This window comes from Gorilla gorilla, chromosome 7 (assembly GCF_029281585.2).
Source record: "Gorilla gorilla gorilla isolate KB3781 chromosome 7, NHGRI_mGorGor1-v2.1_pri, whole genome shotgun sequence".
In the NCBI taxonomy this organism is placed as follows: Eukaryota; Metazoa; Chordata; class Mammalia; order Primates; family Hominidae; genus Gorilla; species Gorilla gorilla.
The window spans coordinates 27,490,963-27,736,466 of record NC_073231.2 but is presented as its reverse complement, the minus strand read 5'-3'; the positions used below and the strand labels follow the sequence as shown (position 1 = coordinate 27,736,466).

The following is a 245,504-nucleotide window of genomic DNA, read 5'->3' as shown; positions in this document are numbered from 1 at the left end:
CCAACAAAAGCAGAGCTCTGAGTCTGTTTGGTCTACACCCTGCACAATGTGTGGGCAGTCACCAAAGGCCACCCATGCTACCCAGCAGGAAGCGGCCCTGCCTCAGTGGCTGCACCCCCAGAGCGGCTTATTTATTGGAGAAATGTTATCTGAACACTTTGTGTTGGAGGGCACTGAGCTGAGTTTTGGGAATTGCTTTTTTGGTGCCTCTGGTTTTGCTTTCTACTGTAACTTTTAGAGAAATTAAAATAACAGTGCTTTCCTTCCTCTTCTCAAGCCAAAAGATGACCTTTGAAAAAAGTAAATACGTGCAGGATGAAGGCAACCTCTGTGGTCCTGTTCTACCCCTCCCTGCGGTTTTGTGGCCAAGGAGTTTGACTTTAATGAGTGGTTTCCCCTGACGGGGCGGTACTTAAAATTCAGCTCTATCTTTGCTCCATGTTACCTGGACATAAGAGCAAGAGAGGGCCTCAAAGTCTCTGACTCCACGGAAGCCTCTGGAGGCAGGCAAGGACAAGCTGCAAGGCAGGTGGGAGAATCAGGTACACGGCCACCCAAGAGGCAGGTCCTCCCTAAGGGGCCAGCTGTTATGGAGTAACAGGAATCCAGCCGGTTTTGGAGTTTCTATCTTTGAGTCCATTTCTGTTTTGTGAGTGTTGTGCAGCTGATCCTGTTGTGAAAACGACCTTCGGGGGACAGTAGGAGGAAGCTGCTGATCTGTTCATCATTTGCTCACATACCATATTTAACCCTCCTGGGGGCTCCTCCTGGGAGAGCTCAGCTATATTTATCTCCCACTGACTTGCCAGGTCCTTTCTGGTTGATTAGAGAGAGGGCGGGTTCAGTCCTATATCGGAAACCATCTGCTCTCAGGCCAGCGCCGCATGTACGGAGCGAGATCTCTCAGAGAGGTGGTGGGTATGGTAGGATAAGCTGGGAGTGACCTGTCCCCAGCACACACCCTCATTAGAACCCAGGGGAACCGAGGCTCTTAAAGGGCCAATATGAGGTATGTTTGTTTCTCCAGCTTGCTTTGATTGTTCAAAACATTGTCTGGTATGATTTTGGCTTATAGGACATTAAACTAATTATCATACACTGTAAACAATCGAGGACATGGCATTGTCCAGTGGCTACTAATAGGAGATGTTCTTTTTATGTTCTCTAGGAGACGTTTCATCAACGATAGCTATGCTGCATAGATCATTTAGAAGCCAGCACTTCCAGGTGTTGCTGAAATAAAGCAGGACTAGCTTAAGAGTCACTTGATGCTAAAATACAGATTCCCAGGGACCACTCCCAGAGATTCTGATTCTGTAAGTCTAAGGTAGGACCCAGGAATCCGCATTTTTAGCAACTCTCTTCACCACTACCAACATCTCCCCTACGCACATACGCACACCAGGTGATTCTGAGGTGCAGTATCAGGGGACCCCACCTTGAGAAACTCTGTAGAGAGAGTACCAGGCTTATGATCTGCAGGCTTGGATTTGGGAATAGCTGTGTGATCTTAAATAAATTCCTCCACCTCTCTGGGCCGCCATTTCTGTGTCTAGAAAATGAGAGAACTGATCCTTAAGGCCCTTTCCAGGACCAATATTCCAGGAGTTCAAGCACATTCTGAATGCCCTCGCAATGGGTGTTCCAAATCTCCTATGGTGGAAGTCAAGCACCAGAATGAACTATACCCCAAAGAGGATGGTCACCTGACTCCCCCATTCAGGATTAGGCCTTTTAGGGGAGACAATGCTATACTCTGATCTCACACAACCCCCTGCTGACTCTAAGTACTTCCTCAAGCACTGTAATTTATTTTTGCCTTCCTGCAGAGCAAAGGGTGAAACTTGCCTTACTGAAGGGACATTGAGGTACAGAGTGATGGAAAAGCTCAGAGACATGGACAGCTCATCTCTCCCGAACTCCTGTGCTTCGTCCTCGAGTCTCCTGCATAACATTGACTCATGAGGAGCTGTCATCTGTCAGAATGAATGGCGGACCCTGGAGGAGACCTATAAACGGGCCAACCCCTTTTTCTTTACTATTTTGTTCTGAGCTTTTGTTGCATGTACCTGCCATAGGAGCAATTTGCACAGGACCTGCACTCTTGAGAAGGGAAGCTCTCCTTCTTAAAGGAATTTGGAATCTTCATCCTTTGTGTTTTTATTAGATCTGATCATCATCCCCTCCCAGTGAAGTGATAACATCTAATAAGCCATAACTTCCTGGACTCAGAGGCTTGGAACTCAGTTGTGAATCACCACCCATGATGTTACTGCCTGGTTATCGCAGTATGAAGTGACATACAAATAAGAAAAGTCCTTATTTGTGAGACTTGAGCTTTGCAGCCCAGTTTTACATTCTCCCTTCCCTCCCCTTTCAGATTTTGCAAACAATAGGTCTATGATGACAGCCTCAGCTCTACACACACCTCCCTGGGCTCCCACCTTCTCAGCTGCATAGAGTTGTGACTTTCAGGGGTTATTAATAATCACCTAATCTGTCTTGGGGCATTCTTGTATAAAATCACAAAATCTTATAGAAGATACTGTACGACTCCAGTTTCTGTTTCAATATAGGGCTATTCTCACATTTCATCTATTGGCATCTAATTTCTGTAACAAGAGCCTTGGGGTCATGGCACAACTTTTGACCTTGGAGAGATCACAGTTTAGCAAGGAATGAAGCTGTTCTTTCCTCTCTACCCTCTACTGCCTCCCAAACTTGAAGCCAGCACTTCAGAACACCACTGAAAATCAGAAAGCAGTAAAACAAACAAACAAAAAGGGCTGGGAAACAGCCAAAATAGATTTCATAAAGTCTGTGTGTTCTTTGATCTTAGGGAATCCTCTGGTATGAGCTGTCATGCTGATTATTGTATAAACAAACCCAAAAAGTTAATTTCTAAACCCATGGTGAATTGGAAGAAAAAAATGGTGCTTGAAGGCAGATACTGACAGTATAAATACATGACAGCCTTCAGAAATGGCAAGGCTGAGAAGGCTAGAACTAGATCCTCTGTGTTCAGAGGCAGGAAAGTAGGTAAAATATTCTAGAAATTATTACAACGTAAAAATTTTTAAGAATTTAAAAGGATAAACCCTCAGCTATCTGAGAAGACACATTTCCAGAAAGTAGCTATGCTTAACTGGAGTTAAATATTTATTGTCAGTGAGTCAAATCCTTGGAGTATGCTGGTTAATGGAACATCAGTGAAAAGTGGAAGAGCCATTTACTTAAACCCCGTGAGCAGCCTTGGCTAAGTGAATCTTGGAAGCTTTTTTAAAAAATACTTCCAAAGTTTGGGGAGTTATCTAATTTTGCAATAAAAGCTGCCACACAAGCCAGGCACAGTGGCTCACGCCTGTAATCCCAACACTTTGGGAGGCCCAGGCAGGAGGATTGCTTGAGCTCAGAAGTTTGAGCCCAGCCTGGGCTACCGAGGGAGACTCCATCTCTACCAAAATCAAAAATAAATATTAGCTGGGAGTGGTGGTGCATGCCTGCGGTCCTAGCTACTTGGGAGGCTGAGATGAGAGGTTCTCTTAAGCCTGGGAGGTCCATGCTGCAGTGAGCCATGATTGTGCCTCTGCACTCCAGCCTAGGTGACAGAGCAAGACCTTGTCTCAAACTTCAAAAAAATAAAAAACCGGCCACCCCTCCCAAATACAGTGCTGTTTATCTAAGTGATGGAGGACAGAGTGGTAGTATATTTAAGATAACCTAAAACTAACTTTTTGAGAATTTTTGAAACTTTCCATAATCCTTAAAAAATAACTGTTTTCTTATTACAAATGTGGTAGACAAACATTGTGGAAATTTTAGAAAATGCAGATAAGAAAAAAGAACAAGCTAAAAGTCACTGATAGTTTCGTTCCCAAGAGATAGGACTGTGAACGTACAATGCATCCTTCCAGTCTTTTATATTTTAAATTATTTTTGAATGAAAAAGAGATACACAAATACATGCCCCTTTTAAACAAAAGCAGGCATCATATACAAAACTAAATTACCCATTGACCACCTCTCACAGGTCCAAACCCTTCCCTGCTATTCAGGTGCCGAAGTGCTCTTGGGAGTTTGATGTGTTTCCTTCCAGAATTTCATATGCATTCATGTAAATATATGTATACATATATATAATTTCACATGTAAATAATATATATAAGGATTTTTGTGTGTTGAATAACATTCCATTATATGGATATACCATATTTTATTTGACCTCTTAAGCTTTTAGCGGACACTTAATATCATTAACAACTTTTCACTACTACAAACAACACTGCAGTAAACGTCTGTGTTTTCCCTTTCTCTATTCTAAATTCCTGTGAGAGGAAATTGTGGGTCTGAGGTATGCCCAAATTGTCCTCGCCATTTTAAATACGAAAACAGAGTATGAACGTTCCTGTTTCCCTGCGATCTTGACAACCCTTCACCTACCAGATATTTCAAGGTAGCCAGCTGAGTAAATGTGAACAGTATCTTGCCATTGTTTTCATTGGTATTTACCTGATAAAAAATGTGTTTGAGCATCTTCTTATGTGTTTGTGGCCATGTGTATTTCCCCTTTTGTGAATTGCCTATGCATATCCACAGATCATTTTTCTTTCTTCTTCTTCTTTTTTTTTTTTTTTTTTGAGACGGAGTCTCGATCCATTGCCCAGGGTGAAGTACAATGGTGAGATCTCCGCTCATTGCAACCTCCGCCTCCCAGGTTCATGCAATTCTCGTGCCTCAGCCTCCCGAGTAGCTGGGATTGCAGGTGCCCACCACCACGCCCAGCTAATTTTTGTATTTTTAGTAGAGACGGGGTTTCACCATGTTGGTCAGGCTAGTCTTGAACTCCTTACCTCAGGTGATCCACCAGCCTCAGCCTCCCAAAGTGCTGGGATTACTGGCATAAGCCACTGTGCCCATCCCTTAGATCATTTTTCTAAAGGGCTTTTTTAAAAATTCATCTGTTTTACTCATTCTTTGAAACATACATTGCAAAGTTTTCTCCCAGCCCTCAGCTTGTCTTTAACATTGGGGTATCTTATTGTATGGTTCCTTTTTTACTATTTGGATGACATTTATTCACTGACCTAATTAAAATGTTCAGCCTTTTACTGCATGAGTTTTATTTTCTGTGACTTATTTAAGATCTCTGTTTACTTGGGATCATAATATTTTCTTATACATTTTTAGCTAACAATTTGAAATTTTTATATTGAGGGGCTAGGTTTTTAATTCATCTATGGTATAATTTTGTGTACCACATAAGGTAGCGACTTAGTTTTATTTATTTTGTGTACACAGAGTTGATTCTGTCAATACCACTTATTTATTTATTTATTTATTTATTTATATTTTTATTTTTTTGGAGACGGAGTCTCAATCTGTTGCCCAGGCTGGAGTATAATGGCGCGATCTCGGCTCACTGCAACCTCCGCCTCCCGGGCTCAAGTGATGATCCTGCCTCAGCCTCCCGAGTAGCTGGGATTACAGGCACCTGCCACCATGCCAGACTAATCTCTGTATTTTTAGTAGAGACGGGGTTTCACCATGTTGGCCAGGCTGGTCTTGAACTCCTTACCTCAGGTAATCCACCCGCCTCAGTCTCCCAAAGTGCTGGGATTACAGGCATGAGCCACCACACCCGGCCAATACCATTTATTAAATAGTCCATATTCCCTCACTGATTCGAAACGTTGCCTGCATCACATTCCATTTTTGTAGTGTTGTTTCTGGATTTTTTTTTTTTTGGAATAATGTTTTATTGACCTAATTCTATTCTAATATTACAACAAAATGGGGCTAATTTAACTGCCCTCCAGCACGAAAATGTGTGTGTGTGTTTACAACCTGCTTCTGTCTTATAACCTGCTATTTTTACTGAAAAACTGCAACAGGAGAATAGAGTGATTCTGGTAGTCACACAACGGAATATTACATAGCAATGAAAAGAAACCAAATCTTAGTATATCAACATGGATACATTTCCCAAGTAAAGAATTGAGTGTAAAAAACAAATTGTGTTAAAATGTCAGGGTGCCATTTACATATGGCTTTAAAATCTGTAAGGCAATATTTCACACAGTTTAGAAATACATATGTGGGCTGGGCACAGTGGCTCATGCCCGTAATCCCAGCACTTTGGGAGGCTGAGGTGGGCGGATCACTTGAGAAGTTTGAGACTAGCCCGGGCAACATGGTAAAAACCCCGTCTCTACTAAAAACACAAAAATTAGCTGGGTGTGGTGGCGCACACCTGTAGTCCCAGCTAGTTGGGAGGGTGAGGCAGGAGAATCGCTTGAACCCAGGAGGCAGAGGTTGCAGTGAGCCGAGATCATGCCACTGCACTCCAACCTGCACAACGGAGTGAGAATCTGTCTCAAAAGAAAAAAAGAAAGAAAGAAATATGAAAAAAAAAAAAAAAACTAAAAGAAAATTCATGCAAATGAGAGAAACCAAAGTCCGAATTAGAGGTAGATTTACCATGAAGCATACGAAGCTTAAGCTCAGACCCCTTACATACATGATCCCTTTCAAGGTCCTATACTTAAATTTGATTTCTTAATTTTTTTTTTTTTTTGAGACAGAGTCTCACTCTGTCACCCAGGCTGGAGCATAGTGGCATGATCTCAGCTCACTGCAACCTCTGCCTCCCAAGTTCAAACGATTCTCCTGCCTCAGCCTCCCAAGTAGTTTTTTTTTTTTTCTTTTTTTGTATTTTTTTTTTAGTAGAGATGGGGTTTCACCATGTTGGTCAGGATGGTCTTGATCTCTTGACCTCGTGATCCACCCGCCTCGGCCTCCCAAAGTACTGGGATTAGAGGCATGAGCCACCGCACCTGGTCTTTGATTTCTTAATTTTAAACTCTTTTTTTTTTTTTTTTTTCCTTAAAAAAAAAGGCTCTCCTCTTGAAAACTGTATTAGTTTCAGGCCTATCTGTAGGTGGGGGATGGGGAGGAGAGGGGAGGGAAATAGGGAAGAGAAGCAGAGAAGAAAACAGAGCCTGTTCCAAAAGACTGAGAGTTTCTCAATACCGTGGTGTTATTGGCCAGCTCTTGGGCACCTGTGCCTGGAACTTACGTTTATTGGAAACCAGAGGGTGGGATCGCAATTGTATTGGACTTGATTCACAGTTCAGTACCTTGCACAGTGCCAGGTCTAGAGGAGCTGGAACAGAAGCCATCTGATAGTGATCAGTTCCCAGGAATGCCACCAGCTGCCATACTGCACGCCTCAACCAATTCTTCCAGCCCTAGTGGGCCTTCACACTGTCACAGAGCCCACAAAATCCAATGCTTGTCTAGAGAAGTTCCCCAGGCCAAAAGCTGAGTGCTTAGGGGGTAGATCAAGGAGAAACCAAGGCACTCGGGAGCCCCAAATTTGCTTCAGTTCTTTAACATTCTAGACTTAGTCTCAATTTCTTTTACTGAAAGTGTATACCATTTTAAAAAATCAAATAAAACTACATAAAATAAATGACAGTCATTCCAACAACATGAACATCGTTCCGTTAAATATTCCTCCATGACATTTTTAATACTGCACAGTACTAGAGTTTATGGACGTGGCAAAATTTATGGAACCCATCAATACTCTTAGACATTTAGATTAGTTCCAGTTTCCACTCATTAAAAGCGATACTGTAGCAAGCATTCTTACAGCTAAACCCTGACACACAGCCCTAATTATTTCTTTGGAAAAACATTTCCCATAAGTGGACTTCATTTGTGAAAGAGTCTGAATATTTTCTGTTTCTGAGCTATGTTGCCAAATGTACCTCCAAAAAGATTGCGTCAATTCACACATACACATCAGTACATGACAGCGTCTGCTTCCTCAAACTGAAGCCAATACTAGATGCTTATATTAAACAAAAATACATTGTCCATTGTAGAGACCGAAGATAGTCTCTCATAGCTTTAATTTCTCATCAGTAACAAGGCTGAATTGCTTATGTTCACTGAATATTCGTATTTCTTTTTTTGTTTTGTTTTTTTGAGATGCAGTCTCGCTCTGTCGCCCAGGCCAGAGTGCAGTGTGCGGTGGCACGACCCCAGATCACTACAATCTCCACCTCCCAGGCTCAAGCGATTCTCATGCCTCAGCTTCCCTAGTAGCTGGGATTACAGGCGAGCACCACCACGCCCGGCCAATTTTTGTATTTTTAGTAGAGACAGGGTTTCACCATGTTGGCCAGGCTGGTCTCAAACTCCTGGCCTCAAGTGATCCACCCGCCTGGGCCTCCCAAAGTCCTGGGATTATAGGCAACACTTGTATTTCTTCTTGGTTGATTTACTATTTACCTGGTTTGCTCTGTCTTCTACTGAGGCATTCCTCTTTCTCTTATGATTACTAAGAGCCTCTTATCTATTATATTAACCCTTTTCCCTGTATGTTGGTAATATTAATATTTTCCTTTCTACTTTGCCATTGACTTCACATTTATTGTGTTTTTTACATACAGACATTTTTTAGTTAAAAATATCAATGTTTTTCATTTCAGATTCTGTCTTCAGTGTTTTTTTTAGTACCTTTTCCCCAAAGATTACATAAATGTTCACCTGTCCTTTTCCTCAATATTTCCATGGTTTTATTTTTGAGATTTATTCTAGTCTAAAGGCTAAAGTGGGCCTCTACTTCTTTTTTTTATCCAAAAAGTTCACCATTTCATAAATAAGCCATCCTTTTTCTTAGTGATTTTAAATGAGACTTTTTTTTTTTTTTTTTACTTCTGAGACAGGATTTTGTTCTGTTGCCCAGGCTGGAGTCAGCGGCGTGGTCACTGCTCACGGCAGCTTTGACCTCCCAGGTGCAAGCAATCCTCTCCTACCTTAGTCTCCCAAGTAGCTGGAACTACAGGCGCATGCCAACACACCTGGCTAATTCTTGTAATTTTTGTAGAGATAGAGTTTCGCTATGTTACCCAAGCTGGTCTCAAACTCAAGAGCTCAAGCAATCCTCCTGCCTTGGCTTCCCAAGGTGCTAAGATTAGAGGCATGAGCCACCACGCCCAGCAGAGACTTTCAATTTTATACTGCATTGAGTCTGTTTGTGGGCTTTCCTCTTCTGTTTTAATTGATGTATATTCTTCTGCCAGCATTATGTTACTTATTGGAATTATGGTATATATCGTTTCTGGTATTATGGAAAGTCCTCATTATTTCTTTTCTGGTTCTTTGTTTGTCTGTTTGTTTGTTTGGTTTCTACATTAGTTTGGTTGTACCTGCATGTTCATTCTTCCAGAATCATTCTAGCAATTCTACTTTTTTTCTTTACTTGTAATATTATGAGCATTTTCATATAATTAATATTTTTTCTTTTAGCCAGGATCACTTGAGCCCAGGAGTTCAAGGCTGCAGTGAGCTATGATGGAGCCACTGCACTCCAGCCTGGGCAAGAGAGCAAAACCCTGTCTCTAAAAATAAATAAATAAATGTTTAAAAAACAAAAACAAGTTTAAAATTTTTTTCTTAAACTCAAACTTGGTCAGGCCAAACTTGACCAGAAGATGATGGTTGGAGAAAAAAGTATAAGGAAATACATACCGAACTAGGTACAATATTAATGGACTCTTGCTCTAGCCATTTGACAAACGGCCAGACCTGAAACTCCTCCAGTGGATTCCAAAGCCCTACCACCCAAGGCACAAATTAGAACCTTCTAAGTGAAAGGCATGGATGAGAGCTAACGAAAATATGAGTAAAGGTGAAACAAAACACAGGATCTGAAATTAAGAGCAACACAAAGACACATGAAATTAAAATGCCCGAAGGAACCTAGAAGAATTATTCATGGTTTTTGTGCACTTTTACTCTTTTTTCACTTTTGTAAACAAACATAAATTCTAAATGTTTCTAAGAAGCCACTGACATGTTTTAGTATATCCTCTAAAATAGGTCTCATTTATGGTGTACAGAACTTGTATTTCAGAGAATTACAGAATACCAGATTCTTAGAGTTCATCTCCCTCCCAGTGCAGGAATCCCCCTCCAGCAGTTCTCCTGGGGGTGGCCATCCAGCCTCTGCCTGGCTACTGCCTTAGGTGACCCCTGACACTATGTCATTGAATTCTTTTTGTGTTTAAATAGCTCTAATTATTAGAAAGTTTTTGCTAGTTTAGAAAGTCAGATTCTCCCTCCCAGTATCCCACCTCCACCTGCCCCTGACTTTAGCCCTGATTGTGCCTTTAGAATCATCAGAGGCCTTCACTGATTTGAGGGTGGCTCTTATCTTCCCTGTTCAGTTTTATCTTTCAAAGGCTTATTGCTCCTGATTCCTTATTTTCTTAGGACATAGTTCTAGACCTCTCAAGCTCTGGTGCCTCCTATGGAAACCTTGCAAAATAGCCAATATTTATTTTAAAGGTGAAACTCAGAAGTTAACATCATTCTCCAGATTCCATCTGAGCTGTGAAGTAAATTGAGAGAATCTCATCCCTTACTTTGCATTTTTTAAATGAATGCTTCTAAGGTTACATTCCTCTCAGAGATGAAAGACTTGGGCTTTAGCTACTATTTGGTCTTGTCAACAAAACAGCTTTCGCTTTTTTCACATAAACTAGAGACCAAATTTCATAGGTAAAAATGAACTCCTGGCCGGCTGCAGTGGCTCACGCCTGTAAGCCCAACACTTTGGGAGGCCGAGGCAGGTGGATCACTGAGGTCAGGAGTTTGAAACCAGCCTGGCCAACATGGTGAAACCCCGTCACTACTAACAACACAAAAAAATTAGCTGGGTGTGGTCACGGGTGCCTGTAATCCCAAATCCCAGCTACTTTTTGTTTGCTTGTTTGCTTGTTTGTTTGTTTGTTTTGAGATGGAGTCTGGCTCTGTTGCCCATGCTGGAGTGCAGTGATGCGATCTCAGCTCACTGCAACCTCCACCTCCCGGGCTTAACTGATTCTCCTGCCTCAGCCTCCAGAGTAGCTGAGATTACAGGCGCTTGCCACCATGCCTGGCTAATTTTTGTATTTTCAGTAGAGACGAGGTTTCACCATGTTGGCCAGGCTGGTCTCGAGCTCCCGACCTCAAGTGATCCACCCACCTCGGCTTCCCAAAGTGTTGGGATTACAGGTGTGAGCCACAGGTTTCAGTGGGAGAAGTCTTGAAAGCCAAGATAGAAAAAGAAAGCCCCTTCGATGTAAAAGTGAACAATCAGGGTTGTGTAATTATGAGTGCTGTGGAAGTTTCCATGCCTAGGGAAGGCGGGTGGCTGCCCATCAAGAAAAAACCCATGGATGTGTCCTCTTAGGGTGTCTTGTTCCAGCCACCAGTCACTGCACTGGCAGATAGCATGTGATAATCGTGCCTCAGCCACTTGTCAGTCTTGCTTCCTGTTTCCCAGGATTCGTTGGGAGCTGTGAGAGCTTAAACTGCTTAAATTTCTGTCTTGTGTATGCCAATGTGCATATCCAGCTATGCAAATTGGAAGTTAACACTCAAGATCCCAGTTACTCTGCGCCTAGTATCCTCGGGTCCTGGAGAGCTTTAGCCAGGGCCCTCCTGGCAGCTTCTTTCTAGTCCACAGCACAGAGATCCTAACTCCTGGGTGCTCCTCCCTACCCAACAAAGCAAATGCTCTCAGCAGCCAGGCTGGTTGTGTACATGGGCAGGAGGCTGTGGTGAGTCCAGCGTTAGACCTAGAGGCCTGAGTAAACCACAGCAGAGGGGGCAGATTAAGAAATTGGAAATTGCAGCCTCCCTAGCTGCATCTGATCTGCCCTCTCCTGCTGCCTCCAGACTGGAAAGATCAGGAATATTAGCAAATCAGCCTTGCTTGAAATCCAGAAGGAGGCTTACTTATAGAGCTATGCATCTCAATATCATTGTTGTTGTTGTTGTTACCCTCAATCCCTGGCATAGATCACAGCCAGCTGTGTTAGGAATTAAACTCTGGCTTTGGTGGAAGGGAGGAGGGGATTGGGGTGGGTGGAAGCTCATGGAGCTTCTATTGGCAGGAGAGGAGCATGGGAGGCCTAAGAGTGCCAGGATCTTCCCCAGCCACATAGAAGTTTCTTCAACAAGTTCATTGTCATTGGGCCCAGCCCCCTTCACCCTTTGGGGAGGATTTGTTTTCTATAATCTCTCTTTTAGAATGTAAAAATCATTTTGGAATTGATTGCCTATATCTCCTTACACTGCTATACTTCCTGGTAAATTCAGTCACAGAAGAAATACAAAATGGCCTGCTTTGTCTTTTGCCCACAAATAAGGCAGCAAGAAGGTGTTGGAGAGGTGCTTTCTCTCTCTTTCTTTGGTTCATCCAGCTGGAAAGAAGGTCTCCTTTTGCAAAGTGTACAGTGGAGCACAAGGCCAGGGTTCTAAAAATAGATGGGTGGGGTGGGAAGGGTGTCAGCACCCTGCATCCTGCCTGGGACCCAGGCTCAGCTGGGTGGGCCTCAGCCCATGACTCTCCAATGCAAAGATGTGACTGGGGAGAGGAGATCTGCTCTGGGCATCTTACCTCTCTTTCCTCCCTGAACTCCAGGAAGCCCTGGGCAGGGGGCAGAGTTGTGAACCAGTCGCACTCCAAGCCCCCTTCCCTTCCCACCTCAGACTCCTCTATGGCTTGAGAGCACTGCTGAGCAGTTACCTTACTGTTAGGTAACTTTTCGCCTGTACCTGTCTCACCTCTCAAAACTCAGCTGCATCTCTCATGGCTCACCCTGTGGCTCAAGATGAAAAACAACCGTTCTTGAATGAATGAATGCATTTATCATGCTCACTCCACAAGTTCCTTAGGAGAAGCTGGGCCCTTAAGGGATGTTTCCCCAAACTAACTGAAACTAGCAAAGCTTTTTCGAATGCTGCAGTAGAGTTGGGTGTGTCTTTCTACTCTACTCTGAATCTTTACACTCTGGATTGGAATATCCCTGCAAAAGGCATTCATAAAGTACCCAGTGGTACAATATGTCTCCCCTCCTTTTTTTTATTTTAACATTTTAGCATGGAAAAATGTAGCCAAATACAAGAGAAGAGAGAGCCTGCATATATTCACCACTCAGTTCCAACAAACTCAACTCGTGGCTGATTAGATATCCCTAGTACCTCATTCATTCATTACTGCTCCCCACAAAAGAACTATTCTGAAGCAAACAAAACAGGTCATGTCACTTTATCCTTAAATCTACAGTGTGCATCTCCAAAAGATAGTAACTTTAGTTTTAAATCCTCCATGCCAGGATCTTTGAGACAAAGACTCGAGGCTGCTGAGCTCCTTTGAGATGACGGTCAGCCCTCTATACAACATCACTCCACAGGAACACCAAAATCTTTCCTCCTGCCTACCCACCCTACAGCTCCACTCCTCCCCACATTTCCCATTACCTTGCTCTCAGGGGCATTGGCTACTTAAGAGAGGCGTAAACTCTGAAGCCAGACTGATGTAAACAGAATCTGAGCTCCACCCCTTCCTAGGTCTGTGACCTTGAGTAAGATGCTTCACCTCTCCATGCTTCAGTGTCCTCATCTAAAAGCTAAATTAATTAATAGTGCTTCCTCATTGGGTTGCCATAGAATTAAAATACGTTGAAATCATGTGAAGCAGTGGAACATCCAGACAATGGAATATTATCTGGTGCCAAAACTAAATAAGCTATCGAGCCACGAAAAGGGATGAAAGAAACTGAAATGCATATAATTAGGTGAAAGAAGCCAATCTGCAAAGGCTACATACTGTATGATCCCAACTATATGACATTCCAGAAAAGGCAACACTCTGAAGACAAACAAAAAGATCAGTGGTTGTCAGGGGTTAGGACGGAGGGAGGGATGAAGAGGTGAATCTGGGAGGATTTTTAAGGCACTGAAACTACTCTGTGTGATACGATCAGGGTGGGTACATGTCGTTATGTGTTTGTCCAATCCCATTGAACATGCATGCCTAGGGTGAACTCTAATGTAAACTATGGGTGATAATGATGTGTTGATAAAGGTTCATTGATTGTAACATTCTGGAGGGGACTGTTGAAAGTTTGGGAGACTATGCCTGTGCAGGAGTCAGGAGTGAATAGAAACCTTATGCTTTCTGCTCAATTTTGCTGTGAACCTAAAACTGCTCTTAAAAAATAAAGTATATTTAAAATATAATTACATGAGGCACCTGGAACAGTACCTGGCACATAGGAAGTACCATGTAAGTGGTGTTTAAAATTATTATTCTTTGCTTAATATATACACCATTTCTACCAATACCACTAAGTCTCTGAATTAAGTAACAAACAATGATAACCCCTCACATGTGCATAGTATAGTGGATATTTCTCAAAGCACATTTGTGCACAGTGTCAGGGGCAGTCTGGACATAATCTATGCATGGGGCAGCCCCAGGGGATTCAGAAGCAGGACAGGAGGAATCGAAAGATTTAGCTACAATGAGCCCTGTGTATGATGGGGAAAAATGAGAGCCAAACCAAAGGTCTAACGATAGGACATTGGTTGAATAAGATATGGCAATCTGTATGTTGCTGTCATCATAATTAAGGCAAGAGAACACTTAATGATATAAAAATTACTTTGGTAGGCCGAGGCAGGTGGATCGCCTGACATCAGGAGTTTGAGACCAGCCTGGCCAACATGGTGAAACCCTGTCTCTACTAAAAATACAAAAATCAGCCGGGTGTGGCGGCACACACCTGTAATCCCAGCTACTCGGGGGGCTGAGGCAGGAGAATTGCTTGAATCCAGGAGACGGAGGTGGCAGTGAGCTGAGACTGTGCCAATGCACTCCAGCCTGGGCAGCAGAGTGAGACCCCATCTCAAAAAAAAAATTGTTCCTACTGAGTTATGTGAAAAAGGAAAGTTACAAAAAAGTAAGTAAAGTATGAATCTACTGAGCTTTTTTTTCCTTTCGGTATATTATGCTTGTTAAAGAGACCAGAAAGATATTTATCAGAATAATATTCATATTTATTATTTCTCAATGGAGCAATAAGGAGTCATTTTTCCTTTCTTTTTTTGTGTCTGAATTTTCTATGCAATAACACATAATAAACATGTATTATTACTTTTAAAACAAGGAAAGCTTATTGTTTAAAAATGGAACACATAATTGTATATGCAATGTGATTCAGTTACATAAAAGATACATAAAACAGGAAAATGTTCATGGGAGAAATGTGAGTGACGTTTTTCTTTATATTTTTCAGGTTTTTACAAATGTGCTGCTCTGAGAGCCATAAGTTGCTTTTATGAAGATGGTTCAGATAGGGAAACTGAGGCATGGCAGGTTGGCAGGAAGGCTTTCTGGCTCCAAACACACATCTCTGCCTGCCCTGCCCTGCAAGAACCTGAGCAGATGCGGTCGATCATCCCCAGAGATGCCCTGCCTCCAGGTTCATTGCTGACTGTGCTTTAAGGCTCAAGGCGGTGACCAGCACGTAACAACACAATCTGCCTCTGCAGACTGCCAGGCAGCTGCATCTCCCCAGCTCCAGAGGCCAGCTGTTAGGGAGGAGCCCCAGAGGCAGACGTGTTCTTAAGCGATAGCAGCCCACCCAGGCCCAATCTCTTGGGCCTCCCTGATCTACTTCCCTGACAAGGGTGTCTGGAACAAAATAAAACAGAAACAAAAACAGAGGTGAGTGGGAAAGCAAAGGGAAATGAGAATGGAGAAAAGTATTTTCTAGATAAAGCAGTTGGATTTGATGGGTGAGCCAGGAGACCAGCAGCAGGGAGGGTGGGTGGTCCAGTGGGCAGAGTTATGGCTAGGAAGTGAAGAGTCAAGGGCCCCTGTTTCACCCACAGTCCATGACTGTAGGATCCAAGGCATGACCCCTTCCCACAGCAGTGCCCCTTTAAGAGAGGGAAATGTGATCAAAAGGGTAAGAAGGGTCCCTTGCTCCTGGAGGGGAACTGCTGGCCCGTTTGCCTGATAGCCACTGGAGGCAGGCCTTGGTTAGGCCTTCCCACTGACACCCAGTGGGACGTGATGGCAGAGCAGTTGGTGCTCTTGTCAACTTGCTGCTTCCAGATCTTCAGGTAACGAAATAGCCCCCGTTTTCAGTGCCCAGAGCAAGGCTTCAGGCCAGATCAGCAGCCCCCATCCTGTCTCTGTGTATGGGAACAGAGCCAGGCTTGGACTTGGGTGCAGTTGGCTGTGAGTAGCTCGATGGCCCATGACTGGCCCTTCTACAGACCCACACAGCACAGGACAGTCACAGAGCTGTGTCCACCGACCTCGGAGCAAAATGGACTTTGGGGATCTTTGTTTTTCCTAGGTGGAATAGAACAAAAAATGTATCAGTGGTTTATTGCCATGGAAATTTTACATACAACCCTGGCAGCTCTAAACATTTCCCAAGCCAGTTTGAAGGTAGTTTCTTATCCTTTGGACTTGGGAAGTCTCTAGCAGTGATTTCAAGGTGAGAATACGGAATGAGAGCAACACTGAAAATTTGAAGAGTAGAAGAGAATAATTCGTTCCTATTCCCTACCTTCCTGACTTTTCTTGTAGGTTACTATTAAAATCCCACCAAACCCTGCCACTGGCGTCCGTTGGGCTTTGTGGATTGATTCAGATTTAAGGTGCGCCCCTCTGGGCCTAGCACTGGAGGTGGAAACAGCAGAAGAGTAAAACTTGGTCTTGGGGTCCCCAAATTCAGAGGGAGTGACCGCAACAGGTAAGGTGACAGATTCTAAACCAAATTATGTGATACAGATCATGAATGGTTTGCTTATTCCAAATTAGCACCAACCCCAAACAAAACAGATAAACTGAATCCTAAAATGCACCCCGTCTGTTCACACTGGCCTAGGCTGATAATAAATGTTCTGCAGGAGTGGTCTTCAGTCTAAGAAAACAGGAACCATAGGGTGGCCACCCCATACCATGCCTGGGCATTCTGGGAGTACATTAATGTCAACCTATACACAATAGCACCCGGGCCTTTTAAAAATGTATCTGGCAGTATTTACATATATCTTGCACAGTGGATAATACAGAGGAGAGAAGATATTTACTGGGACCCAAGATTAACTTCAGTGGCATCGAAGCTGCTTCTAGCAGGGTACAACTGCAGGCTGCAGATTAACCCAAGGATCCACCCCTAATTTGCAGAGTGTTTTCTCTTAATTGACTTAAGGTTTCTTTCTCACATTTTCTACTCTCCCATTACTGATGTCTGCAAATGTTCTTCCAATTCCAAGTCAGTGTTACTCAACTAAAACTCATAATTTATATTCTATGTTTTATATTTACATTTGTATTCTGCATATGTTGTCATTCCAGATGTGTAGCAGCTGATACTTCTTTTAGTTTGTTTGTTTTTGTTTTTGGAGACGGGATCTCACTCTGTCACCTATGTTAGAGTGAGTGGCACCATCATGGCTCACTGCAACCTCCACCTCCCGAGCTCAAGTGATCCTCCCACCTCAGCCTCCCAAGTAGCTGAGACTATACGTGCATGTCACCATACCTGACTCATTTTTTAAAAATTTGTTGTAGAGACAGAGTCTCACTCTGTTGCCCAGGCTGGTCTTGAACTCCTTGACTCAGTTGATCCTCCTGCCTCACCCTCCCAAAGTTCTGGGATTATAGGTGTGAGCCACCGCGCCTGGCCAATATACTTCTTTAAGTCCCAGCATGGTGCCTCAGCAAAGCTCAGCGGTCCTGTCATCAGCAAAAGATGGGTAAACACCATTCTCAGGATCTACTGATTGTGCTCTACCATTTAACCAACTATTAAATGAAGTCTGGTGAAAATTTTCATAGGCATATTGGAAAGCAGGTGGATCAATACCTAGTGATAGCCATGTCTTGCACCTTAGCCTGTGTCAATTAGATTTTTGGAATACATTGTTCAAACCCATGTTCATGGGCACAAAGTTTACAATCAAAACAGTCATTATTATAAATAGTAATTTGTGTAGTCAGTGGTAATTTCAACAAAATAATATGCATAGTAAACATCGTTTTTAAGAACAAAAATTACCCAAAGAGCACAAATACATTCAAGAAATATTTTGAGGCTGAAACCCACATGCTAACTATTTTTGGGAGAATAATGAGAAAAACTTTCTTTCCGTCTACACACCAGGTCCCATAGCTAATAGTTGATACGTTTGCCTTGTTACAAAACTTAGAATGATAAGTGATATATATATAATGCATATGAAGTCGATAAATTATATTATGTGCCCAAAAGATATATATATTTCTATGTATACATCTCTACTCAAGACAGAAATATATGACTGAATAATTCTTCAACAGAATGGAATTGAACACAAAGGTGATACCAATGAATTTATGAATTTTTTCCACTTTGCTAAGAATATTAGTGTTTGTTGCATATATTAAAGTATATTTCCTTCACTGATACATTGAATATCCGTAGACGTTTGGTATAGAGATTTTAAATTTCTTACTTTCAAATACTGTACATGAACCAAACTTTCATATCTCCAATAAAAAGTAGGCTTGCAGGCCGGACAAGGTGGCTCACGCCTGTAATCCCAGAACTTTGGGAGGCCGAGGCGGGCAGATCACCTGAGGTCATGAGTTCAAGACCAGCCTGGCCAACATGGTGAAACCCCATCTCTACTAAAAATACAAAAAATTAGCCGGGTGTTGGCACGCGCCTGTAGGCCCAGGCACTGGGAAGGCTGAGGCAGGAGAATTGCTTGAACCCAGGAGGCAGAGGTTGCAGGGAGCCAAGATCACACCACTGCACTCCAGCCTGGGTGGCAGAGGGAGACTCTGTCTTAACAAAAAAAAAAAAAAAATTAGGCTTGCAAAGCCTGACCTCGTATAGCTTTGGCTTTAATGAGTAACAAGATACATTTTAATTCAAATACCCAAGCGCCAGCCTAAGAACAATCATGGCTTCTGCTTATAGTGAATTACTGGTCGTTATTTACATACAAAAGGATACATTTAAGCGCTTTAAATAGTTTAATCCCCTTGGTAGGTAACTAGTACTTATATTGGTTTCTTATGGCTACCCTAACAAATTAGCACAAATTGGGGGCTTAAAATAACAAACTGATTCTCTTACTGAAGTTCTGGAGGCAGGAAGTCTGAAATCAATTTCACTGAGCAGAAATCAACCACCCAGATGATTGCTTCCTGGGACTCCAGGGGAGAGTGTTTCCTTTTTCTCCTAGTTCCCGGAGCCACCTGGACTCCAGCCATGACTGCCATCACTGCAACCTCTTGCTTTCATTCTCACACCTCTTACTTCCTCCTTCACCTTCTTGCCTCCCTCTTAAAAAGACCCTTGTGATTACCTTTAGAATCTACCCAAATAATCCAGGATAGTCCCCCATCTCAAGATTTTTAATTTAGTCACACCTGCAAGTCCTTATTGCCATATAAAGTAACAGACACAGGTTCCAGGGATTAGCATGAGACCGCCTTTGGAGGGAGGCATTATTCAGCCTGCCCCCGTGCTCATCTGATCTTATTTGCAGTGTGCACTGACAAAGGCCTTCTTTTAGAGATAGCACAAAGATAAACTTCAGAATGGGGAGCCCTGATCGTGAAAAAGGTGCTGGATGAACGGTGAGGAAGCCAAGAGTTTGAGTCCTGCTCTTCCACGGCTGCAGGGTATAGTGGTTAAGAATACATGGACGGGTTTTGAAATCCCAGATCTGAGTTATTAACTGAGTGACCTTGGGCAAGTTGCTTTACTCATCTGCGGAGTAATAAAACCTCCCGGGCGGGGCTGTCCCTGAGATTATAAATGGATTACTCTATGCAAAATACCTGGCACAGTAAGTGTTTTAAGAAATGACTGCCCTTCCCACCCCCGATCTCAGGTATGAAGTCATGCTTGTCAGCTTTTTTTTAACTTTATAAAAGCTGAGAGCATCTTACACATATAAATTTATGCTGTTATAAGAGACAAGGTGCATGTAGCCCGCCCTCCTATTGTTTCTGTCCTAAGCTGGGAGGAGAACAGGGTTTTGGGTATAGAAAGCCCTGGGTCTACCAGATCTTTAGCAGGAGTGGAGAGTGAAAGTTCATGTAGGAATGACTTTGGGTATAAAGCGATCAAAGAGGGAAAAGAAGATGAAAGAAAGGAGATAATATGGGATCATGGGACTTAGGAAGACAGGAAGGGTCATTTGAGTTCACCTCTGTCACCTGGGTATCATACTGTGTCCGGAATTGGTTCCTGCCAGTGGGTTTGTGGTCTCACTGACTTCAAGAATGAAGCCGTGGACCTTCACGGTGAGTGTTACAGCTCTTAATGATGGCACGGACCCAAAGAGTGACCAGTAGCAAGGTTTATCGTGAAGAGTGAAAGAATAAAGCTTCCACAGCGTGGAAGGGGACCCGAGTGGGTTGCCACTGCTGGCTGGGGGGGTGGCCAACTTTTATTCTCTTATTTGTCCCCTCCCATGGTCCGTTTCTGTCCTATCAGAATGCCCTTTTCTCAATCCTCCCTGACAGTGGCTACTTTTAGAATCCTTCTGATTGGTACATTTTACAATCCTTTTGCTAGCTACAGAGCACTGATTGGTGCATTTTACAGTCCTCTTGCTGGCTACAGAGCACTGATTGGTGCATTTTACAATCCTCTTGTAAGAAAAGTTCTCCAAGTCCACACTCGACCCAGGAAATCCAGCTGGCTTCACCTCTCAATACCGTACTATATGGATGTCTGTTCCTCAAGTGATAGAGAATGTCTTCACCCATAGAATTTAGGTAAAGATTTTTACCATGAACAGACCTTTTTTGGTGGAAAAAAAAAATCATGAATTTCAATGTCCCTATCTGTGAAATGGACATTATGAAGCATATCCCATCTTGCTCCAATTACATACAAGTTGAGGTAATGTTTGTGAAGTGTTGTGGAAGTGGTTTTATGCTGTGCACATTTAAGCCGGCACCTTAACCAATTATTGTTATGAAACATGGCAAGGAGGGGCAGTGACATTCATCCAACTTCAAAACACACTCATCCTGGATCAGCAAGCCTGTGTCAGCCTGGAAGAAACAGGCAATACAGCTAAGAACAGGACTTTGCAACAATAGAATGCAAAAAACCACTCTAGATCTCCCCTCTGTGTAGCCAATACAAATGCCTCCTTCTTTAGGACACACTGCAAGCTGTGTATGCATCTGCATCCAGCTGCCTTGAAGGAAAAACAGCCTGACAGATGAAGCCCATCCTCCAACCCCCAACCTCTCGGTGTCTCATTTCAGTCACTCTTCCAAACCTGAACACTGTTTCCTGTTTCTAAGGAAAATGACTTAGAAATGGCTCAAGGGAGCCTGGTCGCTCCCAGGGTACCCCGCAGCACCCTGGCAGTGAAAGGATCAGAATCAACCAATTTGCTTCTCCTTGAGTGCCCAAGAACCAAGGGAAATCCACACCAGGATGACGCCCTCAGGGCTTTATCAGGCACAAAAGCATTGAGAAGTCAATGAGTCTCTTCCGCAACTCACAGGGCTCCCAGGGCTTGCTCTTGGGTGTGGAGTCCTATTCTTAGCAACACAACGATTTTCTCCGATGGGTCAAATCTCGGTTTTCCGATGGGTCAAATCTCGGTTTGGTTTTCTTTTCTGGCTTTGCTCCAGTTACTTTCTGGGACAGTCTTAATCCCGGGGCCTCAGTTTCTCCACTTTCCCGTTAAGAGGGTTATGCTCCCTTGATCACAGGCAAGTATGATTTGTATACGTACAATCTTCTAGGACAACCCCCTCATTTTGCAGACAGAGAAACTGAGATCCGGAGAAGGGCAGTGGCTTGGCATCGCTCACACAGGGGATGTGTGCGAAGCTAAGTCTCTGACTCCAGCTCAGTAGCCATCAAATGCAAATCGAATAATCTCAGCACTGTCTGGCTTCTTCCCTCACTGTTCTATGGGTGTTTTTCTTGTCTGCTCAGCCAGCTCCTCAGCTCCTCTTGGGCAGAGGCCATGGCTTGGCCTTCTTTCATGTCCCCTCAAGTGCCCAGGCCCATGGTGGGATTCCTTGGTCACTTGCTGATTGGGAGGGCTGACTGATGGAATGAAGAACTGGTGGATTTGAGTTGGGAAGATGCCAGAGTGATCCAGACCTTGAAGCAGGCCCACATGGGCAGGTGTGGGTGGGGGCTCTGGCCAGCCACTTACCAGCTGGGTGGCCTTGGACAAGTTTCTCAATTTCTCCAAGGCTCAATTTCCCCAGCTATAAAATGGGCATGACATACCCAATCCACGTGGTTTGACAATGTAATAAGATACTGCATGCCTGACGTGCCTCATCAATATTAAATTATTTTTGTTGTAGTTATTTTTGTAATGGGGGGGGTAGGCTTACTGGGCACCAAGATGGGGCAGGAAAAGAAACAATGAAAACATAATGGAAAGACATGGTAAAGCACAGGGACACCACGCTGGCCACCAACCCTGAGACTGGAGAGCACCGTGGGACTGCTGTAGGTCCTGGTGGTTCTGAAGGAGAAGGTGAGGCAGACAGAGGAGGAAGAAAGCAATGTGGAAAGCCTTAAGCTCCTTCACCTGTAATTAGTCTGTGAACTCCACCCTGGCACCAAGGTGAAATGGGTGGGGCCACTATTCCCTTTTCCTCCCACACCCTCCTGCCACGCTCATTATCCCTTCAGGCAACTCCAAGGCAATAGTGTTTGCCTTGACCTGGCTTTGCTGCATACCTCTAGATGTGACTTCCAGACCACAGACCCCTCCCAGCAATTGATGCTACCCTGGAAGCTGGCTCCTCCAGGACGCCCAGATCATAACTCGCTACCAGCTCACCAAGATTCAGCTGGGCCAAGGAGATAAGAAGGCCCATGCGAGCCACTGGTGTAGGGCAGGCCGCTCTGCTGGGTGGACTGGGTGGGCCACCAAGCTCAAGAGATGTTGACAAGCTATGGGGGCAGAATTCTCCTCTCACCCCTGGAAAAAAAATAATGGCAGAGGGATAAAATGGTTGCAAGGTACTTTTAAGAAATCTCCTCCCAGGGGTCAACAACCAAGGTGCTAATGCCTAGGTGAGCTCAGAAAACAGCTTCTGGCTGCGTGGCCCTGGCTGACAGGTGAGGTTTGGCAGGCATTTCTTCCAACTCCTGAAGCAGGCCCCCTTCCAGGTGTTAATCCTCTGCCTTCTACCTGCACTCAGTGAACCTCTGCTTATCCCTGATAATAAGCAGTGAGATAATGATCACACTGGAGGCATCTGACATTTTAATGGAGGCAGAATAAAAAAGAAACCAGTAGGAATGAGGAAATTGGCTTTGGGATCCAGAAGGCTTGGTTTTGGGTTCCAGGGACCACTTTTCCCTGGACTTTGCACATAAGACTCTGCAGTAAGGGGGCAGATAATACAATTCATTTCAATAATTTAACACCAAAATGTTCTTCTCTAAGAAATGTGCAGGGCGGCTGGGCCCAGGGGCTCACGCCCGTAATCCCAGCACTTTGGGAGGCTGACGCGGGTGGATCACCTGAGGTCAGGAGTTCAAGACCATCCTGGCCAACATGGTAAAACCCCGTCTCTACTAAAAAAAAAAAAAGAAAATACAAAAATTAGCCAGGGGTCGTGGCGGATGCTTGTAATCCCAGCTACTCGGGAGGCTGAGGCAGGAGAATTGCTTGAACCCAGGTGGTGAAGGTTGCAGTGAGCAGAGATCGCGCCAGTGCACTCCAGCCTGGGCAACAGAGCAAGACTCCGTCGAAAGAAAGCAAATAAAGAAAGAAAGGAAAGAAAGAAAGGAAGAAAGAAAGAAAGGAAAGGAAGGGAGGGAAGGGAAGAAAGGGAAGGAAGGGAAAGAAGGGAGAAACGGAGAAAGGGAGAAAGAGAGTCAGGGAGGGAGGGAAGGAGGGAGGAAGGAAGGAAGGTGGTCCAGGGCATGTTCTAGGCCTTACTTCTTCCATTCTCAGACCTCTCCTGGGAGTTTTCAGGGAATTCACTTTGGCCAGTTGACTTTGATTGAGTACATCCTATGTCCCTAGCAGTGCGCCTGGTGTTAGGGACACGACCCGGAATACAATCCATTCCCCACCCTTAAGAAGCTTTCAATCTAGCGGGAGAGAAAATAATCATACCTATTTTACAGATGAAGAAACTGGAACTTTAAGATTCTGATATCATTAAAATATTCATGTTTTTTCTTTCATTCATTTATTTAGAAAATTTTTATTGAGTCCACGTGATGTGCCAGGCGCTCCTTGAGGTGCTGCAGGCTGATACAGGGAAAAGTCGGGCACCTTCTGCCCACATGAGACACCTATACAGACAACAACAAATATGTATTTTGTGCACAGAAGCTTTATGACTTTTGTCCAAGTCACTTCAATTTCATCCTTTAAATGTCATTCAGTGGATAATGGGAAGCTATAATTGGAGTGTGTATATGAAATACAGAGGTGTACACACACACACACACACACACACACACACACACATGCTACTGAAACTGCTGCCCCAGATCTCAGGGAGGTACAGGAAGAAGGGTACCTGGAGAATGATGGCTGGAGAATGATATAAGAAAGTCACGTCCAAGCCGGGCACAGTGGCTCATGCTGGTAATCCCAGCACTTTGAGAGGCCGAGGCAGGCAGATCACTTGAGGTCAGGGGTTTGAGACCAGCCTGGCCAATATGGCGAAACCCCATCTCTACTAAAAATAAAAAATTAGGCCCAGCGCAGTGACTCACGCCTATAATCCTAGCACTCTGGGAGGCCGAGGAGGGCTGATCAGGAGGTTAAGAGATCGAGACCATCCTGGCCAACATGGTGAAACCCCGTCTCTATTAAAAATACAAAACTTAGCTGGGTGTGGTGGTGCGCGCCTGTAGTCCTAGCTGCTCGGGAAGCTGAGGCAGGAGAATCACTTGAGCCCAGGAGACAGAGGTTGCAGTGAGCCGAGATGGCACCACTGCACTCCAGCCTGGCGACAGAGCAAGACTCCATTTCAAAAAAAAACAAAAACAGGCCAGGCGCAGTGGCTCACGCCTGTAATCCCAACACTTTGGGAGGCCGAGGCTGGCGGATCATCTGAGGTCAGGAGTTCGAGACCAGCCTGACCAACATGGAGAAACCCCATCTCTACTAAAAATACAAAATTAGCTGGGCATGGTGGCGCATGCCTGTAATTCCAGCTACTCAGGAAGGCTGAGGCAGGAGAATTGCTTGAACCCGGGAGGTGGAGGTTGTGGTGAGCCAAGATTGCACCACTGTACTCTAGCCTGGGCAACAAGAGCAAATCTCAGTCTCAAAAAAAACAAAAAACAAAAACAAGCAAACAAAAATTAGCCAGGCATGGTGGCGCATGCCAGTAATCCCAGCTACTCAGGAGGCTGAGGCAGGAGAATTGCTTGAACCCGGGAGGCAGAGGTTGCAATAAGCCGAGATTGCGATCGCATCACTGCATTCCAGCCTGGGGAAAAAAAAAGTCATGTCCACCTTAAATAATGGGCTGGTTCCTGCAGGAGGAGAAGACAGCATTACAGGCTAGAGTTCAAGTGGAGGGTTAAGACATCAAGACAGGGTTAAGAGCAAGGACTTGGAGCTAGTCAGTTAGATCTGCCAGTAACTGTCAATGTGATCTGGAGGAAATCAATTTATCTCTAAATCTCAGCTTTCTCCTCCGTAAAATGAGGAGAACTGTGCATGTCTCATAAGGTGTGTACATACTGAACGTTGTGAAGATTCTCAGAAATGCTCTGTGTAACATGATTGGCCTGTCATAAGAACTCAGGAAGCTATTATCACCCATCACCATCATCATTACCAAAAAAACTGCTGACAGAAGCATTCACAGGAAGGGAATAGGAGAAGGTGGTAATGAACCTGACAGGGGACTTTTGTGGCTGGGGCAGGCTGGGGAAGAAAGTGCTGAGAGAAGGCCACTCCCTATCTTCCTGAAGATCTCCAGCAACCCTAGGAGAGACCCACATCCTGAGCTGAGCTTTCAAGGGCCCAGGCTGCATCTGGCTGGAAGGAGTTCATTTTATGTGACAACTCGGAACGAGGGAGCCTCTACTCTGGGGGTAGGGCCTTGAGGCCCTTGAATAAGGACAGCAGTTTATCAGTCCTGTCTCCACCCAACCCCAGGAAGAGAGAAACTCAACTCATCAATCTCCCTTCCATAGAGTAGGTATTTTTTTATTTTAAAATAATTGCGGCATCTCCGCTGCTGCTGCCGCTGTGGGTGCTGCACCTGCGCCCTCTGCCATTGCCGCTGCGGCCGCCACCCAGGGTCTCCAGGCTGAGAAGTGCGTTGGCCACTGCCCAGCAGCGTCGCAGAGCGGGGAGCAGGAGCCATGGAGCCAGGGGAGGGCGGGCGGATGGGCAGATTAGCCTAACAGGGCAGACCAGAGACAGCGTTCACTGTCTACCTCTGGGGAATCATTGTGCCACATTCTTGGGCTGGACAAGAACACAACCTCAGATGACATTAAAAAGTCCTATCGGAAACTTGCCTTGAAATATCACTTCGACAAGAACCCTGACAACCCGGAGGCCGCAGACAAGTTTAAGGAGATCAACAAGGCCCAAGCCATCCTGACGGACACCACAAAAAGGAACATCCATGACAACTAAGGCTCGCTGGGGCTCTACCTGGCCGAACAGTTTGGGGAAGAGAACGTGAACACCTACCTCGTGCTGTCCAGCGGATGGGCCAAGGCCCTGTTTGTCTTCTGCAGCCTTCTCACCTGCTGCTACTGCTGCTGCTGTCTGCGGTGCTGCTTCAACCGCTGCTGTGCTGCGGGAAGTGTAAGCTCAAGGCCCCTGAGGGCGAGAAGACAGAGTTCTACGTGTCCCCCAAGGCACGTCTGACGAGAGGGAGGCCGCAGACACACCGATCATCACACAGCCGATGATGCGGCTAGGGGCCGAGTCCTCCTGGCATCACCGGCATCACCGTCATTCCTTGGTGTCTGTGCTAGGCACAGTTGGCTTGGGGTCTGTGGTTTCCTGGGCCTTGTGGCAGGGTTTCTCCCGTGGGGGAATTTGGTGTGGAAAGCATAGGAGGCCCCTTCCGAGGTTGACACCGTGTCCTCTGCACAGTGTTTCTATCCTGGGTCTCCTTGACACGTGGACTCTGAGGCTCCAGTCCTTGGAGGTGTGTCCTTCGCCCACATTGGGGTCGTTTGTCTGGTTTCCTGCACTTTTCCCGGCTGTGAACTGGATTGATGGGGCCAGTCTCCTCCTCCCCTGTCCTGGGGTCATTCTCCACATTCCTTCCAGCCCACCTGTCCTTTCCATAGCCCTCTTTGGACCTTTACAACCACAGATGGTAGCACCAGCCCGATGAGCCACAGTCAGAGGAGAGTAGATCGTCCATGTGTGAGCATCTAGCCGCTGGGGACGGGGGCTCTTCCAAGACCCTCCTCCCGTGTTTGTCAGAGCTCCCATCTGCTCCACTTGCCTTTGCCTTGTCATCGATGATTCAGGCAGAGCCAGATTCGTTATGTCCCTGGAGGATGGACCGACTGGACCAGAGGGACCCCTCTGGCTCAGGAGGGTTGGGTCCCTGGGAGGCCAGCCCCCAGACCACGGAATCCACATGTGGACCATTGGAACTCAGTCTTTTGTCTGTCCTAGACCTTGTTGGTGGCGCCCTGGGTAGAGGAGTGGGGGAAACGGGTCTGATGTGCCTGTGCTGGCCGAGGGCTCAGAGCTGCCCCCACTCTGTGGCTCACGGGATATGCTGGGCCTGCCTTTGGCCCCATGCTGCAGACTCCAGTGGGTCTGGCTTCTGCACAACATCCATGGTGGCCGCTGCAGAGTTCTCAGCAGAGATAAAGCTGAGGAAGAGGCTGTGTGTGGTGGCTCTGGCTGGGACCAACCAGATGAGTCTCCTGAGGCCCTTTTTCCCGGCCTGCCTGCTGACTCGTGGCCCCAGCTCACTCATGGCCCTCAGTGGCCCACCCAAGGCTGTGCAGAGGGGTAGGTTGAGGTTGACCAGGAAGTCGCCAGAAGGGACATGGATGTGAGGACAAATCTGGACGTGCTTAGGAGCGGGGTGCTGGTTGAGGGCCCCCAGCTGACCCCTATTGCGGATCCCCATGTGGGTGATGAGCTGGCTGCCAGCACCAAGTCCTGGGGCAGTTTTGTTTGTCTCACTTTTCTTTGGTTTTTCTCCCTAAAATGATCATGAAGACCTTTGAGGAGAGGAGAGCTATGCACTGTGATATTAAATTAGAAATAATTTGTCAAAATCAGACCTCTCCTAAAAGAATAAGAAATTCATTGTTTGGCCCATCCTGAAATGCGAGGCAGCGAGACGGTGGGGTGCCTCCGTGCCGCTCAACACAGCAGCAAGTTCAGCCTGAAATGCCGGCTGTACTCAGCCTTTGCAATTTTTGTAGATGTAGCTTAGGAAGTGAGTTATTTTTCCCCAGACTGGCCAAGAGCCAGGTTCTAAGCTTGGACCTAAAGTAGAAAGCTGCCTGTCAGGGGGCCTGGCTCAGCCCCACCAGGCCCTCTGTTGTGCCTGCACACAGCTCTGTGGCTAGAACACTCCAAGGCCCTTTGGTACCCATCAAAGTGGGCCCCTTGCCAGGTGGCTTTTCAGTTACAGAGTCCAATGGACTATTTTTTAGAACCATGCAGCCCCCCGCAAAGGGTGGGGTAGGGTGGGAAGAGGAGCAGGTCTGGAGGTTTGTGGAACCCAGTTCCTACAGAATTTGTAAAACCTAAATAAATCATGGCCATGAAAATTCTCACAGTGGTGATTGTGATTATAAGACCCCCAAGAAGCCCAGACACTCGGGGCCTGGAGTTCCTCCCACTGCCTGACCTGGAAGCAAAACTGTTTCCGGTGTTCTGCCCTTTAGGTTTTAAGGCCTTGTCTTAATTCAGGAAAAAGAACTTCCCAGGTTTTCTCTTTTTCTTGAGTGGACTGTTTCCCTATTAATTAAAAGAGATGGTGAGTCCCCGGGGGCAGCTTACGCGCCTCCTTGTCCACATGCTAACAGATCAGAATGCCCCCAGCACCCCTGCCTGCTGGTGGCAGTGACAGGACCCTGACTCCTCACTCTTGGGCTGCGGATGATGCTGTGAGCCACTGTGGCCGTGGGCACAGAACGTCCCATTGGATGCTGCTGCTGGGTGCTGCCGGGGCCTGCTGGGGTCGTTGTGTTTTGAGGCATGTTCGGTTCACAAGGGGGTCCAGGCAGCACTGATTGCTTCTGACCTGCAGGAGGCATGGGAGCGGCCCCGCCGGCCCTTTCAAGGCAGCTGCTGATATGTAGATTTGTTTCCGCTCAGTGATGAGGGATTTTTTGGTCTTCCTTTTGGCTTTATTTTTAAACTGCTTTAGATACTACTGCTCACTGTTTGTGAACCTTCCTAGTTCTCTGATGTTCAGTTAATGCAGCCAGCACCCAGTAGGGACCTATTAGGAAAAGAAACTGGCATGTGCATGTGCCAGCAGGAAGCTTCATCTCCACGTCAGCTGCTGCCATCCAGGGAAGGCCCTGGAGCCTCACACAGTCAAGGCTGCTCTCAGGTGCTACGTGTTGCCAGTGGTGGCACCCGTTGTCCTGCCGAGCCCAGGGCGTTCTGTTCCGGGCGAGCCTTGTGCTGCAGGGGCATCAGCATGCAGGCTGCCCCGGGAGGGTCCAGGTGCTGCAGGCAGAGTTCAACGTGGGGCTTGTCCGCCCTCCCTTAGCTCTGGCTCAGTGCATCCTTCTGTGGGGACATCTCATGAGGGGACACGAAGTCACTGATCTCACTCTTTCCCAGTATTTGGAGCTGGGAACCCAAATAGTGTGGCGCAGGACTGACCTGCGCCTGTTATTTTGGTTGTGAGTCATCCTCCTGTGGAATTGGCAAAAGCTACATTTTTACTGTCCTTACCAGCAACAGTTCGTGTCATCACATGCTGTGAGTGCGGGCTGTGGTGTGTTCGTGTGTGTACATGTATGCATATGTATACATCACGCACAAAGCATGTCATGCTGCTGTCCAGCGGTGAAGCAACAAGTACAATAAAACGTGGCTCTAAAACGGCCTCTGATTTCTTGACAAGTCGGGCAGGGACCTTCAGGAGCTTTCCTGGCAGGTGGACAGAAGGAACCACTGAGCCCACAGTGTGCAGAGTGTGTGTGCCCAGGGCACTGCCATGGCCCCCACGGGCATTGGCCTCTGGTCTGCAGAGTCAGGTGCCCATCCTGGGGGCTCTGTCATGCTCACCTGACCCAGGTGTGTGTCCCAGTGTGAAATCTAGGAGGTGACTGGAAACCCTTTCCTCACTTGAAACATTAAAGACGATTTTCTAAGCAACAGATACAATCAGTGGCAAAGCTGCATCTGAAGAGGAGCCCAGGAAGGGGCCCTGTCCTGGCCCCAGAGGAGTCCACACAGCACCACCCTCCAGAAGGGGCTGGGCCCGGGGTCTTGCAGGCGGCACCTTTTGGTAGATTTTGTTTCCCTGGAAAATGGGGAAAATATTTCAAGCCAGGTGAGGGGAGGAAGTTAACACTGAAATATGTATTGTTTTTAAAAATTAAATGCAAATGCATGGAAGCTGGTTGTCCTTTCTCTGGGTTTGGCACTGGCGTCCTGGAATCCAACCGTGTTGGGGTGCAGGCGCTGTCAGACTCTGGATGATCCTGGCTCGAGCACACACATCTAAGGGCCAGGCTGGTTTCGCATGGTGATCTCCATCTTGTATGTCTGAATGTTGACCTAAAATAAAGATTACTGTTGTAAAATAAATGTTTTCACTGCAGAAAAATAATAATAATAATTGCACGTTTTTCCTGTTTACATAAATAACGACTATTTATTAGGTTGGTGCAAGCGTAGAAAAGCCAAGTCATATTTTATAATTACCTGAACTCTCAGCACCCAAAATAATTACCTTTATTGCAGATTATTTCAATGTATTATTTTTGTTTGTTTCAAATGCCATAGACATCATCAGAATATAATTTTACTGTTTCTCACTTAACATTCCTTCATAAACTTTGTTATTATAGACTTCATATACACAATTTTAAAAGTCCACCTTTGATTTTAATTGGATGGCGTATCCTTCTCTGAGCATTCCTGCATTATTAGGCTGTTTTCAACTTTACACTATTACACAGAATGTTACATTAACATCTGTGTATTACAGCATACTCTATAATTTGAATTACTGTCTGATAGTAAATCTCCAAAATGAAATTTATATAGTTAAAGGACATAAACATGTATAAGGCATAGAATTTAGAATATATAGATCAGGTATCTCAAAATGTTTTCCAGGTTTTTTTTTCTTATAGTATATGTCACACATATTCATTGTAAAAATGTTAAAACACAGAGACAAGTACATGGAATGGAAAAAATGATTAACAACCCTGCCACCTCCAAATAATCACCTTGATATTTTCATATATTCCCTTCCTCCCACAATGTTCTAGGACCACTTTGTATATAAAAAAATTGTATTTTTCTCTTATTTTAACTTATTTCTCCACATCAAGAATCCTTCTAGAACATGATTTTTTAGCTACCACCAAATGGCCCATTACATGTGTACATCCAAATTTATCCTTTATTGATGGTAATTCAGGTTTTCCCAGAATTTTTCAGTATTATAAATGACACTACAGCAGATGCTAAAAGGTCACCGCATTTATGATGAAGACGTTAGTGGAAGTCACAGAATTATAGATCTTGAGCACTCATACACCTTGAGAGATTCACTTACCCAGGACCCTGCAACTAATCTCAAAGTGTATCTATATACTCATTTTACAGCAGTAGTATCCTGCACTTAGGAGAATGGGAGTGGAGGCCAGGCACGGCGGCTCACACCTGTAATCCCAGCACTTTGGGAGGCCCAGGCAGGCGAATCACCAGAGATCAGGAGTTCAACACCAGCCTGGCCAACATGGCGAAACCCGGTATCTACTAAAAATACAAAAATTAGCCGGGCGTGGTAGCACACGCCTGTAATCCCAGCTACGCAGGAAGCTAAGGTGGAGAATCGCTTGAACCTGGGAGGTGAAGGTTGCAGTGAGCCGAGATTGCGCCACCACACTCCAGCCTGGGTGACAGAGTTAGACTCTGTCTCAAAAAAAAAAAAAAGCAGAATGGGAGTGGCTTGTGCAAGTTCACAGATCTGGGACGTATCAAAGAAAACAACTGGAAAGCTAATGTGTTGGGTCCAAGGCTCTTTCCCAGGTGATTCAATGAGATCTTGTTATTCTGAAACATTTCTGGGTCTCGAGTATTGTGAATGCTAGGAAAGCATGCCATGATGGTATGGTAAGGAGAACCTAGAGAAAGATTGATCCTTTATTCAGTATCAGCCTGAGGGAAGGGAAGGTCTCTCCTGGTATGTCACAGGTCTCTAGCTTTGACTCTATTCTGTCCAGCACTGGGATGACAATGGATAAAGCAGGCAAGCCTTAGACTTGGACTCTGGCTAAGTTCAACGACAAATCTATTGGAAGAATGAAGAGTAGTTCACATGGTGAAGGAAAAAGCTGAAGGAGCAGAGTTCTCGGTAGCAGGAACACATGGACAGCAGTCATAGATTGCAGCTGTTAGGATGAAAGAGTTCCATTGCTCTGCATCCTGATTCCAAGGAGAGAGTAACTGATTGGCCAGACTGAGTCAAAGAAGAATAGCCCCCAGACTGTGTTCAGTTGGGTCTGGAGACTTCCTCCAGCAACATCGTGCGTTATTACTTACAGAAGAAGGAAAGGGTCTACACAGACAAAATTGGATGACTACTATGCAGTTATTAATTAAAGTGTAAGCAGTCAGTAGGGTTGTGTATTTTCTCCAGCAATATTCAGTCTATCTGGGGCAAGCTCAAAGAAAAGCAAATCACTGAGACTGAATGAGGTGAGTACTGTGGAATAAGGAGCTTACTCTAGCAATTAGAACTTACACAATTGTAGGAGAAGCCAGGGAAGTAAGAATCCAAATATGGAACTGAAGGATCAGAGAAAAGCCACCAAACAGGCCTGCACTGGAGAACGGCTTGGAACTGCAGGCTATGTGGAAGCTAGCCACATTCAGTTGCTGAAAGCGGACTGCAAAAGGGGATGGTGTCAAAGTTCATAGAAGAGTGCTGCTGCTCTGCAAGTTCACATCAAAGTACCTGGAGATGGGCCTGAGGTCACTGTTGGTCTGTAGAGCAGCAGTTAGGAAGAGAGTCCCAGCGAGGGAAAGAGGGAGTGCACCCTGGAATCTCTGGTGCTCCTGTGTCTACCCCTAACCAATGACAGACACCAGCCTGGGTGTCTACCTCTAATCAATGGCAACCTTCAGAATAATGGCTGCTGTTTCACCTTGACTCCCAAATCTTGCACGTTTTCACTGTTGGCCAAATCTAACTCTGAACCTTTCAGAGAAAGGGATCTGAGAAACAGCTCCCAGTGTAAAGAAGTCATCAATAGAAAAAATATGGTATGGTGAGTATAATGGAAGAAAAGACAGACAAAGGGATTTAGGGTATTCTCAGGGGTGTGAAATTATGACGAGGGATCACAGAATCTAGAATACAGGGACCCCATACATTGGCAGTCTCAAGGTCAAAGACACTGTGGGCGGTAGAGTCAGTGAGCTGTAAGCGTGAAAGATGATGGTCAGAGTGGCATGCTTGAACTTGAGATTTTGGATATTGTGACATGGAGACCTGTGATAATGAGGTGTGAGGCGGCTACAGTGATGGAGACCAGGGCATTGGAAGAATCATCCATGTGGATGTTGAAATAGCTGGGTACAGTGGCTAGGATTGGGCAAAGAGAGTCAATGAGCCTTGAGTTGAGGTCTTCAGTAAGCATTGGGGCAGCGGCCAGTAGACTGTTAGGCACAGTAGTGAGGACGGGTGGCGGCAGCTTGGCCCTCAGGTACATGAAGGTGAGGGGGAAAACTCCACCCTTCTGAGAGGGCTGCAGGGGAACCAGTGTCCTGCAGGAAGGAGCCAGATTTCAGGTAACAAAAGCAGGTAGCAGGAAAGAGAGACTACACGGCCGGGTACGTGGCTCCCGCCTGTCATCCCAGCACTTTGGGAGGCTGAGGTGGGAGGATCACTTAGGGCCAAGAGTTCGAGACCAACTTAAGCAACATGGTGAAACCCTTGTCTCTACAAAATATTTAAAAATTAGCCAGGCATGGTGGGTGCACACTTGTAGTCTCAGCTCCTCAGGAGGCTAAAACAAAAGGATTGCTTGAGCCCAGGAGGTCGAGACTGCAGTGAGGTATGATCGCACTGCCCCCTGGGCAACAGGGTGAGACCTTGTCTCTTTAAAGAAAAAAAGAATACCAGAGAATCTGCTGATCACTCCGTAAGTGCTCCAAGAGAGGACAACACAATATACAACACTCTACCCCAGAGGAGGCGTAGGAGAATGAGTCAGGTTAGGGATTATAAAAATGTGCAATCCTCCACCCCAGAGGAGGCGTGGGAGATCGAGTCAGGTTAGGGATTATAAAAATGTGCAACCCTCCACCCCAGAGGAGGCGTGGGAGATCAAGTCAGGTTAGGGATTATATTAGGACTCTCCATTTTCAAATGTCAGAAATCCAACTCAAGCTAGATTTCGCAAAAGAGAAGAGAATGTGTTTGTCCATATAACTGGAAGTGTAGTGGGGCTGCTTGCTGGCTTCAGTGCTGATCAGCTCAGGGACCCAAGCCATGTCCTCCAGGGGCTCTCCTTCGGTCTCCCTGCTTTGCTGTCCTCTGTGTTGGCCACACTCCCAGGCAGTCTCTCCCCATGCAGCAGCAGATGGTGGCCCAACAACCCTGGGGAGTGTGGACCTCCCTTATGGCACCAGGGAAATTTCAGCCTGAGCCATCCATGGTGGTTAGTGAGGCTGCATCTCTAGTGGCCACTCTGGGTGGGCAGAACCCACCAGAATCACATGTTGGCAAGCGGGGAAGTGGCCCTTCAAAGGAAAACTGCTTTGCTGACATCAAGAGGAGGGCAGGCCAGGCGTGGTGGCTCACGCCTGTAATCCCAACACTTTGGGAGGCCAAGGCAGAGGATCGCTCGAGCCCAGGAGTTGAAGTCCAGCCTGGACAACATAGCGAGACGCCGTCTCTACAAAAAAAAATTAAATATTAGCCAGGCGTGGTGGCACGTGCCTATGGCAGGAGGCTCTCTTGAGCCCAGGAGATCGAGGCTGCAGTGACTGTGCCACTACACTCCAACCTGGGTGACAGAGCAAGACCCTGTTTCAAAAAAACAGGAATGCAGGGTACTGGATAGACGTAACATCAGATACCCTCATCAGACAGACACAGAGGTCGGGAACGAGAGTGGAGGTGATACTGAGTCCCTCCAGAGGCTGGATTTGGACTTCTGGTGGTCACTGAGGAAGACAGGCATATGGGGCAAGATGAGGTTGGCACTGGCTTCTTAGGGAAACCCTCAAGTCACTCTTGAGTACCTGGAGTACCTGGGTGGGGCCGTGGTCACAGCGCCATCTAGTGCCATGTCATGACGTAGCCGGGAAGCCAAGGGGGAAGATGCCCCCTTGAGCTCCTTTTGCTCCAAACAGCATGGTCTACGAGGGGCAAGGGGCCGCTTGACAAATATTTGCAGGCAGCGGGGACATTTGGAGAGAAAAAGCTAAGGAAGATACAATGGCAGCTCTTGGCCATTTGAAGAACTGACCTCTGGGAGAGGGATTAAACTCACAGAACTAGCACCCTTAAGGGGAGCTAGAGGAAATTTGGGGTGAATGATGACAACTAGAACTGTCTAATGAAGAAACGGGCTTTCTTCCGAGGGAATGAATTCCCATCCCTGAAAGTGTTTAAGCTGTGATTTGGATGCCTTTAGTCAAAGATACGATATAAAGTCTCCTATATTGAGTGCAAGATCAAGCCACAACACGTTTAAGGTAGCTTCCAGATTATAATTATATGAGTTATTCACACCCTGAATGAGGAAGAAATCATTCACCAAATGGTGCAGTAGCTAACTGTTGTCTTCAGTGTCCTTTCGCTTCCCTTTTGGAGCTCCTTTTTCCTGTCTCCAGGCACCTCTATTTCATACTTGGAAGCTTGAAGCTCTCATGAGGTCTACCAGCTCCCAGGCTTGCTTTCTAGACATAATAATATCCCCGTTGCAAAATTCATCCTCTTCTTCCCATAAAAACTTCTAGGATCTGACATACAGCCTATGATCAACAAATAATCCAGATGCCAACTCGCCTCTTGAATGTCAGAATTCAAGAAACGGAGCTCTGTTTGAGGAGCTATAAACAGCTATAAACAGCCAATATCATACATTTTTATTTAATTTATATATATTTTTTGAGACAGAGTCTCCCTTTGTCGCCCAGGCTGGAGTGCAATGGTACAATCTCGGCTCACTGCAACCTCCACTTCCAGGTTCAAGTGATTCTCCAGCCTCAGCCTCCTTAGTAGCTGAGATTACAGGTGCCCACCACCATACCCAGCTAATTTTTGTATTTTTAGTAGAGATGGGATTTCACCATGTTCTCCAGGCTGGTCTTGAACTCCTGACCTCAAATGATCTGCCCACCTCGGCCTCCCAAAGTGCTAGGATTACAGGCATAAGCCACCATGCACGACCGACCATACATTTTTAATTACTTTTCATTTAGTAGCTTCTGTGTTCACTGTTAAATATGTTTTCATTAATCTTGTTTCCTCCAGTTATTTTGTTAGACCCTGTGGGCAACAGTTTGTAATATAATCTTCTGAATCCTCCACAAAATTTGGTGTTTCAGTAATAGAATAGTTGATGAAGATCAATGTTTGCAAATTCCATTAGTGAGTTTGTTCCTCTGCATGGAGGATGTCAGGCGCTGTGATAGACAAGAACGTGTAAAGGTGAATAAATAGAGCTCCAATTCACCTAGAATAGAAGTAAGATATAAAGCGCCTACTAAGTGCCAGAAACTGTGCCACACACATGACACAGCATTACTGCATTTTACTCAGGCAGTTTCATGAGGCAGGGATGGATTTCTAGTTTCATTTCATAAACTAGAAATTGAGGCCCGGAAAGGACTTTGCCTAGAAAGTAAGAGCCAAAACTCAAGCCCAATTTAGTATGCCTCTCCTTTTCCTATAAACAAATAAACAAAATAAATTACAAAACAAATTAGTTTTTACTGGAGAAGGTGCACGTTTCCTTTTGGGAGTCCCCAGAAACAAAAGGACCACATTTTCCCTAGGATTGGACCCAGGGAATGGAGAAGCAAAAACTTTCTAATTTAGTCTTGATGGATACTCCAATGGAATCAGGCAAAACCAGGGGCGGGAGTGGCCGTGTCTGATGGAGGCGACTTTTGTCACCTCCCTGTCCCTGGCCACTGAGGCACCTCTGGACCGCTTCCTGCCGCCTTGCTGCGCCGCGGTGGAGAGCGCGAGCTCGGACGCCATCTAGTGGTGAGTCCGAGGCTTCACTGGAGGGCTCAAAGAGGATCTGGTGCCAACATGCGTTCATGATTCGCGAAGAGCTGGGATTCAGAGTCAAATGCAGTGGGTCCTGAATCCCAGGTCAGAGCCCATCATAGCATCCCAAAAGAAAGCCACTTGCTGCCTGTGTTGCGCTCAGTTCCATATCCCGGAGCTCAGTGGCTTCTCTCCACCCACACCCTCAACTTCCAGGCTTCTGGGAGAGATGCTCTCCTTATCCTTGTATTACACTTCCATTCATGTTAGTCACAAGTGAAAAACAAAAGCCTCAGCTGATCAAGTCTTGCAACTCCAAGGCACACAGACACAAACACACACACACACACACACACACACACACACACTACAACTGTGGCAGGATCATTCATCACGCAGCCTCTCTAGCGGAACTTTTGCTAAATACAAGATCTAGGCGAGAAAAATCCAACACCCTGGGGAGGTGGATGGATGAGGCCCACCAAGGAGGAAAATGTCCTTGCAAAAGGAAGCTCTGCACACACAGCCTAGGAACCAGAGACATTCTAAGCAGGTCCACCTTGAGGGCCTCGCTCCTGCTCTCATCCCCTCTCTCTGCCTGATGCCATGCCAGGTCATGCCTCTGCCCCAGCCCCACCTTCCCACAGTAGCAGGCAGTTGTGCCGAGCTTGAAGAAGGGAGGCAGGCCTGGCCCTGGGGTCACAGGTGATGGACAGCCAGGCTGCATGGTATCCCAGAGAGCTTTCTCTGAATGCCTCCAGGGGATGAAGAGTTCTCTGAGCTCATTTTAATACTTGACTCACCCAATTTAGTCACTTGTTATATAAGTGGATAAATAATGTTATATGTTCCATGGGTGCATATATATACATTTTTAATTTTTTATTTCTATAGGTTTTGGGGGAACAGGTGCTATTTGGTAAAATGAGTAAGTTCTTTAGTGGTGATCTGTGAAATTTTGACGCACCCATCTCCCGAGCAATCTAACTCAACCCAATTTATAGTCTTTTATCCCTTACTCCCTTCCTACCCTTTCCCCCTGAGTCCCCGAAGTCTATTATGTCATTCTTAGGATGCATATATTTTTAACTAAAGAAATATATTCCCATTTTAGGTCTTGTAGTAGCCAAAATAATCCCTCTCTCCACCTCTCTCACTCCCACGCATGTCCCTGACCTAATCCTTGGATCCTATAATACATTACCTTACATAACAAAGGGGATTTTACAGATTGATTAAGGTTAAGGACCTTGAAATGGGAGATTAGCTTGGATTACCCAGGTGAGCCCAATGTAATCATGTGAGTCCTTTAACATCGGAGAGACTTTCCAGGCTTTGGGAAAAGAGAGTTGACCTTTGCCGACTGTGAAGATGGAGGAAGAGGCCCAAGCAGCAACCAAGGAATGATCTCTGGAATTTGGAAGTGGCAAGGGTGGTCTCTGGAAGTTGGAAGTGGCAAGGAAGCAGATTCCCGCTACAGCCTCCAGAAGGGTATGCAGCCTTGTGGCTGGTGAGACCCTTTTAGGCCCATGTCAACCTAACTGTAGGGTAATAAACTTGCATTGTTTTAAGCCACTAAGTTTGTGACAGTTTGTTAGAGAAGCAATCAAAGCTATTAATAGAGGTCTCACTTAGGCTTTACGGTCACACAGTTTCATTTAATATCAAAGCACAAACTGCCTGGAGCTACGCTGCCTCTCAGAGACTTTGCATTATGGTAGGCCACATTTTTGGATTTTGTTTCAGGACTTAAAAGCAAAGGCATCATTTCTGTTAATAATCTACTTTATTACTCAGAAACCAGAAGATCTACTCTGTTCCACCTAACGGAGATGGCCACTAGTGCTCCAATGAATGTCTTCAGACCCTTCAAAGAGATCTCAGCTAGGGGCCTTTGGAAATGGCCTCTGTGCCTTTTATGGTTAACTAGAACATATCGCATGAATATGTTCTGTAGAGAGGGCAAACCCTTAAGAAACACACATTGAATCATAAAATTGTCCACACCTCCCAAATGCAGTAATTCCATTCTTGGGAATTCATTCTAAGGCACTTAATTTCAAAGGTGCTAAAAAATGTGCATGCAAATTTTTATGATAATATTATCTACAATAGTAAAAACATCAAAGGAAACAGTCAAAATTCAAACTAAATGAAACCTTTAATAAATTATGATTCTCTGCTAGTATGGAAACATTAAAAATTATAATTGTTTTTACTCTAGAAGCATAGGGAAATGTTCCTATTACACTCAATGAAAGCAGTGTATTAAAAAATAGCATTCAGGCCAGGCGCCGTGGCTCATGCCTATAATCCAAGCACTTTGGGAGGCCAAGGTGGGCAGATCACTTGAGGCCAGGAGTTCGAGACCAGTCTGGCCAACATGGTGAAACCCCATCTCTATTAAAAATACAAAAATTAGCCAGGCAAGGTGGCGAGTGCCTGTAATCCCAGCTACTCAGGAGGCCAAGGCATGAGAATCGCTTGAACCCTGGCCAGCAGAGGTTGCAGTGAGCCAAGATCATGCCACTGCTCTCCAGCCTGGGCAACAGAGCAAGACTCTGTCTCAAAAAAAAAAAAAGTATTTATTCAATAATCATTTGTTGGCCACATGCTATGTATCAAGTATTGCACCAAGCACCAAGTAATGAAAGGGCACCAAAATAAATACATTCACTGCCCTTGTAGATTGAAGTATGCCACGATGGCAAAAATGTAAAGTGATCTATTCAGGTGGCCGGTGACATACCAAAAAAAAAAAAAAAAAAAAAACAAGCAAGTTGTTTTGTTAGAGTATAGTTAATATTCTAATTAACTTTCTTACATTACCTTTTCAGTTATGATAATTATATTAAAGTATAGGGCAGAAAGAAAACACAGACCTCTTGATCCAAGTCACGATGCAGTGGACTCCTCACTGAGGAAGCTGGCCCTGAAAGCATTGTTTAGAAACACAACAAACAACAGCCTCTTCCCCAGCAAGGGAGCAGGAAGCCAGCTGTACACACAGGTCACTCCCGGGGGGTGGTCAGCTTTGGGAGGCCACCTTTGAGCCTGAACTGACACCCTCTGTGTATGTGTATCTGGGAAACTTTCATAGGACTGACTAAGCATGGCCCTGAAAGACAGTAACTCCTGTCTCTACCTGTCCCCCAGCTGCTGAGAGGGTAACTGTGAAAGCAGATGTGTTGGCCGGGCATGGTGGCTCACGCCTGTAATCCCAGCACTTTGGGAGGCCAAGGCGGGTGGATTACGAGGTCAGGAGATCGAGACCATCCTGGCTGACATGGTGAAACGCTGTCTCTACTAAAAATACAAAAAGTTAGCTGGGTGTGGTGGCAAGTGCCTGCAGTTCCAGCTACTCGGGAGGCTGAGGCAGGAGAATGGCGTGAACCCAGGAGGCGGAGCTTGCAGTGAGCCAAGATCGTGCCACTGCACTCCAGCCTGGGCGACAGAGCAAGACTCCGTCTCAAAATAAAAAAAAGAAAGCAGATGTGCTGCCTTGCTCATCATCGTTTTTATGCTGCCGTCAGTGTGGGGCAAGTCACATACACTGCCCTCCATCTCCCTTAGTGGACAAGGAGACTCTGAGCTTGTTCATTTCTTTTTTGTTTGTTTGTTTTGTTTTTGAGACAGAGTCTCGCTCTGTCATCCAAGCTGCAATGCAATGGCATGATCTTGGCTCACTGCAACCTCCGCCTCCTGGGTTCAAGCAATTCTTCCATCTCAGCTGCTCGAGCTGGGATTACAGGCAGCCACCATCACGCCTGGCTAATTTTTGTATTTTTTAGTAGAGACGGGGTTTCACCATGTTGACCAGGCTGGTCTTAAACTCCTGACCTCAGGTGATCCACCAGCCTCAGCCTCCCAAAGTGCTGGGATTACAGGGTGAGCTTGTTCATTTCTAAAGTGCTTTCTGAAACTGCAGCTACCGGAGCTGTCCTGGGCTCTAGGCCAAGTAAGAGGAAACCCAGGTAGGCACAGCTCCGACCACTGGATTCGAATCTGAAGACACCTTTAGGATGGCGCAGACATGAAGAACATTTGGATCACCAAACAACTATGGAGCAAATGACATGAATGAAAGAGAGACTCGTTAGCAATGTACATTAATTGTCCAACAAGTAGCATAGTTTGATTAGGAAGGGCATTTATAGAGATGTATCATTCTCCCTTGACTTACCATCCACTATCATATTAGGAGGCGCGGTTTAATAATGATTCACAGTGGACTTTGTATCGATTCTTATTACATATCAAGCTTTGTACTTAGCACTTCATTTGGATTATTTCATTTCATTCTCAGAGCAATCCAAACAGGTGGATAATGCTATCTCCATTTACCATTGAGAAAAAGGGAGCTTAAAAAAGTAATAACATGGCCAGTCACAGTGGCTCATGCCTGTAATCCCAGCACTTTGGGAGGCCAAGGCGGGTGGATCATTTGAGGTCAGGAGTTTGAGACTAGCCTGGCCAATGTGGTGAAACCCCATCTCTACTAAAAATACAAAAATTAGCGGAGTGTAGTGGTACACACCTGTAATCCCAGCTACTTGGGAGGCTGAGGCAGGAGAATTGCTTGAATGCGGGAGATGGAGGTTGCAGTGAGCCAAGATTGTGCCACTGCACTCCAGCTGGGTGACAGAGTGAGACTCTGTCTCAAAAAAAAAAAAAAAGAAAGTAATAACTTGCCCAATGTCTCATAAGTGACTCATGGTTCAGTTCTTGGAAGTCCAGGTTGAGGACTTCATGCATTGTCATTACAATTGGAACTTTGTGTCTGGTTATTTCTACTTGTTCTTCCAAATCCAGCACATGAAACAGCCCACCCTTCCCTCCCACTGCCCCAACTCCAACCAGTCTCCAGCCTTCTGTGCTCTGTGTCTCTGTGATCTGTGATTGCTGCCCATGTGATGTCCCTGCTGCCAGCCCCTTGGTCTTGGACCTCTCAGTCTCTAGGATCATGAGATAATACATTTTTTCTTTCCTTCTTTTTCTTTTTTTTTCTGCTACAGAGTCTTGCTCTGTCACCCAGGCTGGAGTGCAGTGGTGCGATCTGGCTCACTGCAACCTCCGCCTCTTGGATTCCAGCGATTCTCCCGCCTCAGCCTCCTGAGTAGCTGGGACTACAGGTGTGTGTCGCCATGCCCAGCTAATTTTTATATTTTTAGTAGAGACAGGGTTTCTCCATGTTGGCCAGGCTGGTCTCGAACCTCTGACCTCAAGTGATCCGCCTGCCTCAGCCTCCCAAAGTGCTGAGATTATAGGTATGAGCCACCTCACCCGGCCATAAATTTGTTTCTTTTAAAATCTAAATTTCATTATAAATTACCCAGTTTGTGGTATTCTGTTAGAGCAACACAAAATGGACTAAGACATTCCCCATTTCTGGGTATACATCCAAAGGATTAAAAGCAGAGTCCCAAAGACACATTTGTATACCCATATTCATAGCGGCATTATTCACAATACGCAAAGGTGGAGGCTACCCCAGTGTCCATCAACAGATGAACAGATAAATAAAATGTAGTATATCCATACAGTGGAATATTATTTGGTCTTAAAGAGGAAAGACATTCCAACGCATGCTGCAACACAGATGAACCTTGAGAACTTTATGCTAATTGAAATAAGCCACTCACAAAAAGACCAGCGCTGTAGAGTTCCACATATATAAGGTATCCAGAGTAGTCAAATTTATAGGCAGAAAGCAGATTGAGGGTTGCCGGGGGATGAAGAGAGAGGAATGGGGAGTCGTTCAGCAGGTACAGAGTTTCAGTTTTGCAAGATGAAAAACTTCTGGAGATTGGTGGCACGATAATATGTATACACTTAACATTACTGAAGTGTACACTTAAAAATGATCAAGATGGGCAGGGTGCGGTGGCTCACGCCTGTAATCCCAGCACTTTGGGAGGTTGAAGCATGAGGATCACTTGAGCCCAGGAGTTTGAGGTTACAGTGAGCTACTATTGTACCACTGTACTCCAGCCTGGGTGACAGAGATTCTGTCTCTAAAAATAAATAAATAAGTAAATAAATAAATAAATTTAAGATGGTAAATTTTATGTTATGTGTATTTTACCACAATTTTTTTTAACAAAAGGAATCCTTCCTCCTCTTCCCATTCATCGTTCTCTTTGTGTCTTCAGTCACATCTCATGCCACCTCTTCCAGGAGGTTTATTCATTCCTTCTGCGTTCTCCACTCTGGGATTGCCACAAACATTTGGAGGGTCAGGGCTAAGAGGATACACCCATGTTTTAAGATGTTTAAAATGATAAATTCAGATAAACTAGTAAGTCAAATGTTATAGCCCCTTTAATTTTTACTTTTTTGCATTTATTTTTAAATATATATATATTAAATCTATATATCTTTGTAACAACAACATGGAAAAGTCTGTAATGCTGTGGTTTCTGTAAGACTGAAAGTCAGGCAAGTATCAAGGCTCAAGCTCTGTCCTGAAGCCCCACACTCCCCACTCATCCTCCCAGCTGCTCAGGCCAGCCCACAGCCTTGGGAAACAGCAGAGGCTTCTACAGTCAAGGCCATAGGGCTACACTTTCCTGGGGTAGCTACAGAGCTGCTTCTAGGGCGTGGGACCTGTGCAGTCAGTCACAGATGGCTGGTACTTAGAAAAGCCCTGCACTGATCGGATCACGAGGTCAGGAGTTCGAGACCAGCCTGACCAACATGGTGAAACCCCATCTCTACTAAAAATACAAAAATTAGCCAGGCATGGTGGCACGTGCCTGTAGTCCCAGCTGCTCGGGAGGCTGAGGCAGAAGAACTGCTTGAACCCGGGAGGCAGAGGTTGCAGTGAGCTGAGATCACACCACTGCACTCCAGCCTGGGCAACAAGAGTGAAACTCCATCTCAAAAAAAATAAAATAAAATAAAATAAAAGAAGGCACAATTGGGAAACAAGCAAATAGTCCATTAAACATGTTAGAACACAGCGAAAATATATATGGGGAAGTGTCTGGACATCAGGCTTAAAAGTTGAAAGCAACTTAACCATGGCCTTGGGGTGTCATGCCAAGGAGAGTAGTGTGAAGCCATCCTGTCCATGACATCTGGTCACCTCATCGATTTGCAGTTGATTTGCTCAGGAATTTCAACCTTAACTTAAAGGTGATGGTGCAGTCAGGAAGGATGCTGAGAGGAAGAATGGTATGTTATCTGGTGTGAGAAAGGAACAGAGAGAGGTTTAAGGTGTCCAATAAACTACCCACTGCTTCCTGCTTAAGTCTGAATAATTTTAGAAATGAAACAAAAACTATATGAAAACCTGTGAAAGGAAAATATCTTGGGGCCCCAAAATCACTAAGCCAAAGGGAAAATTCAAGCTGGAAACTGCTCAGGGCAAACCTGCCTTCCATTCTACTCAAAGTCATCCCTCTGCTCACTGACATAGAGGCATATTCTGATTGCCTCCTTTAGAAAGGCTTATCAGAAACTCAAAAGAATGCAACCCCTTTTCTCTCACCTACCAGTGATCTGGAAGACCCCTCCTTGCTTTGAGTTGTCCCCACCTTTCTGGATGGAACCAATGTATGTCTTACATATATTGATTGATGTCTCATGTCTCCCTAAAATGTATAAAACGAAGCGGTGCCCCAGCCACCTTGGGCACATGGCGTCAGGATTTCCTGAGGCTGTGCCATGGGCACACATCCTCAACCTTGGCAAAATAAACTTTCTAAATTAACTGAGACTTGTCTCCGATTTTCTGGGTTTACAAACCAAAGTATCATCTTTATCACAGATGAAGCTGGTATTGAAAAATGGGGCTTATATCTAATCAGAACAACATTGACTCATGTGCCAGTCATCACGATCAGGAGACAAAATTACCTTGCTTAACCACGCCAGGGTCATAATTTCTGACCCAAATGGACCAAATATGACCTGAGTATATTCCTTCAGAAATCTGAGGTACTGTTACCAAAACTAGAGTGATGGGGCCCGAGCAGCAAAAGCAACCATGTGTGCTGCCTACGTGTGTGTGTGTTCTGTGTGTGTGTGTGTGCATGTGTTTGTGTGTTCAATTACCCATCTCCCATGTGACTCCTTTATGGTACAGTTTGATCACTCTGCTTTGATGAGTAAAGTTTGGAGGAAACCCTAGATTTAGGGCCAGACGTTGTGGCTCACGCCTGTAATCCCAGCACTTTGGGAGGCTGAGGTGGGCAGATCACCTGAGGTCGGGAGTTCGAGACCAGCCTGACCAACATAGAGAAACCCCGTCTCTACTAAAAATACATAAAAATTAGCCCAGCGTGGTGGCGCATGCCTGTAATCCCAGCTACTCGGGAGGTTGAGGCAGGAGAATCGCTTGAACCCGGAAGGCAGAGGTTGTAGTGAGCCAAGATCGCGCCATTGCACTCCAGCCTGGACAACAAGAGTGAAACTTGGTCTCAAAAAATAAATAAATAATTTTTTAAAAAACCTGGAGGAAACCCTGGATTTTGATGTTGCTTTGAACAAGTCACTTTCTCTTTCTCTCCACAACAAAACACCATGAAATAAAAATCCCTTTGCCTTAGGAATGCTGGGCTCATAAATGAGACCATGCCTGTAAAGTGACATGATTTTCTGAAGACAAAGGCTGTGTAAATATATAGGATTATTAGCCAAGCCACTCAAAAATAGTCTGTGCATGAATGTCTTGGAAAGCAAACAGGTCCAGGGAAGAGTAAGAGGACTCCCCATTTCCCAGGGCTGCAGGATTCCTTTGTTTCCTGACATCTAGCATGGTTACCTTCCCCAAACACCCACACACAGCCAGGAGGGACAGGTGAGCCAATTTAGCTTCCTTGGAATGATGGATTAAAACATTTGGAGAGCAGAATTTCAAGCAATTGCCATGTTAGAGGGTTTTCTAGAAAGATAATTAAAGAGAAATCATAATTGGGTTTTAGATATTGATGGTTGTTCATCTGCCCTAATCCATTCATCAACATTCCCATATACACTGTTACAAAGAAATCTCAAGTTCAACAAGAGAAGGAAAGAGGTCTTCTATCTTATGTTTGATTTTTTTTTTTTAAGTTTTCTTTGGAGACAGGATCTTGCTCTGTCACCCAGGATGGAGTGCAGTGGTGTGATCACAGCTCACTGCGGCCTCAAACTCCTGGGGTCGAGCAATCCTCCCACTTTCACCTCCCAAAGTGCTGGGATTATAGGCATGAGCCCCTGTGCCTGGTCCTTATGTTTTATTTCTTAAGAAGAAAGAGGCCGGGCGCGGTGGCTCATACCTGTAATCTCAGCACTTTGGAAGGCCGAGGTGGGCGGATCACGAGGTCAGGAGATCGAGACCATCCTGGCTAACATGGTGAAACCCTGTCTCTACTAAAAATACAAAAAAATTAGCTGGGCATGGTGGTGGGTGCCTGTAGTCTCAGCTACTCAGCAGGCTGAGGCAGGAGAATGGCGTGAACCCAGGAGGCGAGCTTGCAGTAAGCTGAGAACGCGCCACTGCACTCCAGCCTGGGTGAGAGAGCTAGACTCCATCTCAAAAAAAAAAAAAAAAAAAAAAAAGAAGAAGAAGGAGAAAGAGAAGGAAGGAAAAAAGGAGGGAGAAGAAGAGACTGTCTTAGTTCATTTGTGCCACTATAACAAAGTACCACAGACTGGATAATTTATAAAGGACAGAAATATATTTTCTCACAGTTCTGGAGGCTGGGAAGTCCAAAGCACATTTTCTATCTGGTAAAAACCTGTTCCTCAAAGATTGAGCTATATAGGTGTCCTCATCTGACAGAAGGTATGGAAAGACAGAAAGGGGTTGAGTGCTAAGTACTTACAGGGCAGAAGAGCAGAAGAGAGTAAACACGTTTCCTCAAGCCCTTTTATAAGGTCTCTAATCCTACCCATGAGGGCTCCACCCTCATGACTTCATTAATGCTGAGAGGCAGAACCCCTTAACGCTAATCACATTGGTCATTACGCTTCAACACATGAAAACTGGGCGGCACATTCAGACCACAGCAGAGAGGGAAAGGAGAAGAGAGAAAGGGAAAACCTTACTTCTAGTCTTCTCTTTTGCCTCTTAGAAATCATAGATTTTAGACCTGGAAAGAACGTTAAAGGTCAGCTTAGCCATCTCCACAAACCCCTTTCCTTTTACAAATTATATATGGGTGGTGAGGACCAGTAAGGCAAACTACAATTTCTAAGCTTACACAGTCTATTGGTAGCATAACGGGATAAGGATTCAGGTTTCCTGCCTCCCGGCTTGGTACTTTTTACATTAAGTCATCCTGTCTCCCATTCAGTTTTATGACCTTGAGCAAGTCACCCAACTAGTCAACAAATATTTTTAAAGACAACAACAATATTTTAAAACAACAAGTAATGGAATATCCAACCAAAAGAAATTTAAACAAATAAAGACCTCATTTTTCTCTCCTAATAAGAAGTCAGGGGGTAGACACAGTCACTGGTACTAGTTCAGCGGTTTAATGATGCCATCATGGACCCAAACAACTCTATCTTTCAGTTCCATCATATTTATTGTTGGCTCTTATCAGGATGACTGTTGTCCCATGGTTGCAAAATGGTCATGTATCTCCAGGTATCACATATTTGTTCGATATTTCATTTAACACTTTTAAAGTCCCATGCACATAGTGAGTTACTTTGATTTTACAACCATGATAGCTGTATTCTTTGTAGATGCTCCATCAAGCTGAGGAAAATCATTCCCTTTATAGTTGATAAAGGCTTTTTTTCAAAATTATGAACGGTTGTTGAATTTTGCCAAATTTTTTTTACATTGACTGAGATCATATGAATCATATGAATTTTCTTCTTTATTCTGTTTATGTAGTGAATGACATTGATTGATTTTCAAATGTTGAGCCAATTTTGCATTCCTCAAAAAAAAATCCCACCTGGTAATGCTATCTTGCTCTTTCAGATGTCGCTGGATATGATTTGCCAATTTTGTTTTTGTTTTTGTTTTTCTGAGATGGAGTCTCACTCTGTCACCCAGGCTGGGTGCAGTGGCGCAATCTCAGCTCACTGCAACCTCCACCTCCCAGGTTCAAGCAATTCTCCTGTCTCACCCTCCTGAGTAGCTGGGATTAAAGGTGCCCACCACCTTGCCTGGCTAATTTTTATATTTTTAGTAGATATGGGGTTTCACCATGTTGGCCAGGCTGGTCTCAAACTCCTGACCTCAGGTGAGCCACCTGCCTCGGCCTCCCAAAGTGCTGGGATTACAGACATGAGTCATTACACCTGACCTTGATTTGCCAATATTTTGTTAAAATTTTTGCACCTATGTAAGAAATATAGGTGTGTGATTTTCTTTCCTTTTTATTTCTTGGTATTAGGATTATTCTGAATTATAAATTAAAAAGTGTTCTCTCTTCCTTTGTTCTTTCAAAAGAGTTTATATAAAATAAATATTACCTTTCTTAAATGATTGATAAACATCTACTAGTGAAGCCACCTTGCTCTGGAATTTTCTTTTTAGGATCTTAAAGATATGGGGTGATTCAAATGCTCTATTTCTTCCTGTGCCCGTTTTGGGAAGTTGTATTTTTCAAAGACTTTTTCCATTTAATGTAAATTATTGAAATCATCAGCATAAAGTTATTCATAATGTTTTCTTATTATATTTTCAATTTCTGTATATCTGTAGGGATCTTCCTCTTTTATTCTCGATATTTGTTATTCGTGTTTTTTTGTCCGGCTCAATCTCACTAGGAGTTTAGCAATTTTGTTAATATTTTCAAAGAACCAACTTGTAAGTTGGTTAATGTCTCACATTATTTTTTATTATTTTTTTCCTCTTATTCACTTCGAGTTTAATTCGCTTTCTTATTCTAACATCATAAGGTGGAAACTTAGATAATTGATTTCAAACCTTTTTTCTTTACTAAAATAAACTTTTAAAGCTATAAATTTCTCTTTAAGGACCGTTCTGACTGCATTCCACATATTTTGATGTAGTTTCATTATCATTCTGTATGCCGTCTTTTCTAATGTTCTTACAACCATGCCTGGCATAAAGTACTTAGTAAGTGTTCCCTCCTGTTAGCTCCAGTTTTTTGTTTTTTTTTTTTTTTTTGAGATGGAGTCTTGCTCTGTCACCCAGGCTGGAGTGCACTGGTGCGATCACAGCTCACTGCAAGCTCCGCCTCCCGGGTTCACACCATTCTCCTGCCTCAGCCTCCTGAGTAGCTGGTACTACAGGCGCCTGCCACCACGCCCAGCTAATTTTTTGTATTTTTTTTTTTAGTAGAGACAGGGTTTCACCATGTTAGCCAGGATGGTCTCGATCTCCTGACCTCATGATCCACCCGCCTCGGCCTCCCAAAGTGCTGGGATTACAGGCTTGAGCCATCGCGCCCAGCCTAGCTCCAGTTTTTGTTTCTCTTGTTAACAAGTGAGAATGGGCCCCTTCAGAGCCTCTTTGCTGTTTCCCCTGACTGAAATACTATCCCTTCATATAGGCCCAGAATTCTAATAAATTCCCATTCATTGTGCAGGTGTGACCTCAGACAGCGTTACCTCAAAGAAGCTTTCCCTGATGAACCAGACCAGGGTGGTCCTCTCATGTACTAAGTTGAATAGTGACCACCCCCAAAAAATTCATGTCCACCCAGAACGCATGAATGTGACCTTATTTGGAAATAGGGTCTTTGCAAATATAATCAAGTTAATATGAGATCATAAGATCACACTGGATGAGGGTGAGCCTTGAATCTAATATGGCTGGTGTCTTTATGAGAAGAGAGAAACTTGGAGACAGAGACACAGACACACAGAGATAATACCATGTGACAACAGGGGCAGAGACCAAAGTGATGCATCTACAAGCTGAGGAAGGCCAAGGATGGCCAGTAGCCACCAGAAGCTAGGAAGAGGCAAAGAAGGATCCTCCTCTAGATCTCTAGAGAGAGCACAGCCCTGCTGACACCTTCATTTCAGGCTTCTACCATCTAGAACTGGAAGACAATAAATTATCTTGCTTTAAGCCACCCAGTTTAGGGCAATTTGTCACTGCAGCTCTAGAACGTAATATGCCAAGTTACACGTTTCCATACTTTCCTATATTTTTCTTTCCTAGCTCTTATCAGACAATTATTACATATAAATTATCAGGAAATATGGATGGTGTGATAATACTTACTAGTCTGGCTTTTCTTCTCTCTCTCTCTCAGATGGAGTCTCACTCTGTTGCCCAGGCTGGAGTCCATTGGCGTGATCTCGGCTCACTGCAACCTCCGCCTCCCAGGTTCAAGCAATTCTCCTGTCTCAGCCTCCTGAGTAGCTGGGATTACAGGCACAAAAAAGCCACTATGCCCAACTAGTGTTTGTATTTTTAATAGAGATGGGGTTTCACCATGTTGGTCAGGCTGGTCTTGAACTCCTAATTTCAGGCAATCCACCTGCCTTGGCCTCCCAAAGTGCTGGGATTACAGGCGTGAGCCACCATGCCCGGCCTAGTCTGGCATTTTAGTAGAGCCCTCCTTAAGGAAGACTAACATAACCCCAACCAGTGTCTCCAATGGCAAGGATTTTGAAAGGCAGATAATTTCAAAGGAGCCTGTCCTTAAAATCACAGTATGTCAGTGGCCAGCTTTAGCTTCTCAATGCTAGCCTTGGGTCACAGGGTTTTCTAGTGTGAAAATTACCCAAACGAGTAATTTCTTATAGCAACAGACTGTCAGAAAAAGACACTGATGCGCAAGTCACGTGGGAGTCTGAAACATTGGTTCTGCTCTCCTCTGCCTCCAGGGGGTCTTGGCCAAGTCACTCAACCTCTCTGGGTTCCAGGCTCTTAACTGTAAAAGAAGGTGATTGGGGCTACACAGTAGAGTCCCTTTGGCTCTAACCTTCTGAGGCTTCATGGTTTCTTCCGTTAACAGTAGCTGAATCCAGGAAGAGGAGGTGACCCAGGCGGGTGCTGGACCAAGAAGGATTCTGTGTTAAGATGTAGAACTGCCAGTTCTGTCTAAGCTTGTTTTACTTGATAAATGGAATGGAGTAGACGTTTCTAGGGCTCTTGTTTTTAAAAATCTTTTAAAGTGGCCGGATTGCTGGTCACTTCCTATCTCTGGGCCACAGTGCATTCACCTGTATACAAGGTGGAAGAAAGGATGGAACCCGGGATTCCCAAGGTCTCTTCCAGCTCTCAAGTGCAAAGTTCTGTGTCTTCAAAGCAGTTTATTGCTAAGCCAGAGAGCTAAGAGAGCTTAGCCTTGTACTAAGTGTAGGTCATGGGGTCAATCTCAGGAACACCCTTCGCTTTATTTCTTCTCATAACCATTGCGTGTGTTGGGGAGGGCTGGGGCAGTCTGCCTCCCCCAGCATGGGCACTAACATACGCCATCGACGGGCAAGAATGAAATCCTGGCTCTACCTCTCACGAATTAGGTGGATCTCAAGAGAGACTGAATAAGTGTGAGCCTCCGTTTCCCCATCTGTGAAACAGGGAGAGTTACCGGCAAAGATGTAAATGTCAAGAGTTGAGCAACAATGCCTAGTCCTTACCAGGTTTTCAAGCGCTATTTTCCATAACCGTTAGGAGCGCTAAGGAAAGATAAACTGCGGTGTCCTAAGTACGCTGAGGCTCGCTGACGACCAGACGAGCACCACGCCACAGTACTGGGTGCTTCCGTGCTCCCACGTCCACATTTCCCGTGCACTGCACACTGGCGTGGCCGCGCGGGTCCACCGAACAGCCCAGCGCTCGGACGCCAATCATCCTGCATCAGGCTCCGCCCCCCAGCGCTCAACGCGCCCCTCGGCGTGCGCGCTCCCGCTGCCAGCGGGCGCGCTCCTGGAGCAGGCGGTGACGTGTTGCCGGCGGGGGCCGGGTGGGGGTGCGGCTCCAGAAAAGGAGCGCGGCCTCCAGGAAGCCGGCTGGCCGTGATGCTGCCCACTGGTGGTCCCCCGCTCCCGGGGTCCCCGGCCGGCCAAGCAGGTGAGGTTGCCTTCCGAGCGTGGGTGAGGGGAGGGCGGGCGGCCGAAGGGGCCGGCATCGGCGAGTGTGTTGGAGTGCGGGGGCCGGCGGCGCGGCGAGCGGGCCGCGGAAGAGCCACTCTGCCCCAGGCCCCCACAGCCGCCTGCTCAGCCCCGCGCCACCGCCGCTGCCCGCTCAGCCCCGCGGATCGATTCCCGCCTCCCCTGCCGCGCGGCCACATCCGAGCGCCCCGGGACCAACCCCTGTGAGCCCTGGCGGCCGGCGCGCTCCCCCAGCCCCTGGCAGGGGACACCTGGCGGTCGCGCGCCTCGGGTGACCGCTCGGGATCCCCCCCTCGAATGGGCCGAGCTTGACCGGGCAGCAGGGATGCTGTACCCGGGACCCAGCCGGCCCTGCCTGCCGCTTTAAATGATGACATTCGCTCGTCTTGTCGTTTTCGCTTTGCTTTGCTTTTGCCAGATTTCATGTTAGATTTCTTCTTGGAAAAATGGAGCTTATTGGGCAGTAAAGTGATGATGCACAGCATTGTTTCTGAACTTGAGTAATGCGCGGACCCCTTTTAAAGGAACAATTCTCTCATGGTTTAGAATGTGTCCCAGAACCCTTAGGGTGCTTCAGACCCCAGTTAGATGAACCTAGTGCAGAGCGTTTTCAGAGAACACTTATCACGAAGGAAACTAAAGAGATCCTTTATGATTCAGGAACTTTAAGGCTAGAAGGTAAACTAGAGGTAATGGAAGAATTCTAAATGAGAGACTCAAAGCCCAGGCTAATTTAACATTGCAGTCTTTGTTGTCTCCTTTTTGTGATGAAAATACCAAATTATCCAGCTTTAGAGAGGCCTAAAAGAGTTATATTATTTGTGTTACCATATTTGATGTTTTTGTATCAGGTTTGTTAATTCTGTTTGACATAATAGAATTATAAAATGGAACACTAATTCGTATAGTTTAATCGTTTATTTCTCTGTTTACCTTAACAGAGGTCTTGTAGTTGTTGCATGTTGAATCTATGGCTTATATTCTTCTACCTCTAAAAGGAAATGTGTGACTGAGGCCCTTGAGGATATAGTCTAGGAAGGAGACAAAAATGAACATTTATCTAAGGATTTATATTCTCTACGTATTTACTCAGCATGTTTATTTAAAATAGACTACTCATGAATAAAGAGACGATTCCAATTGTAAGAAAACAGGATGTGTAACAGGTTAAATCTTGACAAAGAAACATGTTGACTTGTGCCTTGAAAGAAGTGTAGTCTTGAGAGGAGGACACTGTGGTGGCTCGGAGGAAGTGCTGTTAGTAAATGCCTGAGGCAGGCATGGAGACAGCTTGTGTGGGAGAGAAGAGAGAGACCTGCTGCACTGGAGCTGAGAGATGGTATCTGGGACTGATGAGAGGATAGGTTGGTGAGATAAGGTGGACCAGTTGATGGATAAAAGGTTTCAGGTGCCACACAGGAAACTTGGTGTTGATCCATGGCCTTCCAGAAGGTTCTTAGCTGATCATATTTTGAAGGCCGTGTTTTACAAAGAGTTGCTTGTAAAGTGTGGCGTGCACAGTGAAGGCAGAAGGTGGGTGAGTCGCCAAGAGATCTGTCTTGAGGTAGTGGTGCCTGCTGTGGTCATCTTAGATATGAGGGATATCTGAGGAAGAATCGACGGGCTTGGCGAATGATAGAAGATTGTCAACTCCGGATGTGGGAATCAAAGCTGAGAACCAGATAATCCAGGTCAATGGGGATTGGTGGTACCCGTCTTAGACCTGGAGAATTTGGAGGGTGGTATTAGAGTTTGCATTAGAAGATTTCAACCCTAGACTTGGACTAGTTGAGCTTGCAGTAACAGGGCTTCAATGAGCTTGGAACGTGGAACTGGAACTTGAGGAAAGTCAGAGTTAATTCAGGAAAAGTGACCAGAAAAAGACCACTTAAAATGGGAACCAGAATTTTGCAAATTAATAGAGGGAGGGAGAGGTTAAGATTTTATATTGAAAAATAAAATTAAAATGTGTAAAATAAATATTGAAGAACATACAGATCATAAATGCAACTACATACATATCTTCTTAAAGAATGAATCAAGTTGTCTTCATGTATCTTTTGTCACTACTGAGTAACGGTGCCACCCGGCAGCCTCCACATCAGCCTCTCACTCTCAGAAAGACAGTTGTTTCTTGCAAAACGCTGCCGGAATGGTTGAGAGCATCTTTAATTTTTCCAGGTTCTCTTGAATCCTTTGATATTCAAATCATTCTTTTCTGAAGTACCCTTCCCTATGGTACCTTTGCTTATTCAGAAGCTGAGCTCGCCCAGAGGCTGACTTCTCTGTGATTTTGTTTGCCTGTGATTTGAGTTCACTAACATCTGTTTCCTTGCATCTTGTGTTTTTTCCACCAGAGGAACCATTTCCCTTTGCGGTTGATTTGCATTGTTTTCGTCGTTATCTGTAGAACTGTCAGTGAGAGACTGACAAAAGACATTGACACCTGACTGTAGGCTTTATTCCAATAATGTTCAGCCAAGCAGGGCCCCACTAGCTGAAATCATGAGAATTAATGCATCTCTCTGGTGATAGGTCTAACACAATTTAGGCTTTTTTAAAACATGTCAGTTTTATGTGGTAGTACTGAGTTTGCCTCCCAGGGCCCTGGTGCGAAGATTCTTAGCTAGAAGGACAATTGGAGTTTACATTTGAAGATCAAATTACCATTTAACTCTTAGGCAATAATCCATTGTACTTTTGTCCTGAGTTAAAATTACAGTGCTTCAGCAGTTATAAGCTGTCCTATTTTCTGTGCTTTTAAACACAAGCTTTGTAACTTAAAATATCTATTTGTCCTTTTGATCAAAATCATCACACATCTCAAAAAAAAAAAAAAATTCCTGAGACAAACCTCAGATGACACAAAGTTTCCTAAGTGTGCTGTGATCATTCTCCCGGTCACCTTCCTCTTCGAAGTGTGTTCTTTCTCACCCCATCTAGAATTGACCTCCCACCTCTAGGAATCTTTTCCTGCTAAAGCTAGCCTTCTCTGTGCTCTTCTCTGAGCTCTTATAACAAGAATCCGAGTAATTTAACATTGCCTTTAATTAGTATCTTGACTATTTTCTGGGCATTAGTATTTTCTCTGTAGCAATCTGCAAACTCCATGAAATTTGGAGTTGCGTTTGTTACTCCTCATGTCACCTTCGTAGTCCTGACTTTCTTCCTCAAGGACCAGTTTGCCTTGAACCATGACTTTAAGCTGTTATATAAAACTGTCTTTTCTTTGGTTCTCAGTTCAGCTATCACACAACTATCACTGATGTTTTTTTTAAATGTTCAGATTGGAATTCCTGTGTCCTGATAGGCTTTTAAGATAGGCTTTCTCAATATATTCGGAAAAGTATTTGATCCTGGAAACAAGGTTTCATCCGTCAAAGGTAGCTTGTTAAAAATTGTTATTTCCTCTGATGATAAAATTAATATATGTCCTTTGAAAAATATAGGCAAGCCCAGGGAAGAAAATAAAGATGATACCTGATCTCATTGCCCAGAAATAAGTAAGCACTGTTAATATTTTGGTTTCTTTCCTAACATTTTATCCCCCGTGCATGGGGACATTTTTTCACTTAATATATCATGAACTTGTTTTCATGTCAATAAATAGATCTGTGTCATCACCTTTAATAGTCACATTGTATTCCATTGCATAAATGTACCCCACAGTGGACATTAGTAACAGTGTTTTGCTGTTATACACAATACTGTGATGACCATCCTATAGATTTTTTAGTGAATTTTCCCGATGACTTCCTAAAGATGAATTTCTGGAAGTGTGATGGGTAGAGCAGAGGGTAGGCATGCATAAGTGTTCGTGTGTGTCACCCCAGTACCTCCAGAAGGTTAGTGATGTGCCTGTCCAGAGTCTCACAGCAGTACTCGTCGACCTTTTCCCCTTCCCCTGTTAGCCAAGTATCACCAGGCCTTCATGTCTGTCAGTATGATAGCTGTTTTTATTTCTATTTATCAGAATACTGATAGTTTATTTTATCAGCCATTTCAATGAGATTTATTTCAATAATCTCAAATTGTCTTTGCTCATTTTTCTGTTCAGTCTTTCTCTTATTTCTTTATAATAACTTTGGCTATGTAAAGGTTATTTACTCTTTGTCATGCACTTTACAAGTACTTTTCCCAAGTTGTGTGTATTCGTAGCAGGGAGGGATTTTTTTTTTTTTTTTAAGCACACAGAAGTTTTAAACTTGTGTAGCTATTTTATAAAAACATTAAAATCCATTTAAACGTTTAGATCATTGATTTTTTTTTCTTTTTACTTTTTGTGTAAACTTTTAAATCACAGACATTGTTTGTCCTAAATTTGGGGTACATGGTACAATATGGACGCCGTATTAAAACTTGAACTAATTAAAGTGATTTTTTTCCCCTTTGTCAGGTAGGCATTATTAATACTTTTTACTCTCTAATATCTTCATGTGTATGTTTTATTTCCTCCACTGCATTATAGATTCTTTAAGGTCTGGGCCTATATCTAATTCATCTTTGTGTCTCCCATTTCCAGCCATTTGTGAAACCTGCAATAGTTACTCATGATTTGTGTGGCAGGCACTGGTCACGGGGGAAACAGAAGAATAAGAGGCTGTCCCTGCCCTAGTGGGACTTGTCATGTAATGAGGAAGCCAACCACACATATAATACTTTAGCCCACTGCTGTGATAAGCAAATACTCTGGGGATATGAGGATTAGGGAAACTCACCGAGGACTCATGCTTGATTTGTGTCAGCATTGATTCTTAGGAATGCAACTGACAACCCAAGGAAGAGGTTCGTTCTGCAAATGCCAAGGAATGCGAGGCATTTCAGTGATCTGTAGCTTGTGTTTCGTGTGGCTGGAGCCTAGGGTACATAGGAGGGGTCTGTCAGGGGATGAGACAGAAAGGCCCCAGATCAGTACTGTGCAAAGAGCCTTCTGCGATGATGTCAGTGTTTTATGTGTGGACTGGCTAATGCAGAAGCTATATGTGGCTATCGAGCACTTCGAAGGTGGCTAGTACAACTGAGGAACTCAATTTTTAATTTTATTTAAATTTAATTACTTTAAATAACCACACATGGCAAGTGGCTGCCTCATTGGACAGCACCGGACTAAATCATGAGGGACCTCTTTTACACCCTAAGGAGTTGACTGTTTTCTGAGTGAGAGAGAAAAGTTGGGGGATGGGGAGTTATGATTCCCTGTTTGTTTTGGAAAGGTCACTCTAGTGTAGAGTTCTTAACCCTTTTGGGTCCCAGAACTCTAAAACTTGACTTCTTGCCAGGCCCTTTGCTAGGGTCTGCAAAGCTACAACTGTAGCACTCAACTGAGCAGACCAAAACCTGGGCCTGGGGGAGCTCCCATTCTGGAGGAAGAGACAAAAAAGAGAAACACAAGACACGCATTATGTTAGAGGACAAGGATGGGTGGATTCTCACACTTGCATCCCACCTCTCCCTCCCAGGAGCTGTGTGACCTTAGACAAGTTACTTAGCCTCTCTGCCTCATCCATAAAGTGTTGTGATAATAGTATCTGTCTTGTAAGTTGTTAGGGGGATGAAGTTAGTATTTGTACAATGTTTGGAACAAGGCCTGGCACATAATGAGCACTATAAAAGCATTTAATAAATAAATAAATGCTAAGGAGAAAAGATCAATCAGGGAAGGGAGTTGGTGGGGAGGGGGTAGGCGTTGCAGTTATTGATCAGGTGACCAGGGAAGTCCTCCTTGAGAAGGTGACATTATTTGAGTAAAGACCTGAAGGGAATGAAAAAGTGAGCCATACAGATTACTTCCTAGCAGAGGGGGCAACAAGTTGAGAGACCCTGAGACCAGAGAGTGCCTGGCATTTTTGAAGACCACTCGGAACATCGGTGTGGCTGGAATGCAGTGTAAAGGAGGAGAGAGCAGACGATGAGGTCAGAGCCTTAACAGGTGTTAGATCCTGTAGGACTTTGTAGATTGGAGTCTTTGGAGGATTTTTGAGTACAGAAGTAATCTCATCGGGGTCCTGAGCAAGGGGTGGGAGTGTGGAGCTATCAATTTCCAAGAAAGTATCATTGCCCGAGGGTGTTAAAGGCGAGGTCACTGGTTGAGACTGCCGGTAGAAGACTAGTTAGGCTGCTCTTTAGAGCAGGCAAGAGATAAGAGCCTGATCTCTGGCAAAGATAAGGAAAGGGATTTTAGATAAGCTGAGGTTAAAGAAATTAAAGGAATCGGTAAGAAATTACATTTGGGGCCAGGCACAGTGGCTCACGCCTGTAATCCCAGCACTTTGGGAGGCTGAGGCCGGCAGATCACCGGGTCAGGGGCTCGAGACCAGCCTGGCCAACGTGGCAAAACCCCGTCTCTACTAAAAGTACAAAAATTAACTGGGAGTGGTGGCGGGTGCCTGTAGTCCCAGCTACTCGGGAGGCTGAGGCAGGAGAATTGCTTTAACCTGGGAGGAGGTTGCAGTGAGCTGAGATTGTGCCATTGCACTCCACCAACCTGGGCGACAAGAGCAAGACTCTGTCTCAAAAAAAAAAAAAGAAAAGAAAAGAAAAAAAGAAATTACATTTGGAAGATGAAGGAAGAGGGATCACACTTGAATCTGGTTTCCGATTTGTGTAGCTTGGTGGGATCAAGATTGGGACTGCGGGGGCAGAGCAGATTAGGAGAAAAAGGGGAGAAGATTGCAGTTGTTAGGGGTGCAGTTTTAGAATTTTCTCATGGTTCTGTGCAACATTCAGTTAGAGATAGCTCATAGGCTGTTGAAAATGTGTAGAAGAGAAGCCTGGGGTGGAGAAAGAAAAATTTGAGTTACCTGATCATTGAAGCCTCAGTAATGATTGTAGTTAGAAGAGAATGAGGCTAGACAGAGAGCCTGGAAACATGAGAGTAGTCGGGGTTGGCAGAGAACAACGCTTAAAGGATCCTGAGCAGCAGTTATTCCAGAGCTCAGAAGCAGACCAGATGAGACAGCTGTCTTGAGAGGTCAAGCAGCTTTGTGAGACCGAGGAAAGATAGAGACCGCTTGTCCTTTGGCTTCAGCAGATTGGAAGGAGGCCCTGGCTAAAGGCATCTGTCTGCTCTGCAATTTGAGGCCTGGAGGCTGGAGGAGGAGTGATAATGGTGGAGTCGGAGAACTAACTAGGGACAAAGTGCCTTGCACAGTACTTTGTACATAAAAGGGAAGTCTAATAGACATTTATCAAGTGAATGGATATTTCAGGTTCACATTCAGCTTATTCTGCCTGTCTCCTACCTCCACCCCAAATCTCCCTTGTACCATAAGGTATTTAAGGCCTATTTGATATCCTGATATTTTGGGGTCACAGACACTTTAGGTTAGACAGCACTAACTAGTACCAGACGATTATCATCTCTTTTGATTTAGGTCTATATTGGACAGTATGAAATTAACTTAGAAGTGTGTTGCTCAGAATAAACCCTTCCAACAGCTTCAGTGCAAGGATCATGTATAGATTATATGTGGTTGGATTTAAGCACACACTTAAAGAACGTAGACGTTTTCTTTGATGATGCTATCTTTGTGATTTGTCTCACTTCCTGGAACAGGAGGGCTCTAACTCCATGAGGACCCCAGCATTATTTCTATAATTGTTTGTGAGAAGGACTGAATCCCAGAGCATTGCCTTGTTGCTGACCTTTCAGTATGGGGAGGTGAGTGATGGGCTTAATCACCATGAAACATGAAATCTTGGTGATGCAAAGACAGGTCTTGAGAGAAAAAAAATCTAAATCGCAAGTGAAAAATGTGAAGTTGTGCTGTGCTTCTGTTTAATACCTTTTTTCTTCCAGGGCCCAGGGAGGTATTTTAATGCATGAAGCACTCTTCAAGGTGAAGAATAAAGAAATTAACTGTAAAATAATAAAATTTATCCCACAGGCAATGAAATTTTTTTAAATCCTAATCATATTTCTAGAATGAGCCTCTCATTCTTGACATAAACTGAGGGGAAAAGTTCCTGATTATTTGCAGAAATGTCTTGTGGGAATATTTCTAAAAGTACAGGACATAGAAAACTCATTTATTGACTTTGTTATGGGGATGTTGTTAAAATGCTGTTTTCTCCCATTACTCAAGTCATCTGGGAGAAATTTGCCTTGGACTTCAGTGTTGAGAAAATTTGTTCCTCCTGAGCTATTTGTATATTTCTGGTGTAATGGGCAATGAGCTCAGTCGTATTTGCAGCAGGCCCAGCTTACGACATGCCTTTCTCCATACTGCATTCCCGTTTGGTCTCATCATCCTTACACTCGATTTCATGATCGATTTATATATTTATGTTATTGAAGTTATTCTTGTAAGCAGTCTCTAATTCTGTATCTATGTTGGAGCAAAGCAGGGTAAAATAAAAAATCTACATAATACTGTCAAGAAAAGGGGAAAACCCAGAAGTGTCATAACCATCAGGGCCTGATTCTCATTTAGATGATTTTATGATAAGGGGTTGTGTAGTTGTTGTGTAGCATATGCAAGATGCCAGTATACAGATACCTACAATTAGGGAAATCCAGGTAGCTCAAGGCAAATATCTAATTTTAGGATCACTTTAGGTGAAGGAAGCCTCATTGGAGCAGATTGCTTTAAAATCTTTTTCCTTCTAATTTCAGGATTGGCATCTCCTGTCTTTTTCCTGCTTCTTGGCATTTTAGCATATCTCCAGTAGGGTGTCCTCGAATTCTGAATACCAATTTACGCCAAATTATGGTCATTAGTGTCCTGGCTGCTGCTGTTTCACTTTTATATTTTTCTGTTGTCATAATCCGAAATAAGTATGGGCGACTAACCAGAGACAAGAAATTTCAAAGGTAAGAGATAAAAACATTTGCTTTCTAGACCAGAAGCCTTACCTTCTGTCTTACCTGTTTTAGGCTGCTGGAACAGAATTCCATAGACTGGGTGGCTTATAAACAACAGCAATTTGTTTCTAACTGTTCTAGAGGTTGGGAAATCCACGATCAAGGCGCCATAGGTTTTGTGTGTGGTGAGGGCCTGATTCCTGGTTCTGAGATGAGGAGGTCTTCTTGCTGTTTCCTCACATGATGGAAAGCGGGTGAGGGGGCTCCCTGAAGTTTCTGCCCTCATGAACTAATCACCCCCCTGAGGCCCCACCTCCTAATAGCATCGCATTGGTGATTAGGTCTCCAACATACGAATTTTGGGGGGCCCCAGACATTCAGACCATAACACCATCATTTCATGGCTTCACGACGTTGGGCTTTAGGTTGGAATTTAAGGAACTGTAGGAACTAGATTCTGTACCATGTTCATAATGGCATGAACAGTTAAACCATTTGAAGCTAGTTAACTGCTAACTACCAAATCCATATCATAAGAGGTCCTGGAATAATTATTTATACATAAGCGTCTCTTGTAATATGTTTTAAGCTGATTTTTGAGTTGGTAGTTTAGAAATAGAATTTTGCATTTTGGAATTTGTTTGAACTTCTGTAATGGAGTGTGTGTCTGATTTAGATGATCTTTATCATCATCACTTGTTTTGTTTTGTTTTGACTCTTCAATTATTCAACAGTTGTATTGATGTTATAGTGGTGCTGCTACATAGCTTAGAAATTACTGACTTGGTATTTGCTGCATTTTCTCTGTTAGACTTCAGATGATATTCTCTGTCTAAATCAAAGCATACGTGTGTTTCTATACAAGGTACCTGGCACGAGTTACCGACATTGAAGCTACAGACACCAATAACCCCAATGTGAACTATGGGATCGTGGTGGACTGTGGTAGCAGTGGGTCTCGAGTATTTGTCTACTGCTGGCCAAGGCATAATGGCAATCCACGTGATCTGTTGGATATCAGGCAAATGAGGGATAAAAACCGAAAGCCAGTGGTCATGAAGATAAAACCGGGTATGTAAATGAGAACATCTGCCTGGTAACCAGGGTGTGTCTCTTCATTCTCTGTGGCATCTTTCATATCGTTCCCTTTCTACACCATGGCCCTGAGTCAAACCTCACACCAGGATCTGATGGGTCTCCTTGTTTCACTTTCTTTTCCCTTTTCTGTCCATTTTGCAAAGGGTGACTAACACCTTGATAAAACATCCAAACAGACATGTCTTTTTGTCTCCTATAGCATTTTAAATAGTGCCTTACTCATGGTATCTACGCAGATGTTGCTGGTTGGCATTAATTATGGAGAGTTTTTTCCTATTTAGTAACCATTGGTCTCTATCCTTAATGACAAGGTAATTTCAGATAACTCATGAAAATCTGTAATATATTGGCATATATTTGTCACTTTTAAAAATTGCTGGCCACATATAGTTCTAGTCATCTAGATTATTTGGTGAGTGTGACCACAGAACTTAGAGCTAATCATAATTATGTATAGTTTTTAAAGATACTGTAATTTCTAAGCCAGTGTGACATGTAAAATTTAGGTTTGGCTTCCTTATTAGGTAATTTACATCAGTGATGCTCTTTTTTCTGTATCATCACCATTTCCATGGACAGCAGCTTCTGTCAGGAGCATTTAGAATGGGAGATACCAGGAGTGCCTTGAAACAAGCTTTTTATGTCTTGATAGTTGATCACTGATTTCAAACAGTTGACCACAGATCTTAATAGAGATGCAGCACTTTTATTTCATCTTACTAATGTATTAAAATAGTAAAATATCAAATGCAAACAATCCAAGAAATTTATCTGTTAAATTATTAGAGAATATTGATAAATAATAATTATTATAGTTTATTATCCCCATTTCAGAAATAAAATTTAAAAGAATATTCAGTTTAACGTGAGAAAAATACATATCCTCATAGAAGAGTCTCCAACCATGTAGAATGGTGACCCCTCGAGTCCTCATTCTTTACGGAATAATTCAGACCCCACCTCCTCCTTCAGGCAGCCCTCAACAAGTTGATTATCCTTTCATGTATGGGCAGCTAGGAACCAGCATATTACTCAGAAAATCTAAAGTCTGTACCTCACTTTTCAGGTTAAAGAGAGAGAACCTACTGTGTGTCTGTATACCAGCATTATTTTATCAGAGTACATTTCCATGAACAAAGATTAGTTTTTTAGTGAGTGTCTTTTAAGTTTTAGTTTTATGTATTTTTACCCCTTAAATTTTTGTGTATCCCTAACCTAGAAACATTTTCAGTTAAAGTAATATTGATCAAATAAAAAACTTATGAGAAGACTGAAAAAATAAAGCATTTTGCATTTCATCTGGCTTCACGTACCAGGTCCCATCAGTGACTAAACAGATCTCATGGAATAAGATGAAAACTTCCATGCCTTGGAGTTGTCCTTTTAGAACAAAGGGTCAACTACATTATCATCCTAGAGTATATATTAGAATCTCATTAAAATCAGGCTTAACATTGGTCTGTCTTGCACTATACAAAGTGTATGAAATGGAAATCAAAATACCTTTTTATTGCACTACTCTGTCCTGAAGCATGGACTTCCATGTATAACATTGCAGCAAGGCTCTAGCAATTTCCTTAATAGGGTCTGGCTAGTTTAGGGCTTCGAGTGCATTGAAATTGAATTGTATGTGTCGTCAAAAAACTTACAGTTTAGTCAATTTTTTGCTAATTCCTTTGATGAATCACTTAATCTTTTTGGGTTTGTAATTTTCTAATGTGTGAAATAAGGTATTTTTAGACTTCTAAAGCGCCCCTCATTTTTAATATTGTAGGCTAAGACACCTAGAAATATTCATTTGTGTACTCATTCAGCAGATACATGCTGGGCACCTGCCATTTGCTAGGTACTGTGTTAGGTGCTGGGAATATAAGTTTGAACAGACACATTTTGTGCCCTTGAGAAGCTTTCAGTTGTAATGAGACAGGCAAGTAAATAGGTAATTTTGATATGGTGTAATGAATGTACATCTAGCAAAAGGAAGTAAGCATGGAATTTAACAAGAGTCATCTTCAGGGTTCTGTTAGGGTGACTTCCATGGAGGCTGGAGCCAAGTGGGTGTGCAGGAATTAACCAGGTGAAAAGGGGTAGGGAGGTGGATGGAGAAGACTCTTCTTGGTGGTGGAGGAGCAAGGCTCTAAGGCCACAGTAAGGTGCATTATGGAAATGTTAGTTCAGTGTAGCTGAAGGCAATGGAAGGAACATGGGAAGAGATAAGGGTGGGTGAGTTATGCAGAGCAGGGTGTGCTGTTGTAGAGTTGAGCCTTATCTGGAGGACATTGAGCCACAAAAGAATTGGAAGCCTGAAGAGGCATCCTTTGGGTAGGGAATGGTGGGGAGATGGTCAGGATCAGAGGGTGGGATGTGCTGTGGCAGGCTGGCAGAGGGCGTGTCCAAAGGGATGAGGAGTAAAGTCATGTGAGAGGAACCGAGGAGAGGCGATCTATGAAACCCAGGTTGTGTGTTGGTATGAGGGAGAGGGACTTCATCTAAGACCCTGGCTTGGGCTGCTGGGTGCCCAGCGCTGATGGCCTCGGAGGGAGGTAACCAGCAGTGAGAGCAGGTTTGTAGTGAAAGTTGAGTTCAGATTTTGCCATGATGCATTGGGGGTGGCTGTGAGGACAAGTAAGGGCAGTGCCTGGTGGACAGTTACCCCACGCTCACCTGGAGGCTAGTGAGTGCTGCATGGCTGGTGGCACAGTTCGGAGTTCATGGCATGCTGATGGTGATAGCAGCCTCAGGAGGGACTGAGCTCACCTGAGGAGAGGGGGAGCACGTTTCTCGAGGGCAGGCAAGAGCCCATGCGCATGGCAGTGACACACAGCAGATGCTCAGTCAGGTCTGTGTGCTTTGATGAAGAAGAAAAGGACATAGCACTGAATAGTGCCACCAACATTTAAGTAAGGTCTGCAGAAGAAGTTGCTAGAGGGATAGGAAAAACTAAGAAAGTGTAATGTGTAGCATGATTTCCCTAAAATTAGCCACGCTGAAGAAACATCACATGTTATAGCTAAAATATCTGCTTCTTAACTAAAGTATCCTGTTTCTCTAGGCATTTCAGAATTTGCTACCTCTCCAGAGAAAGTCAGTGATTACATTTCTCCACTTTTGAACTTTGCTGCAGAGCATGTGCCACGGGCAAAACACAAAGAGACACCTCTCTACATTCTCTGCACAGCTGGAATGAGAATCCTCCCCGAAAGGTGATCCTCCACAGAAGGGCAAGGGTGAGGGTGGGCTCCTGGAGGGGAGAGGGGGTGTTCTCCTCCCCCTTCCTCCTCCTCCTCTCCATCTTCATCATCATCATGAAAAGGAAAATATTCAAAATTATTTCTTCAAGTCTGTAACAGTACCAGAACTATTCCTTTAGCCAGAATCCACCAAATAGCCTTTAATTGACTTAGGACTATAGGCAACGGTAAAGTTGTCATTTTTAAAAACCTAATCTATTTTACGTAGTTAAGGAATGCTTGCAGTTGTAGTTTTACATCTAGAAATCACATAATTCACACAACTTGTTCATTTTGAAAATTCATTCCTAATATAATCTTTCCAACGAATTTCTTTTTTAAAAGAATTAACTGTTTCATACAAGATATACCAGATCCCTGGTTTTGTTTTTTGTTTGTTTGTTTATTTTTTTCCTTTTCTAAACAGAAGATACCAAGCTGTAATCTTTTGATTTGTAAATGTTTTTATTGCCTTACAGCCAGCAGAAAGCTATTCTGGAAGACCTTCTGACCGATATCCCCGTGCACTTTGACTTTCTGTTTTCTGACTCTCATGCAGAAGTAATTTCTGGGAAACAAGAAGGTTGGTATATTGGTCTTCAGTTTAAAATTTGGGAAGCTGTTCCTTTAAATCCTCCCCATTTTCGCCAGTGTACCCTTTGTTATACTCCTATTGTCTTAACATTTGGGAAATAATAGCCTTGAAATATTACAATTTTTAAATTACTAAATCAGTTTCTTATATGACTAGTCTTTGGTGCCCTAACATTAAGCCACTGAAAAATAACCGTTTGTCTTCACCACATGTAGTGACATAGCTTGATATAAACTCACTTTGATAGAAAAGGCTTGTGTGCCTTGCCTAAGTTGTGTGGCTTCCTGGGACGTTGATCATTATTGAGCTGTTGGAGCTTCTTCTCGACTTTGATAACACTGAGAAATATCAAATCTTTGTTCTATTTTCAAAGAAATGATTCTCCTTGAGAATGAAATGTCAAGTCAATGAAATTATTTGGGGTATAGCTTGCTAGAAATGTATACCAAAAAGTATTTCAAAAGCCATCTGTCATTTCAGCATTAATACTTCCTATGTGAAAGAGACTGTAGAGAATACAGAAATGGGGTGAAATTTACACATTGCCATTCAGCTGCTTACAGACAATTGAGCTACACAGTTAGCTGTTCTATGAGGGTTTTAAGTACCAGAAAAAAGATGAGGAAAAAATATCACAGGAGTTCTTAAGAGGGAGGCATTTTTTTTTTTTCCAGCTAGGGCCATGATGGAGAAAGTGACATCTGAACTGCACCTCAAGGGAAGGGATAGTTCTAAATAGAACATGCCAGAGCATGGGAAGGGTGGGGCTCTGAGGGAGGGGCAGGAAGCACACGCCAGGCAGAAGAAAGGACTTGACTCAGGACAGGTTGGAAAGAGGACACTGTGGACAGAGAAACACAAATGTTTTAGTTTGACTGGGTGGTGGCCCTTCTGGAAGGAGTGGCGGGAATGTTAACAGTTGGCTGGCTCTTGAATTGTCAGTCCAGGAATTTGGACTTCTTTCTGTAGATGAGTCCAATAGCAGAGAGTAGAGCAGGTTGCAGCAGAGGAATAGGGGCAGGGATGGATTAGATGGACTACCCAAGGTGACAATGAAAACCAGGTGTAGGGAATGTGAAAATAGAATCAGACTTGGCAGCTGAGTGAATGGAGGGATAAAGGAAAGAGTAGAAGATACCTTGAATTTTTTTTTTTTTTTTTTTTTGAGATGGAGTCTCGCTCTGTCACCAGGCTGGAGTGCAGTAGCACGATCTTGGCTCACTGCAACCTCCACCTCCCGGGTTGAAGTGATTCTCCTGCCTCAGCTTCCCGAATAGCTGGGACTACAGGTGCCCGCCACCATGCCCAGCTAATTTTTGTATTTTTAGTAGAGACGGGGTTTCACCATGTTGGCCAGGATGGTCTCGATCTCTTGACCTCATGATCTGCCTGCCTCAGCCTCCCAAAGTGCTGGGATTACAGGCATGAGCCACCGCGCCCAGCTGATACCTTGAATTTTTAAAACCTTGGATTTGACAGGTTTAACATCATAAAAGTGAAAATTACAGTATTTTGAAACATAAATTTCAAAAGAAAACTGGCACCTAGCATATTGTATTTCCAACCTGTGTAGATGGTATAAAACTATAAACATTAAAGTTGAGAGTTCTTGGAAAGCCATTTGGAGTAATAAAAACATCAGTAGCAAGGTGTTATTTCAGATGATTTTACAGGTTATCAGGGAGTGAAATAAGTGAGACGTTTGCACAGACTGCGCAGATAGGAGTTACACAAAATGTTTTAAAACTTTTTCTTCTCTTCACCCTGTAAAATGTCTATAGGTGTGTATGCTTGGATTGGCATTAATTTTGTCCTTGGACGATTTGAGCATATTGAAGATGGTAAGTGTCATGTTTCCAACAAATGTATCTAGTTGGAAATTGGTGCTTTTCTGTTTAATCCAAAGGCTGAAAAAAGAGCTAAGCTTTGTGACACTCCTAAGCGTGTAGGAGTAGAATGAGAGCAGCTGCAGTTGAACGTAATTCAACTTGATTTTAGTTGGGAGGAGTAGACTGGGTTTGCCTGAATATGCTTGAAATAGACCATTAAAAGAAGGTGACTCTTCAGAAGAGCCCAGTTCTCTGGATTAGTTCTGTTCCAATGAACACTTTCTGTTCTTTCCAGATGATGAGGCCGTTGTGGAAGTTAACATTCCTGGAAGTGAAAGCAGCGAAGCCATTGTCCGTAAAAGGACAGCGGGCATTCTCGACATGGGCGGCGTGTCGACCCAGATAGCGTACGAAGTCCCCAAAACTGTAAGCTTTGCGTCCTCACAGCAGGTCATTATCTGTACAAATTTCCTTCTGTTTGGTTTGGTTTTCATTTAACATGTGTCCATCGTTCTTGTTTTGTTTTCTGAGTCTGAACACATCTTTACTGTGCTGGCTGAGGTGCCGCCTCTCAACCCAGGAGAAAGGAGACAGGACGAACAAGGCAGACCTCAGCTGAGCTGCTTGTGTGTGTTCATTGAAATCAGCTGGTTTGTTTTCTGAACGTAGAGTTTTTCTTTGGTATATACGCAGTCGCATGCTTGAGTTTCTGTTTATATTTTCTCTTCAATCACGTCTTTTCTCAACAGGTTTTATGAAATGTAAAATAATAACATCTGATTTTTTAAGTTAGAATTGGGGGAAATTCTTTTTTTTAATGGTTCAGACTTTGAGCTTCCTTGGGGAAGATTGAGGTTTGTATCCACTGCTTCCACATCTTTCAACTGGTGGTTTACTCGAACTGTTCTCCACCCTGTTCTGTGCTCTCTCAGTTGCTGCCTGGGCAACCTTGTCTAGAGAACCCCAGCACAGTTTCCAGATGTATTTCTGAATTGCTACACGTCTTTATTACTCCGTTTGTGTTCAGCTGTAGATTAACACCAAAGCCTAGCTTTCTGGATTTTCCCCTCAAAGGTGGGCGGCAGCATAGCGTAGCCGGCGGGGGACGGTTCAAAGTGAGACCGTGGAGCTAGACAGGCCTGGGTTTCTTCATCATCCTCCTCCTCACTAGTTGTGTGACCTTGTGCAAGTCATGTACCTTCTTTAAGCTGGTTTCTTCATCTGTAAACGTGAACGAAAGTACCTACAACATGGGGTTATTAGAAGGTTTAAATGAGATAATGCATCCAGTATATCTAATGCACTGCCAGGCAGCTAGTATGTTCTCAATAAATGTTACTGACATCTTTATTAAGTTCCTTGGAAAAATGCTTTGTAAATTCAAGTATTACAATTTGTTTTTCCTACCTCCCATTCCAGACATGCCTCTAGAGACTGTTACACTCTGTAAAAAATCATGTTTTTCCCTCTCAATATAAAGTAAAAAATATATAATGTTTGGAATAAATACTGAAAAATCAAGATTAAAAATTTCCCATGGATTCATCACCTAAAAAAGCCATTGTTAGCCTTTTAGTGAATTTTTTTTTCTACTCATAGTTTTAAAAAATATGGTTGTTATAATCTTAGTTTATATGATTTTTGTCCTTTATTTAACACTGCATGAGCATGTTCCTCCGTAAGCTATTGATTACTGTAATTAACCTTCCCTTGCTATTATATATTTAGATGACATCTAGTTTTTTCTGTCACAGAATGACAAAGGACATCTTTGCATATAGAAACATTTCCACGTTTAGGTTTATTTCCACAGCATAGGATTCCATAAATAAATTATGTCAGAGGGTATGAACTATTTTGCTGACTTTCTCTTTCAAAAAGTCATAACAGTATCACAAATTTGCAGCCCATCTGAAATTTCCTAAATCAGAATTGTCATATTGAATTATGAATGATGCTTAAAAGGCTCCTTGGGAAGTGCAGAAGCAGACATTTTTGTCCCTTTTAGATGAGACTATTTTTAGACCTTTCTTTTTAGTAGGAGGTTAAAGTAGCTTAAGCTGTTAAAGTTTGTTATGCTTATGTCTGCAGGAAGAAGTAGCTAAAAACTTGTTAGCTGAATTTAACTTGGGATGTGATGTTCACCAAACTGAGCATGTGTATCGAGTCTATGTGGCCACGTTTCTTGGGTTTGGTGGCAATGCTGCTCGACAGAGATACGAAGACAGAATATTTGCCAACACCATTCAAAAGAACAGGTAAAGCACCTTTCACTACTTGGCAGTCATTTGCAAACCTAGGTCTCTCCTCATAAAAAACAGACCCAGGCAAAGTGGGAAGAACTCAATTAGCAAAAGTGTGTTGCACTGTTAGCTTTTTATTCCCCCACTAGCTGAGCAGGGAGAAGAGATGAAAGCACACCAGGGTCCTGCCTTTGGCCCTCTGTCCCACCGTGCCCTGAAGGAGGTGTGTGCGTGCTCTCTCTCACCCGCGTCTCAACTGATGGATTAGAAATTTCACCATCAAGCTATAGAATAGTTTGGAGCCCTGGGTGGTGCTATTCATGATTCAGAGTCCTTGGGAAACCCAGTATCTGGAGTACTCCTGGTGTCCTGGAGGCCTCAGGTAGTGTGTTCTCTTGTTGCTGAGGAGATTGAAATATGTGATGTTCTGGAGACTCTGTGGATGAAGCAGCCAGTGCAGCTAGTTAGTGGATAAGAACCATCGTGAAGGGAATTATTCAAGAGAAATAAATTATCTAGAAGAGTCAGAGTTAGTGGCTTTTGAATTTAGCAATGAAGCTTTAAAAAATGAGTGTATGTAGAATTGTGGTATAGAAAATATATAAAACAAAACAGCACTCTATTGGTTTAAATTGACTGTATAAGTGTAAGTATATAGCAATTATTTATTTGAAATTTGTAAGAACATAAAAGCTATTTGGATAAATAAAAAAATCTGAATCTGGGGTTATGTAAGCTATCCTGTTTATTACTGTGTTTTATTTGTTTATTTTGATGAAACAATTTTGAGGGAAAAAAAATCCTAGTTCATAGAGCTAAGAGATTGTATACTTCTTTGATTAATTTAATCTTAATAAACCTGTGAAGGCCTGAACTTGAAAAAAGACCAAGTTGGAGCTATTCAGTACATTTACCACAAAGTCATGTGTGTAAATAGGAAAAGCAATAAAAACCTTTTCCTGTGTCTCTTCCAAAAGTTAACTGAATAGCTTTAATTATAAGATTGGTAGTCCCATGATTTTGTATTTTTAATTGGTATTTAGCACATTTTGGTATAATCATTTTTATAGTAGTCTTAAACTAGAAATATTTTATAGACAACATTTGAAACATATTTTTTCCGAAACCTTAATTGTTACTCATGTCAGAAAGCTTTATATAATGGATAGTTTAGTGGTACTTCTTAATTTAGATATAGGACAACTAAAAATAATAGCATGAAATATATATTTGACTACTCTTGGACTTTTATAGTAATTACAGGTGTTTCATATGTCATGAATTGAGCATTGAAGTACACATTTATCTCTTTGCCATTTGTAGTGGTGATTAATTTTTTTAAATTAAGCGAACATTTTTATGGCAAAGACCTTAATTTATTACATTCAACTGCATGATGAGTAACCCTGATCTGAGGAATACACAACTTGTGAGTTGAGTGAAAAGTGAAAACTTGACTGTCGGTGATGAATATTGAATTCTGACCATGCTTAACCCTTTAACAGTTCAACACCTGTCAGGCCCCTGTGATTTCACAGTATCCAACACCAACATCACTTGAGATTTTGTGAGCTCTTCTCTGTTTCTTGTTGCTTGAAGGCATGCACACACAATAGGATGACAGATGTTAACTCCCAGAAATTTCATTAGCAAGTAATAAGCCTAGTGCCTTTCAGTTAACAAAATTAATGTTTATTTTCTACAGGGCATCTCAGAGCCCATTGTACAATGGAAACTGCTGTCTGCTGCAGTTGGGACCCATAGCTGATCAAGAAAAGAAATAAGTTGAAACAGAATCATAAAAATAGAGCCAAGCCTTAGACATTCTGTCTTAACTTCTGTATTCATTCGCTAATCTCTTCCTCTGAACCAAGGTCTGTTTTTAGACTCCATCCTTTCTTTGGCATGCACTGCACCCCTCATTGAGATACCAGTTTGTCTTTGTTTAAAGAATACTGAGGACTTAAAAGAGATTTGCAAGGCAATTTGATACCAAATCCTTCTAGATGTTTGCTAATTTTTCCCAGTTTTAAAAATCCTACCCACACCTAGTTTGATAATTTTCTAGTAACTTTTCTAAAGCATCTAACCTGCTTTGCCCAGGACCGGATCTTGTCACAGTCACGTTCCTTCCATCTGTATTAGGTAAAACCACAAGCACTAGTGCAAAAATGGGGCTGGTAACACAGTTGCCTTGTGCCCAGCAGCTGGGAACATCAGGCCTTGTTGCCAGGATCGTCAGCTAATCGGATAGGTTATCCAACTGGACTCTGGTAGCCTGTCTGCTGCAGGCAAGTTTGTATCCTGACTCTCCAAGAAAGTCTCAAGTGTGTATTTTCCTAACTAATTATCTCGGAACCCTTTTCTGTTCGACGGACACAGTCCTGCAGGTCTCATGTCCCACAGAGCGTATTTTGAGAAACACTGGTTTGCAGCCACTTCCTGAAAACACAGTTTTCTGTAGAACTCACGATGAAGTTTCTTGTTTTGCCATAGGCTCCTGGGTAAACAGATTGGTCTGACTCCTGATATGCCGTACTTGGACCCCTGCCTACCCCTAGACATTAAAGATGAAATCCAGCAAAATGGACAAACCATATACCTACGAGGGACTGGAGACTTTGACCTGTGTCGAGAGACTATCCAGCCTTTCATGAATAAAACAAACGAGACCCAGACTTCCCTCAATGGGGTCTACCAGCCCCCAATTCACTTCCAGAACAGTGAATTCTATGGCTTCTCCGAATTCTACTACTGCACCGAGGATGTGTTACGAATGGGGGGAGACTACAATGCTGCTAAATTTACTAAAGCTGCAAAGGTACCCTTGAGAGACGCCATCTGCTCCGCATGCTTTTGAGAGACCAGTGTGGATGGTGACGGGTTATGTCCTCCCTTCACATTGGCAGGGAAAGACAGAGTATGGAAGGCTGCACTGCAGCATGTTGGGATCCTGTTCCCTTTGCTTGGAGGGAGGTCGAATAGTCACAGCAGAAGTAAAAAATGTACTGTACGCTGACTTCTGCACACCACTCCATTAGCTACCCTGGTCATCAGTTAGCTCCAAATTACAGTCTTTTATGTCATTTTTGTGCTTTGCTGCATGTGACAATTCTCCTACTAGCCTTCCCCCTCCCTGACCTGCCAGGATACTCCTGTTCTTGTGTTCTCTCTGCCTTCCTGACACCCCTTAAACTTAGGTGATGCCAGACTTCCACACTTGGCCCCTGATCTTCAGGTTCTTGGATGGTCTCATCCATGTTCAGGGTTTGCTGCTGCCTCTCAAGAAGAGGCTCCAATCCTGACCCCTGCCCGGTTGCCTGCTAGATTCCACAGCTCCAGACAAACCCACCATTCTCTCTCCATTCTGTTCCTGTTCTTCTCTCGGTTAATGGCATCGCCAACCATCCAGTCCCCCTCCCTGCAGCCTAGGAGTCATGGACTTCTCCCTCTAACCAATTCATCTCTCCCTATACACCCCAGTGTAATCAGTCACAAGTGTGGTATTTTATCTTCCAAGTATTTCTCAAACCCATCTCGAAGCGCAGAGCACTGTATGCTGTAATCATGTCAGACAGCTGGCTTCCCTCACGCTCTTCGCGACTTCTCCTCTGTGTCCATGTCCATGTTCCTGAAGTGCCTATGCCGAGCCTGTTCCCCGGGCCAAGTGCTTTTTCCTTGTGCTCCCTGTCACACACCCAGGCCCATCTTCCACCTCTCTCAGCAGTGTCTTCATCCTTTAAATAGAGGTCGGGATGGTAGCCTCCTCGAGGAGTTAAGTATTACATTGAGAAGACACACTTACACAATGCTCAATAAAAGTTATTATAACAAATAACTTCAAGAAAAGTGGGATCTCTTTCCCTTCTGTTAAAGACAAAAACCTTTTGCAGTTATTATCCCAGTAGCTTGTACTGTGTCCTCCACAGATGTAGGACTTAGTTTGAAGTAGCTAAAATACTGCTTCACTTTTCCAAAAATATATGCCCGTACCATGCAGTCATGGAGGGAGAAACTAAACAGTTTTGGAGAGGTTGGTTGTGGACAGCAAAGCTCTCTTTAACAATACCCTGGACAGAATTTTAAGGCAAGGCATTGTGTTTGCAAATCAGTAAGTATTCCCTGAGTGTTTGTGTGTCTTGCCATTTGTTGTGTAAGTTAAGCTTGTGTGTTTCCTAATGGGAAGGATATGCTTGTTACAAATATAAATTTGGTAAACCATTTTTAAAGGGAGAATTTTAATAAGCCTTTACTAGTGATCTATTTTGGTGAATTTGTTTTCAGGATTATTGTGCAACAAAGTGGTCCATTTTGCGGGAACGCTTTGACCGAGGACTGTACGCCTCTCATGCTGACCTCCACAGGCTTAAGTAAGTACTAGAAGGTCAAGCCCAGGGCACTCTTAAGAACCATAATGCAGTGTTGGCCCCACTGGCTTGCCACACCCTGGCCTCAGTCCAGCTTCTTCTCACTCACTGTTCTTCCCATCTACCCTGGACCCCTTTCAAACGGGACAAATACTTGTGCCCAGACATATTCCATATCTTTTTTGTTTTGGTCACTTTTACTGTCTCTTACCCCTGAAATTCCCCTGTTCATACCTTTGCTTGTTCAAGTCCTGCCCAGACATCAGAGTCCAGCCAGAGGCTGTCCCTTTCCAGTCTTCCTCTGTCCCCTCAATCAGACTTCATCCCTTTCTCTGAGTCTCAAGAATTCATCCTACCTCGCTAATGCATTTATCGTGTTCTGCTTTTTCTGTTGCTTTTTAAAAATCCCCTTTCATTGTAAGTCACTTAAGTGCAGACACTGTATCTTACTAATTATTGTATCTTATTACTTGCTTAGCACAGTGCTTGGCAAAAAATAAACCTCTAATAAATATTTAGAGTCATAGAATATCAGAGCTGAAGAGAACCTTCCTGCCATCTCATTTTATAATAAACTGAGGTACAAAGAGGTTGGAACCTGTTCAGTATTCATTCAAGGAGTACATGGTGAAATGCCAGCGGGAAAAGAAACCTATCTCAGGGATATATGACATTATGCCGAGACCGGGTTCATGCACTGATTGATTTGACAGGTGAACTGCTCCATGTTGTGGGACCAGGGATGTGAAGCAAGTACATCAACCTTGAAACGCGCACAGTTGGTTTGGGAGAGCCGGCCTGAGGAAGCCCCTGCCCCAAGGCTGCCCACAGAGGGAAGGATTGTGTGTGTGTGTGCCACCTTGACAGAGTGAGTCAGTCTGACTTGCCTTTGTGCTTGCCATTTGTAGGTATCAGTGCTTCAAATCGGCCTGGATGTTTGAGGTGTTTCATAGGGGCTTTTCGTTTCCTGTCAACTATAAAAGCTTAAAAACTGCCTTGCAAGTTTACGACAAGGAGGTTCAGTGGACCCTTGGAGCCATCCTCTACAGGACCCGCTTTCTACCATTAAGGTAGGGCTGTGAATTTGGGAACGAGAATCAAAAAGATGCTTTTCTGCAGTTACAGCACCTCGTGGCAGCTGTGGTCTGTGGCTGTTTGGGGCATTGCTGTTAGAGCCGGCCACGGCAGAATTGTAGGGACAGTGACGTTTGCTTTTGGTCTTGCCCCCTCCCCACAAGTGCTTCCTCCCTTCTCACCCTACCATCCCGTAATACACAGCACTCCTGTCCTACTGCCCTGTGTTTGGTTATTCTCAACTGTCTGTTCCCCAACCCCGGCAAAAGGGTCAATTCCGGGGTTCTTAACCTTTATGACTCAGGCCTCTTCTCCAAATACTGTTTAAATGCATGTATAAATACATAGGATTACAGAAGAAACCATCATATTGAAATAATACCAAAATATTACAGAAAACAAGTTTGTGATACTGTAATATGTGTTCTTCTCTATTAACACATTAAATAACAGGATCTGGCAGCAGAATTAGCACTTTCTGTAATTTCAGTGTAGTCAATGAGCGTCAATGATATTTTGAGGCATTGATGATACCATAATGTGACATGAAAGATCTGTGATTTTCATTAGTAACAAAGTTGCAGGTGCTGCCAACGCTAATGATAGTTTGTTGTCTGCATTCATGGTCGAAGAAATGCTACATTTCAGTCAGCGCTTGGGTAGAACAAAGATGTGCGTTTTTCCCCATTCACGTTTGCAGATCTGCTGTCAGTTGACCTGTGCTAAGAACCTGAGTTACCTGATAGATGAGACATTTGCTCTTCCCCCCACCCCCTCCATTTAATTGAGCATTTCTCAGCAACCCTTTTAACTGGGTTAACTGTAAAAATGGTGAGTCGTGGGTGTTACTGATCACAAGCATGCTGTTTGTTTACACATTGACTTCTTTGTATCAGCGAAACCTTCACGGCTCTTCTAAATTCCTCTGATTTTGGTTACCCAAATTATAATGACCGACTTCAGAGTATACTTTCACATGTTATCTCATTGATACTTAGAAGTCCCCTGCATTGGGCTGTTCCGTTCTCCATTTCAGAGGTAGGGTTGCAGTTCCTAAAGTGCAGCTCTGGGGCCTGGGTCCCGCCGTCCCCCTGTGCACCCTTTCCACCCCTTTCCTTGCTTACTGTCCTGTTTGTTGTTTGGTGTTCACATGGGCAGAGACATCCAGCAGGAGGCCTTCCGAGCCAGTCACACCCACTGGCGGGGCGTTTCCTTTGTCTACAACCACTACCTGTTCTCTGGCTGCTTCCTGGTGGTGCTGCTGGCCATCCTGCTGTACCTGCTGCGGCTGCGGCGCATCCACAGGCGCACTCCCCGGAGCAGCTCGGCCGCCGCCCTCTGGATGGAGGAGGGCCTTCCTGCCCAGAACGCCCCGGGGACCTTGTGATCCAGCTCACAGCTCCACGAAGACTCAAAAGGAAAAGCCATTTTTGCCTCAGGGTTTCTCCTCTTTATTTTCCTGTGGTTTTGTTTTTTCTTTCCCTTTTTTGTTCCTCCAAACAAAAACAAAATGCAGGCCGGGCGCGGTGGCTCACGCCTGTAATCCCAGCACTTTGGGAGGCCAGGGCGGGCGGATCACGAGGTCAGGAGATCGAGACCATCCTGGCTAACACGGTGAAACCCCGTCTCTACTAAAAATACAAAAAATTAGCTGGGTGTGGTGGCGGGCGCCTGTAGTCCCAGCTACTCGGGAGGCTGAGGCAGGAGAATGGCGTGAACCTGGGAGGCAGAGCTTGCAGTGAGCCGAGATCACACCACTGCACTCCAGCCTGGGCGACAGAGTGAGACTCCGTCTCAAAAAAAAAAAAAAAAATGCATTGTTTATAAGCCCTGCTGTCTAGAAGTATTGCGTTTAGCCATTTTGAGTACGGCATTAAATTGAGGAGTGGGGAAGAGGGAAATTCACTTGATTTTTGCTGCACAGGATATCTGCCAAAAATAAATGAGATTTCTGGGGTTTCTCTAAGGAATGTTAAATTTAAACACATGCACTTTGATACTGGAGGGAGGTGGAAAGATGCATTCTGTCAGTGGAGAAGGGGACTGAATAGTGATGCTTTTATAGAACCAAAAAACTTACTGCCTGAAATGATAATCCTCTTTTTTCTCTATCTTGAAAGCTCTAACCTGAAGAGCGTGATTTTTTATTTATTTATTGTTCAGGTCTGTTACTGTATATGTTTTCTTTGCAAATTTAAATTTTTTAAACCATTTATATCCAAAACAGAGAAACATGGGCACCAGGAGATAACCATTTATAAAAGTGATAGTGAACTATCGACTACAGCTTTGTGTGAGTGTGTGAAAAATCCCAAGAAACCAGCGTGAGGGTAGACAATGCTGGTTCCTTAAAAACACACACTTCAGAATTTACTGGTACATTTTATTTAGAAAAATCCTCGTTACTGTTATCTTTTCCTGACCGCAGGTAATTACGCTCCTTATTCCATATTTCAGTGGCATTAGAACACTGTGGTTTTGAAAGAATTGGAAATTCCTAGTTTCACCAGTTTCGGTTTTATTGGAACTAGAGCACATGCCCACTTCTTGCTCAGTATTCCTCAGTGTTTCTGCTTAATTGTGCCTCAGTTTCTTCCAGCTTCCAATTGGTGTTTCCCCCACCCCCCTTAATTGAAAGTCGTCTCAGCTTTTAATCGTACTGGGAGACCCCATGCACAGCCTGCCGAGTCCTCTTCCTAACCACATTGACTGAGGCTGTTGCTGGCAGTGCCACTGTAAATCCAGAAGGGAAGAGTCTGCATCCAATACAGGAAATAAATTCACATTTTGAAGGAAAAAATTCGACAATTTAAGCCAAAATCTAAAAAGGACAATTGGATTAGCATATGTGAGATTGGTGTTTTTTCACCTATTTATTTAGTTGAGAAGTTTGGGGAATTCTCGTACAGTTTTTTTAGGTGGAGTTTGTTTTGTGCGAGTGTCTGTGTGTGCTGTTCCCTAACTCCAGAACAGTTAAATTCATGTAGTTGGTAGCAGATTAGTACCCAGAAGTGGGGTTGTTGCTGTAACAGATAACTGAGGATATTATAAAAGTGGCTTTGGAACTAGGTACTGGGCAGAGGCTGGGAGAGTTTGGAGAAACAGGAGAGAAAAGGCCTGTATTGACATGAACTGAGCATTAGGGGCAGTTCTGCTGAGGGATCGGAAGAGAAGACCAAGGGAATTCTGTCCCAATTGTGGCTCAAACTGCCTCAGGTGCAGCTTAACCTGCCTCTCTGGAAGGTAAAATGCATCTAATCCTTGAGGCAAGAGCTGTGGGGGCATGGCTCCCTCACCTGGATTTCAAAGCGTGTTACCAGCAGCCTGGGGACCCAGGCTCTGCCTCTCTGGATTTACCTGCATCGTATTTGCGCTTCATGGTCAAAGTTGTTAAGAAAGGGGTGAGCTTCTGGCTACCTAATAAGTTGGTCTTGGCCACCTGCCTGCGACACTTCCTGGAGGAGCCATGGATTATTGGTGGAGGCTGCAGGGAGCTGGCGATGGAGCCACTGGGGTCAGCGGCAGAGAGGGAAGAAAGGAAAGGAAGGGGCCACAAATGGGTGAAGTGGGCAGGTGGGCACCCAGGGAGTTAGGGGACCCCGCCTTCCAGCTCTGGGCATAGAAGAGTTAGTCACATGCCTGAGGATCCTGAAACAAGGGCCGAGAAAACCTCACTGCTCCAGCTGAGAGGCAGTAGTGGATTTGCCATTTTTAAACAGTTGCCTAAGAAAAAAACGTTGAAGAATATGCAACAGACACTATATGTGACCTGTGAAGCCTAGAATATTTACTAAAATATTTACAGAAAAAGTTTGCTGGTCCTTGTGAGAACAATGCAGTTCAAAAAAGGATACAGACAGAAGCATCCTCTTAAATCAGGAATGTAGTTTCCATTTGTGGGCACGAAAAGATGGACAAGAGAAGTAACCAAACTTCAATCTTAAAATATTTGTTTATGCACCAGAATTTCACTTTGGATTTTTCCATCTAGATTATTTTCAAGATGAGTTTTCAAACAAACCAAGAAACCTGCCCCTCACCCAAAATTGTTTAAAAAGAGACCACTCAAGGGAGTTCATTATGCTGTATGGAGATGTCTGCAGTCGCAGCAAATCACATTCCAGAGAAGGTCTCGCGTAGGTGAAGACAGCCAGGTGCTTTCTCTAAGAGATACAGGGTGGGTGAGAGACAAGCCAGGGAGGATCTTAATTCAAGAGAAGAATTCATACCAAGAGCTGACCAAGAAGGCAGTAAACTCTGTGTACTTGTAGCAGAAGAAATTGGACTAGGAACTTGCCCAAAGCTTTATCAAAGAAAAGCATTGTGTTCAATCTTGGTAGAAACATGCCAGCAATAAGTGCTTATGTTCCATAGCCATATCATGGGCTTCTCACTTTTAAACCTCCTCCAGGGGATGTTCTCAGAGATTTCACAATCCCTCTGGGGACATTACAGTAGAAGAGAAACACATGGAATTGTACCAGTGCTTTTTGCCCATGTTCATCCTAAGCTCCGGCTTTAGGCAGTGCTTTCTGACCTGGGCGGAGTGAAGGCGTTGCTGGTGGCTGAGGCCAGTAACATGGGGCCCCTGCCCAGCCACCCTGAAGGCTGGGTAGGTCCCTCTTTTCACCACCAGTTTTCCACACCTGTGTACTCTAGATGAACAAACTGTGGATAAACAGATATTTACATTTTAAACTCAGGCCTACACAGAGTAGTTTTCCTTATAAGGAGCATGTATCACTTAGCAAGAAACTAAAAATGGCAAATGAGTTTTTCATCCTTTAAGAAAAAAATCAGCTTTAGAATTCTCTGCGGTCAGTTGTGTGCAATGCAACAAAACTACCTTTCAGTAAATTACTTAGTTATTTCAGTGTTTTGTTTCTTTTGATACTAAGTTTCCCTTTCAATAATGAATGATGTGACCAACCAAGGAGAATTTGTTTGTTCTGTACTAAAATTATATTTTACAGTTAGGAATTATAAAAAGCAAGGGAGCATCTTTAAATGTTTTTTGTTTAAGCGATGTCTTCCATCCAAAGTAAGAATAATTCTCTCAGAACGTCCTTTTGGTGTCATGTCACTTGCTGTATGTGGCAGCCTTACATTGCTACACTTGGGTACTGAAAAATCAATAAAACAGAAGATCATCATCCCATGGCCCGTAGACTGTGTGGGCTTGCTTCCTTGTCATCTTTGAATCTTCTTACTCATTAGAATGATGAGTTGAACTTGAGTCCAAATTCAGTGAAATACATTGTCTGAGTCTGACGCGCACCCTTTGCATGTGTTGTGTTGGGTGTGCATACAGTGAAGCACAATTGTGTGGGGTTGTGGAGAGGGCGTCCACACTCTCTGCAGCTCAGAAACCAGATATTTCACAAGTAGTGACCAACCCACGACGTTAAGCCATTCACCAACAATAATTGCCACTCTGAGATGACTGTTTATAAGGCCACCATTTTAAGTACCTACTTGTATATAGACAAGGAAAAGTAATAAAATTAACCAATTTTTATGTATTTAATAGTAACAGCAAATGCTGACTTTATGTTACACTGTTTTGCAGTTCGATCTAAGCTTAGAACCTTTGGCTTATTTCCAGAAAATTATGACTGTCATTATTAATGTTACGTGTTACCAATATGGAGGATGAAATTAGACGCTCAGCATGTTTCTCAGCCGTTGGAGAATACATAGATGTTCTCCTGGAGCAGGAAGGTGGGCCTGAGCCATAACCTGAAAATAGATGATAGAGACAGATGGGAAGGGAAGGGGACCAGCTGTTAGGACCAACAAAAATAAAGGCCTGAGACATGCAGGAGAGGAGAGGGAAGCGCAAAAACAAAATGAGAGAACAGAGCCAGCAAAGTGAGCTCAAGGGAGGTCCTCAAGCCATTGATCGCTAGGAAAACAGGACACAGCATTAAGATAGAACTGTCGTAAATAATTTTTGAGGCAGTGCAATGATTATAGGGCTTTTTGCCTGACTTTAAATACGTTAAAATATCTAAGATGTTAAAAGACATCTAAATTTTTATTCCACTTGGTGGAAGAGAAGTCAGTGCCTATTTCCAACACTAACCATGTTGACAGGTCTGAAAAGCCATGGCTCTGTGTTTTTGTTTTCAGTCTGTTTCCATTTGTCCTATGAATTGGTATGTGCCCTGTGGGGTTTTTTGGTTTTTTTGAGATCCTGAAACGCTAATGGTTTGCACAGAGGGGGTCGTGAGGTGCAGGTCACCTCTGTCAGAGTCACAGTGTCTTCTTTTGGAAACGTCATGAAAAGACAAAGGAGTGCCCGGCTAATCCCAAAGCACGCCTTGGCAGAGTGGATCTGCCTGGAGCATCCATCCGTGGCAGCATGAAAGGCAATCCTGTGAGAGTCTTCCCGGCCTCACCTCGTCTGGGAGCATGTGGGCCTGTGAGCCCACCTCCTCCTAACAAAAGAAGAGTGTGTCTGTTGATGTGTTCTATTTTGCTTTTAGCCAGGCTAGTCCCCCTGCCCTTGCGCAGTCCAGCCTCTTTCTATTAATAGATCCATTAAGGTTGACTGAGACCTGCTGCAGGGGACACTAGGGGCACTTTGGCCTTCGATCTTTGCCTTTCACCCTTGACACTGTTTGGCAGGTGAACGACATCCGGGCTCCAGACTTCACAGCCACTTCAATATTTCTGTCAACAGCCTGTGTCTGTTTCATGTAAGAGGCCCAAACAAGAAAATCAAGCCTTAAGAAGGATTTCTGCCTTGAGTAAAAGACTGAAAGCTCCTCACAGTACACGATGGTGACAGGCACAAAAGACAGGCTTCTTGTTTAAATAGGTGAACTCCAAAGACGAGAGAAAAGGAGTTTTTTTCCTCCCGTTCAACCAGTCATCAAATAAACATCTCAGGCATCTGGTGTTTTGTCAAGGGATTGGGATTCCAGTGGCCCCTGTGTGACTGGAAGGGGAAAAGTTTGTCCGTGGCAAGGCCATCGAAACACAAAGGAGCAGCTTTAGAATCCCCAGTGTGGGTCTTCTCTTGTGTTATTTCTACAACGTCCTTGTGCCAGCTGTTCTTGCTGTTCTCTCAGGCTTCTAATTGGGAGTGTGCATACTACCTTTCACCCTTTTTGCCTTCATGAGAATCAGAGTTTGAAGTGGACAGTTCTGAAAATACTAATCATCTTTTTTTTTTTTTTTTTTTTGAGACGGAGTCTCACTCTGTCACCCAGGCTGGAGTGCAGTGGCGCGATCTCGGCTCACTGCAAGCTCCGCCTCCCGGGTTCACGCCATTCTCCTGCCTCAGCCTCCCGAGGAGCTGGGACTACAGGCGCCCGCCACCACACCCGGCTAACTTTTTGTATTTTTAATAGAGACGGGGTTTCACCGTGTTAGCCAGGATGGTCTCGATCTCCTGACCTCGTGATCCACCTGCCTCGGCCTCCCAAAGTGCTGGGATTACAGGCGTGAGTCACCGCACCAGGCCTAGTCACCTTATTCTTGCCTGTCATTACACAAGACTTAAACTCCAGGGACCAGACTTAGCACTTTCTTTTCCTAAGATTGCTTTTTCTCCCACTTGGCCCAAGCTTTAATACCCAGATTTTAGACTCAAAACACTTAAAACATTTGGTGGGCTCTCCTCAGCCTTGTAAAGTTCTTTGATACTGGTCATGGCAGCACAAGAGAATTTTCTGGAAGTTCCTGGCTGTTTAATGTTCAAATTACACGTTTAAATTTTCTCCCACCTCCCGTGGCCCTGTTTTCCATCAGTGTATCTATTTCTGGCCCAAATGTCCTTGAACATGGACCATGACAGGTCCTGTGTTTACTTTCCGTGTTTCTACATTTATAATCCAGTAAAGAAGACACCGAGTAGTACATAGTATTTTGTAAATATTTGTAAACTAATGAAAATCTGGTTTCTTTCACAAATCAGCTCTTTAGGTTTCTAAAATTTATGAAACAAATCTTTTAAAATCTATTCTAGGCCGGGTGCAGTGGCTCACGCCTGTAATCCCAGCACTTTGAGAGGCCGAGGCAGGCGGATCACGAGGTCAGGAGTTTGAGACCAGCCTGGCCAACATAGTGAAACCCTGTCTCTACTAAAAATACAAAAATTAGCTGGGCAAGGTGGCGGGCGCCTGTAGTCCCAGCTACTCAGGAGGCTGAGGCAGGAGAATCACTTGAACCCAGGAGGCGGAGTTTGCAGTGAGCCAAGATTGTGCCACTGCACTCCAGTCTAGGCAACAGAGCAAGACTCTGTCTAAAATATATATATATATATTTTATTCTCAATTTTTGCTGTTCTTTCCAGATGTGCAGAGTTTTGTGTGGTTTTAAAACCATATGCAATATGCCGTGAAGGGCGGGATGGAACCCAGGCCTCTGAGTCTCAGTTCTCTGTTCACTTCCCTCCACCAGAGTTTGTTAAGGGAGTGTTGCATTTTAAAGCTGTATTTAGAAAAACTTAGGAAAACCAAGTTTACCTCAAGTGGTTTCCTTTTTTCGCAACCTGTTCAGGCTTGACAGAAAGGAAAAAGAAATCCCAGAATTAGGTAGTAATAATAGAGGCAAAGTGAGATTGATATTTTCTGAAGCCCTGCTTACAGAAAATAATTCCTGCATATTTATTTTATTCTAAACATAGCTTCAGATTGTTTTTCATTCTAGGTTGTCCTTAAAAGTCACTTTTTAAACCTCACAAGAAGCACCAAATGTAAGGGGGAAAGGATGGATTTGACTACATCTAAAGTAAGACTTTCTGTTCATCAAAGCTAACAGATGGCAGACTAAGAAGGTATTTGCAGTGACTGAAATTGAAAAGGGATTAAAATGTACAAAGTTTCTTGCAAAACAACAAGAAAAAGGAAATCCAAAAGAAAAAACCGGCCATGGATATTAATAGGTGATTCACAGCAGGGGAAACCCAAATGGTGAACAAGAGATAAACTAAGCTGAAGAAATGCAAATGTAAATTAAGACCCACTACCTTATGCCCCTCAGAATTGCCAGACTTCAAGTGCTGACAGTGATGCGGGGCCTGGACTTCAATATTGCTGGTGGTGGTGCAAACTGCAATGCATACCCCAGAAGGGAAGCTGGCAGCTTAAAAGTTAGCAGCGTGTGTGCCCTTTGATTCAGAGAGCCACTTGCGCGTGGCTTTCCGGAGAGATTTCTACCTGGGTCCATAAATGGACTTACGGAAGGATGCCTTGGTAATGATTCTGAGTGACTGTGTTGATGGAGGCAAGCAAGGTCTTGGACAAGTCAAAGGCGGCAGGTGCGTACCACGGAATACTGTATAGCCATGAGAGACAGACCTAGAGCTATGAACAGCAAGCAGGTGGCTCTTAAAAATAGTGTTGAATACTGAAAGCAAGACATGAGAATTGTTGTATAATGCCATTATGTTAATGTAGGGCATACGACACTGTATGTGCTATGAGAATGTGCATATTTTGACTCAAATACATTAAAATGGACGTTATGGGGACACAGATTATTTATGAAAGGAGGAGAAAAGATAAAACTGATTTCCTTGTTTTAGGGTGACCTCACATCCCAGTGAGCCCCTCAGTTCAGGGCCAGGGAGGTTGATTGGTTACCCCACCCCAACCCAACCCAGGCTGTTTTCAGCACGGCAGCCTGATAAGGTGTGATTCAGACCTTGAAGTTGTTAGGCAAAAGCCCTCCACTCGGCTCTGTATTTGACTCAGGAAGAACCGAAGTCTTTATAATGGCCTAGACAGCCCTGCACCGTGGCGTCCCACTCCACACCTCTCTGACCGCAGTCCTCATTTCTCCGAGACTCCGCTCCAGCCACCCTGGCCTCAGGGCCCTCTCAGGACTTTCCATCCCCCTCACCCTGCTTCACTTTCCCCCATGATGCTTATGACCTTAGATCTAGTACACTCTGTTTTCATTACGTTCCATGTACGACTCTCCCTATTACCCTACTAGAACATGAGCCAGGGGGCAGGGGGCTTTTGTCTGTGTGTTTTCATGTTGTATCCCCAAGCACAGGATCTGATAGGCGGTAGACATTCAACAAATATCTGTGGAAAGAATGAACAAGGCAGGATCCTTAAAGCGAGGGGGAATGACCAGGCTGAGAACTGAGAGAGCATGCTAAACTCCACAGTCTGGCCCCAGGGATGGGGGCAGGAAAGATGGCACCACCTCCTTGCTTTATTGGAGGGAAAGAAGGTGCTTCTTGTGCAGAACCGTCATCATAATAGAACGATAGCTTATTACACACCACGCACTGTTCTAGCTCTTTGTTAGCTTACATAATCCCTGTATTAGTTCGTTTTCACACTGCTGTAAAGAACTTCCCAAGACGGGGTAATTGATAAAGGAAAGAGGTTTAATTGACTCACAGATCAGCATGGCTGGGGAGGCGTCAGGAAACTTATAATCATGGCGGAAGGTGAAGAGGGGGAACCAAGACACCTTGGCAGGTGGCAGGAGAGAGAATGAATGCAGAAGGAACTACCAAACACTTATAAAACCATCAGATCTCCTGAGAACACTATCACGAGAACAGCACAGGGGAAACCACTCTCATGATTCAATTACCCCTACCTGGTCTCCCCCTTGACATGTGGGGATTGTGGGGATTATAATTCAAGATGAGATTTGGGTGGGGACACAAAGCCTAACCATGTCAATCCCCAAAATGACATCATGAGGAGGTGCTTTGATTACCATCACTGTACAGGTGGAGAAACAGATGTGGAAAAGGCACACAACTTGCCCAAGGTACCCAACTAGCCAGTGGTGGGGCTGGGATTTGAACGCAGGCAGCCTGGCTCCATTCTGTACTCTAGAGCTGCACTGTCCAGTATGACGGCCACTAGCCACATGAAACAGGCCAATCCAAACTGAAATGAGCTGTAAGTATAAAATATACACCAGATTTCAGGCCGGGCACGGTGGCTCATGCCTGTAATCCCAGCACTTTGGGAGGCCAAGGCGGGCGGATCACGAGGTCAGGAGATTGAGACCATCCTGGCCAACGTGGTGAAACCCCGTCTGTATTAAAAATACAAAAATTAGCCAGGCATGGTGGTGGGCGCCTGTAGTCCCAGCTACTTGGGAGGCTGAGGCAGGAGAATCGCTTGAACCCGGGAGGCGGAGGTTGCAGTAAGCTGAGATCTCGCCACTGCACTGCAGCCTGGCAACAGAGTGAGACTCTGTCTCAAAAAAAATATATCTATATCTGTCTGTCTATATATAGATATATACACACCAAATTTCAAAGACTTCATGTAAAAAAAAGAAATATGAAATATCTCAGTTTCTTTACATTGGGTACATGAGACATGACAATATTTTAGGTATATTGAGTTAAATAAAATGTTATTGGATTAACATCACCTGTTTCCTTCTACCTTTTTAATGCGTACACTAGACAACCTAAATTGCCTGTGTGGCTCACAGTATATTTCCGTCAGACGGAGCTGCTCTCGGTACTTGCTTCTCAAAGTGTGGTCCTTGAATCAGCAGCATCAACATCACTGAAGCCTGACGGAAGTGCTGGATCTCAGGCTTGGTCTCAGACCTCTTGAATCAAATTCTTCATTTTGCCAGCCTTCCAGGTCACTCATAATGCATGCTCACATTTGAAAAATGCCGCTTCAGACCAAGCAGCAATTTTTTTCTCTAAAGGGCCAGATAATAAATATTTTAACTTTGCAGGCCACATGACTTCTGTCCAAAACTCACCTCACTGCTTCTGTAGTATGAAATGAACCAGAATATGCACATGAATACGGATTCCACTGTAACCTGCATGGACCTAGGGGGACTGAACAAAGCAGGGCAAACACGGGAATAAAAGACAAGAGACAAAAGAGTATATTTTGAAGAAGAGGTCAGGGGGTACCTTGCCCCTAGTGGACAAGGGCCCTGAGCTTTACACAGCCCTCCTTATTTATTATGCAAAAGAGATAGTGAGAAGCGGGGTGGAAGAAGGGGTCAGCTGCTCAGTCTAGAGTAGGCTTGCAAGACTGCATTCCTCGAACAACAGGCTAAATGTTGCAGTAGATAACCTCAGCGCCAGGGAGTGATTGCCTCCAGCAAACCTTCTGTCGGCAGGAGCAGCCGTCAGTTTGCTCACATCCTGCATTCATGATAAACAGTTTGCTGTTGGATCATACAGCCTCCAGTGGAATGCTGCGTTGGTCACACCCCATGGGCCTTCGGCTCCCTGCATATCCCCCTTTCTGTTTATGAATTAATTGAAAGAATGTAAGGCCAGGCTGGGCAGCTCTCATTCTCCGATTGGCAGTCCATCCGATTTTACAGACTATAAACAGAAGACAGAGACAAAACAACATTATTCCAAGAACTACATATAAGATGCTAATGTGGTGCCTTAGATAGGTCCAAGGGTTGAGGCTCTCCAGGCCTTGCTGGAGTTCGGTCCCGTCTTCTAAAGAAGGCTGAAATTCTTGAGTTTGCCTATTTAAATCAAGAATTTTGTTTTGTAGTTCACCAATATCAAAGGTGATGTTGGATGTGAATGTTCCCTGCAAATGGGCTTTCACAGGGTCCCACGGATACTCACTTTGGTTGTATTCTAAGTTGGTTACACAAATATGAGTGTGATTAAAATGACAGCGCAATTGCTGCTGCAACTGCAAGCTTTGTACTTGTGCCCCTAACCATAGAACCGTGGATTTCAACATTGCCACTTCAGTTTGTAGCTCAATGTTAATTTTATTCTGAAGTAGCCACGCTTGGTCAGCTGCGCGCGTCCAGTTCTCCACGTACTGAGCTATTTGACTAGAATTATGCAAAGCTACAGAAGATATCACAAACAGAAGTTATTAGCATGACCAAGTAAACAGTAGCAAAAATTATCATGCCTAAGGCTCTACGGGCACGGTGAGTCAGCTGAGTTAGAAGTTTCACAAAATGCAAAGCAGGTGTGGCAGCCCAAGGCTCAGACAGATTAACAGGAATCCCTAGCCCAGGGATACGACCTAAAATCATCACAGTAGAGATATTACGTGTTTGCAATGTGCTATGATTAGTGCAGTGATATAACTGGCAAGATTTACAGGTCAATTGGGTATTGTTTACCTGGAGCTGGTCCTTCTTAGCTGCCAAAAAGACATAAGGATTAAAAACACAAACTGTAAATTGAGTAATGATATTCTTTACAAATGTAACCTTATAACTGTGTTGTGACTCCAGTCGGCCTTCTCTCCGTCTTTGCATTCAGGCTCAGCTGACTCATGGCTCATACCGGGACCAGGTCCATGGTTGGCCACCCTGGGTTCCTCCAGTCTCCCATTCCATGGTCGCACGCACCTTGAGGGCACCCACACGGTTTGTCCATCTCCTGCAAAAACACAAGTATACCCTCTTCCCCACATTAGTAAATCCACTGGACCTTTCCATTGGCTTTCTTCTGGGGATTTCCATAATACTTTTGGATAAACTTTCCTCTTTTCCTCTAACACTTGCCAATGTCTTTCTGCTGGAGTCTTACCTTCCATACCAGGAGTCAGAAAATTTAAAGTAAGGCTAAATGTAGTTTTGATTGAGGTGGTAGTTGGCCTCCTATACCCCCTTTTTGTTTTTTCAACATGCGTTGTAATGTTTGATGTGCCCGCTCTATAATGCCTTGTCCTCTAGGATTATAAGGAATTCCTATTTTATGGGTTATAGCCCAAAGCTGTAAGAAATTTTGAAAAGCATGACTAGTATAAGCGGGTCCATTTCAGTTTTTAATTGTTTAGGTATCCCCATGTGAGCAAATGATGACAGACAATGTGGCCATACATGACCAGCTGTCTCACCTGTTTGGCATGTAGCATGCAGCATATGAGAATAAGTGTCTATAGTCACATGAACGTAGCTAAGCTTACCAAAGGTTGCTATGTGTGCAACATCCACTTGCCAAATTTCATTTGGAGCCAAACTTCATGGGTTACAGCCTTCTACAGGTATGGTTCCAGGGACATGCTGGCAAGTTGGACAGGCTTGTATTATAGCCTTAGCTTGGCTATGAGATAAATGGAACATGCGAGTAAGGGTGGAAGTATTTTGGTGCAGAAGCGCATGAGACGCTTGAGCTTGCCGAAACACAGAACCAATCAGTTTGTCTGCTTTCTCATTACCTAGAGATAGGGGTCCAGGAAGTTGTGTGTGAGAGCAAATATGAGAAATACGAAAAGGAGCTGCATGAGAATGAATAACTTGTTGAAGTCTTAAAAATAAATTAAGCGGCTGGGCATGGTGGCTCACACCTGTAATCCCAGCACTTTGGGAGGCCGAGGCAGGCGGATCATGAGGTCGGGAGATCGAGACCATCCTGGCTAACATGGTGAAACCCCTTCTGTACTAAAAACACAAAAAATTAGCCGGGCGTGGTGGCGGGCGCCTGTAGTCCCAGCTCCTCGGGAGGTTGAGGCAGAAGAATGGCGTGAACCTGGGAGGCGGGGCTTGCAGTGAGCTGAGATTGTGCCACTGCACTATATCCTGGGTGACAGAGCAAAAGTCCATCTCAAAAATAAATTAATTAATTAACTAAGCAGTTCTGGGTCTAGTGTACTTTTAATTGTGGCAGTTTCTATGCGACTGGCTACATTTACAACATAAGCTGAATCACAGACAAAGTTGATAGGATCTAAGGCTGTGAGCTGTAAAACCTGAATGACTGCAATTAGCTGTAAGCGTTAAGCTGAAACACCAGAGGTATCTAGCTTCTCCTGTGTTAGGGGCACAACTGTGAGAGCATAAGTGTCTGCTATTGAGGCCACCCAGTTTGTGGTGGTTTGTCATGAGGGCCCTAGGAGGCGAATGTACTTACCAAGAGCAGGGGACACTTGAGCTCAATAGGGAAGGCTGTGGAGCTTTCAGAGGGGACCGTACAGGAAAACGCGGTGGGCAGAATTAACGGCACGAAGGCAGGGCCTACAACATGGAAAAGCACAGACACAGTTGTGCAGGCTGGAAGTCAAGTTGAGGAGTCCGCAGGGCGACGCTCCCTCTGAGACCTTGTAGAATCCTTCCTTGCCCCTTCCTGGTTTCTGGCGGTGACCAGCGATCCTCAATGGTCCTTGGCCTGCAGCTGTGTCACTTTCATCTCTGCCTCGGTCTTCACGTGGCATTTTCCTCTTCTTATAAGGACACCTGTCATATTGGATAGGGACCTGCCCTGATGACTTCATCTTAAGTTGACTGCATTTGCAAAGACTCAGTTTCAAACAATGTCACATTCAGAGCTCCCAGAGTTAGGACTTCAACATAACTTTTGGGGGAACACACGTCAACCCCCAACCGGAAGTCTTGCTTGACTGAGTTCAGGTCCTTCTCTCTGCTCGCATGGCATCTTTTTATCGAATTTGTCATTGGAAGTGTCTGTTTATATACTTGTCACCCTGCCCTCTGTCCCACCTCCAAGACTATGAGCTTTCCTTATTTTTCTTTAGAGGCAGAGTCTTGGTCTGTCACCCAGGCTGGAGTGCAGTGATGCGATCATAGCTCACTGCAGCCTCAAACTCCCGGCTCAATCAATTCTCCCGCCTAGGCCTCTCAAGTGGCTGGGACTACAGGTGCATGCCACCACACCCAGCTAAGTTTTTCATTTTTTGTAAAGACAGCGTCTCACTATGTTGCCCAGGCTGGTCTCTAACTCCTGGGCTCAAGCAGTTCTCCCACCTTGGCCTCTCAAAGCACAGAGATTATAGGAGTGAGCCACCGTGCCGGCCTTCTGAGTTCTTTAGGAACAGGGACCCCATGTCATCTTTATTTCTGCATCCCCATGGCCCAGCGCCCTAGATCATTTGTAGTAAGCATCTGATGAAAGGAGCTTGCACTCAGAAAGCCCTGGCTGTGGCCTGGAGTCAGAAGGCCCAGCCAAGCCCTGCCTCTGTCACTTCAAATGTGGCCTTCAGCAAGCCATGTCACTTCTCTGGACTTCAGTTTCCAATCCTATAAAATGTGAGTAAGAACTCCTGTCATACCTGCCTCACAGAGAGGTCGAGGGGCTCCAAGATGATGCGTGTGATGAAAGCCCTTCGGAGCCACTGTCTGTAAAATAGAGAGAGTTGTGACATTCATTCTTTTCCAGCCCAGGACTTTATCTCCTGCTCCATCTTTCCTGACTCAGGCCTCAACTGTAGCCTCCGTCATCCCGTCTGGAAGGTTTGCCTCAGAGCCCAGCCAAGGTCTGGGCAGGTCTGGGCATCCCATGATTGGAGTTGGAGGTCACCTGTGGAGAAACAATGTCACCACCCAGTGGCTGCACAACCCAGTTCAGTTCCAACCTGAACTGCCCTTCTGAAAAGACAGTGTGACCTTTGCAGCATAATCAGTGCCAAAAGTAGTCATTTTATAGCAGAAATACAGAGATACTGGGTGAACTCTACAAAGTGGAAGAGACAAGAAAGGTGAAGTTTTCCTCCACCTCTCACTGCAGCTCCACTGTTGGAGGGGCCACAGGGATAGGGTAATGGGACCAATTCGTTCCCCTGGATAGTAGTTCCCCTGGGTGTCTACATCCAGGGCTCTTCCTCTGGTGTTTGTCTACTCTGGGTGTTTACACCCTGCCAGAGCAGAGGCTGGCTTAAGACCTGTGGGTGGGCAGATCCCAGGGTCCCTCACTCTCACACAAGCAGGTTTTAGCCCATGTTGGTGAGGCGTGAGTGACAGGCTGGAGAGGAATTCACTTCAAGTCAGTGGTTTGGGATGGCAGGGATATTCATTTCCTGATTCTCCTTGTGTTGCGCCTCTCTTAATAATTACACCTAATAATGATGGAACAATGTTCTCTTGTTAGAGAACATTCACATTTAATTTATTTGGCTTCCTTAACAGCTTTGTGAGATATGTAGGGGATATAAAATTATATCTCAATCTATGAAAAAGAACACCAAGATTCAGGGAAAATGGGACAATGCCATTTCTACAGTGAGGAGGAGGCTTTGTTATCTAAGTCAATGCCCCATTTCCTGAGGGGAAATCTAAGACTGGAATCCAAGTTGCCTGATGTCCCTGGAGCTCTCCCCAATGATAAGTCTTGGTCAGTTTGGAGGAGATGGCTCCAGCTGCTCCTGACATATCACCAGCTCTAAAAAAATGAGACTAAAAGGGCAAATAAGGTCTTAGTTTTATTTTAAAAATAGTTTGATCCAGTGGACCCCCTGAAAGGGTCTTGGTAACTCCCAGTGGTCCCCAACCACACTTCTAGAACAACCGCTGGCCCAGAGCAGGAAGGTAAACTGTGGAGGGGGTGAACAGAGAAGCAAAGTCTCCAGTGTCCCAGTGTTGGTCACAGCCAGCTGTGGCTGGAAGGCTGGGAAGGGAACACCACTCATATGTTTGTCTCAGTCAGCTCAGCTGCTATGACAAAACACCAGACTGGGTGGCATCAACAACAGACATTTCTCATGGTTCTGGAGGCTGGGAAGTTCAAGGTCAAGATGCCGGCCAATTTGGTTCCTGGTTCATAGACCCGTCTTTTCACTGGACCTTTCCTGGCAAACAGAAAGAGCGATTTCTCTCTCTGCCTCTTCATAGAAAGCCACTAATAAAATAAAATCCTGAGGGCCCTTCCTCATGACCTCATCTAACCCTAATTACCTCTCCAAGACCTCATGTCCAAATAACATCACATTGGGAGTTACCGCTTTAATGTGAATTTTGGAGGGACATAATTCAGTCCAGAGACGTTTTCGTCCTATTTTGCTGCTAACACTATTGAGGTTCGGGGGCTCTTTTTCCTGAACCATGGCTTCCTCTGAACATCTCATCCTCTGCCCACCATGGGCACCTCCTGGAGTGCAGGGGGCTGGCGGGCAGAGCAGAATTTGTACCTTTCCCGCCTCCCCTGTGGTGCAGACCTGGGTCTGGGCTCACAGGAGGCTCATAAATACCAGTGACTGGAACAGAGCAGTCAGGCTGTGTCCTCAGCCAACCCTGAGTGCCCTGAGCAGGCATCTCATATGCTTTCTGGGAGACCAGTGAGGCTGTGCTGGGCTGCAGCCCGGAGCGTGGGCCTTGCCAAGCGCCAGCCCATCTCTCTGCAGAAAAGCTCCCATTTTTGTCTGGTGCTCCCCCTTCCCTGTTTCAGCTGCATCTTTGAGACAAGGTGGTCAGAGCTGGCAGAAGCCAGGTGTCTGGGAATGAGATTTGAATCAGCTTTTTTTCCCCTCTGCATGACTGTGCTAGGTGAAAGTCTCCCTCTTCTCCCAGCAGGAGACTTTCCATGTGGAGGGGGCAAAAGGGAAGTTAGGGGAAGCAGCAAAATGAGAATATTGGCCCAGCTTGTCTTCAGAATCTGTCACCCCATGTTCCAAGCGTAGTTCAAATTGCCAGGGTCCATCCACTGTAGCCCCTCCCTACCCGCCCCATTCCCAGATGTCCTGGGGCTCCTGCAGGAGGAAGGATTAAGCTGGCCTCCCCGGTCCGTGACTCTCTCATGCCACCCAGCACCTACTCTAGTCTGGAATGCTTTGCTCTTCTTTCCAGGTCATTCCTCCTCTCACCTCAATTTCCTCCTCCTGCACATGGGCGCCCCCTCCAGACTCCATGCAGCCCCTACCACCATCTCCAATCCCTCAGATCTCTGCTTGCTGCAGGGTGCCAGGCATTTGCAATGAATCTCACATTGCTTTTTCTTGTTATTGAATATGAGATCGTCTCTCTCAAATCAGAATATAAGAAGCCCCTTGAAGACTACATCAAGCGTTATTCATTCCTAGTACCCTCTCTTCCTTCCGAATGTTGTCCTTCTTTCTCCTACTCCCACCCCACAAAACACAAACACACACACACACACACACTCGTAGACAGGGAGGTATGATGGCATTCTAGATGCTTGGTGGAAAACAATTTGGAGAATGAAAAGACAAGCCACGAACTTGGAGAAAATTTTGCAAAACACATTATCTGATAAAAGACTTGTGTCCAAAAGATACAAAGAACTTTTAAAAGTCAACACTCAATTTTTAAAAATGAACAAAAATACAAAAAATAGCCGGGTGTGGTGGTAGGCACCTGTAATCCCAGCTACTCAGGAGGCCAAGGCAGGAGAATCGCTTGAACCCGGGAGGCAGAGGTTGCAGTGAGCCAAGCTCACACCACTGCACTCCAGCCTGGGTGACAGAGCGAGACTCTGTCTCAAAAAAAAAAAGGCGGGGGGGCAAAAGATCTGAGCAGATACCTCACCAAAGATGTACAGATGGCAAACACAGACATGAAAAGATCCTCCACATCATATGTTATCAGAATTACAAATTAAAACAATAATGAGACACCACTGGGCATCTGTTGGAATGGCTAATTCTAATAGATGGCTAAAATCCAGAACACTGACAACACCAAATGCTGACAAAGATGTAGAGTAACAGCAACTTTCATTCGCTGCTAGTTGGAATGCAAAATGGTACAGGCACTTCTGAAGACAATGTGGCAGTTTCTTTTTTTTCTTCTTCTTCTTCTTTTTTTTTTTTTTTGAGACGGAGTCTCGCTCTGTCGCCCAGGCTGAAGTGTAGTGGTGCAATCTTGGCTCACTGCAAGCTCCGCCTCCCAGGTTCACGCCATTCTCCTGCCTCAGCCTCCTGAGTAGCTGGGACTACAGGCGCCCGCCACCACACCCGGCTAATTTTTTGTATTTTTAGTAGAGACAGGGTTTCACCATGTTAGCCAGGATGGCCTCGATCTCCTGACCTTGTGATCCGCCCAACTCGGCCTCCCGAAGTGCTGGAATTACAGGCGTGAGCCACCACGCCCGGCCAGTTTGGCAGTTTCTTACAAAACTAGACATATTTTTACAATAAGATCCAGCAGCTGGTGTTTGTACTCCTTGATATTTGCCCACAGGAGTTGAAAGCTTAAGTCCACACAAAAACTTATACATGAATGTTTACAATAGCTTCATTCATAATAGCTCAAACTCAGAAACAACCAAGATGTCTTTTAATAGATGAATGGATAAATAAACTGTGGTACATCCCAACAGTGGAATATTATTCAGCAATTTGAAAAATGAGCTCTCAGCCGGGCACGGTGGCTTATGCCTGTAATCCGAGGTGAATGGATCATTTGAGGTCAGGAGTTCAAGACCAGTCTGGCCAACATGGTGAAACCCCATTTCTACTAAAAATACAAAAATTCGCTGGGCATGGTGGTGAGCGCCTGTTATCCCAGCTACTCGGGAGGCTGAGGCAGGAGAATCACTTGAACCCAGGAGGCAGAGGTTGCAGTGAGCCGAGATCGTGCCACTGCTCTTGAGACTCTAAAAAAAAAGAAAAGAAAAGAAAAAAAAAGAAAAGAAAAAGAAAAATGAGCTATCGGGCCATGAGCAGGAGTGGGATCTTAAATGTATATCGCTAAGTGAGACCGGTTGCAGTGGCTCACGCCTATAATCGAAGCACTTCAGAAGGCTGAGGTGGGAGGATCACTGGGCAATATAGTGAGACCCTGTCTCTAAACATAAATAAATAATTATGTACATTATTAAGTGAAAGAGACCCCTCTTGGAGAGTCTACATACTGTATGACTCCAACTATGGGACACTCTGGAGTCGGCAAAACTATGGAGACGGTGAAAAGATCCGTGGTTGCCAGGGATTATGGGGAAGGGAGGGGTAAAAAGGTGGAACACAGGGAATTTTTAGGGCAGTGAAACTATTCTGCATGATGCTGCAATGATGGATACATTTGTGAAAATCCATTGAATGTACAACACAAAGAATAAGCCCTAATGTAAACTGCGGACTTCAGTTAATAATGATGTGTCCATACTGGCTCATCAATTGTGATAAATGTGCCACCGAAATGCAAGATGAAAATAGTAGAGGAAACTCACTGTGTATGAGGGGCATATGGGAGCTCTCTACATTTTCTGTTTATTTTTTTCTGTAAATCTAAAACTGCTCTTAAAATTTTTAAAGAATCATAACTAGAAAAAAGCTGTCAATTTGAAGCTAACAAGTCACGTCCATGTAAATTAGTTTCAAACTGAGTGGCACTTGCTGTCTGCCAGGCATCGGGCTCTGAGCACTTCACACGCATACATTCATTTCAGCCTTACAAGAATCCTATGAGGTCCCTCCCTATTTTACAGGTGAGAAAACTGAGGCCCAGTGAAGTTAAATAACTTGCTCAGTTATGGTTAGTAAGTGGTAGAGCTGCGATTCAAACCCAGGCAGTGTTGCTCCAGCTACTGTACTCTAAACCACATATTACCCCGCATTACTCTTCCCCATACTTTTCATTTTATTTTATTTCTTTCTTTTTTTTTTTTTTTTTTTTTGAGACAGAGTCTGGCTCTGTCACCCAGGCTGGAGTGCAGTGACGCGATCTTGGCTCACTGCAAGCTCCGCCTCCCGGGTTCACGCAATTCTCCTGCCTCAGCCTCTGGAGTAGCTGGGACTACAGGTGCCCGCCAACATGCCTGGCTAATTTTTTGTATTTTTAGTAGAAACGGGGTTTCACCGTGTTAGCCAGGATGGTCTTGATCTCCTGACCTCGCGATCCGCCCATCTCGGCCTCCCAAAGTGCTAGGATTACAGGCGTGAGCCACCGCACCCAGCCTATTTCATTTATTTATTTAGAGATGGGATCTTGCTATGTTGCCCAAGCTGGATGCAATGGCATCATCATAGTTCACTGCAGTCTTCACCTCCTGGGATCAAGCTATCCTCCCATCTCAGCCTCCCAAAGTGCTGGGATTACATACAGGCATGAGCCATCAAGCCTGGACCAAACTTTTCATTTTGAAAGAGGATAGAAAAGGGGCACCCAAGGGACTAATTTTTAAAATCAACTTTATTATGGAGTAATTTACCTAAAATAAAGTCACCCATTTTAAGTGTTCAGTTTCATGAGTTTGGGACAAACACATATGCTAATATAAACACCACCACAATCAAGGAATAGGCCATTTCCATCACCACAGAAAGCTCCCTCATGCTCCTTCCCAGGCCACCTCACCCACCTCCAGCCTCAGGCCACCAGTGATCTGCTTTCAGTCCCTGCCGTTTAGTTTAGACTTTTCTAGAGTTTTCTAGAGTTATGACTGGATCATACAGTATGTCTCCTTTTTGTGGCTGGCTTTTTTGTGCATGTCAGAGTTGGGGGCAGGCATCCTGATATGTTTGAGATTCAACCACACTGTTTGCTATGGTTTGAATGTGTCCGCCAGAGTTCATGTGTTGGAAACTTAACCCCCAATGCATCAGAGCTGGGTGTTGGGGTCTGATAAGAGGTGACTAGGTCATGACAGCTCTGCCCTCATGAATGAATTAATGTTATTTCGAGAGTGGGCTTTTTGTAAAGGGGACTCTGGCCCCCTCTTGCTCTCTTGCTTGCTCTCCCTTCCAAGTGCCATGCCCTTGGACTTCCCAGCCTCCAGAACCATGAGTCAAATATATTTCTGTTCATTTTAAATTACCAAGTCTGTGGTATTCTGTTATAGCAACAGAAAATGGACTAAAACAGTGTTGCATGTATTGGTAGTTCACTCAAAGGAACTAATTTCTAATTGCAAGATTTCAGATATGTTAATCCCCAGGAGAGGAAAGCACACTTTTTTTATTATTATTATGACTAGGACCTTCCCAGGCTGCTTGAGTTGTACTGATCCTGGTCCCACTTCAAAGCAGGGGAGGCACTGAGTGACGTCACCCTGAACTGGACCCCAAATGGGCTCCAAGCACAGGAAGTTGTTGGAGGGATTAAGTCACTCCCAACCCAAGCGGGTGATGCAAAGGGCAAGTTAGTCATGTAACCTGGTCTCATGGAATGCTTCTCCCTCCCAGACTGAATTTCCTTCTTTGCTGAATACACAGGACTGCCCTGCATAGCTTTCTTCATTAGAGAAAGCTATGAGAAGCTTTGAGCTCCTCCAAGTAAACTGTTTCATACTCTCAAACAGGCTGTTAATGATGATGATTAATAATAAATTAAGCAAAAGAAGGCCAGGGGCAGTGGCTCATGCTTGTAATCCCAGCACTTTGGGAGGCCGAGGCAGGTCAATCACTTGAGGTCAGGAGTTAGAGACCAGCCTGACCAACATGGTGAAACCCCATGTCTACTAAAAATACACACACACACACACACACACACACACACACAAATTAGCTGAGCGTGGTGACGCACGCCTGTAATCCCAGCTACTCAGGAAGCTGAGGCAGGAGAATGGCTTGAACCCAGGAGGTGGAGGTTGCAGTGAGCCGAGATTGCATCACTGCACTCCAGCCTGGGCAACAAGAGTGAAACTCTGTCATAAAAAATATATGTAATAACAATAATAATAATAAATTAAGCAAAAGAAAAGGAAAGGGATGAAGTTAGCACACTGTGGTTGACAGAATAATTTTACATCCTAGAAAATAGATTAAATGAAATTACACTTTTCAATGTAAAAACGTTGTGTTTCCTGGGAAAAAGGCAGATGCGTCCTAACCACTCCTGACTGCATACATATGCAATTTACAGTTGTGCTTTCTGAGCAGATTTGGAACTCTCCTGGGGCTTAGCTGACCTGGGTCTGAGTCTGGTCTCGGCACCCCTGCTAAAGCCTCCTAGGGAAGGTGCTCGGGTTGACAGCTCTCTGGGCCTCTGGTTCCATGTCTGTAAACAAGATGCTTGGAGCACAATTTCTCAAGTTACCTGGCGGCTCTTTAGATCTTAACCCTTTAAGTCTCTAGAATTTTAGGGTTTTAACCCCATTGGTATAGCTTGGCCCTGAAGAGAGCAAGCGCACATTGCCGTGTGAGAGACAGACCACTAAGAGGCGCTGCCTCCTCGGAGGAGGCGGGAGTTCTCCTCCTCCTCCGCATTCTCTCCTCTGATGAAACCACACTCATCAAAAGTGGTTGTGATAGAATGCTCAGATTTGGAATGATGAGAAACGCGGAAGCCACATCATAGGACCTGATAGATATCTGGCCAACACAGGAACACTGGGATATGTGATCTATGTGACCATCCCCTTCCCGAGGCCAGATCGAACACCCACCCCTTGACATATACCAACGTTAATTGCTTAATGACACGAGGAAATACATTCTGAAAAATTCGTCATTAGGCGATTTTGTCATTGTGCAAACATCACAGAGTGTACTTATGCAACACTAGGTGATATAGCTTACTACACTCCTAGGGTATATGGGATAGCCTGTTGCTCCTACGCTACAGATTTGTATAACATATGACTGTTCTGAATACTGCAGGCATTTGTAACACAGTGGTAAGTATTTGGGTATCTAATCATATCTAAACATAGAAAAGATACAATTAAAAAAATGATAAGGCCAGGCACGGTGGCTCACGCCTGTAATCCCAGCATTTTGGGAGGCCGAGGTGGGCGGATCACGAAGTCAGGAATCGAGACCATCCTGGCTAACACGGTGAAACCTCGTCTCTACTAAAATACTAAAAATTAGCTTGATGTGGTGGCGGGCGCCTGTAGTCCCAGCTACTCCGGAGGCTGAGACAGGAGAATGGGGTGAACCTGGGAGGCGGAGCTTGCAGTGAGCGAAGATCGCGTCACTGCATCCTGGGCAACAGAGCCAGACTCCGTCTCAAAAACAAAAAACAAACAAAAAAGATAGACCGGTTTAGGGAAGGCATCTACCATGAAGGGAGCTTGCAGGACTGGAAGTTGCTTTGGCTGAGTCAGGGAGTGCGTGGTGAGTGAATGTACACTGTACACTGCTGTGGGCTTTATAAACACTGCACACTTAGGCTACACTCAATTTATACACAATATTTATTTTTTCAATAATAAATTAGCCTGAGCTTACTGTAACTCTTTTACTTTATAAACTTTTTAGTTTTTAAAACATTTTTTGACTCTTGTAATAACACTTAGCTTAAAACACAAACACTTTGTACAGCTGTACCAAAGTTTTAAATTTCTTTAGTATTCTGTACGCTTTTTTTCTTTTTAAAAATTATTTACTTTTGTCTGTGTTGTAAACTTTTTTGTTAAAAACTAAGACACAAACACGCACATTAGCCTAGGCCCACACAGGGTCAGGATCATCAATGTCAGTCCTCCACCTCCACATCTTGGTCCAGGAAGGTCTTCAGGGGCGTTAACAGACATGGAGCTGTCATCTCCTAGGATAACAATGCCTTCTTCTGGATACTTCCTGAAGCACCTGACTGAGGATGTTTTACAGTTAGGCTTGTTTTTTTTTTTTTTTTTTTTTTGAGATGGAGTCTCACTCTGTCACCCAGGCTGGAGTGCAGTGGCACGATCTCGTCTCACTGCAACCTCCACCTCCCGGGTTCAAGTGATTCTCCTACCTCAGCCTCCCAAATAACTGGGATTACAGGCACCCGCCACCATGCCTGGGCTAATTTTTATATTTTTTAGTAGAGACAGGGACTCACCATGTTGGCCAGGCTGGTCTCGAACTCCTGACCACAGGTCATCCGCTCGCCTTGGCCTCCCAAAGTGATGGGATAACAGGCATGAGCCACTGCACCCGGACAGCTTTTTTTTTTTAATGAGTAAAAGTACACCCTAAAATAACAATTAAAAGTATAGTATAATAAATATATAAGCCAGTACCATAGTGATTTATTATCATTATCAATTATTATGTACTATACGTAGTGACATGTGCTAGACTGTCATATGACTGGCAGCTTGTAGGTTGTTTACACTGGCATCACTACAAACACATGAATAATTTATTGCATGACAATGTCACAACAGCTATGGCGTCAATAGGAGAGAGAAATTTTTCAACTCTATTATAACATTATGAGACCACCAAGTGATACGGGACCGCCGACATATACCTGGACCATCATTGACTGAAATGGCATTATGTGGCACGTGACTATATTTCCAAATCACCTTCCCAGATGGCTGGATCAATGTTTGATTGGTTGGTTGATTGGTTCCCCATTTAATTTAACAAATAGACCATATGGAGCCTCTTCTGCAGTTCTATAAATTTAACTACTCGTTTCTGCATTTTTATTCATCTAAGTAATCATTACTAATACCTACTAAAATTATTCCTACTTTCCCACTTCATCAGACAGGCCTTCCCTGGCCACCCCTACTGGACTAGCACCTGAGCCTCCTTCACCTTCTGTCCTCACCAGCTTTAGTTTTCTCTGTAGCACTCTGTCACCACCCGACTCCCACATTTCCTCATTTCTGTGTCTTTGTGTCTTGTCAGTCTCCTACTCTGGCATATAAGCACCATGAAGGCACAGACCAGCTACAGCATTGGCTGGGCCTCCATGGAACCTCAGGCTATGCCTACTGGGACATGCTATGCTTCTTTCAATCTAAGTCGGTCCAGACTGGTAGGAGAGTGATTTGGCAAGAGAGTGCAAAAGCCAAGGGAAAAAAAAAGAAAGAATCGCCTCTAGCCTTTGACTCAGTAATCACATTCTGGGAATGGATCCTAATGCAGTAATTCACATGACCCCTGGGGATGGGGTGGACAGGAGGTGTTGCCTTCCCTCTCCCTGTGTGGGGTCTGAAGCCCTGAGGGACAAGGAGTCACTGTGCCCTCCTCAAAGATGCCCTCCTCACAACGCAACATTTATTGTCCAAGTACCATACGAGGGACTGTTCTGAGTCTGAGCCCATTCAGTCCTTTTACTCCTTTGGAGCTTTTTTTTTTTTTTTTTTTTTTAACAGATATCGCTTTGTCACCCGGGCTGGAGTGCAGTGGCATGATCTCAGTTCAAATGCAGCCTTGACTTCCTGGGCTCAAGTGATCCTCCTGCCTCAGCCCCCCAAGTAGCTAGGGCTACAAGCCCGTACCACCACGCCTGGCTAATTTTTATATTTTTTGTAGAGACAGGGTTTTGCCATGTTGCCCAGGCTGGTCTCAAACTCCTGGACTCAAGCAACCCACCCGCCTTGGCCTCCCACAGTGCTGAGATTACAAGCTTGAGCCACTCCACTCAACCTCTTAGGAGCATTTTGAGGCGCTTCTTACAGATGAAGCATGTGAAGGAAAAGGGAGTTCACATCAGTTAATGGTGGAGCCAAGATTTGAACCCAGGCCCCCTGACTGCACAAGCATGCCCTGAACCTACTGTATGACTCTGCCTCTGCAGCAGTGCGGGACCTGAGTGGTGGAGGTGGCAGGGTGGGAGGTGTATCCAGACTTACAGACATAAGGCATCCCGCCATCATTTTGTTTCATCTGGGACAAGGGTCTACTGTTGTCCTGAAGTAGTCTCCTAGGTCTTGATTTCAGTTCAACAAAAGGGCATCAATAAAACACTCAGTGCAAACTTCAAATACTCTACTCATTTTCTCTTGGAAGTGAGGACATGGTAAGGCAGAGATGGACTTACTGAGGCCTCCAGTGTGGGCCACTAATACTTGCTGGACGAGTCAAGCTCCTTTTGGTTCTCCCAGCTCGGCCATTCACTGCCTCTGTGACGCTGGGAAAATCACTTCTCTGAGCCAGGGCTTTCTCATCTGTAACAATTAGCAGGAACCACGCTGTACCCAATCAATAAATATTACTTTCACAGGGGTAATTGTCATGGCGTAATTTACACTAGCAAAAAGCTGTAAACAACTGAATATCCAATAATGGAGAAATGACTCCATTGCACAATAATTTCAGACCAGAACTGTCTAAAACCATTAAAAATTACATTGAAAAATTAACACAAAATGATATAGTAAAAAAATCAGAGGCCAGGTGAAGTGGCTCACGTCTGTAATCCCAGCACTTTGGGAGGCAGAGGTGGGTGGATCACTTGAAACCAGGAGTTCGAGGCCAGCCCGGCCAGCATGGTGAAACCCTGTCTCTACTAAAAATACAAAAATTAGCCACACATGATGGCACATGCCTGTAATCCCAGCTACTCGGGAGGCTGAGACAGACTCGGGAAGCTGAACCTGGGAGGGAGAGGTTGCAGTGAGCCGAGACTGCGCCACTGAACTCCAGCTTGGGAGGCAGAGCTACAGTCTGTCTCAAAAAAAAAAAAAAAAAAATCAGGATACAAAAACCGTAACTACAATTTGGTTGAACAAATATTCTGAAGGAAAGACTCCAAACAGTAGGTGTTTATGGGTGATAAGACACCAGAGTGACAATTTCTTCCTTACATTTTTACATATTTTCTGAATATTTCACAAGAAGTTTGCTTTTCTTTATAACAGACAAAAGATTATTTACAAAGTTGGTCTCCTTTCATTTTCTACCTTATTAGTGAATGCTTTAGCAGGAGAGGGTAGGACTAGAAGTGGAAGGATGGGAGATGGGGAAAGGGGAGAGCTCAGTTTCACCAGCATTTATTGAGCATCTGGTACGTCCAGGCACTGTGTAGGGTGTGACAGCCGAGTGAAAGCTCAATAACCAGGCATTACTGTGCAGAGAAGGCAAGGGAATGTCACGTTCAAAGGTCCTGGGGTGTGAAATAGAAGGCTTATAGGAGCACAGAAAGTAAGGCCCAGGGGGAGAGGTGAGACGTGGTTGGGAGTTGGGCAGGCTGGAAATATCCCAGAGGCCCTGTCAGCTTAATCAAGGGATTCAGATTACATTTTTTTTTTTTTTTTTCTGAGACGGAGTCTCGCTCTGTCCCCGAGGCTGGAGTGCAGTGGCGGGATCTCGGCTCACTGCAAGCTCCGCCTCCTGGGTTCACCCCATTCTCCTGCCTCAGCTTCCCGAGTAGCTGGGACTACAGGAGCCCGCCACCACGCCCGGCTAATTTTTTTTACTTTTAGTAGAGACGGGGTTTCACCGTGTTAGCCAGGATGGTCTCGATCTCCTGACCTTGTGATCCGCCTGCCTCGGCCTCCCAAAGTGATGGGATTACAGGCGTGAGTCACCGCACCCAGCCAGGATTCAGATTACATTTTGAGGACCTTGGAGCCACGGAGGATTTTTTTAATTTTTAATTGAAATTTTATTGGGTGTATTAAGTTCTATACAATTTTATCACCTGTGTGGTTTTCTGTATTTCAAGACACTGAATAGTTCCACCACCACAAAGATCCCTCCGCCTGCCTTTGATAACTACACCCCCTTTCTCTGACCCTTGCCCTCTACTGCCCACCAGAGCCAGGGACTGATCAGTGGGGAGGGTAAGGAGGAGGCAACGGAGAAGACCCCATATCTGCCTGGGAGAGCCCACAGGGGTCAAGGTGGACTGTGAGATGCAGTGCCAAGTTTGGGGCTTGCCAGGTTAGCTACGGCCATGGGAATGTCCAGGTGAAAGTCTTTCGGGGGCCAATGGATTTAAATATCCATGGCTTAGGAGAGAAGCCTGGGCTGGAGGTGAGATTTGGGAGGGGTTTGTCTCCTCAGGGAGTGGAGTAAGAGAGGACTGCGAAAGGAGCCGCCTTTCAGGTGACAGTCTACTTCTGCACAGGGGTCCCTTGTTTTGCAGCTAGCTGCCTCCTTGGGACTGGTAAAGCCCTGCTCTTGCTTAAGGAGCCCTCTCTGTGCAGAGGGCCCTCCCAGCATGCTCATCCCCCACCCGGAGCCTCAGAGCCAGGCACAGGAGGTCCTTCTGCACAATGGCCACGCGTTAGCTGTGTCGTGTTCAGTCCCCAAGCACAGGGCTTGTTAATCCCAGCCCTGCCATTCCAGGAAGGACCCCGAGGTCACGGAATCCAAAGCGTTGAATTTACAAAGAAGAAAACTAGTCCTCGGAGAAGAGGCTTGGCCAAGGCCATAGACGTGATCTGCTGGCCGAAAGGGGGCTGTTTATTTACTGGTTCAGGATCGGTTTTCCCCCTACAGGAAAAGGGAGGTGAAACCCAGGCGAGATGGGTGCAAGTTTCTGAACACTTTCATTCGGCAGCTTTAATTGAGCGTGTACTATGTGCCAGGGAGGGCCAGGGTTTTCAGGATAGGAGGTGGACAAGGCACGGGCCCTAAGGCTGGTGGATAAGGACATCGAAGGGTTAAATTCTGGGACCGCTGCGGGGAGGAAGGGGTAGAGGAATCTCCCGAGGAAAGGCCCCCTTCCCGGCATCTCAGGCTCCGGAAACCCGGGCGCGAGGAGCCTGGGAAGGGCTGCCCCGCAGGCCTTGGCCTCCCCCGCGGAGCTCCCTCTGGCCCTGGGAGTGGCCGCTCTCGAATTACAACAAAAGAGGCCGGAGGCCGGGCCTGCCGCGGCGGCCGCCTTCGGGGAAGGGGGTGGGTCCGGGGAGGGGTTTGCCATCCTCCTCTGGTTAAAAGTAAGGGGGAAAAGAGTAAACGCGCGACTCCAGCGCGCGGCTACCTACACTTGGTGCTTGCTTTCTCCAGCCATCGGAGACCAGAGCCACCCCCTCTGCTCGAGAAGGGCTCAGCGGGGGCGGAAGCGGAGGGAGACCACCGTAGAGAGCGCGGTCCCAGCCCGGCCACTGCGGATCCCTGAAACCAAGTAAGAGCGCTTCCCGCGCCACCCCCTCCCCGAAGCGGTTCGCGAGAAAGCGGGAGCGTCCCTATAGGGTCTCCAGGCTTCGTCCTGCGCGGGGCTGCCTCTCGACAGTGCCTGGGGGTTCCCAAAGACTTCTTGCGGGGAGCGATGCGAGGACGTGCAGGCTAACGGGTCCTCCTGCCGCCCCGGGCGACCCCGCCCAACCCCACCTCGTACTGGCCGGGCGCGGCGCGGCTGCTGGCGCGCCCGGTGAGCGAGGCGCTGGGTCCCTGGATCGTCCCGAGCGCCCGTAATCAGGCGGGACAGAGCCCGTCGAGTCTCGGTGCGCGCTGGGCGTCTTGGAGAGTGCAGCGTGGCTCCAGGGACAGCGTCTCCGGAATTCTGGCTTTGAGGAGTGGTGCACTCGGGGGACGGGTCGGGAGACAGTGACTGCCCTCGGGGCTGTGGTTTTGGGGATGTAGAGCGTGCTGGGCTGGGACGGAGTGGGGGCGGGGACGCTGGGGGCTGCGCCCGGGAGCTGTAGCGCCCACTGCTTGAACCCGGTTCAACCCCTAGCCTGCTCGAAAGGCTGTTGGAGCGCGGGAGCGCCGTGAGTCCTGCGGGAGCAGAGGCGCGCTCGGCACGCTAGGTATGCACTCCCAAGTCGCCCTGCCTCTCCGGGGACCAGGGACCCTCTCCCGCCGTCATCACCTAGAAGCCCTGGAGTTGTAAAGAACGGGCACGAGCGAACCCCCGGCTACAGCTGATCCCAATCTTGAGCCGTTGGTCCGGTGGTCTGAAGTGCCTACAGCTTTTACGCAGGCGCTTTGCCCACCGCGCCCCTTCTCACCAGCCCAAATCTGGAAGCCCTCTGGGTGTGGCTGCCTTCCTGAGGTGTCCCAGGAATCAGCGCTGGAATAGAGATGATTGGGACAACAAGCGAGGTTCCCTCCTCTCCGTGCCCGAGCTAAGACCATCAAAAAACAGCCGGAGTGCGGGGCGGAGCGGGGCGAGGGTGTGAGGAAGAGAACAGCGAAGAACACGGCGAGGGAGGGGGCTGAACTACTCAATATGGTTAGGAAACCCCAAGTCCTGATGAGGGGAGAGATGTGCATGACAGAAACATGCTCCAAATTAGTTTCGTCCCTAAGATCTTGAAACTGCAGAGATCTCAAAAACAATACTTTTTTTTTTTTTTTCTCCCAGAGGAAGAAAAACGCTGAGGCTCAGGGTCACTGAGTTAGTCAGTGTGGGGACTGAAACCCATACCCCTTATTCCAGGTCCCTCCCCTATACCACTGCTAGCCTGTCCGTCCTGGAACCCCAAAACAACATTTGCCATCTTTGGTGGAATGAATTAGTTATTGATGGTGTATCATGTACTTAATGGTCAGGGGTGGGGTTTAGGGTGGAAGAGGAGGAGTTCATTTCCCTGGTCAGTTCCCAGATAAGTGACTGACTCACTGGATCCTAACTTGACTAAATTTTTAATCTTTCTCCTCACCTTTGTCCCGTTCCTCTTCCTGGTCCCTAGTATCTGCCCTGGAATGGCCACCAGACCCATGACAAAATGCGTGCTCCCCATGGGCCCCAGTGGCTACCAAGGCTGTCCCCAAGGAAATTGAGTCTCACTAATCTGTGTGCACGCGCGCACGTTTGTGTATGCATGTGTGCACGTGTATGTGTGTGCACATGTATGTGTGCATGTGTGTGTCTCCACACGAGTGTGTTTCTGTATGTGTGTGCACTGGTGTGTGTTTATACGCACACACAGGTGTGTGTGCGCGGACACGTGTGTGTGCACGCAGTGTACGTGTGTACGTGTGTGTGCGTATGTATTCCTGTGTGCATGTGTGCACACACCTGTATGTGTATATGTGTATTTGTGTTTGTGTGCATGTTTGCATGTGTATGTGTGTGTGCGCGTTTGTGCACTTGTGTGTATGTGTGTGCATATGTGTGCACGTATGTGTGCACGTGTGTATATGTATATGTGTGTTTGTGCATGCATGTGCATTTGCTTCCCTGTAACTTTGTGTTAGAAAGTGACTTAGTCTAAGGTCACTTAGGCATTGAGTGGCAAAGTTGAGTATGAAACTCAGGTCTGAAAACAAAACGTACTTAACACCACACATTGGCTGACATTTTAAGTATCACAGATAGGAGATTCTGCAAAGATGCTTCCTTTTCTTTCCAACTGGCCTCTCCTGGCCTCTTCCCAAGTCCTTGTCCTTTGACCTCTAGATGGCCAGTGTGGAAGGACTTTGTGAAGGAAACAGATTTTCTGTGCTCTAGATAGACATGACCATCAGCGAAGGTGTTGTGTCCCAGAAAACACTACATTGTTTATTTTTTATTCTCAAAAAATTTCAAGTATGCAAAAAGAGTAGAGAGAAGGGTATAATGATGCCTCATAAGCTTCTCACTGAATTTCAACAGTTATTTTGCCACATGTATGTCATCTGTCCCTTTCTCTCTCTGTCATTGAAGTAGTTTAAAGCAAATCCTATACATCATGTCATTTCATTGCTACATATTTCAGTGTGATTTCTAAAGATTTTACATAACTATGATGCCATATTTAGACCTAAGAAAACTAAAAAAAAAATATTTGGTATCATCTAATGCCAAATAGGCTATATTTAAGCATTTCCCAATTTTACTCAAAATGTCTTTTTTTATAGTTGATCTGAGTTCTGTTGATTTGTGTAACTTGTTACATTCCTATTGTTATGTTCTTCCTTTCAAACTACTTTTCTGTCCACTATGTCATTTGATTCTTACAAGGTCCCACTAAAGAGTTAGGTGAGTATTTTCAAATTCATTTCTCAGCTGAGGAAATGGATAAACAGATAAGCTGTCCAGAGGGCACAGCTGGTGACCCAAGGAGCCAGGGTCTAACCCAGCCTCCTCATGGTTGGGCTTCGGTGGTTCTGGTTCTCCATGTTACTCATGGACTCTCAGCTGCTCTCTGAAGAGTTCTTCTTGGCTCAGGCTTCATCCTGGGCTTATCACTTCCTATACACCTGCTGTCAGAAATCCCTGTGTAAATATTAGTAATTGGACATTTGGTGCTTGAGATAAATGAACTGCAAAATCAGGAAGCCAGGGTTTGTTTCCTAGCTCATTGCAAAACTGTAAGGGCTCAGAGCTGCCCTCTCTGAACTACAGAGCAGTATACTTCCTCATTATTTGACTCCAAGGTATAAAAATAGGATGAGTGAAATGACTGTTGCTGGGATTCCTGGAAGAAACAAAGGCCCCAGAAAGAAATCTAGTAGAGGACAATCTCCCCTCTCTGAGCATCACCTGAGTACTCTGACAGCTGGTACCTTCATGCTGAAGCCCTCAAATCCTATGACAGAGAAGTAGGGGTATATAGGCTTCCCATTGAAGCCCTTAGTTTATGCATGACTTTATTCTGCATTTGACCAATGAAGATATGTAACACCTGATATGGCTTGGCTGTGTCCCCACCCAAATCTTATTGTGAATTGTAGCTGTCATAATTCCCATGTGTTGTAGGAAAGACCCGATGAAAGGTAATTGAATCATGGGGGTAGATCTTTCCCCTGACAAGTAAATCTCTTGAGATATGATGGTTTTATAAATGGGAGTCCCCTGTACATGCTCTCTTGCCTGCCACCATGTAAGATGTTCCTTTGCTCTTCCTTTGTCTTCTGCCATGATTGTGAGGCCTCCCCAGCCATGTGGCATTGTGAGTCCATTAAACCTCCTTCCTTTACAAAGTACCCAGTCTCGGGTATGTCTTTATTAGCAGCATGAGAACAGACTAATACAACACCAGAGCCTTCTGCTTTTAGCATTTTCATTACTTAAGTTTATTTGCTTTTGAAATGGAGTGATGAAGAAATTTCTCCACCTTGTTAATGAGACTCATAAGTTGGAATTCTCCTTTCTTGGCAGATCATGTGGGAAAAAGGAATCTCTTGTCACAGGACTCCTAGATGTTCTGCTGTTATGCTTGTTGCTTTGAAACAGGGAATGAACAGACCTTCCATAAAATAGCCAGTTAGAGGCAGAGAAACTGGTCAACCCGATTCCATCCAACGGGAGGAACTCCGAAGTGGCAAGACATTAACCTTAAACCACCCTGCCTTCTGACGGCCATAGATTCTTTTTCCTTAGCTAATAGGCTGTCTCCATGGAGGAAGAATTTCTAGGTGATTCCACACCAGCAGCTGCAGTTGCACAAGCATGACTGCTTCCTTCATTTTAAAGTTTGGGGAGCCTTAGGAGGTGTTTTAGTCCATTTTCTGTTGCTTATAACAGAATACCTGAAACTCGGTAGTTTATTAAACAAAAGGAATTTAGTTCTTACAGTTATGGAGACTGAGAAGTCCAAAGTCCAGGAGCTGTATCTGGTGAGGGCCTTCTTGCTGGTGGGGACTTGGCAGTATCCCAAGGTGATGCAGGACCATCGTGAGGGGGCTGAGCATGGTAACATGCTAGCTCAAGTCTCTTTTCCTCTTGTAAAGCCACCAATTCACTTCCCATAAGTGATTCATCTATTAATTGATGAATGGATTCATCAGTTTATGAGGGCAGAGCACTCATGATTCAACCACTTCCTAAAGGCCCCACCTCTCAAAACTGCCACGTTGGGGATTAAATTTCAACATGAATTTTTTGGAGGGACACCTATTCAAGCCACAGCAGGAGATATGATTTCCCATTCCCAGGGGCTGCCTGGCTTTAAAAGAGCAGCTTGTTACTGTCATCATCCATTTCCCCCTGGAGAAAGGCTTTCGTGGTTGGTCTGCGTGGCAGTCACACCCTGGGTGGTCCATGAGGCCTCAGATGAAGTGGCCCGAGGCCACTCTGCTCTACGCCCACAGACAAGGTGGGAATAGCAGTTGCAGGCTAGAAAAGGAAGGGCCAACCAGACATTCACAGAGATGCAACCAGAGCAACACACAGCTGAGTCTCTTAAGTCTTCAGTCCTGTGTAAGTTGAAGCAAGACATCAGAAATCTCTCACCTGAGTAATTCCACACATGCACCCACTGCTGTCCAATGCAGTGCTTGCTCAGCAGGGAACACCTCTTGGTCAAGCGTATTGTCAGCCCTTCTACTGTGACCAGCGTCAGGGACGTCTCTAGGTGCCTTTTCAGAATAGCTGGCAACATAGGGAGACCCAGTCTCTACCAAAAAAAAAAAAAAATTAGCCAGGCATGGTATAGTCCGAGCTACTCGGGAGGCTGAGGCAGGAAGATTGCTTGAGCCCAGGAGGTCAAGGCTATAGTGCATTCCAGCCTGGGCGACAGAGTGAGACCCTGTCTCAAAAACAGAAAGAATAGCCACTTGGTTGATGATGATAAAGGATACTGGGGACTGTGTAGTTCAGACTTCTCTCCAGAGTTTTAACAAATCTTTTGCACTTTCTGTGGCAGAAACAATATTACCAGGCAAGTAGTGTGTGTGGCAGATGAGAACAAGAACTAACTCAGCAGATGCTGAGGTTGTGGTTAGGAATACAGTTAGTAGGTTCTTCTTGTCCAGGGCTTTTGATCCCTTCACTTGGGATACCTTAAGTATTATATTTAATTACAGTCTTCTAAGCAAAGAGTGATGTTTTCTTTTTAGTTTTTTCATTCCTACAATCCATGTCAGACAAGCAGACACAGCTGGCCCTCTGGATGTCCTGTGGCAACAGACATATCCTCCTTGATGTGTTGCCAACAAAGTGCTGAGGGTATCTTCTGCAAAAATGATGCCACTTGCCTATAAAACATACACTTATGACAAGATAACTTATGGTGATGACTTGTGAACAACTTAATTTGCAGTTTCTTTATAATATCTTTCTGGAACTTGGATCCATGAACTGCTTTTGCCCCCAGGCTTGTCCTGATATACCACTGGGGTACCAAGGTAAACACAGTATAGCTCTTCAGAGTGCCTGCATGACTCGAAGATGTAGTGAGAAAGATACTTTTCTAAATATCTTTCTAAAACAATTACAAATATAAAGTTGAGTAAAGCACATTTCTTTTTTTTTTTTTTTTTTTTTTTTTTTTGAGACAGAGTCTTACTCTGTCACCCAGGCTGGAGTGCAGTGGTGCAATCTCAGCTCACGGCAACCTCCACCTTCCAGGTTCAAGAGATTCTCCTGCCTCAGCCTCCCGAGTAGCTGGGATTACAGGCATGCACCACTATGCCCACGGAAAAGCATATTTCTTTCTTTCTTTTTTTTTTTTGAGACAGAGTCTTGCTCTGTTGCCCAGGCTGGGAGTGCAGTGGCGCAATCTCGGCTCACTGCAAGCTCCACCTCCCAAGTTCATGCCATTCTCCTGCCTCAGCCTCCTGAGTAGCTGGGACCACAGGCGCCCGCCACCATACCCAGCAAATTTTTTCTATTTTTAGTAGATACAGGGTTTCACCGTGTTAGCCAGGATGGTCTCGATCTCCTGACCTCGTGATCCACCCGCCTCAGCCTCCCAAAGTGCTGGGATTACAGGCGTGAGCCACCGTGCCTGGCCAGAAAAGCATATTTCTAAAGATGCTTTCACCCATCCCAAGAATAGCATATCTAGGTAAAATCACATGATCCTAAGTATATACCCATATAGGCTTTTTGGGTTGCTTTTGTGTTTATTGTGGTAAAATATATGTGACATAAAACTCACCATCTTAGCTATTTTCAAGTGTACAGTGCAGTGGCGTTAAGTATGTTGACACTGCTGTGCTACCATCACCATCAGCCATCTCTGGTACTTTTGCATCTTCCAAAACAGAAACTCTTTAACCATTGAACACTAACTCCCCTCTCCCCCTCCGACCAATCCCTGGCAGCCCCCATTCTACTTTCTGTCTCTGTGACTGTGACTGAACTAGGTACTTCATATAAGTGGAATATATTATATTTGTCTTTTCGTGTCTGGCTCATTTTACTTAGCATGGCTTCCAGGTTTTTTCACGTTGTAACCTGTGTCAGAATTTCCTTCCTTGTTGAGCCTGAATAATATCCCACTGTATGGATAGACCACATTTGTTTATCTCCTCCTCCACTGGTGGACATGTGAGTTGTTTCCACCTTTTGGTGACTGGGAATAATGCTGCTGTGAACATTGGTGTACAAATGCCTGTTATGGATGAACTTTTACAAAGTGAACGTGCCCTTGCTACTACATCAAGAATAGAACATTAGCAAGAGTGCATGAATTTAAAGGCAAAGCAGGAGATTTCAAATACGTTTCATGCCCAAACATGGCTGCTTCAATTACACCTCAAGATCTTGGGACTGGATACTGATTTTCTCTACCATGAGGGGGTTTGGAAGAGATATTTGAAAGAACACAGTTTATAATCTGTGATTTGAAAGAGTCAGTTTATAATCACAGATTAGTTATGAGATTTAAGTAGCTCCTTTCCTTAAAACGTCTAGGGATGGGAGTACAACCTGTTGAGATTTGCAATTGTAGCTGTGTTAGGGTATCACCACTAGGATCATTCCAGGCTGCCCCTTGGCCATTGTAGGGTTCAAATCCACCTGGAGAACTCTTGTCTTTCTGGCAGCTTCTGCTGGAGCACGAGTCTAAGCCCATTCTTTGGCCGTATCCTGTCTGCCCTCCTCGTTTCCTTCCTCCCTCCTTCCCTTCCCACCTGATCTCTCTCTTGTCTTTTTTTTTTTTTTTTTTTTGGAGACTGAGTTTTGCTCTTGTTGTCCAGGCTGTAATGCAATGGCACAATTTGGCTCACCGCAACCTCCGCCTCCTTGGTTCAAGCGATTCTCTTGCCTCAGCCTCCCGAGTAGCTGGGATTACCGGCATGTGCCACCACGCCCTGCTAATTTTATATTTTTAGTAGAGACAGGGTTTCTCCATGTTGGTCAGGCTGCTCCCGAACTCCTGACCTCAGGATCCTGCCTCAGCCTCCCAAAGTGCTGGAATTACAGGTGTGAGCCACCGTGCCCAGACTTCTCTCTCTTCTTAAGTAGAACGATTTATCAGTGACTGAGAGTTTATGTGTGTATTTAGAAATAAGGCCGGGCACAGTGGCTCACACCTGTAATTCTAGTACTCTGGGAGGCCAAGGTTGGGGGATTGCCTGAGCTTGGGAGTTCGAGACCAGCCTGGGCAACAGGGTCAAACCCCATCTCTACTAAAAATACAAAAATTAACCAGTCATGGTGGTGCACGCCTGTAATCCCAGCTACTCAGGAGGCTGAGGCGGAGGTTGCAGTGAGCCAGGATTGTGCCACTGTGCTCCAGCCTGGGCGACAGAGTAAGACTCTGCCTCCAAAAATAATAAAATAATAATAATGAAGTCTTCAGTCAAGAGTAATATTTTGATGCCTGGCAACCACCCCCAGGCTGCCTGCATGACACTTTCAAGTGTCATCGAAGTAGATTCTTTTTTAAAAGGCTTTATTGAGATATAATTTGCATATCATCCAATTCACCCATTAAAATGTACAAGTCAATGGATTTCAGTATATTCACACATATGTGCAAATATCACCCCAGTCAACTTTAAAATGTTTTCATCAACACAAAGAGAAGTCCGTATCCGTTAGCCATCACCGCCTATCCTCCCAGCCTTAAACAGCCGCTAATCTAGTTTCTGTCTCTATATTGCCAATTTTGTATAATTTGTGTAAATAGAATCATATAATATGCGTTTTTTTTTTTTTTTTTTTTTTGGTCTGGCTTTTTTCACTTCCCTTAATGGTTTTTTGTTGTTGTTGTTTCTTTGTTTTGTTTTGTTTTGTTTTGAGACGGAATCTTGCTCTGTCACCAGGCTGGAGTGCAGTGGTGCCATCTCAGCTCACTGCAACCTCCGTCTCCCAGGTTCAAGTGATTCTCCTGCCTCATCCTCCCGAGTAGCTGGAGCTACAGGCGTGCGCCACAACACCCAGCTAATTTTTGTATTTTTAGTAGAGACAGGGTTTCACCATGTTGGCCAGGATGGTCTCGATCTCTTGACCTCGTGATCCGCCCGCCTTGGCCTCCCAAAGTGCTGGGATTACAGGCGTGAGCCACGGTGCTCCCCTAATGTTTTTAAGCCTCACAATGTTGTAGCATGTGTCAGTATTTGATTACTTTTTATGGCTGAATAATATTCTATTGTATGGGCATACCGTATTTTGTTAATCCATTTATAGTTGACAGACATTTGGGTTGTTTCCACCCTTTGAGTATTATGAATAATACTGCTATGAACATTCATGTAAAAGTTTTGTTTGAACACCTGTTTCAATGTGTTTCAATTTTGGGGGAGTATATACTTAGGAGGGGGGTTGCTGGGTCATATAGTAATTCTATGTTTAGCTTTTTGAGGAATCACCAAATTGTTTTTCACAGTGGCTGTAGTATTTTACATTTTCACTAGCAATGTATGAGGATTCTAATTTCTCCACATCTTTGGGGACACTTTTTATTTTCCCCTTAAGAAAATTCCAGCCACCTTTATGTGTATGAAGTGGTATCTCATGGTACTTTGTGTTTGCTTGATGACAAGTGATGTAGCACACCTTTTTATGTGCTTGTAAGCCATTTGTATATCTTCTTTGGGGAAGTGTCTATTTAAGTTTTTGCCCATTTTTAATTGGGTTGGTTGTCTTTTTTTTTTTTTTTTTTCTGAGACAGAGTCTCACTCTGTCACCTAGGCTATAGTGCAGTGGCACGATCTCGGCTCATTGCAACCTCCACCTCCCGAGTTCAAGCAATTCTCCTGCCTCAGCCTCCCTAGTAGCTGGGACTACAAGCACGTGCTACCATATCTGGCTAATTTTTGTATCTTTAGTAGAGACAAGGTTTCGCCATGTTGGCCAGGCTGGTCTTGAACTCCTGACCTCAGGTGATCTGCCCACCTCGGCCTCCCAAAGTGCTAGGATTACAGGAATGAGCCACCGTGCCTGGCCTGGGTTTCTTGTCTTTTTATTGTTAAATTATAAACGATTTTTACATATTCTGAATTCTAGACCATTGCAGATATATGATTTACAAATATTTTCTCCCATTCTGTGGGTTATCTTTTCCCTTTCTTGACAGTGTCTGTTTTCTTTCCAGTTCAAATCACATTTATTCAACGTCTATTCTGTGTTGAGCACAGGGGATCCAGAAGTGTATAAGCTACAGATGCTTACCCTCTAGAGGAATCACCAGCTTAATAGAGAAACAGACATGCAAATAGACAATGACAAAACAGTAGAATAAGTGTGATAAATATTTGGTCATCACCCTTTTTTCTCACCCTCACCACTGCTGCCCTGGTTCATAAAGCATCTTCAAAACATTTTTTTTGATGTGCAGAAGTTTTTTTTATTTTGATAAAGTTTATCAAAAAAAGTTATGTAAATTATATATTTTCCCTTTGTTTCTTGTGCTTTTGGTGTAATGTCTAAGAAATCACTGCCAAATCCATGAAGACTTACTCTATGTTTTATTCTAAGGGTTTTACAGTTTTAGCTTTTACATTTAGGTCTTTGATCCATTTTCATTTATTTTTGTAAATGCTATGAGGTCGGGCCCCAACTTCATTCTTTTGCATGTGGCTATTCAGTTGTTCCAGCACTGTTTTTTGAAGACAATTCTTTCCCCATTGAATGGTCTTGGGACCTTGTCCAAACCAATTGACCATAGATATATGAGTTTATTTCTGGACTCTCAGTTTTATCTCATTGATCTATATGTCTCTCCATATCCCAGTACCATACTGCCTTGACTTTTGTAGTAAGTTTTGAAAACAGGAAGTATAAGTCCTCTTACTTCGTTCTCCTTTTCAGAATTGTTTTGGCTAATCTGGGTCTCTTGCACTTTTACTTCCACAGGAATTTTAGAATCAATCAGCTTGTCAGTTTCTACAAAGAAGTCAGCTGGGATTCTGATAGAAATTGTGTTGAATTTGTAGATCAATTTGAGGAGTATTCTCATCTTAACCATTTAAGTCTTCCAGTCCATGAACATGGGATGTTTTCCCATTTATTTAGATCTTCTTTAATTTCTTTTAACAATGTTTTGTAGTTTTCAGGGTATAAAGTTTATATTTCTTTTGTTAAATTTACTCCCAAGTATTTTATTATTTTTGGTGCTATTGTAAATGGGATTGCTTTATTTCATTTTGAATTTTTCATTGTGACTGTATAGAAATACAGTTAATTTTTGTATGTTGATATTCTGTAACCTTGCTGAACTCATTTACTGGTTTTGATAGTTTTTTAGCAGATTCCTTAGGATGTTTTATACACACACGTGAGTTGATTCTTAAAGAGTAGGTGTTCATGAAGTGGATATGTGATGTTCTAGAACAGGAACTGGCAAGTCCAAAGGCAGGGAGGTGTAAAAGCAGTTGGAACCACATGTGCACAGGTCAGCATGGCTGAAGCTCAGGGTAGCAGGTTGAAGCTAGTTTGTGTCATGCTAAAGAGGATGGAGACATCCTGTCACTGGTAGTGGGAGCCATGCCAGTCTGGAGTTACAGTAAGAATATTAGAATTATTCTTTAAAAAGAGGCCCAGAAGAGGCATGTGATCAGCACCAATGAAACTGATCAGCTTCACAAGTAGCTGACAAGGTCTGTCTCCCTCAGTAAAAGCGAGGACCTGCAGGTCTCTCTCTATATGCCACTACCCTATGGATGACATTACCTTGATGAATGGTCCCTGGTGACCCAGCACCAGCTGGCATTGTAGCAGCCAAGCCCGGCCAGCTTCAGTGATGTGACACTTGATGCCTGCTGCTATTGCTCCTTAGGCTTCTGGACAGGATCCAGATCACGGGCTCTTAATGAACTTCAGACCAGCACTCCTACCTGACTGCCTTATGGAGCCAGAAATTTCCAGACAAGCTGAAAATGTGGCTGTGGTCTCTGTGCCAGCTGCCCCTGCCATCACTGGGTTCTCTGGGTTTGGCTCTCATAGGACGAGCACAGGTCTAAAGGATTGATTATTGGCCCAGGTTGCATTGCTTGGATGACAGCTTGGCCTGGCAGCTTCTGGATATGCGAAAGGTATACAGAGCCAAGGGCGAGGTCTGCTGTCATGAGCCTCACATGAGGCATGTGACAAGCTAAGCAGGAAAGGCATAGGGAGGATGTCACTTGGGGACTGAGCTCAGAAGGTGCCTCTCTGGCCACTTTTGATGGGTCATCTCAGAAAAACTGGTTTTGTACTCCCTCCAGCCCAGGACTCCCGCCATCTTTCACCCAGTACACTCATCTTATTTCCAACCACCCAAACCCCTCCTGACCTCGGTGTCTGTGCCTAGGCCAAATCTCAGCACTCCCCCTCCAGGAATTTTCATGCCACGGGCCCCATCCCTGTAATCCCTGGACTTGCTTGCAGTGATTTCATTTCCTACCAAGCTTGCATGCCATTTTGGATTTGGCTTCTGTTCACCTTCCCCTTGCCTGCCTTTTGTGGACTTCAATATCACCTTGAAAGTGGCACAGAAACTCAGACCGATTTGGCCATAGATTATTAGCTCTGAGAAACAGTGTGTCTGAGAGAGAGTGTGTGTAGTGGGGGAGGATGATTAAAGCCTGTTACCCAAGAGTGCTTGATGGGAATGATGATACGTCTCCTGGATTTTGTCCAGATTGTTGCTGATTTTATAATTGTGGTGACTGAGCCAGTCACTATACTGGGCACTTTAACTTCTGATGTAGCCCATGAAGAACCTAAAACTCTTCCCCATTTGCAGAAGCCAGATTTGAATCTGAGACCACTCTCAGATTCTGGCCATGTTTTTCCAATTGTTATGTGTTATCTTATAGTCAAACCATGTCTCTTGTTTTGTTGTTGTTGTTTGTTAAGGGTGTAGGGATTGGGTAATATGAACCCGACAGGCATTGATATGATTTGGCTGTATCCGCACCCAAATCTCATCTTAAATTGTAGCTCCCATAATTCCCACATGTTGTGGAAGGGACCCAGTGGGAGATAATTGAATCATGGGGCAACTTCCCTCATACTGTTCTTGTGGTAGTGAATAAGTCTCACAAGAGCTGATGGTTTTATAAGGAGAGACCCCTTTCGCTTGGCTCTCATATTCTCTCATGTCTGCTGCCATGTAAGATGTGCCTTTCACCTTTCACCTTCCACCATGATTGTGAGGCCTCCCCAGCCTCGTGGAACTGTCAGTCCATTAAACCTCTTTTTCTTTATAAATTACCCCATCTCAGATAGTCTTTATCAGTAGTGTGAAAACAGACTAATAAGGCATCCTTGTCTCTATCACTTTCTGAATTGCCTTTAAGCAAAATCACCAATTTTGGATTTTCCCTGCCCCTTCTTTATGAGCTGCAGAGAAGAGATGTGTCTTATAGACTAATGTATTTGGCTTTTGCAGTCTGATCCGATCTGAGAGTCTCTGGTAGGCACATTTTAAAGTCTTTGAAACTGTACCTTCAACCTTCCCAGGAAACAGCCTGGTCAGAATGAGATTCCACCCAGAGCCAGCGGTGGGCTGGGGGGAAACCCCATTGGTCACAACAAATTATGCCAACAAAGACCTCTTTTTGGAGGCTGGGGGAAAAAATGCAGTTTTGTATGCTTACCTTCTCACCATCTCACTGTGCCCTGAACATTCCCACTTTGTGGCCAGAAATAGACGAGACTGAAGTAGACTCTTTGGCCAGGGGCCAAGTGGATCAGACAGCCCGGACCAAGCCTGGTGTTCAAGTCTCCATTCTTGTCTAAGGTGGTTCTAAAGGGTCCTATGGCCCCCGAGCCACTTCCCTCATTCTCTGAGCAAACCCCATTCAGCCAAGACAGCCTGTTTCCACAAAGGAATGTGTTCCCCGTGGGGCCAGAAGCAGCCCCAGACCACAGCTGAGATCGCCACTCCACAGTGTGCTCTGGGCCATGAATGAGGACCATTCATCTCTCCTGTTGGTCCAAGCAGGAATCCCAGGCAGGGAGGGTCTGATGGAGGAGAGAGACCCCACCCTAGCCCCTGACCCCAAATGTGAATGCAGGCATCTGGCAGAAATGTCAAGCGGAACATTCTGTCTGGAAGGAAGAATTCAGCCCAGCTCTGGGCCACACTGTTGCAAGCAAGTGTCCTTGGCAGGGTAGGGCACTGTTCCTGGCTGAGAACTGCCAGGTTGTTTATGAGATGCTTCAAATCCGGGGCAGGCAGGACTGTTGCTGGGAGCTCCAGGGCACAAGATGTGGAGCCAGTGCTGGGAGGAGTGAATCACTTCCCTATTTACTGGGGGCCTGCCGGAGGCCAGGCAAGCAAAGTGGGGTCCCATTGAAGCCTGCTTTGCGAGAGTCCTATGCCCCACATACTCATATTAGGGAAGGGGACAGTTATGAGCATCACATCAGGATCAGGTTGTGTCAGGGCACTTGAAAATCTAAAAGCATGATGTCCAAACACTGTATAATTTTTGCAATGCGTTTTCCCCTTTATCTGTGCATGACTAGGAATTTTTATTGCTATTGGCAATAAAAACAATCGTTGCTATTGACTAGGAATCAGTTAGTCACATGGGGCATTATTCAACTGCGTGCCACAAGGTCAAGTGTCATTGATCAGAGGTCATGTTCTGGGTTTCTCCTGTGTTTAAGAATGAACTAGGAAGCCAATTGTCCTTGATTTTCCAGAAGGTACCATTAAGCAGGTGAATTCTATAACACAGAATGCCTTTTTAGGTGGATGATGAAATGATTGAAAAGGGATTGCTTTTGGAGGAAGAAAAAATTTCAGTAGCTTCAAGAAAAATCTTGATACTGGAGAGTTTTTTGGAGTAGGCCTTTCACATTCCTTCCTAGGCAGACTGACTCAGCTATCAAGGTAGTAGCCTAAGAAAAGGACCCTAGAAAGGCCAGTTTTACATTTTCTTCTTTTCCTCTGTTAGCTCTGCTGGGTCAAAATTAAGTGAGGCTTCATGAAGGATTTTTAAACACTCATCCATTATCAGGACAATACTACTACTGGGATGAGAAAAATCAGGGATTCTGGAGTGTAGCAGAAAGTTCTTAGGGTGACAGGTGCTTCAAGGGCTAACAATGTCTTCCAATGAATGATGCTTGTTGGACAATTGTAACAGTACTGCTTATGACCAACTCAGAACCTTGAGTAAGTTCAAGGTTCTGAACCTCTTTCTCTCCCTCCAACCCAGCCCTCTTCCCCAGCTCTCAGCAAGATCAGCAAGCACTGGCTGATACAAGCCCTGCTTAAAAGTCTTTTTTTTCCCCTACCCTCCTGCTTAAAAGCTTTACTTGCAGACTTGGCACAATTTTGCACATACCTAATGTATACAGTATATGAGAAGACACCTTTTTATTTAGATAATTAAGCTTTTTGCTAATATTGTATATTCTTTGGAGTAAATGTACATTTCTAGTTTGTGTGTGTGTGTGTGTGTGTGTGTGAGTATATTTTTTGTTTTTTGTTTTTGTTTTTCTTGGAGACAAGTCCCAGCTCTGTCGCCCAGGCTGGACTGGAGTGCAGTGGCACAATCACTGCTCACTGCAGCCTCAACCTCCTGGGCTCAAGTGATCCTCTTGCCTCAGCCTCCCAAGTAGCTGGAACAATAGGCATTTGCTACCATGCCCAGCCAATTAAAAAAAATTTTTTTTGTAGAGACAGGATCTCCCTATGTTGCTCAAGCTGGTCTCAAACCCCTGAGCTGAAGCAATCATCCCACCTTGGCATCCCAAAGTGCCAGGATTACAGGCATGAGCACCCAGCCCATTTCTAGTTTTTAAGTTGTTGCAAGGTGCGGGATCCAGAAGGAACTACCTAGGCTCAGCCTTGGCAGCTCACAGTTCCCCAAATAACACCTGGGGAAGCTGAAGATCAAAATTAAATGTAAGCAACTGCATTATGCAGCTTAGTATCACTCAAAACTGTAGTTGGTGCTTGAATAACCTGACTCAAATCTAGCAGGCAGCACCTGTTTGAACCAAGATATATTAGCTGCTATTTTTATTGGCCACCTGCTATGGTCTAGGAACTTAAGAAGCATGATCTTTGATTTTTACAACAGGCCTCAAAAGATGTTTCATATTTTTCCTTAAAAAAGTTTTTTTGTTTGTTTGTTTGAGACAGAGTCTTGCTCTTGTCGCCCGGGCTGGAGTGCAATGGCGTGATCTCGGCTCACTGAACCTCTGCCTTCCGGGTTCAAGTGATTCTCCTGCCTCAGTCTCCCAAGTAGCTGGGATTACAGGTGCCCACCACTATGCCCAGCTAATTTTTGTATTTTTGGTAGAGATAGGGTTTCACCATGTTGGCCAGGCTGGTCTCGAACTCCTGACCTCCAGTGATCCACCTGCCTCAGCCTCCCAAAGTGCTGGGATTATAGGCATGAGCCACCGTGCCTGGCCTAAAAAGTTGTTTTTAAGTACATATTGTTTCCATTTGGTAGATGAAATCCTGAGACTTAGAAAAATCTAAGTGGGCCTAGGTCACAGAGCTAATAAGCTAAGAAATAAGATTTGAACCAAATTCTGCATGACTAAGCCGCTAGTCCATGCCGCTTATGGTCAGTAAAGAGGTGGCAGAGCATCCTGCCTGTTTTTCCTGGAAGGGTGTGCTGTGGGCTGTCTGAGTGGGCCCCTGCACTGGGAGGTGCCCGAGACCCTGGGGAGGGTAAGTTGATCCCACCTGATGTTTATAAGGAATACCTCGATCCCCGAGTCCCTGTAATGTGAAGGAATTCTTTCCTGATCTCTCTCTGATACCTCCCGAGGACACAGTGCCTCTTGTTGGCAAAGCTTATACTAGAATCATCTGTGTGAATGTTGTAACCTTGAATGGATTGCATTGAATGTAAGAGGGTTCTCAGCCGTGCAGTCAAAAGCCCAGTGAGACCATATTGGGGGATAATTTCTTCCCTTTCTGAAGAGCCAGGCACAACCAACTTTTCCTGGCAGTCTCTGGCTTTTATTTGTGTCAGTCAGAGACTTCAGTCCTTCGGCACCTTGCCTTGTCCCTCTAATTACGACCCACTCCTGGGCTCAACTGTGTGAATAATTAAGGCCATCTGCCACGGCAGCTCCCAGACCTCACTCAAACGAGGTTTGAACCGGATACTCTCCAAGGTGGGCCTCTCACCTTGGCTTATGCCTGCAATCCCAGCACCTTGGGAGGCCTTCCCCTTGCGGACCCTTGCGTGCCTGTGAAAGCCGCATTTATTTGGAGCATGTGGAGGGAGCTACGGAGATCCTTGGCCTGATTCTCCCATGTTCTGCTGACCCAGTTGGCAGATGCTCTCTGCTTGCATTCATCGTAGAGGAGGGTCCTGGGATTTCCATGATGTGGACTGAGGTGACTTCACTGGAGCAGATGCTTCTTAGATTGTCAATGTTGAGACACCCTTGGAGGTCTTCCAAGGTGAATGCTGAGAATAGATCTGCCTGTTTTCTAAAAACTCTCCCCACAGTGGTATCTCCACCAGGCTTTTTTATTTCTTTTGTGAAATTAAGATCTCTGAGCAAGGACTAATAGAACAGGTATGGAGAAGAGAAATGTGTCTGCCATATTAGTCCAGATGTCCTCAAATGTCTGGAAGGGTAGATGGAGAACTTACATATTTGTTTATTCTAAGACATCGTAAGAGACACAGAGCACTTATATTTTGTTCTTTCTTTCTTTTTTGGAGAGGGAGTCTTGCTCTGTCGCCCAGGCTGTAGTGCAGTGGCATGAGCTCAGCTCACTGCAACCTCCACCTTCAGGGTTCAAGCAAGTCTCCTGCCTCAGCCTCCTGAGCAGCTGGGATTACAGGTGTGTGCTACCACGCCCGGCTAATTTTTGTATTTTTTAGTAGAGATGGGATTTCACCATGTTAGCCAGGCTGGTCTCGAACTCCTGACCTCAACAATTAGTGAAGAAGGGTGTCTGCTCTGGTATCTGGCTGGCCTGGTTACAAATTCCAGCTTGATCACTTTTTAGCAGTGTGACTGTAGGAAAATCATGTAGCCTTTCTGTCTCTTGGTTTTTCCTTAGGAAAATAGGGATGCTGATAATACCTTGCTCAGGGGGTTGTCCAAAGCTGTGTTGTGCAGTATGGCAGCCACCACCATATGGGGCCACCAAACACTTGCAATGTGCTGCTTGGAATTGAGATGCGCTGCAAACGCAAAGTACATGCTGGATTTCAAAGACTTAGTTCAAAAAGAAAAAAGAACGCAAAACATCACATTAATAATTTTTGTATTGATTCCATATTGAAATATATTGCATCAAATAAAATATATCTTTAACATTGATTTCATCTGTTTCATTCTACTTTTGGAAAGTGGCTACCAGGGAATTTAAAATTTCATATGTGGCTCGCATTATGTTTCTGTTGGGCAGTGCTCATCCAGACGAGAGGATGAAATACCTGTCTTAGCACTTCTCACATGCTGATTGATACTGATCAAAATCAGATTGATACCAATGAATGATTAATAAATATAAGTTCTGTTTTACTTTTAAACATCCATCTTTGGCTGGGTGTAGTGGCTCATGCCTGTAATCCCAGCATTTTGGGAGGCTGAGCCGGGTGGATCACTTAAGGTCAGGAGTTCAAGACCAGCCTAGCCAACATGGCGAAACCCCTTCTCTACTGAAAATACCAAAAAAAAAAAAAATTAGCTGGGTGTGGTGGTGTGTGCCTGTAATCCCAGCTACTTGGGAGGCTGAGGCAGGAGAATTGCTTGAATCCGGGAGGCAGAGGTTGCAGTGGGCCGAGATCACACCACTGCACTCCAGCCTGGGCAACAGGAGTGAAAAGCTCTGTCTCAAAAAAAAAAAAAGAAAAAACATCCAACTTTCTCTTCCACAGAAACCCACCTTCAACACCAGCCCATGTGGTGTCCAGGTTGCTGTATAAAAGTAGAGGTGATCCTGTTCGAACAGGACAGGGGGCGCAGGGAGTGGTAAATAAATACATAAAACAGGCAGAGAATAGGAAAGTCTTTATATCCATAGTTGAGGGAAACTGCTGTGGAATTGCTCCCTCCAGTCTTGGCACGATAAAATTACCAGACCCCCAAAGGTTACAGCAAATTGCCTCTTTGCACCTTCTAATTCACTAATTCACTGTCCATGCTGAAGGCTGGGAAAGCTGGAGGCTTTTTGTTTGTTTGTTTTCTTGAGACGGAGCTTCACTCCGTCTGGAGTACAACGGTGTAATCTCGGCTCACTGCAACATCTGCCTCCCGGGTTCCAGCGATTCTCCTGCCTCAGCCTCCCAGGTAGCTGAGATTACAGGCACCTGCCACCATGCCCGGCTAATTTTTGTATTTTTAGTAGCAATGGGGTTTCACCACATTGGCCAGGCTGGTCTTGAACTCCTGACTTCAGGTGATCCGCCCGCCTCGGCCTTCAAAGGGCTGAGATTACAGGCATGAACTACCATGCCTGGCCGCTGGAGCCTTTTAAGTTACTCCCTCCTTCTGCCTTCCTGAGACATCTATTTGGAAATGGACTCAGATAGGGAATGAAGTCTGTCCAACTCCTCGAGCCTCCTGAACCAGCTGCAGGTATTGTTGGAAGTAAGCTGAGTGGACTTCTAGGAGGAGGTGAGACTTGAGGAATTGCCGTTCCCTGTTGGTTCTGCAGAAGTAACTGCAGGCAGCCTGTTCTCCCCTCTGTGTCAGCAACGCTCACTGCCTCAGGTCTTGACAGCCCCTTTGGAGCACCCATGTCCAGCATGTGTTTAGAGGCTCATTTCCTTCAGGGCAAGCAGGTGTGTGCAGCTGAGCTGGCGCATTGCCTTGGAAGTCAGCTGTGCTTGGCTGGGATCATGCCTTGCTCTGCACCTCCTTGGTCCGCCCTTATAACCCATAATTCCTGTCTAGACATAAGCCTTGATTATCTGCTAGGGTGAGATTTTCTGATCCCAGATCTTCGTATCCCATAAATTACCTCGACATTTGCCTACCGCCTTTACTATACAAGTGAATTTCAGAGGCAAACAGGTATATAGGCGAGCTGTTTTGAAGGGCACGGGTCAAGTCCAACTACTCATGAAAAATCCTAACGTTCTTACTTCTGGCCTTGCACAATAGGTAAAATTCATATCTAGAAATTCACATCTAGGAGTTTCTTGTTAAAAACATAAAAGTGCCCTCTTAGAAATAACTAATCTATTCCTTAAGCCTTAACTGTCTTAATATGAAAAATGACAAGGAATGAATTTGTTAGCTTGCATTCCAATGTAATTAGGTCAGAGGGAAAGGTAGTATTGATAGGATGTGAATATTGGAATAGAAATTTATATTTATTCACTCGGTCAATATTTACTAAGTATGAAGCACAGAGCTCCACAATCAGCTTCTAGGTTCAGAGGAAGGAAAGAAGCAAATTAACATGACTGATTCGATGCTGTGTGCTAGGGATCTTCACATTATTTCATTTAACCATCATACACACACACACACACACATAAGGTAATTTCTATATTTGGAAGAAGAAATTGAGGCTCTTAATATAGCTAGGAAGTGGGGCAGGCAGGATTCAGACAGCGTGTTCTGATTCCAAGACACCCAACATCACCTCTCTAGGGAAGCCCTGGCGCCAGTAAGTTCCTCAAGGAGGAGGGTTGTGGAGAGGCAAGAGGGCCCACACAATGGAAGACGGGAAGGCCACGGGTCCCACTCTACTAGCCCTTTGACCTAGGCTCATAGGGTCGAGTTTGTTTAAAACTGCTATGGAGAGGCATGTCAGGTACCAGAGGACCACCAAGTCAGATCAGCTGGGTGTGGGTGGAGCAGCCCTGGAGAAGTCAGGGCCCAGAGTAAACACACATGGAATTGAGGGTGGGAGCAGGTGTTTGGGGTGGGTTCAGCCATGCTAATCGGGTACAGTCACCTCCAACAGATGCAGCACGTAGAGAGAATGGTCCACCCCAGAGAAGAGCATCATCAGACAGTCTTGAAAGATCCAGGCAGGAAGCATTATGGAGTTCTAGCAGCAGAATCAGGACCAGGACCACTGATGTTGGAGCAGGGTTTCCAGAGAAAGGGATTCAGGTCCTGGACAGACTGACCAGAGCAGGGCAGAAAGACAGAGTTTAGCCCATAATAATAGTCTTGTTCACCTAGGACTTCAGTGGTTCTATAAAGGCCCAGAATAGGGCTCCCACCTCCTGGGAAAAAGTGAGGATAAAGTCAGAAAGTTTCTCCTCTGCTTTGCCACTGTGTTCATTCGCTGATTGCACTTTTTTTTTTTTTTTTTTTTTTTTTTGAGATGGAGTCTCGCTCTGTCACCCAGGCTGGAGTGCAGTGGCACGATCTCGGCTGACTGCAAGCTCTGCCTCCCGGGTTCAAGCGATTCTCCTGCCTCAAGCCTCCTGAGTAACTGGGACTACAGGCATGTGCCACCATGCCCGGATAATTTTTGTAATTTTAGTAGAGGTGGGGTTTCACCATGTTGGTCAGGCTGGTCTTGAACTCCTGACGTCGTGATCTGCCCGCCTCAGCCTCCCAAAGTGCTGGGATTACAGGTGTGAGCCACTGTGCCTGGCCGCTGATTGCATTTTATCACAGGTCAGAATGTGTCTACTTCACAGAGATAAAAACTGAAAAAGGGGACATGGTTTTCTGGGTGTAATGGAGCCCACTCATTATGGCAACCGAACTATAATCTCAGAACTTCTGCCTGTGCTCATTCCAGCTCCTTTGTGAGCTCTTTGCTTATAAATGACACTGTGGCTCTCTCCAGCATCATCAGCAAGGCTGTGGTTTGCCTGGTCCCCTCTGCTGTCTTTCCCAGGAGTGAGGGGTCTACTCTGAGCCATGCATCCCCTGTTATTATCCAACCCATTTTAATTAAGCGGCCAACGTGCACCAGGCACTGTGTTAGGCTCGGGGGCCCAGTCAGGTGCCCGTTCACCTATAACACCCACTTACGTGTGAGCAGTGTAAGCAGAGAGAGGGGACAACATTGGTGCCCGTGGAGCCTGGCATGGCCTCGCCGTCCCCATCCTGACCTGCAGGAGGCAGCGCGGTCACCCAGAAAGCCTGGCAGTGTTTCCTCCCTGAGGTTGGAAGGATACCAATGTGAAAAATGAATCTTACAAAGCAACAAGGGAAAAGCTCAACAGAAAAAGGGGTGTAAGGCAGGGAGACATAATCTCCAAAAAAGAAATACAGGTGGCCAATAAGCACGGGGCAAGGGAGAGAAAAAGCTCCACCTCCTTAGTAATAAAAAGAATGCTTGTTAAAACAAAATACTCTTTTTTGCTTATCAGATGGAGGAAAGTTTGAAAACATGGTCATAGCCAAGAGTTTTTGAGGTTTGGGGGAAACCTACATACTGCTGGTGGAGGTTTCAATTGGCACAGTCTTTCTGGAAGGCGGTTCATATAGTTTTGCAATAGTGTTGATTTTGTACAAACCCTTTGGCCCAGCAATTTCACTTTTAGGAATTTATACCAAGATTGTGCCAAGTTTCAGCTACAACAATGTTTACAGCAGTAAGCAATTTAGAAACTTGATTATTATGTATCCATAAGATTGAATACTATGTTATAAAAATCTTATGAAAGAATGTTCCATAAAGCATAATGTTTGCAATATGCTGTTCAATGTGAAAAGCAGTTTACAAAGCAATACATAGAGAATGATTCCAATTTTTAAAAGGAAATGTGTACAAAAAAAAAAAAAAGACTGGAGAGGTTTACAACACAGTTTTGATCATGGTTACCCGCCCCCCAGTGGTATTACAAGTTATTTTCTTCCTTTTATTTTATTTTTCTGAGACAGAGTCTCTCTCTGTTTGGAGTACGGTGTCACAATCTCGGCTCACTGCAACCTCCGCCTCCCAGGTTCAAGCAATTATTTTGCCTCAGCGTCCCGAGTAGCTGGGATTACAGGCGCTTGCCACCATGCCCAGATAATTTTTGTATTTTTAGTAGAGACAGGGTTTTGTCATGTTGTCCAGGCTGGTCTTTAACTCCTGACCTCAAGCGATTGGCCACCTTAGCCTCCCAAAATGCTGGGATTACAGGCTTGAACCACTGTGCCCAGCCCTTATTTTCTTCCTTTTACTTGTTTGTGTTTTCCAGATTTTTTTTCACCAGCTTATGTAACTTTCACTATAAAGAACAACAACAACAAAAAAACCTTAAGAGTAATTTTTAAAAGAAGGGAAAAGCAGCTGGGTTTAATATGTTACAATCCCCCAGAGGAGGGAGTAGGAGAGGGCCCTACAAAAGAGGCAAAAAATTCGGGAGCGCTGTTCTAGAAAAGATTTAGGAGTTGAACACTAAAGCATTCCCACAGATTGGATAATCCAGGAAAATGGGTAGAGCAGTTTACAGATATACAAATCCACAGATTAAGATGTCTTTTTTTTTTTTTTTTTTTTCTGAGACAGAGTCTTGCTCTGTCACCAGGCTGGAGTGCGGTGGCATGATCTCACCTCACTGCAACCTCCGCCTCCTGGGTTCAAGCGATTCTCCTGCCTCAGCCTCCTGAGTAGCTGGGACTATAGGCACACGCCACCATGCCCAGCTAATTTTTGTATTTTTAGTAGAGATGGAGTTTCACCATGTTGGCCAGGATGGTCTCGATCTCTTGACCTCGTGATCCGCCTGCCTTGGCCTCCCAAAGTGCTGGGATTACAGGCATAAGCCAGCACGCCCGGCCTAAGATGTCTTTTAAAACGTTGCGAGGGGGCAATTCCAAGATGGCCGAATAGGAACAGCTCCAGTCTATGGCTCCCAGCGTGAGCAACGCAGAAGATGGGTGATTTCTGCATTTCCAGCTGAGGTACTCGGTTCATCTCACTGGGGCTCGTAGGACAGTGGGGTCAGGACAGTGGGTGCAGCCCGCAGAGTGTGAGCCAAAGCAAGGCGAGGCATCCCCTCACCCAGGCAGCGCAAGAGTTCAGGGAATTCCCTTTCCTAGTAAAGGGAAGGGCTGACAGATGGCATCTGGAAAATCATGTCACTCCCACCCTAACACTGCGCTTTGCCAACGGTCTTAGCAAACGGCACACCAGGAGATTATATCCCATGCATGGCTCGGGGGGTCCCACGCATGGCTCGGGGGGTCCCACGCCCACGGAGCCTCACTCATTGCTAGCACAGCACTCTGAGATCAAACTGCAAGGAGGCAGCAAGGCTGGGGGAGGGGCGCCCGCCATTGCTGAGGCTTGAGTAGGTAAACAAAGGGACTGGGAAGCTCGAACTGGGTGCAGCCCACCGCAGCTCAAGGAGGCCTGCCTGCCTCTGTAGACTCCACCTCTGGGGGCAGGGCGTAGCCAAACAAAAGGCAGCAGAAACCTCAGCAGACGTAAATGTCCCTGTCTGACAGCTTTGAAGAGAGTAGTGGTTCTCCCAGCATGGAGTTCAAGATCTGAGAACAGGCGGACTGCCTCCTCAAGTGGGTCCCTGACCCCCGAGTAGCCTAACTGGGAGGCACCCCCCGGTAGGGGCAGATTGACACCTCACATGGCTGGGTACCCCTCTGAGACGAAGCTTCCAGAGGAACAATCAGGCAGGAACATTTGCTGTTCAGCAATATTCGCTGTTCTGCAGCCTCTGCTGCTGATACCCAGGCAAACAGAGTCTGGAGTGGACCTCCAGCAAACTCCAACAGACCTGCAGCTGAGGGTCCTGACTGTTAGAAGGAAAACTAACAAACATAAAAGTCAACCACACCACAAAACCCCATCTGTATGTCACCATCATCAAGGACCGAAGGTAGATAAAACCACAAAGATGGGGAAAAAACAGAGCAGAAAAGCTGAAAATTTTAAAAATCAGAGCACCTCTCCCCCTCCAAAGGAACACAGCTCCTCGCCAGCAATGGAACAAAGCTGGACAGAGAATGACTTTGACGAGTTGAGAGAAGAAGGCTTCAGACGATCAAACTACTCCAAGCTAAAGGAGGAAGTTCGAACCCAACACAAGCTAAAAACCTTGAAAAAAGATTAGATGAATGGCTAACTAGAATAACCAGTGTAGAGAAGTCCTTAAATGACCTGATGGAGCTGAAGACCATGGCACGAGAACTGCGTGACGAATGCACAAGCTTCAGTAGCCGATTCAATCAACTGGAAGAAAGGGTATCAATGATTGAAGATCAAATGAATGAAATGAAGCGAGAAGAGAAGTTTAGAGAAAAAAGAGTAAAAAGAAACGAACAAAGCCTCCGAGAAATATGGGACTATGTGAAAAGACCAAATCTACGTCTGATTGGTGTACCTGAAAGTGATGGGGAGAATGGAACCAAGTTGGAAAACACTCCGCAGGATATTATCCAGGAGAACTTCCCCAACTTAGCAAGGCAGGCCAACGTTCAAATTCAGGAAATACAGAGAATGCCACAAAGATACTCCTTGAGAAGAGCAACTCCAAGACACAGGATTGTCAGATTCACCAAAGTTGAAATGAAGGAAAAAATGTTAAGGGCAGCCAGAGAGAAAGGTCGGGTTACCCGCAAAGGGAAACCCATCAGACTAACAGCAGATCTCTCAGCAGAAACTCTACAAACCAGAAGAGAGTGGGGGCCAATATTCAACATTCTTAAAGAAAAGAATTTTCAACCCAGAATTTCATATCCAGCCAAACTAAGCTTCATAAGTGAAGGAGAAATAAAATCCTTTACAGACAAGCAAATGCTGAGAGATTTTGTCACCACCAGGCCTGCCCTACAAGAGCTCCTGAAGGAAGCACTAAACATGGAAAGGAACAACTGGTACCAGCCACTGCAAAAACATGCCAAATTGTAAAGACCATTGATGCTAGGAAGAAACTGCATCAACCAATGAGCAAAATAACCAGCTAACATCATAATGACAGGATCAAATTCACACATAACAATATTAACCTTAAGTGTAAATGGGCTAAATGCTCCAATTAGAAGACACAGACTGGCAAATTGGATAAAGAGTCAAGACCCATCAGTGTGCTGTATTCAGGAGACCCATCTCACATGCAGAGACACACATAGGCTCACAATAAAGGGATGGAGGAAAATCTACCAAGCAAATGGAAAACAAAAAAAGGCAGGGGTTGCAATCCTAGTCTCTGATAAAACAGACTTTAAACCAAAAAAGATCAAAAGAGATAAAGAAGGCCATTACATAATGGTAAAGGGATCAATTCAACAAGAAGAGCTAACTATCTTAAATATATATGCACCCAATACAGGAGCACCCAGATTCATAAAGCAAGTCCTTAGAGATCTACAAAGAGACTTAGACTCCCACACAATAATAATGGGAGCCTTTAACACCCCACTGTCAACATTAGACAGATCAACGAGACAGAAAGTTAACAAGGATATCCAGGAATTGAACTCAGCTCTGCACCAAGTGGACCTAATAGACATCTACAGAACTCTCCACCCCAAATCAACAGAATATACATTCTTCTCAGCACCACATCGCACTTATTCCAAAATTGACCACATAGTTGGAAGTAAAGCACTCCTCAGCAAATGTGAAAGAACAGAAATTATAACAAACTGTCTCTCAGACCACAGTGCAATCAAACTAGAACTCAGGATTAAGAAACTCACTCAAAACCACTCAACTACATGGAAACTGAACAACCTGCTCCTGAATCACTACTAGGTACATAACAAAATGAAGGCAGAAATAAAGATGATCTTTGAAACCAATGAGAACAAAGACACAACATACCAGAATCTCTGGTACACATTTAAAGCAGTGTGAAGAGGGAAATTTATGGCACTAAATGCCCACAAGAGAAAGCAGGAAAGATCTAAAATTTACACCCTAACATCACAATTAAAAGAACTAGAGAAGCAAGAGCAAACACATTCAAAAGCTAGCAGAAGGCAAGAAATAACTAAGATCAGAACAGAACTGAAGGAGATAGAGACACAAAAAACCCTTCAAAAAATCAATGAATCCAGGAGCTGGTTTTTTGAAAAGATCAACAAAATTGATAGACTGCTAGCAAGACTAATAAAGAAGAAAAGAGAGAGGAATCAAACATACGCAATAAAAAATGATAAAGGGGATATCGCCACTGATCCCACAGAAATACAAACAACCATCAGAGAATACTATAAACACCTCTATGCAAATAAACTAGAAAATCTAGAAGAAATGGATAAATTCCTCGACACATACACTCTCCCAAGACTAAACCAGGAAGAAGTTGAATCCCTGAATAGACCAATAACAGGCTCTGAAATTGAGGCAATAATTAATAGCCTACCAACCAAAAAAAGTCCAGGACCAGACAGATTCGCAGCTGAATTCTACCAGAGGTACAAGGCGGAGCTGGTACCATGCCTTCTGAAACTATTCCAATCAATAGAAAAAGAGGGAATCCTCCCTAACTCATTTTATGAGGCCAGCATCATTCTGATACCAAAGCCTGGCAGAGACACAACAAAAAAAGATAATTTTAGACCAATATCCCTGATGAATATCGATGCAAAAATCCTCAATAAAATACTGACAAACTGAACCCAGCAGCACATCAAAAAGCTTATCCACCATGATCAAGTGGGCTTCATCCCTGGGTTGCAAGGCTGGTTCAACATATGCAAATCAATAAACGTAATCCAGCATCCAAACAGAACCAAAGACAAAAACCACATGATTATCTCAATAGAAGCAGAAAAGGCCTTTGACAAAATTCAACAGCCCTTCATGCTAAAAATTCTCAATAAATTAGGTATTGATGAGACGTATCTCAAAATAATAAGAGCTATTCATGACAAACCCACAGCCAATATCATATTGAATGGGCAAAAACTGGAAGCATTCCCTTTGAAAACTGGCACAAGACAGGGATGCCCTCTCTCACCACTCCTATTCAACATAGTGTTGGAAGTTCTGGCCAGGGCAATCAGGCAGGAGAAAAAAATAAAGGGTATTCAATTAGGAAGAAAGGAAGTCAAATTATCCCTGTTTGCAGGTGACATGATTTTATATTTAGAAAACCCCATCATCTCAGCCCAAAATCTCCTTAAGCTGATAAGCAACTTCAGCAAAGTCTCAGGATACAAAATCAATGTGCAAAAAATCACAAGCATTCTTATACACCAATAACAGACAGAGAGCCAAATCATGAGTGGACTCCCATTCACAATTGCTTCAAAGAGAATAAAATACCTAGGAATCCAACTTACAAGGGATGTGAAGGACCTCTTCAAGGAGAACTACAAACCACTGCTCAACAAATAAAAGAGGACACAAATGGAAGAACATTCCATGCTCATGGATAGGAAGAATCAATATCGTGAAAATGGCCATACTGCCCAAGGTAATTTATAGATTCAATGCCATCCCCATCAAGCTACCAATGACTTTCTTCACAGAATTGGAAAAAACTACTTTAAAGTTCATATGGAACCAAAAAAGAGCCTGCATTGGCAAGTCAATCCTAAGCCAAAAGAACAAAGCTGGAGGCATCAGGCTACCTGACTTCAAATTATACTACAAGGCTACAGTAACCAAAACAGCATGGTACTGGTACCAAAACAGAGGTATAGACCAATGGAACAGAACAGAGCCCTCAGAAATAATACCATACATCTACAACCATCTGATCTTTAACAAACCTGACAAAAACAAGAAATGGGGAAAGGATTCCCTATTTAATAAATGCTGCTGGGAAAACTGGCTAGTCATATGTAGAAAGCTGAAACTGGATCCCTTCCTTACATCTTATACAAAAATTAATTCAAGATGGATTAAAGACTTAAATGTTAGACCTAAAACCATAAAAACCCTAGAAGAAAACCTAGGCAATACCATTCAGGACACAGGCATGGCGAGGACTTCATGTCTAAAACACCAAAAGCAATGGCAACAAAAGCCAAAATTGACAAATGGGATCTAATTAAACTAAAGAGCTTCTGCACAGCAAAAGAAACTACCATCAGAGTGAACAGGCAACCTACAGAATGGGAGAAAATTTTTGCAATCTACTCATCTGACAAAGGGCTAATATCCAGAATCTACAAAGAACTCAAATTTACAAGAAAAAAACAATCCCATCAAAAAGTGGGTGAAGGATATGAACAGACACTTCTCAAAAGAAGACATTTATGCAGCCAACAGACACATGAAAAAATGCTCATCATCACTGGCCATCAGAGAAATGCAAATCAAAACCACAATGAGATACCATCTCACACCAGTTAGAATGGCAATCATTAAAAAGTCAGGAAACAACAGGTGCTGGAGAGGATGTGGAGAAATAGGAACACTTTTACACTGTTGGTGGGACTGTAAACTAGTTCAACCATTGTGGAAGACAGTGTGGCGATTCCTCAAGGATCTAGAACTAGAAATACCATTTGACCCAGCCATCCCATTACTGGGTATATACCCAAAGGATTATAAATCATGCTGCTGTAAAGGCGCATGCACACGTATGTTTATTGCAGCACTATTCACAATAGCAAAGACTTGGAACCAACCCAAATGTTCATCAAAGATAGACTGGATTAAGAAAATGTGGCACATATACACCATGGAATACTATGCAGCCATAAAAATGATGAGTTCATGTCCTTTTTAGGGACATGGATGAAGCTGGAAACCATCATTCTCAGCAAACTATTGCAAGAACAAAAAACCAAACACCACATGTTGTCACTCATAGGTGGGAATTGAACAATGAGAACACTTGGACACAGGAAGGGGAACGTCACACACCAGGGCCTGTTGTGGGGTGGGGGGAGGGGGGAGGGAAAGAATTAGGAGATATACCCAATGTAAATGACGAGTTAATGGGTGCAGCACACCAACATGGCATACGTATACATATGTAACAAACCTGCACGTTGTGCACATGTACCCTAGAACTTACAGTGTAAAAAAAAATATGTTGCAAGACCACATATTTTTTTCATTTCTTTCTGGGACAGGGTTAGAGGATCTGGAAGTCTCTGAAGCCCTTGGGGGATGGGGGTGGGAAAGTCAGGGGAGGGAGAGAGACAGTGCCAGGCTGGGGGTAGTAGAGCTTCGCGGTGGGGGACAGAGCCCAGGTCAGCCTGCCACCGCCTTCAGATCCTGGCTTGCATTTACCATCTGCGCAACTTTAGGCAAATTATCAAACTTCTCTGTCCCTCAGTTTCCTCCCAAGGATAATAACAGTGCCTACCACATCAAGTGAATTAAAACACTAGAGCGTTGAGAACAGTGCCCGCACATGGGGGTGCTCTATTAATGTTAGCTGCTTGCCAAGCACTCTGTGTGACCTTTGGCAATTCATTGGCTTTGTGTCTTTAATTTCCACAAGATGGATACATTTAAAAATTAAAAAGCAACCCATAAACCTAGCTAGGCATGGTGGCTCTTGCCTGTGGTTCCAGCTACACGGGCAGCTGAGTAGGAGGATCTCTTGGGCTCAAGAGTTCGAGGCTGCGGTGAGCTATGATCACGCCACTGCACTCCAGCCTGGGTGACATGGCAAGACCCTGCCAGGCAGTGTAGAAGAGGAAAACCTTCCTGAATTCAAAGTTAGGCCCCCCACCCCGGCTCAGGTAGTTCAGACCATGAACGATCATTGATACCTTGTAGGCGAACTCCAGCTAGGCAGTCAGCTCCATGGGAAAGACCTCTACTCCCAGCAGGGCCTGAGGTATAGTAGGAGCTCAATGAATGCTTGTTGAATGAATAAATCAATTTAGTACTGTGAGCTGGATGGAGATGCATGATAATAGATTTCCTCATCCAACATTCCCAAATATTTGGGGATTTTCTACTTGTTCTTTTATTAATGCTTTATAGCTGAATTCTGCTGTAGTCAAACAACATATTCTGCATAATATCATTGTATCTTAATATCTTAATATGTTTGTATCATTATATCTTCCATGTGTCCCTGGAGCATAGCTGCCTTCTGCAGTTGCTGAGTACAGTTTATAGAAACTTGTGAATTAGGTTAAGTTTGTTAATTATGTCATTCACATCTTCAGCCCCAGGATTTTTCTGTGTCTTCTATCCGTTACTGACAGAGGTGTGTAAAAATCTCCCACTCTGATTATGAATTAGTCTATTTTTTCCTTTTAGTTCTATCAATATTTCTTTTATATATATTGAAGCTATGCACATACATTTAGAAGAGTTACATTATCCTGGTGGATTGACTTTCATTATCGTAAACTATCCCTTTTTGTCTCTGGTAATGTTTCTTGTGTTAAGGTCAACTTGATCGTACAAGTTTCCCTCTGGTTAATGTACACATGGTATATCTGTTTCCATCCTTTTACATTAAGCCTCTTTGTCTCTTCTAAGAAATATAAAGCTGGATTGGGCTGGGCGCAGTGGCTCACACCTGTAATCCCAGCACTTTGGGAGGCCAAGGCGGATGGATCACTTGAGGTCAGGAGTTTGAGACCAGCCTGGCCAACATGGTGAAACCCCATCTCTACTCAAAATACAAAAATTGGCCAGGCGTGGTGGTACATGCCTGTAATCCCAGCTACTCGGGGGGCTAAGGCAGGAGAATCGCTTGAACCCAGGAGGCAGTGGTTGCAGTGAGCTGAGATTGCGCCACTGCACACTCCAGCCTGGGCAACAGAGCAAGACTCCGTCTCAAAAAAAAAAAAAGAAAAAGAAATATAAAGCTGAATTGTTTTGTTATATTCGTTCTGATGATATTTGTCTTTTAATTGGAGTATTTATTTTATCTAATGTAATTACTGATATATTGGAGTTTAAACCCACCATCTAATATTTTTTCTATTTGTAACAATTGTTTTATGTTACTTTTTATTTGTTTTATTGCTTCAATTTTGGATTAATCAAGTATTTTTTAATTCTACCATTTCTCCCCCAAACCCCCTTATTAACCTGTTAGTTCTACTTTTCTTTCAGTATATGGTTCTTACAATGATTCCTATAAAGATTACAACACGCATTTATTAGACTTGCTAAAGTCTAATAGACAATAGTACTTTTACCACTTCCCAGACAACACAAGAACCTCAAACCACTTGAGCTCCATTTAATGCCTTCCTGCCTTTCGTGCTGCGCTTGCCATGCATTTTTTTTTTTTTTTTTTGAGACAGAGTCTCACTCTGTCGCCCAGGCTGGAGTGCAGTGGCATGACCTCGGCTCACTGCAACCTCCGCCTCCTGGGTTCACGCCATTCTCCTGCCTCAGCCTCCCGAGTAGCTGGGACTACAGGCGCCCACCACCATGCCCGGCTAATTTTTTGTATTTTTAGTAGAGACGGGGTTTCACCGTGTTAGCCAGGATGGTCTCGATCTCCTGACCTTGTGATCCGCCCGCCTCAGGCTCCCATAGTGCTGGGATTACAGGCATGAGCCACTGCACCCAGCCAGTTGCCATGCATTTTAATCATACATGTATGTTAAACCCCACAGGACATTTTTCCTGTTTTACACACTCGATCTTCATTGAGATTTACCTACATCATTTCCTACTTCATACTCTTCATTCCTTCCTATGCCTCCTTACTGATCTCTGGGATGATTTTTCCTTTAGCCTAAAGAATTCCCTGTAGCATTTCTGTCTTGTGGATATTCTGGTGACAGACTCGCTCCTCTTTTGTTTATCTGGGATGTCCTTATTTTACCTTCATTCTCTTCACTGGGCACAGATTCTAGGCAGACTTATTTTTTTCCGCCCTTTGAAAATGTTGTACTGTTAACATCTTGTCTCCTTATTTGTGTTGAGGGGACCAGCTGTTAGTCTTTCTGCTCCTCTTTCTAAGGTAACTCAGCTTCTCTACCCTGTGTTTAAGATTTTTCTATCTTGTCTTCTCTGCAGTTGGATTTCGATGTGCCCAGATGTGGTTTTCCTTGTAAACTACACTGTGTGGGCTTGATGTCTTTTGTCATTCTGGAAAATTCTAGGCCATTATTTCTTCCATTATTTCCTCTGCACATCCTTTCTCTCCTCTTCTTTGGGATTCCATTTATGGGAATGTCCGACCTTCCTATGCCCTGGCTTCTAGAGTGCAGCTCTTCAGGAATGCATCTGAGAGCCTGGAGCTGTTTAACAGGTCCCCTTGTCCTTGGCAGGTTCTGAACTCCCAGTCTTCCCAGTCCCTGGAGGTTTCCTGCAGCTTTGCTTAGCTTCTCAGCCTGTTGATCACTGCCGTGGAATTGGCGAGTATCTTCCGGGGGAAAGCAGAGACAAATGTGAGCCTCACCTCAATGCCCTTCCCATCTCTCTGGATTCTTGGTTCCTTCAGTCCTTGCTGCCTCGGTAGCTTTCTCATGTCTTCGAACATATGTTCTTAATATTTTACCTTCCTTTTCTAGTTGTTCTTGGCAGGTAGCTTTATCTACTGCAAGGTAGCCTGACACATCCAGAGGCAGATGTGTTGCTGAGCAGAAATGACGAAGAGGTGGTTTCTGTCCCTTGGGCCTGAGGGTCCGGTGGCAGAGCCAGACATGACAAGAGTGTAAAGCACAAGCAAAATGTGATGTCAAAGGGAAGCAGAAAGACATTCAATCTGATAGGAGGACCTAGGAAGGTCTCTGTGAAGAACAGGAAGGATTGCACCAGGTGCCATTTGGAGGGGAGGGGAGGGGATGGAGGCGCGTTGTTCTAGGTGTCAAAAGCTGAAGCTGGTATAGGCTGATATGATGGGACGTGTGCCGTGGGCAGGGCTGGGGTGAGGGAAGGGAGACACCGTCGTGGGAACCGAAGCAGGGAAGGTAGGCGCGTGCCACACATAAAGGCTTTTGTATCCAAGCTGAACCAGGACTTTTTATATGGGATGGCAGATTGGTAGTGACCCTTTCTGGCTTTGCTTGCACTAACTGTGCAACTCTGGCAAAATCTCTAATCCTCTCTGGTTCTTGATTTTGTTGTAAAATAAGAATCCTAATAATACCTGCCTCTTCTACTCCCCAAGGTTCTTGTGAGACATAGATAAGCTTGAGGATGCAGATGTGCTTTGATGGGAATGATGAGTGGCCAGGACCCTGATTCCCTTCAGAGCCACACTACTAGGGGGTCAGGCTGTGCGTTGGTCAGTTGGTCAGGAGCTATCACAGGAACCCTCCATCATTTTCTGGCCTTGTTTGTTAGTCACAGGATGAGCATGGCTGGCTCTCTGGTGACATCAGAAAGCTTTCCAAAATCCTCAGTTCTGACTGTCCCCCAGGCTCTAACATCTCCACCCCAGCATCCTCTTCGGGGCACTGAGCACTGCTGGTCACCCAACAGACATGGAACTGCCTCACTCCAAGGCAGATCATCCCTCCATGGGCAGCTCTGGACAGCTCTGACTACAGGAAAGTTAGCCAGTCCTTCCTCAAAGGTAGTGTGCCATGACCAGAAGAATATGATTAGCCTACTCCTCTGCATAGGGTTAAAATAAAATACCTTATGCCCCCACCTAAGTTTCCACCTGCTCATCCTGGTTTGGGGCCCTGCATCTTTCTCCACAAGACACACGTGTGCTCCTTTTAAAATCGTCTCCTCTTTTCTCTGAATTACGGGAGGACCAAGATACACGAGGTCTCTTGCTACATGATTTCACTCGGGAATTCTTAGAGGTAGGCTCCACCAGAACGATGACCGGGACCTTGAGGATTTTAAAACTCATTTAGCATTGCAGCCCTCAAAGCTGACGGGAAAATTATAATTCATCTAGCAAATGTTCCTGTAGTGTTTTGGGGTGCCATTCATTTAATGGAGGGTGGGTGTGTTGAACATCCTGCCCTCACCCCTTCAGACCCGCTCCTTCTCCACCGGCCCCCGTGTTCCAGGAGGCCGTCCCACACGGGCTCCCTCAATGGGCTCAGCTCCCTTGCCAGTGGCTTCGAGTTGAAGGGGGCTGGGTTTGCCTAATAGGAGGCACCAGAATGATTCAAAGACGGGAGGAAAGGGAGTCAGGTATTTATTCTCCCTCCCGTGTCCCCGCCGTTGCCATGGGTTGGCTCTGAGACCCTCCAGTGAAGGCCACAGCTCCTAAGAGACAGCTCCCTCTGCCAGTCTCCAGTTCTCACCCCCGCAGGCTCCCTTCAAGCCTAGGGTGGTCACAGCCCCCCTGAGTCGCCAGCCCTAGGGTGTGACACCAGCCTTTGTTAGTTCCGCAGAACTCTGCCGGCATGTCCGTAGTCTTAAAAAACTCTCTTTAAATTAAGTTGGAGTGTGCTCTGTTCCCTGCCAGGAACTCTACTGGAAAAAGCATTCTAGAGAGATGACAAGGCAGTAGGTAAAGGAGGTGGGACCTCCCAGCCCTGCGTGGTGGAAATGTAGGAGTGGGGCTGGATTGGCGTCGAGAATGGACGAGCTTTCCATATTAAGCCAAGGGGTATGAAATCGCTGGTTCTCTATGTAGGTCTCCGTAGCCCCACGTTCCCATCCTAACACATCTCTCCTCTCTTCCAGAAAACTCCTGCTGCTTCCGTACCCCGCCTGTCCCTCCCAGCTGCACAGGGCCCCTTCGTGGGATCATCAGCCCGAAGACAGGGATGGAGAGGCCTCTGTGCTCCCACCTCTGCAGCTGCCTGGCTGTGCTGGCCCTCCTGTCCCCCCTGAGCCTGGCACAGTATGACAGCTGGCCCCATTACCCCGAGTACTTCCAGCAACCGGCTCCCGAGTATCACCAGCCCCAGGCCCCCGCCAACGTGGCCAAGATTCAGCTGCGCCTGGCTGGGCAGAAGAGGAAGCACAGCGAGGGCCGGGTGGAGGTGTACTATGATGGCCAGTGGGGCACCGTGTGCGATGATGACTTCTCCATCCACGCTGCCCACGTCGTCTGCCGGGAGTTGGGCTACGTGGAGGCCAAGTCCTGGACTGCCAGCTCCTCCTACGGCAAGGGGGAAGGTAAACACTCTGTGCTTTGGATCTGAGTGCTGTCACCTGGCAAGGCCCGGAGTGGCCTTCCCTGAGGTCAGCCTGGGAGAGAAGGCTGCACGCAGTGCGAAGTGTAAATTCTTGGTGATGCCCATCCAGGGACTGGCATCCTTCTGTGCCCACTCAGGCTGCACCCTGCAGGAAGGCGGGGTCGGGGGGGGCTTGAGGAGGGGCACAGTAAGTGACCAACCATACTGATTTGCCCAAGACTTTCCTGGCTTTAGCACAGAAAGTCTCACATCCTGGGAAAACCTCAGGAAAACCAGGACAGTTGGTGACCCCAGGTAGGGGGTGAAATCGGCCTGTGCTCCTCTCTCCACCCCATATGCCCTGCCTGGGGGCTGTGTCAGCCCAGAGGAAGTTGTGCTTTACTCCAAATCGTTCCCTGTTAGGAAAGCCTCTTGCTCTTGCTCACAATGGCTCCCACATGCTGGAGCTCCCTGACGCCCCCCACCTTCCTGGCATGTGGAGTTCATTGTTTTCACACTAACCTGCTATTGCGGGCTTGGTCACAATAGGCACACAGATGCTTTGGGTTTTTCACCGTTGGTTAGCCTATTCTTTCCTCCCTTGTGAGGTTCAAATTTATTAGTTTATTTTTAAAAATTGTTTTAAGAGCTGGCCAGGCGCGGTGGCTCATACCTGTAATCCCAGCACTTTGGGAGACCGAGGTGGGATGATCACTTGAGGTCAGCAGTTCGAGACCAGCCTGGCCAACATGGGGAAACCCCATCTCTACTAAAAATACAAAAATTAGCCGGGCATGGTGGCGAGTGTCTGTAGTCCCAGCTACTCAGGAGGCTAAGGCACAAAAATCGCTTGAACCCGGGAGGCGGAGGCTGCAGTGAGCCGTGATCGCGCCACTGCACTCCAGCCTGGGTAACAGAGCGAGACTCCATCTCAAAAAAACAAAAAACAAAACAAAAACCCAAAAAATTGCTTTAACAGCTTTGAGGCAGGACAAAGTTTGAAGCCCTGAACCTAGAGCTCAGTCTGTACTGACCTCTGACACCACACTTTGTAGGAAGACGCATGTCCTCTCCAGCCTCATTTTCCCCATCTGGAAGTTGGGCTAAGAACCCCTGAAACCCTGACAGTGTATGTTCCCAAATAGGAAAGAGATAAGGGTGGAGGGAATTGTTTCTTTTTAAACATTTTTCCAGGAGCTAAGAGTTTCCTGTCTCTGGGTCAGCCAGGCAAAGGAAGCTCCCACACCCGCCCGCCCGGCTGAGCTGCAGCCCAGACCTCAGCACAAGTCTGGCTACTGGACTAAAACAGAGCTGCCTATACTCCTGTCCTGGACTAAAGGGCTAATGCCGACTGCGTAAGAATCGCCCAAGGGAGCTTAAAAGTACAGAATAGCGCAGACCTCAACCCACCATAATCTAGTTTAAAAGGTCTGGGCTGGAGCCCAGGACTCTTGTCTCTCTTGGAAGCCTGCAAAGTGACAGGTTTGGGAGTCATTGAAATTGATAACTGTTATCCTCCCTTCCAACTTTTCTGTTATTCTATAAATTATAGGAGAAAGGAAGTCCCATCTCATACACATCTCACCTCCATGCAATTGAAAATTTCCTTTTGGGGTAACTGGATCAGGAGACAGCACAGAGTCAGATGTTCTCTGCAGCTCGCTCTGGGCGATGAGAGCCACAGCAGTGAAGTTAGCAAATGCTGGGCTTTAGAACCCACTTCCTGTCTTCTTTAAACAAACGTCCGATACTTCCACATCTCTGTTTATCCGGCTGGCTGAGCGATCCAGGGGTAACCTCAGATTCATGTTTTCCATTCCAGGCTTTCCAACGCTCATTATTTTATAACAAATGCTTTCCAGTGACTGGGTATTTTTCCAGTGACAACTTAATTTTATTTCAACCTCAATTTAAAACACCTGTTGTCAGACAAGGGGGTTGTGGTTTTTCCCCATCAGGAGCAGGCATGGGGTAGTAGGAGACAGGTTTTTACCCAGGTGGGACTTTGCCATACAAGCGTGGTGAAGAGTGAAAAGTTCCAAGGAGTGGAGGGAATATGAAAGGCAAGGATTAAACTCATGGTCCATGGAGACTGTGCTGGGTAAGGAGGGTCGTAATAAGTGGAGAAGTTGAAGGATTGTGCATAGCTGCTGTGATCACTGGATTGCGGGTCTCTGTTCAGATGGAGATACAAGAAGTTTACTAAAAGATGAAGGGAGCTGTGTGTGGGTGCAGAGCAGGAAAGGTGAAATGGAGATTGAAGGGTGCAATCTCTGGTAATGAGAGACCTGAGCTATGACCATGGGACAGCGGCTGGCGCAGGATGGAGGACAGTCTCTGAGAGAGGAGGTGTATTAACGAAGAGACCAGGAGTACTGGAGAGGTCATCTTTGTGGACATGGAAATCATCAAGGTTTATAAAAGGAATAACGTCAAAGAGAGGAGAAAGAAACAGATGCTTGAAAAAAAAACCAACAACTCTGTCTTGTGTTCAAGGCTTTACGAGTTAAGCTGCTTACGTGAAGTGGTGCTTGGTTTATGACATGAGAGACCTTTTTACATCTAAATGTATTTGAATTTCACCAGCATCAGTCCAGATCTTTATCACTGGGTACATGGTGGGCACTCAGTGAATATTAGCTAATTGATTCATTTTGATTTGGCAGAATAGGAAAGAGTTGGCAAAAGAGTTCTTGGTATAGTGAGCACAGAACGTGGCCAGCGCCCAGGGCTTGCTCCGGTGGGGCTTAGGGGCTTAACGTGCCGGTCAGACTGTGGATAAGGCTGCCCCTCCAGGACCCCTCAAGCTCCTCTGAACTTCAGGCTGGAGCAGTGAAACCAGGGAGGGCACCAGGGACGTTCTGGGTTTTCTAGCCTGGCCTGTTCACAGACTGTTCTCCCAAAGCATCTCTGAGCTCAGGTAAACCACAGGCCCTTTTAGAGAGTTCTGGAGGGAGCAGCTGTCCTGTTTCTCAACCCCTGTTCGAGGTTATAGCAGCTGAAGCTAAGGTGGTTGCTCTCCTTCACCTGTCTTCAGAATCAGGAGGCTAAGCCTATTCCCAGTCACATCCCTCATTCTTTAGACCACAGCGACGAAGCCAGCGATAACCACATTGTAACCCCACAGATTTTTTTCTTTCCTTTTCTTTGAGACAGAGTCTTGCTTTATCACCCAGGCTGGAGTGCAGTGGTGGGATCTAGGCTCACTGCAACCTTCGCCTCCCGAATTCAACTGATCCTCCCGTCTCAGCCCCCCCGAGTAGCTGGGATTACAGGTGTGTGCCACTAGGCCCAGCTGATTTTTTTAATTCTATTTTTAGTAGAGACGGGGTTTTGCCACGTTGGCCAGGCTGATCTCAAACTCCTGGCCTCAAGTGATCTGCCCACCTTGGCCTCCCACAGTGCTAGGATTACGGGTGTGACCCACTGCACCCATTTGTGACCCCACACAGTCTAACTTGAATAATTTCCATTGTCCTGGGCTCTGGCATTCCAACTGAATTTCATTTATGATTTTCACCTTCCTAATGATCTGTTAACTTGTATATATATATTTATCTCTTCTTTCATCAGGAGAGGCATTGGAAGCAAAGAGTAACATAAAATTTGGCTTCTGATTGAATGACTTTCTTGTGTCCAAAGTTTGACTGTTATCTTGTGTCCCAAGGACACGGCTTTCCTGGCAGCTCTGAGGAGGCATCTACTGGATTGTACCTAGAACCGCCCTGCTTTCCAGCAGGCAGACCCAGAAGCTGGTTGCATTGGAATCGGAGTAGTCTAGTTAATAAGCACTAAGCCTGTAGAGGGGAAAAAAAGGGCCCTTTGCAGTGGCTCATGCCTGTAATCCCAGCCCTTTGGGAGGCTGAGGCAGGCAGATCACCTGAGGTCAGGAGTTCGAGACCAGCCTGGCCAACATGGTGAAATCCTATCTCTACCAAAAAATACAAAAATTAGCTGGGCATGGTGGCATGTGCCTTTGGTCCCAGCTACTTGGGAGGCTCAGGTGGGAGAATTGCTTGAACCTGGGAAGCAGAAGTTGTAGTGAGCTATGATTGCACCACTGCACTCCAGCCTGAGTGACTGAGACACTGTCTCAAAAAACAAAAAAATTTTTGTTATGAAATCAGGCCAAACGAGTATACCATGCATGGTGATGCCATCTTGGGCTAAGTACAAATACACATATCTGCCATCTAAGTAGAAATTGACCAAGCATATGTGGAAGGGGTCCATGGAAGATTATTGGGGGTCCATGGAAGTTTCATAAGAGAGCAGCTGTTTGGGGCAGGCTCCATAGGGTCTCTGGTTTGCAGCTGTTCTCAGTTCCTTTGATGATGCACTGGTCGACTTCCAGGTCCTTAGCGAGGGGGGTTTCTCTCACTGCAGATGGAATAGGGTGCCACTGCTTTTCACCATCTCTGTCACTTTGGCAGCTTTGCGACAGAACATTCCGCTTAGAACATGGAGGGTCTTTCCTGTTGCTAGTACTTAGCAAGACAAACATTGGTTTGTTGTTGAGACAGCAATCAATTAGGGAGTGTACGTTTCAGTGGAGCTTGACTGCTTGGAAACTGGGCCAAAATAAGAAGCCAGTTGGAAAACCTCAGCCCAGATGTTTTCAATTAGCTCTTTGTTCTCCACAATGGATCCAAGGTGCTGTTGTTTGAGCCCTGACCAGCAGCCGTGAGAACAGACACGTTTCAGCAGGGCCTGGACGTCAGGAGACTGGCCCCGGGATCCTTATCGACCTTGAAGAGCCTCCATATCTCTCCTTGGTTTTCTAATCTCTCCAATGGGACTGTTTTTATTTGCTTTTCTCTTACATCGTGGAAGCAGTAGAATGCATTGCTTTTCTGAAGGACTGGAAGAAGGAAAGGGAAAGGGAGGTTGAAAGCGTACCAGGCACATACATTACCTCATTGAGTCTCCATGGCAACCTGTTTGCTTGGCATCATTATTTTGCCTTTAGAAATGAGAAGCAGGTGTGGTGAGGTAGTCCACCGCATCACACAGTGCCCCAGTGTGTGGCAGATGGAACTTGAACCCAGGTTTGTTTGACTATGTCTGCTGCTCTAGACTCCTAAAAGGAGCAGTGAGAAAAATGAGAGGTTTAGATTTGTTTTCTTTCATTTTGCAGTGGCACTTAATAAAAATCACTATTTGAAAACCCTCTAGTACTTTATAATTAAAAAAAATTATGGCAAAATGTACATCACATAAAATTTACCACCTTAACTTTTTGGATTTTTTTCTGGAGACAGGGTCTCCCTGTCACCCAGGCTGGAATGCAATGGCACAATCACAGCTCACTGCAGCCTCAACCTTCTGGGCTCAAGCAATTCTCCCACCTTGGCCTCCTGAATAGCTGGGACTACAGGCGTGCGCCACCATGCCCAGCTAAATGTTTTGATTTTTAGTAGAGATGAGGCCTCGCTATATTGCCCAGGCTGGTCTCGAACTCCTGAGCTTCAATGATCCTCCCGCCTTGGCCTCCCGAAGTGTTGAGATTACAGGCGTGAACTGTGCCCAGCCCAGCCTTAAATATTTTTAAGTGTCCAGTTCAGTAGTGTTAAGTATATTCACATTGTTGTGCAACCATCATCACCAGAACTTTTCCATTTTGCAAAACTGAAACTCTGCACCGATTAAACAACCACCTTCATTTCTTTCTCATCCCAGGCCCTGGCAGCCACCACTCTACTTTCTGTTTCAGTGAGTTTGACTCCTCTAGATACCCCATACAATATTTGTCTTTTCGGATGGGCTTATTTCTCTTAGCATAATGTCTTTATGAATCATCCATATTGCAGCAGGTTTCAGAGTTTCCTCCCTTCTGAAGGCTAATATTCCATTGTATGGATAGACTACATTTTGTTGATGGACACTTGGGTTGCTTCCACCTCTTGGCTATTGCGAATAATACTGTTATGAACACAGGTGTGTAGATATCGCTTAGAGACTGTTTTCAGTTCTTTTGCTGGATCATATGGTAATTTTAGTTTTAATTTTTTAAGGAAACACCGCACTGTTTTCTACAGCAGCTGCACCATTTTGTGTTCCCATCAACAGTGCACAAGGGTTCCAGTTTCCACACCCTTGCCAGCACTGTCATTTTCTGTTTTTTTGTTTGTTTTGTTTTGTTTTTGAGGCGGAGTCTTGCTCTGTCACCAGGCTGGAGTGCAGTGGTGTGATCTCAGCTCACTGCAACCTCTGTCTCCTGGGTTCAAGCGATTCTCTGCCTCAGCCTCCCGAGTAGCTGGGATTACAGGCACGTGCCACCACGCCTGTCTAATTTTTTGTATTTTAGTAGAGACGGGGTTTCACCATGTTGGCCAGGATGGTCTCGATCTCCTGATCTTGTGATCCACCTGCCTTGGCCTCCCAAAGTGCTGGGATTACAGGCGTGAGCCACTGCCTGGCCCATTTTCTGTTTTTTTGATAGTAGCCATCCTAAGGGTGTGAGGTGGTGTTTCACTGTGGTTCACCCTCTAACACTTTGCACACTGAATTCTCTACTTAGTGCAAGTGAGGCAAAAAAAACGGGAGGTAAGCAGAGTCCCATGGCGGCCTTCTGGAACATGATGAGGTGGCTCCGTGGGCCAGTCTGGCTGGGCTGTCTCTGAGCCAGCGATGGGAAATATTGGGAAGTAAGAGGAGCTGAATAGGAAGTCAAGGCCCAGGCTTCTGGGTTCAAGGGGTGGTGGTGGGATAATCATGCCACTTCGTCCTTATGCTATGGGAAAACCAAGGAGATACTACATGTGAAAATGCCTTAAAAACCTCAAACCAGGCCGGGCGCAGTGCCTCACGCCTGTAATCCCAGCACTTTGTGAGGCTGAGGCAGGCAGATCACGAGGTCAGGAAATCAAGACCATCCTGGCCAACATGGTGAAACTCCATCTACTAAAATACAAAAAATTAGCCAGGGGTGGTGGCATGCGCCTGTCGTCCCAGCTTCTTGGGAGGCTGAGGCAGGGGAATCACTTGAACCTGGGAGGCGGAGGTTGAAGTGAGCCGAGATCACGCCACTGCACTCCAGCCTGGCGACAGAGCAAGACTCTGTCTAAAAAAAAAAACCAAAAAACAAAAAAAACCCCACAAACCTCAAACCTTCAGTGGCAGGAGAGTTTACTTTTTCCCTGAAGGGTCAAAGTTCAGCCTCTGCTGTGGATGGAAGGTGAGACTGGCTTATGCCATAATCAGTGTCACTAAAGCATCATCATCATCGTCATCATTATCATCATTATCACTATTTTTAGTAACTGTGGCCAGCAATGAACTAGGCACAGGCTTCGTAGTATCTCTAATCTGCACACAGCTGTGCAGCTGAAGTGTCATTGTTAGCCCCACTTTACTGATAAGAAAAAGGGCCCTTGACCAAGGTTATACAGCTAAGTGGCTGAACGAGAACTCAAACCCAGCTTGGTACCCAAAGCCCCGCTCTTTCCACTATCGCATGCAACTTCTGGGCTTAAATCTAACTTCTATCCTAATCATGTTCAATCTACTACATTCCCAGATCACATCAGGTGCTTACTGTGGTCCAGGAATCCCCATGGTTTAGAGTTATGTGCAATATCTTAATATAATAAAAATTGATGGCCACACACAGCTGCCAAAATTAGAGAAAAATTCTCTTTCCATGTGAGACACTGGTGCCCCGCAAAGACTCAGACCTGCATTGACGCAGCACTTGGTTTCTCTCCTCTCTGCCTCCTTCAGGGCCCATCTGGTTAGACAATCTCCACTGTACTGGCAACGAGGCGACCCTTGCAGCATGCACCTCCAATGGCTGGGGCGTCACCGACTGCAAGCACACGGAGGATGTCGGTGTGGTGTGCAGCGACAAAAGGATTCCTGGGTTCAAATTTGACAATTCGTTGATCAATCAGATAGAGGCAAGTCATGTGCTCTTGATGTTTCCTTCATGCAAACATTTTTCCTCTTCCATGTAACTCGCTTTTTTGCGTATTGATTTCAAGAAGTGTGTGTGAGCAGGAAGGAGGGTACCTTGCCCAATGGGATTAGATACAAGGGCAGTTTAGGGAAGGATTTCTGGAGAAGGGAATCCCATCCATGGGGAAAGTGCATTCCAGGCACAAGGAACAGCATGGGCAGAGGCACAGAGGTGTGAAGGTTGGGCTGGGATAAGCAGAGCGTGATCTCAGGGAGAGTGCATCTGGGAGTAGGGTTAACTGAAGCTGGAAAGATGGGCATGAAACACCTCCAGTGCCATGCTCAGGAGCTTGCCCTTTGGGTGGGAAAATGTATTAGTTATCAATTGCTGCGTAACAAATTGCCCCCAGGTTTTGCAGCTGAAAAGAGTGAATCTTTATTATCTCCCACAGTTTGTGAGAGTCAGGAATTGAGGAACGGCTTAGCTACTTGATTCTGCTCAGCGTCTCTCATGGAGTTGCACTCAGGCTGTCAATGGGGGCTGGAAGGTCCCCTCCCACGCAGGCTGTTATGGTTGTTGGCAGGCTGTGGTTCCTTGCTAGCTGTAGACTGCAGCCCTCCGTTCTTCTCTATGTGGCCTCTTCGTAGGCTGCCTGAGTGGCCTCAGGACATGATGGTTATCTTCCCTCAGAGTGAGTGAGGCAAACGAGAGTGAGAGAAAGAACACAGGATGGAAGTCATGTTTCATAACTTAATCTTGGAAGTGATAGGCCATCATTTCTGCTGTATTCTATGGATCACACAGACTAACCTTGGTAGAGAGTGGGAGGAGATTACACAAATGTGTGACACAAGGTAGGGTTGCTGGGGCTATCTTGGAAGCTGGCTACCACTGGCCAATGTAGCTGAGGATTGGAATCACTTTAAAAATGCAGGTACTGGGCCAGGTGCGGGGGCTTATGCCTGTAATCCCAGCACTTTGGGAGGCTGAGGCGGACAGATCACGAGGTCAGGAGATCGAGACCATCCTGGCTAACACAGTGAAACCCCGTCTCTACTAAAAATACAAAAAAAAACAAACAAAAAAAACCAGCCAGACGTGGTGGTGGGTGCCTGTAGTCCCAGCTACTCAGGAGGCTGAAGCAGGAGAATGGCATGAACCCAGGAGGCGGAGCTTGCAGTGAGCTGAGATCGCACCACTGCACTCCAGCCTGGTGACAGAGCGAGACCGTCTCAAAACAAAAAACAAAAAAAATGCAGGTACTGGGGCCTCCCCACTGACCCGCTGACTCAAAATATCCTGCTATGGGACTAGGTTATTTTTCTTTAAGCAGCCCCAGATTGATTCTGATGTTGCCAGACTGATAATTTCAGCATTTGAAAATCTACATTTATGGCTAAATTTCAGGGTTAACTTTCTGGCAAATTCTTTACCCAAACAATTAAATTAACACACACTTATTACATTACTCTTATGTGCAACATATGTGGGGCTTAGGACAGGAGGAATTGGCAGCTAACACTCCTGTCCTCAAGGAACATGTCAGACGCCACCCCCAAGGGATTATGGGATCTGCCCCAAATCCAGACCAAGGAACCTTCGCTGTGCTTCAGCCTCCAGCTGACCCCAGCACTAATGCAGAAGAAAGGTGACTTGAAATTGCCCTACTTGGGCTCCAGAGGAAGTTCTCCCAAGACTGTGGCCTTTACTGTCATGGCTCACACAGTCCTTCTCTCTCCATATATGTTCCCACGTGTGCTGGGAATTTGTCCAACCCTGCAGTATAGCATGGAAAAGGATTTCCAGGCTTCTCTCAGCTGTGGAAGAGACTGCTTCTGGTCGACACCTGTCAAATGCTGCTATTTTATTGAAGATAACTAGAGAGATCGTGATGGAGTTGATATACTTTCGTCAGTCTTCAGTCACTCATGACAGCTTTGCTTTCTTTACCATGAAGTTTATGATCTGACAGATGGGCTTGTCCAACCCAGTTTCACAAAATTTTCCATCTTCATTCCTTATAACCTCATGAGCAATAATTAGCCCCCACTTATGTGCATCTTATCTCTCCCATGAGATTGGAAGCTCCCAGAGGGCAGGGGCTGTATCTTATGCATCATTGTATCCAATAGGTAAATTCTAGGTACCTAATGGGAACAACATCTCCAACTCCCAAATTTTCTTCTCCCCAGAAATGTGAGCCAGAAATTGTTATCCCCTTAGGTGAAGAATCTCCTAGGATAAAATATTAAGCTAAATAGCAATGAGACGCACATGGAAGCAAATAATTTCTTTACAGCTTGTCCTGCCTAATAGGACCATGAGCTGATTTGTAACATCTTGGATGGGCCTCTGTTCAACCTAGAACCTCAGGATAATCTACTTGGAGTGTCCAGTGAAGACCCAGGCTTCTTAGCATAAGAAAGTCATTGGTGGCTTGAAAAAAAAAAAAAAGACAGGCCAAAACATCAGTGAGCTTTGTGTTGAGAAAATGATGAGAAGGCTTGTCTGCCATTAGAAAAAAAAATGATTTTGGAAAAAGGACTCTGAGTGGCACTTCATTAGATTAGATTAGATTAGATTAGATTACCCAAACAATTAAATTAACACACACTGTTTGTTGAATACCTACTAAGTGCCAGTTCCAATGCTTAATATTTCCAGGGCGAAATAAGTTGGGTCATTTCAAAAGCAGAACTTTCATGGGGTGGAGTAAACACAGAAAAGACTGAAAAAGGTCGGGCGCCGAGGCTTATGCCTGTAATTCCCAGCACTTGGGCGGCCAAGGCAGGTGGATCACCTGAGGTCAGGAGTTCGCGACCAGCCTGGCCAAGATGGTGAAATCCCGTCTCTACTAAAAATGCAAAAATTAGCCAGGCATGGTGGCGGGTGCCTGTAATCTCAGCTACTCAGGAGGCTGAGGCAGGAGAATTGCTGGGACCTGGGAGGCGGAGGTTGCAGTGAGCCCAGATCCCACCATTGCGCTCCAGCCTGAGCCGACAACAGCGAGACTCCGTCTAAAAAAAAGAAGACTGAAAAAAAAATATGTTGGAGACAACTTTCTTACTCTGGAAAGGCTGAGATTCCATGATGGGAAAGCTTAGCCCCTACCTTTATTCTCGGCATTTGTTGGGTACCTGCTGGTTTGGGACACCAGTAGGGAAAGAAAACATAGCCCTTGTCCTCCAGCCCTTACAACCTGCAAGACAAGATGTACAGCTTGGAGAAAGATGGGGATCCTTCCAAGGCAAGGAGCATGGGCCCTCACAAATCTCCAGAAACCCAGAGAGGGCAACCTATGGAGATGTCTGGCTTAAAAGGCCAGGTGACATCCACAGCCTTACACACTCTGCATTTTCCTAGAAGGCCTCCCTCTGGCTGTCAGACAGATCAGGCTGGTGACCATGAGCCAGGGGGAAGCTTTCTGGCCCAACCACAGAGACTTAGGGAACTTTCATTGATGATCAGTCCCCTGCAACTTCTTCCCTTTGGTAGCCGCTGAAAGTAGGTCATGAAAGGGCCTAGACCTCAGGATGTCTGGGGAGAACCTCCTTGAGTTGCCAGAAGATTCTTGCATCCAGGGCTTTGTGGCTAAGGCTCATGCTTACTGGCAGTGCTGGCCTGATGGGTAGAGAACCGCCTGGACCACCTACGTGGGATATTTATGGGATGCTGAGACGTTTCTCCAAAATACCTTCCGGAATGGCCTGTGTCAGTAGCTGAAGTCATAGGATCATTCCTCTCAGCTAAAGAAATGCCTGCTATTAAATTTTTGTGGATAAGAGGAAGAGACATAGCTTTGGTGGACGTGCAGTTGGGTGAAGTCATGAACATAGTGACTAATGATACCCAGGGTGAACTGCTGACTAATTTGTGTAAACAGAGTGGATGGTCTCTGATGGTGAGCCCTAGGGCTCTGTTCCGGCCTCCCCATCATGTATCAGGAAAGTTCATGGAAATTAAAAGGTATACTGATAAAATCTATGGGAGATACAAAACTAGGAGAGATTGCTGGAGTATAAAATTATGGAATGAACTTTCAGAAAAACTGCTGTAGGTTGAAATAATGGGCCCAAGCTGTAACATATTAGGGATGGATAGAAGGTCCTATATCAAAGTTCATGGGGAAAAAAACAGTCACACAGTGCAGACTTTAGGGAGAATAACTAAAAAACTATTGATCTTTTTTTTTAAAAGTCCTGTTGTGTTGGCTCACATCTGTAATCCCAGCACTTTGGGTGGCAGAGGTGAGCAGATTGCTTGAGCCCAGGAGTTTGAGACCAGCCTGGGCAATATGGCAAGACCGTGTCTCTACCAAATTAAAAAAATTAACCTGGCATGGTGGCATGTGCCTGTGGTCCCAGCTACCTGGGAGGCTGAGGTGGAAGGATTGATTGACCCTAGGAAGTGGAGGCTGCAGTAAGCCATGATGGTGCCACTGCATTCCAGCCTGGGTGACAACAGGGCGAGACCCTGTCTCAAAAAAAAAAAAAAAAAAAAAGAACAAATCTTTGAAGCGGCAGTGGTTGACTAAAAGCTCAGTATCAGCCAAGAGTATGATAGGGCTGCTACCAAAAAAAAAAAAAAGTGAATGTCAACTGCTTTACAGATAGAAGAATTATTTCCCTAAGCTCCTTGCCTTTTGGACCAGTCGCTGACTGCAGGGTTCAGTTTTGGATCCAGATCTTAACCAGGTCACCAGAGGGGAAAGGCCAACAGGATGGAGACAAATCTGGAAACCATGTCATGAGGAAATGAAGTTTTTTGTCAAGAAAAGAGATATGGGGGGAGATGGTTCTCTTCAAATACTTGAACAACTACCATGCAGAAGAATGTTTAGAATGTATCCCAACTTCCGGCCGGATGCGGTGGCTCACGCTTGTAATCCCAGCACTTTGGGAGGCCGAGGCAGACAAATCATGTGAGGTCAGGAGTTTGAGACCAGCCTGGCCAAGATGGTGAAACCCCGTCTCTACTAAAAATACAAATTAGCTGGGCATGGTGGCAGACGCCTGTAATCCCAGCTACTTGGGAGGTTGAGGTTGAACCCGGGAGAGGGAGGTTGCAGTGAGCCGAGATGCTGCCATTGCACTCCAGCCTGGGCAACAAGAGCAAGACTGTCTCAAAAAAAAAAAAAATATATATATATATATATATATATATATTCCAACTCCCAGAGCCAAGGCGGAGAGGAGCGTGATGGGAGATAGATCTCAGGCTCAGTGGAAGCCCCACAGTAGATAGCTCTACCCTAAGTTAGTGGTGAGCTCCTTGTCGGTGGAGGAATTCAAGCATGAACTGGACAACATCCTGCCAGGAATATTGTGGTCAGATGCCTACATGGGGAGGGAAGTGGGATTAAGTGATTGCCAAGTTTCAAGACCCTTGTTACTCAGTGTCTGGGAAAATGCGCTCATCCCACATAGTGTGTGCCCAGCTGGATATTGACATTGCGCACCATGTGTAAACTGGCATCATGTGTGTGTGAGAACACACACACACACACACACACACACACACAGAGAGAGAAGGGATGCCAACCAGCGTGTGTATTGTGTGCTTGGGTTCTCTCTTTGCCTTTTCTCCAGCCCCTGATGGCCTTGACTTTGAAACCAGGTGCAGACTTTTCACTCTTCATATCAAAGTCTGAGAGTTAAAGCCCTCCCTCGACTTTCCCCAGTTTGGAAGGGGCAAATTCAAAAGCGGCCAGGAATGAAACGTCAGTGAATGATTTCTCTGTGTCTTGTCACACTGGTCGTAGACCACTGGGCTAATGAATGTGATGAGGGCACCCGCATCCCTTCCCATGCCTACTCTGTCTGCAAAGTTGTGGGCTGGGTTCTGTAACATTCACCCTCATTAACCCCTGGAGATTGGGGACAGGTCACAGATCATTACAGATGACTCTCACAACCCATGCTTCCTCCAGAGTGCACTGGAATTCCCAAAGCAGAGAATGGAAGAAAACTGCATCAGTCTAGACCAAATTCATCCTACTCTGGAATGCCAGAGGCATGAGTCACTAAGCCCTGGAGCCTGGCTGATGGAATTTCACTTAATGAGCTAACTGTGCTTCCCTGGACTCCTACAGCTGCTTGGAGCATCCTTGGGGGCTCCTGATAGTTTGTAAATTCCCCTCTAGAGGAGGAAAAAAAAATCACACCTTCTTCATATAAGTGACCCCACCAAGGGAAAGTTCACAGGTTTGTTCCCTAACCTGCCTTTTGACCAGCATGCAGAACAATTGGGCAAGTGTCCAGTGAGTTGAATTCAATCCCTTCCAGCTGTGACGGCCTGTAGTTCAGTGGCAATGGTTTCTTCATCAGAATGACATAGTGTGCATTCATCATTTACAAGGTAGTTTTAAATATTCTGTAGGTGAAAAAAATCAGATGATTTCTCTAAAAGTGCTTTGCAGACTTCGAAGTGCTGCCCTGGGTTAGTCCTACCACTGAATCACTCACTAGGCTTGGTTTATTTCATCCAGGAAATTAACCAGGCAGGTTCTCAGTTTTCCCCTTTTCTGGTACAGGCTGTGCCGTCATATCTTATTGTATATTCTCAGTTTCGGACTCCGGAATTGAAGGCAGAACCCCCGGGTTCCAGTCCCAGTGGAGACTGGAGCTCACAGCTGTTATGTCCACTGACTGACCCTTCTTGGGCCTCTGGACACTGTCCTATAAAACAGAAGTTTGTCTGGATATAAAGAAAATCAGTTTTAGGTCAATCCTCAAAACTTTCTTAAAAGGAGGTAAGTAGGAGCAAATAAGCAAATGTGAAACACTCTTGGCTCCAAACGAACAGATCTCTTTTAAACCTGGCAAACAGAGCCCCAACCAAACCTCCCAGGATTTCAGAGCCTCTTAAATTGAGAGGCTTTGTTTCCTGCCTGTGGCGGGTAGACCAGTTGGAAAAAGCATTAGATAAGGAAAGATGACAAATCCAGATGCCCTACTGAGTAAACCTCTGCTCCCCGGCTGCTCCGCACGTTGCCCAGTCATGTGCTCACAGGAAGCCTTGTGGCTGGGCTGTGTGTTGTTAGATCAGGGAAGGTTTTCGTCTTTTCTCTTTTCTTCACCCCATCCCTCCCCACCTCACCTCACCCCACCCCACCCCACCCCACCCCACCCCACCTTCTTCCTTACCCATCCTTTAAAGGCTCTTTTGCAAAAAGCAATTCCATTGCCGGAACTGATTGGAAAATCCCCAGGCTGTGAGATTTAGGTGCTGCCTGTCCCCTGAGTGACCTCCAAGCCTCAGTTTCCCATTTGTGAAAGCGGGCAGCCCAGGAGGTCTTGAGGGGCCAACAGAGGGATGATGAGGACAGAACGAGGAGAAAGCCATTTCTTTCCACCCAAGGGGAGAACCTGGTCCCCCATTCTCTGCTCTCTTGCGTTCTTCTGGAAGGACTCTGAGACCTGAAAAAGCCCTTTCTTCTCATCTTAACCACAGAGACTGAGGCTGCTGTGAATTTTTTAAATGCCTTGGGTCCAGGTTTTTATTAGTCACAGTTAGCTGCCAAATGTTTCAGCATTGCCCTCCCAGCAGCAGCTCTGTCTGTCTGGGGGCGGCAGAGGGTGGAGGGCTTCAGCCTAAAAGGGAAAGGTCTCTAGAAGGACTTCTGAAAAGTCTGAACCCTTCCCAGCCAGGAATCTCATCCTTCTCCTGACTCCCACCAGAGAGGTTGCACTGGGTGGTTTGGGGAAAAAGGGGGGCCTATTTTCACCTCTGCAGTTTAGAAGATAGTGGTCCCCCCATGCCTAAATAGAGGCCCCATTCCCAGATGGTCACGGGGTAGCTGGATGGCCTCTCTCTGTAGGAGGAAGAGAAATGGTAGCCAGGGGGTAGTTTGTGCCGGACTTTTCAGCAAGGGCAGAAGGACCCATGGTGGAGGCCCACAGCCTCTGAACTCTCAGTTTTGCTGAACTGTCTGGCTGGACAATCAGATGTAGCTCTCCTGGGTTTTGTCTCTCCCCCTTCTTGGGCAAGAGGATGTATAACATCCTGTCCAGGGCTGGGCACGGTGGCTCACGCCTGTATTCCCAGTACTTTGGGAGGCCAAGGTGGGGGGATCACTTGAGGTCAGGAGTTCGAGACCAGCCTGGCCAACGTGATGAGACCCCCATCTCTACTAAAAATACAAAAAATTAGTTGGGCATGGTGGTGTACACGTGTAGTCCCAGCTACTGGAGAATCGCTTGAACCCAGGAGGTAGAGGTTGCAGCCACTGCACTCCAGCCTGGGCGACAGAGCGAGACTCCATCTCAAAAAGAAAAAAAAAGATCCTGTCTAGCCCTCACATTCCGCGATTCTATTTACTAAGAGCCTATATGTAGCCAGGGCTTGCCAGCTACCAAAAGGGACACACAAAGCAAGTAGTTCTAAGGTGACCTATTTTCCCAACTGAAAATCTGAAATGCAAAAGGGTGTGTATGTGGATAACAGATGGGAACCTGGTTTCTGGCCCGGGTGTTGCAGATACAATGCTTTGAAAAGTATAAATACCATTATAACTCTGTGAGATGAAATAAACCAATACATAACATTGTATTTATTTGTTAGATTGCACACATGAATAAGGAGGCTTATAATTTGTTTTAGATGAAATAAATAAATGAACAGGATATACTCAAACTTTGAAGAATGTGATTGGGTGCTTAATGGCATGGCAGTTTGGAGAAGAGAGAGGTGAATGAGGAAACCTGTGGGACAGTTGCTATCTGGAGGAAGTGGGGGCTTGAGCTGGGCTGGAGGAAGCCTCTCCCTGCCCTGGGTGGGCAGGTCCGCTCTGCAGGGAGGTCTGGTGATGTGACTAGGGCGGAGTGGGCAGCGGTCAGCCTGGTTCCGCAATGAGCCTAAGTGGCTTATTTGAGTCACCTCAGCCATGCTGGGTGTCAATGCCAAGGAATCCCCCCACCCCATCCCCAGGAGTCCGTTGCTAAGGATCTGTTTATTCATTCACTCGATACATTTCGATTCAGCACCAGACCCTACACTAGACATGAGGATAAAGGGAGTGATGGAACAGACCGTCTTGCCCACCCTGAGCTTACCATCCAGCAGTGGAGAAACAGTCTCATGCCTCATGCCTCATGACTGTGTTACCATGGTGATGATGGCTGTGAAGAGAACTACCAGATTCACCATGAGGTGGTGGGTGGTCAGGCCTGACCAGGACAGGAGGAGCTGCTGGGTCACAGGGGCTGGTTGTTGGAGCAGGTGTCCCGCCGACTTCCTGCTGACAGCAGGGCTTGCCCGTTCTCCAAAAAAGCAGCCTCTGTTACCTACCCAAGTGGCTGCCTGCTTGGAAAATGAAACACAGAGCATTCAGTTTTCCAGCAGTGTTGCAAAGCTTTTGATTTATAGGAGGAAGGCCCCAACAGACTACCGGCTCTTCCCTTTGGGGGTGTCAGCATGACCTCAGCTCTCCAGGCCTCCACTGGCCTCTATTGCCTAGAGCTGAGGAACAGAAATTGTTGAAATGCCTTTCCTCTGTCACTTTCTTCCATCAAGAAGTCACAGGCTAAAGAATGTTACCAGCAGCTTATTTTTTGTTGAGATGGAGTTTCGCTCTTGTTGCCCAGGCTGGAGTGCAATGGCGTGACCTCAGCTCACTGCAACCTCCGCCTCCTGGGTTCAAGTGATTCTCCTGCCTCAGCCTCCTGAGTAGCTGGGATTACAGGTGCATGCCACCACACCCAGCTAATTTTTGTATTTTTAGTAGAGCCCCATGTTGGCCAGGCTGGTCTCAAACTCCTGACCTCAGGTGAACTGCCCGCCTCGGCCTCCCAAAGTGTTGAGATTACAGGTGTGCACCACTGTGCCCAGTCCCCCAGCAGCCTCTTAAACTAAGAGTTTCTGATTGGATCATCAAAAGGGGATAATTACAACATAGCCAGACTCCTGGAGTACAGCATGCCTCATACTGTGTACAGATAATACACACTTAGCCAAGCCATCTAACTGTGTGCTGAGGATCAGACGGCTTTTAATTCAGTTCAGTAACTATGTGTTGGTGTCAGATCTCAAGGGAAAAGGGGAGAGGGTGTTAGGGAGCTCAGGTGACAAAAGGATGCCTGGACAAAGCACGGATGTTCTCCTGTCTATCCATAAGTCACACAAGTCGTGCTTATGTTAGGAAGAGAGATGAGGACTGCATAACTTTATTTTGCATTAAACAAAGAATAAAAAGAGTCTTTATTAAAATGTTGGACTTGGGCACTCAGCATGTCTAGCTAAGCTAAACTCCTGTAATCATTACTGGTTCCTTCCAAACATGTTTGAGAACCCACTCTGTGTCTGGCTATAGTGGGTGCTCAAACATGGTTGGAAGGAACCAGTAATAATTTCTTACTGTGTGGGTAACACAAAAATGAATAAGGCACAGTTTTGCCCTTAGGGGATTCACAGTCCAACTGAGTGGCAAAAGGATGTGGAAAAGTAAACCCTAGTGCAAGATAGTCAGTATAAGCCAAGAACTCAATGAGTCACCAGAATGCCAGTGCTGGAGGAATAAAGAAGAAATCAAACGTGTGGACGTGCTATTTGGGGGCAGGGGAAGGGGCTTCACAGAGATGCTGGTGCTGCCTCTCCTCCTCTAGATTAGGGACCTCATGACAGCGAGGACCATGCGTATCTGTCCTTTTAGGGTCTCACACAGCACTTGGGACATGGTGGCACTGGACAAATATTTTTGAATGGATGAATAACATTTTCCCTGAGGATTGGCAGGATTCTGATAGGTAGAAAGAAGGGACAGAGAATGGCAGGGTATGGGCCTAACGCGGAGGCACCACCAGGAAGATCTGAGCAAGACCCTTGAATGCACTGTGGTCAAAGAGGATGAACGGATGGGAGAAGAAACCAGAGGCGAGGAGACAGCACGGGCCTAGGTGAGATGATGACATTATCACGCCCTTCTTATGCTCCCATGATTCTCCTTGCACAGCTGACTGGGAATTGGGAGTGGGAATGGCAAGCTGATAGAAGGGCAAAGAAGGTCTGGCTAGGGCTTAATGGGCGCATGAGTGAAGAAGAGAGAGGGTCACGAAGGTCTGCAAAGCTAGAGGCAGGAGCATCCCTCAATGACTCGATGAAAAGAGGAAGAGTTGAGGGCATCTTGGATGTGTTTGGTCTCAGGTGCTGAGGAAGGTGTCAAGCTGGCAGTTGGGACATGGGTCTGTATCTGGGAGGCCACTGTTGTTTTTTCTTTTGTTTTTTTTTGAGACGGGGTCTTGCTCTGTTGCCCAGGCTGGGGTGCAGTGGCATGATCTCAGCTCACTGCAAGCTCCGCCTCCTGGGTTCATGCCATTCTGCTGCCTCAGCCTCCTGAGTAGCTGGGACTACAGGTGCCCGCCACCATGCCCAGCTAATTTTTTGTATTTTTAGTAGAGACGGGTTTCATCGTGGTAGCAGGGATGGTCTCGATCTCCTGGCCTCGTGATCCACCCGCCTCGGCCTCCCAAAGTGCTAGGATTATAGGCGTGAGCCACCGCGCCCGGCCGAGGCCACTGTTTTGTTTTGTTTTGTTTCTTAGAGAGAAGATCTCGCTCTGTCACCCAGGCTGGAGTACAGTGGCACAATCCTAGTTCACTGCAGCCTCAAACTCCTGGGCTCAAGTGATTCTCCCACCTCAGCCTCCTGGGAGCTAGGACTATGGGCAGGTGCCACCGTGCCCAGCTAATTTTTTTTGTTGTTGTTATACTTTAAGTTCTAGGGTACGTGTGCACAATGTGCAGGCTCGTTACATAGGTATACATGTGCTATGCTGGCCCGCTGCATCCATCAACCCATCATTTACATTAGGTATTTCTCCCAGTGCTATCCCTCCCCGCTCCCCCCACCCCACGACAGGCCCCGGTGTGTGATGTTCCCCTCCCTGTGTCCACCTGTTCTCATTGTTCAATTCCCACCTATGCGTGAGAACATGTGGTGTTTTGTTTTCTGTCTTTGTGATAGTTTGCTCAGAATGATGGTTTCCAGCTTCATCCATGTCCCTACAAAGGACAGGAACTCATCCTTTTTTACGGCTGCACAGTATTCCATGGTGTATATATGCCACCTTTTCTTTCTTTTTTTGAATTATACTTTAAGTTCTAGGGTATATATGCCACATTTTCTTAATCCAGTCTATCATTGAAGGACATTTGGGTTGGTTCCAAGTCTTTGCTATTGTGAATAGTGCTGCAGTAAACATACGTGCACATGTGTCTTTATAGTAGCATGATTTATAATCCTCTGGGTATATACCCAGTAATGGGATCTCTGGTGCCCAGCTAATTTTTTAACTTTTTTTTTAGAAATGAGGTCTCATTCTGTTGCCTAGGCTGGTCTTGGACTCCTGGCCTCAAGCTATCCTCCTGCCTCAGCTTCTCAGAGCACGAGGATTATAGATGTGAGCCACCACACCCAGCCTGTTTTGTTTTTATTATTTATTTATTTATATATTTTTTGAAACGGAGTCTCAGTCTTTCGCCCAGGCTGGAGTGCAGTGGTGCAGTCTTAGCTCACTGCAAACTCCGCCTCCTGGGTTCAAGCGATTTTCCTGCCTCAGCCTCCCAAGTAGCTGGGATTACAGATGCCCGGCTAATTTTTTTTTTTTGTATTTTTAGTAGAGACGAGGTTTCACCATGTTGGTCAGGCTGGTCTCGAACTCCTGACCTCAAATAATCTGCCCACCTCGGCCTCCCAAAGTGTTGGGTTCACAGGCATGAGCCACTGCGCCCCACCTATTTATTTATTTATTTTTGAGATAGAGTCTTGCTCTGTCACCTCAGCTGGAGTGTAGTGGCGCATTCTCGGCTCACTGCAACCCCCACCTCCCAGATTCAAGTGATTCTCCTGCCTCAGCCTCCTGAGTCACTGGGATTACAGGCATGCACCACCATACCCGGCTAGTGTGTGTGTGTGTGTGTGTGTGTGTGTGTGTTTAGTAGAGATAGGGTCTCACCATGTTGGCCAGGCTGATCTTGAACTCCTGACCTCAAGTGATCTGCTCACCTCAGCCTCCCAAAGTGCTGGGATTAGAGGCGTGAGTCACCATGCCCTGCCCTGTTTTGTTTTTAAGTAGCCAAAGTAAGAAAGCTGCAGGCTCTGAGAGGAAGATGCAGGAACTTGCTGGTGGTTGTGGGAGGCTGCATGCGAGGTGAGCAGAGGCTGGCTAGAGTTGACACTGATGCATTCTCGTTGAGATGTTGGCATGATGTTATGTCTTCCCAGCATTGTCCTGCCACCCCTCCTCACCCCCAGGATGACATCTCAGGTCAGAAAGCCTGGGCTGATATAAAATTATGACTTCTAGAACAGGGGGAAGGAGTACGACCACTGAGCTAAGACCTGGCCTTGCCAACGTGCCTAGTGCTGAGAGTTTAGAGCGACTGTGATGTGGATTCATGTAGGCTGGCTTGCTTGACTTGCTTATCCTTGTACCTTTCCCTGATGCAACTTCCAGCTAGACTTTCAAAATGGGTGATTTTTCCTCATTGGCGACAGCCCCAGACTATCGCATTCTGGAATTTGCAAGTCATGGACAGATGCTGCAAATGTGAAATGTCATTCAGGCATAAACCTGAGAGTCAGAGCTCAGAGCTCCCTTCCTCTCCGGCTGACGTGACAAGTCCCTTGCCTGGCCGTGCCTTGGTTTTCCCTTCTAGGAACGGGTGCAAATCACTCCCAGAGCCTCAGGCCCTGCCGGAGGATGTGATGAGCTCTGAGGACCACACATCCCGGAGTTTCCGTGTCTTTCTTGGAGGGAAGCTTTCTGGAGGCCTGGGTGCACTGTTGTCTCTGGCAAGAGGGATAGCATCAGGTTTTAGCTTGAATTTTAATATGTGCAGGGTGCTTGACCAGCTTCTGGCATTTGGGGCTGAATTTTATTTTATTTTATTTTATTATTTTATTTTATTTTATTTTATTTTATTTTATTTTATTTTATTTTATTTTATTTTTGAGACAGAGTCTCGCTCTGTCACCCAGGCTGGAGTGCAGTAGTGTGGTCTGAGCTCACTGCAACCTCCGCCTCCCAGGTTCACGCCATTCTCCTGCCTCAGCCTCCCGAGTAGCTGGGACTACAGGCGCCCGCCACCGCGCCTGGCTAATTTTTTGTATTTTTAGTAGAGACGGGGTTTCACCGTGTTAGCCAGGATGGTCTTGATCTCCTGACCTCGTGATCCGCCCGCCTCGGCCTCCCAAAGTGCTGGGATTACAGGCGTGAGCCACTGAGCCCGGCTGGGGCTGAATTTTAAACTAGCAAGTCTAGACTGCCTTTCATTTGAAAAAGAAAAAAAAGTGTGTGTATATTTTAATATTTCACACTTTCTTTTCACTTTTGGGGCTGAACTCCTGGGGCAAAATATATCCTAACAAAGGGATTCCACAGCAATGAAGTAAAGAGAGAGGTTATGTGTGTGGGCGTGTTTTCTAAGAGGTCTAACTCAGTCTCCGTGAGCTGGTTAGCTAGTGTGAGCACCGAATGTGTGCCCCAGAGGGCTTCCCTGCCTCCTCCCGCTGGCCTGAAGACAAGAATGCTGGGAGCCCAGCTCTCCCCTCACGTACACAATCCAGTCTGACTCACTGCCCCTCGACATGGGGTGCTGGGCTTCCAATGTGCTCAGCACCAGCACCCTTCAGCTGGCTGAAGGGGACACCCAGAATTCTGAGCCCCAGGCCCTGCCCTGGGTGAGTCACCCTCAGTACCAGGCAATGTACTGGACACAGGCATGAGATGAGGACTGCTCAGAGACCAGTGGTCATTATGAGCCTGGAGCACGGGTTTGGGGGTCAGAACTCGATTTGCATACTTGTTTACCTACTTATTGGCTGTGTGAACTTGGATAACTTCCAAAAGCTTGCCAAGATTTATCATGTTTTTACCTCTAAACAGGTGGACCATGAGCCATCTTGAAAGCTGCCATGGGGATTGAGTAATGGAGTGGATGTAAAGTTTTCTGTATGGAACCTAGCCTGCAATTAATTGGTGTTTGATAAATGATGCCCATAGCTGTCATTATTCAAAGCTGAGGCAGGGCGCTGTGGTTGGGGTGTAAGGAGGAAGCCCAGCAAGGCCCAAGGAGGGCAGAGACTGCATTTTGTTAAATGAATGCATACGGTAGATTTGAGCCTTAAAGACTGGAAAGGCTTTGGTTCTTTGGAGGGAGAAGAAGAGAAGATGGTCCAGTTTGAAGGAATGAGTGCGAAGGGTGTCCTGACTGTTTTCCTAAGGCCTTGCAAGGATCAAGATCCTTTCAGAATTTCCTCCACCACAAGACACACAAACAGATGCACACTTTATACATACAGAGACCCATGTGACATAGACACACACAGAGTGCGCAGAGATCCACATGACACACAGGCACACACACACAACCCTGTCATGCATACATCATCATGCACACAGACACACAATCCCAGAGACACACAATCCCAGAGACACACACACAGAGACATATACAGGGGCTCATATGACACATGGACATGCAGACACTCAGAAACACACCATCATGCATATACCCCCGTGCACACACAGAGACACAGAGATACACACAACACACAGACCATCAAGCACACACCACCATGCACACACACAGAGATACACACCACACACACACAGACCATCAAGCACACACCACCATGCACATATACAGAGATGCACAAACACGTATGCAGTGAGTCGGTGGAAGAATGAGGATAATGACCCCTGGTGCTAGCCCTTTCTCTTCTCCAGTCTGCATTGCCTTCATCGTGGAGCCCCCGGGGCTCTCCCCACCAGCCCTATTCAGCGGAGGAACCTGTCCCGCATCATCGCAGGAACGAGCGCAAGCTCCCTGGGCATTTGGGTTGGTGTGTGTTGGCCTCAGGTCCACGTAGCTCTTCCCAGCGGGGTCTGCTGAGCTCCTCCAGCCAGGCCTTCTTCCTCCTCCTGTGGCGGCCAGGTGCAGGGGGTCACACCTTCCCTGCAGCGAGCCTGCACTGCTGCGCAACGCAGGGGAAAGGATCTGTGAACTGAAGGTCAGCCCGGGCCGCCTGCCCTGTGAAGTGCAGCCTTGATGCTAGGCAGTAACTTTCCTTCTGGGCATGACAGTTACACACTGGAATTCCAGCCCGGCCTCCCGAGGTGGGAAGAGACAGAAGAGGGCCGGCTTGTGGGCTGGGTTTAGACCTCAGGCCCTTTCTTGGCTCACCCCTGTCCACGTGTCTTGGTGGCACGGGTCCTGCGGCCTGAATGAGGGCTGTAAAGGATCCAGGATCCAGGCTGGAAGGCATAATCCTGCCCCTGGCAGCATTCCTTCTGCTGTGGTGGAAAGGAAACGGAGCCAAGTGCCATCACTCCAGGCCCACATACTTTCCACCGCCTTGCAGGACCTGAGAGTAGGGCCTGGCTGTGGACCCTGAAGCCCATGGCGAGGAGACGTGAATCCCTGGGCACCCAAAGAATGGTTCTGTTCAAACTCGTGGTTCATTTGCATCTCGGCTGGACAGGGCTGGGGCAATCGGGGTGCTGGGTTCCTCCTGCCTTCCAGCCCCGCTTGCACCAGCCCCACCTCCCAGTCCCTGGCTCGCTCACAGTGTGTGTGTCTTCCACTGCACCTCGGGGTGGCCCTAGGGAGGGAACTGGAGTCAGCTGGTATTCTCATCTGTAAGGTGGGGATGGCAGTAGCTATCAACCACCTCATTACAGCGTGCGAGGGTTAAGTAGGAGAATGCAAGGAAGACATTCACATAGGGCTGGGTACCTGGTGCATGCTTTGCGGTAGCTGTTGCTATTATATGCTGCAATTCATGGTGTTTGCGGATCCATGTGAAGCTGGGGACAGTGAGGGGGCTGGAGGCATAAGTGGAATCAGTCCTGAATGGCTGAGAGCATCTTGCTCAATATTAGGGTATTACATAGACAAAGAGGAGCTAGTCAAGGGACAAGGTTAGATCTGTGTTTTAGAAAGAACCAGCTGCAGTGCCTCATACCTGTAATTCCAGCACTTTGGGAGGCTGAGGTGGGAGGATGCCTTGAGGCCAGGAGTTCGAAACCAGCTTAGGCAACATAGTGAGACCTCGTCTCTGAAATATATTTTAAAATTAGCTGGGCGTGGTGGTGCACACCTCTACTCCCAGCTACTTGGGAGACTGAAACAGGAGGATCGCTTGAGCCCAGGATATGGAGACTGCAGTGAGCCCTGATCACACCACTGCACTCCAGCCTGGGCAACAGAGTGAGACCCTGCCTCAAAAAAGAATAAAAATTAATTAATTAAAAGAAAAAAAGGCCGGGCACGGTGGCTCACGCCTGTAATCCCAGCACTTTGGGAGGCCGAGGTGGGCTGATCATGAGGTCAGGAAATCGAGACCATCCTGGCTAACATGGTGAAACCCCGTCTCTACTAAAAATACAAACAATTGGCCAGGTGTGGTGGCGTGCACCTGTAGTCCCAGCTACTTGGGAGGCTGAGGCAGGAGAATGGCGTGGACCCGGGAGGCGGAGCTTGTAGTGAGCTGAGATCGTGCCACTGCACTCCAGCCTGGGTGACAGAGCGAGACTCCATCTCAAAAAAAAAAAAAAAGAAAAAAGAGGCTCTTTGGTGGCTAGCCCTGTGGCAGACAGACGGAGGCAGGAACTCAGTCAGGGACTGTCGCAAGAGCTGGTGATGGCTGGCCATGAGTGATTCAGGAGGGAGCTTCCATAGAGTTTGGAGCCTGTTATGGCATGTCTTGGAAAGGCATTAAAAAGTGCCACTGTAACTCCAGGGAACTTCTTCTCCTCTCATCCAGCTTGGCCTCTTGAGGCCCCCTCTCCTGCCCGATCCCTGGGACTCAGGTCTAGGTGGTACAGGGATATTCCAGCTCCACGTCGAGGGAGGGGGAGCACCCACGTGGCAGGGAGGCAGGCGCCTTCCTCTCGCCCATGCCCCTCCAGCCCTCCTCCACTTCCTCCCAAAGGGCCCTGCCAATGAATCTTTCCAACCCTGACCCCAGCCCCTGTCCTTTACTCCACAGATAGATGGGTGGGGTGGGTGTGGGAAGGGAACCCTCTAAGGGGCTCAGAGTGTCTCCTTTCCTTGCTGTGTCTCCTTTCCTTGCTGCAGCCAAATAGTTGTCCCCAACCCTACCTCCTTGATCCCTGCCAGGCAGGTGTGAGTCTCTGCACACAGCATGCTCAACACCAGGAATATCTGCTTCGTTTCTCTCTAAGCCCTGCTTCTTCTCTCAGGCCTCTCTAAGGATTTTTGAAGAGAGGAATGCCCACCCCTGGGGTATGAGGTAGTCTGCAGGGTGGCACCACCAGCTTCAGGACGTCTGGGGGTCCTCTATCTGAAACTCAAGTTTTACTGAAAGATGAATCAGGGAGACACACACAGACACACTCACAGGCACATACACACATACTTTGGAGTGAAATGCAAAATCTGCATTCAAAGAACACTTTCTCTCCTGTGCATTTATTTCGAGGCCTGTGCAGGAGGAGCCTGCTGCCCTTTGCTCTCCAAGATCTTAGGTTCGGATGTAGGAGAAGCCCATGGGGTCTCTGAGTCTTTTCTGACTGTTCCAGGTCATCTCACTCCCTGTTGGGTCCTTTCAGCCTCACTATCTCCCATGCATAGTGCTTTCTAACCGCAGCTTGGGCCGTGTGCCCCTCGGGGGTGCCCAGAGCTCGCTGCAGGGCCTGAGCGCACAGGCAGGCCCGCGGCAGGCCCGGCCCGTAGTCGCTAAAGAAGTACTGGTTGCCTGGTGTCTCTGCAGCCAGGCCAGTAGGGTAACCCTCTCCTTCCACGCCTCTTTCTTCCCAGAACCTGAATATCCAGGTGGAGGACATTCGGATTCGAGCCATCCTCTCAACCTACCGCAAGCGCACCCCAGTGACGGAGGGCTACGTGGAGGTGAAGGAGGGCAAGACCTGGAAGCAGATCTGTGACAAGCACTGGACGGCCAAGAATTCCCGCGTGGTCTGCGGCATGTTCGGCTTCCCTGGGGAGAGGACATACAACACCAAAGTGTACAAGTAAGAGGACTGCACCAAAGGGGTGGCTTTGAGGGTATCCGCCCTGCCTAAAAGAGTTAAAAGTGTCCGCCCTGGTGGTGGCCTTTCCTTGGCCAGGCACGGCCAGGCAAGCTGGTGTCCCTGCAGGCAGCCTGCACAGAGCCCCTGGGCCGGGCCAGGCGCCAAGTTCAAGGGCGCCCCGTGGCATCCTTACCCTTAAGGAACTCACACATCTACAGGAGATAGACCCTAATCCCTAGAGTAGCTTGTGGGAAGGCGTATTGCAGAAGTGAGATGCAAGCTGCCCCCAGCCCAGAGAACCCCAGCTCAGGGTGCTGCCGGCCAGCTCAGGGACTGCACGAGCTAGGCTAGGGCAATACCCTGGCCAGGCTGGGCAGAGACAACACCAACTTAAGAAGAAATGTTTACTTGCTCTTGGCAAATGATTCTTCTGAGAAATCTGGAAGTTGCAGCAGGTAATTGAGACACTGGTCTGTGCAGTTCACTTCATCCAATCCCAGTTAAATCTGACAATACTGGGATGATCGCTAAGGTTAATATTTCCCAGTAGGGGAAAGAAGTAGACAGGGACAGAACCTGGAGTCATTTTGACTTAAGGGGTGTCCAGTGGAAGGATTCCAGCACCCCAACAAGCTGATGGCTGGCGTATACTTGGAGTATACTTGGTTGGTCATGGGGTGTTCCTCCCTCCTCTTAATAATGATAGGAATACTGGCTTGGCTTTACCAAAGACTTATAATGTGCCAGGCACTATTCTCAGTCATTTAATCCTCACACCACCACTGGGAAATAGGAGTCTGTTTTAGAGTTGAGTAAACTGGAGAAAGGTGATAGAACCAGGAAGGGGCAGATCCAGGCCTCACGCACACCCTGGCCTCTGGAGGTCCCCTGTGTCCAGCTATAGGATCCACACTCTTAGAGAGTGCAGACTCACAGCACTGTCTCTTTCCTTCCAAATCAGAGGAAGAAAAGGCGTGGCTTCCATGTCAGGAGACCTGGCTTGAAGCCTCACCTCTACCCACCAGCTCCCTGGGGTGCCGGGCAGACCACATATCCCTCCCTGATCCTGGCCCAGCCCTGCCTGGATGGGGTGGGCCATAATTTTGTCTGAGCCCCCAGCCCCTCACATGGGTGGGTGAGTGCAGCTGCAGAGCTGCCCATTTGGGTGAGCACACAACACCCCAGGCTGGCCACAATGGTGATTCCAGTCCCCAGACATGGCCCAGACCTTCCTGTTGGCACCAGGAGTCACCGTCCTCTGAATACTTTGGAGAACTCCCACCCGACTCCTTCCTTGGTGATACCTTCTCAGCTTTTCTTACCAGTCGGAGCCAAGAAAAGCAAACCCCCTCCCTGGCAGGCTTCCTACCTGGCTGGCCCTACCAGTGCCCCCAGCCTGGCTGCTGTTCTGAGCTGGACAGCACGCGCCTTGTTCAGATGGCGTTTGGAAGCCATCTCCCAACCATGGCCAGTCCAGAGTCCTTCTCGGCTTTTGAGGAGTTGATCTCAGGCCAGTTTCGGCAGCTGGGCCCTGGGTAATCCTGTCACGTGCTGGATTAGAACCCCCATCCTGCCCCTCCCACCCTCGCGTCTGTGGCTTTGCCTTTTCAAGGACGGGGAGGATAAGGCTTCCAAGGCTGAGAGCGATCCAAGGAGGGGGTGGTGGGTGGTGCTGTCTGCAGGATGGGAGATGAAGAACAGAAGCTGCTGGAAACCAGCCCCTCCTGCAGCCTTCTAGCTGGAGAGGTGGGGCGGCCTTGCTAGCAGAGGAGTGGGAGGGGAAGCACGACCTTCTCAGCTTGTCCCTGTCATTTTGTGTTCGTCTCTGGGACTCAGTTGACAGTTAGGCCTACATGTGTCCCAAAGAGAAAGGTGCTGGGAAGACTTTCTGTGCCTCGGTGGGCTGTCGGGGTTGAGCTGCCAGCAAAGGGCTAGGACTCCTAGGGAATGGTAAGGCTCAGAGACCACTGGCCTAAGCCCTGGGTCTGCCTGGAAGAGAACATGGAAGAGGCCTGAAGGGCAGTGGACTCAGGGTGTCACAGCCCACACCCAGCAGAGCCTGCAGGACAGCCCAGGTCTGCTTCAGGGAGAGCACCACCCAGCAGTCTCCACCTGCTGGCCCCGCTGCAGCTCCTCTTCTCCCGGGGGTAGGGCCAGCTCAGAAGCACTGGCCAGTCTGAGGGTTGTGGCAGGACTGGCCTGGGACTAGGGATATCCATGGACCCTGCTCAGAGGCTGAGGACTGCAGAGGTCTGGAAGGCAGACTGAGGACCACCACCCTGCCTGGCCCTTGAAGCAGTGGCTTGCAGTTGCATCTTTCCCATGTCCCTTTCCCTCTTCCTATAGCCTGTGGCTGCTGTTGCTGGCAGCATACCTCTGAGGCCCAAGAAGGGACCCCCTTCCCTCCCGCCATGCAGCACTGCCCACTCTATGCAGGAAATTATTTTCAAAGTAATTCTCAGTCTGGGGTGGAGTTAGTAATCTCCAGGTATCCACCAAGGCCCCTGAAGGACCTTATAGCCTCTGAAGCTCACCTGCTTAACCCCCGAGGGCCCCCCACCTTGGGCCCCCCCACCCCGCTGCTGCCTTACTGGACTGGCTCCCTCTGTGAACCTGCTAGGCTGGTGGCCACTCGGAAGCCGTAGAGCTGCCCCCTGGCCGCCAACTGCAGCTCTTCCTCAGCACCTCTGCTTCCCCTAGTGATGTGGTCTGGCTGTGTCCCCACCCAAATCTCATCTTGAATTGTGGCTCCCATAACCCCACATGTCGTGGGAGGGACCCAGTGGGAGGTAACTGAATCATGGGGGTGGGTTTTTCCCATGTTGTTCTCATGATAGTGAATAAGTCTCATGAGACCTGATGGTTTTATAAAGGCCAGCTCCCCTGCACACGCTCTCTTGCCTGCTGTCATGTAAGACGTGCCTTTGTTCCTCCTTCACCTTCCGCCATGATGGTGAGGCTTCCCCAGTCATGTGAAACTGTTGAGCTTATTGAACCTCTTTCCTTTATAAATTACCCAGGCTTGGGTACGTCTTTATTAGCAGCATGAGAATGGACTAATACCCTCCAGTTACCTGCACACACCCCAGAGGTCTCTGCAGCCACAGGCTTGCCAAAAGTAGAGTCAGGGGCTCCTCACCAAGGCCTGCTCTCTGATTGGTGTGGCCGTGGCACTGACTTCCACACCGGGCTGGGGTGCAATGCATGTACCTTAAAGCTAATGAAGCTTAAACTTCAGGCCCCCATTCCTGGTGCCAAGAGGGAGCATTTTGTAGTCATAATTTTGTTCTCCCAAAAGTAGGATCCCAATACTGACATCATTTAATTGAAATGAGCTCTCTAAGCAGAGATTCTGCATTTAATGTTGCAGCTCAGGAAGTTAGAAAGGCCTCCAGCGGTTTGCCTGGTTGGTTGGCTGAAATGTGGACCAAAGTGTGGCCCACAGTGAGTGAGTAGAAATGCTGACCCTGTCTCTGTTGTGTGTAGAGGACAGAATTCAAAAGCTTAGGGAGGTTGGATGTTAGAATGGATCTTACCTTTAAGACCTCCTCACCCACTCTGGGAAGCTCCTGAAGACACGCCTTTCACCTTGATGGTGAGAAGTAAATATATGAAAGGAGCTCCAGCCTCCTTGAGGAGCTGTGATCACTCTTCTCTGAAGGCCAGACCTCACAGCAGGAACAGCAGCCACTGAACCAGTAACCTGAATGCGACGGGAGTAATTGGCTCCAGGGTGGCAGGGGCCCCGTGGCTGTAGTACTACCAAAGGCAAGGTGGACGTGCTGACCCTATTGGACAGTGGAGTCAAAGCAGAAATCAGTCTGACTGCTGCAGACCTGTGGTGTTGGCTGGTTGATCATGATGTTCCTCGAAGTGAAATAGACAGGAAGCCTACTAAGTTCGTACTTAATCTGTATAAGCAGAAAACTTCTAGGTCAAGCAAACAAAAGTCTATCCCGAATCATAAAAGCAGAGTAGAGTCATGACCCGTCAATCCATTCCCGTACTTGAGCCAGTTTTATCAGACTGGAAGCTCTTGAATGAGGGAAAGGCTGGGTACCCTCAAGGAAGCACCCTCGTAGCCTTCCAGAAATCCATACTGTATTCTTTCTCCCAGTTCTCCAAAGACACCTTTCACCAGGATGAGCGTGCATTGGAGAAAAGGAAATAATCAGATCTTTTGGACTACTGGCCACTGGTTCTGAGCTGACAGTAATTCTAGGAGACCCAGAACATCAAAGTGGGGGCTTATGGGATTTTAGCTTACGTCCATCTGAAACCCATCCTGTGCTATTTCCCCACTTCCGGAAAGCATCATGGAAATAGATGTACTCAGCAGCTGGCAGAATGCCACGGCATCTGCCTTCACTCTTGGCAAGGGGAGCGCCGGTCGGTAGGACTCTTGGTTGAATCAGTCCAGCTCCGTGTTCTTCCTACAGCCCAGCTATTGGCCTAGCTGCCTCTTTCACAGGCAGGCTTCCCGCTCCACTCCACTCAAGGCTGCCTCACTCACTCCAGTCACTCCTCCAGTCTCCAGGTCTGGAGCCGGGTGGGCTGTCTACCACCCTCCGAGGGCCTCCGTCTGCAGCTCAGAGGCCTGTCCCCAGTGAAACGCTGGGATGGAGGAGGGGAGGGGAGGGTATCCTCTGGGAGGCCTGAACGTGCTAGAGGGTCTGCAGCACATTCCTGGGGGCTGATGTCAGAGGGATCCGGGCTGCTGGGGACAGTTGTTTGCTGTGGGCTCTGCACTCTTCATTTAGAACGCAGGACATCTGTTCCTGGAGGGGGTGGCGCTCACTGACGGCTGGAAGCAGAGGGGTTTTCCTGAGCCAAGGCAGGCGGTGAGGTCTGACCAATCCTCAAGCAGCTGGTGTTCCCCCGAGTATCTTCTCCCGCCCCTGTGTGGGCGTCATGGAACATGCTGTAGGCTTCCAAGTGCAGGGGCCTTGCAGGAAGTGTGTCTGGAGGGCAGTGGTTCCTGGAATTATTAATAGCCCTCCTGAGCAGTTCTCTGCTCTGGGCTGCCGCTGTGGTGAGCACGCACCCTGAATTTGCCAGGATAGTCCTCAGCAAGATTCCGTGTCATTGTGTTCACAAGCACACTAGAATTGTAACAAGTCTCAGATTTGGGTTAAGGAGAGATGATAACTGTGCTGTAGGATTTGCCCTTCCTCTGTCTTCACACCCCATTCACTCTGAGACAAAGGAGGTACTTCCAGGGCTGCTGGACCAGCAGGGATGGGACCTCGCCTCTGCCCTGTCTTGGGGTCAGCCTGCCCAGCGAGTACCCTCCGCTGGCTGCTTCTGGCATCTTACTGGGTCCTGCCGTGCAGGGACAAGCACACGGGCCCTGAAAAGCTGGGTCGACATGAGCAGGACCTTCCTGGACCTCCTTTGTTTCAAATCCCACCATCATTCAGGGCCCAATTTAAAGGCTTCTCTTCCATAAAGTCTCCCATCACTCCAACCATGGAATCCCTCCCTCCTGTCACTCTTCTTTTTTTTTCTTTAACAAATAGTTTTATTTATTTACTTATTTATTTCACAAACTCTTATGTAGCTCTTCCTATCTCTGGGCACTGTTTTAAGTGACAAGTATTAACTCATTTAAACTGTCACAACAGGCCAGGCACTGACGCATGCCTATAATCCCAGCACTTTGGGAGGCAGAGGTGGGCAGATCACCAGAGGTCAGGAGTTCGAGACCACCCTGGTCCCAGGAGACCTCAACTTCTCCAGAGTTCTAGCCTCTTCTTAAAGGGCCAGAGTCATGGGAACCCAGATGGGGTGAGGAGGTCTCCTGCCACAGCCTCCTTACAATGATATGACTTGGCATAAATTTGGATACTACCTCCAAATACAGATTTATGGCCTGGCGTGGTGGCTCATGCCTGTAATCCCAACACTTTGGGAGGCCGAGGGAGGCAGATTACCTGAGGTCAGGAGTTCGAGAGCAGCCTGGCAACACGGTGAAACACTGTCTCTGCTAAAAATACAAAATTAGCCGGATGTGGTGGCAGGTACCTGTAATCCCAGCTACGCGGGAGGCTGAAGCAGGAGAATTCCTTGAACCTGGGAGGTGGAGGTTGCAGTGAGCCAAGATCGCGCCAAAGCACTCCAGCCTGGGCAACAGAGTGAGACTCCATCTCAAAAAAAAAACAAAACAACAACAAATAAATAAACTGTCACAATAATCAAGTGAAGCAGATACTATTACTACTTCTGATTTTGGACATGAGAAACTGAGGTACAGTATCCTTTTTAGTAGCCAATCTATTACTTATCAGTTGGTTACTGTTTTAGAAAAAAAAAAAACTGAATTACCTGCATCTATATTCTGCCTTTAAAAAAAAACATACAAAGGAACACTTTGCACATGTTAACAATACAGGCTAAGGGCTTCCTTAGGATATAGTGCAGAGACAAGCTCAACCTCACTGATCTTCCTGGGTGCAGGAAGCAGTAGTTTCATTACCATTATAATTTCTATTGCTAGGCAGATTGTACTTTGATTCAGCAGATGGAGTAATTTAAGACTGTTTTCATTGTTTCTCATTGGAAATACAAATTTAATCTTGTATATCGTTGGGAGAGTTTAGCAATCAGCTTTTACTGCTCATTGACAAAGAAAAATAAAGCTAAAGAATGACAACAGGCCGGGCACAGTGGCCCATGCTTATAATCCCAGCACTTTGGGAGCCCGAGGCAGGCAGATCATTTGAGATCAGGAGTTTGAGACCATCCTGGCCAACATGGCGAAACCCCGTCTCTACTAAAAATACAAAAATTAGCTGGGCGTGGTGGCAGGTACCTGTAGTCCCAGCTACTCAGGAGGCTGAGGCTGCAGAATTGCTTGAATCTGGGAGGCAGAGGTTGCAGTGATTGCACCACTGCACTTCTGCCTGGGGGAATAGAGTGAGACTCTGTCTCAGAAAAAAAAAGAATGACAACAAATTTTGTTGGAATTATCTGAAGAGTTAGGTAAACATGGTTTACCTTAGACTGTGACGGGTTTTCTAGGACCAGGGATCCCACCTGTTTTAAATACCTTTGTGCATTCTGTGTTCCTGGGCTTTATTATTATTATTTCACCACATTGAGTGAGTCCTTTCTTTCCTAGAATGGAAGCTGCCTGAGGGCAGGAGGCCTTGTCCACCCTCTGCGTCCTGTCCCCTAGTGCCTAGTGTGGTGCAAGCATTAGCAGGTGCTCAGTGAATGCTGGCAGAATGGACTGAGCTGGGACCCTCTGTGAAGCAGGGCTGAGCTCCAGGAGCAGGGCCCAGTCTCTCATGTTCTGCCTCGTTGCAGAAGGAATTGGGGTAGGCGTCATGATGCCCTGGTCCCCTGTCCCCTCCCATCGTCTGCAGAATGTTTGCCTCACGGAGGAAGCAGCGCTACTGGCCATTCTCCATGGACTGCACCGGCACAGAGGCCCACATCTCCAGCTGCAAGCTGGGCCCCCAGGTGTCACTGGACCCCATGAAGAATGTCACCTGCGAGAATGGGCTGCCGGCCGTGGTGAGTTGTGTGCCTGGGCAGGTCTTCAGCCCTGACGGACCCTCGAGATTCCGGAAAGCCTACAAGCCAGAGGTGAGGACGGGGCACGAGATGTGGCCACTTGGCACCTGGAGGGGATGGGAGGGTGCTGAGGGAGTAGGCAGGATCCCCCAGGAGAGTGAGGAAGGGTGGCCTCAGCGGAGATCACCATTGTGGCTGCTTTACTCTGAGACCTAAGCGCCCTCTGCAGAGAAGGACCACCTGGGGGAGAAGAATACCCCAGCATCAGTTGTCACAGGCTGTTGGTGCGCTGTCTGCTTACCCAGCAGGAGCAGACGATGAAGGGTTGTGCGACAGGGACCTTGGGTCCCTGCACAGTTCCCAAAGGACAGCTGGAAATGTGACCCAACTCTGAAAAGCACATGCAGTCAGCGACACATTTGCAAGCATGTTTGGTTTATTTTGCAACAGAAAGGGTAACAATTTTAAAAAGCTTCCACCAAGGTAGAAAACCTGCCATTATCCTAAGTCATCTATACATTAGTCACATTATACTTATGTGAAACAGCACCTCTGTGTGGGGGGGGTGTATGTGTGTGGGGGTGTGTGTATGAGTCTTTGCGTGTGTATGAGTGTGTGTGTATGTGTGTGGGGGTGTGGGTGTGTGCGTGTGTGTGGGTGTGTATGAGTGGGGGTGTATGTGTGGGGGGTGTATGAGTGTGTGAGTGTGGGGGTGTGAGTTTATGGGGGTGTATGAGTGTGTGTATGAGTGCATGTGTATGAGTGTGTGGGGGGTGTATGAGTGTGTATGGGGGGTGTATGAGCGTGTGTGTATGAGTGTGTGTGTGGGGGTGTGTATGAGTGTGGCTGTGTTGGGTGTGTATGATTGAGGGGTGTCTGAGTGTGGGGGGATGTGTGCGTGGGTGTGTATGAGTGTGGGGGTGTATGAGTGTGTGTGGGTGTGTGTAGGGATGTGTGTGTGTATGTGTGGGGGGTATGAGTGTGTGGGGGGTATGTGTGTGAGTGTGTGTGTAGGAGTGTGTTGGGTGTGTGGCGATGTGTGTATGAGTGTGTGTGTATGAGTGTGTATGTGCGGTGTGTGTGGGTGTGTATGAGTGTGGGGGTGTATGTGGGGGGTGTGTGTGTAGGGGGTGTGTATGAGTGTGGGGATGTATGAGTGTGTGGGGTGTGTGAGTGTGTGTGGGTGTGTCAGGGGGTCTATGTGTGTGGGGGTGTGTATGAGTGTGTGTGGGTTGTGTGTATGTGTGGGTGGTGTGTATAAGTGTGTGGGAGGTGTGGGTGTGGGGTGTGGGTGGGTGTGTGTGAGAGTGTGGGTGTGGGTTGTATGTGTGAGTGGTGTGTATAAGTGTGTGGGAGGTGTGAGTGTGTAGGGTGTGGGGTGTGGGGTGGGTGTGTGTGAGAGTGTGTGTGAGTGTGTGGGTGTGGGTTGTGTGTATGTGTGAGTGGTGTGTATAAGTGTGTGGGGGGTGTGAGTGTTTAGGGGGTGTGTGGGGTGTGGGTGGGTGTGTGAGAGTGTGGGTGTGTGTGAGAGTGTGTGAGTGTGTGTGTGAGTGTATTCCTGAAATGCGGATGAACATCTTCCCACATAAAGTAACAGCCCCATTTCAATGGGCCGATTTCTTTTTTCTTTTCTTTTCTTTTTTTTTTTTTTTTTTTGAGACAGAGTTTCACTCTTGTTGCCAGGCTGGAGTGCAATGGCATGATCTTGGTTCACTGCAACCTCCGGCTCCTGGGTTCACGCGATTCTCCTGCCTCGGCCTCCCAAGTAGCTGAGATTACAGGCACCCGCCACCACGCCTCGCTAATGTTTGTATTTTTAGTAGAGATGGGGTTTCACCATGTTGGCCAGGCTAGTCTTGAACTCCTGACCTCAGATGGCCCACCCGCCTCGGCCTCCCAAAGTGCTGGGATTACAGATGTGAGCCACCGCGCCTGGCCTAACGGGCCGATTTCCTAGAACAAGTAAAGTAGCCCAACCACAGCAGGCTTGACCCAGCCTCTGACAAAGAGCAAGTGCCCTATCTGTCTCTTCTTGATTTGCTTTTCTTTCTCCTCCTCTTCCTTTTTCCTGTATCCATCAAAGGGTCTCTGTGATTTCTGTGTTCAGGAAACAGCGAATATCTTGTGAGTGGGTGGGAATAGCAACTGGGAAGAGGAGAGGGAGAGATAGGAGAAGTGACCGATCATTTCTCAGGGGCTGATGCCCTGTGCCAGGTAAAACCTCAGTACTTAGTGCACTGTTTGCTGACGCGGCATGAGTAGATGAGACAGCATCTGATTAGCGTGATGATCATAGTAATCATCACCTTGGCAGGGGTGAGTTCCAGGTGGGCTGTCACCAAGTCAGGGATAAGAGAGAGCCAGAGGAGGGAGAAGGGCTCTGGGGTGGGGGCAGAGAGTGTGTCAGCCAGGTCCAGGCAGCCAGGCAGGAGCAGCAGAGGCTGAGCCAACCAGCTTTCCCCCAGCCATGCCCTTTTGGCTCTTCTCCTGTCCCCTCCCTCTTTCCCCTCTCCCCTCCCCGGTCTCCCCTCTTTGTTGAGACCTGCTGTGGAAAGGAGGTTATTACACTTCTCCAATATAAAAGGGACACCGTGACAAGAGCCGGATAAACCACACTGGGTGCCCCCCTCCCAGGCTTGGTGGAGATTTGAACAAAAGACTGAGCCTTCAGTGAGAGGAGTGAAATGCATGCTGGGAGCCCAGCCCTCCTCAACCAGAGGGAGTGGGAACTATTAGGAGTGACTTCCTGGCACTTTCAGGAGGCCCTGCCTCCTCAGTCCCCTCAAGGGCCTCTGAAGAGCACAGAGGGGACCACACCATCATATGTGTGCCTCCAGGACACGCCTGGACAGCGCCATGTCCCCCTCCTTCGACAATCAGTCCACCACCCCCCAAACTCCCACCACACCCTCCTTGCCCCCTGTGTATGATTTGATGGCCACATCCTTTCCACAGCCTCAGCCTGAGCCTCTGAGCTTTCCTTGTGTGTCATCCAGAATACCAGATCCTACTGTTTTGGAATTCCTCTACTGTGCGGTTTAAAGCAAAGGAATCAAGTTCATACCAAACCAATTAAAACAGAGCGAGCGTGCCTTACATCATATTTTCCCTTGGTTTCTTTCTTTCCTCTGGGGCCAGCTGACTGCTTGGCCATAGCTGGGCTGGGGCGAGGTTATTTGACCTCTGCCTCCATTAAGCTTAGGTCATGGATGGTCCATTCTGTGGGAAGACAGCTTGGGAAGGGAGGTCAGGGAAGCAGGAGGCCACCATTCTACAGAAAACAGAGGTTGCAGCCAGCCAGCAGTTATGTGTGTTTTGTTCTGTTTGGATTTTTTTGTTTTATTTTGTTTTGTTTTGTTTTTTTTGAGACGGAGTCTCGCTCTTTCGCCCAGGCCGGAGTGCAGTGGCGCGATCTCGGCTCACTGCAAGCTCCGCCTCCTGGGTTCACGCCATTCTCCTGTCTCAGCCTCCCGAGTAGCTGGGACTGCAGGCACCCGCCACCGCACCTGGCTAATTTTTTGTATTTTTTTGTTTTTTAGTAGAGACGGGGTTTCACCATGTTAGCCAGGATGGTCTCGATCTCCTGACCTCGTGATCCACCCGCCCTGGCCTCCCAAAGTGCTGGGATTACAGGCGTGAGCCACCGCACCTGGCCCTGTTTGGGTTTTTTTTAAAGCTAGGGTAAAAGATCCTGCAGTCACTGGCTGTTTTCCCCTTTTTTCTTCTCCCCATACTGCAGGGGTCAGAGCAGTCCCTGAGGTCTGTAAATCTGGGTGCTGTCCCAGCACCTCACCATGCCATGGCCAGCCCCAAGGTACAATTGGTAGAGAGGCAGGTTCTTGTATGATGCCATCCCGCTGAAGGTAGCTGGTGGACATGAATGCTTGAAAAGGTCACCTCCACCCAGGCCTGCCTCGCCGTGGCCATCAGTGGTAGGGTGAAGGCAGTTCTGGGCTAAGGACAACATAGGCTAGGGCAGGCAATGACTCTGGTCTGATATGACACACCTAGAATGGCTACACAGTCTTCCTCACTCCCTCTGTGGAGTTGAATGAGCATCAGCAGTAGCTGAGAGCCTCATAGGCTTCTGAGCCTCCTCCAAAACACACACGCGCATACATGCAGCATGCATGCAGGTGAGCTTACACACACACGTGCCACACATGCGTGTGCATGCACACACATGCAGAGAAACAGATGCAAACCTGGGTATGTGGACAGCTGGAGTGAAGTGACCCAGCTCCCATCTTGTAAGACATGATGCACTGTGTCCAAGACGTAGAGAGTCTTAGTCCTGTCTAACTTAGTAAAGCCCACAAGGAGATTAAAGCTTCCAGACTGTCAGTGAACAATGGGGGTGTTTAAACTCTAATTCTCCACCCTCTCTGCATAGCTGATTGGGCTGCATCTTCTGGAGTCAGGCCAATTGGACTTGGAGTCAAATCGAGTGAGGCTGGGCATGCCCCCAGCCCTGAGACAAATCAGTATGAGGCTCCCCATCCATTCTCTGAGTCATGGCTGTATGAAGGTTGGCTTTCCAGCTGCCTGTCTTCCCATTCTGCTCCCTCCTGCCTCTAGCTGGTGTGCACAGCAGAATCGTTCCAGTGCCTGCCTAGTACCGTGGAGTCTCTGCAGGCCTAGACTGTAGCACTGTGTTATAAGCAAGGCTGATCCAAACTTGCTTAGAAGCAACCTTGTTACAAGAAAGAATTATTATCCATTTGGAATCTGCAGACTTTGGAGGGTAGGCGCTTCTTTCTGTAGCTCTGAAGCATGAGGCTCTGGAGTTGGTGGGGCAAGTGCTGATGGAAGGATCCTTGTGCCACGCAAAGGTTGGGGTGATGAGTGATCGACGGTCCCCGATGGGCTCCCCAGAGGACCAGGACAGAAGTTCCACGCGAGGGCTGCAAAGGGAGCTGGCACCAGAGCTGACTCTATAGAGGAAGCTCCCACACCCCGACACACACACACACACACACACACACACACACACACACACACACACACACACACACACCCATACATCAAGCATATTGCAGCTCCCAGACTGAGTGCCTGGCCTGGGAACAGGGTGGCGGGGAAGGGAGGGGGCGGGGACAGTGGTCATCCGCTGAACGTGCATCAGCGTCTGTACTCAGCAGGACCGTGTGTCTCTTCAGCAACCCCTGGTGCGACTGAGAGGCGGTGCCTACATCGGGGAGGGCCGCGTGGAGGTGCTCAAAAATGGAGAATGGGGGACCGTCTGCGATGACAAGTGGGACCTGGTGTCGGCCAGTGTGGTCTGCAGAGAGCTGGGCTTTGGGAGTGCCAAAGAGGCAGTCACTGGCTCCCGACTGGGGCAAGGTAAGGAAATGGGGAGGCTAGAGGGGGCCTCTCTTCCTGGGAGCATGGTGCCGTGAGCCCAGCCTGGCTGCTGGCCGTGAGCTCTCGGGAAATCCTCACTTTCCCTCCTCCCTTTAGTGGCTGCCTGGGAGAGAATCCCAGGCCTCTCCCTAGACAGAGTTGAAAGGGGCCTTAGAGAACACTGAGACCCTATTTTATAGATTTGGAAGCAGAGGCCCAAAAGACGGAGTAAACATCCAAGGTGAGATAACATATTAGCAGCCAATGAATACTCCCCCGTAGGTCTCCCAGCTCCTAACCCAGTGCTCTCTGCTGCCTTACCAAAAAAGCCAGGGTTCTCAGGCCCCTCCTGCAGGAGAGGGCCTCCGAGTTCACCAGACTGAACCACTCTGTACAACAAAAGGACCAAATGCCATCTTACTTTTCCTCCCTGGAGCAGCCCTGCACACACTCCCTCCCTGACAGCAGAGAAAGGGAACAAGAAGCCGCCCTCCGGATGTCCTCAGACTAATTGAGAAAGGGCCTGCTTTTTATTAACTGTCCTGAACAAATCTTTCATGTGAGCAAAAAAACGGAAGGGAGGCTCTCAAGTGGGTCCGTTGGTGGAAAGTGATGTTGCAGCTAGAAGACGACACAGAAGAGGTCATTTCCCCTCCCCAGGAAGCCCCATGACCACCATTTATCCTTGCGAGCCTTGGTCATTCAACAGGGGGAGTTTTTACCCCGAACAGACTGTGCGGTCTAGGAGTGCCCAGTCCTCCCCGAGACAACTGTGACTTGAGTGAGGGAAGTCATAGTCATTTCCTGGAATCTTTTCAGCCTTGACCAGCAGGGAGGCCGCTGCAGACCGTCAGCTGCTATGGCTGGGAAGGGATGGGTAGGAAGCAGAATAGGCTACAGACAAGGGGTGGGGTGGCCTGTCCAGAGGGGAGGGGATATTTCCATAGTGTCAGATGTTGGGCCATCACCCCACAGAAAGGAATGTGGTGAGGTCACTGATCACAGCCTGGAAGAAATGATAGCCCTCACTAGCCCAGGGCCTGACACCACATCCAGTGGTTTTCTGTGTGAGACTGTAGAATCCTGCTTTGAACTTAACCTCCAGCTGAGTCAAAGACCGTAGAGCTTTCCTCCTCCTAGAAGTGGAGCTCGTCTGTCTAGTGCCATTGGTTGGTTCTTTCTACGGCCTACCCATGCCCTAGCCTGCAGTGGGTCAGCTCTTACAGGGTGCCCTGACGTTGGAAGGAAGCCCACATTCCAGCGGCCTCGAGGGAGTCCTGAAATGATGGACAGTACTGCTGGAGAGACCTCAGGTCCTCTAGTCCAAGAGATGAGGAGAACAAGTCTGAGGTCACCCCATTCATTGCTGGCAGAGAAAGACTGAAAGCCAAGTCTTCTAACTCTCAGACAAGGGCTTCTTCCTTATGCCCACCTTGGCCCAGTCCTGTTCACATTCAGAATGTCTCTCTGCCTCTGTTCTCCAGTCTGTGCAAGCTTCCAGGTGTGCACTGAAGTTTGGAGGTCTGGGGTGCACTCTGAGTCACATCATGCCACCTGGCAGCTTCCATTGGGCCATATAACAGTGCTCCTTCCCTGGGCATGGTGAGCTCCACAGGATCCCCTGGATCTTTTTTTGAGACAGAGTCTCACTCAGTCATCCAGCACAGTGGTGCGATCTCGGCTCACTGCAACCTCTGCCTCCCCGGTTCAAGCAATTATCCTGCCTCAGCCTCCCAGGTAGCTTGGATTATGGGTGTGCACCACCACACCCAGCTAATTTTTGTATTTTTAGTAAAGACGGGGTTTCACCATGTTGGCCAGGCTGGTCTTGAACTCCTGACCTCAAGTGATCCACCCACCTCGGTCTCCCAAAGTGCTGGGATTATAGACACGAGCCACTGCACCTGGCCTCCCTGGATCTTGACTATCCCTGCAGTCATTTACTGATTGGCCAATGTGTGGGTTTGTGCTCTCCAAGGGCCTACAGGACAAAGACCACTCATTCTGAGGAATAAACAGGCCCTCAATGACATAAACATTCCATTTATCATGGGTGTGTGCTATGTGACCTAATCATTTCACTGCCCAGAGCAGCCAGAGGTTTCCAGGGGCCTGCAGAACTCTGGGAGAAAGAGGCATTTGGCATTTTGGATGCTGTCCTTGTAAGAAGCAGTGGATGATTGATATCTCCTGTCATGCTGGGCAGGGTCAACTCTAGTAGGCAGAAAGGGAAAAGTACCACATTGAATGTCAAGTCACAGAGCAGACGGGGTCAGCCCCTCAGCCCTGGCTCTAGCTGATGGACTCAGTGACCACACCCACAGCCAGGAGGCATGAAAGGGCAATGACTGTGAGTCGGGCAATCTGAGTCCTCCTCCCTGCCCAGCCACCTGCTTGCTTGGTGACCTTGAGCAACCTTCTGGGCCTCAAGATTCTTCACTGTGAAACAAGGTGGCTGGACGCACAGCACCTGCAGCTCTGACTGGCTCCAGCCTCACCAGCATAGACATGAGGTCCTGGTCAGGCTCTCTGCTCTGTGCCTTAGGACCCCTGCCCACATCGGGACCCCAACTGCCTGTTGGTGCCTCCATGTCCCTGCAAGGCTGCGTGCCACATGAGGGGAGCACCTGTGTCTTTATCTCTATGTCGTTAGTGCCGAGTCTGCCAGCATGCAGCGCTCCAGTGCTATTCAGTTGTAAGGAATGAATGAATGTGTTCCAGTTGAATCAGTAGGATCAGTAGAACAAATACTTGGTGAAGAAGTTCCAACACTAGACCAGTGCTGTCTGATAGAAACAGAAAAGGACTCACGCCTGTAATCCCAGGACTTTGGGAAGCAGAGGCAGGAGGATCACTTGAGCCTGGGAGTTCAAGACTTGCCTGGGCAACATAGTGAGACCCCCTCTCCTCTACAAAATTTTTTTAAAAATTAGCCAGACGTGGTGGTACACACCTGTGGTCCCCACTACTTAGAAGGCTGAGGTGGGAGGATCACTTGAGCCCGGGAGGTAGGCTGCAGTGAACCATGATCATGTCACTGCACTCCAGCTTGAGTGACATAGCGAGACTCTGTCTCAAAAAGAAAACAAATAGAACCGGAACCACGTATGTAACTTTGCATTTTCTAGTAGCCACAATTTTAAAAAGATGACGTTAGCTTTAATAATGTATTTTCTTTAAACCAGTGTATCCAAAATATTATTTCAACATGTAATCAATATGAATGCCATTAATGAGATCATTTGCATATTTGGTGCTAAGTCTTTGAAATCCAGTATGTATTTTACACTTCACAGACATCTCGGTTTGTCTGCATTTCTGAGTAGACAAACTGTCTGGCTACATTTCAAGCGCTCAATAGCCACATGCAGCTGGTGGCTCCTGTACTGGAGGGGGCAGCTCCCCAGTTTTATAGCAGTGGCTTGAAAACCCTTTTGCATGCAGTCCCCAAGAAGGAATGCATGTGACATGTAAAACTCCAGCAAAGGTTTTCTAAACAAGAGCTTAGCTTTACAACATGCAGAACCCGTGACATGTCCTATTCTGTTCTCTTGTGCTTCCTACAATCTGATTGTAACCAGCTTAGTTGACAGTTCAGCCCACTCATTGGCCTGGACCCATGGAAGCCATAACACTGCTCTATGATGTTAGACGCGGCTTTTCCACTGTGCCCTAATTCTGCCTCACACCTTGTGGTCACCTAGGCCAGGGTTTGTATGTGGAGAAGAACAGAGCCAAGGTGGAGACGGGGAAGGCACCATGAGGAGGAGCAATTCAGGGGTGCTCCAGAACACAGGAGTAGGTGACAGCTGCAGGTCAAGGATGCACAACGCCAAGCCCAGGTCAGCAGAAGGAACCAGAAGCCCACAGACACCCAGACGCTGAAGCCAGACGCCCAGTCCAGTGTCCCTCGGAGCCTCTTCCACCCTGCCCAACCCCCCACGGAACTCAGTGGGGCAGGAAGAGAGTGAACCACACTGGGCCTCTTTCTCTGTGCCCTTCCTTGGACGCACCATGGGTATGTGTGCTTCAGGAGGGAGGCCCTGCCCCCCGGGGCCTTGTCCCCAGATGTCTGAGACAGCCATGCAAGTTTACATAGACGTTCAGCCAGAAGGAGACCAACCAGTTGAGTCTGAAGCATGCTAGGCTCTTAAGTTGGCTTTACCTGTTCTGTCCAGTCTTGAGCTGTAGTCTTAGCAATCCACAAACACTGTTTGAGTGCTCTTCAGCCTGGATCCTGGAATGGAGAATTCATTTATTCCACAAATACTCTGCTCTCCAGGAGTTCATGTCAAGTGGCAGAAATAAGAAATAACCTTAATCAGGCAAGTCATGGTGGCTCGCATCTGTAATCCCAGCACTTTGGGAGGCCGAGGCGGGCAGATCACAAGGTCAACAGATCGAGACCATCCTGGCCAACATGGTGAAACCCCATGTCTACTAAAAACACAAAAATTAGTTGGGCGTGGTGGCATGTGCCTGTATTTCCAGCTACTCAGGAGGCCGAGGCAGAAGAATCGCTTGAACCTGGGAGGTGGAGGTTGCAGTGAGCCGAGATGGCGTCACTGCACTCCAGCCTGGGCAACAGAGCAAGACTTCGTCCCACCCCCACCCCCCCAAAAAAAAAATCCCGACCTGGCAAAACACATATTATAATTAATTGGCCTTTTACCAATGAGGAAGGTAGAGCTAAAGCTTTTATCACTCTCCAAGGATTCAACCTAATCTTCAACCTCAAGCTGAATTCAATCTCAGGCCGCCTGACCAGCTCATTGCCGCTTGAGCAAGATGTGTAAAAAGCAAAAGTTCAGACAAGTGGGAGGTCTTTCAAGCTGCACCATGGAGGAGGCTGGAGGTTTTTCTTCAAAGCAGGCTTCTCCTTAGATGGAGGCAGAAAGAGGGCAGTGCAGGAGGCAGGAGACAGCGAGGGCTTCCCTAGAGGGAGGAGAGCGCGGGCGTTTGGACAAGATCAGCCCAGCTGTTTCCCAGACAGAACCTTCTGCTCTTTCCTAACATAGGGTTTTCTGTCCTTACTGTCTCTGTGCCCATGAGCTGTGGGCCTTGCTTGCTTCCTGGGCTCTGATTAGGATCGGCACCTTGTCACAGCCTTTCCACGCCAGTCCTTCGATGCTTCCAGCCACCATCACCGATGCATTTTTATGCATTTTATAAAATTCCAAGGAATTGGAAGCATCATCATTTATGAATTGCCAAGGAAATAGAAACTTGGCTCCTGCCTGCTAATATTGGTTGATCTAGAAGTTGGTTTTTGGCCTCAGTAAGCCTCGATACCAGCTGTCTCCAGAACCCTCCGGCAGAGTCGAGAGCCCTCCTTTAAGCCCCAGAGCACCTGTTGTGACCTTCATCTTTGTTACTGACCATGTCATATCACAAGCGTTTGTGTAAGTTCTGCCTCCCCCAGGAACTGGGAGCTCTTTGGGGCAGGGGCCTGCCTTACCCATCTTTGAATCCTCAGCCCCTAGCAGGGAGGCAGAGGGTAACGGGCGTGGTATCTATGCCTGTGTCACTAGCTCCTGAGTACTGAACAGTGCTCTGTGATTTCCCTTCACTCCATCCATACCTTTATTTTTAAAATCCCTTTTTCTATCTCAATCCAATTTGTGCATGCCATCTGTTTCCTGCAGGGACCCTTGACAGATACAGCAATAGTTGTACCTTTGAGATTCATAAATGCATGGAATATTAAAGTCGGGAAGGAAACTTATACAACTTCTAGTCCAATTCCTTTGGACTAGAAAAAGGATGAGAGAAAACTGGTATTCAGAGAGGCTGAGTGATCGGCCAAGGTCACACAGCAAATCAGTAGCAAACTTTATTTGCTCTTGGGGGATAAGTGAATCCCAAGAGAATTAGCACTGTTCTCTCTGGGGAGAAGAGGCTTGGGTCATTGAGCTGATTACAAGAGGCAGTGGGGAGAGTTCTGAGGATGGGAGAGGCATGTTCTTATTGTCCAGGGCTTTCTTGCCACTCCAGAAAGTTTCCTTCCAAAGCTTTCATAGATCATGTTTATTCTCCCCTTGCAGGGATCGGACCCATCCACCTCAACGAGATCCAGTGCACAGGCAATGAGAAGTCCATTATAGACTGCAAGTTCAACGCCGAGTCTCAGGGCTGCAACCACGAGGAGGATGCTGGTGTGAGATGCAACACCCCTGCCATGGGCTTGCAGAAAAAGGTGATGGGACTGGACACCTAGAGGGGACTGTAACTGAGGCTGCAGAAAGTATAGCCACAGAGCTCTGGGGTGAACCCTGGAAGTGACCAGGTGCTGCTGCTAGTACTGCTGCAGACATTGCCACTTGGCATTTGCAATGTTTAGTTCCCCCTCGAACCTCGGGCCTGGCCCTGGCCTGGCAGCAGGCCCAAGCCCCTCTGTGCAGTGTGAGCTGGAAAGGCCCTGCCTCCTTGCATGTTAACATCTGAGTTGAGTTACCTCACCTCTGCCCCACCACCTCCAAAGACAGGCATGGGACCAGCTAGCCACAACCTTATCAAAACACGGTGCAGCCTGGCTGTGCTCTGCTGGCTGGAGGCGTTCTGTTTCCTCTATTCATGTTCAGAAAAAAACTGGGCTGCCACACACTTCGCTCCCTTCTTTAAAACCCTGTGCTGCTGCCACTGAGAACCAAAGGAACAGGAAAAGGGAAATGCCTGGGCTGTTTTAAGAGACTTGGAAAGGGCTTGACCTTCCCTGGCATCCTCCTTGGGTGAGGAGGTGGAGAGGGTGAGGACAGAGGCTCCTGGCTGACCATGAGGTCCCATAGGCTCCATTGTCACTGGTGAGGTCAGACCCCGCTCACCAGAAAGCCACACGGTTTCCAGGATGCCGACGCTCTACGTGGGGCTCTGGGAATGGCAAGCTGTGTCCTTTGCTGAGTTAGAACTGCATGCCAGCTACACTGTGCGCCCCAGTCTTCTCTAGAAAATGAGAAAAGCCCCCCAATGCATGAAGTGTCCAGATTCCTTCCGGAACAGTCAAACCCTTCTCTCTGTCCTAGAGGCCATCCCAGGCCTGGTAAGCCTTAACGCCTTGGAGCCTTGGCAAGTGCCCTTGGTGACCATGTGTTTTCCTGGCCCCAGAGGCAACGAGGCAGCCACATTCCGCAGCCAGAGCCTCTGAGACTTGCCTTGGCTTTAGGACCTAGAGCAGGAACACTGCTCTGGCTCAAGCAAGAGATGAGGGAGGGTAGGGAAGGACTGGAGGGAAGTGGATGCATTGGAGAGAGACGAGAGATAAAACCCACAGGTGAAGACTGACAGGATGTGAGATAAGAGAGTGGGAGATGTCAAGAATTGCTCCTCTGTTTCTGGCTTGAATAACAGCAGATTCAGGAGCCAAGCAAACTATGATATGTGGCCAAGCCCACCCCTCCTCCTGGTTTTTTATTCATTTGTTTTTTGAGACAGGGTCTTGCTCTGTTGCCCAAGCTGGAGTGCAGTGGTATGATCATAGCCCACTGCAACCTGAAACTTCTGGGCTCAAGGGATCCTCCCACCTCCCGAGTAGCTGGGACTACAGGTATGCACCACCATACCTGGCTCATTGTTTAAATTTATTTTTTTGTAGAGATGGGGTCTCACTATGTTGCGCAGGCTGGTCTCAAAATCCTGGGCTTAAGTGATCCTCCCACCTTGGCCCTGAAAAGTGCTGGGATTACAGGCATGAGCTACCATACCCAGCCTCTTTTTTAAAATAAAGTTGTATCGGAACATGGCCACACCCGGTCATTTAGGGTAAAGAGAAAAGACAACAAGTTCAGATTTGTGATCTCTGAGATACCAAGTGGGGTTGTCAAACAGGCAGCTGGTTACGTGGGCCTCAGACCAGCAGGAGAGCCATGGGACAAGATGCCAGTGGCTCTGGAACCCGCCAGGTAGGGGGTGTGGCAAAGAGAAAAGTGCCCAGGCAGGAGTCTTGTGGGATTCCAACATGTCAAGGTCCCGAGGGCACCAAAGAGCAGCCCCCCACTGATAGGCTTGTGGGGAGCAGGGTCAACTTCTGCTGTGGGGCTCAGTGGAGTCACGGGGCGTCCCCAGCTGCTTAGGGTGCCTGGGGTGGGGACCTCACTATAAGACCATGCTAGGCACAGCGCTGCCACCGGGGGCTCCCAAGGGTGCTGCTGAATCTGAGTGTGTCCCGGGCAGCACCACCTGGCTTAGGACTCCAGGACACTGGGGCTGATGGCAGCGTAGTGGGGAAGCTCCCTTGTCCCGCTTGGTGACCGCGGCCTTCCTTTGTGTCTACAGCTGCGCCTGAACGGGGGCCGCAATCCCTACGAGGGCCGAGTGGAGGTGCTGGTGGAGAGAAACGGGTCCCTTGTGTGGGGGATGGTGTGTGGCCAAAACTGGGGCATCGTGGAGGCCATGGTGGTCTGCCGCCAGCTGGGCCTGGGATTCGCCAGCAACGCCTTCCAGGTGAGAAGCCCTGGCCTCAGACCCCGCATTCACCCCCCATGCAGTCTGACCACACTGTCTTCAGTCAGCCCCCCTCTCCCACGTACCCTCCCTAGCCGTGCAGGCAGGACAGAGCAAGTTGCCCTGGACCCAGAGGCAGGGAGCCTCGTCTGGCCACAGCACTGCTCCTTACAGGCCTGAGTCCTCGGGCAGGTCGCTCCCATCTCTGCCTCTATTTCTCGGCTGCAGAACAAGGGGCTGGGCTCTGCTTTTCATGATCCACTCCTGCTCTGCACACTGGGGTTCACCCTGAGCTCAAGGCTGATCCTGAGGGGACCTGACGTGCCTTGTGCACAAGGAACCAACTCAGTCCTTCGGGGAGGTGGTGACCCCCAGCCCAAGGCTCAACCCCCGCTAAACGCCTTAGTTTGCTCCCTTGAAACCCGCTCTGGTCTGAACACATTTCCCCACTGGCATCTGTGCCTAATGCATTCTCCCATTGACATGCTAGGGAATCTCCAAGCCTTGTCACATCAGCTGCACTTCCTCCCACTGCCCCTTCTCCAAAGAGAGTGATTCAGCTGAGAACAGCTGAGCTCTGGTCCTAGTTCCCACCCTCCCGCCCCCAACACAGAGCAGCAACAAAATAGGAGGCTCTGGGTCTAATCCCGACGCATTCCCACCAGCTGGCTGTGTAATGGTCTGGGGCAAAGCAGCCACCCTTCCCTGCCTCAGTTGTCCTCCCTGTGACATGGAATGAATAATCCCAAGACCTCAGTATCCTGGCTGTAAACACTTCCATTAAGCAGCTTACAGAATGGGAAGATGCTTGGAGACCCTGCTCTTATGTTGTTAACCCTGACTCCAGCTCTCCTTCCCCAGTGGCCCCTCTTGGGGCCTAAGAAAGGGGTTTAGGGAGAGAAGAGGAGAATTCCTGCATCCTTACTGAGCCTGACTGTCTCCCATGGGCTGGGTGGGTCCCAGGTTGCTCCAATGGGAGGTCCTGAGCCCTGAGCAGAAGCTGCCCGGGGTCCTCTGCCCTGTGGCTCCTCATTCCAGCATCCAGAAGGGACAGGCCTTTAAAATAGCTGCTTACGCCCTCTGGGAGCTTGGCCTCCCCAGGCAACGCAGTGTTTCTGGTAATATTGTTTATGACAAGCCAGGGCACTCTCTAAATCTCCAAGGAGAGTGGAAAAACAGTGCCACCATTTCAAGGGAATCTTCAACCAGATATTTTTCTTCCCAGTCAGCTCATTCCTAAGATACCTGGGCCTCAGCTGGGGTCTTGAAATAGGCCTGGGACTGACATTTGTACCAAATCTGCCACTGATTACAAGCCCCATCCCTTCTCAAGTCCCCATTTTTTTTCATCTGGAGGATGGAGGTGGGTATTGGTCAAGTTCTCTAGAGAAACAAAACCAATAGGTTGTATGAATGTGTATTTGTGTGTGTGTGTGTGCTATCAACCAATAGGATGTATGAATGTGTGTTTATATGTGTGTATGTATATCTCTCACACACACAGCATGAAGAAAGATATTTCTTTTAAGGAATTGGCTCATCCAATTATGGGGCTGGCAGGTCTGAAGTCTGCAGAGTAGACCAGCCGGCTGGAAGCATTGATGTTGCAGCTAGAGTCTGAAGTCAGTCTGTGGTCAGAATGGCCTCTTCCTTGGGAGGCCTCAGGTTTTCTGGGGGTTTTTTTGCCCCTTAAGATCCTCAACTGATTGGATAAGAATTGCCCATATTATGGAGGGTCATCTGCCTTACTCAAAGTCTACTGATTAAAATGTTAATCTCATCTAAAAACAGCCTCACGCAAACATCTAGAATAGTGTTTGACCAAATATCTGGGTACTGTGGCTTAGCCACGTTGACACATAAAATGAACCATCACAGGAGAGTTTAGATGAGATATTAATACTTCCAAGACCCTTCCTACCCTGATGGTCTGTCTCTGACGATCCCGAGAAGACCTCCCTGAGTTCTAATCCTGCCTCAGCCTCAAAGCCCGCGAGACCTGAGGAACACAGCACCTGTGTTCTCATCCCGTTTCTGTACCTGACGATCCCAATTCTGCTCCTCATTTTTCTCTGCTGGAAACTTCTCTGAAGTGTGAGAGTAAATCCTAACAGTACTTTGAAGGCCCATAGAGCAAAGGGGCCAAATAAATCCCAGCATCCTAAGCCTCGGATCTCCTCAGCTTCTGTTCAGAACTACTCTATTAATTGCTCTTTAAACTGGGGAAAAGTCTAAATTCAGAAGTTCGTCTTTATAACATGTCTAATGATTGACCTATGCAAATAGATTTCTTCTTCTCTCCCACCACTTCCAATCAACCAGTAACATCTTCCTGGAGCACTGTGTTGAGAAGGATTCTGAGATCCTATTCGGGCTTAGAGGAGAGAGTGCTGTGATTGATTAGCAATGTCTGCCCTGGATCAGGACTGGGGAGTGGGCAACCTGAGTTGTGTGCACCTGCCATTCCTGACACACAGCCTTGCAGTGTTTGACCACAACCTTAGCTCTACTTCCCTGAGGGAGAGAGTGACAGAGTCCAAGTGCTATGGTCAGGATACCTGGATTCCCACTCACTCTGCCACCAACTAACTGCACAGCTTGGATAGATGACTCTCCATGCTGTCTCAATCTGAAAAATGGGATCATGAAACATTGGGATTTTTGTGAGGCTGCAAGTTGATAGGATATGAGAAAGTGACAGTTTGAGATGATGTACCCACCATTTGTTTTGTTGGTTCTTCCAGGAGACCTGGTATTGGCACGGAGATGTCAACAGCAACAAAGTGGTCATGAGTGGAGTGAAGTGCTCGGGAACGGAGCTGTCCCTGGCGCACTGCCGCCACGACGGGGAGGACGTGGCCTGCCCCCAGGGCGGAGTGCAGTACGGGGCCGGAGTTGCCTGCTCAGAAAGTGAGAGCTCCTCCCCTCCCTCCCCACCGGGCTCCCGAGGGGACCAGAGTCCCACCAGTTATTCCTCAAGAGACTCTGAAGCCTTGCCATGAGCCAAGCAATAGAGGAAGGTAGAACGAAATCCTAAGGGAGAAAAACTGGGGGCAAGAGAGATGACCGCCACCCCAACCACAGATCGCTGTCTATGATGTAGTGGGGAGAAAAGCGGGAGGGAGGGGCTGCAGTCTGTAGCCCGGGTTCACTCACAGGACCACTGCTACTGCAGTGACCCAGGGCAGACTACATGACTGAGAGTGCCTCCGTCATGCCAGTTAAATGAGGTCGATGACATCTTCCATGGGTGTTGGCTTCCTCCCTCCACCTCCTCTGTAGAGCATTTCCTGTTTTCAGACCCTGGAGGTCACTTAGCTGCCTGGTGGTTCGCTGGGAGTCCTAGAGAGATTGAGCCCATAGAAGGGAATGCCAGCCAGGATTCAGGATGACCCACTTCCTGAAGCCTCCCTCCCATGCTGAGAGAAGAGGAGCAGTAGACAACCTTTTGGAATGCTGTCCTCCTGAGCCCAAACCCAGCCCTCCCTTTCCTGGCCTTGTAATATAAACCCACACGCAGCCATCTCCATTGGGAGGCCCAGGTACTGGCCAGAGAACTTGAGACCAGACCCTGCCTTATTGGCTGATCTTGGAAAAGCGTGTCAGCCTCTGTGGTCTATAGTTGTAGTTTTCCCTAGAAATTAGAAATCAAATGTGACAATTAATATGTGCAAGGGCTTGATAAACAAAGATGCACTGTTATCCTGCCATCATGGAGAATGCGGGATTGAACTGAGCCCAGCAGCTGCATCTCCCACCAACCCCTTTTAGACTCACTAGCATCTCCTAGCCCTTGCAAAGCAGGACCTCAGGGCAGGCTTCCCTGGGCAGACATCACAAGCTATCACATCCTTGTGAGAGGAGAGATGGCGAGATCACCATCTTACCAGCTCCCTGGGGGAAAGCATCCCAGCAGAGAGGAACAGCCACTTCGCTGTCGGGGGCCTTTTCTTTATTTATAAATTTATTTATATTTGCAATATCCCATCTTTTCCAGAAGGAAATTAAGATAATACAAACCTAAATACAATTCAAAATAGCATAAAATAAAAACAGATGAAAGATAGACAGGTGCTGGCAAAATGGTAGTGGCTTAAAATGGAGCCAGGGAGGGGTTAATTTTAAAAATGTGTACTAGGGGGTTCTATGCATTTATTATGAGTAGGTCATTAATTTCACAGTGAGCTTCTTAGCAGCCAGAGCAAAGAGAATACTGGTCATTAATATAACTAACAGTACCTGTGAGATAGAAATATGGCTGTGAGTCAAGAGAAGCCCACCACTCTAGAGATTAAAGGGAATTTCTCTCTGAGGACTGAGATTTATGAGATGAGCCATGCTGTCAGATCCTCATGGGAGATCCAAAAATGAGTTTCATGGGGTGATTTCTCAGAATGCTCCACAGCTTAGGCTGAAGCATCACTGGGAGTGTGTCTGCAGCGGGGCAGTAGGCTTTGCGGCCAGGAACACAGCTCTTGGCTGCTCTGGCTAAATGCACGTTAGAGTATTCAGGGAAATAAAGTAATTCTTCAGGCAACCCTTCATAATATCTTATTCTCACCCCACCAACTGCATATGCTAGAAATCTACACATCCTCCTTGATTCTCCCTCTTCCCCACCACCCCCATGGCCAGTCCCTCTTGATTTTTACCTTTCAGTATTTTCTCAACCTTCTGTATGTCCTTCCCTGCCACTGTTGCTGCCTGTGTCCAGATGACCACACAGCATCACTGCAAAGGAGATCCCTACAGTGATACGTGGCCCTGCGGTGGCTTCCCCTCCTCTCCCCTCCCCAAAGCCAGAGCCAAGGCCACGTCCCACTTAAATCCCACCCAAGGGTCCCACCGCACTTCCGTGACCAGGGGCTCGCACGGGGCTTGTGTTGTCCAGCCTCCTTGCTGGCCACCCCCTCCCATCCTCAGTGACTGCACCACACTGGCTTTGACCCTCTGTGGTGCCGCAGGGGCCTGGCACAGGCTATTTGGTTTTTTTTGTTGTTTTTTCCTTTTTTATTTTTATTTTTATTTTTTTTCCTTTTTAATTTTTATTTATTTATGTATTTATTATTATACTTTAAGTTTTAAGGTACATGTGCACAATGTGCAGGTTAGTTACATATGTATACATGTGCCATGCTGGTGCGCTGCACCCACTAACTCGTCATCTAGCATTAGGTATATCTCCCAATGCTATCCCTCCCCCCTCCCCCACCCCACAACAGTCCCCAGAGTGTGATGTTCCCTTCCTGTGTCCATGTGTTCTCATTGTTCAATTCCCACCTATGAGTGAGAATATGCGGTGTTTGGTTTTTTGTTCTTGTGATAGTTTACTGAGAATGATGATTTCCAATTTCATCCATGTCCCTACAAAGGACATGAACTCATCGTTTTTTATGGCTGCATAGTATTCCATGGTGTATATGTGCCACATTTTCTTAATCCAGTCTATCTTTGATGAACATTTGGGTTGGTTCCAAGTCTTTGCTATTGTGAATAGTGCTGCAATAAACATACGTGTGCATGTGTCTTTATAGCAGCATGATTTATAGTTCTTTGGGCATATACCCAGTAATGGGATGGCTGGGTCAAATGGTATTTCTAGTTCTAGATCCCTGAGGAATCACCACACTGACTTCCACAATGGTTGAACTAGTTTACAGTCCCACCAACAGTGTAAAAGTGTTCCTATTTCTCCACATCCTCTCCAGCACCTGTTGTTTCCTGACTTTTTAATGATTGCCATTCTAAGTGGTGTGAGATGGTATCTCATTGTGGTTTTGATTTGCATTTCTCTGATGGCCAGTGATGGTGAGCATTTTTTCATGTGTTTTTTTGGCTGCATAAATGTCTTCTTTTGAGACGTGTCTGTTCATGTCCTTAGCCCACTTTTTGATGGGGTTGTTTGGTTTTTTCTTGTAAATTTGTTTGAGTTCATTGTAGATTCTGGATATTAGCCCTTTGTCAGATGAGTAGGTTGAGAAAATTTTCTCCCATTTTGTAGGTTGCCTGTTCACTCTGATGGTAGTTTCTTTTGCTGTGCAGAAGCTCTTTAGTTTAATTAGATCCCATTTGTCAATTTTGGCTTTTGTTGTCATTGCTTTTGGTGTTTTAGACATGAAGTCCTCGCCCATGCCTATGTCCTGAATGGTAATGCCTAGGTTTTCTTCTAGGGTTTTTATGGTTTTAGGTCTAACGTTTAAGTCTTTAATCCATCTTGAATTGATTTTTGTATAAGGTGTGAGGGAGGGATCCAGTTTCAGCTTTCTACATATGGCTAGCCAGTTTTCCCAGCACCATTTATTAAATAGGGAATCCTTTCCCCATTGCTTGTTTTTCTCAGGTTTGTCAAAGATCAGATAGTTGTAGATATGCAGCATTATTTCTGAGGGCTCTGTTCTGTTCCATTGATCTATATCTCTGTTTTGGTACCAGTACCATGCTGTTTTGGTTACTGTAGCCTTGTAGTATAGTTTGAAGTCAGGTAGTGTGATGCCTCCAGCTTTGTTCTTTTGGCTTAGGATTGACTTGGCGATGCGGGCTCTTTTTTGGTTCCATATGAACTTTAAAGTAGTTTTTTCCAATTCTGTGGAGAAAGTCATTGGTAGCTTGATGGGGATGGCATTGAATCTGTAAATTACCTTGGGCAGTATGGCCATTTTCACAATATTGATTCTTCCTACCCATGAGCATGGAATGTTCTTCCATTTGTTTGTATCCTCTTTTATTTCCTTGAGCAGTGGTTTGTAGTTCTCCTTGAAGAGGTCCTTCACGTCCCTTGTAAGTTGGATTCCTAGGTATTTTATTCTCTTTGAAGCAATTGTGAATGGGAGTTCACTCATGATTTGGCTGTTTGTCTGTTATTGGTGTATAAGAATGCTTGTGATTTTTGTACATTGATTTTGTATCCTGAGACTTTGCTGAAGTTGCTTATCAGCTTAAGGAGATTTTGGGCTGAGACAGTGGTGTTTTCTAGATATACAATCATGTCGTCTGCAAACAGGGACAATTTGACTTCCTCTTTTCCTAATTGAATACCCTTTATTTCCTTCTCCTGCCTAATTGCCCTGGCCAGAACTTCCAACATTATGTTGAATAGGAGTGGTGAGAGAGGGCATCCCTGTCTTGTGCCAGTTTTCAAAGGGAATGCTTCCAGTTTTTGCCCATTCAGTATGATATTGGCTGTGGGTTTGTCATAGATAGCTCTTATTATTTTGAAATACGTCCCATCAATACCTAATTTATTGAGAGTTTTTAGCATGAAGGGCTGTTGAATTTTGTCAAAGGCCTTTTCTGCATCTATTGAGATAATCATGTGGTTTTTGTCTTTGGTTCTGTTTATATGCTGGATTACATTTATTGATTTGCGTATATTGAACCAGCCTTGCATCCCAGGGATGAAGCCCACTTGATCATGGTGGATAAGCTTTTTGATGTGCTGCTGGATTCGGTTTGCCAGTATTTTATTGAGGATTTTTGCATCAATGTTCATCAAGGATATTGGTCTAAAATTCTCTTTTTTGGTTGTGTCTCTGCCCGGCTTTGGTATCAGGATGATGCTGGCCTCATAAAATGAGTTAGGGAGGATTCCCTCTTTTTCTATTGATTGGAATAGTTTCAGAAGGAATGGTACCAGTTCCTCCTTGTACCTCTGGTAGAATTCGGCTGCGAATCCATCTGGTCCTGGACTCTTTTTGGTTGGTAAGCTATTGATTATTGCCACAATTTCAGATCCTGTTATTGGTCTATTCAGAGATTCGACTTCTTCCTGGTTTAGTCTTGGGAGGGTGTATGTGTCGAGGAATTTATCCATTTCTTCTAGATTTCTAGTTTATTTGCGTGGAGGTGTTTGTAGTATTCTCTGATGGTAGTTTGTATTTTGGCACAGGCTATTTGTTTTGCCCCAACCTCATCCTTAGTGTTATTTCCTCGAATCCCCACTCCTCCTTCAGAGAAAAACTAAAACACAACTTCTCCCAAAGCAGCCTCCTGACCACCCACCCGACAGGTTCCTCCCGTTACAATTCCCATCATATCTCCTGCCAGCTCTTGTTGCAGTAGTAATTATTATGTGCTGAATATGTCTGTCTCTTGTTAGTCTAGGGTAGTTCCACCTCTGCCTTGCTCAGCTCTGTCCAGAGAACCTAGCACAGAGCATCGTAATACTCGAGCCATGGGTAGTGGGAGGATGCCACCTAGGAGTTCTGCTGCCTGCTGGATGCAGGGGAGGCCAAGTCCCCAACCCATGGCAGCTGTTGAGATTGCAGATCTCAGGCTACCAGCTAAGCACAGACCATGGTACATTAATGATCCCTCGCCTTGCGAGCTGGCGGGAGAGCCCAAGTGGAGACCTCCATGCTCAGCTCAGAGGTATTCAGAGGGGCTGTCAACTAATAAGAGGCTCACATGACACCCTCATAAAAATAAGCATGCCCAGAACACTCGGTGCAGGGCAATGCTGCATCCTGGCGTAGCCTCCAAGAAGAAATACTTGTCAGTAAACGGGAGCCTCCTGATTTACGGCTTCCATGCCCCAGCCCACGTGCCATCTGTGTGCACCCTTTCCCTACCCTTTGGTTCCACACCCAATTCTTGGGAGTGGATCTGCTCTCTAGAGGATGCCAGCTCCATCAGGTGCCAGTGAGCTCACAGGGTTTACTGAGAACCCGCTGGACCCTGCTGCAGCCTATAAGCCTGGAGGGGGAGGGGGAGAAGGTAGACAGAGCTCCCTCCACGTGCTGGTGAACTTGAGGGAAGCAAAACTCACAGACTCTGCTTGCTTAAAATTTATAAGCAATTCTGCCAAGCAGTCTAGGGGGAAAAAAATTTACAAGCAACTTGTCAAAATAAAAGATGGCAGGATCTTGTGATCACTGATTCATATATGGCATTTTTCTGTGTACTAGAAGTGTTCACTGAAAGCTCACTTTTAAAGGTAAAGCCTACAGTTAATCCTTTTGCAAAGAAGCTAAGCTTTCTAATACAATTGTTTAGTAAACGTAGATTGTAGCCATCAGTCATTCTTTTAACACCTGCTATGTGCAGTGCACTAATTGAGTAAATCAAGCATTGTAAAAGACAGGCACCTGGGGAAAACTCTCCCGTGGGGCAGCAGTGTGTGCCGTGGAACCTGGAAGAACTTGTTAAGAAGGCAATTTGGCAATAGGAATCACAGACTTAAAAACAGACAATGCTTTCTCCTAGCACTTTCACTTACAGAGATATATTCTAAAGAAAAAAATAAGTTATATGCACAGATTTACTACAGGGTATTTATCACAGCTTGTAAGTGAAAAATTCCAAACAGCCAATATATCTAAAAATATGAGCTAGAGCTAGGAATTAAATCTTATGTAGCCATGAAATGAATGTGCTGTAATGGATATATGTCAATGTGAAAATATGTCAAGATGTATTTTAAGGGGAACTGTATTAGTACACCATAAATCTACAGACAATATTATACATGTTGGAAAATACATCATTCCCAGAAGAAGCAGACCAAGGTATTAGAGGTGTTCTTTCTCTCTGGGTAGCACAATCACATCGTTATTGTTGTTTTTGCATTTTATTATGGAAAACTTGAAGCCACTTGAAGTAGAATAATATAATCAACCCCCACATGCTCATCACTCACATTCAGTGCTTATGAGGCACTGCATCTGTTAACGTACCATGATCTGTGCTTCGCTCTTAGCCTGGGACCAGGTGTGTGAGATTTTAACATCTCGCTCATCTGCACCGATAACTGAAGAGTTGTCAAAGAGGACTCACAGCAGAGGAAAAGAGGAATTTAGGGTCTTGCTAACAAGAAGGTAACCTTGAGGAGCCCTTGAGTCATTCCAGAAGGTGGCCGTAGGCAGGAGAGGGGGTTTGTCCCAGCTCAAGAATCAGAAGTAGAAGCCCTGGGGAGGGGTCTCTTGCCTTGTTGACCAGCATGCCGTCCTCCCCAGCTGCCCCTGACCTGGTCCTCAATGCGGAGATGGTGCAGCAGACCACCTACCTGGAGGACCGGCCCATGTTCATGCTGCAGTGTGCCATGGAGGAGAACTGCCTCTCGGCCTCAGCCGCGCAGACCGACCCCACCACGGGCTACCGCCGGCTCCTGCGCTTCTCCTCCCAGATCCACAACAATGGCCAGTCCGACTTCCGGCCCAAGAACGGCCGCCACGCGTGGATCTGGCACGACTGTCACAGGTAGGCCTGGCTCACCACCCTCCCCACTAAGCTGCCCGGCGGACATCCTGCAGGCCTCAGATGGGAGTTCAGAGCTGCCAGGGTCACTTAGAGCCAAGAGGCTGCATGGCCTGGGGAATGGGATCCTCCTAAGTGGGGGGCTTGCATCTGCCACACTGGCTGTCACATTTCCCGAAGCCATTCTCCACTCCAAGTTCCCCTGGCCTGCTGCCCCTTCCTCCTGCCTCCAATGCTTCTAACATCAGGAAACACACTTTGTTTTGAGCGCCCATACCCTCCTCGTTGACCTTCAGCCCATGGTTTCCAAGTGTGTCCACGGGTTTGTGTGCTGCCAGGTACTCCAGGCTCTGCAGTTGCTGGACTCTGAGTTCCTTTAGAAATATTCCCAGCCTGGCGCGGTGGCTCACGCCTGTAATCCCAGCACTTTGGGAGGCCGAGGCGGGCGGATCATGAGGTCAGGAGATCAAGCCCATTCTGGCTAACACAGTGAAACCCCGTCTCTACTAAAAATACAAAAATTAGCCAGGCGTAGTGGTGGGTGCCTATAGCCCCAGCTACTCGCGAGGCTGAGGCAGGAGAATGGCGTGAACCCGGGAGGCGGAGGTTGCTGTGAGCTGAGATCCTACCACTGCACTCCAGCATAGGCGACAGAGCCAGACTCTGTCTCAAAAATATATATATATTCCACGTACTGGTATGTATTTTAAATACCTCTAGGAAGACAATGGGTGTGGAGACTGAAGTCTAGGCCCAAGAGTCCTGAGACCTGGTCTCTAAACGCAGCCGTGCCTCTAGCGAGCTGCATGATGTCAGGTCAGCTGGGCAGCATCACCTGGGACCTCGCCTGTCCCTTCCAGCTCTATCAGTCTGTGGAACTGATCCCAGCGCTGCAAATCCCAGACAAGGACAGAAGAACAGGGTGAAATCCTACAGCCAGACCTGGCTAGAGCCACCACAAGCCATCTGCTCATCCTCTTACCTTCCCTCTGTTTCTTTGTTTTCCCTTTTTTGCCTGGACTCTTAATCTAATCCAGAGCCTGCTGTCTCTGTATGTCCAGGGATTTTTTTGCTCAGACCTGACCTGGGTGGGTAGAGGGAAGAGAAGCAGGCACACTCTTGGAAAGGAAGGGAAACAGGCCTCTACCACTAAATAAAGCAGGAAGCCCCCGAGGGGCTACAGGTGTGGCCTAGTCATTGCCCTTCTCCACGCTTGGATGGGCCATCTATACAACCGAGCCTTTGCACCACATCCCTGCTTCTCAAAGTGAGTCCTTGGACCAGAGGTATCTGCCACCACCTGAGAGCCTGGGACCTGCTCAATCCCAGGGCCCGTTGCAGACCTACACATCAGCATCTGCATTTGGCAGGATTCTCAGGTGACCGTGTGCACACTGCAGTGTGAGAAGCCCTTGTCTAGATGATGTTGAGGCTCTGCCGCAGCTCCGGAATGTGGTCATCACTGTTACGGGCAGAACTAACATGTCCTGGCCCCTTCTAAGTGTCAGGCCCGGGGAACCTTCGTTCTCCTAGAAAAGGACACAGAGGCTTGGAGTTGTCTCTTGCCCAAGATAATGCTAGGAGTTGCAGAGAGCAGGAATCCCGGCTCAGGCCTGTCTGACTCCAAACTACATGCTCTTTCTTTTTTGTCTGCTGACTCTTCATCAGAAATCTATCTTTGGCTTTTTTTTTTTTTCATATCGCAACTGATGACCTAGTCACATTCAAATCAGTTTTGGGATAGAGTTGTTCCACTAGTCTCACAAGAAAGGACTATGGTAGAATTCAGGGGTGCTCATTTTCCACTCAAACAATTGAATATTCTGAACGTCCTAATTAGCCCAAGAAGGTGTGGTCTTTATAGAGAAGCAGGCCAGTCTTCTTCAGGTTGTAAGTCAGTAGAGTTAAAGTCATGACGGTTTCGGTGCTTGGCTCCCTTCGGGGAACGTGTGGGTGGAAGCCCTGGGCGGCGGGGGCTGACGCTGCCTATGGGTCTATAAGCAGAAGATAATTGCATCCCAGCCCTGCATATGGCAGCCCACCCACAGATTACATGGTAGGAACCTCCCTGTGCCATATACTTTACGCTCCAAGGACTTGGTCTCCTCTAAGAATAGGCACATGGTGACATCCTGGAAATGTTCTTCTGATCCGGAGACCCTGGCTCCCTGCCTGCTCCCCAACCCCCTGCTCCCCCACTTTTCCTGTGGTCTATTTTATTTCTTTGTTTACAGATGTTCTAGTCAGTGGCTTGGGAGGGGATGGGAGGGAAGGAAGGACATGCTGAGCACATGTACCTTCTGGTCTCCCCCTCCTGGTCCACAGCTGAGAAACAATGACCATAAGATCCTAGAGACCTTAAGAGGAGTCCCTCGAGCTCCAGGTGACTTCTCCAGGTGCTGTGGGAGGAACAGGATCCTGGCCTCAAACATCTGTTGGGTTCCTTTTGGAAGCTGATGAGAGCTGGCCCTTCCTCTCCTCAAAAAAAATATTTCTAGAAGTTTAATAGCCTATGTCAGCAGATTTGCAGACACTCTGAAGGCCATCTGGAGCCAGGCTTGAGAACCTTGGCTCAAATTAGTGGGAATGGGAAAAAATGCCATTTCCAGTTTAATTGATGCTACCTCGGGGAAGAGAGCTCCGTTCTTTGAAAGCCCTTGGCTGAAACACAAAGATTGGCCCCCTTGGAAATTTCCTCGACAACCAGACCTGGAGGAAAGTGCCCCCGGAGTTATTCTGTCTCATGTGCACTGTGCCCTGGCTGATGGTCTCCATGCGTCTCTCTCCTGCCTCTTGTGGGGCCACCGCTGCTCAACTGGCACGATGTGCCACGCTCTGACGGGACAAAGCATGCGGCACAGATGCACAACAGGCTCCACAGGCCGAGGGGCTTGGCTCTCCCACCTCGGGGGAATCCCAGGAGAGGAGCTAGGAGTTGGAGAAGCAGGGCGTGTGGGCTCCAGCTCAGATGACAGTCCTCCGGGTCAGGGATGGCATTGCTGCAAAGAGGAGAGACTCGCTTTCACTCCACCCTGCCTACCACATGTGCGGCTCAGCTTCCTGGGAGGATCAAAGCCCACAGATGTGATGTGGCCCCTGGGAGCCAATCTGAGGCCCTCATCGCATCTGTGGGGCTTGCTCCTGCCAAGGGGCTGCCTGGCACAGGGGGATGGGGGTGTGGAGCTAGCAGAAGGGCCTCTGCCTTTCTGGCAGCTCCTCGTGGGATGGAAACATCCCCAGTGTTTTCTGAAACGAGGACAGGAGTGTTGCCCCCACCGTGGCAGTGCACCTCCAGGACTGTCCATTCTGGATGCCCCGGGGACACGTGGCTGGGGTGGGAAAAGATGTAGAGTGCAAGCATCTCCTCTGCAAAGGGCACCAAGGCTCTGACTGAGAGTTTCATTGGGGCCACCAATGACCTAGGACAGCAAAGAACATACCTGCTTCTCCCATCTTTCTCTGAACCAGCTTTATCTGCCATCCGTTTTGCATCCAACACCTCCTCCCTTGACGAGTGCCATGTCTTAAAACACTGAGCTCTGGGATGGACGCAGTGGCTCACACCTGTAATCACAGCACTTTGGGAGACCGAGGCGGGTGGATCACTTGAGGTCAGGAGTTCAAGACCAGCCTTGCCAACATGGTGAAACCCCATCTTTACTAAAAATACAAAAATTTGCCAGGCATGGTGGCGTGCACTGTAGTCCCAGCTAGTCGGGAGGCTGAGGCAGGAGAATTGCTTGAACCCGGGAGACAGAGGTTGCAGTGAGCCGAGATCATACCACTGCACTCCAGCCTGGGTGATGGAGTAAGACTCCATCTCAAAAAAAAAACAAAAACAAAAAAGCATTGAGCTCTGGAGTCTCACAGTAGAAGGCTGTGTCTTCTTTTGTCCAGATCACAGTGACCTCCGCCAAGCATCAGGCTCTCTCTCCCCTTAGTGTTCTGGATTTTCCTACCAAGTCCATGCTTCCCTAACTCTACCCCAGGGATCCAGCCCCCTCCTGGATGCCCAAGGGTCACGACAGCTCAGCCTGCAAGAGGAGGAATACCTTCCTCACCAGGACTCAGCGTCCCATCTTCCCAGAGTCCTGCTCTGTATTTCCTAGGAGGAATGGGTGGGTAGTGCTGGTGGGCGGGGGGGGGCGGGGGGGGGGGGCTCTAGGCTCTAATCCAGGCAGCTGGGAAGGAGATGTGGCCCTAGGGAGGGATGACCGCATACGCCTAAGAGGCAAAGCGAGATGCCCAGGACAGAAGCCAGGGAAAACTGGGAGGCCATGAAACCAGCTGCTCCCCTGAGTGTTTGCAGGGGAAAAACTGAAGCTGAGGAAGATTTAAATCAAGTCTGCAGGAAGCCCAGGAGTGGGACGGGGTCATCCTTACAAGAGTCTGTCTGTGCGCTCCGTCTGAATTCTGTTTAGACAACAGAGCATCAACCTATTTCTCTTCAGTCTTTCCAGCTGGTAAACATGGTCACATAAGCCCCTCTCTGAGCGATGCAGACATTTTTTAGGCAGTGAGTCAGACCTCATGTCTCTTCTTGCTCCTTCAAGAAGCCAAAATAGACTTTCTCAAAGTCGTCACTTCCACGGCCACAAAATGCCTCCTTGTGAATGTTCTCAGTGGAACCCGGGCTTAGCGTCATTTTACCCAGAAACATGAGTGACCGAGGGAAGCCCAACTTAGCAACTTCTGATATTATTTTTAGCACAGGCAAATGCAGGAGGAAGGGAAAAGAACCTCGAATTTCCTCGCAGGAAACCTATCCTGTTCATTGCTGTCTTCCCCGTTCCCCGTGCCCCCACCGCCCGTACACAGCAGAGGGAACCTGAGGCCAAGGGCAGGGGGCTGGGGAAGTGAGGAGCTCCCACCAGCCGTTGTAGCAGCAGTGTTAGTGGATGTAATAAAAATCCTGCTACTGTGACTGCTATGATGGGAGTGTCACGAGGAAGGGCACAGGTATGTCAAGTGCTGACTAATGTGCTACAGCTTCGCGTTAGTTATTTGACGCCGTTCATCTTATTCAATCTTGTGGCCCCGAGAGCGGGCAAAGCCACCCTCCCCTCTTTGCCAAAGAGGAAGCTCAGATCCTGCAGCAACAAAACAGGGGACTCTGCTCCCATGACTTGGCACCTTGTTCCTCAGTTTCCCTCATTTTCCAAATGTCCCTGTAATGGCAGAGACAAGCGTATAGAATAGTTGCAGACACTTGCGACATGCTCGTTGCAGTTTGGGATCAGGCTAAGACAACCTCCTTCCTTCAGCCCTGGGCCTGGGCAGTGCAGGCTTCGGGAAGGCCCTGCAGCAACAGGCGACAGCCCCGTTTCCCTTGTTTATTCTGAACCAAGGGCTATTCTAAACCAAGCGCATGTGTTCCAAGACTCTGCATCTGTTCTCAATTCCTCCCAAGGGAAGAGAGGGAGTCTCGTTATGTAAACCAGCGGCAAGGGATTTGCAGCCTGCTTGCACAAGCTCTCCTGCAGAACTCTCTTCTGGAACCCCCGGGGACGTGCCTCCCTTTGCCGCTGCTGTGTGCCCCTGAGGATGAGTCAATGTCTCCCTCCCAGAGGGCCTCCCAGCTGTCTTTCTGCTCCTCCCTGCTTTATTTGCACAATGTGAGGAGCACAGACTTGCTGCTCACCTCCCAGGGCCAGAGGCGAAGCTGCAGGCCCTTCCTGACCAGGTCTGAAGCACAGGCACGACCTTGGGGTACCTGCGTGTGTCCTGTGCAGGGCACATGTTCTATTCCTTATTGTTCCTGTTCTTTCTGCTTCTCCCCCTTAATCATGCCTCTTCCCCTTTGGTTTTTCTCCCTACCATATTCCATTTCAAAAGACATCAAAATGTGGAGTTTTTTAATTACCCTGAAGAAAGTACATCAAACAGGAAAGGGGCTGTGAGAGCCAGTTGCACGCTTATTAAAAACAATAGCTGGAGTTCTGTGCTTATCGTATGCAGTGCTGGCTAATCTGCTCACCTCCCCAGTACCCACAGCACCCCATGCATTACGATGATCATTCCCATTCAGCAGAGAGGACGGAGGCTTAGCAAGGTGAGCAGTGGTCTGACTCCAGAGCCCTGAAGCTGCCTCTGCAGCACCGGCTTTCCTTTCCTCAGGCCTCTCATCCACTCCTCTCCCCACCCGGCCCCCTCTGGTCCCCTGGAAGTATTCCCAGAGGCAAATCGCCAGCCAGGCCTCTGCTTGCAAGCAGCAGTTGCTCCAGAAACTGATCTCCAGGCCGTCTCTCTCTCGCTCCAGGCACTACCACAGCATGGAGGTGTTCACCCACTATGACCTGCTGAACCTCAATGGCACCAAGGTGGCAGAGGGCCACAAGGCCAGCTTCTGCTTGGAGGACACAGAATGTGAAGGAGGTATCTGTGGGCGGAGTGGGGGGATGGGAGGCCTCAGAGGGACTCGAATGCCTCTGCCTCCACGATCACCTGGCTGGAGCCCAGGCCTGGCACTGACCCTGTGTCACTCTGACCACTGCCACCTTTCCCCACCTGGACCTTCCTCAGCTATAGTGAGGCGCTGGGGGCATGGGCATGACCTGGTTCCAAGGGCACCCGGATTCCCCAGAGCTGTGCTGACAGGCACTGGTCGGTCCACAGGGCCTCCTGGACAAGATCCAGACTCTGGGGACCCTGCTCCATCTGGGCTTAGCAGCCTAGACCCTGATGCGTATGCCCCTCCCACTCTGGCTGCCACCAACCTTTTTTCTGGTGTCCTAATGCCAAGTGTCCCTACCACACCAGGCGTCACCCTTCAATTATACCTCAAATGCCCTCCTCTGAAGTGCCCCCCGTCCCGGCAGGTGTGGCACTCTGCTGACACTTCTGGTAGGTCACCACACCTGCCCTGTGATCACCCGTTAGTGCACCTGCAGCCCTGGGGGCTCTTCATGGGGAGACATATCAGTTCTTCTTGCTAGACCCACTGTTTACAGCAGTGTCCAGGCATGGCAGCTTCTCAGTAAATGTGTGTTTAATTTGTTATTCATTGAAGCGGCCCGCCACTGACTTGCCGTGAAATCACACAGCAGACAGGTGTTGATCTCTTACCATGTGCAGATAACATGTAAGTGTCAGAGAGACGTGGGCCTACACTCTAATTGCTGATCCTCCAGAGGAGACAGACAGTATGACCCCCCACGTTTTGCTAAACCACAGGCACCAGAGATTTCCTCAGTCCACACACATGCAGTTATCCCCAGGCTGAGGGATGTCACAGAAAGGCCAGGGTGGATCAGAGTGGTCAGGGAGGGCTTCATGGAGGAAGGGGAACTTGAGCCTGGCCTGAGAGAAGAGGCAGGATGTGGGTAGGGAATTGAGTGGGGGGTTCTACTGAAATGAGAACAGATGAGCAGCCCACACAGTGGGGTGGGATGCCGAGCCCAGATGAAGCAGCGGTAGGGGCCTTGGGAGCAGGAAGAGGGTGCGGCAGTGGGGCCATGGTTCCCTGGTGATGAGCTCTCCTCTACCCTGCCCGCAGACATCCAGAAGAATTACGAGTGCGCCAACTTCGGCGATCAGGGCATCACCATGGGCTGCTGGGACATGTACCGCCATGACATCGACTGCCAGTGGGTTGACATCACTGACGTGCCCCCTGGAGACTACCTGTTCCAGGTGAGGTGGGTGGGAAGGGGTTCCAGCCCTGCAGGGGGAGGAGGGGAGGCCACCTCCACAGGCTCCTTCCCACTGGTGTCCACACAGGGGCATGGAATTCAGGCTGTCTAAAGGGCAAGGTGCTACCCCCAGAGGCCATCACGGTCCATCAGTTAACCCAAAGATGTCAGGCATGGGGGCCTGAGCAATAGGGCGTGCACAGGACCAGAGACGCCACAGACATTCACATTTGATTAACACCTGGTGCATGCAAATCCAAACTCATCAGCAGGCTAGATTTGCTCCGCCGGCCAGTTTATTCCATACATGCTCAGGCAACCCACACCTCTTGTCTCCTATGGAGCTCTTGTCTCCACCATCCCCATTTCTCCTAGTGCCCTAGGCTGCCTTGGTCTGTGCTTTCAAGACTGAAAGCAAACTCATAAAGAGCCAGTCACTTGCAAATATCTGTGACTTAGCTCTTCCGGAAATATCTGCCTCATAGAGGAGGATCTGCAGAAGGGGCCATTCTCAATGCGAAGTGAATCTATAAGAGTAAAATACTGAACACGAGAGACAGCCTGGCCAGGTGACTTCTTTGTCAGAGGGGTTGCCGAGATTTGTTTCCACATACTCTGGGTGGAAGGCCAGCCCTGAGGAGGAACAAGGGGGCCTTGGCTTCCCTCCTTCCTGAAAACAGCGGCATGTTCTGGCCAGGGCTCTAACTGGGGCAGAAAAGCGGCATTGTGTCCCTAGTGTCTCTCCCAGTGCACGGGTACACGTAGCCTGCAGAAGCTTTATCTCACCCTCTCACTCTCTCCTACGTCCTCACCCATCTCGTTTTCCAGCTTGCCCTGTTGGCTAGCAAAGTGGATGACCAGAAATGTGTCATTCCGCCTTGAAAGCTTTCCTGAGGGGGCATTCAGCCAGCCCAGGGCCTGGCCCACGGTCCCCACCTACAGACAGTCCTCTGAAGAAACAACACCTTCAGAGAAGTCACCACAGAGGGGCTTTCAGAGAATTCCTGGGCAGTTTCAGAGGCTGGAAAGCAGACAGCCAAGCACTTTTCCACCCACAAGCCCAGAACCACAGACTTGGAGAGGCCTAACCAGAGAGTTATTTATTTTAAAAGATGAATAGCCGTGGCCATGTGCACGTATACAGTGCCTGGTGGTTTCTGTTTGAGGTTTGCTATCATTTTGCTGGGTGAGTGTGTATCTCCCTGTATTCTGGCCAGTGCCATCCACTTAATAACTACTATTAATTGCCTAAGCCTGGGGAATGCATTGTTTGATTTAATCTCCCAAGGAAGGGGCATCATCATTACCCTCATTTCACGGCCACCCAACCCCAGACATATCAACTCTTTATTTTGTTTTCTCAACCCCTAAACAATACAATTAGCAAATGGACTCATTAGGGGCATGTTAATACCTCTGATTAATCAAAAAGAACATTCCCCTTAAGATAGAGATGGAGCTTCTTTAGGTGCCACAAGCACCGGCCTGGGGACTCACGGGACACAAGAGCTGGTCTTCACTTCAGACATCAGTGGTGCTGTGAAGGACAGGAGGAGGGAGCTGGGCGAGGAGGAAGTGACCTTCCATGCAGAGGGACCTGTGCAGAGCTCGGAGGCAGGGCTGAAGGGGCCTCCTGGCTCCTGGTGGCCCCCGCTTTATCCGCTTTCTCATCATTTCCTAGATTCACAGACATACAGAAACCTAAAGCCACTTCCCACAGGCCCTTGTGAGATGTCGGTCTGCAGTAGATGAGTGGGGTGAGACAGTGGGGGACACAGATTTCCAGCCCCGCCTCCACCCCACACGTAACACTGGCCCTCGTGTCCCCAACACGAGCCCTTGCTGCATCCAGCCGCCCTCATGGCTGCACTGTCGAGACGCCTGGGCGGCCAAGGAGCTGCCTAGGCCTGCACAGCTGGAGGCCTTGGCATGTGGAGCTGCGTTTGCCCCATGCCATGCGTGGGCCAGGAACGAGGGGGCAGCTAGAATGGTTGGGTGGAAAAGAAAAAACTTAAGCCACCCCGGAGCAGGGCATGTACCTCCTTAGCTAAAGGGACAGGGCCCCAGCGGGACACAGCTGAGCCAGGTGCAGGCCCCCAGAACAGCCCCGCTGGGCCAGAGCAGAGGGCCGGCTGCCAGGCTGGCCTTGGCTTCCCACAGCACCTCTTTGGGCAAGCCCAGCGGCCTGCTAAAGGTTCATGTCCAGGCCCTTCTGGGGCCCCAAATTTAGAGAATGTTCCTGAACGAGCAGCCTGTACCCGCCCCCCTGCTGTGGGTCGCAGCCCTTCCAAATGTGGCAGGACCCTCGAGGGAAGGCCTGTCATCTGTGTCCTCTGCCCCTCTGTTCACCACTGTTGTCTCTTCTCCCTCTCCCTCCCTTTCTCTTTTCTCCTTGGGTCCTCACCGTAAACCTCCCCTTTTCTGTTCCCTCACAGACACTCTCCCAGGATATGTCCTTCCTATTCCTGCTGTAGCTGGGGGGATGCGGATACAGGGGTGGGTGGAAGGATGGGGAGAGGGTGCAACTTCTCCAGCAGCCCCAGAGCCAGGCCCTCGGCCAACAGAGCAGACAGGGACATGGATCCCCAAGTCCCACCTGTCACTTTACAGAGAGAGGAAGGGACATGTCCACAGTCACACACCTGTAACGAGTGTCCCATCTCCAATGCACAGGCAGCCCTCTTCCAGGTTCCCACACCGCCAGGTCCTCCCTGCACTCTTCTGCTTCTCTTCAGCATCTTCTTTTTGGGGCCTCCCCAGACCCCAACTTCTGCCTTCCCCAGAACTCCCAGGAGTGGGTGACCCCCTTCCGAAGGCCCACCCTGGGTAGAGGGGTGTGTGTTACAAGGATATGGACAGAGGGCAGGGTTTCCCTCTTCCAGGCCATGCTTCCTGACTCATCTCTTCCCCTCCCCAAGGACTTTGTTGACACCCACAGACCCCCGTCTTGGGTCCCGGCACCTGCTACGCTCCCCTTCCCTGAGGTGCTGGTCTCTCAGAGCCCCAGGCCTGGGTGGAGGTGGCCGCAGAGGGAACAAGCAGCCTCCTCTGCCCTGCTTCTCCCTAGGTTGTTATTAACCCCAACTTCGAGGTTGCAGAATCCGATTACTCCAACAACATCATGAAATGCAGGAGCCGCTATGACGGCCACCGCATCTGGATGTACAACTGCCACATAGGTAAGGCCCAGGCCACCCCCACTCCAGGAAGCAGGCGGGAGCTGCCCTACTTTCTCAAGGACCCAGAGGCAGCTTCCTAATTTGGGTAAAGAGCTCGGGGAATGCAGCCAGCATCACATTTCCACATTCAGGACAGAAGCCACAGACACACAGGCCTGGATGGAGACTGAGTTTTTACAGCCAGCTCCGGCCACGGATAGAGGGTGGTACAGGACCAGGCTGGCCCAGTGCAGACCCCAAGGCTTTTTAAGGGTTGGAGCTGAGGCCACTGGCTCCTTATGTATGTGACCTCAAAAATGTGGGCATCAGCAATCTGTGGGCTCTGCCTATCAGGTTTTTCTGTCGAGAGCTGGAAGCTAGCAAACTACTGTTATTTCTAGTCTCCAATAAAGACACTTTTTTCCTTGGATGATAGGACTTGGGGAACAAAAGGGAAGGCAGAGCTTTTTCCTCTGCAGGAAAAGTCATGGGCCTCACTCTTGGCAAAAGGTTAAAATTAAAGGCGCTATATTTATTCACTCGTTCACTCAACTTTGACAGAGCACCTGCTATGTGCCCAGCCCTAGAGATGGCCAGTGCCTGGCACCTGTCCTTTTGAGGAGGGCACACACAGGAGGCCCCAGCAGAGCCCCTGAGGCCCACTCCCCTGGCTCAGGCAAGGCCCGAGCATCTCATTTGCCCACTCTCTCTACCCGATTCTTGTTCTTCAGGTGGTTCTTTCAGCGAAGAGACGGAAAAAAAGTTTGAGCACTTCAGCGGGCTCTTAAACAACCAGCTGTCCCCGCAGTAAAGAAGCCTGCGTGGTCAACTCCTGTCTTCAGGCCGTACCACATCTTCCGTGGGACTTCTCCCAACAACTGAGTCTGAACGAATGCCACGTGCCCTCACCCAGCCCGGCCCCCACCCTGTCCAGACCCCTACAGCTGTGTCTAAGCTCAGGAGGAAGAGGACCCTCCCGTCATTCATGGGGGGCTGCTACCTGACCCTTGGGGCCTGAGAAGGCCTTGGGGGGTGGGGTTTGTCCACAGAGCTGCTGGAGCAGCACCAAGAGCCAGTCTTGACCGGGATGAGGCCCACAGACAGGTTGTCATCAGCTTGTCCTATTCAAGCCACCGAGCTCACCACAGACACAGTGGAGCCGTGCTCTTCTCCAGTGACACGTGGACAAATGCGGGCTCATCAGCCCCCCAGAGAGGGTCAGGCCGAATCCCATTTCTCCTCCTCTTAGGTCATTTTCAGCAAACTTGAATATCTAGACCTCTCTTCCAATGAAATCCTCCAGTCTATTATAGTCACATAGATAATGGTGCCACGTGTTTTCTGATTTGGTGAGCTCAGACTTGGTGCTTCCCTCTCCACAACCCCAACCCCTTGTTTTTCAAGATACTATTATTATATTTTCACAGACTTTTGAAGCACAAATTTATTGGCATTTAATATTGGACATCTGGGCCCTTGGAAGTACAAATCTAAGGAAAAACCAACCCACCTGTGTAAGTGACTCATCTTCCTATTGTTCCAATTCTGTGGGTTTTTGATTCAACGGTGCTATAACCAGGGTCCTGGGTGACAGGGCGCTCACTGAGCACCATGTGTCATCACAGACACTTACACATACTTGAAACTTGGAATAAAAGATTTATGAAACGTGTCTGTGTTTCCTTTGACCCACAGCACCTGGGCCCTGAGCAGCAGGCTTCCTATGTTCAGTGGCCAGAAGCAGAGCTTCAGGTACATTCATGGTTTCCTCCGGTGGACATGGGTCCCCAGATCCCCTCCAGCCCAGTGTGGCCACTAGGGGACCTCCTTCAATAGACTCCAAAAGGGGCAGCTCCTACCCTCTGGGAGAAGCAGTCTAAGGAGATCACAAAAAGTAACGGAACAGGAGTCATGATCTTTCTTGAACTCCTGTGGTTTTTACTGAAACTTGTCAGAAGGCATAGGAGTTGTGCGAGGGCTGGATGGGCAGTCTACATTTAAACAGCCACCAGGCAGCTTATGAAAGCAAGAGGGCATCCGTTCACAGGACAGGGGCTCCCAGCAATTCCCAGTGGCAGTGGGGGTGGCTGGCCCAAGCCAGCCACTCACCCAGACACAGGGGACTTCCCCTTGTGTCAACAGCATGCTAGGGCCCAGCAAACTAGAGGGTAGGCAGGACCACCTTGGCACCAACTCCACTCAAACCACAATTGATGAGGGCATCGGCGCGCATTCAGATCTCACCTCTTGCCTTTGTTTACATTTACATTTATTTTGCAGGAACTGGCACTGACTGACAGGTAAGACCAGGACCAGCCCAGGGGTCCCAGAACTGTCCCACAGCACAGGCCAGAAGGCTGGATACCTGAACTGCCAAAGGAGTGTGGGCAGGTGCTACACAGCAGGTGCAACCCAGCTCCCAAAATTGGGCAGGCTCTGCACAGAGGCCCTGCAGGCCCAGTGGGGATCCTCCCGGCTAAGCTCCTCAAGTGACCTTCCTTCAGCAGCTGCCCGCCTGCACTGCAAGGTGGAATAGCACCCCCTAGCGTCCCCTACAGACCACATTTCAAAGGGATCACATTAGAACAACGTGAGTTTTTATTTTTTCTCCATTTCTGGGACTAAACTAAAGCCCACCACACCCCATGGTGAAGCTCGAGGGTGGTGCGGGGCTGCTCTGGCGTCTGTGAAGGCTTATGGTGTTGGGGGCACCAGCTACGTCGGGACGCAGATCCAGGCCAGTTGGGTCTCCAGGCCTCAGGGCGGCAGCGGACCCCGGACAGCAGGCCGCTCTTTCTTTTTGTGTTGGAGTCCCAGGGCCCGAGCCACCAGCCGCCGGGCCACAGTCACATTTGTCTGTGGCCTCTCCTTCACCAGACGCAGGAGTTCTAGAAGGAAAACCCCACGGTGGGGACCTAAACACAAGGTCGTGGCTGCCTCTCCCCCAGCAACACAGCAGCCGTACAAGCCATCAGAGCCAGCCTCTCATGTGACACGTGTGGGGCCTCGGCCCAGCTGTGCCCGTGGTATGGCCGGATGCTCATGAGAGGGGGCTGACTTAGGGATCCTGGCCCCCCAGGGGATGCTGACCCAAACTTGTCGCCTCTCCATGCCCTTGTTTCTCTGTCTCTACAGTGAGGGGGCTGAGGGGTTCATCCTGCACACCTCCCTGCTTTTTAGGGTCCTTTGGGAGGGGTATCAAGTCAGGATCGAACACCCAGAGCTCACAGACCTATGGACAGGATATTTATTGTTCCAAGAAACCCTGGACCATGTTGGCTACGTAACCACCCACGAGAGCACAGCCGGCCTCGGCAAGCCTCTTGCAGGTCCATTTTACTAGTTGCTACTTGGAAGTCACGGAAAACTCGTGTCTAAAATCTCCCACCGTGGTTTCTGGAAGTAGAAGGGGAAAAGGAGGCGCTATAACGGTTATCTGGTACCTTCTATGTGCCCTCAGGGCTCCAGGCAGGTATGCCAGGCTCTCATTCAATCCTTCAGACTGAAGAGTCTGCTTATTTTACAGAAGAAGAAACCAACTCACACACTGAGAGACTTCCTCAGTGTCACTGAGACCAACTGAAGTAACTGACAGAGCCATTTGGGGGTCCCGGAGTGGACCCCAAAGCCCAGGCCCTTCCCGGCCCTATGGGATACGGTTTCCAGGGCCCTTCAGAAGAAGGACCAAGCTTTTCCCTGTGCCCAGAAGAGGGTATGAGCAGGAGAGCCTCCCTGCACAGCAGCTGGCAGATGCCACTCCCCAAGGGAGACCCCTGCCCCAGACCCCCCTAGGCCTACTAGGGAAGGGGAACACAGCCCCACTGGCTACTGCAGCCCAGGGCTCCGAAAGAGCAGAGAAGTCAAGAGGGAAGAATTAACAGAGGGGAAGACCCTGCCCAAACCAGACACACACACACGCACACACGCACACACGCACACACAGCCTCCCTATTCAGGGACATCCACTTTCCTTACTTGGCCTCTGCAAGGCTTTGAGCTTTGACTGCTTGGTTCCCTGCGTGAGGGGCCGGATCTTGAGCACCGAGAACTCCCGGGTCAGGGCTTCAGCAGCTGTGGAAAGAAAGCAGGCATGGAGCCACTCCCTCCTCCTCAGGATCCCGTGGCACACCCACCACCCCGAACCCATGCAGCCGTGTTGTGCACCTATTCAAAGCTCAGGGCAGGGCTGCTCCGACACCGCCCTGGATGGGCAAGAGACGACTGCCGCCTGCTTGCCTTGTCCCCCAGAGGCCCACAGGCCTGCACAGGGACACCTGCGCTCAGAGGACACTCCCACCCCAGGCTGGTCAGGGAGAGCACTGGTGAGGCTGTGATTCTGGCATCAGAAGAGGCGGGCTCCCAGTTTCCAAAGCCCCAGGGCTAAACACAACCTCTCCCCCTTTCACCACTCAAGACCCTCCAGGGAACATGCGTTCACTGCCCTGAGTCATGCCTGGTGTTGCAGCACCCCGACTATTTACAGAGTATGGCAGAGCAGAGCTGGGAGAGGCTTCAGGTCCAAGCTGCCCACTGTTCTACAGAAGAGGAAACTGGAGCAAGGGAAACTGAAGCAAGGGAACCCTGCTCTCACCATAGTCTGTGGAGATCAGAACGCCATGGCCAACCCCAGCCACAGCTCATTCCTCTCGCAGCACAGGGCAGCCTCTTGGCCTCCCTCCCTGCCTTCCTTTCCACAATCTCCCTCTCTGGGGTTTGAGACCCCACCCTGCCCTGTTCCCTCCCTAAATGCTGCCCCCTCCCTCCTGAGGACTGGGCCCCAGCAGCAATGGCGCTCCCAGGCCCCAGCTCGGGTTTTCAGAAGGCTGTTTCTGGGAAGACCAGTAAAGGGGGCGTGGCGCGGGTAACTATAAATTATACCAAATGTAAGCACGGTGGTGTGGCAAGGCAATGCAGGCAAGTGACTGAGGGAGACAGGAGCACTGGAGTCATGAGGCAGTGTGGTGCCCCGAGCTGTGACACTGAGAGGCTGTGTAACTTGGAGTGTACCCCTGACACTCTGGGACCCTTAAGTCTCTCCAGCTGTACAATGGAGGTAACCTGACCTACATCTTGAGGCTGAAGCGAACATCGAGTAAGAATGTGTCTACTTGAACCATATGAAATCTCCAGAATTCAAATGCTTTTGGCCGTTAAAGCAGCACTTTGCTGTGGTTTCATTTAACACAGGGACATCCGTTGGGCTTGGCTCGTGACCTTCCTCAGCAAAGGTCGCCTGAATCTGATGCCTTTTCATTGAAAGCATTAACACAATAGGAAGGGCTTCTTCATTAAGGCGCATTACTATCGGCCAGAGACCGCTCAGCTCCCCCTGGGTTTTAGGCTGGGAACAAAACCCCCAGAGCCCACTGGCTCAGCTGAGCCTGCGCCCAGGAGATGGTGGCCTCTACCCAGGGAACCAAGGGTCCTCCCTCTCAACAGGGATCCGAGCAAGGACTGGGCCCACTGGGGGTGCCTTACCTGAGGCCAGGCAGGGAAAGATGCCGAGTGCGTGAGTATCATCCACCCACTGAATCCTGAACCCCTTCTCTCTGTGCGGGGAGAGAGGAGACAGCACATTCAGGAAAGCAAGCAGTCAAACTCCTCTTCGAATCCCGCAGCCACACCCCCTCGCCTCCAGCCCGTAGATGCCACCAGCCCGAGGCAAGGTCCCATCTCTTCTGGGACGGAGACAACCATTTGCAGCAAATTTCCTCTGAAGCCCATATGGTCGGCTTCAGAAAGACAAATGTCACTCCTGTCAATGTCAGGCAGGTCACCAGTTTCTAGAACTAAAGAAGCCAGGACTCAAAGAGCTCATATGGCACGACACCAAGGAGGAAGAGACTCTTCCCCAGGCCTGTCTCAGCCCAGCCAAGGCCATGGTGTCTGAGGCTGGGGAAGAAAGGGTTTCTGTGGTGGGGGAGGGGTATAGGACCTCAAACCAGCAGGGCCACCATGCTCCTGTCAGCTTTATTCCTATTGCTCAGGAAGGTGCCACCTACCCTGCAGCTTGTGAGAGGCCTAAGGCAGTGTGGCCCCACCCGGGCAGAGAAAGGCACAGGGGCCCCAGCCCGGCTGCACCATCAAGGTAGAGAACAGAAGAGCAGAACGTGTTGCCCCTAGCCACCCCTTCGGCTCTCCTGCTCAGGAGCAGAGCACAGCGGAAGGCTTTAGGAAGCAGAGTTAACAATGGCCACGTGGAAAGGGGTTTTTGTTTTTATTTTTATTTTTTTTTGAGAGGGAGTCTCGCACTGTCACTCGGGCTGAAGTGCAGTGGCACAATCTCGGCTCACTACAAGCTCCACCTCCCGGGTTCACACCATTCTCCTGCCTCAGCCTCCCGAGTAGCTGGGACTACAGGCGCCTGCCACCACGCCCAGCTAATTTTATTTTTTTGTATTTTTAGTAGAGACAGGCAGGGTTTCACCGTATTAGCCAGGTTGGTCTCGATCTCCTGACCTCATGATCCACCCTCCTCAGCTTCCCAAAGTGCTGGGATTACAGGCGTGAGCCACCGTGCCCAGCCACAGAAAGGGGTTTCTAAAAGCCTAGGCAGAGCTGGGCACGGTGGCACATGCCTGTAGTCCCATCTACTTGGGAGACCAAGGTGGGAGGATCACTTGAGCCCAGGAGGTTGAGGCTGCAGCAAGCTGTGATCACACCACCGCACCCCTGCCTGGGCAAAAGAGCAAGATCCTGTCTCAAAAAAAAAGAGGAGAAAGAAAGCCTGAGCAGGAACAAAGAAGGGGAAGGGGAGAAGGCAAAATGAGAAAAAAAAAGGAAAAGAAAAAAGAAGGAAAGACAGGAGGATGGATCTAAAGGCATGTGGGGAAGCTGAGGAGGAGTGAAGTCGTGTCTCAATACAGCTTCTGGCCACCATTCCGACCTCCACTCTGCCCCAGCAGGCTGCTCAGTGCACCCTAGAAACAGTTCCCACATGGAGCTGGCCCGTAGCCTGCTGGAGACACACTGAGCAGCCGCTAGGAGGCAGGCAAGAGGAGAAGAGGAGGCTGCCATGTCCCTTGAGACTGAGGGAGGGCGCATGGCATCCTGGCAGGCGTGTGGCCATGCAGGGGGGCAGCCCAGGTCTAGGGCCTGCAGGGTGTGCCTACAACCAACAAATCAGTGCTCTCTTTCCCGAGGGACGGCCGGCAGGGAGAACTGCCCAGGAATACAGAGCCCAGGCAACACACCCACTTTCTGTCTCTCTTGCTGAAGCATTAGGCGCTGGGTGTGGGGCAGGCAAGCACCCCCAGCTACAGAGAAGTACCCTAGCTCCTCTCTGAAGGCAGCACCTCCCCAGCCACCACTCACTGGAACTCAGAAAACGTTGCCAGCAGGTCCTCCGTCTTGAGCGCTGGTTCGAAATCATAGATCTCTACCACGTGGGCAAGGTCCTTCTCTCCAGGCAGCTCCTCCACAAAGGAGGACGTGTCCAAATGGATCTTCTCTATCTGAATCTCCTTCTTCGTCAGGTTGTCTGTGATCTAGGAGAGATCGGACCCTTAGCAAGGGGAGCTTGGACACGCAGAGCTCCCAAACCACTAGCCCACGTGCTGAGAGCTCTGCAGGGAGAAGGGGCCCACCTGGCAAAAGTCTGGGAAAGGCAGCAGCAGGCAGACTGGGCTGCAAGGTCAAGACGTCAAGACGCGTGGGTTTTACGGGACGGCACTTACTTGTATGGAGTCCCCACTAAGTGACTGGCAATTACACACATAATGTTCCATAGAATCCTGAAAACTGTATTCTAGAAAGCTGTTTTACAGATGGGGAAACTGAAGGCCCAAGAGTTAAGTAATTTTTCCCAAAGTGCAAAGTCAGTAAGAGGCAGAGCTGGGCAAGTCCAAGAACTTTCCCGCCCCTACTAGTGATGTGATATTTGGCAGGTCTGTGGTCTGCATTCTTCATGTATAAAATAGCCATAAAAGATGCCACCCTCCCAACTGAACCCACAGCCAGTCTCGGGGCAGTCGCACAGTCCCAAGAAAACAAGATTTATAAGATAAAACTTCAGGCTAAAGAGTAATTTCCATGACTGGCATCCGTAACACAAGACGATGTACTTGCACACACAGTCCATCTCCATGACCTAGTGAAGGCTGTATTATCAACTGGTTTTAGTTTCAGATGAGGAAACTGAGACTCAGCAAAACAAAATAACTTGCCCAGGGTCAAGCAGCAACTACATGGCTGGGCTGGGACCCAAATCCACACCTCATCTCCTGAGTTCCCTAAGGAATCCCTGTCACCCAACACCCAGCCCTACCTCCCTTTGCACATCCCCTGCTCTCCACACCATAACCCTTGGTCCCCATCCACCCACGGCCACACCCACCTCACCTCCGCCCTCCCTTTTTGGGCTCAAGAGCCTCATCACCTCCTGCAGCAGCTCACTGTAATCGTCCTCCGAGCAGCTGCTGGGGCCATCCTCTTCGTCCTCTTCCTCCTCTGCCACCAGCCTCTTCTCCAACAGACTCTCCTTCCCCTCTTCCAGGTCTAGCTGCAGGGTGGACCCAAACCGTGTGGCCATCTCCACCACGTCTCCCTTCCCTGACTGACTCTCAGGCCCTGGAGGCTCAGGGCCAACAGGGTCCAGCAGTGGCTCATTCTCACACCTTTGTCCTGGGCCCTTTAGGTCCTCTGTTCCCTGAGTCATCAGCACAGGGAGTCCCTGATCAGAGGTGGGGTCTCCAGCACCAACATCTCCAGGCTCTTCTGGGTCCCTGCCAGCTGGGGCCTCTCTCTTGAGCACCGAGGTAGAGGTCAGCCCCCATTCTTCCTGCCTGCGCAGCACCCGGGGCACATACAAAGGCTGGTCAGGCTTGCGTCCACGATACCACCGGCCAGCCCGGGCACCTCGGGGAACCGCAGCTGCTCCTTGGTTGGAGATGGGCCGAGGACCGTGGTACTTGCTGGGGCAGGAGGCAGGAGCGCGGCAGGGGCCAGAGAGGCCATCCGAACTGGGTGCCCTGGAGCAGGAATGGGAGGAGGTAATCAGAGTGTGTAGGGGCCCAAAGGAAAATGATTTACTAGAGCCACTTGTCATTCAGGAGAGACATTCAGGTCAGCATTAGGCAAAAACCACAGCCAAAATGACCCTCGAAAATCCCTTAGGAAGGCATCACAGTGGAGGCTGTCACTTTTGAATGAGCCCAGAGCAGCCAGCTTGCCCTCTAGTGCTGTGATCCAAATTAAAGATAAGTCCATCTTCAGTTACACACCAGGGGAGGTAAGCTCTTGCATTTAAGAAGTATGCTATCAGAAAAACATGTCACTTCAAACACTAGGATCACAGTCATTAAAGTGAGATGCTCACTGTCAGACGCACATGGGAACAGAGGGGACCAAAGCCCAGCAGGTGCTTTTCTGGTCTCTGTGGGGCACAAGCTCACTGAGAGGAATGCTAGGGAGGCCCCCCACACACACCCACTACTTAAACAGATCTCTCTCTCTCTTTTGGCCCAACCATATAGCTGATTTTGCCAAGTGAATTCCACAGACTGCATATCTGGCTCCACTGTTGATGCAAAAGGCAGCCCTGGCTGAGCGGCTGCGGCTAGGAATGGCAGCAGCAGGGGGTCCCAGCCCTGGTTCCACCCAGCCCTGCCCTTCCAAAGGCTGACCAGCTAGCTGGCCACCCACACACCACCTCTGCAGGCACTTCAAGGTGGGAGGCTACACACCTGATGTCCTGGTGACAGATGACCGTCCTCCTCTTCCAGCCCTCCCCAACGGAGAAGCTGCTCAAGAGATCAAAATTCTCTGCTGTTCTATGGATCAGGTACCGGAGGCGACTGGAGAGTGGGGGGAAAAGAAGAACCCTGGGGAGGGAGGGGAAGAAGTGCTGAGCAGGTGTCCAGGGCCTGGCCCCTACCAGGTCCACTCCCAGGTTAATCGCGGATTAACACTGGGCTCCCTTCTGCCCCTCTGGGTCCCACATGGACTGCAAAGGATCTGAGCATAGAGAGAGGTGATCGCAGGGACCCACAGGTCCCATCCCCAATCCCTGTGCCGGGGCCCATCAGTCTGGGGGTGATGCTCAGAATTACAAAGATGCAGCTAAAAGAGGCAGCTGGCGTTATAAAAACTAAAGGCCAAGGTCAGAGCCAGCTGCCAGGCACCACCTGGGGGAAGGCACACAGGCGGCTCGGAACCCTGCCCTTCCCAGCAAGGCGGCACCCTCGCCCCTCACATGAGCCTACTTTGACAGCTGCTTCTGCAGCAGAAAGCGGTCCAGTTCCTCCTGGATCCGGTGGACGAAGTCATTCTCGGCTGAGGAGAGGAAGACACCGTCCAAGCAGAGAAGGGCCAGGGTGACAGGTGGGAGAGCCTGTAAGAGAGACGGGCAGGGCCGGGAATCAGAGCACAGACCCCCGGATCACCCGCGACCCCGCAACGCCGGCACCGAAAGGGCCTTATAAACCCTCTGGTCCAAGGCTCGGTGGCGGGGAAGTGACGCCAGGGACCCCCGGCAAGTCAGGGGTCAGGGAAGGGGTCTCCCGGCTCCTGCCCAAGGCTCTCGTCCCCGCCTGCGGTCGGATGCTGAGGGTGGCTCCACACCCTGCGCTGCGCTCCTTCCCGGGGCTCAGGGGGGCCTGCTCCGCGCAGCCCAGCTGCTCTTTCCCAGCCGGGAGCCCGGGGGTCGGGACGACCACCCCCCCAGTGCTGCTGCACTCACCGCGGCCTCTCGGCGCGTCGCAGCCGCCCTCGGCGTCCCCAGGGGCCAGCACGCCCGAGCGCCCTAGAGAGACCCGGGCCGCTGCAGAGACGCAGCGCCACCGCGTGGCCTGGGGGAGGTAACGCAGAAACGGGAGAGGGCGTGTTCTTGTCACCTATTGGGAGGGGACGCACCTGCCACTAACACAAACCGCTTCTCCTAAAGTGACACGACTAGCTTTCATATTCATGGCAAAACCGAGACCCAGAAAGGTGAAATAACTTGCCTCAAGTTGCACAGATGGTACATTCCAGAGTCTTACTTTGAGCAAAGATAGGTCTGATTCCAAGATGGGCTCTTTTCCTTTTTTCCTCCATGTTGGCATAGTCTTGTAAGATCAATTAAGTTCAACAAACACTTTTGTTCAGCTACTATTAGGTTGGTGCAAAGTAATTGTGGTTTTGCTAGTAAGTAAAAAACCGCAATTACTTTTGCACCAACCTAATAGCACTGTATGCTACCTAGCGGCGGTGCTAGGGTTTCCCATTCATTGTTCCCCTCCCCAGGGACCTAACAGAGGAATAAAGAGGAAGGAAGTTTCTGAGCACCAGATATTTCAGCACTGTTGCCCATCATTGCCCTTCCTTCTCCCGCATTGATGTAACCTGTAAAAAGGTCTAATTCACGCCACAGTGGCACTGACAAGGCGTGCTAGCCTTGTGGGTTACTGGGTTGGGCAGCCACTATCACAGTGATTTGCAGCTCAGCAGCTTGTGCTACTCTGCTCCATCCAGAAATAATTCTAGCGTCCACCTTAAATGGGGCTTAAAATTCTTGCCATCAGACAGCCTGTGGGATGGATGATTATAATCTAGGAGACCAGGGTTGAAATCGTTCTGCTCCCTGAAAGTAATTAAAATGCAATCCCTTGGTCACTCTGAATCCGGAAGCACTGACCTAAGGGCACTTAAGACCTAGGTTTGGTCAGGGGTGGGGCAGTCTGAGTGGGCTCTGACATAAAGCACAGGCGGGATGGGGGAGGGAGGGCTGTCCCTCAAAAAGCTGACTGGGAGAAGTGGCTTGGGGATGGAGAAATGGAGAAAAAATTAGATGCATTTTGCTGTCTCACAATTTTTTCCAAAGCATTTCTAAAAACGACAGTGGCATTATATTATATTACAAAACCTATCTTTCCAGATACCCAGCAAGAAGAATAAAAAATGACCTAGAATAAAGACAAAACCAAAGTGCAGAGAGAACTCAGGGAGCTGAGTCATGAATTTCCTTTCTGGGCATGGTTGTGAGAGGAGCTTCAGGAGATCTGACAGGTCCCCAGTCCCTAGACTGGAGGGCGTTCAACTCCTGGGGAAAAAGGATGAGCAGAGAGCACCCGTTTGGATTCTGGTTCCACCAGCCCTACCCACACTCCACGCTGGCTTAATGGAAGTGGGAGCAGGCCACACCATGGCATTGTTTTGTCTGCCCAGGGTCCCTGGACTAGGCAGCGTGAGGCTGAGAGGCAAGTCCACTTAGCACCACATGCTGTCTCTGAAAACAGAGGCCCAGCTTTTCGACAAAGTGGCTGTACCTCCCCAAAATGGAGGAACAAACCCAAAACCCAGGAAGCAAGCCATGTCCCCACCTCTTTAGAGCTGGGTCATGGTATTGAGGTGTTCAACCAATTCATAGGGACAAGCTCCGGGGGAAGGCTGTCCAGGAATCTAGTTTCTACCAAACCCTCTTTAGGCAACTCTGAGGTTAAACAGGAAAAAAGGTATCAGTGTCCAGGTCTCCATCGTGGGTGGATGTTATCTAGAGATTCCTAGATAAACCGGGAAGGGAGTCAAAGCACATCTACCCACACCTTTGAGGGCAAACAGCAGATAAGGTAGAATGGTCCCCATTCAAAGGTGAGTAAATGCAACAAAAGCAGCACAAAGGATGGGCGGAATTTCTACTGAAAGAAAGAAAGAAAAAGAAAGACAGACAGAAAGAGAGAGAGAGAGAGAGAGAGAGAGAGAAAGAAAGAAAGAAAGAAAGAAAGAAAGAAAGAAAGAAAGAAAGAAAAAAAGAAAGGAAGGAAGGAAGGAAGGAAGGAAGAAAGAAAGGAAGAGAAAGAGAAAGCAAGAAAGCAGAGCAGGGAACAGATACAGGATAAGAATATTTTGGAAGACTCTCTGGAGAAAACAAGAAATTTCCAGTTAATAACTGCTTCACACTCTCAAGGAAGTCAAAGCCTGATTTCCAAGTTCAATGGGTAAGCCATGAATTGAGATGAAAGAGAACTGTCAGAGCTATGGAAAGACGTGAAAGAGGCAATCATGTTCATCATCAAACCAGCAAAGCTAGAGTCAACAATGCTGAAAACAAATCAGTGATATGGAGTAAAGGCTTACAAAAATCAAGATAGTTACTACTTATTGACATAAAGTTTGCCAAACAAATTGCACTTTAGTGGGGCCGGGCGCTGTGGCTCATGCCTGTAATCCCAGCACTTTGGGAGGCTGAGGCGGGCGGATCACGAGGTCAGGAGATCGAGACCAACCTGGCTAACACAGTGAAACCCCGTCTCTACTAAAAATACAAAAAATTAGCTGGGCGCGGTAGCGGGCGCCTGTGGTCCCAGCTACTCAGGAGGCTGGGGTAGGAGAATGGCGTGAACCCGGGATGCAGAGCTTACAGTGAGCCGAGATCGCACCACTGCACTCCAGCTTTGGCGACAGAGCAAGACTCCATCTCAAACAAACAACAAACAAACAAAAAAACAAATTGCACTTTAATCTTTGTAGCAGCCCTCTCAGATGAAAATTGTTAACCTTATGGTATGCAGATAAACAGAGGTTTAGCCAAGGGAGACCCAGAGAGTTGGAACTCAAACCCAGATCTAGCCTGTCAACCACCTGCTCTTGAACACTGCAAGGTGAAGACTCTCCAACTTTAGCATGTCATTAAAATTGTCTTTTTTTTTTTTTTTTGAGACAGTCTCACTCTGTCACCCAGGCTGGAGTGCAGCGACACAATATTGGCTCACTGCAACCTCCCGGGTTCAAGCAATTCTCCTGCCTCAGCCTCCCGAGTAGCTGGGACTACATGCATGCACAACCACGCCTGGCTAAATTTTGTATTTTTAGTAGAGACGGGGTTTCACTATGTTGGCCAGGCTGGTCTCGAACTCCTGGTCTCAGGTGATCTGCCCACCTCGACCTCCCAAAGTGCTGGGATTATAGGCATGAGCCACTGTGCCCAGCCTAGAATTGTCTTAATCCTGTGGCCAATAGCCAGGCACCAAAGTCAGGGGTTAAATAAATTAGATGTACCTTATCAGTGGGAGAAGCAGGCTGGGTGTGAGCTATAGAATTTTACCCAAAATGGGAGGTATGATTGAAAGATTATGAAAGGATTGAATCCAGGGCACATGCGGTTGCAAATGGCCTCAGCTGAGGGGATGAACCTGGAGTCCCCCGCTGCCACAGTGACCCTAAATGACAAGCCAGCACACTCTCCTTGCCATGGGCAGGATCACCTTGGGCACCTGCAGCTCTGAAGTCTGTGTTTGAGTCTAACAACTCCTCACTCTAAGCAACCACAGCCTGCCTGAAAAGGTAATGAATACAGGCATTGAATTGTCCATGCAGTAACCTCAGCCTGTTTGAGAAGACAAATTGTTCTCTTCATGCTTAAGTGTCTTTCCATCCCAGGAAAGTTAGGTTTATGAATATCCAGTTTATGTTTGTTATTTGACATCATTGTAATGTTCACATGTGTTTGGCATATTAGTGAAATCTGTCTAATACATTAGGTAGTGATTCAATTTTAAAAGTAAAATGGATCTCAGGCTTACAGTTTTAAATGGGCAGACATAAAAGAATTTGATGAAGTTGTAAATACTATTATAATACTAAAGAGAACTAGATTTACAGTATTTTAAAATCAGTGAGGGTTGTTGAGTATGGCACATAGGAAGGTCTTGCTTCATAGCTGCTGGGTGATCCATTTAATGTGTTTTAAAAGGAAATCAAGACTTGGTAGAAGATGGAAAAAACATACTTTTTCCTATTCCTTCCACTAAATACAACTAAACTTCCTGGATATCATATGTAAAACAAGCATAAGAAGACTCTGAAAGGTGGAGAGAAGAAAGCAGGTCAGCTAGCGACCTCACGGCTCAAGGAATGACAAAGTGCTAAGTTTTCTGGGTTTTCTTTATCCCCTAAATCACCAGACTTGCAGCTTGAGGAAGCCAGAAACTCAACAATACCAATGGATACAGACTAAATAAACACAAAAGTAACCCTCCAAAAGCAAAATCCCAATAAAAACCCTCTTTATCCCAGTAGGAAATGGGTGAGGAAAGGGGCAGCCAAGCAAGACAGAAAACACTGCAAAAATGACTGGTCTACCCTAGCCAGACAGCGTCCCCAGCCACATGAACATGGGCCAAGGGGAAGCCTAGGTTGTCGCCCTCACCAGGTTGTAATGAGCACCACAACCTGTCCACCAGGACGAGGTCAGAAAAGGCCAAGTAGCAGCTGGGATTTTCAATCCCTCCAGGCACTAATGAGCCTCGCCCCTTGCAAAGTCGGTAGAGACCCCTAGAGAACCTGGACTTCCACCCCTTACCCGGCAATAACAAAACTCCCTTCCCACTCCACCTTGAGGTGGCATTAGAGGAGGTCTAGCTGACAGTAGGGCTTTTACCACCACCTAGTAATCAAGAGGCCACCTTACCTTCTTGATGTTAGTGCAGGCCACATGAGGAAAAACGACAAGGCGCTTCTACCCCTCCCAGATAGGAAGGCATCTGTGGAGGTCTAGTGGGGACCCAGAACTCCCACTCCCACCCAGCAGTAATGAGGAACCCCCATTCAGGTGTCAAAGGAAGCTGCATGGAGAACCTAGACTTTAAATCCCACCTGACAGTAACAAGGCTTGCCCCCCATTCCTCTGCTTGGGTAGTGTCGGAGAAAGACAGCTGAAACAGAAGGTACAAGTAAGATCCAGCATCTCATAACACCTAAGATGTCCAGCATTCAACTAAAAATAACTATGATACCAAGAACTAGAAAGATCTCGGACTCAATAAAACAGACAATCAATAGATACTAGCTAGCACTGAGATGCCAGAAATGTTAAATTATCTTACAAAGATTGTAAAGCAGCCACAATAAAAATGCTTTGACAAGCAATTATGACCACCCTTGAAACAAATGTAAAAATAGTTTCAGCAAAGACCTGAAAGATATAAAGAGCTAAAAAGAAATTTTAGAATTGAAAAATGCAATCACAAATAAAAAGCTCAGTAGCAAAATGGAAGTGGAAAAGAAAAGAAATAGTGTATTAGTCTGTTCTTATGCTGCTAATAAAGACATACCCAAGACTGGGTAATTCATAAAGAAAAAAAGGTTTAATGGACTCACAGTTCCACATGGCTGGGGAGGCCCCACAATCATGGTAGAAAACAAAGGAGGAGCAAAGCATGTCTTACATGGTGGCAGGCAAGACAGCAAGTGCAGGGGAACTCCCATTTATAAAACCATCAGCTCTCAGGAGACTTATTCACTATTACGAGAACAGCATGGGAAAGACCCACTCCCATGATTCAATTACCTCCTACCGGGTCCCTCCCATGACACTTGGGAATTATGGGAGCAACAATTCAAGATGAGATTTGGGTGGGGACACAGCCAAACCATATGAAACAGTGAACTGGGAAATAGAACAATAGAAATCACCAGTCAGAACAACAGAGAGAAAATAGACTGAAAACAAAAATGAACAGAGCCTAAGGGACCCACGGGACTATAACAAAAAGATTTAACATTCTTGTGATTGGTCACCCCAAAAGAAAGGAGAAAGAGGGTGAGGTTAATAAAGTACTCAGAGAAACAATGGCTGAAAACTTTCCAAATTTGGAAAATAAACCAACAGATTTAGAAAGCTATGTGAACCTGAAACAGTACAAAACCAAAGAAATCCATGCCAAGATGTAGCATTATTAAATTTCTGAAAATTAATGGCAAAAGAAAAAAAATTGAAAGCAGCCAGAAAAAAAAACAAAACAAAAACCTACTTTACTTCACCTATGAGGAAAAGCTATTTGAATGACTGTCGATTTCTCATCAGAAACCAGAAGAACAAAAGAAACGGTATAAGATTTTGAAAGTGCCAAATGAAAACAACTGCTAACCCAGAATCCTATATCCCATGAAAATATGCTTCAGCAATGAAGAGAAAATCAAGGTATTCTCAGATGAAGGAAAACTAAGAGAATTTGTTGGCAGGAGACCTATCGTAAAAGAATGGCTAAAAGAAGTTCTCTAAACAGAAACAGTTTTTTAAAATATTTGAATATCAGGAAGGAAGAAAGAACAAAGTAGGCAAAAATATGGCTAATTATAATAGACTTTTTTCTCTTCTTAATCTTCTACATTATGTTTGCTAGTTAAAAAATATAACTTTAATGTGGTTCTAAATGTATGTCAAGAAAATATTTAAGACAATTATAAATGGGGGAAGGTAAAAGGATGTAAAGGGAGGTAAGCTTTCTGGACTTCACTCAAACTGGTAAAATGACAACACCAAAAGATTGTGATAAGTCATGTAATACCTAGAGCAACCACTTAAAAAGGATATAAATAGATATATTTTTGAAAGTAATAGACAAAGCAAAAAAAAAAACAACAAAGAAAAAAAGAAAAATCAAAGCAAAATTCTAAAAGAAATTTTCAAGTAACCCACAGGAAAACATGAAAACAGAAAATTGAAAAACACAACAAGCAGAAAAGAAAATAGCAGACTTATACTCTAACATATCAATAATTACATAAAATGTAAACATTCCAAATATACCAATTAAAAGACAGAGGTTGGAATAGTCGTGTAAAAAGACAAAATTAAATATGTGTTATCTGCAAGAAGCTCATTTCAAATACAATATAGGCAGGTTGAAATTTTAAAAATGCAAAAAGATCTATCATGCAAACATTAATTAAAGAAAAGCAGGAGAGGCCATATTAATATCAGATAAGGTAGACTTAGAAACACAGAAAATTACAAGAGACAGAGAGGGACATTATACAATGATAAAAGAATCTATTTACCAAGAAAACAGCAGTCCTAAATATATAAGCATCAAACTGAACTGCAAAGTATGTAAAGCCAAAACTCAGAGAATTCAAAGGAGAAGTAAATAAATCTATAATTACAGTTAAAGACTTTCTCAACAATGGACAGGACAACTAGACAGAAAACAATCAACAAAGATATAGAAGAAATCAATAATACCATTAATAAACAGGATCTAATCAACATGTATAGAACATTCCAGCCAACAACAGCAGAATACACATTCTTTTCAAGTGCGTATGTAACATACTCCAAGGTGGCTAATATCCTGGACCATAAAGCAAACCTCAACAAATTTAAAAGAATTGAAATTATACAGAGTGTGCTCTCTGATCACAATAGAGTCAAACTAGCGATAAATAACAGAAAGGTAGCTAGAATGTTCCCAAACACTTGGAAACTAAACAACATACTTCTAAACAATCCATCAGTCAAAGAGAAAGTCCTGAGGAAAATAAGAAAATTCACCGAATAAAATGAAAATGAAAATAGACCTTATCAAAATTTGTGGGGCACAGGTAAACAGTGCTAAGATGAAAATTTGTAGTATAAATACATATAATAGGAAAAAAAGAAAAGTCTCAAATCAAAAGAAAAAGATCAAAATAGACCTAAAGAAAGGAGAAGGAAGAAAATGTTAAAAAGAGCAGAAATCAATGAAATTGAAACAGAAAAGCAGTAGAAAAAAATCAACAACAAAAGCTGGTTCTTTGAAAAGATCAGTAACATTAATAAACCTCTAATAAAACTGACATAAAAAAAGAGAGAAGACACGAATTACAAATATCAGAACTGAAGCAGGGGATATCATTACAGACCTTGCAGACAGCAAGTCGGATAAGGAACTTTACATACATTCATTTGACAACTTGGTGAAAATATCCAATCCTAGAGTGCTACTTAGTCATTCCATTTATATAAACTTTTTGAAAAGACAAAATTTTGGAAATGGAGAATAGATTAGAGTTTGCAAGGGTCAGGAACAGGGAGTAGTGAGTGGCAGGGTGTGTTGGGGAGATTGACAGAGTAAGATTAGTAAATTGCAGTGATGTCAATATCTTGGTTGTGATATTATACTACAGCTTACAAGATGTTACCATTGGGGGAAACTGGGTAAAAGGTACTTGGGATCTCTCTGTATATTTCTCACAATTGCATGGAACTCTAAGTTTCTCAGTAAAAATTTCAATGGAAAAAGATCAAATATATCAAATTTATAAATACAGTTGAAATGTTTAATAATAAAACTGGGACCAAATGTTTAAGTGAAATTTGTTCTGTCACCTTAAGTTTGTCAAAGTTGTTCTCATTTTATAAACAAATTAGATATATAAATAAAATTATAATATTTATAAATTAAAATTTAAAACAGAGTAAAAACTAGGTATTTAAATTTGTTATTTTTATAAACTAATATAACTTAAAATCTGAGTAACTAAAGTCTTTTGTGAACAAAAGCCACTCTCAGACATGAAAAGCTCCACATAGGGGCCAGGCTCAGTGGCTCAGGCCTGTAATCCCAGCACTTTGGGAGGCCGAGGCGGGCGGATCACGAGGTCAGGAGATCAAGACCATCCTGGCTGACACGGTGAAACCATGTCTCTACTAAAAATACAAAAAAATTAGCCGGGCGTGGTGGCGCGTGCCTGCAGTCCCAGCTACTTGGGAGGCTGAGGCAGGAGAATGGCGTAAACCTGGGAGGTGGAGCTTGCAGTGAGCCGAGATCACGCCACTGCACTCCAGCCTGGGTGACAGAGCGAGACTCCGTCTCAAAAAAAAACAAGAGAAAAAGAAAAAGAAAAACTCCACATAGAAAATTACATGGAATTCAAAGAAAAGGCCAAAGGGATTAAAGCAGTTAGACAAAAACATAAATACAGGGGCATACACTGGAGATTTAACACATGGACAATTAGTATACCTGAGGAAAAAAACAAAATTACAGGAAAAAGAAATTAAATGCAGGCTGAGCACGATGGCTCATACCTGTAATCTCAGCACTTTGAGAGGCCAAGGCAGGAGGATCACTTGAGCCTAGGAGTTCAATACCAGCCCTGACAACAGAGTGACTCCCGTCTCTGCCAAAAATTTAAAAAATTAGCCAGGCATGGCCGGGCACGGTGGCTCACGTCTGTAATCCCAGCACTTTGGGAGGCCGAGCCGGGCAGATCACGAGGTCAGGAGATCGAGACCATCCTGGCTAACACGGTGAAACCCCATCTCTACTAAAAATACAAAAAAAATTAGCTGGGCGTGGTGGCGGGCACCTGTAGTCCCAGCTACTCGGGAGGCTGAGGCAGGAGAATGGCATGAACCCAGGAGGCTGAGCTTGCAGTGAGCCTAGATCGCCACTGCACTCCAGCCTGGGCAATAGAGCGAGACTCCGTCAAAAAAAAAAAAAAAAAATTAGCTAGGCATGGTGGCGCATGCCTATAGTCTCAGCTACTTGGGAGGCTGAGGTGGGAAGATCGTTTTTGCCTGGGAGGTTGAGGCTGCAGTGAGCTGTGGTTGTGCCACTGTACTCCAGCTTAGGTGACAGAGTGAGACCCTGTGTCTCACACAGACACACACACACACACACAAAATGTTAAATACAACAATATTTTATTAAAACAAAAGAAAATGTGAATCTACAGATTAAAATGGTGTTCTAGAAAATAAATATATAAATAAAAGGTTGATCCAGATTATGGTAAAAATATTTTCTCTGAGAATTAAAAAAATGAATTTTGATTTAGGCAAAATTCAAAGGAAAAAAATTAAGTGGCTGATAGATTTTCCTAGCAACTCATCTGCCAGAAAGCAATGGAACAATATCTGTAGAATTTTAGATGGAAAATGTTAAGACTGGAAAATTCTATAAACTGTGATGGCAATAGAAAGATATTCTCAAACCTGCAGTCACATTCTGCCAAGAGAAATGGAGTGATGCTGGCCTGTCAGGTGGGGATGCCAGGCCATACTGGCAGACACTGTGTAGGGACAGCCTGCCACGTGTACTGCACAGCTTTACTCAAAAGACATCTTGCAAAATCCACAGATAACTTTTTTTTTTCTCTAGTGACCTCTTCAATCTCTTCCAGAACAGATCACCCAGACTAGCCTCTTTGATAGCCTCCAGCTAATCATTAGAAAAATCACCCTGCCTAGGCTGGCACCTTTTTCTTCTGTCTTTATAAATCCTCCCACTGGTTGGTTTGTTTATTTATTTATTTAGGTCTTTGTCCCTTGGTAAGAATCTAATGTCTGTCTCCTCGGTGTGCTTGTGAATTAGTTACCCAGCTCATGAAATATTTCTGAGTTATGCTTTGAGATTCACAGTCCTTCCTGGAAAGCCACTGGAAGACATGGTCCCCACAACCAAGAGATGAATTCAAATAAATGACTCACAAGCTGGGATGACCTGGGAGAAGAGACCTTGTGCTAAATAATTCATTTACTTAAAACATTCAATTAACTTAAATAATCAGAGCAACAAAATGGTATACAAATATTATAAATCTTGAAAGGAAGACTATAGAATGTAAAAACAAAAGCAATTTAATGCCATAAACTGGGACAGGAACCCCAGAGTACATTCCAAAGTATGGTGGGGAGGAGAAGAGGCGTATAACTATGTCAAAGTCAGTAAATGCTATGTTTTCCAAATAATTGCCAGAAGTTAGGGAAGTTGGTTAAGAAAGAAACACTGCCCATATAGAAAAATATAACTGGGGAGGGAGAGGAAGCCAGAAAAAAAAAAAAAATAACACCAAAGTGTTTCAAGCAAACCAGACGTGGGATAATTCAATTATATTACAAACATTAAAATGGATTAAAAAGAGGCCGGGCATGGTGGCTCATGCCTGTAATCCCAGCACTTTGGGAGGCCAAGGCGGGCGGATCACTTGTGGTCAGGAGTTCAAGACCAGCCTGGCCAACATGGCAAAACCCTGAGTGTGGTGGCTCACGTCTGTAATCCCGCTACTGGGGAGACTGAGGCACGAGAATCGGTTGAACCCAAGAGACAGAGTTTGCAGTGAGCCGAGATTGCGCCACTGCGCACTCCACCCTGGGTGACAGAGAGAACGTTTCAAAAAGCGAAACATTATTATATGTTCTTTACCCAACTCACAGTTAGAACAACTCTATGCAAATTCATTTAAGGATCTAAATAAAATGATCAAAACACCACACACGGCTAAATGGAGAAGCACAGAGGAACCATATTCACTTCAGGACAAGTCAAGGCTATGTACCCATGCCTCTAGTGTTTACCTTTTTTTAAAGAGGTACTAGCAAAAGCAAATTGACAAAAAGACATAAAAACTGGAAAGTTTAGACATTTGAGGTGATCAACTTCTCATTGTTTGCAGAATATTTGTGTTTTTGGTGGTTTTTGTGTTTGTTTGTTGTTTGTTTTTGAGACAAAGTCTCCCTCTGTCACCCAGCCTGGAGTGCAGTGACATGATCGTAGCTCACTGTAACCTGGACTCCTGGGCTCAAGCCATCCTCCTGCCTCCGGTAACTGGAACTACAGATGCACACCACCACACCCGACTAATTTTTGTATTTTTTGTAGAGACGGGGGTCTCACTATGTTGCCCAAGCTGGTCCTGAACTCCTGGCTCAAGCCATCCTCCCGCCTCAGCCTCCCAAAGTGCCGGTATTACAGGCATGAGACACCACACCCGACCTTTGATTTTTTTTTTTTTTTAACCTAAAAAATCCAAGAAAATCAACTAAGAAACTCTTATAAGCCACAGCTGTTTCCAGAAGTGAAGACCATTCTGGAGCCAAGGCGGTGGGAGTGATAAAAGGGCAGAGAAAGGCAGAGATGGTGGAGAAAGGGCCAAAACTAGAGAGGGAAAGTGGGAGAGAGGGGAGGGTGTGGAGGTGCAGGGGCTGGTGGGAGAGGGGAATGGGTCATCTTCCCTAGTTCTCACTCTACCTGATTAGCCTGTGTGTACGCCATGCCAGCCAGGAGAGTCCCCGCCACACCCCCCAAATCTCTGACACTTTTGTTGTCCCTCAGTTCCCAGGAGACCTCAACCTCTCCAGAGTTCTAGCCTCTTCTTAAAGGGCAGAGTCATGGGAACTCAGATGGAGTGAGGGGATCTCCTGTGAAGGTCTCCTTACTATGAAATGACTTTGCAGAAACTTGGACACTACCTCCAAATGCAGATTTATGGCCCGGCGTGGTGGCTCATGCCTGTAATCCCAACACTTTGGGAGGCCGAAGCAAGGATATTACCTGAGGTCAGGAATTCGAGAGCAGCCTGGCCAACACGGTGAAACCCTGTCTCCACTAAAAATACAAATTAGCCGGGCGTGTTGGTGGGTGCCTGTAATCCCAGCTACTCAGGAGGTTGAGGCAGGAGAATTGATTGAACCCAGGAGGCAGAGGTTGCAGTGAGCCAAGATCGTGCCACTGCCCTCCAGCCTGGGTGACAGAGTGAGACTCCGTCTCAAAAAGTAAAATAAAATAAAATAATTTTTTTAAAAATCCAGATTTATTTTCCCTAGCTCGAAAGCCAACCTCACATCGAGCCTGTCTGTGGCCACATTGGGGCCCAAGGGGATGGAGGAAAAATAGATACTAAAAATGAATATTAAGCCTTTGTAACAGCATAAAAAGTACCTATGTTTAAAAGTTTAAAGGTTATGAAAAAAAATGAAACAAAATTGATCTCATTTACTAACCAAAAGGCAATAGAGGCTGGGCACAGTGTCTCATACCTGTAATCCCAGAACTTTGGGAGTCGGAGGCAGGCGGATCACTTGAGGCCAGGAGTTCAAGACCAGCCTGGCCAACATGGTGAAACCCCATGTTTACTAAGAATACAAAAATTAGCCAGGTGTGGTGGTAGGCATGGCATCTGTAATCCCAGCTACTCAGAGGCTGAGGCAGGAGAATCGCTTGAACCCGGGAGGCGGAGGTTGCAGTGAGCTGAGATTGAGCCACTGCACTCCAGCCTGGGTGACAGAGCCAGGCTCCGTTTCAAGGAAAAAAAAAAAAAAAAAAAAGGCAATAGAAAAGACAGTGAAGGAAAATATACCGAAATGTGGGCAGTGGTTGTCTCTGAGTGCTATGATGATCGGTTGTTTCCTCTTTAGACTCCTGCTCTTTTCACATAAAATTGTCTGTAATGTATGTATCCAAATGTATATCTCTATAGTGCATGTATAATATAGGCATGTGATTTTCATAAGCTGCAGGATATACCTATTTTTTATTCTTCCCAAATCATTCAAAGTAGCACTACTTGCAAATTTGGCAAAATTTTGAAAATTTATTAACTCAGCAAACACTTCTTTTTTTTTTTTTTTTTTTTTTTGAGACGGAGTCTCGCTCTGTCACCCAGGCTGGAGCGCAGTGCTGCGATCTTGGCTCACTGCAAGCTCCGCCTCCTGGGTTCGCGCCATTCTCCTGCCTCAGCCTCTCGAGTAGCTGGGACTACAGGCGCCTGCCACCACACCCAGCTAGTTTTTTTGTATTTTTAGTACAGACATGGTTTCACCGTGTTAGCCAGGATGGTCTCGATCTCCTGACCTCGTGATCCACCCACCTTGGCCTCCCAAAGTGTTGGGATTACAGGTGTGAGCCACCTCGGACGGCCTAACTCAGCAAACATTTTTTAAAGTGACCCTCCCTTAATTGCAAAGTGCACTGATTTCCACCCTCCCCAGCGCAGTCCCATTGGGCAGGACATGATGTCACTAAAGTCACTAGGGCAGTGTCCGCCCAGCCCAGGTCCTGGGGAGGGCTAGGGTTAGCATCCTCATTAATTGGGCTTCTACTGTGCACCTGGCACTTTACATCCATTACCCCATAGAATCCCCAGGGAAATCCCTCAAAGTAGGTGTTATTACCCCAGTTTACAGACATAAAAATTGGGTCCCAATATTAATGTGCTACTAAACAGCAATGCTGTGCTTCCAACCGACGTGAACATCCCAAAGCTTGTGCTCAATTCCAGTGATTTCCAACAGTTACTAGCTGTGGAATCCTCTGCTCAAATATTACCCTAGTGAATGAGCTTGCCAGGGATGCCATACCAAAGTGCACAGGCTGGGTGGCTTAAACAACAGAAATCTATTTTCTCACCGTTCTAGAGACTGGAAGTCCACGATCAAGATGTCAGCAGGGTTGGGTTTCCTCTGAGGCCTGTCTCCTCGGCTGGCAGATGGCTGCCCACTTGCTTCATCTTCACGTCGTGGTCCTTCTGTGCACCGTGCACCTCTGGAGTCTCTCTGTATCCAAATTTTTTTTTTTTTTTTTTTTTTTTTTTTTTTTTTTTTTTTTTTTTTTTTTGAGACAGAGTCTTGCTCTGTCGCCCAGGCTAAAGTGCAATGGCGCGATCTCAGCTCACTGCAACCTCTGCCTCCTGGGCTCAAGCAATTCTCGTGCCTCAGCCTCCTGAGTAGCTGGGATTACAGACATGCACCACGTCCGGTTAATTTTTTTTTTTTTTTCTTCTCCCCGAGACAGAGTCTCGCTGTCAGCCAGGCTGGAGTGCAGTGGCACGATCTCGGCTCACTGCAACCTCCACCTCTCGGTTTCAAGCAATTCTCCTGCCTCAGCCTCCCGGGCTCCCGAGTAACTGGGACTACAGGCACATGCCACCACGCCCAGCTAATTTTTTTGTGTGTATTTTTAGTAGAGATAGGATTTCACCATCTTAGCCAGGATGGTGTTGATTTTCTGACCTTGTGATCCACCTGCCTCGGCCTCCCAAAGTGCTGGGATTACAGGCTTGAGTCACCGCGCTGGGCCAATTTTTTTGTATTTTCAGTAGAGACGGGGAATGTTGGCCAGGCTGGTCTCGAATTCCTGGCCTCAAGGGATCTGCCCGCCTTAGCCTCCCAAAGTGCTGGGATTACAGGTGTGAGCCACCATGCCGGCTCCCCAAATTTCCTCTTCTTATACGGACACCAGTCTTATTGGATTAGGGCCCACCCTAATGTGTCCGGAATTGGTGGGTTCTTGGTCTCACTGACTTCAAGAATGAAGCCGCGGACCCTCCAGGTGAGTCTTACAGCTCTTAAGGTGGCGCGTCTGGAGTTTGTTTCTTCTGATATTCAGAAGTGTTCGGAGTTTCTTCCTTCTGGTGGGTTCGTGCTCTCGCTGGCTCAAGGAGTGAAGCTGCAGACCTTCGCGGTGAGTTTTACAGCTCGTAAGAGCAGCGAGGACCCAAAGAGTGAGCACCACCAAAATTTATCGCAAAGAGCAAAAGAACAAAACTCCCACGCTGTAGAAAGAGACCCAAGCCGGTTGCCACCGCAGGGTCGGGCAGCCTGCTTTTATTCTCTTATCTGGCCCTACCCACATCCTGCTGATTGGTAGAGCCAAGAGGTCCGTTTTGACAGGGCGCTGATTGGTGCATTTACAATCCCTGAGCTAGATACAAAGGTTCTCCAAGGCCCCACCAGAGCAGCTAGATACAGAGTGTTGATTGGTGCACTCACAAACCTTGAGCTAAACACAGGGTGCTGATTGGTGTGTTTACAATCCCTGAGCTAGACATAAATCTTCTCCACGTCCCCACCAGATTCAGGAGCCCAGCTGGCTTCACTTAGTGGATCCCGCACGGGGGCTGCAGGTGGAGCTGCCTGCCAGTCCCGCGCCGTGCGCTCGCACTCCTCAGCCCTTGGGTGGTCGATGGGACTGGGCACCGTGGAGCGGGGAGAGGTGCTAGTCGGGGAGGCTCCGGCGGCACAGGAGCCCATGGAGTGGGTGGGAGGCTCAGGCATGGCGGGCTGCAGGTCCCGAGCCCTGCCCCGCGGGAAGGCAGCTAAGGCTCGGTGAGAAATCGAGTGCAGCGCCGGTGGGCTGGCACTGCTGGGGGACCCAGTACACCCTCCGCAGCCGCTGGCCCAGGTGCTAAGTCCCTCATTGCCCAGGGCCAGCAGGGCTGGCCGGCTGCTCCGAGTGCCGGCCGTCAAGCCCACGCCCACCCGGAACTCCAGCTGGCCCGCAAGCGCCGCACGCAGCCCCGGTTCCCGCCGGCGCCTCTCCCTCCACACCTCCCTGCAAGCTGAGGGAGTGGGCTCCAGCCTTGGCCGGCCCAGAAAGGGGCTCCCACAGTGCAGTGGTGGGCTGAAGGGCTCCTCAAATGCCGCCAAAGTGGGAGTCCGGGCAGAGGAGGTGCCCAGAGCAAGCGAGGGCTCTGAGGACTGCCAGCACGCTGTCACCTCTCACTAATAGCCTGATTTTAACCTAATCACCATTGTAAAGACCTGACCTCCAAATACAGTCATATTCTGAGTGGAGGAGGACTGGCGGGTGGTTAGGGCTGCAATATGTGAATGTTGAGGGGTCACAATTTAGCCCATAACACCTGGACTTTAATGTTTAAATGGGGTTTGTTCTGGTGGAAGCTGGGCTGAGAGGCTTGGAGACCAACTTTCCAATTCCCTCCTTTCAATTTCCTAAAGCCCCTTTACTGCTTTGAGAGGGAAATATTAGGAAATCACTAGTTTTTATAGCTTTGGAAAAAGAGAAAATATTCAAGGAAACTCAATAAACTAAAACACCACACGAGTCATTTCTGTGAAAATACAGATGGGGCCATCAGCTAATTTAATATGAACGCTGACACAGTTCATATGATGTTTTCCTCAACTCACCCAGAATTTCTCTGTGTTGGCCAGAATAACCTCTGAATTATTTTCCTCACCAACTTCTGCAATTAAAAGGATAAGGCCAGGTGCAGTAGCTCACACCTGTAATCCCAGCACTTTGGGAGGCTGAGGCGGGTGGATCACTTGAACTCAGGAACTTGAGACAAGCCTGGGCAACAGAGCAAGAACCTATCTCTACAAAAAAATACCAAAGATTAGCCAGGTGAGGTGGCACATGCTTGTGGTCCCAGCTAATTAGGAGGTTGAGGTGGGAGGATCACTTGGACCCAGGAGGTCGAAGCTGCAGTGAGCTATGATTGCACCACTGCACTCCAGCCTGGGCAACAGAGTGAAACCCTGTCTCAAAATAAATAAGCAAATAAATAAAAGGATAAATACCCCTCCAGAAGATAGTAAGCTTTGCCTTTATGTATTTATATTTGAAGATGAAATACTGACTATTTTGGTGGCATAACTAGCATATTTGACACCAGGGGAGCTGATCATTTTTAAACATCTTCCTCCTCCATACAACAGAGTTATTTTTGATAATAATTACATAGTAATAAGTAATAATCAGCACTGTCTTGATTTGTTCTTTAGCTGAACAACAATCAACACTTTGAAAAGAATAAATTTCCATTTAAAGATATTCAAATTTGGTAAATTATTTCATGCATGAACTAAAATTTTCACTTACCAAATAAAAGTATACCACATGGTCAGTTCTTTTCCACAGTTTTATTGTTTATTTATTTATTTGAGATAGATAGGGTCTCGCTCTGTTGCCCAGGCTGAAGTGCAGTGGCACAATCATGGCTCACTGCAGCCTCAACCTCCCAGGCCCAAGTGATCCTCCCACCTCAGCCTCCTGAGTAGCTGGGACCACAGGCGTGTGCCACCTGGCCTGGCTAATTTTTTAATTTTTGTAGAGATGGGGTCTTTCTATGTTGCTTAGGTCAGTTTTGAACTCCTGAACTCAAGTAATCCATCTGCCGCAGCATCCCAAAGTGCTGGGATTACAGGCATGAGCCACCGTGCCCGGCCCACTGTTTTAAATGTTAAACACAAGCAGAACTCCAAGTGGCCATAGAGAATGACATAATTACAGTAACTCATGCTCTGTGTCTTTGGTCTTTACAATTACTACACTGTCCTGGCTTACTTTGAATCTACTGTTTAAACACAGGAATACGTATTATCCTAAGGGTTGAAGACACAAGCTGCAACCACAATGAGCTCTAGTGATTCCAAACCGTTAAGAACTTACCTGCAAAGTGAGTATGTGAGAGCAGCCCCCAGTATCGTTGTGAGTTCTCTGGATGAACTTCCAAGTACAAGGGTTAGTAAAGCCCAAGAGATAGGAATGTGCCCACTGAAGCTCAGATAACCACCGTAGTTATTTGGAACTTAGACCAATAAATCACCCACACTGTTTATAGAATTGTCAGCACACGGTGATAGTGAAAAGCAGACTGAGTTCTCTTCTTGTTTTTCTGTCATCTGCAAACAATGCCTCCTTCTGTGCCTGCCCCTGGAACAGAGGGCTCCCACTGCCTGGTTCTCAGCAGAACTCAATGATGGCCATTCTCTTTTAGTTTCCATCACCCTACAGGTTCGGGTTTCCATTTTCCTCCCCAGGCCCTTTTGGTTTTCTTTTCTGGCTCCTCCTCTCCTACTCAACCTCTAACAGCTGGAATGCCTCGGGCTCCATCCCAGGCCGACCTTCAAGTTTATTCCTCCCCAGGTTCTCACCATCTCAATATATGGCACCAGCGCCCACCCACTGGTTCAAGCCCACAGTGTATCGATCACCCTTTATGTCTCCCTTCCCGCCCTACCTTAAGCCTTCAGGAACCTGTGGGTTCTGGCTCCAGTGTATACCTGGGAACTGGCTGCTCCTGACACCCTACTCCTATAGCTCTCTACTTAGGCAAACCTTCTCTTATGGACTGATGTCTCCCCCACCCCCCAAAAAATCATATGGTGTGGCCAGGTGTGGTAACTCAACGCCTGTAATCCCAGCACTTTCAGAGGCAGAGGCGGGCGGATCACGAGGTCAAGAGATTGAGACCATCCTGGCCAACACAGTGAAACCTCGTCTCTACTAAAAATTCAAAAATTAGCCAAGCGTGGTGGTGCACGCCTGTAGTCCCAGCTACTCAGGAGGCTGAGGCAGGAGCATCACTTGAACCTGGGAGGCAGAGGTTGCAGTGAGCCAAAATTGCGCCACTGCACTCCAGCCTGGCAACAGAGTGAGACTCCATCTCAAAGAAAAAAAAAATCATATGCTGAAGTCCTAACCCCCAGCACGTCAGAATGTGACTGTATTTGGAGATACGGGCTTTAAAGAGGTAATGAAGTTAACATGAGGTCATTAGGGTGACCCTTAATCCAGTATGACTGCTGTCCTTACAAGAAGAGGAGATTAGCACACAGACTGGCACAGGAGGGAGCCCACGTGAAGACACAGGGAGAAGGTGGTCACCCACAAGCCAACGAGAGGCCTGAGAAGGAATCGACCCTGCCAGCACCTTGACCTTGGTTTGCCAGCTTCCAGGGCTGTGAAAGAGTGCATTTCAGTTAAGCATCCAGTCTTCCGTATTGTGTTAAGGCAGCCAGACCTGACTAAGGCACCCTCCTCACCACTCTTCCCACTTCCCACTCTGAAAATTGCCTTTTCCCTTTTGAGAATCGATTGCTCGTGCACCTTGCTGGCCCCCTATCCCCTTTGGGGTTTTCTATTTCTTTTAGATTTGTAGGACTTTGTCAATTATGAGTTGAAACTGTTTCCTTCTGGTTTTAGGCTTGCATTTTCACCTTTTAAAAAATTATGTCTGGGCTGGGCACAGTGGCTCACGCCTGTAATCCCAGTACTTTGAGAGGCTGAGGGGAGCAAATCATTTGAGGTCAGGTGAGGCAGTTCTGCAGTTATTTACACACACTTTTAATTATATGCAAATCAAGGGGCAGGTTATGCAGACATTTCTAGAAAAAGGGCTGTAACTTCCGGGTCATTGGGTTGTTGCCATGGAAAGAGGTGGTAACTTTGGGTGTCTGCATGGCAGTGGTAAACTGACATGGCACATTGGTGGACATGTCGTATGAAAAGCTGCTTCCACCTCGTCCCTGTTTTAGCTAATCCTCAACTTGGTCCAGTACCCAAACACCGCCTCTGGAGTCCAATCCCACTTCCTACCTCAGATACAGTCCTTTTTTTGATCCTTTCATTTAAAATCTTTTTTTTTTTCTTTTTTTGAGATGGAGTCTCGCTCTGTCGCCCAGGCTGGAGTGCAGTGGTGCAATCTCGGCTCACTGCAAGCTCTGCCTCCTAGGTTCATGCCATTCTCCTGCCTCAGCCTCCCGAGTAGCTGGGACCACAAGTGCCCGCCACCACACCTGGCTAATTTTTTGTATTTTTAGTAGAGATGGGGTTTCACTGTGTTAGCCAGGATGGTCTCGATCTCCTGACCTCGTGATCCACACACCTCGACCTGCCAAAGTGCTGGGATCACAGGTGTGAGCCACTGTGCCCAGCCTATTTAAAATCTTTGTATGAACTTAAATATATCTCTTACAAATAGCTCAGGATTTAATTGTATTTTTTTAAACCTAAAATCATCTGTATTTTATTTTATTTTGAGATGGAGTCTCACTCTGTTGCCCAGGCTGGAGTGCAGTGGCATGATCTCAGCTCACTGCAACCTCTGTCTCCAGGTTCAAGTGATTCTCCTGCCTCAGCCTCCTGAGTAGCTGGGATTACATATGTGCATCACCATTCCCAGCTAATTTTTGTATTTTTAGTAGCGATAGGGTTTTGCTATGTTGGCCAGGCTGGTCTCAAACTCCTGACCTCAGATGATCCGCCCGCCTCGGCCTCCCAAAGTGCTGGGATTACAGGCATGAGCCACCACGCCCAGACCAACATCTGTCTTTTATCTCGCAAGTTCAATTCATTTACACTCCTTGTGATTACTGACATATTTTTATTAACTTTTACTGTCTCATTTAGTACTTTCTATTAAACAAGAGTTTCTGTACTTCTGTTTCAAATTTTTCCTGTCTTCTATTGTACTTTGTACTGTTATTCTTTTTTTTTTTTTTTTTTAAGACGGAGTCTTGCTCTTTCGCCCAGGCTGGAGTGCAGTTGTGCAATCTCAGCTCACTGCAAGCTCCGCCTCCCAGGTTCATGCCATTCTCCTGCCTCAGCCTCCCGAGTAGCTGGGACTACAGGCACCTGCCACCACGCCCAGCTAATTTTTTTTGTATTTTTAGTAGACACGGGGTTTCACCGTGTTAGCCAGGATGGTCTTGATCTCCTGAGCTCGTGATCTGCCCGCCACGGCCTCCCAAAGTGCTGGGATTACAGGCATGAGCCACCGCGCCCGGCCTGTACTGTTATTATTCTTATTGCCCTTTTATACCCACTAGTGGTTTGGAAGTTATTCATTCAACATCTTTTAGTGTTATTCACTTTTTAAAAAGTTGAAGTACAGCATACATAGAGAAAAGTGTGTCCTCCAGCTTTTTTTTTTTTGAGACAGTCTCACTTTTGCCCAGGCTGGAGCACAATGGTGCAATCATGGCTCACTGCAGCCTTGACCTTCTAGGCTCAAGCAATACTACCACCTCAGCCTCCCAAGTAGCTGGGACCACAAATGCACACCACCATGCCTGGCTAAATTTTTAAAAAATTATTTTCTGTAGGGACGGGATCTCCCTATGTTCCCCCAGGCTGGTCTTGAACTCCTGGACTCAACTGATTCTTCCACCTTGGCCCCCTAAAGTGCTGGGATTACAAGTGTGAACCACCAAGCCCAGCAGTCCTCCAGCTTTATTTCACTTCTTCAAGATTGCTGTGGCTATTTTTCATTCTCTGCCTTTCTATGTAATTTTAGAATGTCTTTTCTTTTTCTTTTCTTTTCTTTTTTCTTTTTTTGAGACGGAGTCTTGCTCTGTCGCCCAGTCTGTCTGGAGTGCAGTGGCACAATCTTGGCTCACTGCAACCTCCGGCTCCGGTTTCAAGTGATTCTCCCACCTCAGCCTCCTGAGTAGTTGAGATTACAGGCACAAGCCACCACGCCCAGCTAATTTTTTGTATTTTTAATAGAGACAGGGTTTCACCATGTTGGCCAGTCTGGTCTCAAACTCCTGACCTCAAGTGATCTGCCCGCCTCGGCCTCCCAAAGTGCTGGGGTTACAGGCGTGAGCCACCACACCCGGCCTAGAGTTGCTTTTTAATTTATACATACACACACGTGCAGACATGCACAAAATATGCTGGCATTTTGACTGGGTTTTCATTGACCGTATAGATAAATTTTGGAAGAATGGATGGACATCTTTAACTTTTTTTTTCTCTATAATATTTTATAGTTTTCAGTGTAGGCAGTGGTTTTTAACTAGGGGTGATTTTGCTCCCATCCTCCCCGTCCCCCAGGGCAGTATCTGGAGTCATTTTTGGCTGTTATGCTAGGGGATGGACAGTGCTAATGGAGTCTTGTGCATAGAGGCAGGGATGCTTCTGAACATCCCAAAATGTACAATTCCCATAACAAATAATTATAGGCTCAAAATATCAGTAGCACCAAGGTTGAGAAGCCATGGTAAAGGGTATTAAACTTTTTTCTCAGAATTCAATATATTAGGGGCTAGCATAGATCATTTCTTTTAAATTTTTATAATTTTGCTAGTATATAGAACTATACTAAATAGTCAATATTTAATACTGAACTGTACTACTCAATATTTAAAATATTGAGCTTGTATCCAGTGACCATGCTAAAATAAATTTTCCATTCAAGTAGTTTCTCTATAGGTTCCTTGGATTACCACATACACAATTGTATCACCTGTGAATAAAGACAGCTTTACTTCTTTTGTGAACCAACTCCTTCAGGAAGTGCTATGCAGCCAGTAGCCAGCTCTTTTCTGTACAGTTGAAGGGCCTGCTGCAAAATACAATGAAAACGTTACCTACAGGGTGCAGACCAGCAAAACAACAACAAAACAATCTTAATACTTTCTTTGGTTTCCCTAAAAATGGGGAGATTCTGAGGCACAGCCCTACCCAGTATCTCCTGGGAGGCAATTTCCTTTTTTTTTTTTGAGACGGGATCTCACTCTATTGCCCAGGCAGGTATGCAGTGGTGCGATGTGAGCTCACTGCAACTTCCACCTCTCGGGTTCAGCGATTCTCGTTGCTCATCCTCCCAAGTAGCTGGGACTACAGGTGCCCACCACCACGCCTGGCTAATTTTTGTATTTTTAGTAGAGATGGAGTTTCACCACATTGGCCAGGCTACTCTGGAACTCCTGACCTCGAGTGATCTGCCCGTTTCTGCCTCCCAAAATGCTGGGTTTACAGGCATGAGCCACCGCACCCAGCCTGTAATTTCCAATCTGTAGAGGTCTGTGAAACTGCACAGATGTCAGCCAAAGGAAGCTGGTCTGCCAACTGAAAGCACTGACATGGGGTCAGGGCACATGCCCACCACAGAAAGTACTTCTGGAGTTATCTTTTGAGAGTGTTTTTTTTCTTCTTCCATTTTTAGAGATCGGGTCTCACTATGTTGCCCAGGCTGGTCTTGAACTCCTAGGCTCAAGTGATCCATCCATCTTGGTCTCCCGAAGTGCTGGGATTACAGGTGTGAGCCACTGCACCTGGTCATGAGAATGTGTTTCTGAGAGTGTGGTTAGGAGTAGCCCGGTGCAGGAGTGGAAACGGGTGATCTCTTTCTTCCACCTTATTAAGGGTCACAGCCAACACCCTTATAATAAAAGACAGGTTAACAAGAGAAAATCATAACAAATTTATTAACATGCATGAAGCAGGGAAGCCATATAAAAAATATGAACATACACAGAAAGGCCCAATGGTTGGCACTTAAATACTCTCTTCACTAGGGAAAGGGAGCTGGGGGGCTGTAAATGAATGGACCCAAATACCTGACAGTGGTTTGCAAATGGTTCTCTTTGGATGCTGAATGGGACTGAAGGACAAACAATAGCTTGTGGACAAGTCATGGAAGGTGAGGGGTGGTACTGCACTGTGAACTAAGGTTGTCTTATTATGCAGATACAGTCTCCCAGGTTATCTCTTGGAACTTCCCTCAGAAGAAAAGACGAAAAGTCGGTCTGGGTATGGTATCCTGGCTGTAGCTTCTTTTTCAGTCTTTTCTTGGGTGATTAATCATTCCTGGTTATTTAATGAGATTCATAGGGAGGGGGTTTAAGATGGCTGCATTTATTTTAGAAGTGTTCTTAATCAGGTAAGGGAACTTCCAGAGAAAGAGGTCCTCCTGGTGCTTTAGAAAAGAAAGGGTTGAAAAGAAAAGAAAAAGGTCAGAGAGACAGCATGCTCCTGGTGCTTTAGAAAAGGGTCAAAAAAAGAAAAGAAAAGAAAAGAAAAGAAAGGGTCACAGACACACGATGGCGGGGGAAAGCCAGAGAGAACCCTTGAAGCTGCTGCTTTAGTTCAGCTCGTCAAGTGC

General features: G+C 46.8%; 3 protein-coding genes, 1 long non-coding RNA gene and 1 pseudogene across 11 annotated transcripts; 4 read left to right on the top strand and 1 right to left on the bottom strand.

Moving 5' to 3' along the window:
• Positions 1-15,573: 15,573 nt before the first annotated feature.
• On the top strand, positions 15,574-18,306 carry LOC134759070 (uncharacterized). The gene is made up of 3 exons (XR_010134940.1): positions 15,574-15,972; positions 16,448-16,613; positions 17,438-18,306. It is a non-coding gene; the product is annotated as an uncharacterized lncRNA (long non-coding RNA).
• Positions 18,307-22,295: 3,989 nt separating this feature from the next.
• Positions 22,296-27,540, top strand: LOC101150984 (dnaJ homolog subfamily C member 5-like; annotated as a pseudogene).
• A 24,495-nt stretch (positions 27,541-52,035) lies between these two features.
• On the top strand, positions 52,036-86,866 carry ENTPD4 (ectonucleoside triphosphate diphosphohydrolase 4). 6 transcript variants are annotated; one of them, XM_055348937.2, is made up of 13 exons: positions 52,036-52,220; positions 59,817-59,921; positions 60,876-61,073; positions 61,930-62,135; positions 65,215-65,365; positions 65,872-65,975; positions 67,769-67,828; positions 68,112-68,266; positions 69,908-70,074; positions 72,556-72,880; positions 74,344-74,429; positions 75,335-75,496; positions 84,159-86,866. In XM_055348937.2, exons 2-13 carry the CDS (start codon positions 59,914-59,916, stop codon positions 84,181-84,183), a joined length of 1,647 nt encoding a protein of 548 aa, XP_055204912.2. In that variant the 5' UTR covers positions 52,036-52,220; positions 59,817-59,913; the 3' UTR covers positions 84,184-86,866. The 6 variants fall into 6 exon arrangements, with proteins under 6 accessions (XP_055204912.2, XP_004046831.2, XP_030869438.2 ...); XM_004046783.5 differs by lacking the exon at positions 84,159-86,866 and adding an exon at positions 76,659-80,674 and having other exon boundaries at positions 52,058-52,220; XM_031013578.3 differs by lacking the exon at positions 84,159-86,866 and adding an exon at positions 76,659-80,674 and having other exon boundaries at positions 52,072-52,220; positions 68,112-68,242.
• Positions 86,867-105,208: 18,342 nt separating this feature from the next.
• Positions 105,209-212,294, top strand: LOXL2 (lysyl oxidase like 2). Its single transcript, XM_004046781.4, has 14 exons — positions 105,209-105,827; positions 141,025-141,462; positions 149,184-149,359; positions 168,138-168,349; positions 175,717-175,939; positions 181,027-181,210; positions 187,255-187,406; positions 189,479-189,646; positions 192,391-192,556; positions 199,597-199,840; positions 206,097-206,212; positions 207,333-207,469; positions 210,536-210,647; positions 211,358-212,294. Exons 2-14 carry the CDS (start codon positions 141,108-141,110, stop codon positions 211,435-211,437), a joined length of 2,325 nt encoding a protein of 774 aa, XP_004046829.1. The 5' UTR covers positions 105,209-105,827; positions 141,025-141,107; the 3' UTR covers positions 211,438-212,294.
• Positions 212,295-213,201: 907 nt separating this feature from the next.
• R3HCC1 (R3H domain and coiled-coil containing 1) lies at positions 213,202-235,515 on the bottom strand. 3 transcript variants are annotated; one of them, XM_019032305.3, is made up of 8 exons: positions 235,496-235,515; positions 220,829-220,956; positions 220,310-220,447; positions 219,004-219,595; positions 217,941-218,113; positions 216,105-216,175; positions 214,602-214,697; positions 213,202-213,514 (listed from the first exon to the last, which is right to left on the bottom strand). In XM_019032305.3, the coding sequence occupies exons 4-8, from the start codon at positions 219,280-219,282 to the stop codon at positions 213,384-213,386; spliced, it is 750 nt and encodes a 249-aa protein (XP_018887850.1). In that variant the 5' UTR covers positions 219,283-219,595; positions 220,310-220,447; positions 220,829-220,956; positions 235,496-235,515; the 3' UTR covers positions 213,202-213,383. The 3 variants fall into 3 exon arrangements, with proteins under 3 accessions (XP_018887850.1, XP_055204914.1, XP_055204915.1); XM_055348939.2 differs by lacking the exon at positions 235,496-235,515 and adding an exon at positions 233,339-233,409; XM_055348940.2 differs by lacking the exon at positions 235,496-235,515 and adding an exon at positions 233,339-233,397 and having other exon boundaries at positions 213,202-214,022.
• Between the last annotated feature and the right edge of the window lie 9,989 nt (positions 235,516-245,504).

Excerpts from the sequence above, each read along its gene's own strand:
- ENTPD4 (XM_004046783.5), top strand. Across the intron at positions 65,976-67,768 it reads AATTTCTGGGAAACAAGAAG|GTGTGTATGCTTGGATTGGC; the intron begins GTTGGTATATTG and ends AAATGTCTATAG. Across the intron at positions 74,430-75,334 it reads GCTGACCTCCACAGGCTTAA|GTATCAGTGCTTCAAATCGG; the intron begins GTAAGTACTAGA and ends TGCCATTTGTAG.
- R3HCC1 (XM_055348939.2), bottom strand. The coding sequence starts at position 233,362 with ATGGCGTACACACAGGCTAATCAG. Across the intron at positions 218,114-219,003 it reads ACAGTGAGCTGCTGCAGGAG|ATCACAGACAACCTGACGAA; the intron begins GTGATGAGGCTC and ends GATCTCTCCTAG. Across the intron at positions 216,176-217,940 it reads GCAACGTTTTCTGAGTTCCA|AGAGAAGGGGTTCAGGATTC; the intron begins GTGAGTGGTGGC and ends CTCCCCGCACAG.
- LOXL2 (XM_004046781.4), top strand. The coding sequence starts at position 141,108 with ATGGAGAGGCCTCTGTGCTCCCACCTCTGCAGCTGCCTGGCTGTGCTG. Across the intron at positions 141,463-149,183 it reads CTCCTACGGCAAGGGGGAAG|GGCCCATCTGGTTAGACAAT; the intron begins GTAAACACTCTG and ends TGCCTCCTTCAG. Across the intron at positions 207,470-210,535 it reads CTGGAGACTACCTGTTCCAG|GTTGTTATTAACCCCAACTT; the intron begins GTGAGGTGGGTG and ends GCTTCTCCCTAG.